This window comes from Pleurodeles waltl, chromosome 9, assembly GCF_031143425.1.
Source record: "Pleurodeles waltl isolate 20211129_DDA chromosome 9, aPleWal1.hap1.20221129, whole genome shotgun sequence".
NCBI classification, from domain to species: Eukaryota; Metazoa; Chordata; class Amphibia; order Caudata; family Salamandridae; genus Pleurodeles; species Pleurodeles waltl.
The window spans coordinates 753147634-753435991 of record NC_090448.1 but is presented as its reverse complement, the minus strand read 5'-3'; positions in this window follow the sequence as shown (position 1 = coordinate 753435991).

Genomic DNA, 288358 nt, shown 5'->3' with positions numbered 1-288358 from the left:
ACGTCAGTAAAATATCCAGAAGCAGTTCATGCAAAAACTGGAGCCCTGTTTGAAAGAGGAGAACTGGCAGAAGTCTCCCTTGGTGGTTTATAGTAAACTATTCCATCAGTTTGATCTGAATTTGAGTAAAATCGATCAATATTGTTGACTTTGTGTGTCGCAGAAGAAATAGTGGGACTAATGAGAAATCATTTTCCACCCTTGTAAAGAAATGGCTCCCTGTTGCAGTTACCCCCCACTTTTTGCCTGATACTGATGCTGACTTGACTGAGAAGAGTGCTGGGACCCTGCTAACCAGGCCCCAGCACCAGTGTTCCTTCACCTAAAATGTACCATTGTATCCACAATTGGCACACCCTGGCATTCAGATAAGTCCCTTGTAACTGGTACTTCTAGTACCAAGGGCCCTGATGCCAAGGAAGGTCTCTAAGGGCTGCAGCATGTCTTATGCCACCCTAGAGACCCCTCACTCAGCACAGACACACTGCTTACAAGCCTGTGTGTGCTAGTGAGAACAAAATGAGTAAGTCGACATGGCACTCCCCTCAGGGTGCCATGCCAGCCTCTCACTGCCTATGCAGTATAGGTAAGACACCCCTCTAGCAGGCCTTACAGCCCTAAGGCAGGGTGCACTATACCATAGGTGAGGGTACCAGTGCATGAGCATGGTACCCCTACAGTGTCTAAACAAAACCTTAGACATTGTAAGTGCAGGGTAGCCATAAGAGTATATGGTCTGGGAGTCTGTCAAACACGAACTCCACAGCACCATGATGGCTACACTGAAAACTGGGAAGTTTGGTATCAAACTTCTCAGCACAATAAATGCACACTGATGCCAGTGTACATTTTATTGTAAAATACACCCCAGAGGGCACCTTAGAGGTGCCCCCTGAACCTTAACCGACTATCTGTGTAGGCTGACTAGTTTTAGCAGCCTGCCACAAACCGAGACATGTTGCTGGCCCCATGGGGAGAGTGCCTCTGTCACTCTGAGGCCAGTAACAAAGCCTGCACTGGGTGGAGATGCTAACACCTCTCCCAGGCAGGAATTGTCACACCTGGCGGTGAGCCTCAAAGGCTCACCTCCTTTGTGCCAACCCAGCAGGACACTCCAGCTAGTGGAGTTGCCCGCCCCCTCCGGCCAGGCCCCACTTTTGGCGGCAAGGCCGGAGAAAATAATGAGAATAACAAGGAGGAGTCACTGGCCAGTCAGGACAGCCCCTAAGGTGTCCTGAGCTGAGGTGACTCTAACTTTTAGAAATCCTCCATCTTGCAGATGGAGGATTCCCCCAATAGGGTTAGGATTGTGACCCCCTCCCCTTGGGAGGAGGCACAAAGAGGGTGTACCCACCCTCAGGGCTAGTAGCCATTGGCTACTAACCCCCCAGACCTAAACACGCCCTTAAATTTAGTATTTAAGGGCTACCCTGAACCCTAGAAAATTAGATTCCTGCAACAAGAAGAAGGACTGCCCAGCTGAAAACCCCTGCAGCGGAAAACCAGAAGACGACAACTGCCTTGGCTCCAGAAACTCACCGGCCTGTCTCCTGCCTTCCAAAGATCCTGCTCCAGCGACGCCTTCCGAAGGGACCAGCGACCTCGACATCCTCTGAGGACTGCCCCTGCTTCGAAAAGACAAGAAACTCCCGAGGACAGCGGACCTGCTCCAAGAAAAGCTGCAACTTTGTTTCCAGCAACTTTAAAGAACCCTGCAAGCTCCCCGCAAGAAGCGTGAGACTTGCAACACTGCACCCGGCGACCCCGACTCGGCTGGTGGCGATCCGACACCTCAGGAGGGACCCCAGGACTACTCTGATTCTGTGAGTACCAAAACCTGTCCCCCCTGAGCCCCCACAGCGCCGCCTGCAGAGGGAATCCCGAGGCTTCCCCTGACCGCGACTCTTTGAACCTAAAGTCCCGACGCCTGGGAGAGACCCTGCACCCGCAGCCCCCAGGACCTGAAGGACCGGACTTTCACTGGAGAAGTGACCCCCAGGAGTCCCTCTCCCTTGCCCAAGTGGAGGTTTCCCCGAGGAACCCCCCCCTTGCCTGCCTGCAGCGCTGAAGAGATCCCGAGATCTCTCGTAGACTAACATTGCGAACCCGACGCTTGTTTCTACACTGCACCCGGCCGCCCCCGCGCCGCTGAGGGTGAAATTTCGGTGTGGACTCGTGTCCCCCCCGGTGCCCTACAAAACCCCCCTGGTCTGCCCTCCGAAGACGCAGGTACTTACCTGCAAGCAGACCGGAACCGGGGCACCCCCTTCTCTCCATTCTAGCCTATGTGTTTTGGGCACCACTTTGAACTCTGCACCTGACCGGCCCTGAGCTGCTGGTGTGGTGACTTTGGGGTTGCTCTGAACCCCCAACGGTGGGCTACTTTGGACCAAGAACTGAACCCTGTAAGTGTCTTACTTACCTGGTAAAACTAACAAAAACTTACCTCCCCCAGGAACTGTGAAAATTGCACTAAGTGTCCACTTTTAAAACAGCTATTTGTCAATAACTTGAAAAGTATACATGCAATTTTTATGATTTGAAGTTCCTAAAGTACTTACCTGCAATACCTTTCGAATGAGATATTACATGTAGAATTTGAACCTGTGGTTCTTAAAATAAACTAAGAAAAGATATTTTTCTATACAAAAACCTATTGGCTGGATTTGTCTCTGAGTGTGTGTACCTCATTTATTGTCTATGTGTATGTACAACAAATGCTTAACACTACTCCTTGGATAAGCCTACTGCTCGACCACACTACCACAAAATAGAGCATTAGTATTATCTATTTTTACCACTATTTTACCTCTAAGGGGAACCCTTGGACTCTGTGCATGCTATTCCTTACTTTGAAATAGCACATACAGAGCCAACTTCCTACATTGGTGGATCAGCGGTGGGGTACAAGACTTTGCATTTGCTGGACTACTCAGCCAATACCTGATCACACGACAAATTCCAAAATTGTCATTAGAAATTGATTTTTGCAATTTGAAAAGTTTTCTAAATTCTTAAAAGTACTGCTAGGGCCTTGTGTGTTAAGTCCCTGTTTAGCATTTCTTTTAGAGTTTAAAAGTTTGTAAAAGTTTGAATTAGATTCTAGAACCAGTTGTAGATTCTTAAAAAGTATTCCAACTTTTAGAAGCAAAATGTCTAGCACAGATGTGACTGTGGTGGAACTCGACACCACACCTTACCTCCATCTTAAGATGAGGGAGCTAAGGTCACTCTGTAAAATAAAGAAAATAACAATGGGCCCCAAACCTACCAAAATACAGCTCCAGGAGCTTTTGGCAGAGTTTGAAAAGGCCAACCCCTCTGAGGGTGGCAACTCAGAGGAAGAGGATAGTGACTTGGAGGACAATTCCCCCCTACCAGTCCTATCTAGGGAGAACAGGGTCCCTCAAACCCTGACTCCAAAAATAATAGTCAGAGATGCTGGTTCCCTCACAGGAGAGACCAACACCTCTGAAATCACTGAGGATAGCCCCAGTGAAGAGGACATCCAGCTAGCCAGGATGGCCAAAAGATTGGCTTTGGAAAGACAGATCCTAGCCATAGAGAGGGAAAGACAAGAGATGGGCCTAGGACCCATCGATGGTGGCAGCAACTTAAATAGGGTCAGAGATTCTCCTGACATCCTAAAAATCCCCAAAGGGATTGTAACAAAATATGAAGATGGTGATGACATCACCAAATGGTTCACAGCTTTTGAGAGGGCTTGTGTAACCAGAAAAGTAAACAGATCTCACTGGGGTGCTCTCCTTTGGGAAATGTTCACTGGAAAGTGTAGGGATAGACTCCTCACACTCTCTGGAAAAGATGCAGAATCTTATGACCTCATGAAGGGTACCCTGATTGAGGGCTTTGGATTCTCCACTGAGGAGTATAGAATTAGATTCAGGGGGGCTCAAAAATCCTCGAGCCAGACCTGGGTTGATTTTGTAGACTACTCAGTAAAAACACTAGATGGTTGGTTAACTGGAAATGAAGTGTGTGACTATGTTGGGCTTTATAATTTGTTTATGAAAGAACACATTTTAAGTAACTGCTTCAATGAAAAGTTGCATCAGTATCTGGTAGACCTAGGTCCAATTTCTCCCCAAGAATTGGGAAAGAAGGCAGACCACTGGGTCAAGACTAGGGTAACCAAAACTTCCACTGGGGGTGACCAAAAGAAAGGGGTTACAAAAACTCCCCAGGAGAAAGTGGGTGACACTAGAAACAAAGAAAAAGAGTCCTCTGTAGGCCCCCAAAAACCAGAACAGGTGGGTGGGCCCCAAGACACAACCCAAAACAAAGGTGGGTACCAGGGTAAGAACTGGGATGCCACTAAGGCATGGTGCCACAACTGTAAACAGTCTGGGCACCACACCAAGGACACTTCTTGTCCCAAAAACAAACCCCAGAACAAAATTCCAGGGGTAACCAGTGTAGCCATGGGAGATGACTCCTCAGATGAGGAGGTCTTCATAGCCTTCAACTGGAAACAGGGCCCAACAGGTGAGTTGGAGATTCCAGAGGGAAGTAGACACTTCCACCACCTACTGGTGAATGGAATCCCCACCACTGCCCTGAGAGACACTTGTGCCAGTCACACTATTGTGCATGACAGGCTGGTGCTCTCAAACCAGTACATCCCAGGTGAGACTGCCAGGGTAAGAGTTAGCCTAGACCGGGTCACTAAGAGGCCTGTGGCTTTAGTACCCATAGAAGTGGGTGGCACTCTTAGCTGGAGAAGGGTAGTAGTCAGTACAGACCTCCCCCTTGATTGTCTCCTTGGAAATGACTACCCAGAGGTTAGTCAGAGCCCAAGAGAGGAACTGGTCCAGTGCCAGTCCTCTCCCAAGGATTCTGGAAGTCCTGCCTCTGCAGTAAATGCAAGCAGGCCCCAGAAGAAGAAGAAAAGAAAACAGAGTAGGAAGGGTGGACAACCTTTAGCCAAGGTTACAGCAAGCCAAGGAGATTCTGCTCCAGTAGGGGAGAACTCCAAAAATGGCCCTGATAAAGTCCAACCTGACCCACAAGAAGTCCTGGCTAGTCAGGCAACTGTTAAACCTGAGTGGGTGGCTCCTCAGCTAACAGAAGAAAGAGTGGAAGAAGGGTGTTTACTACAAGATGTGGTAACCCCCCACTCCAATACAGCAGACAGGCAACCTGAACCCAAAGAAGCCTGTAACTTAGCCCCTTCCCTTTTAGGTGAAGAGCTAAAGGTGTGGTTCTGGGCACTGACAGCTGTCAGTGGCCTCTGCTGGGTGTTAGCCTTTATGGCTGCACTATCCTTAGCATGGTGGTCTGACCCCATGCCAAATAGCAAGTTAGGCCCCCTGACCCTATTGGTCATGGTGGGGTTACTCCAGCTCTGGGTAACCTCTCTGGGTAAGCTAGGGGTAACCCTGGCCAAGATAAGGTTAGCAGAGGTGGATACCTCTAAGACCAAAATAGAAAGAATGGGTGGAGACATTGAAGAGGCAGACAAGAGGCAATTCAGACTAGGTCCTATCACTGTGGAAGTAGGTCAGTTCCCCAAAGGGAATGACCTGAACAGAAGGATGTAAGGCAGAGTAGGCCCTGCAACTAACCAGCCTATTTCTCCTACTCTTCCTCGCCTGACAGACTAGGAAGACTCTCCCAGCTTGGGCTGAGTCTCCTGGCCTGTGGGCTGGGGGGGGCTTGTGTAAAGAAATGGCTCCCTGTTGCAGTTACCCCCCACTTTTTGCCTGATACTGATGCTGACTTGACTGAGAAGAGTGCTGGGACCCTGCTAACCAGGCCCCAGCACCAGTGTTCCTTCACCTAAAATGTACCATTGTATCCACAATTGGCACACCCTGGCATTCAGATAAGTCCCTTGTAACTGGTACTTCTAGTACCAAGGGCCCTGATGCCAAGGAAGGTCTCTAAGGGCTGCAGCATGTCTTATGCCACCCTAGAGACCCCTCACTCAGCACAGACACACTGCTTACAAGCCTGTGTGTGCTAGTGAGAACAAAATGAGTAAGTCGACATGGCACTCCCCTCAGGGTGCCATGCCAGCCTCTCACTGCCTATGCAGTATAGGTAAGACACCCCTCTAGCAGGCCTTACAGCCCTAAGGCAGGGTGCACTATACCATAGGTGAGGGTACCAGTGCATGAGCATGGTACCCCTACAGTGTCTAAACAAAACCTTAGACATTGTAAGTGCAGGGTAGCCATAAGAGTATATGGTCTGGGAGTCTGTCAAACACGAACTCCACAGCACCATGATGGCTACACTGAAAACTGGGAAGTTTGGTATCAAACTTCTCAGCACAATAAATGCACACTGATGCCAGTGTACATTTTATTGTAAAATACACCCCAGAGGGCACCTTAGAGGTGCCCCCTGAACCTTAACCGACTATCTGTGTAGGCTGACTAGTTTTAGCAGCCTGCCACAAACCGAGACATGTTGCTGGCCCCATGGGGAGAGTGCCTTTGTCACTCTGAGGCCAGTAACAAAGCCTGCACTGGGTGGAGATGCTAACACCTCTCCCAGGCAGGAATTGTCACACCTGGCGGTGAGCCTCAAAGGCTCACCTCCTTTGTGCCAACCCAGCAGGACACTCCAGCTAGTGGAGTTGCCCGCCCCCTCCGGCCAGGCCCCACTTTTGGCGGCAAGGCCGGAGAAAATAATGAGAATAACAAGGAGGAGTCACTGGCCAGTCAGGACAGCCCCTAAGGTGTCCTGAGCTGAGGTGACTCTAACTTTTAGAAATCCTCCATCTTGCAGATGGAGGATTCCCCCAATAGGGTTAGGATTGTGACCCCCTCCCCTTGGGAGGAGGCACAAAGAGGGTGTACCCACCCTCAGGGCTAGTAGCCATTGGCTACTAACCCCCCAGACCTAAACACGCCCTTAAATTTAGTATTTAAGGGCTACCCTGAACCCTAGAAAATTAGATTCCTGCAACAAGAAGAAGGACTGCCCAGCTGAAAACCCCTGCAGCGGAAAACCAGAAGACGACAACTGCCTTGGCTCCAGAAACTCACCGGCCTGTCTCCTGCCTTCCAAAGATCCTGCTCCAGCGACGCCTTCCGAAGGGACCAGCGACCTCGACATCCTCTGAGGACTGCCCCTGCTTCGAAAAGACAAGAAACTCCCGAGGACAGCGGACCTGCTCCAAGAAAAGCTGCAACTTTGTTTCCAGCAACTTTAAAGAACCCTGCAAGCTCCCCGCAAGAAGCGTGAGACTTGCAACACTGCACCCGGCGACCCCGACTCGGCTGGTGGCGATCCGACACCTCAGGAGGGACCCCAGGACTACTCTGATTCTGTGAGTACCAAAACCTGTCCCCCCTGAGCCCCCACAGCGCCGCCTGCAGAGGGAATCCCGAGGCTTCCCCTGACCGCGACTCTTTGAACCTAAAGTCCCGACGCCTGGGAGAGACCCTGCACCCGCAGCCCCCAGGACCTGAAGGACCGGACTTTCACTGGAGAAGTGACCCCCAGGAGTCCCTCTCCCTTGCCCAAGTGGAGGTTTCCCCGAGGAACCCCCCCCTTGCCTGCCTGCAGCGCTGAAGAGATCCCGAGATCTCTCGTAGACTAACATTGCGAACCCGACGCTTGTTTCTACACTGCACCCGGCCGCCCCCGCGCCGCTGAGGGTGAAATTTCGGTGTGGACTCGTGTCCCCCCCGGTGCCCTACAAAACCCCCCTGGTCTGCCCTCCGAAGACGCAGGTACTTACCTGCAAGCAGACCGGAACCGGGGCACCCCCTTCTCTCCATTCTAGCCTATGTGTTTTGGGCACCACTTTGAACTCTGCACCTGACCGGCCCTGAGCTGCTGGTGTGGTGACTTTGGGGTTGCTCTGAACCCCCAACGGTGGGCTACTTTGGACCAAGAACTGAACCCTGTAAGTGTCTTACTTACCTGGTAAAACTAACAAAAACTTACCTCCCCCAGGAACTGTGAAAATTGCACTAAGTGTCCACTTTTAAAACAGCTATTTGTCAATAACTTGAAAAGTATACATGCAATTTTTATGATTTGAAGTTCCTAAAGTACTTACCTGCAATACCTTTCGAATGAGATATTACATGTAGAATTTGAACCTGTGGTTCTTAAAATAAACTAAGAAAAGATATTTTTCTATACAAAAACCTATTGGCTGGATTTGTCTCTGAGTGTGTGTACCTCATTTATTGTCTATGTGTATGTACAACAAATGCTTAACACTACTCCTTGGATAAGCCTACTGCTCGACCACACTACCACAAAATAGAGCATTAGTATTATCTATTTTTACCACTATTTTACCTCTAAGGGGAACCCTTGGACTCTGTGCATGCTATTCCTTACTTTGAAATAGCACATACAGAGCCAACTTCCTACAACCCTCCCCAAGCTCGGAGAGGTGTCAGTGTTGCTGCTCAAACCCTGGAGAGGAACATCCTGGTCTGTAGTGAGAAGGAGTCAGGGACTACCAAGGAGTCCTCCAGGTCTGCTGTGCAGGATCGGCCATGTGGTGCAGCTTGACATTGTCGATGGAGACAAAGCAGGTTTCTTTAGAATCAGCCGGTCGTGGTAGAATACCAGTTTTGGTACCGTGCATTTGCAGGACTGGAACCTGTGCACAATAAGGACTGAACTCCCTATTCACAGTAATTGTTTCACACACTAGATCCCCAACATTTGGAGCCAAGCCAGTTGATGTTGTTGGTGAATCTCTTTTTCAGAAGGAGGCAGTACTGGCAGATGCGCTGTCATCATGGAACTGTTGTAAGTCCTGCATGACTGTGACACGTTCATTTATGTCCAAATATGTATGTGCCGCCTCCGCCCCAGGACCACGAAATTCTGGAACATACATTTGTGTTCCAAACAGGCATTCATATGGGTACGCCCTCCAAGGGACATTCTGGGCAGATTATTAAGTGCTCGATGGACTCTATTCAGGTGTTTAAGCCAACTATGACCCATTCCTAATACTGTAGCTGTTAAGGATTGCTTTAAATCCTGGTTTCTTCTCTCCACAACACTGTTTCCCTCTGAATGATATGCAGTACAGTTGTACACCTAACAAAGCCATGATATCCCTGAAAGCCCTTGAAGTGAAAGCAAGGCACTGGTCCTAGTAGGAAGCCGCAACTGCATATGTGCCAATAAAGACTTGCAAATCTTTAATAACAGTTTGAGCGTCAGCTGAGCATTGTAGCCATACCCGTAGGAATCTGGAGCATGAGTAGACCGCGACTAGGATATAGTTGTATCATCAGGTGTCAAGGGACCACAGTGGTCCAGGTCCACACATTGTAGAGGTTTGTTGGAAATTAAGAGGGCTGTCAACTGTGGGCGTTTGACAGTAGACCCTTTTATTTGCTGACAGATGTGACAGCAAAGGACATACTGGCTTGGTCTGTTTGTATAGACCTGGCTACTAGCAACATGCTTATAATAGTGAAATATTAGCTACCAGACCAGCATGTGCAGACACAACTCCCTCATGCTCTGCTTTAATCAACTCAGGTCTCTGATCTTTGTGGGGAATCACATGATCACCCCCCCTGGTATTGTTACTAGGACAGTAATAAGGCTTGATGTGCTGTAGGAATACTGGACAGGATATGCTTTTAGCATGGGCTTGCTTTCAGCCGAAGCTTTCACAGCAGCCAATGTTTCATCATCCAACCTTGTCTGTGAATGAGTTACTGCAGCAACAGAAGCAGGCTGCTACTTCTGACTTGGGCACTTCATTGGCCAAGGTGTTGCCTGTAATGGGTATTCGAACATGTTGATGTCCCAATGAATGAACTACATTGACATTGGGTAGCGTTTCCTTCAGATCTGCTACTTTTCCCCACAGCAGTCTGTGTTTAATGGTGTTGCCTTTTGAATCTCTGAACACATTCTGGTGCCAGCAATGAAAGTATTCATTGAAGAACTGGACATTGTAGTATGAATCACAGACGATTATTATTAACTGTCCTGGATCCGTGTGTTCCAGTGGCATCAACAGAGCATTGAGCTCTGCTAATTGTGAGGTGCATTCCCTTAAGGTCTGTGTGTATGTGTGCTGTGGATGGAATTCACCATCCTTCATGTAGCCACTCACAACCACACAAGCAGCGGAGTACTGATTTTTGGTACCTACTACTGGTTGGACTGAGCCATCAGTGTACATAAATATTTGATATTGTTCACTAGGCAAAGTGTTTGTTGAAACTGGGGAATCTAGTTCATGTTGGAGAAATTCTTGAGTTTGTAATTTAGGTTTAAAACCATAATCAACATCAGTTGCAGTCACAGACGTTGTCCATTGAAGCCAATGTTGATGTAGTGCCTTGGGGTTAGGAACGCTGACGTTCGTGACAGCCTCAAGGGCTGGTATTGGAGATATGAAACTAATGCTTTTCCCCTGGGTCAAAGGTCTCTCTTTAATGACATCCATTTGAAGAGCAGTCATAATTTGTTCTGTGGGAGCAAATCGTTGTTCAGCTGTGGAATACAAATGTGATTTGTATGCAATAGGAACGGTATCACCCTCATTGAATGTTACATAGGTGAAACCAATAGCACCAGCAATTACTCTGATGACCAAATGGGTTTTGTTGTCTCTTGTGTGTAGGTGTTTAGCTGCAAGCAATGCTCTGAAAATGCATGTGTGAGTTTGACTGTCCAATATTTGCTCGAAAAGTCAGCACGTATTAAGTCATATAATGGTTTAATGCATTGTGCATAATATGGAATGTAAGTTCTGTCATAGTTTAAAAAGCCAAACAATGACTGGAGTTTTTCGATGGTGTTTGGCGGTTGCAATTGTGCGCATTTTCTAAAAATTGGGGCGCTAGGCTGTTGCCTTCATCTCGTAAATCGTATCCCAAAAATAGGACTCTAAGGATGGCTATTTTTGTTTTTCTGAACTTAAATTTGTAGCCTGATTCAGCAAATCCCACAACAATGCAGCTCACTCGTCATATATGTTGAACGAGATCATCATTCGTAAGGTAGATATCATCTACATGGGACAATGCCTCAGTGCCAATGTTGTGTAAAATTGAAGTAACACAAGCTGAAAACAATCCTGGACTGTTTTTCTACTCCTGTGAGAGTCGGCATTTTTTCTTCCTGTGAGCCTAAAGAGCTAAAACTTGTTAAATCCCTACCTTCAGGCGCTATTTCACTGATAAGGAGTGGCAGGTCATGGTTGAGGAAATAGTCAGGTTAGAGCCACAGCTGTTTGGAGCACAGGTACAGCAGATATCCATTGCCAGGAAGATGAAGCTATGGCGGAGGAATGTGGACAGGATGAACGCTGTGGGACAGCATCCACGAACAAGGGACGACATAACGAAGAGGTGGAACGACCTGCAGGGCAAGGTGCATTCATAGCAGCAAGGCAGCATTCCAGAGGACTGGCGGTGGACCCCCACCTCCTTCCCCACAGCTGACAGCATGGTAGGAGCAAGTCTTGGCAATCCTGCATCCAGAGGGACTCACTGGAGTTGCCAGAGGACTGGACACTAGTGAGTCAACATTTAATATCTATCACCCCCACATACCTGCATGCCATCCCGACCCCCACCCTGACTCCCATTACCCCACTCCATCCCACATAGTGCACCACCACAATCAACAAACCTAAATGCCAAGCCCTGCATGCCATACCTACTGCATGCACATCCCTTCCAGCCCTGCATGTACACCCACCATCAATGCATGCACAGCATGGAGAAGTAACAATCCCACAATCCAGCAACATATGCAAACAAAGGTGGCAGTGCAGCAGCAATAATATGGGGGAAGCTATGGATGCAAAATATGTCACAGACATGTAGCATAATACACCTCTTACATCCCCACACCAGAAGATGCCCCAGTGATGTCAGCAACTCCGGAGTTCTGGATCTGGATGAACTACCTGGCCTATGAGGGATCACTGGTCAGTCAGCTACCCCAGCCCACACTCAGATACTGAGGGGGGAGGATATGTGGTGGACTAACACCACAGCAGCCACCCAACGTCCCTAGGACACGTCAATCAGTAGTGTGCCCACCTGTACAGGGACCCCAGTCCACACCTCACAGCAAGACAATGAGGATCCAGGGGTCAGTGGCAATGGGCACACCGTTCAGGGGACAAAGGCACAGGAGGCCAGGGACGGTCAAAGGACAGATGTGCGCCAAAGGGAGGACAGGCCCAGGGAACTGACTGCCCAGGAGGCACTCACTAATGTCCCGGGGGTTTATCAACAATCCCAGGACAAGATGGGTCAGATGATAAACATCATGAAGGAGAACCAGCGGCTGCAGGGGGACACTACCAGGAGATCAAGCAAGAATAGCAGGTCCTGAAGACCACCATGGTCTCCAATGCAGGGGTGCTGGGTGACATGGCCAACATCATGGGTGACTACACAGCACACCAACGGGCCCCTTCCACTTGCCAGTGTACTGACCAGCAGTACTTAATTTGTAAGATATTAAGTCCAGGTGCTCACATTTTTTTGCAGGAGGCCACACCCAATTCCCCAGCTCCACCCACTTACTCCACTGGCCCCACCCACTTACTCTGTAGGCTCCACCCACATTCTCAACTGGAACTGCTGAAGGCCAGATGTAATATCCGATCTGAATTCCAGCAAGGGAACCTTCCTTAAGTAACGTTTTGATAGGAGGTCCCCCCAGCCCTGTGAACATGTTGAAAAATATGAAATCAAAAGTGCATTTAAAGCACAACTCTGGAATAACCTGGCTAAAATGACTAATTAATTGAAAGGGGCATGTGAAATATTCCAGTGCTCTATGTACCAATTTGGGAAAAGGACAATACTGGTGTATGTGCAAAGGTGCGTTGTGTTGTCATTTTTAGCAGAGTCTAATTGTGTGTTGTTAAATATCTAATGTGATAAAATAAACCAAAATGTTCCAAAAACAATCTAAACAGATACATTGAATAAAATCATGTAATACACTTGAATGAGCCACATGTCACTTCCAGTAGCCAAAGGGGGTTGGTTCATAAATAGTTGAATATTCAATTAAAGTGATTCATTTTAGAGAAACAATAAAAAGATGATTACAAATTGGGCTTGTTGCTATTACTTACTCTGATAGCAATATAGGTGTAAGTATTAGAAATTTAGAATAGTAAAAATCATGGAACTTTACTGGTGTTTCCAAATTTAGGGGGTTATTCTAATTTTGGAGGAGGTGTTAATCCGTCCCAAAAGTGACGGAAAAGTGACGGATTTACCACCAGCCGTATTACGAGTCCATTATATCCTATGGAACTCGTAATACGGCTGGTGGTATATCCGTCACTTTACCGTCACTTTTGGGACGGATTAACACTCCTCCAAAGTTAGAATAACCCCCTTAGTTCTGTATCACACAGACAGGACAGATTACAAAAGATGCACATGTTCAAAATATTACCTTTTAATTGAACATTTGTATCTTAACATAAAGCACAGAATAATGTCATCTCCCCAAAAATGTCCTATAACCTAGGCCAAAAAAAGAGGTAGTGGCTGGGCAGTTTGAAATTGACCATATCACAAGTCATACACATTAGTGCAAAATGAACACAGTTCCATACAAAATATTCAAAGACAAAATAATTAAAAATAAAATATAGATACATGCAAATACAAAATAAATATATGTTCTAACATAAAAAAAAGAAAAAGAAAATTACAAAATACTGTAAATAGAATATATATGATAGAACAATAAATATAGAAATCAAAGAAGACAAATAAATACTACAAACCATTAAATTGACACTGTCAATAAAGTGTTATAAATGCAAAATAAATAACATGTATATACTAGAACAATGATTAAATATCCAAACATGGTAAAACCTAACTTTTTAACTGATTCGAAACATTGTAATGGCATGTGTTTTGTCAGTTGGACTGGGCTATTTTTCCAGAAAAGCCCACAAACTGTCTAAGTTGCTTGTGTATTCCAAGTCTTCCTCTTTTCGTGCTTTACTCCTAATGTCATGAGCTGCTCTTCTTCCTTTTGCAAGCCATGACTGAACATAGGGGATGGGGTTCAATCTCCTAAATAATGGGCCAACCAGATTTAAAAACATTAAAGAAGATGTTGTTTCAGTCAGCAATGATGCTCTTGTAGATGTGCATATTAGATTCATTTGAGAAAAGCCCTGCTCACGTTCTGCAGTACTGATAGCAATAGTGTGTAAGGCTATCAAAAGCTCCTTGAACTGCCTTTTAATTTCTTTGCCTCCAGATTCCTTATACTCTCTGTAAGCACGTATGGTTTGTCGACTGCCAATGTTGAATCTTTTACACAGAGACTCAATATCACTTTCACCATAAAGAGCAGGTAGTTCATCAGGCCAGTACTGTTTGTATAAAACGTTCACTTCACTAATCAGTATATAATATTCAGCCTTTTTGTCAGTAGAAATAGTACCTCCTGTAGATAACAAATGATGTCTTACATTTTCTGCACTGGCTACGGATAAATTGTCCCCATTCAATTATTTTGCCAGTGGCCTTTCCTTTATGCAGCACCACGCCTTGGAATATATTTTGTTCTATGGCCTTTTTACACTGTGAGAAATGGTCCCCTTGGATGTCTACCATTACACTACTATTTGTCGAGCATCAATGATTGTAGAGTCACATTTCTGTAAGTGATAACTCTGATAATGTCACGACTCACGTGCTGCTTACGCCTGGAATCCGCAGATCGAGTGGCGTGGGTCTTGAGTGTTCGGCTTTGGCCCAGAAAGGGGCGACTCTTTCTGGTAGCCACGGTGCTGTAGGCAATGGAAACGCCAAGAACAGACCGTGCCCTTCAGAAATAGCGCCAGAGGAAAAAAAAACCTAAAAAGGGGAAAAAAACTCCAAACAGAAAGATTCCTGAAACAGGAACAAAAGAACAGGAATCAACAGAGGCAAAATGTAGGTAAACACAGAATTGACGAGATTCAGAACCGAAAGGCAAAGAATCAGGAGCGAAGACACTATCAAAACAGAAAGTGTTGCAGCGCAAGGAAAGGAAGAAAACACATTCCTTAAATACCATTAAACAGGAAACGACCAACAGGAAGTAAAAGGACACCATCTTAGATGGGGAAAAGTACATAGAACAGAATAGAATAGGAACCATAGAGAATAGGGAACAAGGAATGCTGGGAAGAAAAAGGTAACATGGGAAGGGGGAAAAAGCATAAAGGAAGGTACAACCAGATGACCCAGGAATAGAAGAAAAGAAAAGAAAAGAAAAGAAAAAGAACAGATAAGAGGGGTCAGGAGGCACAAGAAACGCAGTGCACAGAAGCTGAGCGAGGCCCCATGCCAAATCTGGGGCCTCGCAAGGTACATAATAGACTTGGCGCGACAGATAACTCCTGAAGAACATCATACATGAGGCCAAGCTTAGCAACAAACTGGATAGATGCTAACCGCCTACCTAGGCCTGTGTACATATTTCGTGTTGAACTGTCATGAAAACCATCATCAACTGCATTAGTAAAGTGCTTGTAGAGAGCAGGATAAGCATTCCAAATAGCCTCCACTGTTCTGAAGCTTGACGCAACCCAACGAGTATCTAACACTCTACCTATTCTGCAGAGCTGAATGTCAAGAGCTTCTGTACATTCTTTTAGCTCCTAACAGTATTTAACAGATGTGGCAAATAGAGAATACAGCTTATCAAGTAAGTTTTTGAAATGATTTGTAGTGCCGATGTCTTTGATCACATCATGAACTGCAAGTTCCAGGCGATGCGCTGAGCAGGGCCAGACTACTATATTGGGAGAGATTTTTTCTTGCAACCTCCTTACAACACCACTGTGGCAGCCAAACATCACTGAAGCGCCATCACAGGCAACTGAAACCAGGCATTAGGAGAGAAAGTCCTCACTTATGTTAACTTGATCTTTTTTTTAGTGCAGATAGTAAACTGCTTACTATGCCATCAGCTGACAAATCACTCAGCTCAACGAGGTCAACAAAAATATTAGCTGGTGAGTCCATGCCAGGTAGCTGCATTCGCATGAACACAATAAAATAACTTTTTCTATTTAACGCAGTGGCTTAATCTAGTAAAAGATTTACTTTTGGGGAAAGCTCAATCATTTTGGCAAATATCTTCCTCTTAATTTCTGAGGACATGTATAGTTTTATGTTTGAGCAAGCCACATGGGAGTGCAAAATTCGCCCCATATCCAGTCCGTCCAACTGGTGGCAGGCTATCTCTGTTTCAAAACCGTATGCTAGCCTGTTCCACTTTGCTTCCTTATGAGCTACTCAGAATATTCTGGCTGTTGCTGATATTTGTGCAGATTCAGCTTTTGCAGTTACTTGCAATACGTTTTCCAAGATTTTTAAAGTTGTAACATGAGCTTTGGTTTGTGCATGTTCTGCAATCATTTCCTCAACGATTTCTGCTGTTGCTCTATATTGGTGCCATATGCCTTCACAGTAGTCTCGGTCCATTCTTTGGACAATTTCATTCCCCTTGATTTCTTAGCACCAAGATCATGGACTTGGCGACACACAGAACCACCAAGGTTAGGGCCTTTAACAATTAACCGTGGATACTTGTGTTGGAAATACATTTTTTGGTCATGTTTCCAACCTTTAGAAAGAACACCTTTCCTGAAAACTGTGGCTGCATGTAGTTTAAGTGACATTGTGTCAAACTGTTGCTGGTGCTTGGTGTTTCCTCTGTCTCAGTATCACTTTCCACTTCATAAAGTTGTTCATCTCTAAGAGGACTATCTTGTGTTTTTTCTTCTGTAGGGGTGTGTAGGAGGCTGGCCTGACTTGTAGTGGGTACCAAGGGGTACTTACACTCTGTACCAGGTCCAGTTATCCCATATTAGTGTAGAAGAGGTGTTTCTAGCAGCTTAGGCTGATAGAAGGTAGCTATAGCAGAGCAGCTTAGGCTAAACTAGGAGACATGCAAAGCTCCTACTATACCACTGGTGTCATATGCACAATATCATAAGAAAACACAATACACAGATATACTAAAAATAAAGGTACTTTATTTTTATGACAATATGCCAAAAGTATCTCAGTGAGTACCCTCAGTATGAGGATGCCAAATATACACAAGATATATGTACACAATACCAAACATATGCAGTAATAGCAAAAGGAAGTAATGCAAGCAATGTAAAGTTACAATAGATTGCAATAGGAGCACATAGGTATAGGGGCAACACAAACCATATACTCCAAAAGTGGAATGCGAACCACGAATGGACCCCAAACCTATGTGAGCTTGTAGAGGGTCGCTGTAAGAAAACAGTGAGGGTTAGAAAAATAGCCCATCCCAAGACCCTGAAAAGTAGGTGTAAAGTGCACCTATAACTCCCAGAGAGCACAGAAGTCGTGATAGGGGCTTCTGCAAGGAAAACCAACACCAGCAAAGCAACAGCAGTAGACTTCCGGACCTGAGTACCTGTGAAACAAGGGGACCAAGTCCAAGAGTCGCGACAATGTCGAGAGTGGGCAGATGCCCAGGAAATGCCAGCTGAGGGTGCAAAGAAGCTGCCACTGGATGGAAGAAGCTTTGGTTTCTGCAAGAACGAAGAGGACTAGGAACTTCCCCTTTGGAGGATGGATGTCCCACGTTGTGAAGAAGCTTGCAGAGGTGTTCCCACGCAGAAAGACCGCAAACAAGCCTTGCTAGCTGCAAGGTTCTCAGTTAGGGTTTTTGGATGCTGCTGTGGCCCAGGAGGGACCAGGATGTCGCCACTTGGATGAGGAGACAGAGGGGGCGCCCAGCAGGTCAGGGAGCCCTCACAGAAGCAGGCAGCACCCACAGAAGTACCGGATCAGGCACTTAGAAGAGGAGTGAACCGGAGTCCACCCAAAGTCAGAAAAGGGAGTCCCACGACGCCGGAGGACAACTCAGAAGGTTGTGCACTGCAGGTTAGGGTGTTGGGGACACAGGCTTGGCTGTGCATGAAGGAAATCCTGGAAGACTGCACAGGAGCCGGAGTAGCTGCAAATCACACGGTACCCAGCAATGTAGTCTAGCGTGGGGAGGCAAGGACTTACCTCCTCCATACTTGGACTGTGGGAGTCACTTGGACAGAGTTGCTGAGTTCCAGGGACCATGCTCGTCGTGCTGAGAGGGGACCCAGAGGACCGGTGATGCAGTATTTTGTTGCCTGCAGTTGGAGGGGGAAGATTCCGTCGACCCACAGGAGATTTCTTCAGAGCTCCTGGTGCAAGAAGGAGGCAGGCTACCCCCAGAGCATGCACCACCTGGAAACAGGCGAGAAAGCCAGCAGGATGAAGCGATACAAGGTTGCAGTAGTCGTCTTTGCTACTTTGTTGCGGTTTTGCAGGCGTCCTGAGCAGTCAGTGGTCGATCCTTTGGCAGAAGGTGAAGAGAGAGATGCAGAGGAACTCTGATGAGCACTTGCATTCGTTATCTGGAGAATTCCCCAAAGCAGAGACCCTAAATAGCCAGAAAAGGAGGTTTGGCTACCTAGGAAGGAGGATAGGCTAGTAACACAGGTAAGAGCCTATCAGAAGGAGTCTCTGACGTCACCTGTTGGCCCTGGCCACTCAGAGCAGTCCAGTGTGCCAGCACACCTCTGAATCCAAGATGGCTGAGGTCTGGGGCACGCTGGAGGAACTCTGGGCACCTCCCCTGGGAGGTGCAGGTCAGGGGAGTGGTCACTCCCCTTTCCTTTGTCCAGTTTCGCGCCAGAGCAGGGCTGGGGGATCCCTGAACCGGTGTAGACTGGCTTATGCAGAGATGGGCACCATCTGTGCCCATCAAAGCATTTCCAGAGGCTGGGGTAGGCTACTCCTCCCCAGCCCTGACACCTTTTTCCAAAGGGAGAGGGTGTAACACCCTCTCTCTGAGGAAGTCCTTTGTTCTGCCTTCCTGGATCAGGCCTGGCTGGACCCTCGGAGGGCAGAAACCTGTCTGAGGGGTTGGCAGCAGCAGCAGCTGCAGTGAAACCCCGGGAAAGGCAGTTTGGCAGTACCCGGGTCTGTGCTAGAGACTCGGGGGATCATGGAATTGTCTCCCCAATGCCAGAATGGCATTGGGGTGACAATTCCATGATCTTAGACATGTTACATGGCCATGTTCGAAGTTACCATTGTGACGCTATACATAGGTAGTGACCTATGTACAGTGCACGTGTGAAATAGTGTCCCCGCACTCACAAAGTCTGGGGAATTTGCCCTGAAAGATGTGGGGGCACCTTGGCAAGTGCCAGGGTGCCCACACACTAAGTTTGCACCCAACCTTCACCAGGTGAAGGTTAGACATATAGGTGACTTATAAGTTACTTAAGTGCAGTGGTAAATGGCTGTGAAATAACGTGGACATTATTTCAAACAGGCTGCAGTGGCAGGCCTGTGTAAGAATTGTCAGAGCTCTCTATGGGTGGCAAAGGAAATGCTGCAGCCCATAGGGATCTCCTGGAACTCCAATACCCTGGGTACCTCAGTACCATAAACTAGGGAATTATAAGGGTGTTCCAGTATGCCAATGTGAATTGGTAAAATTCGTCACTAGCCTGTTAGTGACAATTTGGAAAGCAGAGAGAGCATAACCACTGAGGTTCTGGTTAGCAGAGCCTCAGTGAGACAGTTAGTCATCACACAGGGAACACATACAGGGCACACTTATGAGCAGTGACACATACACTAAAACAACATATATACAGTGAAATATGGGGGTAACATGCCAGGCAAGATGATACTTTCTTACAGGGTGATAACGCTGCTGCTAGTAGTGGTGTCACTCTCATCTAGTGCCTTCTCTTGCACTTCATCATCTTCTTTGTTTCCTTCATCCATTGTAAGAACACAGCCTTTTCTAGCAAGCTTGCTAGCAGGCTCCTCATCATATTTGGGCCTAAATTTTGTGAAATAGCTTAAAATCTTCTTCTGTCCAGTGTCTGACATTCTAGGGAAGCAAAGTGAAAGAAAACACACTAGACGTGTGTGAGGTGTGATGTCAATTCGTCTAACAGGCACAGTTCTGAGCAAGCATTATATTTATTTGCACCAAGCACATTTCTGCACCTGCGCATCTATTGCCATGACTCTGATTACAAGTACAACCCAAATAGATCCTACTTTGCCTCCCCAAATTCAACCCTTTTTCAATTCATATGCCTGCCCTACAGTGCTTACTCAAAAGACACACAAAGGGGGTCATTCTGACCCCCGCGGGCGGCGGAAGCCGCTCGCCTGGCGGGAACCGCCAGAAGACCGTACCGCGGTCAAATGACCGCGGCGGTCATTCTGACTTTCCCGCTGGGCCGGCGGGCGACCGCCAGAAGGCCGCCCGCCGGCCCAGCGGGAAAGTCAGAATGACCGCCGCGGTCAAGTGACCGCAGCGGTCATTCTGACTTTCCCGCTGGGCCGGCGGGCGACCGCCAGAAGGCCGCCCGCCGGCCCAGCGGGAAAGCCCCTTCAACGAGGATGCCGGCTCCGAATGGAGCCAACGGAGTCGAAGGGGTGCGACGGGTGTAGTGGCACCCGTCGCGATTTTCAGTGTCTGCAAAGCAGACACTGAAAATCTTTATGGGGCCCTGTTAGGGGGCCCCACGACACCCGTTACCGCCATCCTGAACAGGATGGCGGTAAGGGGGTCGGAATCCCCATGGCGGCGCTGCAAGCAGCGCCGCCATGGAGGATTCCCTGGGGCAGGGGAAAACCGGCAGGAAACCGCCGGTTTCCCTTTTCTGACAGAATTGCCCCAGAAGCACCGCTAGCCTGTTGGCGGTGCTTCCGCGGTCGTTGGCCCTGGCGGTCCATGACCGCCAGGGTCAGAATGACCCCCATAGTCTTTAAAGTTTGGCTCACCTTTAATCTTTGGCTTCCAGTATTACTACAAAAAGCAAAGTAGGATCCATTTTGGATGACCTTGGTTCAGCATGGCACAAGACAGGGGTGAACATGGCTTCCACCAGACAGTTATCATGGATTGCAATTGGAGGGTGGAGCCCAAGGCACTGAAGTGAAGGGTTTCCCTCTCAAATTAATTTAGGGCTTTGGCCTCGTTAACAAAGGGGCGCTGATTAGTTCTTCCTGAGAACTGCCATTTGGTGAATGGTATGGGGGCAGGTGAGACTGTAATTTGTTGTTCAAGGAGAGAATGTTTCTCGGCCAATCCTGCCCTTTTGCATGTCCTTCATTGTTTCTTCAGGAAGGTTAATGACAACCAGGTGCAGATAACTCATAATTAAATTGTGCCCATGTTATGGGTACTCCTGCTTGGAGTCATTCCAAGTTTACCTGCCTTGAGAAGCATCGCTTTACACAAAGGCTGTGCCTCAAACGCAGCCTGACAAGGGCATTTGAAAGAGAACCAACCCACTCTTGTACCATGAAACAGTGAATGAACTGTCTGTGGTGCCTTTTGCTGTACTGTAGCTTGGGCTGTCATAATGGATATGTGAAAAGCACTGGGTCAAGGAGAGACAGAGGAAATAATAACTGTGTAATATTGCAAAGAAATTGAAAACCAAAAGATTAAAATACTTTTCTGTGTCCTTAACACACCATGGGGCAGATTGAAGAAAAGTAGTGCTGCACCCAGTGCAGTGCCACTTTCCTTGTGCCCCTTAGCGCCCCCCTACCGCCACCATTTGTGCACCATATTTAAAATACGGCCCATCATGGCGCATGGTAGGGGGCAATAGCATCTGAATTTTTTACGCTATTGATCTACTGTTCAGGGTTAGTGCCACAATTTTGGCGCTAACCCTGAACAGTAGATAGGGGCCCATTGTAACCAATGGTGTGCCCTCTTTTAAAGCCTGTGTTAAAAATGCTGAAAAAAATGGTGCAGAGAAATCTTTTATATTTCTTTGCACTATTTTTGTCAGCCCCCTCTAACAGGGCAATGCCCCCCTTGCATACATTATTCCTAGTGTAGGCATAATGTGGCGCAAAGGGTTACAAAGTGGCACAATCCATGCATTGTGCCACTTTCTAAATCTGGCGCAGCGATTTTGGCCTTGTAAAGTTACATTAGCGTAAAACAATTACGCTAATGTGGTGTACGTAGGCGCTAGGCCCTTTTAAATCTGGGCCTATGTATGTTTGTAAAACACATACTAACCAAAAGGGGCCTTGACACCAAATAAAAAATGTTGTTATCTAACTCAATGGCAGTAATTTTATCAGCCTCAGAAATACGAAAGACAGAGTGGCCACACCAAGATTTAAATTTAAGACCCTGAGATCAAACACAGATTTCTGGAGTGAAAATATTAGCCCACTGATAAACCAGAACCAGCAAAGCATTTCTTGCAAAAGAATGTAAACAAAGCAACCAGGAAGTATTTAGATTACTCTTTTGACTAAATCTGTGGAATATGGCTGAAGGCTCTGGGAAAGTGCCTGGAGGATTGAGCATTGTATGAAATCTGGAGGAGGTAGCTTATAGCAAGAGAGATGTCATCCGACACACACACAGCTACTTCTCACAAGACAAACAAAATAGCTGAGGAGTTAAACAACAGACTGTATTGAGACCACTTTTCTTCGAGAAATAAAGACAAAATATATAAAGACAGCCAACTGTGTAGTGACAACCCCACTAAGCAGCTAAGAAGATCAGCTGCATTACTATGCTGCAAAGGTCTCCAGGACAAGTAAAACAAACGGGCCTCTATCAGTTAGTTGCCCCTTCACCCCAGGTGCCACTGAACCTGCTGCAACAGTTACACCCCTAAAACTCATTAAACTGTCAGTACACCTTCTGCATACCCCAAAAACCAATAATGGCACAGAAACCAAAGAAAGCCTGCCTAAAAAGCATTGACTTTTCTGAGCAAGAGATAGCATATCTGAGAGAGCGCTTTTAAAAATCCACCTGTACATTCCTCATTTTACTGTGAGACCCGCTGTTGCCTCACACATGCCATCATGGTCCCAGTCACTACTCTTAACAATCAAAATCAGACATATTCCTGACACAAACACAAGTAACACACCAAAGCAGAAATATGTTGCTGACACAGTCAAGCCCCAGGCACCATTCCTTAAACACAACTAGAAGAACATACCTTAAACACACAACTCTGTGGGTCTAAGAACACACTTTAAAGATTTGCAGCAAGGCACACTTTCCAAACAAAAACACATTTATTACACTCTCAGAAATCTATTTCTAACACCGGTACCGCCAAACACAGAAAACATGTAAAACAGACATATATCTAATAAGATGCACACCTTCTTAACATATGCAGTCACTCAGGTACATTTTCCTAACACCCACACATTTTACCTACACTTAAAATATAAGGCATGTTACTTTCATACAGACCCATACGTGGAAAGTAAGGAACACGTCTTCTCTTGTCCTCTCTCATTCACATGCACTCACAGACACAGGCTCTCTTCCTCTTTCAGCCTTAGGTTTCTCCATTCCATGTGTGAATATTTCATTCAATCCACTTTCATTATGGCAATTGCTGTCACAGATCTTTAATAAGAGAAGCAGTGTGTGCATCTGAATCCCAAGAATAAAACATGTACCTGGCATGGCACAAAAAGGCTCCCAACTGATCCAGTAGCAGAAGATGTTGAACATTGGGCAGTTCTAAGTTCAAGTCCATTTGTCAAAATTGAAAAGGATTTAAAATAACCTTACGGGAACACTGATGGGTCTCTCAAGAATATTATTGGTAAAGTAGTATCAGATTGTACAAATTTAATGAGCAGTGGAACTTAAAAACAATTTTGTAGATGGGTATCAGTTCTCTCCCATAAGAAATATGTAGATAAATGTTTGCTAAATGGTGCATTTTAAAGAGCAGTTATTCAGAATCACCAAGGAAAACCAACTGGAATTTAAAGGAAATTCTAAGGAGGACTTGAGTTAGATACATTTGTCCACTTTGGTTCTGGATGCGCAAAGTGAACCCAAAAACCCAGTAGCATTGTGCATTGTATGTGGCACTGTGCACTGTATGTGGCAACTGGCCCTTTACCAATCCAGTACTTAAGCAATAGTCAGGAGGGAAGGCGCCAGCATTACTTACTGTAGTTCTCACTCCTACTACCTCGGTAATATGATGGTTGACTTTAAACACAAGCTGGTTTTCAAGCTCCTTGGGGAGGATATCTTAATAAAACCATTGCAAAACTGCAAAAAAAGACTGGATGTCATGACTTCTGAAACTGAAGATAATGAACTTTTTCTGAGCATGAAAGGCCTGACTCTAAATTAATGCTGAAATAACTATCTATTTCTGTTGTATTTTGTGTCTCCCGAGGCCTGATTAGCAATTAACACCCTAAACTGCCCAGGGTCAGTCTATTAGTAAAAGAGAGTACCACACCTTACACATTTCTCAATTGTTTTGCTCTGAGAATTTGGTGAATTTGCATTCCACTGATATATGTACATTTTGTTGCCAAAGAATAGATCACAATATAGAACTCAGAGGTACAAGCCCACAATGAAGGCATCTATCACATTCGGGAATATATTGGACTCTTCTAGATGCACAATATGCACCTCCTTGGCATATGCACTGCCTGTATCTGATTTATCACTTAGTCCTGCACTGTACCCAATATGGACATCTAAAGGCTGTGATTATATGCATATATCAAATCTCCAAAATGTGCATATATCATAGGCTCGTGTAAAATGCAATGTCACAGATATGCCTGCAGTAAACAAAACAGACCCTTTGTACATGCACAGTATATAATGTTGTGGTGTCTGAAAATTACACTTTTCAGATGTGCAGATGACCTAAGCATTACAGAGCATATAATGGAGGTCTGCAAACTGCACATACCTGAGTCAGAAATGTCCAGCCGTGCAGTCTTCTATTTGGTTGACCTATGATATACGTCAAGTTGTGAAAGCCTCTGCATATGTATCTCAAATGCACTTACTCCCGCATCGCGACTATCTTTGGGGCCTCCCTCCGCACTGCAGCAGACACTCCAATCCGGCCTCCCGTTCACCACTCCCACTGCAATCCAGTCACCACCCCCACGGGCATTGACAAAGGCAATAGGTCGCACATTTCTTTCTTTAGGCATGTTAATAAATATATGCAAACAAGAATGTATTAATATTATTTCCTGTATAAACAAATGTGCAATATAGAGGTAGGCTGGAAGGTAAAACATTGAATAACCTCTTTATTAAATACAAGTTTTAGGTTTGCATTACAAGAAACAAACCACAACAAACTCGAACCCTGGTTTAGACAGACGAAAGCTCCATAAAAACAGTACTACTCAAAAGCCATGTCACAAGGGCAGAGGTGTGTAGACACAGAGAAGGGCATACTGCAGGCAGAGCTTCCCAAACTGAAGGTTTGCAACTTACGTAAACCCTGTCTTAAAAGAGGTGGAGTCCCATCAGAAGCCATGCCCTATCAAATTGAAGGACAGCAAATGTCGTGTCCCCCACATGTCCATGAATTGATGAGCACTTCTTTAAAAGCTAGTGTGAAACACAGAACAGCCCGAGAGGGAAACAAGAATGGACCAGAGAAGCAGTGCTTAATTTGTGCTTGTTGTTTCCGGTGCTGAGCACCGGCACTTATTTTTGAGGGCCGGCGCTTATTCTTATGCCCCAAGCATTTCATGCGAGCAAAAGACACACATGAGAATGACAGAAGAAGGGAAAACCGAAAAAGCTACACAAAGGGAGAAAGCAAAAAGCTGCTAAAGTGAACTGAAGGGGCAGGGAGTGGCTTTAAATGGATTGAAGAGGCCTGAGAAGGGATACTGATGTAAAACAGTAAGTGCGCTCAAGAAGGAACAACCATATGGCATTTCTTCAAATACTGAAACGTTTACAAATATCAGGAAAAAAAAGTTTAAAAGATTATTTGAAAGCCAACTGTGTGTGTTGGGGGGTGGCTTGTTGTATTTCCCAGTCGGTTAGTGTTTACAGGCTACTTGTGCGTTCGTAGGTTGTGGTGCAGATCAAGAAATGAAAGAGGGCAGGCAGCTGGAAACCCAGCTGCTCTATTAACAACACTCAGACACATCATTATCACTCAGCAAACAGGATTGTGCAGAACGCCATCTGGACTGGAATTTGCAGTCCCAAACGAACCCTATGACGACCTACACTACTTTAACAAATTACAAGCACAAGAAATAAGAGGTTGCACTTTTCGGGACACGTACCTCAACCATTAAACAAGACATGCTTGCTTAAGTCGAAGTTCACACTACTTGCGCATGTAAAGGCATGTTACGAAAATGAAATAAATGAAATTATTACTTACTTTTACTACTTAATGCCTTTTAATTAAAGGCAGGCCTGCAGCTGCTGTGCAACTCGCTGTTTTCTTATTCTTTTGAATGACCTGCTCTGCAGCTGCTCAGTATGCTGGGGCAGGACGCGGCGAAAACCAGGGCACTGGTCTGCATTGTGTCGACTCGGAGAATACACGACGAATAAATGCCAAAAAGGGATGGGGAGGGGCTATCCCCTTTTTCAAGTGTTCAGTGGTAGCCCTAGCTTACACTACTGTGATTGATGGACCCACCTGTTAAGCTGATACAGCAGGGACCTCACCCAGTCAGTTTCTGGCAGTGACTGCGTGTGCTTCATAAGACAGGCCTCATGCGGTGTCCAATTTTTAAATATTTTACAACACTGAACCGAGGCAATCATGGATTCCTGTGTGATAACTCTTCACCGGGGAGGCCGTGTGAACTTAGCAAACGGATATCTCGTGTAGCCCTGGCCCTGAGAAAAAAGTGCTGGTGCTAAGCACCAGAAACCAAAAGCATAAATTAAGCATTGCTGACCAGTCTCCACATCTGCTGCAGCTAGTGGACAGGAAGCTATGCCACAGGACCCACAGGCCACAAGCATCCCTTCCCCTTCAGAAGATGAACCACCCCACAAACGTTCCCTGAGGCTCAAACAGACACCTGAGACACTTGCCAAGACAAAGACCACTGCCAGGAAATGAGGCCCTCCTGAATGTCCCCCTTGTGTTCCACTGGGTCACCTTGTCCACTTTGAACTGCCATTGCTTCCCTTCCTTTGGCCCCTTGGACACTGGACCTGTGCTACAAACAGACTAGCCCACTACACTGGACCATTCGAGACCATCACCCACCCCTATTGCACTTCCCATTGTATACCAATTTTCAATTGACACAGCTTGAGTAATAGTGCTTTATCTACAGGTAATGTACAATGCATAGAACTGTAATGAACTGCATGATCCTGTGTAAATGTGCAGTAACATGTTGATCCATCCTACAAATATGTCTCAGCAGTCTGTACACATCACAGCAGTGCACTGTTGAAACAACACCAACATATGCAATAAGGAAAGGCATAGGTGACAGTCAGGTGGGATGCAAAGGTGATGACTTGCATTATGCTACAGTCACACAGCACAACACTAAAATGTAGAAATGTTTAGTTCAATGGTCTTACCTATGTGTCATTGGAAGTGCTGCAGGATCATATGTGACCTGTTGTCCACATCCTCCTCCTCTTCACTGTCAGTGTCCACTGCTGCCACAGCTGTATTGTCACCCCCCTCCTTCTGCAGATAGGGCACATGCCATCTGAGGGCCAAATTGTGCAACATGCAACACACAACAATTCTGCAGACATTCTCGGGGGAGTAGCGCAGGGATCCACCTGTCATATGGAGGCATCGGAACCTAGCCTTCAGGAGCCCAAAGGTCCTTTCTACAATCCTCATGGTATGCCCATGAGCATTATTTTACCTATTCTCAGCCCCTGTTCTCGGAATCCCAGCAGGGTTCAGAAGCCAGGACAGGTCCAGTCAATGGCCCCAATTACATGTGGTATATGTCCCATTGCATAAAATCCAGACTTCACAGTGGGTAACTCATCTATCTGGGGGAATGTGATGTAGCTGTACATGTGTTTGAGCAAGGCTGCCAAAATCCTTGCAAGCACAATAGAGAATATTGGCTGTGTCATTTTTGCAGCCAAGCTCACTGTCACCTGGAAAGAGCAAGGTGCCAGGAAATGGAGCACTGAAAGTACCTGCACAAGAGGGGGTATTACTGTGGTGCAACGGATAGCAGGTAGCAGATCAGGCTCCAATTGTGCACACAGCTCTGTGATTGTGGTCCTGCCCAGACGAGTATGCCTGTCCTCCAGTGTAGCCAAGTCCACAAGGGGTCTGTACGCGGGTGCTCGCCTCCTCCTCCTCCTATTCCTCCACAGTGGTTGATACCTAAGGGACCCAAAAGTAAGAAGGAAGTGACTAAACAAACCATGAACACACTCCAGCAGTGTACACAGAGCATGCTTGTATGTTGGACACTGGAATTGTATAGGTGAGAACATTCAACTACAACAACGCACTTATCAATCTGTATATGTGTACTAGCATTAGAAAATGGCACCCTCCTGTACTGTATTCAGGGACAGGTGGAAATGACCTAACTCTGCTGGCGTTCCTCTCATGGCGGGACGTGGTCTGCACCACCGTGCAATTCCTCATTGGCTAACATAGCCCTCTATGGAGCATGGGAGACAAAGATGATAAACGCTGGCGGTGACAGTGTTCACCGCCGCAGACGTGACCGCCATTTTATTTATACACCATCACTTGATTCCTGACTTTCCACAGGACGACATCTCCACTGTGTGCTGCTGTGACCTTTGTCTGGAACCTGCCATGGCTCGTGCAGCAAGCAAAAGGGCCCCAGCCTTCACGTCGGAGGAGTTGGAGAGGCTTGTGGATGGGGTCCTACCGCTGTATGGGCAGTTATATGGGCCTCCAGACTGCTGGTGAGTACACCATGGGTATGTTGCATGCAACATGGCTACATGGAGATGTGTGTGTGAGCTGGCAGTATGTCATATCGGGGGTATGGCTGGTGGCAGCGCTAATGCAGGGATACGGGTCATGTGTGTGCCTGATGAGGGGATAATGCATTTTGTAGGCCATATGTGTGACAGGCTGGATTGTCTGGTTAATGTTGACCCACTATTTGTGTTACCTCTGAAGGTTAGCGCCCATCAGAAGAAGGGGTTGTGGTGTGCCATCGCAAAAGACATGCGGACCCTGGGGGTCTATAGCAGGTGGAGCATGCACTGCAGGAAACAGTGGGAGGACCTGAGATGCCTGGCCCGTAAGACCGCGGAGGACCAGCTCGGGACAGCCTCCCAACGAGGGAGGGGTGCCGGTCAGAAACTGACCCCCGATGGCCTGCATATTGGCTGTAGCCTACCCAGAGCTGGATGGGGGCTTGAGAGCATCACAGCAGCCACAAGGTGGTAAGTAAAGTGTGTTTGACAACTGTCTCTGTTGCCTGGCATGTGATTTGGTTGCAGGGTACTAGTCAGTGGATGCCCCAATATGCCAGTTTAGACACTGCTGCATGGTCCAGCTTAGGTTAATAGAGTGAAATGCATGTTTTTGATAGCTAGGTGGCTGGTTTCCCATGTCAGACAGGGCTTAACTGGTCCCAGTTGTTGTGTAGCTGGCAGTGTTTAGCTCCTACCTGCTGTGGTACTTAGCCAATGGTATGCCAGTGTGGTCAAGACTGCACATTCTCAGTCTCAGTGTGTGACAGTTATGTGTATGCCATTTGTGCTCTTGGTGCTGTGATTGACCCTGTGCTCCCTTTCTTTCTCCCCTCTCCTTTTGTCATCCTTTCCATGTGTGCCAAGGGGACCAGTGGGAAGGAAGGCGAGGGGAGCACCACAGCGGGGACAGAAGGTGATACCACTGACTCTGATTCCTCCTCCGATGGGAGCTCCCTGGTAGTGGGGGACCCTTCAGGGACCACCCCAGCTACAGGTTCTACCACCAACCCCGTACCAGCACCACCCTCCCAGTAGCCCCCCCACCGAGTTGCCCGTACCCGCTCACCCAGGAGGGTTGGCATCTCTTTCACCCAGTCAGCCCTGCTGCCCTCAGTGAGGAGGCTATTGACCTCCTGAGATCCATCTCTGTAGGGCAGTCAACAATAGTGAATGCCATCCAGGGGCTGGCATCCCAGGTGCACCAATGCAATGCCTTCCTGGAGGGCATTCACGGTGGCTTGGCAGCCCTACAGAGATAGTTTCAGGCTCTGGCCTCTTCATTGATGGCAGCCAGTGTCCCTGTTTCATCAGTCCCCCCTCCAACTACCACTTCCCATTCCCAGTCTCCTCACCTCCAACCCCTCCCACGCACACATCCTGACAAGCATGCACCCAAAACAACACACAAGACTTGTACAGACAAACACAGACAGCACACTTCAGTCCACAAGCACTGACACAGCCAACACCCAGATGCACACACAACATCATCCAAGGACTCCACTGTCTCCTCCTCCTCCCTCACAGTCACATCCTCACTCCCTCACTCAGTAGGTGCCTACTACCCAGTGGATCTGGATAGCGGGTTAATTATACCAGTTCAGACCACTGATGCTCGCCGCCATCCCGATGGGGCCCATCCTTTAATACAAGGAGGGTTCCTGTGAAATGACTTGATTACCAATTAGATTATAACATGTGGATTAGATACGTTTTGGTCCTGATGAATCGCACTGATCTTAAATGACTTTATTTGCGAGAAACATGTTGACCTTTCTAGTAGCAGTATAGGGATTTCTGTACTGACACTCTTAACATTCTCTGACTCTAGGGACTATAGACTTAACTTTAATTTTTGTCCTTGGAAGGTGGATTAGACATTACTACTAATCCTTACCCACATTACGGTTTTTAATCATGACAAGGGTCTGATTTTGATTAAAAATGAGTGTTGCAGACCTCTAGCCATTTTTACTCTCACACACTCATGTACCAATCCCATATTCCAGCACTCAACAACCGGCATTTCTGTATCCAAAAGATCTCCGGCAAAGAGCCCCCGTGAGGGGCCCGTCAGGCATTGCAGTGCCGGCCTGACCAGGAGCAACAGCCCAATGATGAAGCATGTCACCAATTGGTGAGTGAGGGCTCTTGTTCTAAAGAAAGCAGAGTCACAGGATCTATTTTCTATTCACTGCATCTATGTATAATTAACTGTCTGGAACTGTGTAACCTTTGGCTTTTTGAAGTTTGATGGGAGTACCGTACACAGGACCAACTACCTCTTAAACACTCCCAATGTACTAGCCCTCCCCTGTTTGTTTTTGATACATCCTCACTCACACCTATATGCATTGCACCAACAGTCCCTAAACCTGCCACCTGCACAGCCTTACCCATAGTCACCACAACAGCAGACCCCCAAACATGCACCCCACACACCTCATGCGCAGTCACCACCACCACCTTCACCACATCATGCATCAAACCCACCTCACTTGCAGACACCACTGCAACATCCATCTACACGTCAGGTTTGTCCTCCCCACCCTGTCTGACCCCTCCACTGACACACAAAGCGCTCGCACTCGGACCGCCAACAGCCATCCACCCCACATATGCCCACTATCTATTCACCTGCACCCAAGTCCAGCACACCTCCTCCTACAACCACTCCCTCTACCTCCACTCTCATCCCTCCTCCCACATCCCGTCCCATTGGCCCTAAGAAGCTTTTCCTTGCCCGCCGTGATCTCTTTCCTCTCCCTCCCCCCACCTACCTGTAAGAGGAAGGTCCCACCCCTCCAGCCCGGTACCTCGAGCACCCAGTCTGACACTGCTCCACCCCCAAAGTCTCCAACTGCCACAAAGGGGCACATGAGTGTGACGCCGGCCCCCGCACCAAGGACACCCCCCTCCCCAAAAAGGAGGGTTAAAGTGCAACCCCCTCCCAAACAGACTACCAAGGTCATGGAGCCACCTCTAAAACCTAGGGCCAAGGAGGCCCCACCCTGATCCAAAACCAAGGAAGACCCCCCAGATCCAAGGCCAAGGAGGCCCCAACCAGATCCAAAGTCAAGGAGGCCCCACCCAAATCCAAGGCAAAGGAGGCCCCACCCAAATCAAAGGCAAAGGAGGCCCCACCCAGGTCCAAGGCCAAGGAGGCCCCACCGAGGTCCAAGGCCAAGGAGGCCCCACCCAGACCAAAAGCCAAGGAGGCCCCACCCAAAACTGAGCCCAAGGGGGCCCCACCCAAAACCAAGGACAAGGAGGCCCCACCCACAACCAAGGATATGAAGGCCTCTCACAAAACTGTGCCCAAGGAGCCCCATCCCGAGCCAGAGGCCAAGGAGCCCCCTCAGTAACCATTGTGCAGGGAGCTCCCTCCAGAACCAGCGGGCAAGAAGCCCCCACCCGAACCAGTCGGCAAGGAGCCCCCTCCCAATGATATTTCCCCCATTCCCCCTAAGGTGCCTGCCCATTTCCAACATGATGCCCCTAAACTGTGGAGTCCTGATGTTGTCAGGAGTCAAGTTGGGGCTTGGACTTTGCCCTGTGGGCATTTGTGACTTTGGACTGGCCTTTGTGCCTGCATGTATGTATATATGCAGTTGTGTATGTTTTTGCATTTTGAGTATTCATCCAACAGGAATACAGTGGTTGGAACAGTGTATGTGTCCTGGCTTTCTTTGCTCCGGGGTTCTGTTACTGTTGTTTTACTCTGCAGCTGGTTCTGGGTGTTAGTATGTTGTGTGTTGTGCTTGTGTGAGACACTCTCCCCACCCTGTCTCACTCCCTTGAGTGCGAGGCGGCTGTACTCACTGTCATCGTCTTCGTCAACGTTGGTGCTCCAGGACGGCCATGGCGTGGTACAGCATTGGGAAGACTTGCAGTTCGGGTTCCATGGCGGCCGCCGACTCCTGTGTGTCCCTGGAGGTGAGTGTCTCCTTTTATATGATGTGTTTCTGCCAGGCTTTTAATGTCATTGCTACCGCCTTGGAAATCCTGGCCATGTGCTATGTCATTATATGGTGGGCAGATCCTTGCCTTCCGCCAACCTGTAGGTGGCTACCGCCGTGTTCAGTGTTCGTACCGTGCTGGCGGTGATACAGCCATGTTAACCCTGGCGGTAACCTGACCGCTAAGTTATAATGACCACCAGAGTGTCTTCTCCACCCATCAGCAGGCCCCTTATACTAGCAAGCGTCATGGCCAGCTCTCTACATCTGCTGCAGCTAGTGGACTGGATGCCATGCCAGAGGACTTATAGACCACCAGCATCCCTCCCTTTGTAGCTGAGGAACCCCCCGCAAAAGTTCCCTGTGAGCCAGACATCCTACAAAGACTGTAGCCAAGACCAAAACCCAAAACCAGTGCCAGGAAGTGACTGTCTCGCAACATGTCTCCCTTGTGTACCACTGACACACTTTGTTGACTTTGGACTGCCATTGCTCCCTTTTCCTATGGCTCCATGGATACTGGACCTGTGCTACCAACTGCTTGGACCACTACACTGTAGACTTCATCCACCATCAGCCTACTCTTTTGCACTATCCCTTCCTTTTTGTAATGAGAATAAACACACTCGAACACAGCTGATGTATTTCTGCTTTCATTCAATCACTATGCAATGTCTGTACTACAATGTGACAGTGTAAATGATACCGGACATCAGTTTCCATTCAAAGTATCGTCAGTTTGTTGTAATGTTTCTCAGTGTAAGTTCTTTTTACCATTCACCGTCCACCAATCTCAGTGATAGCAGTCAGCAGCTATTCCATGTGTACACAGTAGTGACCACTGCAAGATCTGTAAAAAGGGTAAAACATCCATGACATACTAATTGGAAATAGATGATTGTCAAACAACATGATCCAGTGTCAAATAACATACTAGATTCACAGGTCTCTTGTCCTACAAATATAGCACTATAATTAACTATCAGCACACATGACACAACCTCACTAATGGCCTTAGAACACATACCATGAATAGAGCCATGCCAAGTTGTCTGTATAGCAAACTCTCCTGGATGACATCCAGTGCTTGGGAAACTGCCAGGGAGACCCAATCACAGAGGTGAAATGTGAGGCTATCAATACAGCCATTACACTACCAACAGCACTTCCCAACTACAGAGGCACTCTGAGTCAAAAATGTGGGTTGGCCAAACCAATCAGAGCAAACATACATTTGAAACATAGCAAAGGCAGGAGTACAGTAACCCCATATATCCCTCCTGTACCACTGACCACACTGGGATGGCTGAGGCAGAGCCAGCCACATACTACTGAAATGAATACGAGACCTGCCACACTGCTCCTCGTGAGGTGATTGTAAGAAACTCAACCACAAGCCTACCTGGCTGTCATTGGAAGTACTGCTGAATCAGCTGAGACCTGGTGTCCATATCATCCTCCTCCCCATCTTCATCACTGTCTTCTGTTCCCTCTGCTGCCACTGGTGCATTTGAACTCCCCTCTTTTTCCAGTAATGGTACAAGCCTTCTGAGGGCCAAATTGTGCAGCATACAGCAGGCCATGACTATCTGGCAGACCTTATCAGGAGAGTAGACCAGGGATCCACCGGACATGTGCAGACACCTAAATCTTGCTTTCAGGAGGGGAAAGGTCCTTTCTGTCACTCTTCTGGTCCTTCCATGTGCCTCATTGTAGCGATTGTCAGCCTCTGTCCTCGGATTCCTCACAGGTGTCAACAACCAGGATAGCTTAGGGTAGCCTGAGTCACCTGGGAATAGTGGAATGACACATAACATATGTACAATATTTTAGAGGAGAAGGGAAAGGATAGATGCTGTGACAGACAGTGCATACAAACTTCATACCCACCAATGAGCCAGCCCCTCTCTGTCTGTAGTTGTGCCTTCAGGGGTGGGACAATGCTGTTCCTCATAATGCAGGCATCATGCACAGATCCACGGAACTAGGAAGTCACTTGTGAGATATACTGATCAGCAAGGCACCCCATCTGCACATTAATGGAATGATAACTTTTTCTGTTTCTGAATACCTGCTTATTTATCCTGGGAGGCACCAAAGCTATATGGGTACCATCAATGGCCCAATCACATGTGGGATGTTTCCCATTGCATAAACATCTGCCTTAACTGTGGCCAAATCTGCACCATGTGGGAATTTGATGTAGCTATTAATGTGTTTTAGTAAGGCAGATAGAACATCCTTGAACACTAAACTGAACATTGGTTGAGACATACATACTGCGAAGGCCACTGTCACCTGAAATGAGCCAGTGGCCAAAAAGGGGAGCATTAAAAGCACCTGTGCAGTAGTAGGAATAGCATTTGGATGACGATTAGCAGGCATGAGATCTGGCTCCAATTGTGCACACAGTTCTGTGATTGTCACAATATTCAGACCATAGGTGAGCAGTACATGTCGTTCTTCCATTGTAGTCAGGTCAACTAGGGGCCGGTACACGGATGCATTCCTTCACCTTCGAATTGGTCGGTATCTACACATAGCAAACAATACAAGTGCAACAAAGAAATAGATAATTGAGCACCAATTTAATCAATCAATGCTGACATAACCTCACAGGCAACCTATTTGCCATCTGTTCTCTGGTTGCTCCTACATACTGACGGACATAAAATAGAACCCCCTTTCATTATATTGCACGTCTACAGCTCAAATGTACAATGAATGGCGACGTGAAGATATGAATCACGAAACCATATAGTACACCACAGTACCCTAGGTCAGACAGTTTTGAGCAGAGCATCGATTATGATTCAAATGGTGTAAGGCATTATTATTTCAGATGAGTAACTTCACAATGTGTAGAGCCTGGCATATAGGGGGTCATTTTGACATCGGTGGTCTTTTTGAAAGACCGCCGAGGGACCGCCGTGCCGAAGACCCCCAGTGGTGGCGGTTTCCGCTCGGCCTATTATGACCGTTGGTAGCTCTCCGTCCATTTACGGACGGAGAGACGCCAACAGCCATACTGGCGGGAGGCGGGGAAGTGGAGGTTGCTCCACCTCCACCGCCACGCCAACAGAACACTGCCCAGCGAATCACGTCCTGTGATTCGCCGTGGCGGTGTTCTGTGGCGGTGTGGTGTCGGCGGAGCTGCCCCCATGGCTCCCGTCCCCTCCTGGAGGATCGTCAGACCAGGTAAGTTGATTGTACGTGAGGGGAGGGGGTTGGGGGGGGTTGGGTGTTGTGTGGGTGCATGGGGGTGTGCGTCTGTGTATGTGAAGGGGGTGTGAGTTTGTGTATGCTTGCGGGGGTGTTGTGTGTATGGGAATGAGTGCGTGTATGTCTGTGGGTATGTCTGTATGGATGTGTGCGTGTACGTTTGAATGTGGGTGTGCGTGTCTGACTGTGTGTGTGGATGGTGGCATGTATGTCGGTTTGTGTGCGTGTAAGTATGTAGGTGGTACCTGCGTGGGGTATGGGTGAAGTGATGTTGGGTGTCGGGGTGGGGAGAGGGGCCCTGCCACCTTTGGGGGGTGGCAGGGGTGGTGGGGGGTAGGGAAGGGAGTCGGGGTGGGGGTGGTGGAGACCCCTATCAGTGCCAGGGAAGGGATTCCCTGGCACTGATAGTGCCTACTGCCATGGATTTCATGGCGGTTCAAACCGCTGGAAATCCACGGCGGTAAGCTGGGTCCAAATACCGCCGGCGGTAAAGTGATGGCCGCCGGGCTGGAGACCCAGGTCTCCAACACGGCGGTCGTCTCCACCCTGGCGGGCGGAACGGAGAACCGGCAGATGACCATGGCGGTAACCGCCATGGTCATAATTCCGTGAAGCAAGACCGCCAGCCTGTTGGCGGTCTTACCGCCGGTTCTCTGCCTTCCGCCAGGGTCATAATGACCCCCATAGTGTGCCAGATCGCGCTATGACACACATAATTGGGTAAAATTATAAATTACAGTGTAAGATGGCAGCCGGCTATCCTGCATGCATAGGACAGATGGAAGTGACCTCACTCTGCAGGCGTTATTCGTCATGGCGGCGGGCGGTCGGAGCCACCGTGCAACTACTCATTGGTAACATTGATGTCTACGGGGAACAGGGACCAATAAAGATCACCACCGGCAGTGACAGTGAACAGCTCTGCTGCTGTGACTACCATTTTCTAGATGCCAGTTCACTTGACTTCTGACTGTCCAACTATCAAGTGCTCCACTGCGTGTGCTGCTGTGTCCTGTATCTGGAAGCCACAATGGCACGTTCTAGAGGGGATAGAGCCCCAGCCTTTACACCAGAAGAACTTCGGAAACTTGTGGATGGGGTCTTGAATGGACAGTTTTATAGGGCTCCAGATAAGCAGGTAAGAACCTTTTCTGTATAGTAGATGCAACACAGTTGCATGTATTTGCATGTGTGTGCATGCAGTATGTCCTTTCAAGAGTGTTGTGTCGTGCAACCTTAATGTCTCATAGGTAAGTGTAAAGTGTAGCATGACTGTTATATGTATACAGTATGTAGTACAATGCTGTAATTGATTTAGGAGTCCACATAAATGTGTCCTTATCTCTGTGTCTCCCATGCAAGTCAACGCTCATCAAAAGAAGGGTTTGTGCAGACCCTGGGGGCCCATGGCTGGTGGAGCACGTACTGCCGAAAACGGTGGGAGGACCTGAGATGCTGGGCGGGAAGACTGCAGAGGCCCAACTGGGGACGTCCTCCCAATGAGGGAGGGGTGCCTGTCGGACCCTGACCCCCTAATGGCCCGAAGGCTGGCAGTGGCCTACCTAGAGTTGGATGGGCGCTTGAGGGCATCACAGCAGCCACAAGGGGTGAGTACTCACAGTGTTCTTCATGTTGGTATTGAGTTGCATATTGATCGTATGGTTAGCTAGTGGATGCCCAAGTAACCTCTGGTTGGGTTTGTAGCTGAGGTCCTCATTGTAATGCTAATTGGTCTGTCTGATAGGTAGTTGTAAGTAACAGACATGACTACATATATTGAGGGCTACATCCTGGGACTAATGTGAAGATTGGTGACTCTCAAGTATTGCTGTATCAACTAGCTATGTGGTATTTCCAGGCAAATGCAGGTTGTGCACACACTGTCATGGGGTAAGTCTAGATGTCCCTCAGTTAACTCCCACACATGGTTTGTTGAGTGGTCACAGTCTGCTGCTGTATCAGTGTAGTGTGGTCAATGGAGGACTGTAGGGGCTTCAAATTGCAAGGTCTCTTGTTGTCAGCTACCATTAGTTTGGTCTGGTGTTTGGCACAGCATACTGAATATTGCTTGTGTATTGTTGTAAAGTGTGGCTCATATGTGGCATAAGTGTGGTTATTGACCCTATGCTCCCTTTGTTTCTCCCCCACCTTCCCTCCTCTTCTTCCTCTGGCCTTGTGTGCATTAGCATCATCAGGCGAAGGAGTAGGAGCATCGGCGAGTGAGGAGGCTTCTGCCTACGGGACCCAGGAGGCAGAGACCACCGACGCCAAGGGGACCAATGGGTTGGAAGGCAAGGGGAACACCACGGGGGAGACAGGAACTGCTACATCCGAATCTGATTCCTCCTCCAATCAAAGTTCCCTGGTGGTGGCAGACCCCTCTGGGACTACCTCAGCAACTACTTGCACGCCACCCCCATTATCAGTACCGCCCTCCCAGTAGCTTCCTACTGAGTTCCCCGTGCCCGCTCACCTGAGGGTGGGCATCTCCTTTGCCACAGGCACCTCTGTCCCTGCCCCAGTCAGCCCTGCTGCCCTGAATGAGGAGGCTATTGACCTCCTTAGATCCATTTCTGTGGGGCAGTCAACCATGGTGAATGCCATCCAAGGGCTGGAATCCCAGATGCAGCAAAGCAATGCATACATAGAAGGCATTCATGGTGTGTTGGCTTGCTTACAGAGATCATTTCAGGCTCTGGCCTCCTCCTTGATGGCAGCCACTGTCCCTACTTCATCCGTCCCCCCTTGATCTACCTGTGCCCAGTCCCAGAGCCCACTACCCCAACCCATCCCAAGCACACCATCAGACCTGGATGCACCCAACACAACAGACAAGATGTGCAAAGACAAACACAAGTACCACAGGTCACATCACAAGCATGCACACACCCAACACACACCAGCAAACACAACAACAACCACTGCCTCCACTGTCTCCCCACCACCTCATCCCTCACAGTCACATCACTACTCACACCTGCCAGCACTGCATCCTCACTCCCAGATCCCGCCACAAGTTCATCCTTGCCTACAGTCACCACCACAGCAGACAAGCAGACATGTACCCCATGCACCACATCCGCACTGACCACCACCACCATCATACCCACGTGCAGTACACCTACCTTATTTGCAGACACCACCGCAACATACATTCACACAACCTGCCTATCTTCTCCAGCCTCTTTCCCCCCCTCCTCCCAAGACACATAAACGCACCTACTCACCCACCCAGCAGTCATCCACCTCACACATGTACACTTTGCATGCACCTACATCCAATTCCAGCACACCTGCACGTCCTACAACCACTCCCTCTACCTCCACTCCCAAATGTGTTCCCACAATCCAACCCACTACTCTGAAAAAACTTTTCCTTGCCTGCCTTGACCAGCCCAACCCTGTGTTGTCCCTAAGCGTCACGTTCCTCTCCCCCAGCCCAGTCCCTCCAGCTCCCAGTCCTCCCATGGCCCCTCTAGTGTTTCCCATGTCCCTACCCCAGTCAAAATGCCTCCCTCTAAGGCAATGACTGTAGCCACTCCCCCCCGCTCCAAGACCACTCCCCGCCATCTAAGGCTAAGGCCAAACTCCCACCCCCTTCCAAACCAAAGCCCAAGGACCTCCCTTCCAAACATAAACAACTACCACCACCCCCATCCCCACCCCATGACCCCTGAAGTGCCTGCCTGCCCCATTGATGTCCGTGCCCAGTGGAGACCATGAGGCTGTCAGGAGTCAAGTTGGGCCGACATCATGCCCATGTGTGCATTTTGCACTAGTTGGACTGGCCAATGGCCAATTCTTGTATATAGTTTTTCATTGGAACATTTCTGACTAATACATCTGCCCAACTGATGATGTTGGTGTTGATTTCAATGATTTGTCCAGCCTTTAATTTTGTGTGCCTATGTTATTTCTGTCAGCGATACCAAATCCTCAGGGTGTACACGTCGTTGTCAATAGGCCCACCTCCTGGCACCTCCAACTCTACTAGCTGTAACAGCGCTGAGTTTTAGAGTTGCCAGTGGGGGGAAGGGAACAGCTGGGAAGGAGACCTGTGGAAATAAGAAGCATAGATACAAACAAGAAATATCTACAGTAGATTCTTTGAAATCTGTTGACCATAAATCCTGCAGTTGTTTGAATAATAATAGAATATTAATACATTTCATAGATCTTAAGAAATGAAGAATTAGTAAGAAACTCACTAAAAGAAATGTTACCTCACTTTTCAAGAAGTTCAACAAACATGATGTCAATTTGTGTCATTAAATTGTGTTATTCGCCTAAATGTATTCTGTTGCATTCAAAAGTATTAATTTAGCAGTTAATCAAACCATTAGAGCACTTTACGGATTGAGCATTAGACAACGTGTCTCTCTTCTTTTGCCGCCACTAAGCGATTCCGTGCAGCGGCAACTATGTATCAGCAAACAGTGGCAATAACTTGCACTTGACCTGTTATGTCTGCCACTAAGCGATTCCGTGTAGAGGCAACTATGTATCAGCAAACAGTGGCAATAACTTACACTTGACCTGTTATGTGCAGCAATCATGTATCAACAGTTGATTGCCGGAGATAAGTATGCCTTAAGGAGAAAACGACTTCAAATAACTCCTAAGTAAGAAAAGAAAATGGATGGTGAATGAAGCCACCATCCTTCTTACCGTCCAGAGTTTACACCACACTCTGCTTCAGAACCCACACAAGGAAATCCCATAAGATTTGCAGGAACAAAAAAGCGCTTGTCATGAAGAACTCCAGTCTACATCAAGGAACACCAAAGCGAAGCTCCCTGTTCACACGAGCATCTCAGAATAGTGAGCACCTGGAAATGGGTCAGGCTGCTTAAATGGAAGTACTCTGCCCAAGGTGCCACGCCCAAGGTGCCACGCCCAAAATAACCTCCACAAGTATAACTGGGACTTGAAGTCCTTATATAATTCTATGCACAATACACTGTGTGTATATAAAGCGCTAAAGTCTCTGCTGCTTAGATTCTATGAATGGTACACTGTGCACGCATTACGCGCTAATTCCTGAATTAAGGCCAACAATTTTGATGATAATGCAGTGAAGGTTTATGCATAAGACAATTCCTGATTTTTGGAGAAACTAGCCACCAGCGTCCTGATGGTGTACCATGCACTTTGTCACAACCTCTATCAGACATTTTAGCATGATGGCATATAGATGGTCTCTGTCCTAATGATGAGCACCAGGTAGTGGTGGGCCCTAGAGCCGGCACCGTTGTGCTTGTTGACAGTTTCTGTAGATTTGGAGCCATTTTTTATCCCTGTGTATGCTATGTGTGTGCAGCGTGTGTAAGTTTTGGTTGTGCCTGTCTGTGATTTGTGTGTGCTTTTGTGTTTGTGGCTGTGTGTGTGGATCAGGATGGCTGTTTGTGTATGTGTGAATATGGACGTGGCAGACCGTGGTGTGTGTGTGTGTTGCGTGTGGGTGTGTAACTCTCCCCTTCCCTCCTTTCTGTGCTAGACGGCTGTACTCACGGTTGTCATCTTCGTCATAGTCGCTGTTCCTGGACTTGGATTGCATGATAGAGCATTGGGAAGACTTCAAGTTCTGGTTCCATGTCGGCCGTGGACTCGTCTGTGTCCCTGGAGGTGAGTGTCACCTTATATGCTGGTTGTTTCCGCCAGGCTTTTCGCGACGGTCGGTTTGCCTCGGAAAACCTGACGGTCTGCTGACTTGTAATATGATGGGTGTGGAGATGCCTTCCACCTGCCTAAGAATGGCAACCGCTGTCATCTGCAGTCGGACCGCACTGGTGATGTTGTGGCTATGTTTGGGTCGGTTCACCACCACGGTCATAATATGGCGTTCTTCACCGCCAGGCTGGCAGTAGACTGACCGCCACAGCCGCCATGGCGGTCAGGTGACCGCTAATATCATAATGACAATCTATATTGTTAATAAGTGCTGTAATTTGTGTATTTTGAATGGCAAATGTGTGTGACTATTTAAATGTCTATAGTCTAATGCTATTCTAAAGGAATGGTCTGGTTTAGCTACAGGGAGCTACGGGTTGTTCATTGGTGAGGCACAGTGTTCGATTATGCCCAGGATCTCTAATTGTGTGAGGATTTCTCACACAGGTGCTAGCTTCATGCTTTATTGAATATTGTGGTTAAGGTTGTTGTTGGGATCTAATTGGTATTATATGGTAGGGATAATCTTTACCTCACCCTACATAGTTGTAATATAATGCAGGTGGTGCTTCACCTTCAGCCAATCAATGGCGCAAGCCTCCCTGAGCTCTCCTGGAACAATGGGCAAGAAAGAGGGTTCAATTACCTCTTCCCCATATGGGAAATTACGAACAAATTCTGATGGCCAATCTTTTTTGGCCAATAAAATATCATAAATATTGGTTACGTGGTCCCAAAAGGTAGTGTCTATTGTGCGCTCAATGTCTCCTAATTGTACTTTTTAGTTTATACACCATACCAGGTGTGGAGACGCACTTGTCAGCAGTCTCGACTTGTAAAAAGTTGTTAGTTGCTTTCACCTCCAGATGCTCTTGAAGTTTCTGGTAAGCGATTGTGACCTCTGTCTCACTATCTAGCAGGGCCAGTGCCCACTTCCTGTTTTTCAGTGAATCTTTCATCCTGAGTGGCATTCTGTATAGAAAGCGCTGCCACCTTTTTTTAATTGAGGTTTTTGTGGGGGAAGTTTCTCGTCTTTCTTAACAGAAACTTCTGATGAGCGTTGTGACTCCATTCTCGGTTTGACGCACTCAGTTTGCTGTTCAGACTGCCCACCTCTCTCTCTGTGTTTATCCGGTGATTCCTGAAAGGAACGAGATAGGCGTGTATCAGTATATTGATATCTATCAGGTGTTTTTATATTATCTCTATTTCTAACATTATAGCGGTTTTGAGGTGTCTCCGAAAGCAGGGATTCTCCCCTTTCTTGTTTAGGTGTTTGTTTTTGTTTATCCCAGCATTTTTTAGAACCCTCAGGTGCTTGCTTGGTAGAATCCTTATTGGATTTACCATGTGATTGTGGTTTACTAGTTCCTGCTCCCAGACTATCTCGACCAATACTAGGGAAGGTTTCAGTCATAATCTTTGGCAGCTTGGGTTCTTGATCCTGTAGTGGAACATCCCGGAGCCGCATACGCACTGCTAGTGCTACTGCTTCCCCTTTGAGATTACTTAATATTATCAAATACACAATGTCAAAATTGCCCCTTAATTGGATCCCCAAATTCAGTGCCAGGGCAGCCCCATATATATCTTGAATTTGTTTTAACACTTCCAGAAGATTAGCATGTGTTGGTGTATAATGTGCGGTAGTATAGAGCATGGCAAGTACTGTGCCCCAAGTAGTGCAGTTATTTACTGTGGGAAGCGTCCCAAATGGCAAGCACATAGTGAGAATTCTGTGTTTATCATGATGTCCAGTAATGGGGAAATACTGCTTCCAGCGTGTTTATTTTTTGAGCTAACCAAAAACGATTTTTTTCCTGTATTGCAGGTACCTTACCCATGATCGAATGTACAGTCACACGGTTAATGCCTGGTGTGACTGCATACGGTTGTGCTGGGGCAGCTCATACTGGGTTGGTATTGAAATGTTTGCATTACAAACTGTAGTGAGAATATATATATTGTTCTGAGTTCAACATATAAGCAGCGAACCTCAGCTACTGCGAAGGTGCCTGCATCAGGATGTGGTGTATATGCGACCAATAAAGGCCAGGTAGGACCATTGCTGCTCAGATGACCAATCCTCACGAGTAGTACTGTATGGAATAGGGCACCATCAAGCTAGTTATTATGGTCTTGAAAAGATAGAGGTATCTCTAAGTATGGATATGCTCTGTATTGTGCAGGTATATTAGCAGGTATGTAATGATGAAATGTATTAGTGTTCCCATTGACTACAGGAACATTGACCCAGGAATAAAATGTTTCTGTTCTATAGGCTGGCTGAGCCTTAACTACAAATGTTACAAGTCCCATTGGGCTGTGAGGCCATTAGCTAACAAATGAGGAGTGAGGGGACGTCACATGTTTACTGTAATTACCACCCGTTGTGGGTTCGCCATGGTAGATATACCTGTTCGGAGATAAGAACACCAAATGGGCAATCGTTTTAAGGTTCAAGTTTGAACAATATAGAGCATCAAACAGGTGCTACCTATCTAGCTGAGGAGGAAATCCTCAATACCACTGAGGTATAGTATTGAGGTGCCTTCAGCATGTAATGAGACAGAGATATTCAGGAGGATCCGAAAATCAGTGCCTGACCAAATGTTGGTGTCACCATGTTACGTTGGCTCTCATTGTACCAACAAGGCGGCTGGATTTGGGCAGAAGCATCACCTGAATTGTGGGAAACTGAGTCCAATCCCACACTGTGTGACAACTGTCGGCCTAATCAGTTTATGGCCAGCTAGCAGCACCTCATCTATTCCCAAGAGCAGGGATGATTTGTGGAATGGGGGGCACATGACATTGTGACCTGTCTAGGAAATCGTGGTGGATCAGATTCCGTCCTTTTTACTCAGTTACCTTAGTCTCACACATACAAAGACAGAGACAGGAAATGATTCAATAAGATTTATTGAATCAGCTATGTCTTACATAAAAATAATTTGAAATGCAATAATTAGAATGATGAAACATACTAGAAGAAAATAGTGCTATGAAAAGTGAAACACAGGAAAAGTACTCCCATTCTGTCACTATGCACGATATATGTAATTCCTATTTAAGCTATGTTAGAGCACAGCAGGATAAACCCTAATCCTCCCATCAGGATACCCCCCTAGGAAGACATCATCCCCCATACCTGAGTAGGACAGTGGTGAATAAGCCTGTTATCTATAGAGACACCATCATCATGTGGGCCAGGGAACCGATGGTCTCAGCGAGCAGCTATAAAAAAGTCAGACAGCATGCAGTTGCGGTTATCTGGCTGTAACCTCTCTCTGACGTGCATGGGATAGGGAAATATTTCTATAATAAAACAACTGATGTTCTGAGAAAGTATCCCCACGTAAAAATACTGTATTGTTGTGAATGTTAGAGATGCATTGTACCCCTTGTGTCACAGTCCTGTCCCATTGCAGCCTTGAAGAAAGCACACAGTGAAACAATGTCATGCTAAGAAATGTGTTGCTTTCCTATGCGAAAAGACAACATGATAAAGAAAATAAACCACCACAAATGTGGCAGATTCTAAAAGAATAAAATGAAATAAAATGAAATGTTACGAGGCTAAAGAGCACAAGTAGCAGGCCGAGTTGCTAAAATAACATGCCTAGAGACTACACTAAAATGCTGTACTACACGGGAAGCTTAGAGGCGGAGTTGTGCAAATCTGCCGTTGCGCCCATCGCTGCTGCTCCTCTTGTACAGTTTCCCAGGAAGGGAGAGACAGAGAGGTAAGAGAGGCCTTCCCAGTGTTGGCTACTATGTTAAGTACCAGTGGTTGAGGGTCTCAATTATTCTGACGTATCTTGATTTATGGAATTACTTTTGGGCATAGATTTTCGGCAATGTGAATGATTCAAAGATTGTTCCTCTCCCGCAGTATTATTGAGCTAGCCTTGTACCGTCAAAATACATGTAACCATTTTGCTAATGAATAACTGTTATTGCCACAACATATTCGTTTGCCAATATTTAATTAAAGCTAAATTATATGTGCTACCGGTGTGTTGCTCCTTACTGATTCTCCTTATGGATTTCTATCTAATTGGTAATGTTTTGTGGGTTGCCAGCAGCCAGTCCAACACACTTGGTACCAGGAGTGGAGTACAAATTAATACTTCTTCTGTGGAAACACAAAAGAGATAAAGTAGAGGGAGAAGAGTAGTGAGGACCTCTTGGACTTTAGTTGGTCACCCATAATTTAGCATATTTCAATCATTTTAGTAAGGCTGCTTTCAGCAATGATTTTTATATATTTTGATCAGCTTTCTTTTATTCTAGGAAAGTGAAGAACAAACTGCTTTTTTTTAGCATTCCACCCATGACTATTGGGGACATATGCTGTGCGACATGCTGACGCTGATCTAGCCTCCTGAGAGGATTGCCATCTACATCACAGGCCGACTCCAGATACTATCACCAGGTACGGAGTTGGGGCTAATCCCTTAGATTGGGATAAGCAGAAGGTTACACCTGCTATGCTTTCAGTGTAGACTTAGGGTTAGGTAGGAGCTCTGGCACATCTAGAACCACATACGCCATGACTGAACTGTTTATCTTGTTTATCATGTTTGTACTGCTGAGTACCTTGTTTTGTTTTATCTGCCTAATTATCACAGCTCATTCTCTAGAAACCAGATTGTGATTGTTCCAATAAATACATTGAACACTCATCTCCCATCTTTTGTGTCCCACTTTGGCATGCAATAGTAACAATACAAACTAGGGAAGGTCTGTTTCCACAACTTCTCTCGGGAGTCATGGTTTCATGTTCAGGTTGCCATAATCACCTTTTACCCCAGTGGGTTTGGGGGTCCAGGTGAGGCACTAAGAGCTAGGCAGGAGTTAGGCTGACAGTTACTAATTGTGTGGATAGAATTAGGGCCTGATTTAGATGTTGACAGGACTTCCATCGTCCCTCTGTGGCAGTGGTTTCAAGTACTTCATCAAGCTGACGGACTTCCGACCCCCTATTTACATGTATGGCATATAAACCTCTGCCTGCATTGGCAGAGTGTATTCAGTCACATAAGCAATTTCCCACTGCCAACACAGCGGGCTCCTATGTTGGCTAACAGTACTCCGTCACCATCAGGATGGTGGGATTGTGTTAAGGATATTTAGATTTCACAGCTGTGCTGGTGTTGCTCGAGCGGTGGATCCCTGATCAGCACACAGCTGATGTCTTTTTGCTAATTTTAACACCTGCATTCCACACCATAAAAAACACTCAATTTCAGACCATGATCATTTGCAACTCCACTGCACAACACCATTTTGCTCCAGAAATTGTCACAAATAAGTCAGGTTAAAATAAGTTTTGTTCTCCCTCTCTTTATTTTTCATTTGTATTTTGTAATCCTATAACTTGGAGGACCTTATTTCTTTTATTTTTATTCACTCATAATGACAGTGAAGAGAAATCCACATTTTACAGAGGATAAGTTGTCAGGCATGGTGGATGAAATCATTAGAGTAGAGCCACAGTTGTTTGAAGCCCAAATACAAAATGCAACCATAGCTCAGAAAAGGCAAATGTGGGCCAGAATAGTTAACAGAGTAAATGATGTAGAAAACAGCTTGTGCATACAAGAGGACTTTAGGAAGAGGTAGAATGACATTCAGGGAAGGGTGCGTACCCTGGCCATCAAGCGTTACCTGGAGGCCCAGAGGACTGGTGGTGGTACTTCCAGCCCCTCTTACATTTTTTCCCCTCGGAGGAGACGGTCTTGCAGTTCCTACACCCTGAAGGCTTGCCAGGAATCCCTGGTAGAGAAGAGACTGGTAAGTTATACTTATGATTGTATCACTAAACATAAATGTTTTTGTTCTTAAGTTAGCAGTTGCTAGGTGTTTAGCACCTTGGTAAAACATATAAATCCAAAGTTAAATTTTTCAAATCTATTGTTGTCATAAAATTAGTAGCATTATGGTAGTATCTCTCGTTTTACTAATGGTCAATATGTGTTGTCAATATGTGTGTTGTTCTTCAAGGATCATCCCTTGCATTTGCCATGTTTTGTTTTTTAATGCATTTGGTTGTGGCTAAGATAACAGATTCCAAACATCATCTAAATTCACATGAACAAATGGTGCCTGTAGGTGTTTTTTCACCCATTAACATAATTCACATATGTGTTTTTATATTGTGAATTTCTGTTCATCTTCACTGCATATATTTGACTAGATATGTTTAATTCACAATTTTTATGTGCTATTAATGTTGAATTGAAATTACTAAAACTATCATGATGCCTTGTTTTTGTCTCTTGAATATAATAGTGCAATGTGATAGTGGTCATTCTCTCTTTTCTTCCATATACGGGCCTTGTCAAGGTTTTGGGCAGGTCTGATCAGGACTCTTGTCGTGGCACCCCTTGAGGTCACAGAATATCCCAAAGAGGTAGTGTACTGGGGCAGAGGAGCAGCTAAAGGCATACACGGCAAGGACAGCTATGGACAGGCACAGGAAACAGGAAAGTAAAAGCAGAGCAACCCTTGTGTGAACAAACAGGAAACGGATTACTAATGGACAAACACGTTTGGGTTGTACACAGAGTAGGGCGCAGAACCTCCCACAGTGACAGGGAATGTCAATGCCTCTGTGCAGTTTGCTCTTGTAGATAGTCACCCTGCCTGCCCCATAGAAAGGAGGCAGCAGAGGTGATTCTGTCTCGGGACCCTGGACAAGGATAGTACTCACATACACAAGACAGGCTCTTGTGGGTCCAGCTGGAAACACAGTGGCGATTCCTGGAAAAACAGCAATAGCACGCTGTCACTGTTAGGCACGAAAGTCAACGTATAACACTAGACAAGGTTGGGGGCTGGAATTGCCTCCTAGAGACCAGGAGCCAACCCCAGTACAAAGGAGGAAACGTATACACTGGTGAAGACTGATAGAACACTTACCAGACACAAATACCCCAGAGGAAACAGAAACAGAAGGAACAAACTAAGAGACAGAGGCAGCAACTGGGAAAAGGCTCATGCTGAAGCAAAGGCAGGACTAGGACTGGAAAACAGGGTGCAAACTTCCGGCTAGAACAAACAGAGACAGGACTAGGAAACAGAGAGCAGACTCTGGCTAGAAGAAGCAAGGGCAGGGCTGGAATACAGGGAGTAGGAATAAGCAGAAAACGGGACTGGGAAACAGAGAGCAGGTTCAGGCTGAAACAAGGCAGGAGCAGGACAGAGAAACAGGGAGCAGGCTCTGGAAGAAACAAACATGTACAAAGATAAGAGATAGGGGGCAGACTCTGGCTGGAACAATCAGGAGCTGGGCAGAGAAACAGGAAATAGGTTCAAGCTAGAACAGAACAGGAACAAGACTGGAACACCATCCGATAAGGGGTCTGTAACACAAAGGAATCGAACTCCAATGCACAATGGGGATCTTGAGGAAATGGCTGCTGTAGGAAGGTAGCCTCTTTCTAGCCTTGTTACCCCCACTTTTGGCCTGTTTGTGAGTATATGTCAGGGTGTTTTTACTGTCTCACTGGGATCCTGCTAGCCAGGGCCCAGTGCTCATAGTGAAAACCCTATGTTTTCAGTGTGTTTGATATGTGTCACTGGGACCCTGCTAGTCAGGACCCCAGTGCTCATAAGTTTGTGGCCTATATGTGTTCCCTGTGTGGTGCCTAACTGTATCACTGAGGCTCTGCTAACCAGAACCTCAGTGTTTATGCTCTCTCTGCTTTCTAAAATTTTCACTGCAGGCTAGTGACTAATTTTACCAATTCTCATTGGCACACTGGTACACCCATATAATTATCTTGTATATGGTACTTAGGTACCCAGGGTATTGAGGTTCCAGGAGATCCCTATGGGCTGCAGCATTTATTTTGCCACCCATAGGGAGCTCAGACAATTCTTACACAGGCCTGCCACTGCAGCCTGAGTGAAATAACGTCCACGTTATTTCACAGCCATTTTTCACTGCACCTAAGTAACTTATAAGTCACCTATATGTCTAACCCTCACTTGGTGAAGGTTGGGTGCTAAGTTACTTAGGGCCAGATGTAGGAAACGTTTAGCGAGTCGCAAACGGCAAAAATTGCAATTTGCGACTCGCTAAACGCGTTTCCCAATGCAGAAATGCATATTGCGAGTCGGTACCGACTTCAGAAGGGGTGTTCACTTCCTATTTGCGAGTCTGAGCGATATGCAATACCATCCACTTCAAGTGGATGGTAACCCACTCGCAAATTGGAAGGGGTCCCCATGGGACCCCTTCCACTTTGTGAATGGACCCAAAAATATTTTTTCAGGGCAGGGAGTGGTCCAAGGGACCACTCCCTGCCCTGAAAAAATACCGAAACTAAAGGTTTCGTTTTTTTTTTTAAGTGCAGCTCGTTTTCCTTTAAGAAAAACGGGCTACACTTAAAAAAAAAAAAAACTGCTTTATTGAAAGCAGTCACGAACATGGAGGTCTGCTGACGACAGCAGGCCTCCATGTTTGCGAGTGCCTATACTCGCTATGGGGCCGCAATTTGTGACCCACCTCATGAATATTAATGAGGTGGGTCATTGCGACCCCATAGCGAGTCGCAGTCGGTGTCTGAGACACCGTACTGCATACCAATTTGCGACTTGCAAATTGCGAGTCGCAGGCACTCGCAATTTGCAAGTCGCAAATTGGCGTTTTGCTACATCTGGCCCTTAGTGTGTGGGCACCCTGGCACTAGCCAAGGTGCTCCCACATCATTCAGGGCAAATTCCCCGAACTTTGTGAGTGCGGGGACGCCATTACACGTGTGCACTTCACATAGGTCTCTACCTATGTGTAGCGTCACCATGGTAACTCTGAACATGGCCATGTAACATGCCTAAGATCATGGAATTATGACCCCGATACCATTCTGGTATTTGGGGGACAATTCAATGATCCCCCGGGTCTCTAGCACAGAACCCGGGTACTGCCAAACTGCCTTTCTGGGGTTTCCACTGCAGCGGCTGCTGCCAACCCCTCAGACAGGATTCTGCCCTCGTGGGGTCTGGGCAACCCCGGCCCAGGAAGGCAGAACAAAGGATCTCCTCTGAGAGAGGGTGTTACACCCTCTCCCTTTGGAAATAGGTGTGAAGGGCTGGGGAGGAGTAGCCTCCCCCAGCCTCTGGAAATGCTTTGATGGGCACAGATGGTGCCCATCTCTGCATAAGCCAGTCTACACTGGTTCAGGGATCCCCCAGCCCTGCTCTGGCGCGAAACAGGACAAAGGAAAGGGGAGTGACCACTCCCAGGGGAGGTGCCCTGAGCTCCTCCAGTGTGTCCCAGACCTCTGCCATCTTGGATTCAGAGGTGTTGGGGGCACACTGGACTGCTCTGAGTGGCCAGAGCCAGCAGAGGACGTCAGAGACCCCCTCTGATAGGCTCTTACCTTTCTTGGTAGCCAATCATTCTTTCTTGGTAGCCAAACCTCCTTTTCTGGCTATTTAGGGTCTCTCCTCTGTGTTATTCTGCAGATAACAAATGCAAGAGCTCACCAGAGTTCCTCTGCACTTCCCTCTTCGACTTCCACCAAGGATCGACTGCTGACTGCTCCAGGACGCATGCAAAACTGCAACAAAGTAGCAAGACGACTACCAGCAACATTGTAGCGCCTCATCCTGCCGGTTTTCTCGACTGTTTCCTGGTGGTGCATGCTCTGAGGGCTGTCTGCCTTCACCCTGCACTGGAAGCCAAGAAGAAATCTCCAGAGGGTAGACGGAATCTTCCCCCTGCTAACGCAGGCACCAAAAGACTGCATCACCAGTCCTCTGGGTCCCCTCTCATCTCAACGAGCATGGTCCCTGAAACACAGGAGCCATATCCAAGTGACTCCCACAGTCCAGTGATCCTTCAGTCCAAGTTTGATGGAGGTAAGTCCTTGCCTCCCCACGCTAGACTGCAAACCTGTGTACTGCGTGATTTGCAGCTACTTCAGCTTCTGTACACTTCTCCAAGGATTACTTTGTGCACAGCCTGGCCTGGTTCCCCAGCACTCTGTCCTGCAGTGTTCAACCCTCTGAGATGGACTCTGACGTCGTGGGACCCTTCTTTGTAACTCTGCGTGGACTCCAGTTCACAGATCTTCTAAGTGCCTGCTGCTGTACTTCTGCGGGTGCTGCCCACTTTTGTGGGGACTGTCTGAGTTGCTGAGCGCCCCCTCTGTCTTCTCCTCCAAGGGGCGATATCCTGGTCCTTCCTGGTCCCCAGCAGCACCCAAAAACCTCTACTGTGACCCTTGCAGCAAGCAAGGCTTATTTGTAGTATTTCTGCATGGAAACACTTTTGCAACCTTCAGCACACCTTGGGACATCTTCCTTCCAAAGGAGAAGTTCCTAGCCCTTTTCGTTGTTGCAGAATCCTTGGCTTCTTCGACCCAGAGGCAGCCTTCTTGCACCTTCATCCGGGGTTTCCTGGGCTCCTGCCCCCCTGGACACTCTTGCAACTTTTGGACTTGGTCCCCTTGCCTTGCAGGTTCTCAGGTCCAGGAATCTGTCTTCAGTACTTTGCTGGTGTTTGTGGTTCTTGCAGAATCCCCCTATCACGACTATTGTGTCCTATTGGGGTAGTAGGTGTATTTTACTCCTACTTTTCAGGGTCTTGGGGTGGGGTATGGACACCCTGACTGTTTTCTTACAGTCCCAGCGATCCTCTACAAGTTCCCATAGGCCAGGGGTCCATTTGTGATTCGCATTTCATTTTTGAAGTATATGGTTTGTGTTGCCCCTAGACCTATGTTCACCTATTGCATCCTATTGTTATTCTATAACAGTGGTTCCCAACCTTTTGACTTCTGTGGACCCCCACTGAATCTTTATTGGAATCCGGGGACCGCCCACTGAGTCATTACTGAAAGCTGGCGACCTAATCTGCTAATGTTATTTAATTTTCTAAGTGGTCGCGGACCCCCTGAGGAGGCTTCGCGGACCCCCAGGGGTCCCCGGACCACAGGTTGGGAACCACTGTTCTATACTGTTTGCATTACTTTTCTTACTATTACTTACCTGTTTTGGGTTTGTGTACATATGACTAGTGTATATTACTTTCCTTTTAACTGAGGGTACTCACTGAGATACTTTTGGCATATTGTCATAAAAATAAAGTACCTTTATTCTTAGTAACTCTGGGGGTCATCACAACAATGGCGGTAAAAGGCGCTTACCGCCGCGCAGAAGACCGCCAATACACCGCTGCGGCTGCGGAATTCCGCCACAGCTATTATGACCCACATCTCGGAATCCGCCGAAATTCAGACACCCACACAAGTCCCCCACACCAAAGGTCAGTGATAAACTGGCGAAAACAAAACCTCCACCGTCACGCCAACAGAAACATGCCCATGCTATTACGACCCACGAATCCACGCGGCGGTCTTTCAACCGCGGTATTCCATTGGCGGTACACACCGCCGCGCTCAAAATACACACACATCTCCAAAACACCGCCACATTGGACAATTCAAAATACACACTGTAGGAAAGTACCATCTTGCCTGGCATGTTACCCCCATATTTCACTGTATATATGTTGTTTTAGTTGTATGTGTCACTGGGACCCTGCCAGCCAGGGCCCCAGTGCTCATAAGTGTGCCCTGTATGTGTTACCTGTGTTATGACTAACTGTCTCACTGAGGCTCTGCTATCCAGAACCTCAGTGGTTATGCTCTCTCATTTCTTTCCAAATTGTCACTAACAGGCTAGTGACCAATTTCATCAATTTACATTGGCATACTGGAACACCCTTCTAATTCCCTAGTATATGGTACTGAGGTACCCAGGGTATTGGGGTTCCAGGAGATCCCCATGGGCTGCAGCATTTCTTGTGCCACCCATAGGGAGATCTGACAATTCTCACACAGGCCTGCCAGTGCAGCCTGAGTGAAATAACGTCCACGTTATTTCACAGCCATTTACCACTGCACTTAAGTAACTCATAAGTCACCTATATGTCTAACCTTTACCTGGTAAAGGTTGGGTGCTAAGCTACTTAGTGTGTGGGCACCCTGGCACTAGCCAAGGTGCTCCCACATTGTTCAGGTCAAATTCCCCGGACTTTGTGAGTGCGGGGACACCATTACACGCGTGCACTATACATATGTCACGACATATGTATAGCGTCACAATGGTAAATCCGAACATGGCCCTGTAACATGTCTAGGATCATGGAATTGTCACCCCAATGCCATTCTGGCATTGGGGAGACAATTCCATGATCCCCCGAGTCTCTAGCTCAGACCCGGGTACTGCCAAACTACCTTTCCCGGGGTTTCACTGCAGCTGCTGCTGCTGCCAACCCCTCAGACAGGTTTCTGCCCTCCTGGGGTCCAGCCGGGCTTGGCCCAGGAGGGCAGAACAAAGGACTTCCTCAGAGAGAGGGTGTTACACCCTCTCCCTTTGGAAAAAGGTGTCAGGGCTGGGGAGGAGTAGCCTCCCCCAGCCTCTGGAAATGCTTTGATGGGCACAGATGGTGCCCATCTCTGCATAAGCCAGTCTGCACCGGTTCAGGGATCTCTCAGCCCTGCTCTGGCGTGAAACTGGACAAAGGAAAGGGGAGTGACCACTCCCCTGACCTGCACCTCCCCTGGGAGGTGCCCAGAGCACCTCCAGTGTGCTCCAGACCTCTGCCATCTTGGAAACAGAGGTGCTGCTGGCACACTGGACTGCTCTGAGTGGCCAGTGCCAGCAGGTGACGTCAGAGACTCCTTCTGATAGGCTCCTTCAGGTGTTGCTAGCCTATCCTCTCTCCTAAGTAGCCAAACCTCCTTTTCTGGCTATTTAGGGTCTCTGCTTTGGAGAATTCCTTAGATAACGAATGTAAGAGCTCATCAGAGTTCCTCTGCATCTCTCTCTTCACCTTCTGCCAAGGAATCGACTGCTGACCGCGCTGGAAGTCTGCAAAACTGCAACAAAGTAGCAAAGACGACTACTGCGACCTTGTAACGCTGATCCTGCCGCCTTCTCGACTGTTTTCCTGGTGGTGCATGCTGTGGGGGTAGTCTGCCTCCTCTCTGCACTAGAAGCTCCGAAGAAATCTCCTGTGGGTCGACGGAATCTTCCCCCTGCAACCAAAGAACAGCATCACCGGTCCACTGGGTCTCCTCTCAGCACGACAAGCGAGGTCCCTTGAACTCAGCAACTCTGTCCAAGTGACTCCCATAGTCCAGTGACTCTTCAGTCCAAGTTTGGTGGAGGTAAGTCCTTGCCTCCCCATGCTAGACTGCATTTCTGGGAACCGCGTGTTTTGCAGCTACTCTGGCTCCTGTGCACTCTTCCAGGATTTCCTTTGTGCACAGCCAAGCCTGGGTCCCTGGCAACTCTAATCTGCATTGCATGACCTCCTGAGTTGTCCTCCGGCTTCGTGGGACCTCTCTTGTGCAACTTCGGGTGAGCTCCGGTTCACTCCACTTTGTAGTGCCTGTTCTGGCACTTCTGCAGGTGCTGCTTGCTTCTGAGTGGGCTCTTTGTCTTGCTGGACGCCCCCTCTGTCTCCTCACACAATTGGCGATATCTTGGTCCCTCCTGGGTCACAGCAGCATCCAAAAACCCTAACCGCAACCCTTGCAGCTAGCAAGGCTTGTTGGCGGTCTTTCTGCATGAAAACACCTCTGCACGACTCTTCACGACGTGGTACATCCATCCTCCAAAGGGGAAGTTTCTAGCCCTTGTCGTTCTTGCAGAATCCAAAGCTTCTACCATCCAGTGGCAGCTTCTTTGCACCCACAGCTGGCATTTCCTGGGCATCTTCCCACTCCCGACTTGATCGTGACTTTTGGACTTGGTCCCCTTGTTCCACAGGTACTCTCATCTGGAAATCCATCGTTGTTGCATTGCTGGTGTTGGTCTTTCCTGCAGAATTCCCCTATCACGACTTCTGTGCTCTTTGGGGAACTTAGGTGCACTTTGCACCCACTTTTCAGGGTCTTGGTGTGGGCTATTTTTCTAACCCTCACTGTTTCCTTACAGTCCCAGTGACCCTCTACAAGGTCACATAGGTTTGGGGTCCATTCGTGGTTCACATTCCACTTCTAGAGTACATGGTTTGTGTTGCCCCTATCCCTATGTGCCCCCATTGCATTCTATTGTGACTATACATTGTTTGCACTGTTTTCTATTGCTATTACTGCATATTTTGGTATTGTGTACATATATCTTGTGTATATTTGCTATCCTCATACTGAGGGTACTCACTGAGATACTTTGGCATATTGTCATAAAAATAAAGTACCTTTATTTTTAGTATACTGTATCTGTGTGTTGTGTTTTCTTATGATATTGTGAAAGTGACACTAGTGGTACTGTAGGAGCTTCACTCGTCTCCTAGTTCAGCCTAAGCTGCTCTGCTAAGCTACCTTTTCTATCAGCCTAAGCTGCTAGACACCCCTCTACACTAATAAGGGATACCTGGGCCTGGTGCAAGGTGTAAGTACCTCTTGGTACCCACTACAAGCCAGTCCAGCCTCCTACACACACACCTGATACACATACAAACACCACACACCCATTACAATATAAAACACAAACCCACATCACCCGCAAACCCCTACAACAAAAAATTAGAGATGAAGGCCAGAGAGACACTACAGCAATAGACAACCCCACCACACAGAGGCACACAACACCATCACCCATACAACATCCATGTTCAAAACACCCCACACCACCACACATCACCACACTCATCAACACATACACAACCCCATACATCACCTACACCACCCCATGTCACGCCAAAGACACCCCAGGTTTTCCGAGGAGGAGCGCAGGGTCATGGTGGAGGAAATCCTACGGGTAGAGCCACAGCTATTTGGAGCACAGGTGCAGCACAGCTCCATAGCCAGGAAGATGGAGCTATGGCGGAGAATTGTCAACAGGGTCAACGCTGTGGGACAGCATCCAAGAAATCAGGAGGACATCCGGAAGAGGTGGAACGACCTACAGGGGAAGGTGCGTTCAGTGGTCTCCAGGCACAACATCGCGATTCAGCGGACTGGCGGCGGACCCCCACAACTAACAACATGGGAGGAGCAGGTCTTGACCATCATGCATCCAGAGGGCCTCGGAGGAGTCGGTGGAGGAATGGACACTGGTAAGTCAAATCTTAACTATCATATCCCCCACCCTACCTGCATGCTATCACACACTCCCACCCTCACCCCCTCCCCATCACTACAACTCCTCACTAATGTACTAATAACACAAACCACCCATCCCAACACCAAGCCCTGCATGACACAACTAAGCATGGACACCCAGCACTAAAGCATGCTCACTGCACATACCCATAACATCCCCCCAACCATCATCATACAAGCCCCCACACAGGAATGCTTGCACTAGGGTACACGCACACCCACCCATTGCACACCATGACACACACACATGCAATAATCATGCTCTTATACCCCTGCAGGACCACTACGTAACGTCACCACACAGGAGGGTCCAGACATCTCCACTCCACCCACAGAAGAGGCCCACAGTGACGACAGCAGCTCTGGCCAACTGGATCAAGATGACCAGCCCGGACCATCGTGGGCCTCGGGACAGTCGGTTCCCCTTGCACAGGCACAGCCCAACACTGACCTTCCACCCTCTGGTAACACCAGAACAGCACCCACCCAGCGGGCCCATACCTCCGTACCCAGGACACGTCAATCAGCAGTGTGTCCACCACTACAGAGAACCCAGGGTAACCCACCACCCCAACAACAACAGGGACCTGGGGGCAGTGGTAGTGGGCACACAGTCCAGGGGACGGAGGCACAGGAACACAGGGGAACTGGGATGGCTGCTGTGCGACAGGGGGCAGACAGGCCAAGGGAACCCACCCTCCACGAGGCCCTCTCCTCCATCATGTGAGCCTACCACCACTCCCAGGAGACGAGGGCTACGGTCCTGGCCAAGTTTCAGGAGACCCAGCGCCTGCAGGACGACCAGTATTTGGGGTTCAGGGAGGAGCTCAGAACCATCAGCTCCACCCTGGGCACCATCGTAGGGGTGCTGAATGACATACAAAAGACCATGAGGGACACCGTGGCACTCCAAGGGGCCCCTGACACTAGCCTGGACGATGAACTGTCCACCACCTCCGCCGGCGCTAGTGACAGGACGCCCCGCCACAGGACCACCACACCAGCACCCCACCCCCTGCAGACGGAGAACCACCCCGCAAGCGGTCCCTGAGATCCAGGAACAGGACAGAGCAAGATGGCAAGACCCCCGCCAGGAAATGAGACCACCCTGATTGTCCTCCCACTGTCCCACCTTGTTACCCTGTCCACATTGGAACTGCCCCAGCTCCACTTCCCATGCCCATATGGGCAGTGCACCTGTGAGACTAATAGACTGGACTCTGCCATGGACATTCCTCCACCATCACCCCTCACCATTTTGCCACCCCCTCCAATAATTAGCACTTCAATAAACACCCTTGAACCACAAAACAATCTGGAGTCAGTCTGTGATTTTGAAAATGTGTATTAGCAATGACAGTGACAAAATGTGTTTTCTAATGTAATGCCAACATACCTATGTCACACATCAGATGTCCATGAAGGATGCAAGCAGATGACACACGTTGGTAACCAAACCTGTGAAACCGTAATGGAAATGTACAACTCAGTTAACAAATACTGCTACTAATTGACAGACAGGATAGAGGTAGAAGTGTGAAAGTGAATGTAATAGTAAAAAAATTGTTCTCACCTGTGTGTCACTGGAGATACTGCTGTATGACTGACTCCCTGTTGCCTATGTCTTCTTCCTCAGCTTCCTCCTCATCAGTGTCCACAGGCTCCACAGCTGCCACAACGCCGTCATCTGGACCATCCTCCTGCAGAAAAGGCACCTGGCGTTGCAAAGCAAGATTGTGAAGCATCGAGCAGGCGATGATGATCTGGCACACCTTCCTTGGTGAGTAGAATAGGGAACCACCTGTCATATGGAGGCACCTGAACCTGGCCTTCAGGAGGCCGAAGGTGCGTTTGATCACCCTCCTAGTCCTCCCATGGGCCTCATTGTAGCGTTCCTCTGCCCTGGTCCTGGGATTCCTCACTGGGGTCAATAGCCAGGACAGGTTGGGGTAACCAGAGTCCCCTAATAGCCACACACAGTGCCTCTGTAGTTGAACCATCACATACGGGATGCTGCTATTCCGCAGGATGTAGGCGTCATGCACTGAGCCAGGGAACATAGCATTTACCTGCGAGATGTACCGGTTTACCAAACATACCATCTGTACATTCATCGAATTATAACTCTTCCGGTTCCTGAACACCTGTTCACTCCTGTGGGGGGGGACCAGAGCTACATGGGTGCCATCAATAGCACCTATGATGTTGGGGATATGTCCCAGGGCATAGAAGTCACCTTTAACAGTAGCCAAATCCTCCAGCTGAGGGAAAACGATGTAGCTCCTTACGTGTTTCAGCAGGGCAGACAACACTCTGGACAACACGTTGGAAAACATAGGCTGGGACATCCCTGATGCCATGGCCACTGTTGTTTGAATTGATCCACTTGCAAGGAAATGGAGCACTCATAGTACCTGCACTTCAGGGGGTATTCCTGTGGGATGGCGGATTGGTGACATCAGGTCTGGCTCCAACTGGGTACACAGTTCCTGGATTGTGGCACAGTCAAACCTGTAGGTGATGATCAAATGTCGCTCCTCCATTGTTAATAGGTCCACCAGCGTTCTGTACACCGGAGGATTCCGCCATCTCCTCAAATGTCCCAGCTGACGGTGCCTAAGAAGGACAACAGCGATCACAGAGTCAACAAATTCCCAGGTATGTACCCACAGCTACACCGAACACAACACCAAATACATAACTCTTCCTGTATGTGTGTGGAGTGTAGGCCTAGGTATGTGTGACGCAGTAGTAAATGAAGCCATGTGGGCCCCTGAAATGGCGGCTGCCTGACCTGTAAAGTGGGACAATGGGATGTGAGATAACTGCGCTGGCGTTGTGCACCGTCGCGGTAGGCGGTCGTAGACCGCGGCACAATGCTGCATTCGTTAACATTGGACCCTATGGGTCCCAGGAGCCAATGATGAAGTGCGCCGACGGTGATGATACGCACCGCCGCGGACGTCACCGCCGCGGACGCCACCGCCATTTTCTATCTGTTCAATCACTCGATACCTGATCTTCGACAGGAGAGGACATACACTGCAAGTGCTGCTGTGACCTAGGTCTGGAAGAGACAATGGCTGCTGCGTCTGGGGAAAGGGCCCAAGCCTTCACTGCTCAGGAGTTGGAGAAGCTAGTCGACGGGGTCCTCCCCCAGTACACGCTACTCTACGGTCCTCCAGACCAACAGGTAAGTACACAGGGAGCACGTTGTATGGGCTATGCTGGGTGGAGAGGGCTGGATGTCAGTAGGAAGGGGGCAGAGTTCAGCGACCATGAAGGACTGTGAATGCATATGCCACATGGCAAGGGTAGGGATTGGGGCCACTCAAATCGACGGTGCAGTTGGTAATGACTTCTCTTCTTCCCCTGTACATGTTATGTAGGTCAGCGCCCACCAGAAGAAGGGCATTTGGCGTTCCATCGCCAAGGATGTCCGGACCCTGGGGGTCCACCAGAGACGGGGCACCCACTGCCGTAAAAGATGGGAGAACATTCGCCGCTGGAGCAAGAAGACGGCAGAGGCTCAGCTGGGGATGGCCTCCCAACGTGGGAGGGGTGCCCGTCGCACCATGATCCCCCTGATGTTCTGGATCCTAGCGGTGGCCTACCCTGAGTTGGATGGGCGCTTGAGGGCATCACAGCAGACACAAGGGGGTGAGTACAACATCATTCAGCAGACTTTGCACGCAGTGGAGGGGTCTGGGTGGGGGAGGAGGGCTGTGGGTTTCCCTAGGCCAGGGCGAGTTACGTAGGCTAGGCCCCTCCGTAAAGCAGACCATGTAGCACCCCACCTCTGTAGAGTGCCAAGTACAGGTATTAATGCCCCTGTGTCCTCTATGTGTGCAGATGTCCACCATAGACATGTAGGCCAGATCCCAGGAATTGCATCTGTAGAGGCCAAGAGCACGGCGTAGTGCAGGGGGCTGCTGTGTCTGTATTGTCCGCCAACGGTAGCGGTAAGCCATGCACTCAACCAGTCTTTCTTCTGTTGTTCCCCCCCCCCCTTTTTGTGCTCTCCCTGTTCTTTTGTGCATCAGCATCATCAGGCAGAGGTACAGTGGCACCGGAGCACGAGGGAGCTGCATCACACATGGCCATGGAGGGCCACACCACAGACTCTGAATACACCAGTGGGACGGAGGGCGAGGGGAGCTTCACGTCGGTCACCGGATCACCAAACAGCGACACGGACTCGTCCGCCGATGGGAGCTCCCTTGTGGTGGCGGAACCATCTGTGCCCCCCACTTCTATAGGTACAGCCACCACCCCCCCTACCAGCACCGCCCTCCCAGCAGCCCCTCAGCCTTCGCTCCCTGCCCGCTCACCCATGAGGGTCATCATTACCTTCGCCCCAGGCACCTCAGCCCCTGCCCCTGTCACCCCTGCTGCCCTCAGTGAGGAGGCCATTGACCTCCTCAGGTCACTCACTGTTGGGCAGTCTACCATTGTGAATGCCATCCAGGGTGTAGAAAGGGAGTTGCAACACGGTGATGCATTCCTGGAGGGCATTAATTCTGGTCAGGCTGCCCTTCATCGAACCCTGCAATCTCTGGCCTCAGCACTGATGGCAGCCATTGTCCCTGTGTCTAGCCTCCCCCCTCCAACTTCCTCCACCCAGACCCAATCCCCTGTACCCTAGCCTATCCCAAGCACACCATCAGACAAGCATGCACACACCTCAACACCCAAAAGTAGCTCAGGCAAACATAAGCACCACACAACCCACAGGCACTCACACAAGCATCACCCACATACAGACACAGCAACATCCACTGCCTCCACTGTGTCCCCCTCCTCGTTGTCTCCCTCCTCCATCCCAGTGTCGTCTACACTCTCACCTGCATGCACTATATCTACAGGCACTAGGACTCACACCAGAACACCCAGCACCACACCCCGCTCACCTGCACTCACCACCCCCACTACCATTTACACGTCCCTTGTGTCCACTCCCAGTGTGTCTGTGACGCCCCTTCCCAAAGTACACAAACGCGGGCACCCACACACCCAACATCCATCCACCTCACGACAGCCTCCAGTACCTGCATCTGCACCCAAATCACCTAAAGTAACACCTCCTACAACCACCTCCTCTTCCTCCACTCCCAGACCCCCTCCAGCTACCCATCCCAGTGTTCGTCAGAAACTCTTCCTCAGTAATGTTGACCTCTTTCCCACCACCCCCACCCCTCCACTTCATAGGTCCCGTAGTAGCACCTCAGCCAAAAAAAGTCTGATACCTGTGGTGCGTGTCAAAGGTGTGTGGAGTGCACCGGCCACCAGGGCAGCCAGTGTGACATGGAGCCAAAGCAATGCCAGTCCACCCCCTGTAAAGCACCTTAAGTTGGAAAGTGGCCGACGGGAGAGGGTGAAGACTCCTGCCGGCAAAACAGCTCACAAGGGTCCCGGGGGGAGTGCCGAGTCAGCTGTGATGCCTACCAAGTTGGTGAAGGGGCAGAAGAAGTCTCCAAAGTCTGGTAAGAGCAGCACGGAGGAGAAGGCCGCCATCCTCCCCGCCGGCCGGGACGCCACCGCCAGCACTGTCGTCACTGGTCCGGAGACCACCGCCAGAGTCAGTGCCCTGGAGGGCAGCAGTATCGTCACTGGTCCGGAGACCACCACCAGAGTCAGTGCCCTGGAGGGCAGCAGTATCGTCACTGGTCCGGAGACCACCGCCAGAGTCAGTGCCCTGGAGAGCAGCAGCATCGTCACTGGTCCGGAGACCACCGCTAGAGTCAATGCCCTGGAGGGCAGCAGTATCGTCACTGGTCCGGAGACCACTGCCAGCGTCAGTGACCTGGAGGGCACCGGCAGCCACAGCCCCGCTGGGCACTGAAGGACTGTAATGCCACACACCGCTGAACAGGTCAGAGACAGCAGAGGCATGCACCGCTGAACAGGGCAAAGACCGCCATTGTGAAGACCGCTGAACAGGGCAAAGCACCGCTGAACAGGTCAGAGACAGTAAAGGCAAGCACCGCTGAACAGGGCAAAGACCGCCATGGTGAAGACCGCTGAACAGGGCAAAGCACCGCTGAACAGGCCAGAGACCGCCATGGCAAAGCACCGCTGAACAGGGCAAAGCACCGCCATGGTGAAGACCGCTGAACAGGGCAAAGACCAACAAATCAAGTATCGTTAGCCCATGTGCAGCTGGGACAATGATGGAACTGGGACCCTCACGGGGAGCGTGATGCACTCTGGGCACCAGTCCCCCTCCAGAACCAGTGGACACCTGCATCCACTCTGTCTGTCCTTCACAGGATGAAGCACTCTGGGCACCAGTCCCCCTCCAGAACCAGTGGTGACCTGCATCCACTTGTGAGACTGTGGCTTTGCACTCCCCAGGATGGTACAGTTGGCAAACCACCCACTGTAGAGACTTGAGAGACTGTGGCTTTGCACTCCCCAGGATAAAGCAGTGGGCAACCCACCCACTGTAGAGACTTGAGAGACTGTGGCTTTGTACTCCCCAGATAAAGCAGTGGGCAACCCACCCACTGTAGAGACTTGAGAGACTGTGGCTTTGCACTCTCCAGGATAAAGCAGTGGGCATCCCACCCACTGTAGAGACTTGAGAGACTGTGGCTTTGCAAACCCCAGGATGGTACAGTGGGCAAACCACCCACTGTAGAGACTTGAGAGACTGTGGCTTTGCACTCCCCAGGATAAAGCAGTGGGCAACCCACCCACTGTAGAGACTTGAGAGACTGTGGCTTTGTACTCCCCAGATAAAGCAGTGGGCAACCCACCCACTGTAGAGACTTGAGAGACTGTGGCTTTGCACTCTCCAGGATAAAGCAGTGGGCAACCCACCCACTGTAGAGACTTGAGAGACTGTGGCTTTGCAAACCCCAGGATGGTACAGTGGGCAACCCACCCACTGTAGAGACTTGAGAGACTGTGGCTTTGCACTCCCCAGGATACATTAATGGGCATGGAGCCCCGTTGTGGATCTTGCGTGGTGCTGTCATCCGGCTGAGGTGCCCCCCCTTCCCTTCACCCTGAGGTGCCTGTTGTATTTCTATCTGATGCCCCTGCAGTGTTCTCTCCTTTTGTGGACAGGTATCTAGGGTAGGCCTCGCCCATGCATTTTGGGCCCAGTGGTCCACGGACATTGATATGTGCATACCTGCAGTACTACTCGTGGTGTATGATTTATATGTATCTGTATATATTTGGTTACTCTATTTTAATACAGTACAATGTTTGGACTGATTTCCTTTTGTCTTTGCATTCTTCCAGGGGGGGTTGTGGGTTATTACTGTGCTGTTTGGAAATGCATTGGTGTGTGTGTTGTAGTGGGTGAGGGTCGGGTTAGGGGTGGGTGTGTTGCGTGTGTCACCCTGACTTTTGCCTCCCCTATGTCATAGGTGCAGTACTCACTGTTGTCTTCGGCACCTACGTTGCTGATGTTCGTAGAAGAGCAGGTAGACAAGCGCAGGGAGTATTTGGAGTTCGGGCTCCACGGTGGCCTCCTTCCTCGTGGCGTGTGTGAAGGTGAGTGTTTTCCCATGGCAAAAGCTGTTTCCGCCGTGTTTTTATCCACGGTGAATCCGCCCCGGAAAAGGTGGCGGATTGGCGGGTTGTAATACTGTGGGCGGTACATTGTCTTCCGCCTGTCTGTTGGCGGTGACCGCCGCGCTGCTTGTCTGTACCGCGGTGGCGGTCGGAGTGTTGAAGTGGCTGTCTATGTTGTCGGTTTCCGCCACGGTCATAATTCCCTTTTTTGGTCCGCCGGCCTGTTTGCGGTATTACCGCAGCTTTAACACCGTCCACCAGGGTTATAATGACCCCCTCTGTGTATTGTGTTTTCTTATGATATTGTGCTATATAATATAAGTGATATGGTAGGAGCTTTGCATGTCTCCTAGTTCAGCCTAAGCTGCTTTGCCATAGCTACCTTCTATCAGCCTAAGCTGCTAGAAACACCTCTATTCTACTAATAAGGGATAACTGGACCTGGCACAAGGTGTAAATACCATAAGGTACCCACTATAAGCCAGGCCAGACTCCTACAGCTGCTTATAAGCAGTTCCAAACTACAGAAAACCCCAGGTAGAATCACATGACTGGGCTGCACAGGAGAGGTTTCAGGTGTGTGTAGTTTCAGACACTCGGAAGTCCTGAAGGAGAGAATCCAGTGAAAAGGAGCAACTGGATTTCTCCCATAGAAAACAATGTAAAACAGAATCCAGGTTCTCCTGACTGCCAGGCTGTGCATTATGGGATTTGCAGTCCCAGGAAGCAAATGTAATACTACAAAATCATACCCTGGCAAAAAGAGAAACAAACGGGAGTCAGCAAGGGACTCTAGATAAGTGTTCAAGGTGATTCCCAGGCTTCCGACAGTCCCCTTACAGTGCCCCCTGGAAATTGGACGACCAAGTCGTAACAGGCATATGTTAAAGTGTCATGAATTTTTCAATCTCCATTTCATGCTATGTATAAAAATGTCATTCTTTTATTTCATTTTGTATGTTGTCACTTTCCTGTTACTTTATTGAACTGATGTAATTGGTTTCACAAATCAAAGTATGTTACCCAAAAGATTTTCACTTATGCTATATTGTATGCTGCATCTAAGTTGTATTGATAATAAATGTACTTAAATTGTATAATAGTCTGAATTTTAGCCTGCTGGGACTTGGAATGGTTTATTTCTCCTTTCTCCTTCCTATTGCGTGGGTTGAATGGTTGGCATATTCTATGTACACTTTTGAAGCAAACTTTTCCTTTTCAGGACATCTCTTCACCTGTTTTTTGAAGTTTGCAGGTGTATAATTTAGGCTGAATCTGGAAGAATTGGAAAAATTTCTACCTCTATTTGGATGAAGTTAATTCTTTTCGCTTCTCAACCCTCCGAGTGGAATATTTATATTCCCCTAACCATCTCTTTCATTTTAATGGACTTTGAATCATCATAATAGGGGACAAACCACTCTCCTGATGACTAAATGCTCATTTGTGTCTAATGTCGATTAAATGTCTGTATATATGTATAAGTTAATTTTCATAAGACTGTACTTCGTGTTGTCAACTGTCTATGGAAGTAACTTTCTCTCACATTAAAATTCCATGTTTAAGATTTACTCATTAAAATTATAATTTTGGGTTTTTTGAACTTTTGTAATGATACACTTTGCACTGATACCTTTTTAGTGGAAATTTATATTATGTTTTCTTCATATGACTAAGTGTGCGATGACTATTTGACAATAGAGGGATACTACTCTTTGTGTGCCCCATTCTTATTTTTCTATAGTATAATTTAAAATGTTTATGTAATTACCAAAAAAACACATAAAGGTCTAATAATTTGATTAAATATCGTTTTACTTTCAGGTTTCTTCATTTGTAGTTGAGATTTCATTTGATGTATAATTCAGACTTTTGTAATTCATAATGGGTCCAGCACCCAGAGTAGGTAGACAACCATCTGCCACAGAGAATACCTTCACTCCAGACCAGGATCAAGCCTTTAGTGAGGATTCCACTCCTGCAAGTCTGTATGATGAGCTGTCTGGTCCATCTGTTCTGTCTGGACACACAGCTCCAATGAGTCTCACTCGACCCACACCCACACCTCCTACACCAGCTGTTACCACAACTCAGCCTATGGATACCTCCACTTTCAGTGTCTAAGGGAACATCACCTAAATTTTGTGGCACCCCCACCCAGGTCTGGCTGTTGTTGAGCAACACCACCACCTCCAGTTCAACCAGGACCCAGTGGGCTAGGGCACAGGGTAGTGGGGGTAGGGTTTGTTGGAGGGAATCTGTGGGCCAGCAAAGTGATGCTACTGAGTTCACTGTCACTCAGGCCACCACTGCCCAAGTCTTGGGATCCCTGCATCAGTTCCAGGACATGATGGGCCAGGTCCCTACAGAGCTCCAAGATATGAAGTAGTTCTAGAGGGAGCACAATGTAGAGATGTAGAATATAAACAGAAATTTGAGCTCCCTGACTAGAGTGCTGTTGGATATTTACCGCTATATGTCCAAGGCTTTTCCAGCAGCATCTTCCCCTTTCCGTGGTCCTACAACACCTGGTCCAACTACACCTGCCTTAGCCACAGAAAGGGAAGCCGTGCCACAAGAAGAAACATTTACACCTATTGCGGTACCTGCAACTGTGGATCCCCCCACCTCAGGAGGGTGCATTCATCCGGACCACCAGAAGAGGATGGTAAGACCTCCACAACCACCAGCAACAGACTTCAAACCTAAATTCCTCCAGTGTGTGACTACTATTCACTCTGTCGACTATTTTCTGAACACAGTTTCTTTTTTGATGCCAGCTGTATTTTGTGCCGTGGATTTCTCACAATTTTGGTTCTACAATAGTTTTGTTCACCATGATTGAAATTTTATGTTATATTTTCTTTGGTTATTTGTTTTCATCCTATTTCTGTTTATTTGGCTCTGTAATATAAATTAAAAACCATCAAAGTCAAAGACTGGTGTTGCATTGTTTTGTAGTTTCTTTTTTTTTTTAATCCTTCCATCATACATTTAAAAATGCAAATAATTATAAAGATTGTAATTTAAAAAATCCATGTAGGGAATATTTCTCCCAATTTTAAAAATGTTAAAATATGACAAGCACAACAAATGTAAAACTCATATTTTCAGACAATTGTAAAACAAAATTTACATAGTTTCGAAAAATAACAACCCATGCAGAACCCAAATGCTCTGTGCCATTTTTCCATGTACAGGTCCAGGCCTTGACACCATGGAAGAACAGGATATAATCCAAAAAATCAGATTCAATAGGCAAACTATCATTGATTCATGTCATCAGCTGGAGCCAGACCTCCTGCCTCGCAATAGGAATCTCACTTCAATAACACCAATGGTAAAATCATAGCAAAACTACATTTTGTGGCCACAGGATTATTCCAGTACACCATGGCCATATCCAGGGGACTGTCACAACCAACTATCAGTGGTGTGCTACAAGAAGCCCATTATACAGTGATGATACACATTAACAGCTTCATTCACTTAACACAAAATGAGGATTTTCTCAATGTAAAGGGAGATTAGTATTGTTTGGGTCAACTTACACATGTGGTGAGAGCAATTTAAGTAGCACATATTGGCTTGATAGCAACATGGAACAGAAGGCAAGTCTAATGCAACCTCAAAAAGTTATATTCAATCACTGTGCAAGTTGTCTTTGTCAAGTTGTGTATTTTCAAAGCTTGTGTGTCTTTCACAGGATCAACCTGTTTCCTTTGTATTTTGCAACAGAAGCATTTAACTGCAAATGTTACAACTTTGAAAAGTCCAAATTAAGAATTTAAGGAATTTAAAACAGAATAAAAACAAAGATTATCTCAATTACATGGCAAAGTACACACATCACAACTGATTTATTATGATGGACATTTAGTAATACCAATCAAAGATAAACAATGTAAAGAAACATAGTTGTCAATGAGTCAAAGTTTTGATCAACAAACATCTTTGCCATGAAATTTCCCTAACTTACTATTCCTAAAAAATGTCCAAGACAGACCTTTATACTCATGATATTAAAAGTTGTTTTGACAGTCAATATAACAATATGTAAATATATACTTACACTCATGTGAAGAAGTTGTCAATAACATCTTGACACATGTAAATTCCTTCCTCTTCACCACTATCATCTTCATTTGGCATTTCAACATTCTCATTCAGTGGCTCATCATGGTCTCCATCTTCTGCAATGTATGGAATGTTCCATTGCAGGGCTAAGTTGTGCAACATGGAGCATGCCAGTGTGCTTTTGCACGCCTTATTGGGTGAGTAGAGGAGGCTCCACCAGTCTTATCTAGACATCTAAATCTGGCCAATTGGAGCTGAAAAGCCCACCCTACTGTCCTCTGTGTTCTTCCATGGGCCTCATTGAAGCAGACTTCCCCTGGCATTATTGGATTCCTCAGAGGTGCTAACAACCATGCTTGGTTAGGATAAGCTGAGTCTCCTACATGAATTAAAAAAATTAAAATGAACCAAAATATATATATTCCCATTGTAGATCCTTAAACGAGAAATTAACCAATAATTATATTGACAGATTGTACTTACCTACAAGCCAGGTCCAAGATGTGAAATTTGCAGGGGTATGCTGCTGTTCTGTACTACAAAAAAAATCATGTAGTGATCCTTCGAAACGCACACACACTGGCTTGTGATGTACAAATCAGGTAAACAGTCAACTTGCACATTGATTGAATGGATCTGTGTTCTGTCATGTGGTGGCACTAAGGCAATATGTGTGCCATCAATTGCTCCAACTGCATGTGGTATGTCACCAAAACCATACAAATCTTTGGCAATTTTGGCAAAATTCTCATTTCATGGAAACTGTATAAAGCTGTTTGTGTGTCTCTTTACTGAAGAAAGAACTTCTTGTAGCACTCACTGAATGTTGTTTGTGACATGCTACCAGATATTGCCACAGTGTATTGGAATGACCCTGTGGCCACAAAATGAAGTGTTGCCATGATTTTAACTATTGGTGTTATTGATGTGGTAATCCCACTGTTAGGCAGAAGAACTGGCTCCAGCTGATGACATAAATCAATAAAAGTTTGCCTATTCAATCTGGATTTTTTGATAATGTCCTATTCTTCCATGGTGGCAAGGTCTGGAAATGGTAAAACAACTTGAGGCTGTCGTCTTCTACCTCTCCCTGTGTTCAAATATCAGCATTTAAGAAAAAAATACTTATTTAAGTGTGCAAACATTTCTTTGATTCTTAACACAAATCTCATGTCTTTTAAAAAATCTATTTTACGTGACATATCTATACACAAAATTATTGATAGATTGTATTCTTTCAAATAACATTTTTTACATATCTATTAATTATTTTAATTAACATGCAAATAATATGTTTTAAATTTGTTATTTCTGTCAATGGAAGTATAAACAAAACTGCACAACTATTGCATTTAACCACAGTAAAGCACTACATAACACTGTTTTTATTTTTATTTTTATAGAGTACTGTTCACATTTTGTACATGTAAACAAACTAGCCACCAGTTTGAGTGGTGGTGACACACTTAACATTCACAAATACATTGTTTCACACTCTAAAATGATGGACTCCTGACCTTGCATTCAGGACATTTGCAATCAGATGGCTATCATTGGAAGTTGACTGCATAGTCTTTGTAAAACTCCACAATGGACACAGCCATAGGCTAACGTGTGTGACAGCGACATATGAAAGGCAAAGGATGTGTTCATCTCCATTGACAATTGCGTACGTCGTGTACACGTACGCAGCATTTTAAAAAAGCTCACCTGCCTCCTAACACTGCAGTCAACAACACCTCCGCTACAAGTGCTGCTGTTTCCGACCTCTGGGGGTCATGACAGGGCCTTTAACTTCTCAGGAGAGGAGCTTGATTTGCTGACTATGAGGTCCTGTCCCTGTACAGCCAGCTGCATGGATCACCAGAGGAACAGGTACATGTTTAATAAGGAAATGTATTTCTCACTAACTTGTTTTTGTAACACAGGCTAAAATGTCCCTTTTGGTTCCTGAGTGAAGTGTAGTTATTGGAGTGAAGTCAACTCAATATTAGAGCTGTGAGCAAAATGATGTTTTTGAATGTTTTTAAATGTCACGAAATTTAAATGAAAAGTTACCTTGATGATAAAGGTAACTCTTAATTTCAATTTACTCCCATTTCAAAGTTTTGCATTTACAAACTGCATGCCCAGTACTCCCAGTGGACAGTAGACACAGTACCATAAATAGAAGCGTAAAATATAGAAATGTGTTCAAATGAGAGCGATGTAAAGTGCAGAAAAATTCTTCATGTTATGCAGTCCTGCTTAGTTTCCCAAGTTCATATGTTATGTGCTGCTCCAGTCCAGTATTAATATTTGAATTCTGGGACTTGTAGTCTTGTTTATTAATGTAGGAATCACTATTAGGAAATTGGCATCTTTGTACATAGCATCTTGCATGTCATAAATAGCGATTTTTATGAAGGCACTATTTAGGAAATGTTAAATTTCATTTTAGTACATCTGACCCAAAGTTCCTTTTTTGAGTTATTAGTGTTAGATAACTATGTTTTGTTTGGCAACAAATTATGGTATCAACATAAAGGTTGACACGTCAACACACAAGAAGAGTTCTGGAATGTGTAAGGCTTGAGCAAAGTGTATGATAATGTGCTTTATATATTTTTTAAACATGATTCCACCAATGGACTATTTGAGCAGACACATACCTGCCTAGCAAAAAAAAGGTACAATAATTTGTTTGATGTTGTAAGGGGCAGTTATGCGAAACAGGCCACAATTTATGCTTGTGTCAAGTGTGATGCTCCATCACAATTGTGAAGGACATTCCATTGGTCCAATTACAGGTGACATAGCATAAAATGGACTTGCGATAGAGTGGATGTTCCAAACGTCACATTAGTGATTTAGTATCATAGACAAACAATAGTGAGCATGTGATCCAAAATGACAAAAAATGAGAACAATATCAACATTTGTTTTGTTAAAACATGTTACAAATTTGTTTTTACAAAAAAATCAAGTCAATTTATGTTTAAAGTTGCAGATTGCCATGACACCTTACTCCTTTACAAATTTTCATGTAAGCAAATCTGTTTCTTTTTTCAAACATAATTTTGATATATTTCTGAAAGAAACAGAGAAGAATGTCTACACAATGGTGACAGAGTTTCACATACCCAAAACCAAATTTTGTGTGTCCTTTGTTATGTCTAGATGATAAATCAATATTAAAGAGGAGGATTTTAGTGAAAGGGAATTTTGCAGATGTACAATGTACAATGCACAAAGTTTTTTTGCTAAATATTGATTCTTGCATTATGAGTTCACTATTCAAATCAATCTGTACCATTGAAAGGTGTTAAACAATTGCTGGAGAAAATTCAAAATGAGTAAGAGAAATTATAAAACAAATGAGAGTAATGATGGGAAGTTACAAAACTGTGAGCAAATGGCTCCTGAAGATGTTCCCTACTTGAATGAGGTAATGATAAAGTATAACTAAGTTTGAAAGTCTTAAAGAAGTGAAATATTAAAATAAGGAAATGTGTTTTGAACAAACTCCATCATCAGTTTTATTTACACAGATACAATAACATTTTTGTATATGTCTTTTCAGCATCTTCCAGAGCAGGTGAAGGGGACAGTGGCCACGAAGGCAGGGAAGCAGCTGGCCACTGTGTGTTGGTTGGTGAGACATTGGACACTGTGGCATGGAAGGTGCAGGGACTGTAACAGAGGCCACCAACACGTCATCTTTTTCGGAGACCTCCACAAGTGACCAGTCCCTAGTGGTGGTGGACCCTGCAAGACCTGCACGATCTGCATCCTTGTCCACCACCCAGATTCCCATCTACACCCTCCCTCTTGCTCCCCCCCCAGGTGGTCAAAGCTGCCTCCCTAAAAGGGTTGGGGTCTCCTTTGCCACAGGCACCCTCCCCCCCACCCTTGTCACCTCAGCTGCGGTCAGTGAAGAGGCTGTTGACCTGTTGCAGAGCATCTCTGTAGGTCAGACTGTGATCTGAATGGCATCCAGGGCCTTAGTTGCCAAACCCAACAAATAGTTGCACTTCTGGATGACATTCATAGTTCAATGTCTGTCATGCAGAGGTCATTTGCGAAAATAACCTCTGCACTGACCGCAGCACCCCCAACCAGTCCAACCTGTTGTTTTTTTTTTTAAATCTTTTTTTATTGCTATTGAATGCAGAATTGAAAAAAACATCAAACAGCCGCAACATTAAAATGTCACTCCTGGGGGAACTTGAGGGATTTCGGAGGGGACAGGAGAGTGCCTGGCAGCAGCAATACTGGGTGGGCACATAGTGTTCAGCCATAGTCATACCTCACGTATATAGTTAAATGAAAAACAACAAATCACATCTTAATAACAATATCTATGAAGCAATACAAAATGAAATAAGGAAACTGTGTTGATTATTATACCATACACAGTGAAAAGCTAATGAGAGCAAAAGTGGGAGCATGGAGATGCTGTGTATATCAGGAGGAAGAAATTGTAGGGTAAATCACAAAGACAATTTGATACGGGAGAGGGTTAGTGAGGCCCCATGAGGTGTGTCAGGAACCACTCTGTAAGATATCGGATGTGAAAAGTACCATGGCGCTCATAGGGTCATAGAAACATCAGAAGAAACATAGTGCACAGGCCTTGGGGGTAGAGTGTTGCATTCAGGGAGGACATGTGTTGTTTCTGGCCTCTATTTTTATAATGAAGCCATCCCATCAGTCACATCCGCCATGCGCTAAGCCGTTATCTCTCAATGTCCGCAATACACCAGCCTCTGATTGGGCCCATGGTAGTAGGACTTGTAACCATTTAGGGATGTCCGGAGTTGTAGGCACCTTCCAGTACGTGGCTATTGGGCACTTAAAGGTTACAAATGCAAAGTCTATACATCTATGAAGATGCTTGTCACCTTTGGCCTTGGAGTACAATCCTAAGAGAGAGGATTCAGGTGTAGGTGGCAAGTCATGGTCCACCAAGTCAGCTGTTATTTCAATTACCTGCTGCCAAGCGTTCAATAAAGGAGGACATTCCCACACCATGTGAAAATAACTCGCTTCAGGTAACCCGCAACACGGGCACCTGGGGTCAGATGTTGGGAACATAAGTTTAATATGGTGGGGGGGAGAGGTAAGCTTGGTGTAAATTATTATTATAAATCCCTTTAACACTAAACAGAGCTTTCTACCATGATTGTTGGGATAGAGGACTGGGGCGCACTGCATCCAGCGAGCAAGTGTGTTTTCCATTCAAGGACAGTGTTTGGCATTCAAGGCGTCATATAACATAGAGATCGCTTTCCTAGGTCCCAGGGCTGATAACAAAAGGATCAGGTTGGTGATGATGGCAGTTCGGGATCGCTGTTATGCCAGGTGTCATGTATTAGCCGTCTTATTGCACAATATATGAGGAACAGGCCAGTGTGTATATCACTGGTTGTGTGATTTCATCAAACATCAATAGGGATCCCTCTTTAAAACAGTCACCGCAGTTGTGAAATTCACCGCTCACCACAGTGCCATGTCATCCTGACTGAGCAGCACCCGGGCACCCTGAATATGTGTTATAGGAATTGGTGGCTAGAAGGGTGGGTTAGGGAGTTTACCATGTATAAATCTACACCAGCAAAGTCTAGCTGTATCCATCTAGTTAGTTCCCCTCATAGGGAGACATGTCTTATCTGTTAGCCAGGCATATACTGGGGTTGGACCAAAGAGATTGGACACATTTGTTTTTTCAAAGTTCTCGGAATCTTTCAGTGACTGAAGTGGCCATTGTAGTTGTGCTGCCGCATAGTATAATTCAAGGTTAGGCATGCCCAGCCCTCCTGTGTCCTGTGGGCACTGCGTTGTAGCCAGGGCAACACAGCGGCTGTGTTTCTCCCAAAGTAAGTCTATAAGTAGGCTATGTAATATGCCAAAGTAAGAATGGGAGAGAATGACTGGCAGCGTCGCAGAGTAGTACAATAATCTTCGGAGTAATAACTTTTTGGCTATTGCCACCAGGCCCATGGGGGGGAAGTGGTAGAGATCACCAGAAAAGGAGTGATTCCCTAATGGATCTGACTACGCTATCAAAATTACCCTCTTGTAGGTCTTTTATAGAGTGATAGATTTGTATTCCAAGATATTTAAATGTGGTATGACACCACTGTATTCGATAAGTTGGAAGGGTGGATTGCACACGGGGTGGAATAGGAGACAAGGGGAAGATGCAGGATTTTGACCAATTCGCCCTCAATCCTGAGATCTCGCCGAAGGAGTCCAATAGGGTCACGACCTCGGGTATAGAGACGGTGTGATTGCGTTGGTATATTAACACATCATCAGCGTAGAGGGATATAATGTGCATGTGTGAGTCCGGAATCCCACACCGCAGTGCGCTAAGCCTCAGGCGAGCGGCCAATGGCTCCATCTCTATTGCGAATAGTAATGGTGAAAGCGGGCACCCATGCCTTATACCCAGATATATTGGAAAATTGACAAAAATTACATGTCCTGTCTTGACTCGAGCAGTCGGAACAGAATACAGGGGGCATATCCAGTTCAAAAGCCAGGCCCAAAGCCCATCTGTGTAAGGTCTCTGTGAGTAATCTCCAACTCAGGGTATGAAACGCTTTTTCTAAATCAAGAGAGACTGCCATCTCACCATGGTCTACATGAGAATTACTGTGCAGTAGTCGTAATAAGTGCTTGATTTTCAGAAATGTGCTATGGCCGGGAATGAAGCCAGGCTGATCCTTGTGCGCCAGTTGGGCAATGGAAGGAAGGAGTCTATTTGCTAAACTTTTACCTAGGAGTTTGCAATCTATGTTGAATAATGATAGCTGTTGGTAGGAGTGCACATCAAGGGCTCACAAACGGTTTTAGGCATAACTACTATAAGCGCCTCACGCAGAGATTCAGGGAGTTGGCCTTGTGTTCTCTCTTTAATAAACACATCAAGCCTGGGATGGATAAGATGTGTTGTGCATGTAATATAGCATTCAGCAGGTGGGCCATCCATACCTGTGGTCTTATTAGTGGCCAGTTGACCCAGCAACGTGCAAATCTCCTCTAGGCAAATGGGTTCAGCTGGTTCATCTCAATGCAATGGTTGCAGCTAGGTTAGTGGAAGCGTGTCCAGAAAAGCAGATAGTTGTGTAGGTGTGGGATCAGGTGATGCCACGTATAGTGTTTGGTAGTAATATTTAAATGCTGTGTTGATCGCTGCTTGTGTGTTGATCACCATGCCTTTGTCCAGTCCAGACGCAACCTTTTTTTTTTTTTTTTATTGAGGTTTTTGTTGTGGAAGTTTCTCTTCCCTTTTCGTAAAAGTTTCTGAATAACATTGTGAGTCCTCTTTAAGCTTCACGCAGTCAATTTGGTGTTCTGACTGTCCTCCTTTCTCACTCTGTTGATCCGGTGTGTCCTGGAAGGAACAAGATAGACGCCTGTCAGTATATTGGTATCTGTCTGGAGTTTTTAAAGTTTCCCTATTTCTAAGGTTACATCTTTTTTCTGAGGTCTCTGATTGCATAGATTCTCCTTTTTGGCTTCTTTTAGCTTTATTATGTTGTTGTTTATCTCAGCACTTTTTAGAGGTCTCTTGTGCCTGCCTAGTAACTTCCTTACCGGAAGTACTCTGTAATTGTGGTTTAGGTGGTCTGGCCCCCAGAATAACCGACCAAGACAAATAGAGCAGGCACATTTAGGGAAAGCATTAGCTGTTGTTGATAATGAGTTGAATACATTGTCCACTCGCATTTACATACTTAAAAACATAGGCCCTCATTACAACCCTGGCGGTCGGTGTTAAAGCGACGGTAATACCGCCAACAGGCCGGCAAAAAAAAAATTGAATCACGACCATGGCGGAAACCGCCAACATAGACAGTCACTTTAACACTCTGCCCGCAAACAGACAGGCGGAAGACATTGTACCGCCCACCCTATCACAACAGGCCTATCCGCTACCTTTTTCGGGGCGGAACCAACGCTATCAAAAGCACGGCGGAAACAGTACACATAAGGGAAACCACTCACCTCTCGACACCCAATGAGGAACCAGGACGCCCTGGAGCCCGAACTACAGGTCCTCCCTGTGCTGCTGTTCCTCCTGCTCTATCAGGAGCAGGACAGACACAGTCAACGACCACAGTGAGTACTGCACCTACAACACAGGGGAGGGGGAGGTAAAAGAGCGTGACACACACGCAACACGCAATACCCCCACCCCCACCCTCACCCACAACAACATACACACAAATACATGCAGCAACATTACATATACACCCCGACCCCCGGGAAGAACGCAAGGACTAAATTAAATGATTGTAACAATTCAGTTCAAAATTCAGTATATACAACTATGTACAGCAACTACACAAGCCCGGATAGTGTACCAATCATTGTCCGTGGACCACTGGTCCCCAAATGCATGGGCGAAGCCCACACAAGATACCTGACTGGAAACGGACAGAACACTGCTGGGGCATCAGATCGAAAATAAAAAGGCACCTCAGGGAGAGGGGGTGGGGGAAGGGGGGCACCTCAGCCAGACTAACTCACAACGCCACTGCTGCACGAGGGGGGTCCATGCCGATTGCTGTATCCTGGTGAGTGCAAAGCCACAGTCTCTCAAGTTTTTCCACTGGGTGGTTTGCCCACTGCTTTATCCTGGGGAGTGAAAAGCCACAGTCTCTCAAGTCTCTCCAGTGGGTGGTTTGCCCACTGCTTAATCCTGGGGAGTGCACAGCCACAGTCTCTCAAGTCTCTCAAGTGGGTGGTTTGCCCACTGCTTTATCCTGGGGAGTGCAAAGCCACAGTCTCTCAAGTCTCTCCAGTCGGTAGTTTGCCCACTGCTTTATCCTGGGGAATGCAAAGCCACAGTCTCTCAAGTGGATGTCATTCTCCACTGGTTCTGGAGGGGGCCTGGTGCCCAGAGTGCTTCATCCTGCCAAGGACTGAGGTAGTGGATGTAATTCTCCACTGGTTCTGTAGGGGGCCTGGTGCCCAGAGTGCTTCATCCTGCCAAGGACAGAGGTTGTGGATGTCATTCTCCACTGGTTCTGGAGGGGGCTTTGTTCCCAGAGTGCTTCATCCTGCCAAGGACTGAGGTAGTGGATGTCATTCTCCACTGGTTCTGGAGGGGGCATGGTGCCCAGAGTGCTCCACATGCAGTGTGGCCGGTACCATTCCCTCACCTGGGTTTGTGTGCCATGAGATTGCCGAGGAACAGGTAGCATGATATGCCATGGAGGCAGCGACATACCACAAACTGCTGCGGCTTCGCCTTCCACCTGCAGGTGCAAACAGTGATGGACGTCATGCCTCATGGCAGCTGGGCAGGGTCCAGGAAGTCTCCTCCAGCCTTGGACGACTGACCACTGGGGATGGTAGCCATGTCAGCAGTGGTGCCACTGTCCAAGCACGTCACAGGGCTGGTGGCGGTGCTTGCGGCGGTGTCTGTGGTGGCAGTGCTAGCGGTGGTGCATGGGTCAGCACCTACTGAGGGACACAGCAGGACGACTCCTGTAGCCTTCGATGGCTGCCCACTGGGGAAGATGCTGGGGACTGTGGCTGAGGCTGCAGACGTGCCGGTGGCTGTGCAGGTGGCGGTGCAGCTTGCGGTGCAGCTTGCGGTGCTTGCCGCTGTACAGGTTGGTGTTGTTGTGGACAGAAGGGGTAACACTGGTCCCTCAGTCGGTGCCACCGTGCGCTATCCTGTCCTGCTCTTCTGCCACTATCCCCTTTTGTTTTTGGGGAGCCCTTTGTGGCTGGTAGGTGCGGCTTCTCCCTCCGGGATGTGGGCACCTTCTTCACCTTGGCAGGTGGTGGAATGTCCTTGCCCTCGCTATGTGGCACACTGGCAGCCCTGATGGGTGGCGCACTCGATGACCCCGCAGTTGCTGGCACCACTGTGCCTGGGGATTTGGTGGCTGAGGTGCTGGACTGGGACATGGAAAGCCTGGCCCTAGGGGAAGGACGGGGGTGAAGGGAAGAGGTCAATGTAGCCAGAAAAAGCTTCTTAGACACACTGGGACGGGAAGATGGAGGGGGTTTGGAAGTGGAGGAAGAGGTAGTGGTTGTAGGAGGTGTACGTTTCCTGAATTTGGGTGAAGGTGCATGGGCCGGGGGCTGTTGGGTGGGTGTGTGCCTGCGTTTGTGTACTTTGGGAGGAGGGCTCACAGACACACTGGGAGAGGACACAGGGGATGTGTGCATGGTAGTGGGGGTGGTGATTGCACGTGAACGGTGTGTGGTGATGGGGGTGCTGGTGATGGAGGCAGTGGCTGAAGATGTAGTGCATGCAGGTGTGAGTGGAGACCAGACAGGGAGGGAGGAGGAGGACGTGGAGGAGGGGGACACAGTGGAGGCAGTGGATGTTGCTGTATCTGCATGGGGATGGTGCTTGTGTGAGTGCTTGTGGGATGTGTGGTGTTTATGTTTGCCATGTCCACTCTTCTGTGTTGATGAGTGTGCATGCTGGTCTGATGGTGTGCTTGGGATAGGCTGAGGTACAGGGGATTGGGTCTGGCTAGTGGAAGTTGGAGGGGGGAGGCTGGACACAGGGACAATGGCTGCCATCAGTGCTGAGGCCAGAGCCTGAAATGATCTCTGTTGGGCCGCCTGCTCAGAATGAATGCCCTCCAGGTATGCATTTGTTTGTTGCAAATGCCTCTCAACACCCTGGATGACATTCAAAATGGTAGATTGCCCAACAGTGAGGGATCTCAGGAGGTCAATAGACTCCTCACTGAGGGCAGCAGGGCTGACTGGGGCAGGGCCTGAGGTGCCTGGGGCGAAGGAGATGCCCACCCTCCTGGGTGAGCGGGCATGGGAAACATGCAGAGGGGCTGCCGGGACAGCGGTGCTGGTGGGGGGGTGGGGGCTGTACCTGTTGATGCAGTGGGCACAGAGGTGCCCGCCACTGCAAGGGAGCTCCCATCAGAGGAGGCATCGCTGTCACTGGTGTATGCTCCTGTCCCCGTCGTGGAGCTCCCCTCGCCCTCCGTCCCACTGGTGGTTTCGGACTCTGTTGCTTCACCCTCCAGGGCCAAGTGGGTTGCAGCTCCCTCCTGCTACGATGCCACTGCTCTTCCGCCTGATGATGCTATTGCACACAAGAACAGGGAGAGAACAAAAAGGGAGGGGGAGACAGAAGAAAACCATGTTCAGTGCATGCAATACCACTACCGTTGGAGGACACAACACACAGGGAGCAGCCCTCAGCACTACGCCATGCACTAACAGTTCCTAGAAAATTCACATGCCCATTTGCTGCACACCTGGAAGTCACAGGAGCCTGACTAGGTGTAGATGGCTCTTACCACTAGTGGGGTTGGTGTGCCACAGAGCCTGCCTATCAAGGGACCTTGCCTACCAAGTTGGCCCTGGCCTAGGGGAGCCCACAGCCCACCTTACCCCACCCAGACACCTCGTAATGCTTGCAGAGTCAGCTGAATGAGAGTGTACTCACCCCCTGGTGGCTGCTGTGATGCCCTCAAGCGCACATCCAACTCCGGATAGGCCACCGCCAGGATCCGGTACGTCAGGGGGTTCATTGTGCGACGGGCACCCCTTCCACATTGGGAGGCCATCCCCAGCTGGGCCTCACCATCTTCTTGCTCCAGCAGCGCAGGTCCTCCCATCTTTTACAGCAGTGGGTGCTCCGTCTGTGGTAGACCCCCAGGGTCCGGACGTCCTTGCCGAAGGCACGGCAAATACTCTTCTTCTGGTGGGGGCTGACCTAGAGGAATGGTACGGGGGAAAGGAAATTACTCACCCGTCCCGACCGTCATAGTAATTACCCACCAGTTCCCACCCATGCCCTGACGCACATACACTCACCATCCACACATGCAGGCCTCAGCCCTTCCCCGTCTCTTCCACCCATGACACTCCATACAATCATGTGCCATCCACCATGCACACAGTTTACTCCCCTGTTTGTCTGGAGGACCGTACAGCTGCGTGTACTGGGGAGGACCCCATCCACTAGTTTCTCCAACTCCTCTGATGTGAAGGCAGGGGCCCTTCCCCAGACACTGTAGCCATAGTCTCTGCCAGACACCTGTCACAGTAGCACTTGCAGTGTAGGTCCTCTCCTGTTGAAGGTCAGGTATCAAGTGAGTGAACAGACAGAAAATGGCAGTCCCGTCCGCGGCGGTGCGTACCGTCACCGCCGGCATACATCGCCATTGGCTCCTGGGACCCATAGGGCCCAATGTTAACCAATGCAGAATTGCGCCACGGTCTTCGACCGCCCATCGCGACAGTGTACAACGCCAGCACAGTTACCTCATTTCTCCTTGTCCCGCCTTACAGGTCAGGCAGCCGCCATTTCAGGAGGCCACATGGGATGGATAAAAACTGTGTCACACCTATCTAGGCCGGAATACAGACAGATACCAGCACATTGCGAATTACAAACGTTTCTGCAAATAATACATTGTGATACCTCAGTGTGGGATGACTCTGCTCGCTGTTCTCCTCCATAGGGCACGTCTGCTGGGGCAGGTGATGAGATGGCGGCATCCTCCGGTGTACAGACCCCTGGTGGACCTCTTGACAATGGAAGAGAGACACATCATAATCACATACAAACTTGATCGTGCAACAATCCTTGAACTGTGTGCCCAGTTGGAGCCAGACCTGATGTTAGCTATCCCCCACCCCACAGGAATCCCCCCTCTAGTGCAGATCCTGTCTGTACTCCATTTCCTGGCAAGTGGGTCTTTTCAAACAACAGTGGCCATGGCATTAGGGATGTCCCAGCCAATGTTCTGTAACGTGTTGTCCAGAGTGTTATCTGCCCTTCTGAAACACATGCGCAGCTACATCATTTTCCCTCAGGTGGAGGATTTGCCCACAGTGAAAGGTGACTTCTATGCCCTGGGACATATCCCCAACATCATTGGTGCCATTGATGGAACACGTGGCATTTGTACCCCCCGCAGGAATTAACAGGTGTACAGAAACCACAAAAGCTACCATTCGATGAATGCACAGATGGTGTGTTTGGCATACCAGTACATCTCCCATGTCAATGCCAAGTATCCTGGCTCTGTGCATGACGCTTACATTTTGAGGAATAGCAGCATCCCTTATGTGATGGAGCAACTCCAGAGGCACCGGGTGTGGCTAATAGGTGAGCCCAAGGTCCCAATACAGTTGACATAGGTGCCTGGGTATGGGCTTGTCCCTAAGGGTTAGTGTGTGTCTAACAGTTGTCCCTCGACATTTGCAGGTGACTCTGGTTACCCCAACCTGTCATGGCTACTGACCCCAGTGAGGAATCCCAGGACAAGGGCAGAGGAAAGCTACAATGAGGCACATGGGCGAACTAGGAGGATAATAGAACGCACCTTCAGCCTCCTGAAGGCCAGATTCAGGTGCCTCCATCTGACAGGTGGATCCCTATACTACTTACCGAAGAAGGTGTGCCAGATCATCGTGGCCTGCTGTATGCTGCGCAACCTGGCTTTGCTACGGTGTTGTAATTTAGTAGCGATTAGATTAAGCATTAGCAGAAGTAATCTTGTATTTAGCAACTATTGTGAACATTTCGCTGAATCCATTTTGTATTCATGGCAGCCATTATCTCTGCCACATGCTGCCATGTGCTGGCCATGTGCTCTGTCCTACCATCCTGTTAACTAATCTTGAAAATTGTCTAGTGACAAGTTATATTTAGCAACTCCCACTTTCGCACATGCCCAGTAAGGTCTGCAGCTGTTAGTCCTCGAAAACTGTTAGCCCCTCCTACCAGTCGACTGTGCATTTCCATATAACCTTACATTTATGTAAGTCTTGCTTCTATAATCGTACCACCTCCTTTTAGCCCCTGCGTGGGTATAAAAGGACCATGCTCTCTCAGTTCAGTGTGCTACTTCAAACATCACCGAACGGTGCTGTTTGAACTGTAGTACCACCTCATGAGGTTTAATAAACTTTGTCTTTTATTTCAGTTTCTGTGCCAACTTCTTCCTATATGGTCTGAGGACTTTGTGCAGAGAAGGGTGAACCCCTTGCACTAGTAGGCCTTGCTGAGGCTTATTTCAACAAATTGGCGCCCGAACAGGGATTCATCGGCGACTTGGACGCCCGACGGATTGGTCACGACGAAGGATTGGGATCACGCTGCAGACGATAATGCCTGAGGAGACCCGAGTCTTGGCAACCACAGCATTTTTCCCTTCTTTCTGATTTGACCATCCAGGTGGCGCTGGTCCTCGACTGAGATCCTTTTTGTTTATTCGTCGTGCAGTGACCATTTAGTCGATTTTAGAACTTGGCAGTTGGAACCTGGACACCCTGTGATTGGTAAGAGCCCTTTTACGGCACTTGCTGTGGGTTTTGATGCCTTTGTTTGGTAATGAAGTTTAGCACCACTTACTGTGGCTCTCGTGTTTTGGGTGACTTGTCAATTTGTGTCCTTTGAATTGATATATAAATTGCAATTTTTATAGGCAGGTAATGAGGAGAATTTTCTCCAATTTAATTTTGATTTGAACGGCACCTTAAGTGCTACTTTGATTATAATACTGCATATTCTGCACTATTTTTGGCATGCCTGTTTTTATCGCACTTGGTAGGATGTGTTGCTTTTGTAATGGTACCAATTTAAGACTGGAAGAATCGCAACCGGCACCCCCAGAGGGGACGCCCAATAGAGATATGTCGGTTAAACATGGTCTTTCTTCTATAATATACAGCACATTACGGAATAAATACACTCGTGCGGATCCAGAGTTACGTTGGCCTATGCAGGGGTCATTTGATTTGCAAAAGATTGAGTATGTGGAACAATGTATGTGTAAGCGAAGGTCTAGGCAATATATGTTTGACTGTGTACGAATGTGGGAGAAAGAAGTGCATGAACAAGCGAAGCGTGAGCAAGCCTTGCTTGAGAAAGAGCAGTGGAAGAATGTATATGTGAGAGCATTGGAAATGAGAAAGAAATAAATAAATTACTTAACGGAGATAGAAAAGAAAGAACGTAAATTACAGGTAACTGGCCAATACACTGTTCGGCAACCTCTCTATTCTATCCTTAACCCCTTAGCTGCTGGGCCGTTTCCCTTCCCCCCCAGTGCTGAGCCCTTTTTTGGCTATTTGGGTAGTTCGCGCTTAGGCCTTCATAACGTTTTGTGCACATAAGCTATCCATGCCAAATTTGCGTCCTTTTTTCCAACATCCTAGAGATTCTAATGGTACCCAGAGTTTGTGGTTTCCACTGGAGGAGACCAAGAAATTAGCCAAAATACAGTGAAAATGTAGTTTTTTCCAAAAAAATGGGAAGAAAGGGCTGCCGAAGAAGGCTTGTGGTTTTTTCCCTGAAAAGGCCACCAAGAAAGGGTTTCTGGTGCTGAAATCACCATCTTCCCACCTTTCAGGAACAGGCAGACTTGAATCAGAAAACCACATTTTTCAACACAAATTTGGCATTTTACTGGGACATACCCCATTTTTACTATTGTTGGTGCTTTCAGCCTCCTTCCAGTTAGTGACAGGAATGGGTGTGAAACCAATGCTGGATCCCGGACAGCTAAACATTTCTGAAAACTAGACAAAATTCTGAATTCAGCAAGGTTTCATTTGTGTAGATCCTACAAGGTTTTCCTACAGAAAAATAACAGCTGAAATAAAAAAATATTGAAATTGAGCTGAAAACAACAGCCATTGTTCTTTATGTTTTACTCTGTAACTTTGTCCTGCGATGTCAGATTTTTGAAAGCAATATACAGTTATGTCTGCTGGACTCTTCTGGTTGCGGGGATATAAAGGACTTGTAGGTTCATCAAGAAGCCTAGGTACCCAGAGCCAATAAATGAGCTGCACCCTGCAGTTGGTTTTCATTCTATACTGGGTATACAGCAATTCATTTGCTGAAATATGAAGAGTGAAAAATAAGTATCAAGAAAACCTTTGCATTTCCAAAATGGGCTCAAGGTAAGGTTTTGAGGAGCAGTGGTTATTTGCACATCTCTGAATTCCGGGGTGCCCATACTAGCATGAGAATTGCAGGACATTTCTCAAATAGACGTCTTTTTTACACACTCTCTTATATTTGGAAGTAAAAAATGCAGAGAAAGATAAGGGGCAATAACACTTGTTTTGCTATTATCTGTTCCCCCAGGTCTCACGATAAAAATGATGCCTCACTTGTGTGGGTAGGCCTAGCGCCCGCGACAGGAAATGGCCCAAAACACAACGTGGACACATCCCATTTGTTGACAGAAAACACAGCTGTTTTTTGCAAAGTGCCTGCCTGTAGATTTTGGCCTCTAGCTCAGCCGGCACATAGGGAAACCTACCAAACCTGTGCATTTTTGAAAACTAGAGACCTAGGGGAATCCAAGATGGGGTGACTTGTGGGGCTCTGACCAGGTTCTGTTACCCAGAATCCTTTGCAAACCTCAAAAAGTGGATAAAAAAACAAGTTTTCCTCACATCTCGGTGACAGAAAGTTCTGGAATCTGAGAGGAGCCACAAATTTCCTTCCACCCAGCGTTCCCCCAAGTCTCCCGATAAAAATGGTACCTCACTTGTGTGGGTAGGCCTAGCGCCCGCGACAGGAAATGCCCCAAAACACAATGTGGACACATCCCATTTTTTAACAGAAAACACAGCTGTTTTTTGCAAAGTGCCTGCCTGTAGATTTCGGCCTCTAGCTCAGCCGGCACCTAGGGAAACCTACCAAACCTGTGCATTTTTTAAAACTAGAGACCTAGGGGAATCCAAGATGGGGTGATTTGTGGGGCTCTGCCAGGTTCTGTTACCCAGAATCCTTTGCAAACCTCAAAAAGTGGCTAAAAAAACACGCTTTCCTCACATTTCGGTGACAGAAAGTTCTGGAATCTGAGAGGAGCCACAAATTTCCTTCCACCCAGCGTTCCTCCAAGTCTCCCGATAAAAATGATACCTCACTTGTGTGGGTAGGCCTAGCGCCCGCTACAGGAAATGCCCCAAAACACAACGTGGACACATCCCATTTTTTGACAGAAAACACAGCTGTTTTTTGCAAAGTGCCTGCCTGTAGATTTTGGCCTCTAGCTCAGCCGGCACCTAGGGAAACCTACCAAACCTGTGCATTTTTTAAAACTAGAGACCTAGGAGAATCCAAGATGGGGTGACGTGTGGGGCACTGACCGGGTTCTGTTACCCAGAATCCTTTGCAAACCTCAAAAAGTGGCTAAAAAAACACATTTTCCTCAAATTTCGGTGACAGAAAGTTCTGGAATCTGAGAGGAGCCACAAAGTTCCTTCCACCCAGCGTTCCCCCAAGTCTCCCGATAAAAATGATACCTCACTTGTTTCGGTAGGCATAGCGCCCGCGACAGGAATGATTCACACAAGGGTCAATGGTAGTCCTTGCATGAGGGCTACTGTTAACCCTGGTGTGATTCATTCCTGAAGCAGGCACTAGGCGCAGGCACACAAGCGGGGTTGTGTTTTTATCAGGACAAGTGGGGAAACACTGGGTGGTCGGAATTTTGAGGATCCCTGCAGATCCCTGGACTTCTGCTCATTGGAATGCAAGGCAAATGTGTTTTTTAAGCACATTTTGGGGGTCATTCCGACGCCCACAGTCAAAAGGTTAATAAACCGCACAATGATTTTTTGTTACTAGATCACCCTCCACCTCTGTATGTCGTTCCTTCTGCCCCTCATGAGTTAGCTGAGCTCTCCGGTACGGATCAACAGAAGAAACAGTCGCTCTATGTTGCCTGCTGACCGTGCGTCTGAGCTTAGATCTATTGCTTGTAAAGCAATTCGTATCGTTGTCTCTGCTTCTGAACTTTTAGACAATATGAAAGGGTGGACGGAAAAGGAGCAGCTATATTTTACTGAGGCATTTGGCACAGACGTTATTGAACTATTTCGCAAATATTCTGATGAGTTAGAGCCCGATGATGTAGCAGCTGACGTTAAGCAAATGCGTGATGGTCTTTTTGTTTTCTCCCAGGTGGCTGATGCAATCAGGCGTTTGGTGAAATTATGTGTTGCGGAAGACCCTTTGCGAGCAGGGAAAACGGTTGTGGACGTAGTTGCGCAGACATCTCAGACCGGTGGGGTGCAAGCTTCCATCTTCGGAACAGATAAGACTACGATAGTTCATGCAAAACCAATGCGGGAGGCGCGCCTTTGTATGTTCCTCCTAAAGAATTGGGTGCAAGTGATGATAAAACTTCTGGTGATGCTAAGTGTTATTTTATTTATAATTGGGTGTATACTCCTTGGAATAGGGCAGATGTAATGGCACTTAAAACAGCATTACCTGACCCGTGGAAATATCCAGCCACATTTTATGAGGAAGTTGAGGGAGAAATTAGTTCTTGTACTATGACTTTGGCTGACATCGATTTATTTTTCGGATTGATATTACTGCCAGATATTTGGAGAACTGTTCGTAAAGTTGATGATCGTGTAGTTTTTGGAAAGAATTAGAACAGATGGATGGAGATAGGGAATCTGGGAAAAAGCTGTATCAGTTGATTCTAGATCTTCCCGCAGCCATATTAGTTAAGTTGAAAACGATTATTCCCCCTAAAAAGATAGATTGGACTGTTTTAGCGTCTTGTAAGCAAAAGGCAGATGAATTGGTCTCTGATTTCTTTACACGCTTTGAAGAAGCATTTCATGATTTTAGCGGCCAGTTATTGTCAGATGATATGGGCAGACATTTGTTCATCGATAAATATGTCGCAAATCTGTTACCAGGAATAGCTAGTCGTCTAAAAGCTAGTGAAAGTTCATGGACTACCTCTACTCCGGTTTCTCTTTTGACTATGGCTCAGTATTATGAACGTCAGGAATTAGAACCAAAAGGTAGCGAGGATAAAAAGATTAAAGAATTAAAGACGAAGGTTATGTTGGCTCAAGCTTATGGTCTGCCTTTTAGAGGTAGTGATAGAGGTGGACGTGGATCTTAAGGTTCTTCTTACACTCGTTCGAATTTGTCTGTTGATCAGTGTGCGAATTGTAAGAACTGTGGGCATTGGGCTGCCAATTGTCCAGCACTACGTGTTCAGCAGTGTTCACGTGGTCGGGGACAAATGAGAAATCGCTCAGGATATTCAGGGCCTAGAAGAAGCACGAATGATCATGCTAGGTTTGATGCTAATGTACGAAGGCAGGATGCGTTTAACACTTTTGATAGACGGAACGAATACCAGATATCTAACTATGTGCAGCCTGATTTCCAAGCTTCTGCTTATGCATAGGATTGCCTAGGATGGGGTAAGGAATAAGTTGAAGTTCCAGTAGATCAGAGGGGTCCCTATGTTACAGCACATGTTTTGGGTTCTACTGATCAGTTTCTGGTTGATACAGGAGCTACTCGTAGCGCCTTGTCTAAACAATTGATTCCAAGGGCTCCCCTGTCTGGCTTAACCATTACATCGATAGGTTTCAATGGAACACCTTCCCCTAGCCCATTGTCACAACCACTTGCATTCCATGTTGATAAATTTACAGCTTCATGTCCATTTTTGCTTTCTCCAAATACACCAGACAATATTGTGGGTCTTGATATGCTCAAGTATTTCAGGGCTACAATACGAAGCTCTCCTGAAGGGGTGCGTGTTATTTTGAATGATAATCATCCTTTGATGGAAAGAGTTTGTCTTGTTAAAGAGAATATTGCATTAGCTTCACTCCCTAGTACTTTGTGGACTATTTCAGATAAATTATTATTCCACCGGTACATATTAGTGTCAAGGAGGGAGCTGTATTGCCACGTTTGCCTCAATACAAAATTTCACAGGAGGGCGAAGAAGCACTCACACGAATTGTGCATGATCTTATTGCAGTTGGAGTTGTTGAGGAAGTTCCCTATAATGTTTTTAACAGTCCGATTCTTCATATTCTGAAAAAGGATACTGATACTAGGATTTACCGATTCAGTATTGATTTACGAGAAGTGAATAAGATTGTGGTACCACAATATCCTGTGGTATCTGACATCACAACACTTCTTACTTTGGTTCCCCCGACAGCAACTATGTTCTCTGTGATAGACTTGAAGAATGCTTTCTTTTCGATCCCTATTCATCCTGACAGCCGATATTTGTTTGGTTTTACTTTGAATAAACAAAAGTATAGATTTTGCAGAGTTCCTCAAGGCTATACTGAGAGTCCTACTATTTATAGTCAAGCATTAAAACGACAACTTGATTCTTATGTTTTGCCTGAAGGTGTGGCTCTCATACAATATGTCAATGATACTTTGTTGGTAGCTGATACCCCTGAGCAATGTGAAAAGTACACTTTGTCCTTACTTTCTTTTCTTGCTTCACACCATCATAAAGTGTCACAAAAGAAATTGAAATATTGTAGACCACAGGTAACCTATTTAGATCACCTTTTGTCTAAGGAGGGCCGTGCACTTACATCAAATCGTATTCAAGCAATTTTAGACACACCAGTGCCCTCTACTCAGAAAGATGTTTGTGCATTCCTTGGTCTTACTTCTTTTTGTAGGCAATGGATATTAGGGTTTTCACACATTGTCAAACCTTTGTTAGCACTTTTGACTAAAGATACTCCAATGCCCCTCCCATGGACAGATGAATGTGAGACTGCTTTCCGGCAGCTACGACAAGCCCTTTGTTCAGCACCAGTGTTAGGTACTCCAGATTACACAAAGCCTTTTGCACTTTACGTACATGAGAAATATGGATGTGCATTGTCAGTTTTAGTACAGACACATGGCGATAAGCAGCGTCCTTGTGCATATTGTTCAGCAGTACTTGATCCTGTCGCTCGAGCGTTGCCTGGGTGTTTTCGTTCAGTTGCGGCAACAGCTGTGTCAATACGTCAGAGTGAAGGGATAGTTCTGTCACATAAGCTGTTGGTGTTAGTACCCCATGCGGTTGATGCTCTTTTAACTCAAACAAAGACTCAACATTTAACTAGCGCTCGCCTGACAGGATATGAATTGACATTGCTGGCTCCTCACATTACAGAGATGTGCAACACTAAATCCAGCCACTTTCTTGCCATATCCGATGACTCAGCCTCAGTCACAAGAAACACATGATTGTATATTTCTTACCGAAGAACAGACAAAGGGTCGTATTGATTTAAAAGATACACCCCTTCCAGATGTAGACGGGGAATTGTGGGTTGATGGGTCTTGTTTGAAGTTGCCAGGCGGTACGACCTCAGCTGCATATGCAATCACCACAATACACATGGTAGTGGAGACAGCTCGTATACCACAGAAGTCAGTTCAAGCAGCTGAACTAATAGGTTTGACACGAGCATGTGAGCTTAGTACTGACTTATGTGTGAACATTTATACAGACAGCCGCTATGCTTCTGGAGTGGCTCATGATTTTGGTTTGCTTTGGAAGGAGAGAGGCTTTCTCACATCCCACGGGATGCAGATAATGCACTGAGAATTAGTGCATAACCTCTTGACTGCATTGACATATCCAAAGAAACTAGCTATTGTAAAATGTAGTGCACATAAGAAAGTGACCGATAAGATAGGGCAAGGTAATGCTCTTGCGGACCGCGTAGCACATGAGACTGCGATGCAGCGAAGTACTACTTCTATGTATGTAGTGAAGGCACAAGCTGAACGTTGGCATAATGCTAGACAAGACGTATTAGAGATACAGAAATCTGCTTCTGTGAAAGAACGTGAGCAATGGTCTGAAGAAGGAGAATTGGATGATGAGGGCTGTTGGTGGAATAAGCAGATGGATAAATGGACAGTGCCTATAGCTTTTGTACAACCTATGGTTCAGATGGCACATGGGCTGGCACATGTTGGAGCTTCAACAATAACGAAGTTGCTTACGCAAGTTTGGGAGCATCCAGAAATTTCCAGTACAGCTAAGAGAGTAGTACAGTCTTGTTTGATCTGTTTACAACACAATCCTGGAAAAGGGACACGTACTCCTGCGGGAGGGTTTGCTACACCAACTGCACCTTTTGAAGTTCTACAAATGGATTATATTCAGCTTGAATGCTGCAACAATTTAAAGTATGTCTTGGTGGTGGTATGTGCCTTCAGTAAGTGGATAGAGGCGTACCCCACAAAGGATAATACTGCCATTACCACAGCAAAGGTGCTTTTGAAAGAATTTTCCCTAGGTTTGGTGTTTGCAGACTTTTATGGAATGATAACGGACCTCATTTTGTTGGGGAAGTTATTAAGTATGTCCTGAAAGGTTTAGGGATCATACAGAAGTTCCATGCGGTTTTCCACCCACAATCAGCAGGGTTGGTGGAAAGGTATAATGCTACTTTGAAGCTGAAGTTAGCGAAGATACAGGCTTCCACATCCTTAACTTGGCCGGATGCATTACCGTTGGCATTATTGTCTATTAGAGCAGTGCCACACTCTCGAATCGGCCTTAGTCCTTACGAAGTGGTGTTTGGAAGGCCAATGAACATTTGGGGAGTTCCTAAGCCAAATTCTGTATATGATGTACCTTGTGTCCTGATGAATGATTATTTGGCACAGTTAACCGACAATTTGGTTTCTATTCATCAATAGTTTCGAGAAGCACTTCCTGACAGATCTACAGGTGAAGTCCATGAACTCCGACCTGGTGACCAGGTGATGATTAAGTCCTTTGAAAGATCAAGCAGCTTGGAACCAAGCTGGCGAGGCCCAGAACAGGTGCTCCTTGCGACAAGGACAGCAGTTCGAGTGACGAACCAAAAGAATTGGGTCCATAGTACTCACTGTAAGAGAGTGCTACCTACCTTGGTGGAACCTGCTGTGCTGACCGATCATCGAGAGATTTTGACTACGGAGAAAGGCTGTGCTATATCACCTGACGAACCTGCGGAGTTCTTCCCGGACCATACGACTTCTGGAGTGTCGCAATATAATTTGAGACCGAGGAAAGAATTTGAAATTTTTTGAAAAAAACTGGTTGAGCTACCGCCCTGGGTTAGTGAAACGGAGAGCCAATGTGGAAAGGGGGGGGGGGGGATCAGCTATGCATTAGAGTAGTGACACCCGTCTTGGCCCGTGGTGAAGAAATCAGCGGCTGCCAAGGGATAAGAGCTCCAACGATTGTTTTTAATTAATTTCTGAATGGGTCGATTATCACTGTTGCTAAAATGAATAACAAACTGTTCATTAGTACTATGGGGTTTGTTGTTGTTTTGGTGGTTATAGCAATAATCACCTGGTTTGTTGAAAAGAAGGCTCCTGCTCGTGAGTTTTTTGTTGCCACTACTCCAGTACCAGAGGATCACTATTACTTTACGCTTCCCTATCATGAGCAGAAGCACCGTCAATCGTACTTCAATAATACTTTCATTCAGATGTTGCATAATACTCATAATGCTACAAATACTTCTAACTGTTGGGTATGTGGAATGATACCTGTGCATCAAAAGAAAGGAGGAACACCTTTCATTCGTCTTCCTTTTTCACACAATGGTTCTTGTCAAGCTTGGTATACGCTTTTGTTTGCATCTGGAAAAAGTACAGAGGGCGGACTTCTTTTTCACCTTAATAAAGTATGCCACCAAGACAAAGATGGGTGTCCCCAAGCCAAAGGAACTAAAAGGGAATGGGATGAGTATCAACCGGACAATGTTTCAATACCATATGTCTTCACAAATATAAGAGACTCTGACAAAAAGAACAATTTGTGATTTCTGTTAAAAAAACTCAAGCAGATTTATGTATACGTAGCATTGGGCAAATTTCAGTGGGGATAAGTGATTGAACTTAACTATTGAGGGTGTAAATAATAGTAGTTTTACAGCTTCACATAATACATATTTTGTTTGTGGTAACTATGGATATTACCAATTACCTGTTGGGTGGTCAGGTGTGTTATGTATCTTTTCTATTACCCCCTGTGTTTTTCGCACCTGCATCATATTGCCAAGATTTTAAACTGTTCAATGACATCATTAAAAACAGATATAAAAGGACAATAAGTACAAATGAGGTAGACCAAAATGGACACTAGCCTGCAACAATATGTTGATTTAAATTTAGGGTTGTTCTCCTTTGTGGGTGCTGCGTTAACCAGAAGGAAAGTGAGACGATTGACTAGGGTTGGGGAAGCTGTTACCAATCAGGCAGCTCTGGCACTTGGGAATATTACAGAGGAGCTCCAAATTGCGAGGATTGTAGCGCTCCAAAATCGTATGGTACTAGATGTGATATTAGCTGATCGAGGTGGTGCATGTCGCATCATCGGTAATGGTTGCTGCATTTTCATTCCAGATCACTCACCTTCAATATATGATGCAATATCTAAATTGCATAAAATTGCTGCAGAAATTCACACTGAGACTGGTACTTGGACTTTTTCTGGATGGTTTTGGGCTCTTGTTTCCGCTTGGGGCTGGAAATTACTGACTATCCTGTGTGTAATGATTGCAATATTTTTCACATGCTGTATCTGTATTCAGTGTGGTCCAATGTTCTGTTCCATGTGTATTACTGCTTCTATGCCTACCAAAAGAAATATTACAGAAATTAAAGCACAATACATGTTAGATAAGGAAATAGCTGAAATGATGAGCATAAATAAATAAGATGAATATTTAGATTATCCCAGAAAGACAATGTCTTCAGCTAATGCTGAAATGGTCGTCTGTTGTAATTTAGTAGCGATTAGATTAAGCATTAGCAGAAGACATCTTGGGCCAGATGTAGCAAAGCGTTTGCGACTCGCAAACGGCGAAAAACGCCGTTTGCAAGTCGCAAAAGCCTCACCGGAATGCAAAATGCATTTTGCGAGTCGGATCCGACTCGCAAAATGCATTTCTGACTCGCTAATAGGAAGGGGTGTTCCCTTCCTATTAGCAACTCGCAATGCTATGTATATTCATTTGCGACCGCGATTGCGGTTGCAAATGAAGGCGCAGTTACCATCCACTTGAAGTGGATGGTAACCCAGGCGCAAACGGGAAGGGGTCCCCATGGGACCCCTTCCCCTTTGTGTCTGGCACAAAAACTAATTTTTCAGAGCAGGCAGTGGTCCAATGGACCACTACCTGCCCTGAAAAATACCGAAACAAAAGGTTTCGGTTTTATTTTCAAAGTGCAGCTCGTTTTCCATTAAGGAAAACGGGTTGCACTTTGAAAAAAAAAAACTGCTTTATTTAAAAGCAGTCACGGACATGGTGGTCTGCTGTTCCCAGTGAGTGCCCTGACTCTCTATGGGGTCGCAAATTGCGACCCACCTCATTAATATTAATGAGGTGGGTCTTTGCGACCCCATAGCGAGTCGCAGGCAGTGTCTGAGACACCGTTCTGCATAGCAAATTGCGAATTGCAATTTGCGAGTCGGAAGGACTCGCAAATTGCAACTCGCAATTTGCCACCTACCTACATCTGGCCCCTTGTACTTAGCAACTATTGTGAACATTTCGCGGAATCCATTTTGTATTCATGGCAGCCATTATCTCTGCCGCATGCTGCCATGTGCTCGCCATGTGCTCTGTCCTACCTTCCTGTTAACTACTCTTAAAAATCTGTCTAATGACAAGTTATATTTAGCATCACCCACTTTGCACATGCCCAGTAAGGTCTGCAGCTGTTAGTAATTAGTAACCGACAGTAATGTGTCTACTAGTCCTTGAAAACTGTTAGCCCCTCCTACCTGTCGACTGTGCATTTCCATATGATCTTATATGTATATAAGTCTTGCTTCTATAATTGTACCACCTTCTTTTAGCCCCTGTATGGGTATAAAAGGACCATGCTCTCTTAGTTCAGTGTGCTACTTCAAACATTACCGAAGGGTGCTGTTTGAACTGTAGTACCACCTCATGAGGTTTAATAAACTTTGTCTTTTATTTCAGTTTCTGTGCCAACTTCTTCCTATATGGTCTGAGGACTTTGTGCAGAGAAGGGCGAACCCCTTGCACTAGTAGGCCTTGCTGAGGCTTACTTCGACAATGGCAGGTGCCTTTTCTGCAGGAGGATGGGCCAGATGGTGGTCTTGTGGCAGCTGTGGAGCCTGTGGACAGTGAAGAAGAGGAGGCGGAAGAAGAGAATGTGGACAATAAAACAACATCATCATGCAATACTTCCAGTGAGATACAGGTAAGAAGATGTAACTGATTCCCACATCTCATACTATTGTTGGAGCTAGCATAAGTCTGTCATTTTCACTCAGTGTATGGGCACTGACTTGTCACTTTGACTTTCCATTTCACAGATCTGGGTCCCAATGTGTGCCCTCTGCTATGCTTACTGCTGGCCTACAGCTGTGTTACATTGGTATGTGAACAAGTACATTGACATTGCTATATTCCATAGATATTGCAATTACACATTTGTGAAAGCACAGACTGGCTCCAGATTGTTTTGTGATTGAAGTGTGTTTGTTTCTGTGCAAATAAGTGGAGGGGGTTGTAAAATGGGCTGGGGTGATGGTGGAGGAATGTCCATGGCAGAGTCCAGTCTATTTGTTTCACAGGTTCATTGTCCAAAGGGGCTTAGGAAGTGGAGCAATGGCAGTTTAAGGTGGACAGGGTGACAAAGTGGGACAGAAGGGTGACATTCATGGGGGTCTTATTTCCTGGTGGGGGTCTTGGCAATGTTCTCTGCTTTGTTCCTGGATCTCAGGGACCGTTTGCGGGGTAGTTCTCCATCTGCAGAGGGTAGGATGCTGGTGGCCTGTTGGTCCTGTGGCGGTGCCTCCTGTCCACTAGCGCCAGCAGGGGTGGAGGGCTGTTCATCGTCCAGGCTAGTGTCAGGCACCCGTTGATGTGCCACTGTGTCCCTCCTGGTGTTGACAAGATCTGCCAGCACCCCTGCAATGGTGACCAGGGTGGTGTTGATGGACTTCAAGTCCTCCCTGATCCCCAGGTATTGTTCCTCCTGCAGCCGCTGGGTCTCCTGAAACTTGGCTAGTACCGTGCCCATGGTCTCCTGGGAATGGTGGTAAGCTCCCATGATGTTGGAGACTGCCTCGTGGAGTGTTGGTTCCCTGGGCCTGTCCTCCCCCTGTTGCACAGCAGTCCTTCCAGCTTCCCTGTTATCCTGTGCCTCTGTCCCTTGAACCGTGTGCCCACTGCCACTCTCCCCAGGTCCCTGAGGTCCCTGATTGTCGTGTGTTAGTGGGGTTGCCTGGGTTCCCTGTAGTGGTGGACACACTGCTGATTGACAAGTCCTGGGGACAGAGGGATGGGCCTGCTGGGTGGGTGCTGTGGTGGTGTTTCCTGAGGGGGGAAGTTCAGTGGTGGTTTGTGAATGTGTCAGAGGAATCGACTGTCCCGAGGTCCCTGATGGGCCGGGCTGGTCATCTTGATCCAGGCGTGCAGAGCTGCTGTCGTCACTGTGGGCCTCTTCTGTGGGGGGGGGGGAATGGATTTGTCTGGCACCTCCTGTCCGGTGACATTGGGTAGGGGTCCTGTTGGGGTGTAAATGCATAGTTATTGTATCTGTGTGTGCCATCTTGTGCAATGGGTGAGTGACCCTCTACTCCTGTGCTTACATTATTGCTGTGGCCCTTGTGTGATTGGTGATTTTGGGGCATGAGTGAGTCTCTCTACTGGACATGCTTTGGTGATGGGTGTCCATGCATTGTTGTTAGATGCAGGGCTTGGTTTTGGGATGTGTGGGTTGTGTTAGTGGGCTATCAGTGGGTTGTTGGGATAATGGGTGTGAGGGAAAGGGTGGCGGTATGTGATGGCATGCAGGTGGGGGGATAAAGTAGTAAAGATATGACTTACCAGAGTCCAGTCCTCCTGCTACTCCTGCGAGGCCCTCAGGATGCATGATCATCAAGACTTGCTCCTCCCATGTTGTTAGTTGTGGGGAAGGAGGTGGGGGTCCACCGCCAGTCCTCTGCACAGCAATCTGGTGTCTGGATACCACGGAACGTACCTTCACCCATAGGTCGTTCCACCTCTTCCTGATGTCATCCTGTGTTCTTGGATGCTGTCCCACTGTGGTAACCCTGTTGACAATTCTGCACCATAGCTCCATCTTCCTTGCAATGGATGTCTGCTGCACCTGTGATCCGAATAGCTGTGGCTCTACCCGGTCGATTTCCACCACCATGACCCTGAGCTCCTCCTCAGAGAACCTGGCATGTCCTTGGGGTGCCATGATGTGGTGTGGGTGATGTGTGAGGTGGTGTTGGTTGTGAAATGTGAGGGGATGTGTTGGTGTGTGTTGTTTGAGGTGCGTGGATGTTTTGTAAGTGATGGTGTTGTGTGTCTGTGGATGCTGGTGTTGTTTTAGATGGTGTCTCTCTCTGGCCTTCTTTCAAAAATTTGGTTGTAGGTGTTTGTGGGTGATGTGGGTGTGTGTTTTATATTGGATTGGGTGTGTGGGTGTGGGGTGTGTATGTGTATCAGGTGTGTGTATTTCGAATTGTCCAATGTGGTTGTGTTTTGTAAATGTGTGTGTGTTTTGAGTGCAGGGGTGTGTACCGCCAATAGATTACCACGGTTGAAAGAAGGCTGCGTTGATTCGTGGGTCGTGATAGTGTGGGCGTGTTCCTATTGGCGTGACGGTGTAGGTTTTGGTATCGCCAGTTTATCACTGACCTTTGGTGTGGCGGACTTGTGTGGGTGTCTGTATTGTAGCGGATTCCGAGATGTAAGTCGTAATACATGTAGCGGAATTCCGCGGCCGCAGCGGTATGTTGGCGTCTTCTGCGCGGCGGAAAGAGGGATTTACCGCCAGGGTTGTAATGAGGGCCATAGTGTCATCTGCATTTGATATTACACAAAATGACATGTAGTTTTTACAACATGGACAGAGTGAACTTAGCTCTATAATGCAGCTGGGTTGGACATTACACGTTCTAAAATCTTGGACATTACACGTTCTAAAATCGAACTGCATGCCCTGGAAGCATGTGAACTCAAAGAGTTATTCTTACCCGTCAATTTAAGATGCAAATATTAAATAACGGCAAAGAAGGGTGCAACCTGCACAACGTTTAATAAAGAAAAGTTGCCTTTTACATTGGCTGAAGCACCATCAGCAGTATGGTTAGAACACAGAGTAATCTCCCTGCCAATCTCCATGTTTCATATCACTTTGTGTTTGAAACATTTTCCGTCTGGAACGTTTGAAGCTTTAGGGGAGAGTTTTGTACATGAGCTGTAGGATATGCCTTTGGATTACAATTGTATAAGCGGGGAAAATGAAGTCTTTCTCATTTGCAGTGATTGTGAAACTTCTGTAAGCCACTCAATGATTTGTAAACAGATGACATTGCATGTCGTATGTAACACGTCAGTTGCTAATTTAGCTTGTTACTTGAAGGGAGTCCCAATCCCCTTGAGTCGCCCAGTGTTTCTGTTACTCTTGAATGGAAATTATTTAATGCTGAGTGATCAAGACTGCTGTGGGATAAGATCAGATGTCCCATAAGTGATTTCTGTTTCTCAAATGTTGACCTGCTGTGGTAATGGGTTATTGCCCCCACTCGTGAGATTAGGGTAGCACGTTTGTGGTCTTCTATTCATATCTTTAATGTTAACTTAGACAAGTTCAGCCAACTAAAAGCGCTTGTTAGCCCTGACCTCCTTGGCATGGTTTCCTCTGTCTTTTTGCCTCTGCTTCTTGTGTTTTTGACTGTGTGCTGGACTTTTTTTTTTTGCTGGGTTTTGGTACTCTGGGCACTTTGCCACTGCTGACCAGTGCTAAAGTGCAAGTGCTCACTGTGTACATTTTAACCCTAATTGACTTTTCCATTATTTGGCATATTTGATTTACTAGTAGGTCCCTAGTAGAGTGTACTAGAGGTGTCCAGGGCATGTAAATCAAACATTACTAGTGGGCCTGCAGTACTGATTGTGCCATCCACATGAGTAGCCCTGTAAATATGTCTCAGACCTGCCATTGTAGTGTCTGTGTGTGCAGTTTTGCACTGTCAATTCGACCTGGCGAGTGTACTCACTATCCAGGCCTCAACCTTTTCTTTTACTACATGTAAGTCACCCCTAAGATAGGCCCTAGGTAGCCCAATGGGCAGGGTGCAGTGTATGTTAAAGGTCGGACATGTATTGATGTGTTGTACATGTCCTGATAGTGAAATACTGCCAATTTGTTTATCACTGTTGCAATGCCTATTTCTCCCATAGGTTAACATGGGGACTGCCTTTAAATATCTTCTAAGTGTAGTTTCCCATTGGGAGCAGATAGAGATGTGGAGTTTGGGGTTTCTGAACTCACAATTTAAAAATGCATCTTTTGGTAAAGTTGGTTTTTGGATGGTCAGTTTGAAAATGCAATTTTTAAAAAGTGGGCATTTTCTTGCTTAAGCATTCTGTGTCTTGCAAATTCATGTATGGGTCAGACTGACAGATGGGCTGTTTGTGAATTCCTTCTAGACAGTGACACATAGGGAGCTGAGGAGAGCCTGCATATCCTGATGAGTCTCCTGGTCTAGAGTGGGGAGGGAGGAGCTGACACATACACTTGAAAAGGCTGTGCCTGTCCTCATAAAATGCAGTCCCCTACCCCCTGGTGTGTGTCTGGGGCCAGGTCTTGGCATAGCAGGATCTTGTCAACAACAGAGACTTTCCTTTGAGGTTTGCCTACTTCAGAGGCAGAAATGGGTGCAAGTAGTGGACCCAAAACCCAAAACTTTTAAAACACTTCTGGATCAAGAGGAACCTTTACCAAGAAGAAGAACTGGAAGAGGAGTACTGCCCCTTGGCTGTGTGTGCTTTGCTGGGTTGGTCTGCAGTTGCTGCTTCTGCTTTAGAGAGGACAAAGACTGTACTTTACTGTGTATCCTGCTTGTGAAGTTTCTCCAAGGGCTTGGACTGAGCTTGCCTCCTGTTAAGAAGTCTCAGGGACAGCAAAGAGTTTGCCTACAGCCTCTGGGTTAAATTGCTGTAGACTCTAACTCACCAGGGGGTGCCTAATCCAGTTTTTGGGCCCCTGGGAGTGAAAGCAGATTGAAAACCAAGAAAAAACAAATGCACAGACAGCAGACGATGGCTGGGCTGATGCTGCCTGCAACCGAAGCTGTGGTCCCCGCTGGAGTGTGACAACTCCGACTGACATTGCAGGCCTGACTCCACCGCAGCCCCACTGCCATCCAGGACTTTGTGTGTCCCGAGTGGCATGTCACTGATGTCTGTGATACCCGAATCTGCTGCGGTGCCTGCAACCCCATGGCATGACCGTGACCCTGTGAGTTCGCCCCACTGCGTCTTGACCCACCAGAGCGTAAACAACCAACGTTTCACACTGACGCTGTCTCATCTCCACTGCTCCGCAGCAATGATCCAATGCTTGGCACAGACACCTCGGCTCCACAAGAGCAGACACCACACCGGATCCAGCGACGCATCGCTTCCTCAACTACATGTACCAGCTTGTTTCCTCACTTTCAAAAGGTACTGTACCTAGAGGTCTGTGAGACTCCGTGACCGGCGCCATTGGTATCAGATTGTTGGAAACAACTCCGTCACAACACTGTGATAACACTAAATTGAAGCATTTGTGTTTCTAAGTGCTATATTCAAGTGTAATCTTTGAAAATTCATAACTTTGTTGATGTATGTTGGATTTGCGTTGTTTTGGTCTTGTTTTAATCAGATAAATATTGGCTATGTTTCTAAACTGGTGTTGAGTCCTTTTGTGGTGTTTTCACTGTGTTACAAACACCTTACACATTGCCTCTGAGAGAAGGCTGACTGCTTGTGCCATGCTACCAAGGGGTGAGCATGGGTTATCCTAGGTGTGTATCTCCCTTACCCTGACAAGTGAGGGTTCCTGCTTGGACAGGGTGTAAACTAACTGCCAACTAGAGACCCCATTTCTAACATTGGTGATCAGCGGTGAGGATAGAACGTGTATCTGTACTTGACATACAGTGATTGGTGTACACCACTGTTTTCAGTGCAGACCATTACGTGACCACACAGTACTTGCTTTTCTCTCTGTGTATTTTTTTTCTGCTTACTTTTTGTTCTTTTATCAATTGAGATCCCTATGCCTTTTTAAAACTCTTACATCTTTATTGAACCTCACCCACAAGTATGACTCAATCTGGAGATGCACCAGCTATTTCTACAAAAGTTGTGTTTGAGTTGGAGAAACTGGAGAAGTATACAGTGGCTCAGCCTAAACAATTTTGCAAAAAGCTTTCCTGCCCAATCAAAAGCTCAGCTAGGAAGGAGGAACTGCCAAAGGTGCTGAGGGCCTGGTTGGCAGCTAAGGAGGCTGGGGGGCACACAGAGGAGGGGAATGTGGATGAGAAGGTGCAGTGCATACATGATGTTGTGTTGAGTAACCCTGACCAGCCTGGGGGGAGAGCTTCCAGGGCAGACAGTAGTGTTTCTTCCAAAGGTCTGACACCAGAAGAGCTGCAGGACAGACAAGCAGAAAGAATGCACCAATTCGAGTTAGAGAAGCTTGAAATGGAAATGGAAGAAAAAAGATTAGACATGGAAGAGAAAAAGATGCTTTTAGCTCATGAGTTGAGTTTGAGAGAGCTGGACTAAAGGAGCCAGTCTAGCAGAGATGGTGGCAGCAATACCACAGTGCAGCCAGAAAGGAGGATACACATTCCAAAAGATTTAGTTAAGGATTACAAAAGGGAGGATGACATCTACCTGTGGTTTAAGGGGTACGAGTCAGCTCTGTCCCGGAGGTACATGGGAAGGTGGGTCTGTGGAAGCACTTTGAGGTAGAGGGGAGGGACACCCTGACATCCTTAAGGGATCCTTAGGGTTTCACCTATTCTATCATAAAATATGCCCTACTCACGAGGTATGGTCTCGTCCCTGAGCAGTACAAAGAAAAGTTTAGATCCTACAAGAAAAAGGAATCCCAAACTTGATTGGAATGTGTAGATTCTTTCTGCAGGTCACTGGATGGTTGGGTGAAGTGCAGTAAGGTAACAACTTATGAGGGGCTGTAAAATTTGATTACATGGGAGCACTTGTGTAGTTTTTGTTTTCCAGAGTTGCACCAGCACCTAATTGACAGCATGCTGACTGACCCCAGGAAGTTTGCCCAGGTAGTAGGACCGTGGGAGAGCACAGGGTCCAAAAGAGATATGGGGGAGACTCCGCCAAGGATGAGCAGCGTCCCCATCAGAAGACGTGGGGGGGGAGGGTAAACAGGGGGAGTTCTCTAAAGGGCCCCAACCTAGATCCCAGGTTAAGGAATCCCAGCCCCCAGGTGAGAAGAAACAATTGGTCTCTATTGGGAAATCTACAGACAAGGGTCCTCGCAAGTGCTTTGCATGTGATCAGGTGGGTCATATTGACGGGGGACCCCAAATGTCCCAACTGGACACCGGCACCGACAGGTGCTCAGTCACAGAGTTTGACCAGTGTAGCGCTTGCGGAAGGTTGGTTCCAGGAGAAGGGTGGGAGCCAACTGAGATGACCCTTGTCTCACTAGGGGACAGTGAGAAGGTCCAGAGAACCCTTGTGCCTGAGAACATTAAGAAGTACAGGCAGTGGATGACCATCAATGGACAGAGGGTGGAGGCTCTGAGAGACACAGGAGCCAGTGTGACTACTGTGAGGTGTCACCTTGTGTCTTAAGAGCAAGTAGTTCCTCATGCACTTCACCAAGTAGTTGTGGTAGACAACTCAGTGCACTTGTGTAAGGTGGCACAGGTTCCCTTTGAGGTGGGGGGGTCTCAGGTTCCTTGAGGGAAGCTGTGTATCCAACCATGCTTGTTGATTTTCTGCTCTGCAATGACCTGTGGGATTCCGCTTGGAGTGAGGTAGAACACCGGTCACACTTGGAGATGTTGGGTCTGCTTGGATGGGCATGTGTGACTACCTGGTCTATGGCAGCCCGTCAGGGTGATCAGGATTCCCTGGAGGCTGAAAGAGTGGCCTAGGTTCCTGCCAGGAAGAGGGAGGGCAAGGAGTGAGGGAGTCCCCCCCCCAAGAAGTTTCCATGGTCCGAGAGGAGGCTAAACCCGAGAGGGATGCCCCAGAGCCTACAGGGGAACTAGTGGCTGAACTAGATGGGTGAGGTGCCCAAGCTGACCCACTGGCAGAAGGAAGAGGTCCACCAGGGAAGAATTCTGTAAGGCACAGAAGTCATGCCCTACTATTGAGGGTCTGTGGCAACAGGCTGCCAACCAGGCATCTGGTAAGGAGTCTGGATCACACTGGATCTATTGGGAGGATGGCCTCCTGTATAGTGAGCTATGGGAGCCTGGAGCAGCATGTGTGCTGGTGGTACCCCAGTGCTACAGAGCCTTCCTACTGGGTCTGGCTCATGATGTGTCTTTAGCAGGGCATTTGGGGTAGGACAAGACCTTTGAGAGGCTTGTCACCCACTCTTACTGGCCCCAAATTTGCGGGTTCTCTAATGCACATTGCAGGTCTTGCTAAACTTACCAGACAAGTGGCAAGAGTGTGGGAGGAATGCAAGGTCCTCCTCCAACCTTTTCCTGTTGTGAGCACCCCTTTAGAGCAGGTAGGCATTGACATTGTGGAGCCTTTGGATCGCAAGACAGCTTTGTGCAAAAGGTTTATCCTGGTCTTGGTTGACCATACCACCCGGTACCTGGAGGTCATCCCTCTGGGGTTAATGACAGACCCCGTGATGGGCAGAACCTTGATGGGGATTTTTGCCCGCATGGGGTTCCCCAAGGCGGTGGTATCTGACAGGCGTTCCTACTTCATATCTACCTATATGACGTCTCTGTCAGAGGAGTGTGGGGTAACCTACAAGTTCACCACCCCTTGCCACCCCCAAGGAAATGGGTTGGTTGAAAGGCTTAGCTGCACTCTGAAGGGCATGATTATAGGTCTGTCAGAACCCTATAAGCCATAAGTGAGATGTGCTCTTGCCATGCCTTCTCTTTGCTTATAGGGAGGTACCACAGAAGGGACTTGGTTTTAGTCCCTCTGAGCTGCTGTATGGCCACCCTGTGAGGGGACCTCTGAGTCTGGTAAAGGAGGGCTTGGAGAAAACCTCCAGTAAGCCCCCACCCTCACCTCCACCCCAGGGCGTGTTTAGCTACATTCTGGCCTTTAGAAACCAGACTGCATGTTTCAGAAAACTCGCTCAGGCAAACCTCTAAGCCAGCCAGGAGGACATGAAATGGATGTATAACCAGAATGCCACTCTGGTCAAGTTTCCGCCTGGCCAGAAAGTGTGGGTCATGGCCCCAGTGGAGCCTCGTGATTTGGATTGGGCCTTTTGAGGTGGGGGAGCGCAAGAGTGATGTCACGTATCTGGTGAACTTGCAGACTACCAGGAATCCTTTGAGGATTCTACATGTGAACCACATCAAACCTCACTTTGAGAGGTCTGAACTGATTATGCTCTTGGCAACAGATGATGGGGTGGAAGAGGACGGTGAGCCTCTTCTTGACCTCCTGTCTGCCCAGGAGAAAGATGGGTATGTGGAGGGTGTAAACCTTTCCTCAACACTGACCCCAGAGCAACAGAGGGACTGTCGCCAGCTACTGGGACAGTTTACCTCCTTGTTTTCCATGACCCCAGGGGTCATTCATCTGCCTACCCATGATGTGGACACTGGGGCAGTCCACCTGTGAAACACAAGATTTACAGGGTGACTGACATGGTCAGAACCAGCATCAAGAATGAGGTTTCCATGTTGCTAACATTAGGGGTAATTGAGTTCTCCAGCAGTCCTTGGGCCGGCCCAGTGGTCTTGATCCCAAAGGCTACTAACCCCGGAGCGTCCCCAGAACTGAGTGATGGCGTTGAGTCCATGATAGTCCACACAGAACCAAAGACTAACACACACCCAGTTCCTCAGCTCAGTATTTTCCACCTCAGGGGGCAGTTTACCCAGTTCCAGTTTATGCCCTTTGGAATGAAAAATGTCCCTGCCACCTTTCAGAGGTTGGGCAATCAGTTGTTGGCTAGGCTAGAGGATGTAGGGCAGCCCACCTGGATGACATCGCAGTGTTCAGATCCAGCTGGGAGGAACAAATGCAACATCTCTGAGAAGTGCTGAAGGCCCTGCAGGAGGCGGGTCTCACTGTTAAGGCCAGTAACTGCCTAATAGGGCAGGGATCTGTAGTTTTCTTGGGATACCAGGTGGGGGTGACCAGGTGGCACCCCTGCAACCAAAAATGGTCACTATTCTGGCTTAGGAGCCCCCCCCCAAGACTCAGATAGAGGTGAGTGCCTTTCTAGGTCTCACTGGTTACTACAGGAGGTTTACCAATGGGTATGGCACCATTGTTGCCCCCTTGAGAGAGCTGACCTCCAAACAGTAGCTCCAGAAAGTGATCTGGACTGAGGTTTGCCAGGCTACTTTTGATGCCCTGAAGGCAGCCACATGAACAGCACCCAAATTCTCCAAATAATTTGTTGTGCAGACTGACACTTCAGAGCATGGTGTGGGGGAAGTTCTAGTACAGCTAAACAAAGTGGGCCTAGACCAGCCTGTAGCCTTCATTAGTAGGAGGTTGCTTCCCCAGGAACAGAGGTGGCGTGGAATTGAGAGAGACGTTTTTGCTGAGGTCTAGGCACTGAAGAAGCTGAGGCCCTACTTGTTCTGGACTCACTTCCGGGTTCAGACAGACACAGGCCCCAAACATAGTTAATACAGAAGAGGGAGATAACCCACAACTGTTGAGTTGGTCCATCTCCCTAGAGGGAATGGACTTTACGGTGGTACACCGACCTGGTACAGAACATGCCTGTCGTAATTGGACTCTTGTTCTAGACAAGACTGCTGATTTAGGGATGACAGCACTTTTGTTTGCAGGTGACTATACCAACCCTACAACAAGACACAACTGTCGGCCCAAACCTCCCAGCTCACAAGCAGTACCTCACCAAACACCGCAACAGTAGAAGGTGATTTGTGTCAGCCTTTACGCATGGGCTCAAGAGTGAGACATCTCAGGGGAGTCGTGGTTAAATGGAGATTACCCTTTACTCACATGAGCAACATGTCTCAGTCAAACACAGGCAATAAAGGAGATGCAGTGAAGTTTTCAATAAGTTTTAACAAGACTGCAATCTACTGTAAATTGCATGGGCTGCAATGATTAAGATAATAAACAATGCAAGAAACAGAATTGTAAAAAAGAGTCATGAACACAAAGACCCCCATCATCTTGTAATAACATAAGATGTAAAGCAGGTCTGAAATAAACCCTAATCTCTAACCTAAAGAGAGCTAAGGGTGTTACACCTAATCTGCCAGTACCATGTCCAGGAGAAGAGCTCCCTAACCCTTGTTGGAATGAGGTCTCTAGATCCAACTCCGTGGGGACACGAAGGCTGGGTCTAGATCAAGGCGATGTGTAGCATAGATAGCGTTGATGGCATCTGGTAGGAATCCCTCTTATTATCTTGTCTGTGTGAGATGCATTTATACAGATCTGGTAGGACCTCTGACACAGGTATGTTCCCAAACAATAGATAAGATGGCATGTTTGGGATGGCAATTATATAAACAATTCCCTGAAAAGGCACATTATGTTACTGTCACACAAAAATGGGAAAGTGCATGATGTGAATACCTAGATATCGCATTTATCTTTGACGCTGATAGTGAGGCCTTTACAGAGTGGCACTAATAACGTGAAACTAAAACATCTTCCTAATTATAAACATAGCAGTCATTTTGGAAGAAATAATTAAATAAATGTGATAAAACAGAGCAAGCTAAGTAGATTAAAAGTCACTATGTGACAGGGGCACAGGCCTGCAAGCCAGAAGGCTAAACTAAACTCCTGATTCCCATTACAACTAAATAGGTTCAACTACACCCTCCCCATTGCCGAAACAAGTATGACGCCACAATGATGCCGCCAGAGAAAGCGCATGAACCCAAGCTAAAAAAATGCTCTGGGCTAAAACAAGCTAAAATCATGGTAAGACATTACTAAAATCGAATTAAAACTTGTTAAAAATAGATAAAACATATGAAGAGACAAAGGGCCTGATTACAACTTTGGAGGACGGTGTTAATCCGTCCCAAATGTGACGGATATACCACCTACCGTATTATGAGTCCATTATATCCTATGGAACTCGTAATACCGTGGGTGGTATATCCGTCACATTTGGGACGGATTAACACCGTCCTCCAAAGTTGTAATCAGGCCCAAAATGTCAACCATGACAAGCACAGCAGGCCAAATTCAAAAGCAATGTTGGCAAACTTTAAAACTGTAGAATAAGCCATTGGTCACATTTATTTAACAGTAGTCATGGTTTTGTAGAATGTCTTTGAAGCCATAGAAAGGAAGGGCGTTCAGGAAAGAAGCCACATCGTCAGATGTTACATCTATGACAGGATTGGCAGATGGATCCACCGAGCAGCAGTGAGCAGCAGCATCAGACGCAGGATCTCCCACAAAAGCAGCACCATCCAAACGCCCTAAGGAGTTAGACAGTCCACCAAGTAGCCTCATGAATCAGCCTCAGTCTCATGGGGCATGTCCACAGGAGGCACTGGCAGAGCAGCCAGGCACACCGAAGGTAGATGTTCAAAGAGGCACCAGCTGCAATGAAAGACTGGTTGCACACACCATAGGACAGGTCAGAATGACAATGACCAATCATGCTCCAATTCTTCTAGCAATGGAGCACCAAAGAACTGTACCATGAGCTCATGGCACCGCTGGGCTGGTGGTAGTAGCTCCATCACTCCGCTGGGCTGGAAAGGCACAAACTCTGCGTATCAGGAACAACAGCAGCAGTATCCCACAGATCAAAGCCAAAGTCACAGCAAAGTCACCAAACACATTGTAAAAGAATGAATGGATGGCTGAAGGAATGACTCCGAAGACAGTCTGGAAGATGGACATAAATCCAGATCCGACAGCCTTAAAGAAGTGCACAATCCCTGTAGTGCTCGAGGCATTGAAAAGTCTGGGTACCAGCTCGTCAAAGTGCTTAGGAAGTTGGTATAATATGGATTATATACCAGCCGATGTCAATGCAACTTGTTTCTTGAACAGTAGCGCCTTTAGTCTGCTCAGCTTGTTATTATTTACATTAGTATTATCAATGTGAGGCCACATTTCTACTACTCTTATCTCTTGTGGTGGGGGGAATAAAACATGTGTGCAACATGTCACGATCTTAGAAACAGTAATTGCATAGGCAATTCACGGTCTCATACCGCAACAGCTTTGTACATTCAGGACCACATAACGTCTATTCGAAAGTACAAGAAATGCTGGATGTCCCTTTAGAGAACAGGCCAAGTTTGCGGCCCGTGCATTGCAAAGGCCATGAAGGGACACCTGTTTGCAAATCATTGAATGACTAACAGTAGTCTCACATTCGCTTCAGCTGAGAAAGACCTCTGTTTTGCTGTTCAAACATTTATATTCAAAGGGCAACTCCCACTCTTCTTTAATATAGCTATCACCTAGCCGCTTGTATCTGCCAACAGCAAGATGTTCCAGGTATTTAAAAAAACAAAAGGTGGAAATAGGCAGATTTATAATGCCATGTATGAGCCATACTGTTGATGGACTTTCTACAACTGTGAAAGGCAACTTTTTTAACTTCTCTATATGAAGCATGGTGAAACTCGCTTCTCTTCTAGCCATTGTCTGTTGTTCCCTGGATAAATTAGAAGCAGCAAACAGGTCACTGCTGTTAATATATTTCCATGGAACGCAGCCATTTTTTAGAATCTGTAGTGTCCAGCTTAACTGCATGATGGAATGCAGTTGACTTTGTCCATGGTGTAAAAGGGACATGTCATTCTGAATTATGTCAATTGCAGATGACACTATGGGGTTCATTACAACCTTAGCGGTAAAAGCCGCTTACCGCCGTGCAGAAGACCGCCAACACACCGCCGCGCCCACGGAATTCCGCCATATCTATTATGACCCACATCTCGAAATCAGACAAAATTCAGACACCCACACAAGTCCGCCACACCAAAAGTCAGTGATAAACTGGCAAAAACAAAACCTCCACCGTCACGCCAACAGAAATACGCCCACGTAATCACGACCTACGAATCCATGCGGCGGTCAAGCACGGTATTCCATTGGCGGTACACACCGCCGCACTCAAAATACACACACACATACAAAACACCGCCACTTTGGACAATTCGAAATACACACACCTGATACACATACACACACCACACCCACACACGAAATACAATATAAAACACACACCCACAACACCCACAAACCCCTACTACCAAAAATTCCGAAAGAAGCCCAGAGAGAGACACCACCATCCACAAACTAGTAGACACAGGCACTCAACACCATCACCCACACAACTTCCACGCACAAAACACCACACACCACTACATATCACCACACTTATCACCACACACACCACCCCACACATCACCCACACCACCCCATGGCACGGCAAAGACACCCCAGGTTCTCGGAGGAGGAGCTCAGGGTCATGGTGGAGGAAATCGTCCGGGTAGAGCCACAGCTATTCGGATCACAGGTGCAGTACACCTCCATAGCTAGGAAGGTGGAGCTATGGCGAAGAATAGTCGACAGGGTCAACGCAGTGGGACAGCACCCAAGAAATCGGGATGACATCAGGAAGAGGTGGAACAACCTACCTCCTCCCCCACAACTAACAACATGGGAGGAACAGGTCTTGGTGATTCTGCATCCTGAGGGCCTCGCAGGAGTTGGTGGAGGAATGGACTCTGGTAAGTCAAACCTTTAACTATCATATCCCCCACCCTACCTGCATGCTATCACAGACCCCCACCCTCGCCCCCTCCCCTATCACTCCAACTCCTCACAAATGTACTAATAACACAAACCACACATCCCAACACCAAGCCCTGCATGACACAACAAAGCATGGACACCCATCACTAAAGCATGCCCACTGCACATACCCATAATAAACCCCTCAACCATTAAGACAGAAGCCCCCACACAGGAATGCTAGCACTGGGGTACGCGGTCACCCACCCGTTGCACACCATGACACACACAGATGCAATAATCATGCTTTTACACCCCTGCAGGACCACTACCCAACGTCACCAGACAGGAGGGTCCAGACATCTCCACCCCACCCACAGAAGAGGCCCACAGTGATGACAGCAGCTCTGTCCAACTGGATCCTGATGACCAGCCCGGACCATCGTGGGCCTCGGGACAGTCGGTTCCCCTCACACAGGCACAGCCCACCACTGACCTTCCACCCTCTTGTAACACCAGCACAGCACCCACCCAGCGGGCTTAGACCTCCGTGCCCAGGACACGTTAATCAGCTGTGTGTCCACCACTAAAGGGAACCCAGGATAACCCATCACCCCAACAACAACAGGGACCTGGGGGCAGTGGCAGTGGGCACACGGTCCAGAGGACGGAGGTACAGGAACACAGGGGAACTGGAACGGCTGCCGTGCGACAGGGGGCGGACAGGCCCAGGGAACCTACTCTCCACAAGGCCCTCTCCTCCATCATGGGAGCATACCACCACTCCCAGGAGACGATGGCAACAGTCCTGGCCAAGTTTCAGGAGACCCAGCGCATGCAGGAGGAACAGTATTTGGGGTTCAGGGAGGAACTCAGAACCATCAGCTCCGCCCTGGGCACCATCGTAGGGGTGCTGAAGGAAATACTTAACACCAGGAGGGACACTGTGGCACTACAAGGGGCCCCTGACACTAGCATGGACGATGAACTGCCCACCACCTCTGCCAGCGCTAGTGGACAGGAGGCACCACCACAGGACCAGCACCCCCCCTGAAGACGGAGAACCACCCTGCAAGTGGTCCCTGAGATCCAGGAACAAGACAGAGCACGATGCCAAGACCCCTGCCAAGAAATGAGACCACCCTGATTGTCAAACCACTGTCCCACTTTGTAACCCTGTCTATATTGGAACTGCCCCAGCTCCACTTCCTATGCCCATATGGGCAATGCACCTGTAAGACTAATAGACTGGACTCTGCCATGGACATTCCTCCACCATCCCCCCTCACCATTTTACAACCCCCTTCAATATTGAGCACTTCAATAAACACCCTTGAAGCACAAAACAATCAGGAGTCAGTCTGTGATTTCGAAATTGTGTATTAGCAATGACAGTGGCAAAACGGTTTTTCAAATGTAATGTCAACATACCTATGTCACATATCTCAAGTCCATGAGGAATCTAAGCAGATGACACACGCTGGAAACCACACCTGTGAAACCGTAAGGGAAAATGACAACTCAGTGACCATACACTGGTTGACATCGACAGACAGGATAGAGGTAGAAGTGTTAAAGTACTTGTAGTAGGCAGGAATGTTTTCTCACCTGTGTGTCACTGGAAATATTGCTGGATGACTGAGTCCCTGTTGTCAATGTCTGCTTCCTGCTCATCACTGTCCACAGGCTCCACAGCTGCCACAACACCGCCATCTGGACCATCCTCCTGCAGAAAAGGCACCTGTCGTCGCAAAGCCAACTTGTGAAGCATACAGCAGGCCATGATGATCTGGCACACCTTCTTTGGTGAGTAGAATAGGGAACCACCTGTCATATGGAGGCACCTGAACCTGTCCTTCAGGAGGCTGAAGGTGCGTTTGATCACCCTCCTAGTCCGCCCATGGGCCTCATTGTGGCGTTCCTCTGCCCTGGTCCTGGGATTCCTCACTGGGGTCAATAGCCAGGACAGGTTGGGGTAACCAGAGTCCCCTAATAGCCACACCCGGTGCCTCTGGAGTTGACCCATCACATAAGGGATGCTGCTATTCTGCAGGATGTAGGCGTCATGCACAGAGCCAGGGAACATAGCATTTACCTGGGAGATGTACTGGTCTGCCAAACATACCATCTGTACATTCATGGAATGATAACTCTTCCGGTTCCTGTACACCTGTTCACTCCTGTGGGGGGGTACCAAAGCTACATGGGTCCCATCAATGGCACCTATGATGTTGGGAATATGTCCAAGGGCATGGAAGTCACCTTTCACTGTAGGCAAGTCCTCCACCTGAGGGAAAACGATATAGCTCTGCATGTGTTTCAGAAGGGCAGACAACACTCTGGACAACACGTTGGAAAACATAGGCTGGGACATCCCTGATGCCATGGCCACTGTTGTTTGAAATTACCCACTTGCAAGGAAATGGATCACTGATAGCACCTGCACTTGAGGGGGGATTCCTGTGGGATGGTGGATTGCTGACATCAGGTCAGGCTCCAACTGGGTACACAGTTCCTGGATTGTGGCACGTTCAAACCTGTAGGTGATGATCAAACTTCTTTCCTCCATTGTCCCAGCGGACGGTGCCTATGAAGGACAACAGCGACCACAGAGTCAAACAACTCAGAGGTATGTACCCACAGTCTACACAGAACACCATTCATACACAAAATGTGGCCTTTATTTGTGTTGTGAGACAAGGTCTAGGTATGTGTGACGCAGTTGGTAATTAGGCCATGTGGGCCCCTGAAATGGCGGCTGCCTGACCTCTAAACTGGGACAATGGGATGTGAGGTAACTGCGCTGGCGTTGTACACCGTTGCGGTAGGCGGTCGAAGACCGGGGCGCAATGCTGCAGTGGTTAACATTGGACCCTAGGGGTCCCAGGAGCCAATGAAGAGGTACGCCTGCGGTGATGGTGCCTATGAAGGACAACAGCGACCACAGAGTCAAACAACTCAAAGGTATGTACCCACAGTCTACACAGAACACCATTCAGACACAAAATGTGGCCTTTATTTGTGTTGTGAGACAAGGTCTAGGTATGTGTGACGCAGTTGGTAATTAGGCCATGTGGGCCCCTGAAATGGCGGCTGCCTGACCTCTAAACTGGGACAATGGGATGTGAGGTAACTGCGCTGGCGTTGTACACCGTCGCGGTAGGCGGTCGAAGACTGGGGCGCAATGCTGCAGTGGTTAACATTGGACCCTAGGGGTCCCAGGAGCCAATGACGAGGTACGCCTGCGGTGATGGTACGCACCGCCGCGGACGTGACTGCCGCGGACGTGACCACCATTTTCTAGCTGTTGAATGACTCAATACCTGATCTTCGACAGGAGAGGGCCTACACTGCAAGTGCTGCTGTGACCTCGGTCTGGAAGAGACAATGGCTCGTGCGTCTGGTGAAAGGGCCCCTGCCTTCACTGCACAGGAGTTGGAGAATCTCGTCGACGGGGTCCTCCCCCAGTACACGCTACTCTACGGTCCTCCAGACCAACAGGTAAGTACACAGGGAGCATGTTGTATGGGCTATGCCTGTGTGGAGAGGGCTGGTTGTAAGAAGGAAGGGGGCACAGTTCTGCGTGCATGAAGGACTGTGAATGCATGTGCCACATGGCAAGGGTAGGGATGTGGGCCACTTACTTTGACGGTGCAGTTGGTAATGACTTCTCTTCTTCCCCTGTACATGTCATGTAGGTCAGCGCCTACTAAAAAAAAGGATATTTGGCGTGCCATCGCCAAGGACGTCCGGACCCTGGGGGTCCACCACAGACGGAGCACCCACTGCCGTAAAAGATGGGAGGACATTCGCAGCTGGAGCAAGAAGATGGCGGAGGCTCAGCTGGGGATGGCCTCCCAACGTGGGAGGGGTGCCCGTCGAACCATGACCCGCCTGATGTTCCGGATCCTGGCAGTGGCCTACCCTGAGTTGGATGGGCGCTTGAGGGCATCACAGGAGACACAAGGGGGTGAGTACACTATCATTCAGCAGACTTTGCACGCAGTGAAGGTGTCTGGGTGGGGGAGGAGGGCTGTGGGTTTCCTTAGGCCAGGGCGAGTTCGGTAGGCAAGGTCCCTCCGTAAGGCAGGCCATGTGGCACCCCACCTCTGTAGAGTGCAGAGTACAGGTATTCATGCCTCAGGGCCATCTATGTGTGCAGATGTCGTCCATAGCCTTGTAGGCCATTTCCCAGGAATTGCAACTGTAGAGCCCAACAGCGCGACGTAGTGCAGGGGGCTGCTGTGTTTGTATTGTCTGCCGACTGTAGCGGTAAGCCATGACTCAACCTGTCTTTCTTCTGTCGTCCCCCCCTTTTTGTGGTCTCCCTGTTGTTGTGTGCATTAGCATCATCGGGCGGAGGTACAGTGGCACCGGATCACGAGGGAGCTGCATTCCACATGGCCATGGTGGGCCACACTACGGACTCAGAATACACCAGTTGGATGGAGGGCGAGGGGAGCACCACGGCGCTCACAGTATCTGCAACCAGCGACACGGACTCATCCTCCGATGGGAGCTCCCTTGTGGTGGCGGCAACATCTGTGCCCCCCACTTCTACAGGTACAGCCGCCACCCCCCCCTACCAGCACAGCACTCCCAGCAGCCCCTCAGCCTTCGCCCCGTGCCCACTCACCCAGGAGGGTGGGCATCACCTTCGCCCCAGGCACCTCAGCCCCTGCCCCTGTCACCTCTGCTGCCTTCAGTGAGGAGGCCACTCACTGTTGGGCAGTCTACCATTTTGAATGCCATCCATGGTGTAGAAAGGGAGTTGCAACACACAAATGCATTCCTGGAGGGCATTCATTCTGGTCAGGCTGCCCTTCATCGAACCCTTCAAACTCTGGCCTCAGCACTGATGGCAGCCATTGTCCCTGTGTCTAGCCTCCCCCTCCAACTCCCTCCACCCAGACTCAATCCTCTGTACCTCTGCCTATCCCAAGCACACCATCAGACCAGCCTGCACACACCTCACCACACAAGGGAAGCTCAGGCAAACATAAGCACCACACATCCCACAGGCACTCACATAAGCATCACACAGATACAGACACAACAACATCCACTGCCTCCACTGTGTCCCCCTCCTCCTCGTCTCCCTCCTCCCTTCCAGTCTCGTCTACACTCACACCTGCATGCACTACCACTACAGCCACTACGTCCCGCACAAGCACACACACCACCATACCCCGCTCACATGCACTCACCACCCCCACTACCATTTCCACGTCCCCTGTGTCCTCTCCCAGTGTGATGTGACGCCCCCTCCGAAGATACACAAACGCAGGCACACACCCACCCAACAGCCATCCACCTCACAAGAGCCTCCAGCACATGCACCAGCACCCAAATCCACAAAAATGACACCTCCTACAACCACCACCTCTTCCTCCACTCCCAAACCCCCCCAAGCTACCCGTCCTAGTGTCTCCCAAAAACTTTTCCTTTCCACCCTTAACCTATTTGCCCCCCTCCCACCTCCCGTCCAACTCATAGGTCCCGTACTAGCACCTCAGCCCAAAAAGTTCCGGGACAAGTGGTGCCTGTTGTTCAAGGTACGTGGAGAGCACCGGCCACCAGGCCAGCCAGTGTGGCACGGAGCCACAGCACAGCCAGTCCCCCCCCGCTGTGAAGCACCAGAAGTTGGACAGTGCCCGGCGGGAGAGGGGGAAGACTCCAGCCAGCCAAGCCGCTCACAGGGGTCCCGGGGGGAGTGTTGACTCAGATGTGACTCCTCCCAAGGTGGGGAAGGGGCAGAAGAAATCTCCAAAGTCTGAGAGGAGCAGCATGGCGGAGAAAACCGCCATCATACCCGCTGCCCAGGAGGCCTCCGCCAGCCCCATCGTCACTGCCCAGGAGGCCACCGCCAGCCTCATCGTCACTGCCCAGGAGGCCACCGCCAGAGTCACTGCCCAGGAGTCCACCGCCAGCCCCATCGTCACTGCACAGGAGGCCACCGCCAGAGTCACTGCCCAGGAGGCCATCGCCAGCCCCATCGTCACTGCTCAGGAGGCCTCCGCCAGCCCCATCGTCACTGTCCAGGAGGCCACCACCAACCCCATCGTCACTGCCCAGGAGGCCACCGCCAGAGTCACTGCCCAGGAGGCCATCGCCAGCCACAGCCCAGCTGGCCAGGAGGCCACCACCAGATTCACTGCCCAGGAGGCCACTGCCAGCCACAGCCCAGCTGGCCAGGAGGGCCCCGCAAGCCACAGCCCAGCTGATCCATGAAGGACCGCCAACCACAGCCCTGCTGGGCAATGAAGGACCGCCTTGGCAAGGACCGCTGAACAGGGCAAAGACCGCCATGGAAAGCACCGCTGAACAGGTCTGACACTGGCAACTCAAGCACCGCTGAACAGGCCAAGGACCTCTGAACAGGGCAAAGACCGCCATGGAAAGCACCGCTGAACAGGTCTGACACTGGCAACTCAAGCACCGCTGAACAGGCCAAGGACCGCTGAACAGGGCAAAGACCGCCATGGCAAGGACCGCTGAACAGGGCAAAGACCGCCATGAAAAGCACTGCTAGCCCATTTGCGGCAGGGCCAGTGACGCAACTGGGACCGTCACAGGGTGTGTGCTGCACTCTGGGCACCAGTCCCCCTCCAGAACCAGTGGAGAACAGCATCCACTCCGTCTGTCCTCCACAGGATGAAGCACTCTGGACACCAGTCCCCCTCCAGAACCAGTGGAGACATGCACCCACTCCGTCTGTCCTGCACACGATGAAGCACTCTGGGCACCAGTCCCCCTCTAGAACCAGTGGAGACATGCATCCACTCCGTCTGTCCTGCACAGGATGAAGCACTCTGGGCACCAGTCCCCCTCCAGAACCAGTGGAGACATGCATCCACTCGGTCTGTCCTGCACAGGATGAAGCACTCTGGGCACCAGTCCCCCTCCAGAACCAGTGGAGAACAGCATTCACTCCGTCTGTCCTGCACAGGATGAAGCACTCTGGGCACCAGTCCCCCTCCAGAACCAGTGGAGACATGCATCCACTCCGTCTGTCCTGCACAGGATGAAGCACTCTGGGCACCAGTCCCCCTCCAGACCCAGTGGAGACATGCATCCACTCCGTCTGTCCTGCACAGGATGAAGCACTCTGGGCACCAGTCCCCCTCCAGACCCAGTGGAGACATGCATCCACTCTGTCTGTCCTGCACAGGATGAAGCACTCTGGGCACCAGTCCCTCTCCAGAACCAGTGGAGACATGCATCCACTCCATCTGTCCTGCACAGGATGAAGCACTCTGGGCACCAGTCCCCCTCCAGAACCAGTGGAGAACAGCATCCACGCCGTCTGTCCTGCACAGGATGAAGCACTCTGGGCACCAGTCCCCCTCCAGAACCAGTGGAGACATGCATCTACTCTGTCCTTCACAGGATGAAGCACTCTGGGCACCAGTCCCCCTCCAGAACCAGTGGAGACATGCATCCATTCTGCCTGTCCTGCACAGGATGAAGCACTCTGGGCACCAGTCCCCCTCCAGAACCAGTGGAGACATGCATCCACTTGAGAGACTGTGGCTTTGCACTCCCTAGGATGGTACAGTGGGCAACCCACCCACTGTAGAGACTTGAGAGACTGTGGCTTTGCACTCCCCAGGATTGAACAGTGGGCAACCCACCCACTGGAGAGACTTGAGAGACTGTGGCTTTGCACTCCCCAGGATTGAACAGTGGGCAACCCACCCACTGGAGAGACTTGAGAGACTGTGGCTTTTCACTCTCCAGGATTGAACAGTGGGCAACCCACCCACTGGAAAAACTTGAGAGACTGTGGCTTTGCACTCCCCAGGATGGTACAGTGGGCAACCCACCCACTGGAGAGACTTGAGAGACTGTGGCTTTGCACTCCCCAGGATGGTACAGTGGGCAACCCACCCACTGGAGAGACTTGAGAGACTGTGGCTTTGCACTCCCCAGGATACATCAATGGGCATGGAGCCCCCTCGTGGATCTGGCGTGGTGCACTCATCTGGCTGAGATGCCCCCCTTCCCTTCTCCCTGAGGTGCCTGTTGTATTTCGATCTGGTGCCCATACAGTGTTCTCTCAGTTTGGATCAGGTATCTTGTGTGGGCCTCGCCCATGCATTTTGGGCCCAGTGGTCCATGGACTATGAATGGTGCAATACCTGCACTACTAATCGTGGTGTATATTTTGTTTATTGTGTACATATATATGCATATATTTTCTTACTGTATTTTGATATATTACAATGGTTCCACTCATTTCCTTTTGTCTTTGCATTCTTCCGGGGGAGTTGTGGGGTGTTTCTGTAATGTATAGATATGCATTGGTGTGTGTGTTGTAGTGGGTGAGGGTCGGGGTGGGGGTTGGGGTGTTGAGTGTGTGTGTCCCTGTGTTTTTGCCTCCCCCTCCCCTATGTCGCAGGTGCAGTACTCACCGTGGTCTTTGCCGCCGGCGTTGATGATCCTCGTAGAGGAGCAAGAAGACTAGCGCTGGCAGATTATGAAGTTCCGGCTCCATGGTGCCCTCCTTCCTCGTGGAGTGTGTAGAGGTGAGCGTTTTCCCCTTGAAATGGCTGTTTCCGCCGTGTTTTTATCTGCGGTGAATCCGCCCCGGAAAAGGTGGCGGATTGGTAGGTTGTGATACTGTGGGCGGTACATTGTCTTCTGCCTGTCTGTTGGCGGTGACCGCCGCGCTGTTTGTTTATACCGCCGTGGTGGTCGGAGTGTTAAAGTGGCTGTCTTTGTTGGCGGTTTCCGCCACGGTCATAATTGCAAATTTTTTACAGCCGGCCTGTCTTACCGGCGCTTTAACACCGTCCGCCAGGGTTGTAATGACCACCAATGTTATTAAGAGAGTATATTCTGTTGGACAGAGTGTTCATGCCATTATCGACAACAGTTAAGCCTTTTCCAAATTTTCCTTATCTATCTGCCTTAAACATGCACAAGCTTCCATTTGAGAAAGCTTCCAGATCTCATTGTATATGGCATAGATGAATCTTTTAGAGTGTGGTTTTCTTGGACCTAACAAGAAGACCTGTAAGTCTATATCTTTAAAAAGAGTATTAAGATGTTCTTTAACTGCTACTAAGATAACCAACCACTGGTGGCACAGTTTACCCACGCTGTATGTAGTAACTATACCCGAGTGATGACCCAAGACAAAGCAAGAGCCCAGACGGCTAATCTTGAACCCCCCCAGAGGAATTCACAAAATGTGCCTGACACCCATTTGTGTCTATTGGCCACAATAACCACCCGCTGGGACTCGAAAGTGAAGAATCATAGGTACCAGCCTAAACCTTTGCATCTAATTCTTCCTCTGTGATGTTGATGAAGGACTGCCAATTGGTGAAATTTTGCCGGTGGTGGGATACTGGGCACATTCATTTCCTTCATTTTTGCTAACCCTAGACAGGATGTTTGTTGAATTGTGTCATTCAAAAAGATTATTTGCACAGGAATAAAACACACTCTAAATAAGGCTGCCCTACTCTGAATTTGCCAATCTTGTGTTCCCCGCACATTCCTTAAATCATTAGTGTTCTTCCACTATTCGTAGCCTTCAATTGCAAGTCGGGAAACAAAGGAATTCATTTTATGTTTGGTAGCAAAACGTTCCTAATTTGAGAAGGTGGTAACTTGAAATAGTAGGACTCTGCATTTTTAATGTCATGCCCAGATAAAATAAGTGAATTTATTGGAATAATGTTTTGGGCTCCCCATAGGTGGAGTTGAATAGTGATCCCACCGGGTATAATTGAATACTGATCTGTATCTGGGTGCACAGTGCAGGCAGTAATGTCCCCAGTTTATAGCTGAACATTTCCCTATAATTCTTTGTGTTAGTGTACACATCATCACTTTCAAATACAGTGTAATCCTTCAATTCAGCTAACAATTTGAAATCCCAGTCATCGGAAACAACATCTGGTGTAATTACATCAGTCATAGAAATCTTAAAAGCATATGGAATTTGAATGACCTCAGTAGGTCCATATATATTAAATGGAACTTTATCCCACACAATCCCATCAGGAATTGATACAGCTGAAATTTTCACAAGGGAGAAGTCTCTTCGGACCTCATGTGAGGAAAGATATGGAGTGAGAACTTCCCTCTGGATGGTAGGGTGAGGCGTAATGGAGTTCAACACCCATTGTTCCCATGGTGTCCCTGAATGCCTTTGAGGCAAAGACAGGGCCCTGATCAGACTGGAATGCTGTAACTGCATATGTAATGATAAAGATCAGCAAGTCTTTATTAACAGTTCGAGCGTCAGTCGACCGCTGAGGCAATACCCACAGGAATCTAGAACAAGAATGTACAGCGACTAAGATGTATTTGTATGCACCATCCGGTTGAAGGGGACCACAATGGTCCAGGTACACACATTGTAGTGGCCTGTTGGACATTAACAGGGATGTCTGCTGAAGGCATTTGATGTTTGAGTCCTTTATCTGCTGACAGATGTCACAGCAAATGACACATTGCTTGGCCTGTTTCTATACACCTGGCAACCAGAAGTGCTTCTGTAAGAGTGTTATTGTGGCCAAAACATCAGCATGTGCAGAGGCGACACTCTCATGCGCTGCTTTGATTAGATCTAATCTTTGCACTCGATCTCCAACTCCAGGAAGTGTTGCATAAGCGATATTCTGTGGACTGATGTGGAAGAGTATTCTGTAGGGTATGCTTTTGGGAGAGGCTTGACTTCAGCCAAAGCTTTCATAACAGCCAATATTTCAATATCCAATCTCGTCTGAGAACTAGTCACTGCAGCCACAGAAGCTGTAGCTACTGTGGATTTGGCTGCTTCATCAGCCAAAGTGTTGCCAATAACGTGTACTCCTACACGTTGGTGGCCCAATGTACGGACTACATGAGCACCTGGTAGCTTATCCTTAAGATCAGCTACCCTCATCCAAAGAGATCTGTGTTTTATGGTGTTCCCTTTAGAGTCTCTAAACCCGTTCAATCGTCAATGATTAAGATAATCATTGTAGGACTGGACACAGTAGTACGAATCACAGACAATCAATGTGCTCTGTCTTGGATCCATATGTTCTTGCACTAGGATATGGACTTTAAGCGCAGCCAGCTGAGCTGCGCAGTCCGCTGGGTCTGTGTGTGGGTACTGCGAGGGTGGAATACACCGTTCTTAATCACTCCGCTCACAGCTTCGCAAGCGGCTGAGTACTGATATTCATTACCTACAGCTGGTTGTGCTGAACCATATGTGTAAATGACAATATGGTAACTGTCCAGCAGCAAGATGTCTAGAGGCATGGGGTACTCCTGCTCCTATTGGAGAAATTCTTGTGTCTGAAGTTTTGGATCAGAGATGTAATCAACATCCGTGGCAGTCAGGAAGGTTGCCCGTTGAATCCAACGTGGATGTAATGCTTTAGTGTTAGGAACGCTTGCTTTTGTAACGGCCTCTAAGGCTGGCACCTGGGTAATTACAATAGTGTGTTTCCCTTGGCAAATGGGCTCTCCTCAATGGCAGCCATCTGTACTGCAGTCAGAATCTTTTCTGTGGGTGCAAAGTGTTGTTCTGCATTGGAATATAAATGTGATTTATATGCTATGGGTACTGTGTCTCCTTCATTAAAGGTGACATAAGTGAACCCAATGGCACTAGCAATTATTCTGATGACCAATTTTGTTTTGTTATCACTGGTGTGTAAGTGTTTTGCTTATAGCATGTTCTGTTGCAATCCTCTAAGGATGTGAGTGTGTTCTACTGTCCAGTGTTTGCTAGAAAAATCTGGGCATCTTAAGTCATAGAGTGGCTTAATACGTTGTGCGTAGTCAGGAATGTAAGTTCTGCCAAAGTTGAAGAAACCAACTAAAGACTGTCGTTTTTTGACAATATGTTGTGGTTGGAGTTGAGCACACTGCTCTAAAAAGTGCAGTGCCAGGCTCTTGCCATTGTTCAATAGCTCATATCCCAGGAAGAGCACACTGAGAAAGGCTACTTTAGTTTTCCTAAAATTAAATTTGTAACCAAGGGCTGCAAATCCTATAACCTAGATCGACCCTAGCAAGATGAATGTTGAGGTCGTCATCTGTGAGATAGATATCATCCACATAGGACAACTCCTCAGGATCAATATCATGCAATATTGATGTTACACGGGCTGAGGACAGTCCTGGGCTGTTCTTGTAGCCTTGGGGCAAATGACAAAGTGTTTTTGTGAGACAAATGAGAACGCACCCAGGTCCCGGCTTTCGTGTGCTAAGTTTTGGCAGAAAAAAATATTGGCTATATCCAAGGTTGTTTTGTATTTTATGCGCACTATGTTGTTAATTAGTGCTCTGCTATGTGAATTTTGCATTGCGTATGTGTATGTATGACTGTTTAAGTGTCTGAAATCTAAGACTATTCTGTAACAATGGTCGGGTTTTGCAACAGGGAATAACAGGTTATTCATTGCAGAGACACAGGGCTCAATTACTCTCTGGTATTAGAGCTGAGTAAGGATCTCCCGCACTGGAGCTTTGGCTTCATGTTCAACAGGAAATTGTGACTGAGTCTGGAGTGTAGTCCTAATAGGTATTATATGGCAAGGAGAATCCTTGTCCCAACCTGCCTGATTGTAGGTTTAGTGCAGGTGCCTGCGCTAAAATTCAGTTGACAGCGTAGGCTTGTTTTACCGCTTCTGGAACAAGATCAGAGAAAGAAGGCAAGATTACATATTCCCCATGTGAGTTTACAGACGTTCTCGGGTGGCCAGTTCCCTTCGTCCACAAGGATATCACAACTAAGTTCATCCCAGAATATCGCACTAATAGTGCGCTCTATGTCTCCCTCAGTTTGGATGTTTAAATTATAAACCCTGTCCGGTGGAAGAACGCGCCCGTCCGCAGTCTCGACTGCACTAAAGTCACTAGTTCCTGTCATATCCAGATGATCTTTCAGACTCTGATGGCGTATCGTGACTTCTGCTGCACTGTCTAGCAGTGTCACTGCCGGCGTCTTGTTCTTCAGCAATGTTCTCAAGTTTAGTGGCATTTTTAATAGACAGTGCTGCCACCTTTTTCTTTTTAAACTGTGGCTTTTGTTGCAGTGACCTGTCTTCTTTTTTGTCCGAAGTCTGTGGTGAGTATTTCTTCTGTTTCACGTAGTCAGCACCTCGCTCTGACCAGCCCACTCGCTCGCTATGTGTATCTGGTGCGTCCTGAAAAGAATGAGAGGGACGTGAATCAGTATATCTGTCAGGAGCTTTTATATTTTCTCTATTTCTGAGATTATATCTCCTGTCGGAGTTCTCCGAGTGTTGAGAATCTGCTCTCTTACTTTGTCTTTAATTTGCTTCTGTTTATCCCAGTGCTTTTTAGAACCCTCCTGTGCTTGTTTGGTACCTTCCCTATGGGTGGTAATCTGTATTTCAGTCTTTTTCGATTGGCTCCCAAACTATCCCCTCCTAAACTGGCATGGGTATCGGAAATTATTTATGGTATTTTTCTCTCCTGACCCAAATTTGGAATCTCTTGGAGACTCTGGCATATTGCCAGCGTTACCGCTTGCCCTTTAATGTTACTAAGTATTATTGAGGAGACTGTGTTGAAGTTACACATTAATTTCATCCCCAAGTCTAGGGCTGGTGCAGCCCCATGCACATTCAGAATTAGTTTTAACACTTCTGGTAGATTGGCAAGTGTCGGGGTACCATGTGTGGTAGTATAAATAGCAGCGAAGACTGTACCTCATGTGGTGCAGTCATCCACTGAGGGAACCATCCCGAAGGGCAAGCACATTGTGAGAATTCAATGTTTTTCCTGTGGCCCTGCATGGGGAAACACTGCTTCCAGCTGATAAGTTTTCTGGGCTATCCAGAAAGAGATTGTCTCTTGTTCCGTGGGCACTTTGCCCATGATAGAATGTACTGTTTGTGGATTGATCAGTCTAGTAGCCAATTGATATCCAGTAGGTGTTGGTGGTGCTGGACGCACTGGTATTGCGAACTGAACAAGTCATCTATATTGTGTTACTAGTACAATGTATAGATTGTGCACATCAGCTGCCTGCATGTTTTGTACACCAGGGTTTGATGTATATGTGGCAAACATGGGCCACGTTGGTCCTTCATTACCTAAGAGACCTAGGGCCAGATGTTCCAAACTTTTTGCACGTCGCAAACAGCGAATTTTGCTGTTTGCGACGTGCAAAAAGCACATTGCGATGCCCAATCCCCGTTTTGCGAGTTGGTAACCTGGTTACCGACTCGCAAAATGGGACTGCGAGTCGCAATTAGGAAGGGGTGTTCCCCTTCCTAATTGTGAGTTGCAGCACAATGCTGTATAGTTTTGTGGCCGCGAACGCGGTTGCAAAGCAATCGCAGTTACCACCGGTGTCACACTGGCGGTAACCCATTCGCAAAAGGGAAGGGGTCCCCATGGAACCCCTTCCCCTTTGTGAATGGCATGAAAAACATTTTTTCAGAGCAGGCAGTGGTCCTATGGACCACTGCCTGCTCTGAAAAAATGAAAAAAAACTGTTTCAAATTTTAGTGTTGTAATTCATCTCGTTTTCCTTTAAGAAAAACGGTCTGCATTACAAAAAAGAAAAACTGCTTTATTTAAAAGCAGTCACAGACATGGTGGTCTGCTATCTCCAGCAGGCCACCATCCCTGTGAGTGCCACCACTCACAAGGGGGTCGCAAATTGCGACCCACCTCATTAATATTAATGAGGTGGGCCTTTGCGACTCCCTTGCGAGTCATAGATACTGTCTGGGACACCATCCTACATTCTGGATTGCGACTCGCAAATTGCAAGTCGGTCTGACTCGCAATTTGCGACTCACAATCCAGATTTTTACTACATCTGACCCCTAATCTCACGGATTGTATTACGTGTCGTAGGGCGCAATTAAACCAGTTGTGATGTTCTTGATAAGTAATCAGAATCTCAAGGTACTGGTATGTGTAGTACCGTTGAGGTACGTTTGCAATTCTGTATGTGTAGAATGTGAAAGATCTAGGGTCCTTCTGAGGAAAGGTGACCCAAGAATAGAATGGTTCTGTTTGGTAAACTTCATTATATTCTATGATGAATGTGACATCCCCACCCTCTTCTGTTAAGCCATGCGCTACTAAGTGTAGAGTTAATGCCTGTCTGCCATTCTCAGGAACGTCTATGGCATTTGCCATATTGTGTAATGGGTAAAGAAATGGAACACCAACTGGGGAGAAAGTATTTTTAAGAGTTTGTGCTCGAACTACCTACACCCTAGTTAGGTGCTCCCTGTTCAGCTGAGGAGGATCTTCCCCAAGACCTCGGACTTTGCTGGTTTTTAGTACTCTGGACACTTTATCACTACTGACCAGTGCTGAAGTGTAAGTGCTCTCTGAGTAAATTGCAACTCTTATTGGGTTTCCCATGATTGGCATATTTGATTTACTAGTAAGTCCCTAGTATAGTGCATTAGAGGTGCCCAGGGCCTGTAAATCAAATGCTACTAGTGGGCCTGCAGCACTGGTTGAGCCACCCACATGAGTAGGCCTGTAAACATGTCTCAGACCTGCCACTGCAGTGTCTGTGTGTGCAGGTGTTCACTGCCAATTAAACCTGGCAAGTGTACCCACTTGCCAGGCCTCAACCTTCCCTTTTACTACATGTAGGACACCCCTAAGGTAGGCCCAAGTAGCCCCACGGGCAGAGTGCAGTGTATGTTAAAAGTAGGACATGTACTGATGTGTTTTACATGTTCTGATAGTGAAATACTGCCAAATTCGTTTTTCACTATTGCAAGGCCCATCTCTCCCATAGATGAACATGGGGACTGCCTTTAAATATATTTTAAATGTAGTTTCCCGTTGGGAGCAGATAGAGATATGGAGTTTGTCTTTCTGAACTCACAATTTAAAAATGCATCTTTTGGTAAAGTTGATTTTTGGATTTTCAGTTTGAAAATGGCACTTTTAGAAAGAGGGCATTTTTTTGCTTAAGCATTCTGTGCCTCTGCCTGTCTGCAGAATCCACATCTGGGCCAGACTGACAGTTGGGCCGTTTGTGAATTGCTCTAGAGAGTGACACAAAGGAAGCTGAGGAGTGTCTTGCATATCCTGATGAGTATCCTGGGGGAGGGAGGAGCTGACACTCACACCTGAAAGGGCTGTGCCTGTCCTCACACAATGCAATCTCTGACGTCCCGTGACTTTGTGATTCCTGAGTGCCATGTCACGGCGTCATGATACCTGACTCCGCCGCAGCACAAAAGCCCTGTAGCATGACTGCAACCCCATGAGGTCGCCACACCGCTTCTTGACCTCCCCCCAGACATCGACCCCACCGGAGCATAAGGAACCAATGCTTCACACTGACGCCACCTCATCTCCACTGCTCCACAGCAAGGACCCGACGGGTCGCATTGATGCCTCTGATCCACTTCTCTGCAGCACAGGAACCGACGCCGTACCAGATCCAGCACAACTTCACTTCCCCAACTCCGTGCACTGGCTTGTTCCCTCACTTTAAAAAAGTACTGTACCTAGGAGTCCGTGCGACTCCATGAACAGCACCATTGGCGTCAGATTGTTGGAAACAACTCTGTCACAATGGCATAATAACACCAAATTGAAGCATTTGTGTTTCTAAGTGCTATATTGAAGTTTAATCTTTGAATATTCATAACTTTGCTGGTGTATGTTGGATTTTTGTCATTTCAGTCTTGTTTTAATCAGATAAATATTGGCTATTTCCCTAAACTGGTGTTGAGTCATTTTGTGGTGTTTTCACTGTGTTACTGTGTGTGGTTGTATAAACTCTTTACACATTGCAGATGAGATAAGCATGACTGCTTGTGCCAAGCTATCAAGGTGGTGAGCATGGGCTATCCTAGGTGTGCATCTCCCTTACCCTGACTAGAGTGAGGGTCCCTGCTTGGACAGGATTAAGCTGACTGACAACTGGAGACTCCATTTCTAAAAGCAACATTGTTTAAAAAAACATTTGGCACTTTCTGCCCATGAAACATTAAAATTGCAAGTAGCAAGGTCATCTGCCGAGATACAGTCGCTTTTAAATACCAACTTTCCAAGGCACTTCAGTGAACTTGTGAGCCACATTCTTAATGCATCCAATACCATGGTTTTGTGTACTTTTTAAAGGTGATTGGGTCTGGTTTTGTCTGTACTTTCCAGACTGTCTTTGGAGTAGTTCCATCCTTTATATACTGCCTGTTTTTGACAGTTTTAGGAGGGATACCACTTGTATTGGCATTAATTGGCAGTATTTTATTGATATTATTTTTGCTCTGCAATGGATGTCCCATTTTAAAGCTCAATGGTGGTAGAACTACCGCATGTACAGCTGTGTTGTGAACGCATGATACTTCACTTTGGTGTACCTTTGTTTGAGAAGCTAAATAGCAAATTGTCTTTGTCTTTTCAACCTGATGGTTTTACTGCGTGCAGCCTGTGCTCCACTGTTTTTGGTGCCCTCTCAAGTGCGCACTGGATGTGTGTCTTGCACAGCAAAGGGTACTATCCACGGACATTGATCTTTTGATGTTCCCGTTGAGGGTTAATTTCTTGAGTTGTCCTATGAGACTACAGTTGCTTCAAGGTGCCTTATATGAGCCATCCTACATGGATATGGGCATGATGGCTCCAATTATGTTTCCATCTAGCTCAACAACTACGGGCATTGCGCAGGATGTTACTTTCACCGTAGAGGCTGACTCTTTGGATCACATCTGTTCCTTAGATTTGCTCACTGAGGCTTTAATGGTTCTGTCTTCTGCCAATGTAGGATCCTCCTTGGACTCCCTTTTCACCGATGTGTTGGATAACTTCATGGCTGCCTCCGATGACTTTTGAATTCAACCTTTGTTTTCTAAGCAAATAGATTTTTTCTTAATTGGCTCATTTTAATTGTTTGCTCTGTATGTTAGTGTGAACATTTTATTGTCTTAAGTGCTTTAGACATTTTGTTGCTTTTAGCGTTTCAGATGAATTTTAGATTCTCTCTTCTCTAACTGGAAAGGGGAGGTTGTCTTTTGGACTTCTTGGACTGGAGTTGGTCACCCATGTTTTAGCATTTTTTAATGGTTCATATTTTATTCATTTTAGTAAGGCTGCACTTTACAATGATTTGTAAATATTTTTATCAGCTTACTTTTATTCTAGGAAAGCGAGGAACAAGCTGCTTGTTTAGTTAGCCTTTGCATGACATGTAATCAGTACTTTTTGTCCAAGGCTAAAGAACACTGGACATGATATGCTAGTTTGTGTTGCCATTCAGGAGACTGCTCCTACCACCTAGACACTGCATCGCATCAAAACTATACGTCCAACACAATAAGGTTTGCTACATAAACAATGCGTTGACACAGAGTGAGCGGTTGTTTGAAGAGAGGAGGAAGAAAGGGCAGGAGTATCAAAGATATGTGGGTCATGTCGATGCCCACTGTCCATTGGATACTTCTCTTGCATTTCTGTTCAACCATGAGATAGATCAAATGGTCAAAGCACAATAAATGATCATTACTAAGAAGCTGAAGTGGCCTTAGCAAACTGGGCTCACACACTTATACATGTGCACAACAATGACAAACCCCAGTCTCCAAGGAGTAAGTGGAACAAGCAGTGAAGGAATGCCCTACATGTAACCAGATCAGACAGATGCCCTTGCCCAAGAGAACTAGCAGACATATCAAAAGAGGAACTGCAGCTGCTACAGTGTGGTAAACACGCTACATTGGACCCCTGCTGAAGGAAGGGGGCAAAAGCTATGTTTTAAATATTGTGGACACGGATTCTGGCCTAATGCTTAGCTTGCCTTGTAAGTCTGAAGATCAAAAATCAACTTTGTGGGTGCTAGATTACCTTATTAGACACTATGGGATGCCTGGAGAGGAGGAAGAAAGGGCAGGAGTGTCAAAGATATGTGGGTCATGTCGATGCCCACTGTGCATTGGATACTTCTCTTGCATCTCTGTTCAACAATGAAGTGGGTCAAATGGTCAAAGCACAATAAGTGATAATTAACTAAGAAGCTGAAGTGGCCTTAGCAAACTGAGCTCACACACTTATACATGTGCACAACAATGACAAACCCCAGTCTCCAAGGAGGAAGTGGAACAAGCAGTGAAGGAATGCCCTACATGTAACCAGATCAGACAGATGCCCTTGCCCAAGAGAACTAGCGGACATATCAAAAGAGGAATTGCAGCTGCTACAGTGTGGCAAACAGACTACATTGGACCCCTGCTGAAGGAAGGGGGCAAAAGCTATGTTTTAACTATTGTGGACACGTATTCTGGCCTCATGCTTAGCTTGCCTTGTAAGTCTGAAGATCAAAAATCAACTTTGCGGGTGCTATATTACCTTATTAGACACTATGGGATGCCTGGAGAAATCCAGGTAGAGGCAGACAATTTTCAGGGAAAGCTGTACAGGGTTAGGCTCAGAAAAAAGGGGTTCAGTGGGTGTTACACCTAAGCTATTACCCACAAGCAGCAGGAATGACTGAGAGATACAATGGGTTGCTGAAGGGACAGCTGAGGAAGTTATCAGCACACCAGAACTTGAAAGGATAGAGTAACAACCTAAACACAGCATTGTATGAGTTAAACAATAGGTCATCAGGACTACAGACTCCATTTATTTGAACAACAGGACCGGACAAGGAGCCTACACCCACCATGAATATTTGGAAAGCAGACCCCTGAGCCAGCCTTCCAATACAGGCCACTCCTGGCAGCATAGGACTAGACTTATTTGCCCTAGAGGATGGTAAAATTCAGACAGGACAGACAAAAGTAATACCCTTGGGCGTAGGAGTGAAAGTGCCACTAGGAACCTATGGAAGGATTGCCCCACAGTCTAGCCTAGCTATTAAATTAGTATCAGTTCTAGGAGGCGTCATTGATCGAGACTAGAGAGAAGAGATCAAACTGGTGCTACCAAATCAGTAATATACTGCTGTGTCATATCCAACACGACAGAATTGCACAGCTTTTTTGTGAGAAAGCATAAATCCCACACGTATTGGAAACATCTGGACCCCCAGATACTACCCAAAGAGGGGAGGGGGATTTGGAAGCACTGGAAGGAAAGCGTGGGTACAATGTCCAGGGAAAAGACAAGAGACTGGAGAGATAGTAAGTCAAGGAGTAGGAAGTATATATGTTGTACTTTTAACAAATTCCAATGTGCCTGTATTTATACCTGCAGTAAGGCTTACTCCATGATCGTGAATGAGGAAATCCAATCCAAAGATGTGGTGGTTCTGATGATTGCAACTGTGGGAGCTGTATGGGCACCACTGAACTTATATGAGAATCTCACATTTGACCTCCATGTCACTTGTTCATCAGGAGCACCAAATGTCACAGAAGATGAAGGGAGAGTTTCACTCTGCAACGTGCCAGTGTCTGGACTCATGGATGACCGCCAGAGAGATGATGTGAGAGGTGACTGGCAGGAAATTCATCAGACCCATGGATTAAGTGAACTACAAGGAACACAAGAGTGCAGACGTTAGAATATACCAGGAATATGAAATGCAAATACTGTAATGAAATTTTGCCTTTTGTGCCATCTTTTCAGCATCACTGTGAGCACTCGGAATGTTGTAAACAAACAGTTCATTCTACCAGGGCATATTGTGTTGGTCACAATGCCAGATGGGACATTGGGAGTTCAACGTGTTATGACGCCCTCCATAATGTAATATGTAGCTGAGAAGCGTATGCCAGCAACTTAGGCAATTACTCTTGGACTAATATTGGATAGGATGCAAACAAGCCCTGCATGCAAGTATTATGAATCGAGTCACGTTACAGATCAATGTCACCCAGGGGAGTATTGCATGATATGATCTGATGTTTGCTGAATGGACACAACATTTATGACCCTTGCATAAATTGCACATTAAGGGAGATTTAGGATCCCTGAGAGCTGGGGCAAGGACTAGGAGCTCTTAACTCCTTTGAGATTGAAGCTATTAGGAATAAATATCATCCACAGGGTATAGTACAGGTGAAGCTATAGCCGTTATGCCCCATGGGGCCCCTTTCAGTCACTAGATGTATGGAAAGTCCTACGGTGACTGTACCGAGATTGGCAATGGTGCCATTTTACATATGCGCAATTCGAAGAGGCTTTCCAACGCACATGTAGATTGTCCAGTGACATTCAAAGTATATTGCAGCAGAATATTGGGAATAATAGAGACAACAGTTACCCAAAGAAATATGGGTCCAGCCAATACAATTTCACCAATGTTATGCACACTTCAAAGTAGCAAGGAGTAGCCATCCTCTAGGGGTATGGTGCCCTGTTGTATTGCTTCCGATAGCAACAGTAAAGTAATGGTGGCACACACAGACAAGGCTTGGATTGATCAGGTTAATCATACAGTAGAGCTTACAACGTGTGCAGATTGGTGAAAGGGCTGGGTATGCACTCATACAGAGAGAGCATTAGACCCATGTTTGCATTTATACCAGAAGAGTGTGAGCGGCTACCCTATCCCATTAATGGCAGGGGCCTGTATCAAGTCAGGACAGAAAGCGTCTGTTACATTACTAATCACCCGCTAATAATTAATGGATTAATGCAAACTACAGAAAATCAAGTGATGTGTGTTCATAATGTGACCAGCATAATTGTTATAAGCACCCACGTATTGTATCTGCCTACTAAATTCACTACAGTATGATGGGTGTGCATGTTCAAGGGTAAAATTGAATGGGAAGTCCCATTTGAAATTAAGTTACCTAGATTAGAAGCTACTAGACAGTATGTACAGACTGTTTTACTAAATTAGACTCAGCTGCTAAGTGTGCAAATGACACATCCATTCGGATGACCATTGGTGCTAAGCAACTCGTGCACACCGCCTCTCGTGTCCAGCAGTTAACAGAGCATCACTGAAATGACATATTCCTTGTTTGGGCACCAAGAGCCACAAAAAATCTTAATCTGGTGCCACACCCCTTGATTTGGCTAATTATTACCTTTGCAATGTTAGCTATCATAATGTGCAGAATATGGTGGTCATTTTGAACATGGCGGTGTGGGCCGGCATGCCGGTGGTGGCGGGAAAAACTGCCAGCCGGCATGGCAGGCATCACCGCAACATTAAGAACACCTTGAGGGCTGCCATCGGCAGCTCTCACTCACCGCCAGGCAGCCTCCGTCAGGCAGCCTGGCGGTGGTCAGAATCATTATCCAACAGAGCAGCGGTACTGCCATTCGCATAATGATCCCTAATCCTCCAGCCTTTCCCTGGCGGGGAAACCTGCCAGGGAAAGGCTGGCGGAGGGGGTGACCCTGCACTGCCCATGCACTTGGCATGGGCAGTGCAGGGGCCCCTGTGCAGTGCCCCATCGCGCAGGTCACTGCCCGATTTTTGGGCAGTGATCTGCGCGACGGGTGCAGCTGCACCCGCCTCACAGAGGCATTGGCGGCGGTGCAATGTGGAGCCGCCGTCAATGTCCCAGCCAGGCATTCCACTGGGCCGGCGGCGGAAACAATGTTTTCACCCACCGGCCCAGAGGAATGTTCCTAATACGGCCGGCAGGGATCCAGGGATGCTGGCGGTCAATGTTTTGACCACCAGCATGAACACGGCGGTTTCGACCGCCGTGTTCATTATGAGGGCCTATATGTATGCACTAAACAGGTGTATGTTTGAGTGCAAATACTTAACACAATGTCACTGGACTCCATAGTAATCTACCTGTGAGTGCAATCAAATGATTTGGTTTTTGCATGCATTGACCCTCAACAAAAGGGGTCGAGTGTGCTGTAAAGGCCTAGTGTACGGAAGACTCTGTGGTGCAAAGGGGTTAATTAACATAGGCAGTGTTGATGAGTGAAAATGCATGCAGAAAACCATGCACCATGCTGCGATAGGCGTTTGCTTTTGCTATTTTTAGTAGACATAACTATCTGTCAAGATACAGTGTTAACCAGGCGGAGGCATGTGGATTGTGGGAGACATACCCTTGAGTCTGTACTGACCCTGAACGATCTAGAAGTAGTCTGAAAGCTCTAGAATGATGATTAATTCTAGGTGGCATCATGATGGGCACCAGTAAGAGCAAGCATCTTGAGTTAGCATGAACATTGATAACAACGTAAGAACCACCGGTGCAAGACAGGAACATAATGTTGTGTAAACCAGCTTTTAGTATATAAAAGGAGGGTGCGGATGCCTCGGGGAAGCTCACAGACGGATATGTCCAGATCTGCTATCAAGCCCACTGCCCCTGTTGAACCGTTTCCGAGCGAGGGACAAAGAGGTTTGAGTGGGCTTCCCAGTGTTAGCTACTAAGTTAAGCAGCTGTGGTTGATGTACCAGATTCTTATGCTGTATCTTGATTTATGGGATTACTCTTGTGCTTTGATTCACTGCATTGTGAATGATTTAAAGATTGTTTCTTTCCTGCAATATTATTGAGCTAGCATTGTCCTGTCAATATACATGTAACCATTTTGCTAATGGTAAGTGTTACTGCCACAACATATTCTTGTGCCATTTAATTAAAGCTAAATTGTACCAGCAACCAGTGTGTTACTCCATACTGAGTGTTCTTATTGATTAGTACCGAAGTGACATTGCTTGGATAGGTTGCAGCAGCCATTCCAACACACCTTTTACATACCTCCAAATTCAGCCACCTAATTGCTACATTGTTCCAGAAGACCAGCCAGTCACACAAGCTATTTCAATCTACACTTGATTTTAAACGGATCACTACACCAACCCACGCTCTCACTTCACAGCTATAAATCATAAAAACGAACCAACCATGTCTACTCAGCACTGTGCTGACCATGTACTGTGCTGTCTTCCCTGTCGTCTTATGGTCCTTTCCAAATTTCTCTCACTCTCCTCCCAGTTCCTCGTTCAAGTAAAAATCGAAACTAACCTTAGCTGACAGCCGGCACACCACGACTGTCCACATCTTTAAACCCAGAGGAAGCCTATTTCCACAAGCCCACATCTATACATTCGGAGACTGCACATGTCCACACCTTCTCACTCTAAGACTGTGTATGTCATAATCCTCGCATTCTGAGACTGTGCATTCCCACGTCTTTACATCTGAGACTCCAAATGTCCGCATGGCTACATCTTTACATATTGAGACTGCACATGTGTAGGAAAGTAGCCTGTTTCTAGCCTTGTTACCCCCTCTTTTGGCCTGTTTGTGAGTATATGTCAGGGTGTTTTCACTGTCTCACTGGGATCCTGCTAGCCAGGGCCCAGTGCTCATAGTGAAAACCCTATGTTGTCAGTATGTTTGTTATGTGTCACTGGGATCCTGCTAGCCAGGACCCCAGCGCTCATAAGTTTGTGGCCTATGTGTGTTCCCTGTGTGGTGCCTAACTGTCTCACTGAGGCTCTGCTAACCAGAACCTCAGTGGTTATGCTCTCTCTGCTTTCCAAATTTGTCACTAACAGGCTAGTGACAAAATTTACCAATTCACATTGGCATACTGGTACACCCATATAATTCCCTTGTATATGGTACTGAGGTACCCAGGGTATTGGGGTTCCAGAAGATCCCTATGGGCTGCATCATTTCTTTTGCCACCCATAGGGAGCTCTGACAATTCTTACACAGGCCTGCCAGTGCAGCCTGCGTGAAATAACGTCCACGTTATTTCACAGCCATTCACCACTGCACTTAAGTAACTTATAAGTCACCTATATGTCTAACCTTCACCTGGTGAAGGTTGGGTGCAAAGTTACTTAGTGTGTGGGCACCCTGGCACTAGCCAAGGTGCCCCCACATCGTTCAGGGCAAATTCCCCGTACTTTGTTAGTGCGGGGACACCATTATATGCGTGCACTGTACATAGGTCACTGCCTATGTATAGCGTCACAATGGTAACTCGGAACATGGCCATGTAACATGTCTAAGATCATGGAATTGTCACCCCAATACCATTCTGGTATTGGGGTGACAATTCCATGATCCCCCGGGTCTCTAGCACAGAACCCGGGTACTGGCAAACTGCCTTTCTGGGGTCTCCACTGCAGCTTCTGCTGCTGCCAACCCATCAGACAGGTTTCTGCCCTCCTGGGGTCCAGGCAGCCCTGGCCCAGGAAGGCAGAACAAAGGATTTCCTCTGAGAGAGGGTGTTACACCCTCTCCCTTTGGAAATAGGTGTGAAGGGCTGGGGAGGAGTAGCCTCCCCCAGCCTCTGGAAATGCTTTGATGGGCACAGATGGTGCCCATCTCTGCATAAGCCAGTCTACACCGGTTCAGGGATCCACCAGCCCTGCTCTGGCGCGAAACAGGAGAAAGGAAAGGGGAGTGACCACTCCCCTGACACGTACCTCCCAGGGGAGGTGCCCAGAGCTCCTCCAGTGTGTCCCAGACCTCTGCAATCTTGGAAACAGAGGTGTTGGGGGCACACTGGACTGCTCTGAGTGGCCAGTGCCAGCAGGTGACGTCAGAGGCTCCTTATGATAGGCTCTTACCTCTCTTGGTAGCCAATCCTCCTTCCTGGGCAGCCAAACCTCCTTTTCTGGCTATTGAGGGTCTCTGCTTTGGGGAATTCTTTAGATAACGAATGCAAGAGCTCACCAGAGTTCCTCTGCATCTCACTCTTCACCTTCTACCAAAGGATCGAACGCTGACTGCTCCAGGACGCCTGAAAAACCGCAACAAAGTAGCAAGACGACAACCAGCAACATTGTAGCGCCTAATCCTGCCGGCTTTCTCAACTGTTTTCAGATGGTGCATGCTCTGGGGGTAACCTGCCTTCACCCTGCTTGAGAAGCTCCGAAGAAATCTCCCGTGGGTAGACAGAATCTTCCCCCTGCTAACGCAGGCACCAAAAGACTGCATCACTGGTCCTCTGGGCCCCCTCTCATCCTGATGAGAGTGGTCCCTGGAACACAGAAACTCTGTCCAAGTGACTCCCACAGTCCAGTGACTCTTCAGTCCAAGTTTGGTGGAGGTAAGTCCTTGCCTCCCCACGCTAGACTGCAAAGCTGTGTTCCGCGTGATTTGCAGCTGCTCTGGCTCCTCTGCCCTCTTCCAGGATTTCCTTTGTGCACAGCCAAGCCTGGGTCCCCAGGACTCCGTCCTGCAGTGCACAACCTTCTGAGTTGTCGTCCGGCGTCGTGGGACTCCCTTTTGTGACTTTACATGGACTCCGGTTCACTTTTCTTTGAAGTGCCTGTTAGGGTACTTCTGCAGATGCTGCCTGCTTCTGTGAGGGATCCATGAGTTGCTGGGTGCCCCCTCTGTCTTCTCCTCCAAAAGGCGACATCCTAGTCCCTCCTGGGCCACAGCAGCACCCAAAAACCTCTACCGCAACCCTTGCAGCTAGCAAGGCTTGTTTGCAGTCTTTCTGGGTGGGAACACCTCTGCAAGGTTCATCGCGATGTGGAACATCCGTTTTCCAAAGGAGAAGTTCCTAGTCCTCTTCTTTCTTGCAGAACTCCAAGCTTCTTCCAACTAGTGGCAGTTTCCTTGCACCTTCAGCTGTCATTTCCTGGACTCCTGCCCACTCTTGACACTGTCGCGACTATTGGACTTGGTCCCCTTGTCTTACAGGTACTCAGGTCCAGAAATCCACTGTTTTTGCATTGCTGGTGTTTGTTCTTTCTGCAGAATCCCCCAATCACGACTTTTGTGCTCTCTGAGGGTAGTAGGTGCACTTTACTCCTACTTTTCAAGGTCTTGGGGTGGGGTATTTTTCTAACCCTCACTGTTGTCTTACAGTCCCAGCGACCCTCTACAAGCTCACATAGGTTTGGGGTCCATTCGTGGTTCGCATTCCACTTTCAGAGTATATGGTTTGTGTTGCCCCTATACCTATGTGCTCCTATTGCAACCTATTGCAATTCTACACTGTTGGCATTACTTTTCTTGCTATTACTTATCTAATTTTGGTTTGTGTACATATAACTTGTGTATATATATTACCTTCTTACTGAGGGTACTCACTGAGATACTTTTGGCATATTGTCATAAAAATAAAGTACCTTTATTTTTAGTAACTCTGTGTATTGTGTTTTCTTATGATATTGTGCATATGATATAAGTGATATAGTAGGAGCTTTACATGTCTCCTAGTTCAGCCTAAGCTGCTTTGTCATAGCTACCTTCTATCAGCCTAAGATGCTAGAAACACCTCTTCTACACTAATAAGGGATAACTGGACCTGGCACAAAGTGTAAGTACCTCTGGTACCCACTACAAGCCAGGCCAGCCTCCTACAACATGTTCACATCTTCAACCTCTGAGAATGTGCATGTCTCCATCCTCACACTTTGATACTGTGCAAACCTGCATCTTTACACAAGTCACTGCTGCCATCGTTAATGAGGAGGGGGGCTGGGGCAGCACGCAGGGGGGTGCCAGTGCACGGGAGCAGGTAAAAAAATGCACCAAAAAAATAAAATAAAATAAAAACTTACCTCGCTCCTTGCCGCGCCGCTCCTCTCCTCTCCTCTGTCTCACTGCTGGCAGGCACAGGCTCCCAGCCTGCCCTGCGACCAATCCTAATGCTGCTCAGAGCAGTGTCAGGATTGGCTGGGAGCACCCTGGCTGGGCGCTCCCAGGCAGACTGGGAGCTTGTGCAGGATCTCTCCTTGTTGCTGGGCTGCAGAGAGCCTAAAGCGCATGTGTGGTTTGGCCGACCCAAGACGGCTGGCCAAACACACATGCACTCTGAGTGGAGTGCACAGTGCACTCCCTTTGGTGCTCGTCACCCCCGTGGCCCCGCCCCTTTCACCACGTAGGAATACTAAACCTCATTTATTATCCCTTCGTGGTGAAAGGTTTGCAGCTTCTGCTGCTGGCTGGAGGGCGAGGTTCCTCCGCCCTAATGGAGAAGCCGCCCCTGCTTTACACTTGTAGATGGCACATGTCCGCATTCTCGCACTCTGAGACTGTGCATGTCAACATCATCGTATTCTGAGACTGTGCGTGTCCACATCCTCACACTTTGAGACTGCACATGTCCACATCTCCACATGCTGAGACTGTGCAAGTCCACATCTTCACACTCTGGGACTGCACGTGTCCACATCTCCAAATTCTGAAACTGTGCATGTCTGCATCCTCACACTCTGGGACTGCACATGTCCACAGCCTTACACTCTCAGTCTGTGCATGCCAGCATCCTCCCACTCTGGAACTGCACATCACCACATCTTCACACTCTGAGGTGCATGTCTGCATCCTCACACTCTAAGACTGTGAATGTCCACATGCCTACATACTTACACCTAAGACTGTGCATGCCCACATCTTCACATTCTGAGACTGTGCATGTCCGCATCCTCACACCCTGGGACTGCACATGTCCACAGCCTTACACTCTTAGACTACACAAGTCCACATCTTAATACTTTAAGCATCTGTCTTATTGACAGAGAATATGCAAGGTTCAAACCAGAGGAAAGTGACACTACGAACCAAAAACACAATAAAAAAACTTTACTGGGCCTTCCAGAAGAACTTTTTGCCAGAGACATAATGAATAAAAAATGAGGGGTATATTTATACTCCATTTGTGCAGAATATGCGTCATTTGTTCTTATACTAGCCCACCCTTTGTACCGGCTTGTACTATTCCACAAATGTGGCGCAGGCTGGTGCTCAGGAATGATGCAAGCCGGTGCTAAACTTTTTGATGCAAAACTGTGTTAGTGAAGTTTTGCATCAAAAAATATAAATATGCCCCTCAGTGTATTACAACAGTTGTAGCATAAAAGAACACAAAAACAAATACAAGAGAAAGAATAGCAGATACTCTATTTTTTATTAAACAGTATGCAGGTAAAGCCGTACAATACACGCACACACATGGGAGACTGTAGTAGGATACAACCATAAAATAACTTTAGCGTAACATAAAAAAGTAAACTGAGATTGAGATTGAAGATTTCCATCGCTGAGGCATGAACACATATTACTGCGTAAGCCATGACCATTACACATAATTTTTAAGTATAGGCACTGTCACCAATGCATTTGCTGTGCACTTTAATGTATTTCACACACAAGGTACTTTCTAGTAACATATTATCAAAAATAGCTTTACAAAAATGCTCCACAGTATATACGCCGACAAAGGACACAAAAATCTCATGTGGCGTAAGGGCCAGAGCTGTGACTTTGGAGCTGGAGAACCAGGTTCTGGGCTCGGCGTTGGCTCAAAATTCAGTAATTTTGGGCAAATCACTTAACTTCCCTGTGCTTACCAAAAATGAATGTGTCCTTGTGTAACGTAACTGGTGCTTGTGTAAAGCGCTCCAATACCTTTGCACTTTATAAAACTGCAAAAAATTATAGGTGAGTGTTAATGTGTAATGGGGATAATAAAGGACGCCAGTGATATTGCAGCAAGCATGAGTGGGTTTGTTGCCTTTGACAGAAATAAGGTAGTTAGTATCTCTCCTGGACTACAGTATATCACTGCATGGTCCAGTACATTATATTGTAGTTCTGTTGTCTTGTAGGCTCTCATTATTCTAATGAGACTTCTGGATTTGAGCGGCAGGATCGCCTGCGGTGTGGGAGACTGAGTCTTAACCCACTACAGGTGACACCTGTCACCCCAATCCGGGCTTTGCTCGGGCTAACTAGCAGTGCCTCATCTCTACCCGAGAGCATGGATGATTGGGCAGCCGAGCACATGACACAATTGACTCCTCAGGGAAATCGTGGTCATTCAGATCTCATCCGTTTCTCTCAGTTACATTAGTCTCACATATACAAGGACAAGCAGAGGCAGTATATGTTTTAATAAGGTTTTAATGAAGCAACTGCATCTTAGACAATAAAGCATGTACTGCAATAAACAGGACGATAAAGCTTGACAGGATTAAAATTGTGACAAGGAGAGTAAAGCATAGTAATAACGCTACTATATTGTCACAAGAGTTAATAGCTCTAATATAGTCGAGGTACAAATAAGTCTATTAGAGAACAGCATGTTAAGCTTTAGTTCTGCCCTTCAGGTTTCCCTGGAAATATATCATCCCCCATACCTGAGCGAAGGCCTGAAGTCTGCATAAGCAGCTGTAGCGAAGCGTTCAGCAATCAGCATACAGTTGTGGTCATCTGGCTGGAATCTCCCTCTAAAGTGTATGAGACAGTGAAGTGTCTTTATATTAAAGCAGCTGATGTTCTAAGAAAATGTCCCTACATAAGGATGTGTTTGTTTCTATGAACACCAGAGACAAAACGTTACCACGTTTTACTGGCAACCTATCTCACTGCAGCCTTGAGAGAAGCACAGAGTGAACAAGAATGTCTTGTTTAAGAATGTAATGCTGGCCTACACAAAGGACAGCTAGATATAGAAAAATAAACAAGACCGCAGTTGTGGCTATTGCTACAATAATAAACAAAGCTGAATAAAATATATCTAGGTTAAAATTCACAGCTGGAGGCCTAGTGTGCTAAAATAACATGCATGGAGCTATAACTAAAATGGCAACACAACACCCTCCCCTTGCCGGTTTAAAGGTGGTTCAAAGCCTAATTATATATAAAAGCTACTAAAATTCAACCTAATATATATATATATATATATATACATATATATATATATATATATATGTATATATATATATATATAAATATAAAAATGTAATTATTAATTAATGACAAGTCAAAAAGACACTTGACATATTTAAAAGGACAATTTAAAAAATGTGAACTTGTGGCGTAAAAAGGCCGAATTTCGAGAGTCATAGTCATTTTGGAAGTTGCCAATTGAATCCGGGACAGTTAAAGACAGGAAATCTTCCACTTCTGCAGGTGTTAAAGTAGGAAATGCATCGCCCAGAAGGACCAAGGAGCATTCGTGTTCCATAGCCTGAGAATCAGCCAGGGCAGCAGCATTCCGTGGTGTGTCCAATAATGAGTTTAGAGCCGCATCCTCCAGGAAGGGCAACTCATAAGCAGCTTCCCATAGCAAACGCACCCTGAACGCGTGGTAATGAGCCCTCAGCAAGGACATCAACAGATCAGCGTCCAATGAAAGCAAGCTCTGCGTAGAAAGACAAACTGTCAGTGCATGTTCGAATGAGCACCAGAAGCACTGAAACACAGGCTGCACACAATGCAAATCCAGTCTGAATGACAGATACCAGTCACACTCCAATTGCTCCAGGAGTGTTACTCCGAAGTACTGCATCATGCGTTCATGACACAGCTGCGCTGGTGGGAGCACTTTCATTCCGCTTTGTTGTGGCGGGACAGCCATTGCGCAGAAAAAGTAGCAATAGCAAAATGCCACGTATTATAGCCAAAGTTATCCAAAATCCCCCGAAAATACTGGAGAATATTGAGTGAATATATTTAGTTTAACACCATCAGCCAGATGAGAAGGGGTGAACGAAACCAGAACCTACAGCCTTAAAGAAATTTGCAATTCCACTAGTACTGGATGTATTAAATATTTATCGCACGAGCTCACCAAAGTGTCTCGGAAAGTTGGTACTTAAAAGGGACTGTATCTCTGCTAATGACCTTGCGACCTGAAGTGCGTAGGTCTTGCGTGCAGATGTGAGCGCCACATGTTTTTGGAACAATAAAGCCTTGAGTCTGCTCAACTTGTCAAAATTCACATTAGAAGTAGCAATATGGGGCCAAATGTCAGCTACCTCTCTTTGTCTAGTTGGAGGGAAGAGTACGTTCCAGGAGCATGTAACAATCTTAGATACCGAAACAACATAAACTATTCCGGCTCGCATCCCACAACAGTCTTCACTATTGAGGAGAACATAGCTGCCGTTTGAAAGCACCTGGAATGCAAGTCTTATTAAGGGGACTGGAACTCCCTTCAGATAATAAGCCAAGTTTGCTGCCAAAGCGTTACATGCCCCTTGCAAGGACAGCTGTTTACAAACCATTGAATGGCTGACAGAAGTCTTGCATTCACTACCGCTAAGAAAGACCTCTTTCATGCCACTGAGACATTTGTACGAGAAGAGCAGCTCCCACACCTCATGGATGTAACTATCTCCCAGCCTTTCATATCTGCCACTTGGAATGTTTTTTAAATAGGACGTGAATTGGAGTGTTGAAATAGGCAGATTAATGACCCCGTGTATTAACCATTCAGCAGAAGGTATTTCAGCCACAGCAACTTTTCTAACTTTTCCGATGTTTAACATGACATAGGTTGCTTCTTTCTTAGCCATTAGTAGTTGTTGTGGTGTTAAGTTAAATGTGGAAAATATGTCCCTGGCGCTAACGTGTTGCCAGGGAGTGTGACCTGCCTTCAATGTTTGAAGTGTCCAACCCAACTGCATAATAGACCTTATTTGGCTCTGTCCATGGTGTAAAGAAGACATATCACTTTGTATTATGTATATTGCAGAGGAAACAATGTTGTTTAATGTGTATATCCGGTCGGACAGGGTATTAATCCCATTATCTACAACAGCTAATGCCTTCTGTAAGTTTGCCTTAACCGGGCAGCAGCTTCTTGTTGGGAAAGCTTCCAAATTTCATTATATACTTCATATAAGAATCTCTTTCTGAGTTGATTTCTGGGGCCTAACAGGAAGTCCTGTAAGTCAGTGTTATTAGACAGGAGACTGAGGTGTTGGCATGGTTTCCCTACACTGTATGTTGTTACTATACCCGCATGTTTGGATGATACATAGTGAGAGTCCGGCCTATTAGTTCTAAAAAAAACCCGTGGAGTTTATAAAATGTTTATGGCACCCATTGGTATCTATTGGCCACAATAGCCACCCCCCAGGACGTGACAGTGGAGCATTAAATGTGCCATTCTGGACCCATTCATCGAGCTGATCCTCAGTTGCATTTATATATTTGTCATTTGTGAAATTTTGCAGGGGTAGGAATGCTGGGCGCATTCAATTCCTTAGTCCTTGCTAAGCCTAATCAACTTGTTTGTTGTACAGTTTAATTTAAAAATATCATTTGAACAGGTATCAGGCATGCTCTAAACAAAGCTTCCCACCCCCTTATTTGCCAATTTCTAGTTCCCCACACACTTTTTAAGTCAATCGACTTCAGCCAATATTCTTAGCCTTCTATAGCCAACTGGGAAACAAAGGAATCCGAATAGATACATTTTGTATCGGTCAATAATATATGTACATTTGGCATTGATGGTAATTTAAAATAATATGACTCAGCATTTTTAACATTGTCCCCAGAAAAATATGCAAACTTTTCAGAATACGTTTTAGAACTCCCATGTGGTGGAGTCGGACAGTGTTCCCATTGTGTGTAATTAACAATAATTTTCGGGGTACTTGCTCTGTGAATAAAATGGTGCCCATAATAATTATAGCAAAACATATCACCATAATTCTCTTTTGAAAGATAAACATCTTCACTTTCAAATACAGTATAATACTGCAATTCAGTCATCATAGAGTCAACTGTTTTCATATCCCAGTCATCAGAAACAACTCCGGGTATTATTACATAGTTCATTGAAAGTTTAAAAACATATGGTATTTGAATGACCTCTGTCGGGCCATATATATCAAATGTTACTTTATCCCAAACAGTCCCATCAGGAATTGGTATAGCGGAAATGTTCAGGAAAGACAAGTCTCTACTCACCTTGTGAGAAGAAAAATGGGGTTTTAGGACCTCATCCACCAGTTCAAGTGTTGATCTTTCAGGAAGAAAATGACCATGTATTAATAGAAAGAATGAGATGACAAAACCAATCCAAATGAGGAAAGTTAGTACAGTCAAAGAAAGCCATAGACAGTTCCAGGTGAAAATAAGATAATTTGTTTTAAGCCAGTTTATCAGCTTATGTGTTTTTGACATTTCAGATGTTGAAGAGGCGAATGAGTCCAAAAAGGTGTCATTGACTTCGGCAAAGTATCCAGAAGCAGTTTGTGCAAAAGCTGGAGCCGTGTTTATAGGTGGAGAACTGGTAGGGGGCTCCCGCGTGGATCAGAATAAATAATGCCATCCGTCTGCGTTGAAGTTGTGTTAAATCAATCAGTTATTTCTGTATTGTTTGTTGAAACAGATGTCAGTAGAACTAATGCAAGAGCATTTTCCACCCTCCCCAAGCTCGGAGAGATGCCAGTGTTGCTGCTCACAACTTGTAGAGGGACTTCTTGACCAGCAGTGATAGGGATTCAGGAACCACTGCAGTGGCGGTCGGCAGCTTTAGGAGGGAGGGGGGGGCGGGCAGGAAGCACACACACACACACTTATTCTTTCACACGCAGATATGCACGCACACACATCCACTAACAACACTCATAAACATTCAGACATGCACGCACACACCAAACATTCATTTGAAAAGTTCACATACACTCATTCTTTCACACACACACGCACGCATGCACATCCATTAACAACACTCATACCATTCAAACATGCACGCACGCACCAAACATTAATTTTAAAAATCACACACACTCATCCTTTCACACACGCATGCACATCCATTAACACTCATAACATTCAAACATGCATGCACGCACCAAACATTAATTTTAAAACATCACACATACGTACCTTCAGCCAATGAGGGAAGGCAGCAGTCCCAACCTCGTCACAGAGTGGGATGGGGTCAGTGAGACTGCTGACCTCACCCCACTCTGTGACGAAGTGTCACTGATTGACACTCGCTCTGGACGCTTCGGGGCTTAAACCTGAAGTGCCCAGGTCGAAGTCAATGGGTGACACTTTCCTCGTCACCCAGGGGAGTGCCTCGAGGCACCTTTGCTGAGCCGAGGAGGTCACGCCCATAGGAGCTGTGACTTCCTCAGCCCGGCAAAGTTCAGCTCAGGCAGCCAGGAGTCTGTGCAAATTGCGCATGTCTCACTCCTGGCTGTCTGAGCTGAAAATGAAGAGTGTCTGTTAGGCCAACCTTTGTTCAGCCTGACAGACACTCTTCATGAGGGGCAAAGGGTGGGGGGGTGTGGCCCCTCCGCCCTAAACGACGGGCCACACCTGAACTACTGGCTGTTCCTCTTGGTCTGCTGTGCAGGATCTACCACATGGTGTAACTTGACATTGTCAATAGATACAAAGCGGTTTTCTTTAGCACCAGCCAATAGTGGTAGAATGACAGTTCTTGTACTGTGTATTCCCAAGACTGGCACCAGTGCACGATACGAAGGACCATACTCCTTTTCCACAGCAACCTTTTAATGTACTAGATCCCCAACTTTAGGAATCCAGCTGGTGGGTGTTATTGGTACATCCTTAATTCCTATGGAGGCAGCACTGGCAGAAACGTTGTCGTCACTGAACTGTTGTAATTCCTCCAAGACAGTGACACGTTCATTTATGTCAAAAGGTGTTTCTTCCCCCCCTTCACACCAGGGCCATCAAGATCTGGAACATACATTTGCATTCTGAACAGGCCCTAGTATGAAGTACGACCCCCCAGGGACCTTCTAGGCAGATTTTACCTGCTCTCTGGACTCAATACAGGTGATTAAGCCAACTAGGACCCGTACCTAAGACTCTGGCTGTTAAGGACTGCTTTAAATCACAGTATGGTCGCTCCACTACACTATTTCCCTCAGGATGAAATGGAGACGAGTAATGGAGTTGGACCAGTATCAGTATGTTGATATCTGTCAGGCGTTTTTATATTATCTCTATTTCTGAGATTATATCTATTCTGTGGGGTCTCCGTGTGTGGAGATTCTCCCCTTTCTTTTTTGGGTGTTTGTTTGTTTTTTATCCCTGTCTTTCTTGGTACTCTCAGGAGCTTTCTTGGTAGAACCTTTATTAGATTTACCTTGAAATTGTGGTTTTGTTGGTCTGGTTCCCAAACTATCACAACCAATATCAGAATAGGTCTCAGCAATGCTAATGGAGCGATATAATAACCCATCTTAAGAATATTGGACTAGCCTTGAGAAAGCCCCAGTTTTACGTACCACTAGGGGGAGAAACACGTGTCGGCTGCATCCTTGTACGCCATATTGATACTGCAAGATCCATTGATGCACCTTACAATAAACTGCATTGGATTTACAGGCTGCATCCTTGCATGCCATATTGATACTGCATGTTCAATTGATACACCTTACAATAAATTGCATTGGATTTACAGTTGTTTGGCTGGATATGACATTTTCAAAGAGAACCCTGTTGTGAAGATATGGACTAATGAGCTGACATATGGGTTTACCAATACTTTGTTGTTAATACATACCTGAGAGGCTTAGGGGTTCACACTTCTTTGGTAACCCACATTACTTTTGAAAACAACATATGGGCATTTAGAAAGAGAGTGTTGGACCCTTTCTGGAGTGCATACTGGCCTTAGTGACAATCTTTGGCAGCTTGCGTTCATGATCCCATGGGGGAACGTCCCTGAGCCGCATGTGCACCACCAGTGCTAGTGCGACTGCTTCCCCTTTAATGTTACTTAATATAATTGAGGTTACTGTGGCAAAATTGCCCATTAATTGCATCCCCAAGTCCAGAGCTGGGGCAGCCTTGTATTCATCTTGAATTTGTTTCAACACTTCCGGTAAATTGGCAAGTGTTGGTGTACCGTGTGGGGTAGTATAGAGCGTGGCAAATACCGTGCCCCATGTATTACAGTTATCTACAGTGGGAACCATCTGAAATGGCAAGCATATAGTTCATATTCTATGTTTATCCTGAGGTCTCGCATGGTGAAATACTGCTTCCAGCCTGTTTATTTTTTCAGCTAACAAAAACAGAATTTCTTCTCGTTTGGCAGGTACTTTACCCCTGATCAAATGTACAGTCGCAGGATTAATGCCTGGCGTTACTGCATGTGGTTGCGCTGGTGCAGCATGTGCTGGGTTTTTGTTCAATGTTTGCATTACAAACTGTACTAATCGTCTGTATATTGCCATCAGCTCAGTGTATAAGCGACGGACCTCAGCTACTGTTAGGTTCGCTGCAGCAGGGTGTGGTGTATAGGTGGCCAATAAAGGCCAGGTAGGGCCATCATTACTTAGAGGACCTAACCTAACATGTAAAATTGTGTGGGGTAGGGTGCCATCAAACCAATTATTATGTTCTTGATAAGATAGAGGTATTTCTAGATATGCATATGCTCTGTATTGTGCAGATACGTTTGCATCTGTATAGTGATGAAATGTATTTGTGTTCCCATCATCTGCTGGAAATGTGACCCAAGAATAAAAAAGTTCTGTTCTATAGGCTGGGTGAGCGTCAACAACAAATGTGATTGGACCACCCTGGGCCATTAGGCTATGTGCCAGTAGATGTGCAGTAAGTGGTGGTCTCCCATTGACTGCGATTGCTACCTGTTGTGGATTCGCCATAATGAATGGTAAATTTGTTCAGCGATAAGCACACCAAATAGGGATTATCCTTTTAGAGTTCAAGCTTGAATAACCTACAGCGTTAGTCAGGTACTCCCTACTTAGCTGAGGAGGAAAATCCTCAATAACACAGACGTCTCAGTATAGAGTACTGAGGTGTCTTTGTATGTAGTGAGACAGAGATACTCAGGAGGACCTGAAAATTAGAGCCTGGCCCCACGTTGGGCACCATGTCACATAGGCTCTCATTATTCTAATGAGACTACTGGATTTGAGCGGCAGGATCTCCTGCGGTGTGGGAGACTGAGTCTTAACCCACTACAGGTGACACCTGTCGCCCCAATCTGGGTTGTGGTCCGGCTAGCTAGCAGTGCCTCACCTCTACCCAAGAGCAGGGATCATAGATTCCACTTTGCCATTTATGCGCCCCCCCCCCCAAAGGGGGAATGCCCGCCTTGCATACATTATGCCTGACGCAGGCATAATGTGGCTCAAAGAGTTACAAAGTGGCATGTATTGCGCCACTTTGTAAGAATGGTGCAGCGAATTTGGCCTCGTTGAGCCACATTAGCATCTTAAAAAATGATGCCAATGTGGTGCAAGGAGGCGCTAGGCCCTCTTAAATTTGAGGCTTAATGTCTCTCTTTCGAAGCTGCATGGCTGAACTCTTAAAGTTCTCAAAAACAGGCCTAAGAAATGTTCTGAAATCTTTACATCTCAAATGCATCGCACTTCTCCTACTGGCCCTGATGAATCCAGGTGCAACATGTTTGCTTCATGCTTCTATACTAAAATCTCAGAGAGCAGCTCAAAAAAATCAGATCGATCAGGTAAGTGCTCTACAGCATATCTGCGCAAGCTCTGTCATCCCAAACACACCCTAAAATAGTTCATTCTAGGGATTTCTTCCTCTGTCATCGCTAAAGATAAACTTGTTTCCTCTATCTTGGAAATGTACCCTTCCTCCTACTCTGCTACAGATCGCCCTTCTACTCATGCTAAGAATATTGCATAGGTATTTATCCAACACTGCCTGGCTATCACCAACTTCTCACTTTGAAATGAGGTTGTGCCACCCTATCTCTGTCCTCTTTCTTCTCATTAGGGTTATCATGAAAAATGATCAGAGTCAAAATTTTCTTTTCATGTTACAGGATCTAACAGTGGAATTCGACACCATAGACCAAGAAAATATTTTAGATACACTGCAACATAGAATGGACATGCAAGTACTGTTCTGAAATAGTTTTAGGATCTCTGCTTGCTTACGACTAATACATAATTAAAAAAAGAGGTAGAGCTGTCTCCAATTCTACTTCTATACTTCTAGCTCCTATCCTTTTCAATGCTTACGTTGAACCACTGTTACATTACCTGGTAAATTAAGTCCTTTCATCAGATCGCCAACGACACCCAAATTACTTCCCTGATTCCATCTCCAATGGTAAATATTGCAAAAAAGAACCTGATACACAATACTTTAAAAATCAATTAATTCTACTTACACTGAAGCCCATCCCAGGAACTGAAGAGCATTGCCTTGAAACCATTAGAAATACTGGTTTCATCCCCCAAGCTCATCGCCTTAGACAATCTTTCGGTTTCTTTATTGATGAAAACTTGCACTACAAAGACATATTCGAGTGGCTAGGAAAATTAGTTCCACCCAGTGAAATCTCCCAGTTTTTCACTTTTCGACCTTTAGTATTTGGAATTATCTTATGTGGTTCCTACTGTAAATTCTATTAAATTTGGATTATTAGCTGCAACCTGTAGTGCCTCCTTTTTATTATAAGGCTAGCTGCTTGTGGACAGCTAGTTTAAGGAGGTCTGGGTAGGTTGCAGGGAGCATTAAGAGAGAATGTGCACAATATGCATATTGCACATGTGGATTACAATATTCACAGAGTTTGTCTGTTGAGCATTATTGTACAAGAACAGGAATCCATTTTGGATTTCCAGTGTCTGGATGGCACACAAGATGGAAGACGTAGACAGCCTGACAGATAGGGAAATAGGTTATAGAAATATTCCTGGGGTGCTCTGATGTGGATGAGGCTCCAGCAAAAGGAAAGGAGGGACAGCTGCTGCTTTTAAGTGCAAGGACTGTCCCTGCACCTTTCCCCAGAGGTGTTACTTCAGATAGTTTTATGTAGTAGGTGAGTGGGAAGGACTCTTTCTCTTTTTGCCTTTGTTTCAGATTCCCCTCTCAGGGGACTCATCTTCATCTCATCTTCCTGCTGAATTTGAGTGACACAGACTTTAGCTTGATCAGTCTAGGGTTAATAAACAAAATGTAAAGTACAGACTGAAACCAGTTCCGGTCATACATCTCTTGAAATCATAATCATGTTTGCACAAAAATGAGAAATACCAGGTAGAACCCCAAGTGAATGTGCCTGTAACGATACCCACTCTGCATTGTGGTTGGTAAGCCTGAGCCCAAAAGCAAGAATCTTTGATTGCAGGTGGAGAGAATGTAAGAAAGACCCAAGCAAGTAGGACTGTGGTCTGTCTGGAGAAGGCGGAACTTCCTGTCAGATGTCAGTGATTAAGGAGCTGTCAATTGGACTTTGGCCCTACCCCTGCTGGAGAAGATCCTTCTGGAAAAAGGCAAACTCACTGTGAATGGTATGCTGGAAATATGAACTGCTGGAACACACCAGATAAGAACAGGACACCACAGATTGATGGGTAGGACAAAGACCTGAAATCAACCAAACCTGGGATCAATGACACACTAGAAGATGGTACTAACGGCTGTATTCCTCCACCAGAAAGAGAACCTAAGTTCTCAGGAGCAGGACGGCACCTGCTTCCTGTCACTCACCACAGCATAGTTTCTGTGAAAGTCCTCAGAATATCAGAGCATGTGTTTGTGGGGTATAGGAAGTTGCTCGGTAACCACAGCTAACAAAAGCATGACCCAGCACTGTTTTGTTTGTCGATTAGATGAGAAACTCATTGTTGTTGTTTAAATGTATTGTCAACTTACAATAATTTTAGGTGTCTTTATGAAGGGCCTTAGGTTAATATTTCAATGGTGCTAAAGGCAGCAGGTTTGGTTTAACAAATGTGAATGCCTTGTAAAAGCCAGAAGACTTTCCTATTAATTGTAATTTCCTTGACAATGTTTGTAGGCCTACTAGTGATCTTGACGAGTTCATGTTATTGATGTAGGCCTAATAAGGGATAATGCAGTTGTATATGTTAATGCCCACTGGTATAGAACTTGTAACACGGTGTCTGTGACAAATTGAGCTATTAATTGCAAAGGCTGTGAGTTCTTCATAAATAATCAGTCTGCAATTGTCTTATTACATGGAACCCAATCCCCCACTGTAGCACTTGATGGTAGTGAAGCAGAGTAGTTCAAGGCCTAGACATGTAAGGTGGTGTGGGCTAGTAATCTCTATGTGCTGGCATGCAACAACAACTCCAATAAATAAAGATCCATTAAGTACTTTTTCTTATAGAAAGGAAAAGTACTTTTCTTACACTCACACTACTAAATACTATACATTCAATTACAAAAATATACACTAAAGTAGATGGAAACAGCTCACATGACACCCATCACATTACACCACTAGGGGCTCCTGAATCTCATGATCACTATAACATATGTAAATGCAACAACACTTTTTAAATAAAGCAGGCTTACTAATGTTGTCAAGGAGTCACATTATTATTAATAACAACTACACATTTTCACCAAGATATTTCCATTAAAACCAATAAGAACAACAAACAAATTCAAATGCAATCATTTTAAATATGAGCACTGTTGTGATATCAGTAAATCTGTCAATAATGGATTTTCATTCACAACAACTTTAAACATGTGTGTCAGAATCTTTCTTTTGCGGTCAATAGGTCATATACTGTAGCTTCAGGACCAACCACAGAGAGAACCATGCACTTCTGATCTTATTAGCCTAAAATTCCAGCTCAAAGTGCTTTAGAAAAACTGAGGCCCATATTTATACTTTTTTAGCACCGCATTTGCGTCATTTATGCAAAAGCAGCGCAAACTTACAGAATACAATTTTGTAAGTTTGTGCAATTTTTGCATCAAAAAGCGGCCCAAATGCGGCTCAAAAAAAGTATAAATATGGGCCTGAAAGCTTCTCCGGGGGTCTTAGGTATAAGATCTCAGGAAACCTATGGTTAGTTTAAAAACAGTTTACGGTGGCTGCTGAACTATTTGTTGTCCCCCACCACACTTAGCCATACTGTTAATGGTCCCTCTGCCCGTCCTTGATTCACTACAGGGAAGAAAATAGGCCAGAAAATGCCTGGCAGGACACTTTGGGCGGGCCTCGGCCATTGTGAGACATATGTAATTGGTGGCTTTGCTACTTTGCCCAGCAGTTTCATGCTACATACTTTTGCTTTTGTTTTGAGACCCAGGTCCCACCTGGGGCGCCCACAGACACAAATACTTGCTGGGGATGGAGGGTAAAGCCACAAGGCCTCTGCAACCCTGCTGGCTGCCCATGCATAGCTCCCATGCTGTGCACGGGAGCCGGCCTACACCGCAGTGGGAGTGAGCTCCTTTGTTCCTCTGTTAAGTGGGGGAGCCTGCACAGCCCCTGTGGGCAGGGAGTGAAGAGGTCACCCCAGACAGGGGCATGTGGGCAGCAATGTGCCCAGCCTGTATCTCTGTCCCAGGGAATGTGTTCCGGGAACATCTTTGCATGAGGCCTCAGCGGATGGAGTACTCAGTTCCAAAAACTGGCTCTGGAAAGGGGGGCCCAATGCATGCCACTCCCACCATATGTTAATATGATACCCTTGTGCCGATCCCTGGGTCCTGGCTCCTCCCCACAGGGGGTTTTCAAAGAGCAGGAGAAGCCCCACATTCTTTGGTTTTATTTTGTTGCTGGAAAACATGGCTAATTTCACAGCAGCATAGCGCGGTCCCACTCACCTGAAAACCAGGATCCGCAGAAATGGAGATAGTCCATCTTCTGACCTCTAACGGTTAGTCTTCAGGGGAAAAAGGGAATTGAGATAGGAAGAAGGAGTTGGTTCAGAAAAAGTGCTGCTCACACTAGGTGGGATAGCCCTGTCCTTCCTGGGAAAAAACCCAATCCATATTACATATCCTGGACACACATTCCTATAATGCACAAAACACTTGGTAAGTAACAAGTATTCCATAAGGTACCTTTCTAAGCAACCCCATATAAGCACTCACCAGTCAAAACATATTGCAAACATCATCAATCCGTATAATCCCTCTGAAGGTCATTAGTCAAGGATATATCCAATTGGATATCATAAGCTACATTGTTAATTTTTGTTTTTTCTCCAAGTCTCATGAGGAAACACCAAATCATTTGTGAGACAGGGTGTCCAAAGTTAAAGTCTTGTATTTTCAGGATAATAATGAATGAAGATAAAAGGGGTGGGTACACCACAAGGTTCTCCAAACACACTACATAGGCTCATAGACTTGCAAGGGCAGTGAGGGGCTAAGCCTACAGAAAAATAGGTCTACAAATGAATGCCTATTATATCATAGGTACAGTGCACCAAACTGGACTCATAGAAGGGAAGCAAGACTGGTGCTAGCCGTAAATGCAGCCAGACAGCATGTTTGAGAATATCCAGTAATGGGTTCCAAGGGATTAGTGGAGCCAAAAATATGGGGTGGGGACTGTTCTCGGGAGACACACGGTTTCCATGAAGAAAGAAACTACCATGGCAGACTGTTTACAAGAAGCAGATGCCATGGGGCAAGGGTCATGCAGCCGAGCACCGCTCAGCGTAGAGCCGCACTGCAAAACAGGAAGAGGAGTGTCCCGGACCAGCCAACCAATGATCCTTCTCCCATTTGAGGCTCTGAAGCCAAGCAAGGTGGCAATGGGGAGGCGCTACATATAAACCACCCCATACCACATGACCTCCAATTGCATGTAATACCATGAACTTGCCCATTACAGAAGCAAAGGGACAGAAGGAGGCCAATATTGGAGGTGTGCTCCCTCAATGCCTGGGGATACCAACAATCTCCAAATCCATACCAAGCCAACTATTCATTTCCCAGGTGTTATGCATTATCTTAATGCGATCTGAATAACTCGTGAAGGGATGTGAAGGGATGTGCCTAGGGGGTTATGTTAACACTTTTATGACCTCAGCCTTATGCAGAGCGTGCAAGCAGCTCTAGTGTTAACAAAATTGCTGGCCTAGTAGGTTTGATTTTCTTTCTCTTTGGCTCATTTTCCTCCTGTGATCAGGCCTAGCCACCAGGAGCACTTTCATCCGGCCTCCTGGACTTTAAATGTGGTCATTTCGAATGGAGCTGAATTTTCTACCTTCCTGTGCCAGTCTTTTTCTCTGCCTCACTACTGATGCTCCTTTCATGCTGGTAGGGCCTTCTTGTGGAGCCCCTCCACTATCAGCCAGCAGAACTCCCTCCTGCCTGCATTACCCAGGTCTGAGGGTCTCCTTGTCATTTTGAATCACACCTGTAGATGGCATTGCAGTCCAGGTCTTTTCCCTTAACTGGTCTCCAGGAGCATAAGAACGACAGCACCACTGGCCCTGGAGAGACCCATCATACCTACACTATGAATGCCCATTCATATTATCAGCGGCGCCGGAACAATTTTGTGGTGTGGATCCTGCCATCAATGTTACATCACTAAAGTGTTTCACAAACAAGTGTAGCAAACAAGACATGCCTGTTCAGCAAGAGAGTGGTAAAGCTATGCAATTGAGCCAGTGGTGCATTGTGGACTGCACTATCACAAATATGTTACTATAGCACAGTGTGGTAGCATACAGTGATTTACAGACAGCACATTGTACATTGAAATGACCACAATCTCACACAGACTTGCAGTTGTACTGATACAACTATTTAGTGCACAAACACTAAAGTGTGGAAATAGAGTTTCAACAAGTATTTATCATTTACACATCACTAAGTAAAGTGTCTTGAGATGTTTTAATCCTATTAAAATATGTGTTTCTATCAAACCTCAGAATTATGAAAAACAAGAGCTTAATTTATCCTTTTGAAACTGCTGACACATTTTAAAATACTTGTGCAGTTTATTTGTAGGTATTTCATTTAAATGTTGTGTGCTAGAAAAAAATGACATCCTTCATCCATTTTTCAGATGTGTAATGTTTGAAAATACTGCTTGAAAGTCTAAAGGATCATATAAAAGGATCAATCTTACAGATCACAATAAGAGATATCTTTTAACATCTCTGTCCTAAACCAGCACTTTTGGTTGCTATGCAAGGGGCTAAAGGTCTATAATTGTCACTTCCTTGTTTACGTTTAAAACAACTATGATGCCTTTTCCTTCTTACCTGAATTTCTGATATCTCCCACATACCAGCACTGGTTCACTCTCACCTGTTAACCCTGTGAATTTATATTTGCTTACCTTTTAACAGGCATCTTTGATTTTATTTACTTTACCTACCTCCTTGGGTACTTCCCATCCAGGAAATGCATCTTGACCCTATCTTTAACTCCTAGCAGCGCCAAGTTGTGGACAAACTGTTTGGATGTCCATGGACTAGATACCTTTCCTCTTAGTATTCTGAGTCTCACTGGGGAAATACTCCTTCACATGCCAAGTTATATACTTTCACAATGGGTGATGGTCACACTTTGTCTAATTAAAAATCTCCAAGGGTTTATCAGTGATAAATGTTGTTTATCTTTGCAGCCTTGAGAAAGCCCCAGGCTTTCAGCCGTATTGGGAGTGAAACATGTGTTGGCTGTTTTCTGAAAACTTTGGATAGAAGAACTTGGATAAATTAAGAAAAACAACCTTAATTGTTGTAACCACCAATAGGAAGAAATTCATCTGCATTAAAAAACATTATTCTAATATCAAGATATTTTGTCTCTACTTTTAATGCTGCGTGGATCAAACTACTTCTTTTTCACATTGTGCAAAGATTACACTGTAAATAAATGGATGTCCAATACCTTTTATGATCAACAATGGTGCGTAAATAAATATTATGCCTGAGGGGAAATACAATGAGCTAGCTCCCTAACCGTGACAGGGGCAATTAAAACAAAAGGGTACACATGGGCTGCATTGATGCCTCTTATTGTCACTACAAATGAACCTTTGCTTTTCAAACACAAGAAAGCAAAAGGACATGTGCCCATTCATGTATTTTAAGTTACAGCGTCAAGTACCAGTTTACTCAGTTTCAGCACGGCTGCGACATGGGACTAATACCGTTGAATTACAATTTGAACGCTCATCACAAAATACTGGTGCGGTCATTATGAACACGGCGGTAAACACTGCACCACCGGCGGCGCGGTAAAAACCACCAACAGAGGAGCGATCCGGACCGCCAAATAAGGAACCAACTGAAAAGCAGGCATCCTAAAAACCACCCACCGCCAGAAGAGGAATGCTGACAACGACGGAAGAGCCCGCCCACAGGCATATGGAAAGGGCCAACCCGCCCAGAAATAATGAACCACTAGACTGCCGCCAGTTCCGGGTGGAAACCACTGCCACGCATAGCCAGGCGGAAACGATCCAGAGTGTGCCGCCAAAACACAGGCCACACATTAACTTTTAAATCAGCTCTCTGAGCAAATGATTTGTAAATAAGGCCAATGGCATGTCCATAATGCTATGAGTCCCATGGGTTAAAATGCCCCCAACCTGGCTCCCACAAGTGCTACGGTACTCCACATTATAGGGGCAACTATGGGGCATCTAGGCAACTCAGGGAACAGGGGCAGGGGGGCTGGGGATGGGGATTTATGACGGCGTGGGGCTTGGATTTGCGTTCGGAAGGTGGAGGGGGTTTGGGTTTGGCTTTGGAAGCTGGGGGAGTGTGCTTGGACCGGGTGGAGCAAGATGAAATTGGCTCAGCACGAGCCTTCTTCTTCTCTGGGGAAGGGGCATGGGAATGCGAAGGGCGGACATGGGCGGGTTGTGATGTAGAAGGAGTGGAAAGGGCAAGGAGGTGTGCATGTTCAGGGATGGGGTGGGCCAGTGGGTTGGAAGAGGTCAGCACGGGAGAGGAAAAGTTTCTTTGGTGCAATTGGGTTGGACCTGGAGGAGGGTGTGGAGGTGGAGATAGAGGGTGTGTTCATAAGTGGTGTAGGTGTGCATGTTGTGGGCGCAGGTGACTGGACAGTATGCTGAGGTGTGGTGGTTGTGTGATGGTGGGTGTTTTGGTGTCTTTGTGTGTTTTTGGAGAAGTGGGGTGGACACAGTGGGACAAGACAGGCTGCCAGTGTGAATGTATGTTGTTTGGGTGTCTGCAAGTCTGGTAAGTATGCTGCATGTGTCAACTAAAGTAGTTGTGGTGAGTTCAGGTGTGGTGTCAGGGGTGCATATATGGATATGTGCTATTGTGGTGAATGCAGGAATGGTGTCAGCAACAGTGATTGAAGGTGTAGTGCCTGGGGGTGTGTATGTAGAGGGGACAGACAGGGCGGCGGAAGAGGTGGGCACATTGGGGGAAGTGGATGGTGCTGTGTGTAGATGTGTATGTTGGCTGTGTGAATGCTTGTGGTGGGAGGTGTGGTGCTTGTGTTTTGAAGTGTGCTTCTTGTGTGTTGAGGTGTGTGCCTGCGTGTCAGAATGTGTGCTTTGAAGGGGTGATGGGAGTGGGGTGCTGGAAGGGGTGGAGGAGGTTGGAGGGGGGACGGAATGACCAGGGACACTGGCTGCATTCAAAGAGGAGGCCAGAGCCTGTAAAGATATCGGTAGGCCAAACACAGCACCGTGAATGCCATCTAGATAGGCATTGGTCAGATGCATCTCTGATGCTAGCCCCTGGATGGCATTAACAATGGTTGTCTGCCCTACAGAGATGGTTCTCAGGACGTCAATGGCCTCCATGAGGGCAGCAGGGCTGAATGGGGCAGGGGGGTGGTGCCTGGGACGAAGGAGACACCCACCCTTCTGGGTGAACGGGCAACTTGGTGGGGAGCAAATGGGAGGGCGGTGATGGTATGGGGATGGCGGAAGATGACACAGTAGGTGTGGACCCACTAGGGTCCGCCACCGCCAGGGAGCTCCCATCGGAGGAGGCATCGGATTCACTACCTCCAGTGGTAGTTGCCTCCCCGGTGGTACTCCCCTCGCCCTCCAACCCACTAGTCCCCTTGGCGTCAGAGGACTCTGCCTCTGAGGATCTGTGGGCCCCTGTATCCCCACTCGCCGGTGCTGCAGCTCCCTCGCCAGATGATGCTGATATACACAGATAACACAAGAGAACAGGGATGGGGAGACAAAAAAGCAGAGACATTTGTAAATAGCTGAATGGAGTGAACATAGTGGTTCATACATACACCCACACAGAAGACCCTCCAACAGGCAGCACCTACAACTTAAGGACCCGACGTGTAGGAGACCTGACCAAAACACCCCTACTCCCCATGGGGACCATCATGTAGATGGACATCAGTCAGAGTCCCTGCAACTAAGCAGCATAAACCCGAATGCACACACACACACATCCATCAAGGGATCAAATATATGGTATGTGTACTCACCCCCTTGTGACTGCTGTACAGCCTTTAATCACCCATCCAGGTCTTGGTATGCCACCGCCAGGATGTGTAGCATAAGGGGGGTCAGTGCCCGACGGGCACCCTTTCCCCGTTGGGAGGACTTCCCCAGCTGGGCCTCGCAGATTGTTCGGGCCCAGCGCTGCAGATCCTCCCACCTCTTCCTGCAGTGGGTGCTCCACCGGTTGTAGACCCCCAGGGTCCGTACCTCCTTGGCGATGGCATGCCAAAGTGCCCTCTTCTGGTGGGCGCTTACCTTAAAGGGACAAACATAAATGTAACACAGAGGTCAGGCACTGGCCAAACATGTACAGCTGGCTATACGTCCACTATGGGACAGACAGTACAAATAGACTAACAGCACATACACACGCAGCATGTCAGCAACCCTGGCCCATCCAGGGTCAGAGGTGCATACATGTATGCTGCCAACATCAACCATTACACACATCCATGGCCCCCAATCCCCCTACTCACCTGTACTTCTGGCCGTCCGTAAAGCTTGGCGTACAGGGGCAGGACCCCGTCCATGAGCCTCTCCAATTACTCTTGGGTGAAGGCCGGGGCCCTTTCCCCTGCAACACGTGCCACTTCCATGACCAGACGCAGGACACAGTAGTACACTCAGTGGAGTACCTGCTTGCACGAGATCAGGGAGTCAAGTGAAGTTGGGGTGACGACTCCGCGTACACACCGCAGCGGTGTGCACCGTCACCGCCAGAGGCGATCATAATACGCTAGGATTCCCCATTGACATCCATGTTAACCAACGATTTTGTGCACGGCGGTAAACACCGCCTTACGCTGTTACGTCAACCGCTAGTGGTATGAGGGCACTTCCACAACAACAGTTCTGGATTACAGGGGGCAGACATTTTGGCAATAACTACACATTTATAAAACTGCCATCTGCACAGTGCAGGCCCTACTGTTCCCCAAACACAAATAGGCATGTGACAAATTAACATTACCTCACCTGACAAGCCCTGATCTATCATTGTGGTCAAGTTGATGTTATGTCATACACATTATGCATTTGTGTTGTGACAATCAGTTCAGCAGTGCTCAATGACTGACATTGTGTGCTCATATGTGTGTGTTCCACACACATGTTTCCAACTCCTCCTAGGTACCGATCCTTGTGGCGAGGAAGGGCTCCATCGGTGTACAGACCACTTGTGGATTTGCGGACCATGGTGGAGCGTAACATCATTATCAATTACAGACTCACCCGTGCAACTATTCTTGAACTTTGTGCATTACTGGATCCTGCACTGACTCCAGCAAATCGTAATCAGCATGCCATCCCTATTGAAGTGCAGGTGCTTTCTGCACTCCTTTTCTTGGCCACAGGCTCATTTCAAGTGACAGTGGGCATGGGTGCTGGTTTTTCACAGCCAATGTTTAGCATTATACTCACAAGATTCCTGAATGCATTTGTACGACACCTGCAGTCCTATGTGAGGTTTCCCCAAAGTACTGACCTCCTTGCCATCAAGTTGGACTTCTATGCCTTTGCCAACATGCCCCTTGTGATAAGTGTCATCGATGGCACCCACATACCTATAATCCCCCCAAGAGTAAGTGAACAGGTGTGCAGAAAACGGAAAAACTTTCACTCCATGAACATTCAATTGGAGTTTACTGCAGACCATTATATCACACATGTGAATGCCATGTTCCCTGGTTCAGTCCATGATTCATTTGTGCTGGGGAACAGTAGTGTGCCACAGAAGTTGGAACAACTACAAGAGGACAGAGGGTGCATCATAGGTAGGTGTTTCTGTCACTTATTGCCACCCTACAGATAGCAAGCCTCTCTGCCTCTGAGGGTTGTCATTTTAAGTGGTGTTGTTAACCTTTTTCTAGGTGATTCTGGCTATCCCAACTTGCGGTGGCTCCTGACACCAGTGAGGAATCCTCAAACAGATGCAGACAGGAATTACAATGAGGCCCATTGACGTACTAGGAGGGCGATAGAGCACACAATAGGTCTCCTGAACTCTAGATTTCATTGCCTACATATCTCTGGCGGTTCCCTGGCCTATGGGCCTGAAAAGGGGTGTAGAATAGTGGTGGCCTGCTGCATGCTGCACAACGTGCTGTGAGAAATTCTATCCCCCTCTTGGAGGTGGAGGGTGCTCTATATCCAGACCAGCTTCCTCAGAGCTGTTCTGTTCTGAGAGTGATGGTGATGATGAGGAATGGGAATATGTCAATTCCAGGACCCAACTTATACAACTCTACTTCCAGTAACTATATGGGACAATTGGATGAGATTGGTGTCTGTGCATCACACTGTCAGTGTGCCTTGTCATCTGGGGGGGGGGGGGGGGGGTTGGAATATACTAATTGCCACTGTGTCCAGGTTTGATTAGGACAGACTACAATTTAATGGTTTTTTTCTAAACAGATTTAGGCACAACAACAGGGGACATTGTTACAGATGTGATAAATGTGTTTTATTTGGTGCAGGAATAAAATCTTGCAAATTACAGTGCTGGCAGTGGGTCAATGGTGGTTATCCTAAATGCCAACATGGTGGCAGCATTGTTGTCGAGATTGGTAGGTCCATCAATGCTTACATGAGTTCTTAATTGTTGTTAGCACTGTTTGGTGGTTGATTGAGTGGGATAGTTGGTAGACAGTTTTTAGCAGAGTCACTTCTTTGAGGGGGCCTTGTTCTTGGCAGGTGTTGCTGTCCCATATCTTGGCCTGAGGGTCTGTTTGGGTGCCTGATGTTGGGCTGTAGGGGATGAGATGGAGGTCCCCTGTGTTTCCTCAGAGGGTAGTTTGTGTGAAGTTGCTGCTGATGCTCTTATTGTCCGGTCTGTCTCCTGTGCTGTAGTGGAGGCTTCATGTTCTGTGTGGGCCTCAGGCTGTGTTTGGACAAGCTGCTGCAGCACACCTGCTATACTGACAATTGTGGCGTTGTGCAGTTTCCATTGCTCCATGGCCCCTTGGTGGTGTGCTTGCTGCATCCTCTGACTTTGCTCCAGGGTGGATACTATCTGGGCCAATCTGTCATGGATATGGTGGTAGGCCCCCAGGACCTCAGAGATCACGTCCTGGGCTGCAGCATCCATCCTGTGGCCTCCCCCCTGGGCCACTGATGCCCTCTGCTTGGCCTAGCCCCCTGTGCCGTGTCCCCTGCACAGGTCTGGCAGTGCCACTTGTACTGGGGCCATTGTCTTCCTGCCTGTTGCTAGGGGGTGACTGTGGTCTCTGTACCTGTGTTCCACCAGTTTGTGGCCTGGATACACAGGTATGGGGAGGGTTGCCCTGGAATGATGTTATTACCTAGGTGGTAGGGGTGTCAGTGGTATCCTGTGTGGGGCTGCTGGATGGTGACAGTCCAGGACTATTTGAGGGGCCAGCCTGCTCATCAGAGTCCAAGTTTCCATCCCCAGTGTCCTGTGAGGTGCCTCTGTCTCCCTGGGGGGCACTGCCACTCCTTGTCCTGTCTGTCAGGATGGCATGGGTGGTGGTGCCTGTTGGGGGAAATGGACATGTCTGTTACATTAGCATGGTCGGATGGGGTGCAGAGACCTGGGCGGGATTGTGCAGCTTGCCCACTTTGGGGCCATGCAGGATGCTTTAGTGGGGTTAGCATTGCTTTTAGCTTAGGATGTGGAGGTGCATTGTGGGTGTTATAGGCCATTGTGTTCCCTTGCAGGGGTGGGTGGCTGTGCACAGGGGGAGGGATGTGGGCCTGTTAGTGGGTTTGTGGCCATGCAGGGGTAGTGGATTCAGTGCCTGTGGTCTGGGTGGGGTGTTGGTCCTGGTGGGTGTTGGAGGGGTGGGGTGGTGCATGCATTACAGGTGTGATGGATATGGGGTAAATGTAGACGACTTACCCGAGTCCATTCCTCCAGTGAGTCCAGTGAGGCCCTCAGGGTGCAGGATGGCCAGTACCTTTTCCTCCCAGTCAGTGTAGTAGGGTGGTGTTGGTGGAGGTCCTCCCTGTCTTCTGGACTTCAATGTGGTGCCTGGATACCATGGTCCTGACCTTCTCCCGCAAGTCATTCCATCTCTTGCGGATGTCGTCCCTGGCGCTTGGATGGTGTCCCACTGCATTGACCCTGTTGACAATCGTCTGCCGTAGCTCCATCTTCCTGGCGATGGGTGTGTGCTGCACCTGAGCCCCGAAAAGTTGTGGCTCGACCTTCAGGATCTCCTCCACCATGGTCCTTAGCTCCCTTTCTGTGAAGCGTGGGTGTTTGGGGGGTGCCATGGTGAGTGTTGTGAATGGTGTCTGGTGTGTATCTCGGTGATGGTGCTCTTCTGTGGTTGGGTGTAAGTCTTGTGGATTGTGGCTTTCGGTGTCTGCTTCTGGTGATCTCTGTCTTCGTTGGCCTACTTTTGTTGCAAAGGATTGTGGGTTGTGTCTGTGAGTGTTTTATGGTGTTGTGGATGTGTGTCAGGTGTGTGGGTTTCTAACTTATCCAATGTATGCACTTCTTACTGTTGGGTCCACTTGCCACCCGTGGCGGACTGCAACGCCAATGGTTGTTTGGCTTCCACTGACCGCCAAGATGATTTGTGCATCATTATTTGGAATGCGGGATGTGGGTGTGCTCGACAGTGGCGGGGTGGGAGGTCCAGATTTCCGCAGACAAGGTCCCGGCGGAGACTGGTGGACTGCTGATTTTTGTCAGAATCAGATTTTTGGTTCATTATATGGCGGGTTTCTTTTCACCGCCAATGGCGGTCTTCTGTTCACCGTCGCCACGGTGTTGACCGCCGTGTTCATACTGACCGCCTAAGTCAGTTCCCTTCATTATTTAATGAATTAGGAAAATTTAGGGCTATGAAAGAACAATTGCATAGTAACGAGGATATTCAACCTGTTACTCAGAGACACAGAAGAATTGCATTTCATTTACAAGAAACTGTTGAAAATTAACTCAAATCACTTCTTAAGTATATTATTGAGTGTTCTACTGGTCCGACGCTATGGGTTTCCCCCATAGTGGTAGTACCCAAAAGGGATAGTGAAGGAGCTGTACTCATCTGCATGGACATGCGTCAAGTAAGCAAGGACATTGAAAGAGAACGACATCTAGGTCTCCACATTGCTGATGTGATAATACAACTAAATGGCGCAAAAGTCTTCTCTGCCCTGATTTAAACAAATGATATCATCATTTGAAACTCAAGGAGAATTGCAGGTACATTAGAACCTTTTAAACACATATTGGTCTGTTTTGATATAAAAAAACACGTTTTGGTGTGTAATCAGCTGCAGAGATTTTTCAAGCTGTCATCAAACATATCCTACAACTTATTGTAAATGCTTTCATCTAGAGCGATGACATTGGTTTTCGGAACTACACAGAAGGAACATGACAAAGCTTCACGGCAAGTGTGTTGTTTACTTGTTGATGGTGGTTTAACATTAAATGCTGAGAAATGTGAATTCTATAAGACAAAGCTAACATTCTTTGGCCATATAATTTCTGATGGGGGCATGACACCCAATCCAGATAAGGTACAAGTTTTATCAACTTCTACTGTAGTCCCCTACAAGATGTTTCCATGTTGCTTTCATTTCTTTGTATGGCTAGTACTGATCATAATATATACAAGACTTTGCTACTGTAAGTGTTCCACTGAGAGAGTTGACAAAAAAGAATGTTCCATTTCACTGGTCACATGAATGTGAGCAGAGTTTTTTTGAGAATTAAGCAAGCTATTGAAAATGCTACTGAAATGGCATATTTTGATCCTGAGTTACATACTGAAGTTATTGTTGATGCTAGCCCAGTCGGGTTGAGCGCTATTCTTTCACAACACAGTGCACAGCCAAATGCTCACAGACATTTTATGCCCTATGCAAGTAAGAGTTTGCCCCAGACTGAACATGCCTACTCACAACCAGAAAAAGGAAGTTTAGCAGTGATGTGAGCTTGTGAACATTTCCATGTATTCCTATATGGGAAATCCTCCACGCCTGTGATGGATCATCAAGCATTGCTGACTAGCTTTGGCAATCAAAAAGCCAAGATGCATCCATGAATTGAACGCTGAGTTATACGAGTGAAAGAGTACTACTAAGCAGTTGTGCATTGTCCAGGGAAAGATCAAAACCCTGGCAATTACTTCTCAAGAGTGCCTATACAATGTCCTTGTACTCCATCTAAAACTACTGAAGCTTACATAACATTCATAGTGAAACCAAACACACCAGCTGCCATTTCCTTGGAACAAATTGTCACTGTCACGAGCCAAGATAGTGACATGTTGAAATTGAAAGAAATTATTATCAATCAGTCATGGAATCAATATACTCAACCACTTACCAGTGACAGTAGGTTACACGAAATACAAAAATGCCTACAATGAACTGTCAGTGACACAAGAAGGAACTATCCTGAGGGGTTCAAGATTTGTCATTCCGGTGAGTCTGCAACAACAAGTGATTGAAGTAGCTCATGAAGGACATTGTGGAATCTGAGCTTGAGTCTTGTGTCCTCCTCTCAAAGAATGAGTTGAAAAAGAATAAGAAACCTATCTTCTGTGTAACTGCCTACCCCTGAAAACGACTCCATATCCCTTCAACATGTTAGATATGCCCAAGCATGCCCGAGAAAGAATTGTTGTTGACTTTGTTGGTCCACTTGACAATGGACACCGCCTAATGGGAAGCAAGAGTATTCATCTACAGACACCATTTGTTGAAGATCTCTTATCTGTTGCTCAGGACAGAGTTATTGAGAGATTAGATGGCACCTTTGTGACATGGGGCTTTCCCATGATTTTGAAAACTGACAATGGCTTACCTTTTAATAGCAGAGAATTCAGAGACATCTGCAATCTGCTGAATGTGAAGCATCAGAAAAGCACACCTCTTTGGCCACAGGCTAACGGCTTCATTGAACGATTCATCAGTACTTTAAAGAAAGCTGTTCAGCATGCTGCTTTAGAAAAGCTCAATCTCACCACTGTCTTCAATTCTACTCTACGACCTTACAATTCAACTCCTCACTCAACCACAGGTGAAAGCCCTGCAACGCTGATGTTCCGGAGAGCCATAATGACCGACTTGCCTCAATGGACCAACATCAGATGCAAAACAGATGCAGAGACACGTACAACCGACTTGAGTTGTATGCAGAATATGAAGGCCTGTGTTGACAAAAGGCGAAATGTAAAGAACACTGTTTTCAAGTGAGGGGATCGAGTGCTTGCTTGTTTTCCACAATGACATAAATCTGATGCTCCTTTTGATGCCAAACCATTTTAAACTGTAGCCAGCAAAGGGCACATGGTAACCGCCCAACATCCAGGAAAATCTATAACGCAAGATTCCTCACACTTCTTACAGATGACTCAAACCCCATCGGACATCAAAGTCAATGAAGAGACTGGATCAGAGAAAACCGTGGTGAATCCCAGACCGCCATTTCTCCTACATCACTAAGGCAGATAATGAACACTCTGATTATTGATTCCCAGTTTCCAAAGGCACCATCTAGATGAGTTTTAAAAGCACCAAGACTCATTAAGCAATTATAATATGTATATGATGTGAAAAAATGCATTTTTTATTAAACAGAAAAGGAGATGTTGTGTCTTGGGACCTGTGGGCCCTGCACTCCGGCATCACCCTGCTCACACCGCAGCTTGGGTATCTCCGACGACGCCACTCCTGCTGCCATCAGCGCCACTGCCTGCACTGTGGCCTATCTACACCGCTTATGAGGTTCATGAAGCACTGTCCCATCCCGCACTGCAGCCCCGGTCCACCAACGCCACACCATCAACTCCAGTGTCGTCACCAGGCATACCTGTCTGCACGCCAACTTGGGCTTTCCGACGACAGCACTTCAGCAACGCTGATGCCACTCCCTACACTGTGACCTGGTGACACCTCACGCCGCACCACTGGACTTCACATCGTAGCCCTGGTCTCACCGACGCCACTTGACGCTGTCACCGAGCCGCTGCCTGCACCATGACACTATCCACCCCAGTGCTCCTGACTTCATCAGCCCGGAGTCCGATCCGCAACGCATATGACTTCAAGGATCCAACGACCCCTGCACAGACCTCCGGAACCAACACCGGGAGGCCAGCGACGCCGCTCTCCGGATCTCAACGCGAGGATCATGATGCCCTGCAATTCCAAAGATACTGTTTGCGGGTCTTCCCAAAACCTTAGCTGGCCAGCGATGCTGCGGACGGCCTGAACTGTTGGTTTTGTTTTTCACAATGCCGTGATAGCCCCATGTGGAGCTATCAACTCCAAAGAACTGTCTTTTTTAAGTAACTTTTGCAAAATACATATATTTATCACTGTATGTTGGATTTTTATCGTATTTGGTCTTGTGTTACATAGAAAAATATTGGCTATTTTTCTAAAATCGGTGTGGTGTCACTTATCACTGTGTGTTATGTGCAAATGCTTAACACATTGCTTCTGAGATAAGCCTGACTGCCAAGCTACCAAGGGGGTGAGCAGGGGTTAATTGAACAGGTATCTCCCTTATCCGGACTAGAGTGAGGGTCCCTACTTGGACAGGGTGCAACCCGACTGCCAACTAGAGACCCCATTTCTAACAATGAATGTCACAAAAAGTTAACAAAGGAAGATATTCATTGGGATTGCAATTTATAGCTATCTTTAGATAAGGAAAAGCATGTGGATTTAAGTAACTGGAAGACACCAATTAGGTTGTACAATCTCAAACGTTGCTCAAATGAGGTGCAACTTCTAAAGGTATTCCTTTGGTTTGGAGATAAATATTTTAAATATCACTTGCTCCAGTGCTTAGTCTAAGAGAGTAAGTGGCATTTTACATTTACATGAAAAATCACATTATGGCGGTTTCTCTTCTGAAACCATTTCAAAGCACCTTCTTGCTATTATCATAAATCAAGTGGATGGGTCTAGCTCATCTTTCAAGTTTACCTATAAGCTCCTGTGCACCTTAGCCCTTAATGTTTCCAAAGCCCATATTTTTCACAACGTCAAGCTGATAGAGTTAAAACTTGTAGCTCAAATATAGCCAGAAATACATTAAATGACACATTTTAATACAGCTAAGATTGAAAGTAACTACTTCCTTGGACTGGTACCTTCTTTCTTTGAATACTTTTTGTTCTTAAACACAATGTCAGTTGTACTTCTGACACTGCACCACAATATAGACTGATGGCAAAACCATGGTTATAATTGTTACTGCTGACCTTGACAGCACATAAAAATCGGCCGTGGTTATCTTCCAGTTTGATAATGATTAGAAGTAAATTATATTTAAAAACAGGAATTCAGGGAAAGGTTTTCCAATAATCTCTGCTCAAGCAAGAGAAATAACTTTGTAAAAGGAGCCCTGTCACTGTCCTCCTCACACCAGTGTTGGCATTTCCACTCTCCAGCCACTAGAATGCAGGAAATACACTTCCACTGCCTGGGAACCTGTCCTCCTCCTCCATCTACTACAAACCAGAGGCATCCAAATGGATTCCACTGTGTTTTGTAATTAATATGGTGAGCAAATCTTGAGGATGACCATCAGAAGACATCTTCTCCAGCATTTGCAGAATCCCTTTTTCAATGTGTATATTACTCACTCATGCATTTTCTCACATTGCTATGATCTTGGGGCTACTGCTTCCTTAGAGTACAGCCTAATGCTCTTGATATTTTGTGACATATGTTTCCAACCATTACTTTTCACTTCCAACCCTTGTGCAGATCAACTGATATTTCAGGAGTGATAATCTAGCATTAGCTTAGTGGCGGACAGACTGTTTATCTGATTCTAGCGTTTGTAAAAATACCTACTAGTGCACAATCTGCATATGGAAATAATGTTGTTTCTTTCTACAGTCTTGCATCCTCAAACTGCATGCCATCTCAAAAATATCTGATGTATCTATAAACGCTGGCATGAAAAACTCTTTCTAAATGTCATCTCTCTATTTTTCTTTAAAATGGCCTTGTCATTCCCTTTCACTCCCTGCATGTCTCATCTCTCTGGGCACAAACTTCTATCACATGGATGTCTGGTTTAATCACTACTATTGTATTTCTTCAAAATGCCCACAGCTCATTTAGAACACAATCTCTTTTTCAGCTGAAGGCCATAGCCCTCAAACCCCAAAATACCTGATTTTCTCTTCCTCAGGGGTCTCTAACCTTTTCTGCAGTGAGAGCTACTTCTGATCGGTGAAAATCACTGTGAACTAATTAAGGTTAAGCAACTTTAGAATTTTGTGTTTTTTAATTTATTTATTGAGTGTAGCAATAAAACAGTTACAGCAGGACAGTATGCAATTTCAGACTGACCCAATGTGTAGTCAGACAACCAATGATCTTCATATCCCAAAAATGCAGCAGGAAGGTGTAAAAGATAGGAGAGGGAAGGGAAGGGGGAGGGAAGAGCGGATATAGAAAGGGAAGGGGGAATTACAAGCAAACTTGCCACTCAGTTAGCCTGAAAGGCTGAGGCAGGTGAACGTCCTCGAATGGGATTTTCTAGAGCAGAGCATCCACTCTCAGGCGAACTCCTTCCTCACTGCCAAGCTTCTCCATCTTAAATACCTTAAACTAACTCAAGAGGAAGATTCTAGTAACCCCCTCCCTTTGGTTATGGCTGGCTGTATTCAGTCTGTGACGAAACCATGCAAAGGAACGGGCCCTGCCCCAATGCACATTCCAGAGACAGAGCTGTACTTTTTCTTGATGAAAACATTCCCAGCCTGAGACTCTCTTATAATGTCTACCTTCCACATCCCCCATATAATGTCCAGCATGGTGTGACCCGGTTCTGGTGAGAAGAACGAAAACACGTTCAGTATGGAAAACAAGCTTGGTGTGGAAAAACTCTGCACCACCACTGTGAAGGCACCTGAAGCTAAGCACAAAAAGGAGTCAATGGTCAAGATGAAGTTGGTGTTGAAATACATATAGCATTACAGGCGGGAACGGACAAGACTCAGTTTCCAGTATGCATTGAGCTTCTCCTGACAGGCAGCAGCATCATGAAGCCATTTGCTACTGATGGGCACTTGTCGCCTGCCTCAATGCATCGCCACCCTTCGCTTTGCCAATAGCAGCAGCATAGCAGTCAGCCGACAGACTTCCGGGTAACTTCCTTAACGTAACCAAATAGCGCGACTAGGAAGGGTGTGCTCAGGAAAATGGCCGTAATGCTGGTCACGTCCACCAACACTACCACCCAGAAGTCCAGTATCTTGGGGCACTCCTACACCAGGTGAAGAAATTCAGTGTGCGGTGCTATGCATCACATGCAGCGCACATCCTCCACAAGTCCCATTCACAGCAAACCTGCAGGCCTGTGGTAGATTCTGTGTAAAAATCTAAAGTGAATCAAGAGCAGTCTATAGATTGGGGATAAGGCTTTGGACTGGGAGCAGCAATAAGCCCATTGTTCCTCACTAATCGCCACATTGATGTCATATGGCCAAATCTGTCGGCCAGAGGCCGCTTGGATCGGCATGGATTTCTGCATGCCAGCATAAATGCGCATACACAGCTTGCAAACTGAAGGGTTCGTAAGCATCTCCTCTAGCACTGTGCACGTGGGAGAGCTGTTGGAAACGTGTCATGGAGACCTCGCACTGACGCTCAGACCTGATGGTAAGTCATGACATCCAGGAAGGAAGCCCCAGGATCCTGAAACACCTACTTGTGGGCAATAAAGCCATCTCCAGGGTTTTCTGCCCCAAAGGAAGTCAGCTGCAACCGCCACAGGGGCGCTGAAGCCCCTGCGTCAGCCGCCGTTATGAGCAACGGGTGTCCTTAAATAGGAACAGACCAAACAGATATATAGTCAAGACGCACCCTTTTCCACAGCTCATTCCATACCATGCATGCCACTGTATCCACCTGGTGTCTGGCACGCCGGGCATGGCCATATAAGACCATCTGAAGTGGGCACTGGGACTCATGATTGGCCTGATGCGCAGTGTGCGGCTGAAATTGTATCGAGTGTCGCCAGAATTGAGCAAAGTGCACCTGGGCACTTAAAAAGTATAGGTCCATGTCAGACGCCCCCAGACCATCCTGCTCAAAAGGCAGCATCAGGATCTCCCACACAATGCATGTTTGTTTGCAGCCCATCCCATCGAGAAGAGGTGGGATCAGAGTTTACTTCGAAAGCAGACCGGTAGAGGGAGAGGCAGATAGATAAATAAGTATAAGAAATTGGGGAGTCTAACCATTTTCGCAATGGCCAGTCTCTCAGTGAGGGACAGTAATAGTTTTGACCAGGGGGTTGAAAACAGTCTGCTATAGTTTTCCCGACACAGTTCCTCCATGTCCCGGCTGAACCAAATGCCCAAATATCAGATAAGGTCTGTGTGGCAGCTGTAAGCGTAAATAAAATGGACTTTGCCCAGTTAATAGTAATATCTGCCATGCCACCCAAGCAAATACATTTTCGAAGAGGGTCCAGATTCTCCGACAGGCTTCTAACATATAGGGCGACATCTGCACACGTAAAAACAAGTATGAGCCTGGGCTGGAACGCAAAACTGCGGTGTGAGTGGTATTGTCCCAATCAGCCTGCAAAAGGCTCCATTGCGATGGCTAATAAAATAGGCAGCACCTCAGGAGGGTGTCATGAGCTATTGTAACAAGGAGCCAAAACTGTTCCATCAATCTGCAGCAGCACGATGGGGCTGGGTGTAAAGCAAGCAGACCAAATGTATGTTTCAATCTGACCCCAAGGCGTTCAAATAGGTAATAAAGATAGGGTCAATCAAGCAAGTTGCAGGCCTTAAAGGCATCCGAAACACTGCAGCAGCCCGTAAGTTCAGATCAATCGTAGGTAGATGGCAAAAATTGAGGTAATGTGCTCTCAACCCACCCAGCACAAAGCCAGACTGGCAAGAGGGGAAGGAGCAGCGAGGCTGTCAGCTTCACCAGAATTATTTATTATTGATGTTCATCATGGAGAGGGGCCTATAGGAATCACGTCGCCTAGGGTCCTTATCAGGTTTCAGGATGGTTACAATGGGGCCCTCTCACAGGGAAGAAAGGAGTCCTCAAACATATCTAGAAGGTGTGGGGCCAGAAGGGGTGTGAATTCCTTGTAAAAGGAAGTGGTGAGGCCATCCAGGCCCAGAGCCTTATCCCCTGGCAGTCCCACAATGACCTGAACAATTTCCTCTAATGTGAAGGGTTGGTTTAGAAAGAGGTGATGGCTCTCCTACAGCCAGAGGAGCAGCACTGAGACCAGATAGGAGTTCAGATTGGGGGGGGGGGGGTGGGGGGGGAGGCTGAATGGTGGGAGGAGGAGTACAGATTAGCATAGAAGTTCAACATACGTTCACTGTACGGCATTGCTTCCAGCCAGTACATTTTAGTGGTTGTCCAGTGGGTTGATCACATAATACTTGCCCAGGGTTTTCGCAACCCAGCCAAAATTTTACCCACAGTGTCACCCTTTCTGTACCATCGGGCACATGCCTCCCTCCCAGGTAATGCGTCTCTCCAAGCACCTCCTCCTCATACTCTACTAGTTTGTTACAGATAGACGTGAGCAGCTCAACTCACAAGTGTAGAAAAACAAAGATCTAAAGAGTGAAATTTCCACCTCCAAACAGGACAAAGCTGCCCGAGTCATTTTAAGTACTCCAGCCTGTTTGGCAATGCCAGCCAGAAACTGATTTTGGACCACGTGTTGTGAGTGGATGTTATGTATATTCCCTCAGGGCTGTGTGGTTGGGAGACGCGCCAGATGTCCGTAAGGCTATTGTCAGCAATAACAGTATGTAATTGCACAGCGGCTTGTGGGGGCGGGGTGAGTCTGGCTAGACCTATTTGCACTGGTGTCAAGCATCACACTGAAGTCCCCACCCCACAGCACAGCTCCAGGTCCCATCGTCCCCACAAAGCACCAGACCTCTGCAAAGAAAAGGATATCAACCATGTTTGGGCCATACACCAATGCCAATATCAATGGGTGCCCATACAGAATCCCCGCTAGGAGAGCATATCAGCATTGTGGACCGCAAAGCATGGCGTGTGTGTGCCAGTGCAACACCCTGAGTAGCACCACAGTCCGCCCACCCCATACATGATTTGGGTAGCAGGCAACATGCTTCTCGCCTATCCTATTTGCCCTTTAGTGCGTCAGCATTGTGGCCATCAAATGTAACTCTTTCAGTAGGCAGAAAAATGTTGTGTTGCCGTAAATGGGGCTTATCTCACCTTCCATCTGTTGTTCATGCCCCTAATTTTCCAAGTTAAGCATTTAACTGAGATCATTGGAGAACAAGCTGTTTGTAGCACAGGTGCATTGCCCAAGGGGACATAGGAAGGGGAGCAATGGCAGTTCAAGGTGGACAGGGTGCCTGTGTGGGACACAAGGGGGACAATCAGGAAAGTCTCATTTCCTGTTGGGGGTCTTGGCAAGTGTCTCTGGCTTCTGTCTGAATCACAGGGAACGTTTGCGAGGTGGTTCACCTTCTGCAGGGGGAAGGGTGCTGGTGGCCTGTGAGTCCTGTGGTGGGGCCTCCTGGCCACTAGTGGCAGCGGAAGTGGAAGACTGTTCAGATGACTGGTTAGTGTAGTGGCAGGGGCCTGCTGTTGGGAGACTGCCTCGCTCATAATGTTGACCATGTCTTCCAGCAGCCCAGCTATGGAGATCAGGGTGTTGTTGATGGCCTGCAAGTCCTCCTGATCCCCTGGTACTGTCCCTCCTGCAGCCGCCTGTTCTCCTGCACGTTGTCCAGGATCTGGCCCATCGTGTCCTGGGAATGTTGGTAGGCTCCCAGAATCTCGGAGAGGGCCTCCTAGAGAGTCGGTTCCCTGGGTCTGTCCTTCCCATGGCGCACAGCAGTCCTCCCGGTGTCCCTGTTGTCCTGTGCCTCTGTCCCCTGAACCGTGTGCCCACTGACCCCAGGTCCCTGATTGTCTTGGGTATGAGGTGTGGCCTGGGGTCCCTGTACAGGTGGACACACTGCTGATTGACGTGTCCTTGTGACAGAGGTGTGCCTACGCTGCGTGGGTGCTGTGGTGGTGTTTTCTGATGGGGGAGGCTCTGTGGTGGTCTGTGACTGGGCTTGGGTAACCGGCTGTCCAGTGGTCCCTGATGGGCCAAGTAGATCGTCCAGATCCTGAAGACCAGAGTTACTGTCATCACTGTGGGCCTCTTCAGTTGTGGGACTGGATAGTGCTGGCACCTCCTCCCCAGTGACATTGGCTGGGGTACCTGTGGGGATGTAAATGATGTGTTATGGTTGATGTGTATGACATATTGTACATCCCAGGCTTCCCCTCTATGGTTGGTGTTGCCCTGCCAGCTTTTACTTGTGTATGTTGGTGTATGGTGGGATTGTTAGTTCTCTATGCTGTGCATGCTTTAGGGAAGAGTGTCCATGCAGGGCTGTGAGGGGTGTCTATGCATTGATACAGCATGCAGGGCTTGGCATTGGGATTAGTGAGATGTGATGGGAGTGAGGGTGAGAGCATGTGATGGCATGCAGGTGGGGGTGATAATAGTAGAGTGTTAACTTACCAGACTCCAGTCCTCCTCTGACTCCGAGGCCCTCAGGATGCAGTATTGCCAAGACTTGCTCCTCCCATGGTGTGAGTTGTGGGGGAGGATTTTGGGGTCCAACACCAGTCCTCTGCATAGAGAGCTGGTGTCTTGCTGCTATGGAATGTACCTTCCCCCGTAAGCCGTTCCACCTCTTCCTGATGTCATCCCTTGTTCTGAGGTGTTGTCCCACGGTGTTAACCCTATCCACGTTTCTCCACCATAGCACCATCTTCCTAGCTATAGATATTTGCTTCACCTGTGCTCCAAATAGCTGTGGCTTTGCCCTGACAAAATGACAGCTTTTTGTAAATGTGATACTTTGAAATGGGCGAAAAGTTAAATGATGATATTTATTGAGTACATATAAACAAAGTGAAGTCTTTAGTTTAATTTTTTCGACACAGCGCCATACCTATAAGTAAAAAATTTAGCCATTATAAGTGGGAGAAATTTAATGTGCGGAGAAATGTTCCATATTCTGAACATTTTTGCAAAAATGTTTTCTGCACTTTAAATTTCTACTATTAAAAAAATGGTTGTATGTTTGTGTTATACACGTAACAGTGCCACATATGGCGAAAGGTATGCTGTGTGCCACAAAGTCATACAACATAGTCTCTCAGCCGCCGTACTCATATATCCTATTCATACACACACCTGTTGAAACTTCTCCAAAGACCACGTTCCTAGTCAAAGTATTTTATTCAAATCATAGTATCTGATTTTATGGACCTTAGGCTTAAGGTCGAGTAAGCTGGGTGTGGGGGGTGTCTGGTAACAATGCACAAGTTGGAGGGCTGAGCTAGCCTGGCTACGAGATGGCCTCCTGTTGAAGAGACTCTGCTGGCCAAACCAATAATCCGATATTTATCAGTGAATCTGGCGAGCCATCAGGGTGGTATCATGGTGCCTAGTTTCCCATCCCTCAACTTCACCTAATGCCACAACTGCAGAGGAGATGAGAGTGGGAAGGCCTGAGGTATGGGCATCAGCATGACACGGTCTGGGCCCTGACTTGGTGGCAGGCAGCTGCTTCCAGTGAAGACCGTCACAAAGAAGTGCAGTGGTGATCTGAGTCCCTGGTAGGGGAATCTGTTTGGTGGCAGAGGAGGCTCTGTGATGTTGGGGGGGGCTCACGGCGGCACCAACAGTGAGTGGGTTTCTAGGGCACACCGGGCCAACCTAGAAAAACGTTTGGAGGAGTGGAGCAAGACTTTTTACCAGTGGCCGCGTATTATCGACCAGGCCCGTGGCCAACTACAGCTCATACGGGAGGCTCTTCCCAAAAACGAAAGCTAGCTGTGCCCCCTCCCCCTTCAGATTGGATTGGCGGCCCAACAGAGATCGATCCAGGCTCTGACCTCCTCTCTGATGGCAGCCATTGTCCTTGTTTCTACCGTCCCCCCTCCAACTTCCACTTCCCAGTCCCATTCTCCTCAACCCCAACCCATCCCAAGCACACAGCCTGATGAGCATGCACACAGAACAACACCCAAGAGTGTCACAGGCAAACACAAGCACCACACTTCATCCCACAGGCACTCACACAACCAACGTTCAGTTGCAGACACAACAACATCCGCTATTTCCACTGTCTCCCCCTCTTCCTCCTCCTCCCACCCAGTTACGTCCACACTCGCACCTGCATGCACTACATCATCATCCACTACCTGCATCATCACCACACCAAGCAGAACACACACCTCACTGGTAGACACCTCCACAACATCCATGCACACGTCCCCTGTGTCCTCTCCCACTGTGTTTGCCCCCCCCCCCGGTACACAAACGCAAGCACTCAGACACCCAATAGCCATCCACCTCACAACAGCATACAACTCATGCACCTGCACCCAAATCCAGCAGACAAACACCTCAAACAACCACCCCCTCATCCTCCACTCCCATTGCTTCTCCCTCTTCCCCCCCCAATGTCCCTAAAAAGCTTTTCCTTTCCACCATTGACGTCTTCCCTACCCCTCCCCCTGTCCTGCATGTATGGCCAGGGTATCAACAACCCAGCCAAGCACCTCAGCCACACAGTCCACGGTCCCAGTTCTATCTGCACCTACTCGTGGTGGAAAGGATTCCAGGCCACAGATACTGAAGGGGAAGGTGCCTTCACCAGCCATCAAACAGGGGAAGGAGCCTGCACCAGCCAGCAGAAAGGGGAAGGAGCCTGCACTAGCCAGCAGAAAGGGGAAGGAGCCTGCACCAGCAAACAAGAAGGGGAAGGGGCCTGCACCGGCAAGCAAGAAGGGGAAGAAGCCTGCACCAGCCAGCAGGAAGGGTAAGGAGCCTGCACCAACAAGCAAGAAGGGAAAGGAGCCTGCACCAGCAGCTGTCACAGAGCCCCCACCACCAACCGTGGTTGTGCAGCCATCAGGGTGCAGGGGATGAGCAGGAGCCTCCCACTACCACCACTACAGTGCTGCCATCTCAGGGTGCAGGGGCTAAGCAGGAGCCTCCAACTACCACCACCACAGTGCAGCCATTGCAGGGTGCAGGGGCTCAGCAGGAGCCTCCCACTACCACCACCACAGTGCAGCCATCGCAGGGTGCAGGGGTTGAGCAGGGGCCTCCCGCTACCACCACCACAGTGCAGCCATCATAGGGTGAAGGAGCTGATCTGGAGTCTCCCACTACCACCACTACCACCACTACCACCACCACCACCACAGGGTAGCCAACGCAGGGTGCAGGGGCTGAGCAGGAGCCTCCCACTACTACCACCACAGTGCAGCCGTCACTGCCAGCGGACGCAATGTGATCCAGCCTCCATGGGCTGCTGTGCGGCCTGTCCCCTCCAGAACCAATGGGCAATTCACCCACCCCAGAGACTGTGGCCTTGCATTCTCCAGGACCAAGCATGGTGCTTGTGGACCCCTCCAAAACCAGTGTGGGAGATGCCCACTTGAGAGACTGTGGCCTTGCACTCCCCAGGACCAAGCACATGGCATGTTGTCCCCTCCAGAACCAGTGAGCAAATCACCCACTCCAGAGACTGTGGCCTTGCACTCCCCAGGACCAAGCACATGGCATGTTGCCCCCTCCAGAACCAGTGGGCAAGTCACCTGCTTGAGAGACTGTGGCCTTGCACTCCCCAGAACCAAGCACAGGGCATATTGCCCCCTCCAGAGCCAGTGGGCAAGTCACCCACTCCAGAGACGTAGGCCTTGCACTCCCCAAGACCAAGCACAGGGCATGTTGCGGTCTCCAGAACCAGTGGTCTTGTTTCCGCATCCGGCTGAGGTGCCCCCGCTACCCCTGAGGTGCCTGCCTATTTCCCAACTGATACCCCTGCAGTGTTCTCTCCGTTTTGATGCAGGTAACGAATGGTGCCTTGGACTTTGCCCTGTGGCCATGTAGACCCGTGAACTGAGGACTGGGCAGTGTCCCTTTTTTGTACATTTGTACATATCTGTTGCATTGGCAAAATAATTATTAATATTGTCTTGATCTTATTACAATCACTTTAGTAAGTTCCTGTTGTCCTTGCATTATTCAGCCGATTTATGGGTACAAATTGTTTTACTGGGCAGCTGGTTGTGTGTATGTTTTGTGTGTATGATGTGTGTGAGTTGTGCGTATGTGTGTGTCACTGTCGTTTTCCTCCCCCCCTCCCTTGTGGTGGCTGTACTCACCGTCGTCATCTTCTCCAGCGTTGGTGTTCGTGGTGGAGCATCACATAGAATATCATCGGAAATACTTGCAGTTCTGGTTCCATGGCGGCATGGTTCTTCCCTGTGTCTCCAGTGGTGAGTCCTTTCACTCTGCAAAGTGTTTCCACCAGGCTTTTGATGACGTTTGTACTGCCCCGTAAATGGTGGCGGATTGTGTTGTCATAATATGGTGGGTGGAACTTTGACTTCAGCCTGGCTGTAGGTGCCTACCGCCATGGTGACTGTTGTTCCGGCCCTGGCGGTTGGTGTGGTACATTGGCTGTCTTTCAGAGATCTTTCCACCATGGTCATAATTTGGCAGTAGTTACCACCAGACTGTTGGCGGTATTACTTTATCACCTACCGCCAGGGTCGTAATGAGGGCCTAAGACTTGTGGCCTGATTTAAATCTTAGCAGGAGTGGTCCAGCCATCAATTTTCCATTGGATTTCCCTCTGCCAAATTAGCTGTCAGCCCGCTCTATTTAGATGTTGGTGGGCCCATAGACGCAAGTCTGTCGCCAAACCACCAGCGCCACTGGGAATGTACACCCGTTTTGAGGGTGCAACAGGCAAAAGCTGCTGGCGGCGAGTCTCCAGCGAGTTTCACAGCCAGGCCAATCAAGATGTGCCTTTTCACCTACATAACTGTGGTGGCCAAACCTCCACACCTGAGTTGGAGGAGTTGGAGGTATATAAGCAAACAATTTACCTTTTTTCGGGTTTCCTCATTTCCTTTCACCATGAACCCGATCGTACAAGTCTTACCCTTGCTGCTGCTACTGGACCAAGATGAAAATCAACCCCATTGCCACCGGAACCGAAGGTAAGTGACTGTTTTACCTGTGATCCTCTAAATTGTCTGTGCACATTAGCACTGTACTTGTGCATGTTAAAAAATACTTGCAAGCAATAGTACAATGATATGTAACCCATATGTGTGTAATATGGTAGTTTGAAAAATTAAAAAGAACACAGCTTGATATATCAGTAACACTCACGAGTCTGGTACTAACTGCCTTCATGCAATGGACACCTACACAAAAAGTCACTTCAATCCCAAATCAAAATTGGCTATACAGGTGTGTGTAATATTTTTCCCTAAACTACCACATCATATACATAATCAGTACACCCAACAGAAACCACATAAATCCAGTATGATGTAGCAATTGCACTACAAAATGCTACAAGTGGATGTACACAGAATGTACAACCGATGTTACCTCTAAACTTCAAACATGAATATGAATATAAACTTTAGCTTGTGGCCTCCGTAGCAGTCCCCTTACCCTAGTGCCACTTGTTCCTTTTGTGGCTGTGTTCTCAGCACCCAAACCACAGTGGTCAGCTGCATCCCTGCTAACGTGACAAATGTCCCCTTCGCCTGCTCCGGATGATGCTGAAATAACAGATGCAACACTTTTAATGTATATGTGTAAACAGAAACGAGCATTATCATTCATCAAAATATTTTTCTCAGGTTTTCAGATTCCATCTGCTTCATGGCTCCTAAACTTTGGTTCTTTATCATCATGATCTCCTGCATGTGGGGAACGTTTTCAGAAACTATCTGCTCAGTTTTGTTAATCCCCATGAGAGCTCACATTTCATATATGACCTTGACTCTCATTTCCATTTGAAGTTCTCTACAGGAACTATATCACACCTTTCAATGGTTGGGCTTTGTTGTTTACAATAGTGAACTTCTGTCACCAAAAAGGAAATATATCAAAAATATATTTTACAGTGTGTTTACAAGGCTACAGATTAGACCTTGATGCATTGACATATTTACTAAATGAGTCATTATTCAGGCCTGAAATTGAGTTTACTAGATGGCATACTCCATCATATATGGGTGGAACGTTCAATCTGCAAAAGTCTCCCATTTGTCAACATCATTGAGATATCATCTGAACATAAACCATTTTACAGTGTCCTTTGTTATGGTATGTGGTACTCTGTCACCAATGTGTGCACATTCCATGCCTATCATAATTTCTTATCACTAAAGAGACTGGCTTGCATGCACATTAGTGAAGGATTAAGACATAATGCAACTCTGTAACTTTTAACATGAATTAAATAGAATTTTGGTTTCAAAAATAAAAATCGAAATTACGTTTTTATTCTAAAGGTTAGCCATTTAACCTGATGTTACTAGAGATTTTTCCTCACATGCTCACTCTTGTTTGTCTATAAAACCAACTTACCATTTTAAAATTTGGAATATCCGCTGTATAATAATAGCCTTTTATGCCATGTCACCTGTAATAGGGCTAACGTTACATCATTCATAATAGTGAAGGAGCATCACACCTCACACAAGAAAGACCAGTGGCCTGTCTGGTACAACTGTCCTTTATACCGTCAAACTACCTGATGTATATTTGTTTTATAGGCAGTGTGAACACAAATCAGGTTGTATCTTTTACCAAAATATAATCTACAAAACACAACATCATACTACTTGGGCAAAACCTGCACATTCAAGGACTCAGCATCTGCCTAAGACATATCTCACCCTTTATGTTGACGGCCCAATTAGTTGCTGTAGCAAAAAATGAGTTATTTACCTTGTTGAATATACATTAGTACTTATCCCTTGATGCTCATGTTGGGCTCTCAACTTTTCATCAAGGTCTGGACAGGCCACTGCAATGTGTAGGCCATTAGGGGGTCAGAGTGTGGCACACCCTCTTCCCATGTTGGGAGAACTGGCCGAGCTGGACTTCTGATGCCTTTCTGGTCCAGCATCATAGCGCTGCGCTGCTGATAGACCCTCATGGTCCGCACTTTCTTGGTGATGGCCTTCCAAATCACCTTTTTCTAATGGGCATTGACCTGCATGGATAAGAAAAAAGAAGGTATGTGAGGTTTTGCTTGTCTCATTTGCCATGGCACAATGTAGTTACATCTCTCACAAACATTCCTAAAAGATCAAAACAAATTATTTAGAAATATTGCATTTTTATAGGAAATACAAATGTGTAATGACCTGTTGAGTACCCTTAACAGTTGCAATGTAATCATGTTACCACTTTAGGCCACAAACATCATCTAGACCAGGTGTCTGGAACATTTCCTTTAGTGAGAGCCACTCTTGACCAGTACAAATAATTGAAAGCCCCTACAGGCTAGACAACTTGTACAATAGTGGCACACACCATGCACAGCTACATTTTATTAATGAAAACATTTTTCAGGGGCAGACACCATAGTATGAAACACATACAATGACTAAGGGCAGTATGGAAAGGCCACCATCTGTGTCAGCGAGAGCATGGTTTTGGGTGGTATATGAACAAGTGTGGGTAGTAATGGGACATACTTATATGGGTGATTGAGAGACAGTGTCATTTATACTTGCAGTACAGGATATACATTTCAGCATATGTGGCACCATTACCTGCCAAATACATGTATACACTCATCATCAAAAAATGGGATGTAGTTTAAATTGATTCAAAAAATTCAGACAACTCCATTATTTGAAAGTTTCTTCTTGCAATATACATTTCTCTCATTTCGGCATTTCTCTCTATTTATCACTCGTACTACTGGTGCACTGCCTACTAGACACTGGAAAAAAGGGGCATAGAGTTTGTCACATGAAATCTAGATTACTGACAAATGAACTGAAATGTCACCTCATAAATTCAGATGGTCTTTCATTTCAATGTGCAGACATTTTAAACATTGTCAAACATCAGTATGTCCCCTGCTATATTATTGAATTCACTACACACCAGTCACAACACTTCACTCATGAACAAAAATGGACACAATAGCCTGTATATGAAGAAGAAAACGGTTACTCAGAAAAACATTTCCCATTCAAACATGTACCTGTTCCTTTGGGTTCCCATACAGCTAGCTGTACAGGGACAGGACCTCCATGGTGGGGAGTTCCAACTCCTCAGTGGAGAAGTGAGGGGCCCTGTCACCTGCTTTTCCTGGCATCCTGGCTCCCAGAGGTCAATAACAGCAGCAACATTGGAGAAGATGTTGTTGGCTGCAGTGTTAGGAGGCAAGTGAGCTTTTTTCGAGAGGCTGCCTACAAGTACATGGCATACGGGATCTGCAATGGAGAAGGACACTTCCATTGGCTTTTGTGTGTAGCCATCACGCATGTTAACCTATGGCTGTGTTTGTCAAAAAGTGTTACACCTTCTACATGGTCAACTTCTGCTGACGGCCATCAGATAGCCAATGTCCTGGTGGCAAGGTCAAGTGTCCGCCATTTTAGGGTGTGAAGCAGTGTATTTTTGAATTTGATGTGCATCACCACCACTCAAAATGGTGGCTAGTTTACCAAGGTAAGATACACACTACACAGTTTTTTTAAAATTTTGACACAATAAAATATGAACAAGTACTGGATTTAAAATCAATAGTTATGCGGTATACCTTATACTTCCCTTGATGGATTGTTGGAAAAAAAGGAATATGTCAATCATACATTTCAAATGTGTTATTTACATATTGTTTACAAAAAAATCAGAAATTAGAAAAATTGTTATGTTATGTGGAAACACAACATAAACATGATGTGCACAGATATATCTCAAAAGGATATATATTTTTACAAAGGCATGAGATGTGTGTTGGTTGTCAAAGTATTGTAGGAACATTTCAAATGATATTTTGTTTATCTTTAAAGCAGATATTTGATCCCAGGGAGGGGCAGACGGAGACAGTCTCAAGTCTTCAGACCTTGCCACCATGGAGAAAAGGGACATCATAAAAAAAATTCAGATTGCATAGGCAAACTATTCAGGATTTATGTCAGCAGCTGGAGCCTGATCTTCTGCCTCACAACAGGACTACAACAACAATAACACCAATAGTGACTAATAATGAAACTCAGGGCAGTACTTCATTTTTCTGGCCATAGGATCTTTCCTAAACACTGTGGCAGTGTCTGGAGGAATTTCACAACCACCGTTCAGTGGTGTGCTACAAGTCCTTTCTTCAGTGCTGAGACACATCAACACCAGTCCGAACAGGATTTTGCCAATGAAAAGGGAGAATGTTATGCTTTGGGTGGCATACCACATGTAGTTTGAGCAATAGATAACACGCCTATTGTCTTGATGCCACCACACACCAGGAAACAGGTCTATCGCAATCGGAAGAACTTCCATTCAATCAATGCACAAGTTGTCTGCCTACCTGATTTATACTTCTCAGGTGTGTCTGCCCGTTTCCCAAGGTCAACAAATGATTTATTTGTGCTACGGAACAGTACCATACCTCTGCAAATGTCAAAACGTGGCTTTTTGGTAAGTACCCATATGACATGAGGATCATTTGCCTTATTCATAGTTTAGGAATGTACAATGGGATGAGATATTGTTTGCTCAATATATTTTTTTTTACACCCGATAAGGTGTGGCAAATCACAGTTGCCTGTTGCATGCTGCACAACATTGCCCTGCGACGGAACATCCCAATCATCGCAGTGGATGGAGACCATGAAGAGCCACCAAGTCAGGATGTTGAAATGGGGAATGAAGATGACAGTGGTGAAGAGGAAGGAATTGACATATGTCAAGATGTTATTGACCACTTCTTCATCTGAGTGTAAGTTTTCCTTTACATATTGTAAACGAAAATATCAAAACACCATTTAACTTAGTCAACTACTCAGTCTGTGATGGTTATTTAGTGATAATGGTTAATTCAGGAAAGTCAATGCCAAAGATGTTTGTTGATCAAAGTTTCCATACTTTTCCTGATGTGTTTATTGACAGTGATTATCTAAGCTTATGCTAGGTATATGTGTCCTAAATAATCACTGGTATAAAATTTCTTACTTTAAATTATTCATTTCCCCTTGTTATTCTGCTTTAGGATCCTTCACCATGTCATTTTCATTTGGACATTTCAAAGTTGTGACATTTGCAGTAACATGATGCTGTTGGAAAGTACAAAAGGAACATGTGTTGATCCTGGGGGAGACACACAATTTGGATGTACAGATCTTGTACAGAGACAACCTACACAGTGACTGAATGGACGTTCTTGGGATTGTATCAGACCTGCTTTTTGTTGAATGTTGCCACCAAGGCAATTTGTGCTGCTTACCACATGTATAAGTCAAGCCATAGCATACTCATCTCCCTTTTCATTGGCAATATCTTCATTTTGAGTTAAGTGTATGAAGCTTTTGATGTGCCTCATCATAGTTGAAAGATCTTTTTGAAAGACACCACTGAAAGGTGGTGGTGATGTTTCACCAGATACTGCCACAGTGTATTGAAAAGATCATGTGGCTTCAAATTGTGTTAATGCCATGATGTAGACTATTGGAGTTATTTATGTAGGATTCCTATTGTGAGGCAGAATGTCTGGCTCCAGCTTATGTCATGAATCAGTAATAGTTTGATTTTATTTAAATTAAATGTTCCTTTCTTCTATTGTGTCATGGTGATGGATTGTCAAATTCTAAATGGCACAGACTATTTGGGTTATGCGTGGTGTATGAAAATCATCTATGATGTTGTCAAAGACTTGTTACCTACAAATGTATTACACCAATACATTGAGATTTCTGGGGTTCACTTTCTACCTTTTTTGTATTGGAAATCACACATCCAAGTTACTATTTCTGATTTGTTTTTGCATCCTATTGATTGCCAGGTTTAACAACGATGGTGTAAGGAAGACATAGAAAAAGGAAATACCACAATAAATACAACACCAGTCTTTCACTTTGTCTTATGCACATTTATTTTGGTAACCCAAATGAGTGAAATATGTTTTAATTGAGAATTAAAAGGAACAAGAAAAAATAAATGAGGTCCATCATGGTGGATGAAACTAGATTTGGGGTGCTAAAATTGTTAGGAGTCCAACATACAAAATATAACCGCTCTCATAAAAGGTAAATGTGTCCATGAAATAGTCCACAGAGTGAATGGTAGACACGCACTGGAGGAAATTAGGTATGGTGTCTCTTTGTGGTGGTGATGGAGGTCTTGCCATCCTTTCCTGGTGGATCAGAGGAACATCCCTCCCAGCGGGGGTGGTGGGGAGGGATAACACAGTTGCAGGGAGTGGGGTGAGGCAGCAATGTCTTGTTGTGTCAAGGCTTACCTGTCTGTGGCAGGTGTAATTTGTCTTTGTGCTGAAGGGCCACAGACAGGGGTGGATGGTAGGGAAAAAGCCTGGCACATGTGGTGGTAAATATCATACATCACTCCAGTCAGGGAGCACAAATTAGAGTTGATATTCTGAATTTCTACATTGTGCTCCCACTGCACCTGCTTCATGTTCTCTGTTATGTCCTGGCCCATCATGTCTTAGGACTGCTGCAGTTCTTCCAAGACTCGGTCGATGATGATCTAGATGACAGCTAAGCCAGTGGCCGCACTTTGCTGGCCCAGAGTTTCACTCTCACAAACCCTGTCCCCACTACCTTGTGCCCCTGAGGCAGTGTGGTCCATCCCACTAGGTTCCAGTACAACTGGAGGAGATGGTTGCTCAATAGTAGCCAGGACCAGGGGGCACAAGATGGTTGTTGTGCTCCTCCAGACACAGGAAGTGGAGGTATCCTGAAGCTGAGGTGCTGTAGCAGCTGGGGTAGGAGGTGTAGCTGTCGGCCGAGGGTGACATACTGGAGATGTCTGCCCAGACAGACTACTTGGATCTGGCATGTCCACATCCCCCGAATCATCACTGAAGGTTTGATCCTGGTCTGCAGTGAAGGTGTCTTCTATTGCAGACAGTGATCCACTTGCCCTGGGTGTTGGACCTAATATGAATTACAAATAAAATTAAATTAAAGGTCTACATTATATCTCAAATGTGTCTTCAGCTGCAAATGAAATAGCTTTAAAAACGTAAAATGATGAATGGAATGATTAAGCATTTGAGTGCTTTTTAACACTTTCTACATACTGGTTAATTTACACAAATGCAAACTTCAGTTACAATGATGGACGGATGTCCTGAAATGTAAAATTGCACCAGACATGCAACCCAACACAGTAAAGAGGAGATTTGAGAGCGGAGCCACTTCAAGGCCTACCAGCCTCAAAAATAGTCTCTAGTGCATCTTGTTGGAATGCATGGCATTGGTCTTTATATGAACACTGCAAAGTAAATTGTGTATCAATTCAACTTATATTCAGAATGCCACAGAACATGATTGGAAACCTTTGAATCGACAAACTATGATTTATGCAAGCAATTACATCAATTCAATGGAGTAACAATAGCGTGATAACATACCAGATCAACACAGCAGATGAAATTTTCATACATACGATAAAATGGTGAATGATAAATACAAAAAAACTTAAACATTTGTGAATATATGGAAGAAAAGGGAGGTTGAGCAACACACATTGCACTATTGTTTTCCAGTGACAAAAACAGGACATCATGGTAGTTGTAGTCATTTGTTCACCATTGACAATACTTGTTAAAATGTGAGCTACACAAATCTATTTAAATTTCTACAGTGAAAATGAACACACATTTGGAATATGCACACGCACAAAAGTGTATAATGTGAAAAGGTGAAAATACCACTGACAAGCACTATATCTTTATGTGCAACTTAATTAAGTTTAAAACCTGTTTTTGGAGCAACAACATACATTGAGATAAAGCAACGGACTGGACAAATGCAAGAGATGTTCTATGGAGAACAACACACAGTCTGACAAAACATATTGAGTATTGTTAAAAAGAGAGCTACAACCATGGTGCTACTAATTTGGAAGAAAGTAGACATTTTGAAGACTTAAGTTTATATTTTTATATTTTGATCAGTGTATTAAGAAATCTGTACAACTAACTCAAGGGGAAAAACTCCATTTGTGATTAGTGAGACATTGTTAAGTTCAACTTACTGGCCTCCACTCCACCATGGATTCCTGTCAAGACTTCAGGATATAGGATCTGGAAGACCTTCTCCTCCCAGGGAAAGAGTTGTGATGGGGGACTGGGAGAACCACCACCAGACCTTTGGGCCTCCAGGTGATTCTTGGAGGCCAGGGAACAGACTCCCCCCCGCAGGTTGTTCCCCCTCTTCCTAATTCCTCCTGTGTGTGCAGATTGTTAACTACAGTATTCACCTTGTCCTCTATTCTGGTCCGCATTTGCCTTTCCTGAGACATGGTTGTATTTTGTACTTGTGCTTCAAACAAGTGTGGCTCTAGTCTAATAATTTCATCCACCATGACAGACAATTCTCCCTCTGTGAAACGTGGATTCCCCTACCTGCCATAGTGAGTGTTCAAAAAACAAAATCTGGTGCTCCACAAGTGTGTGGATAAACAATGAAATAGAAGGGAAGGAACCACAATGCAGAGGAAGACAAAAAAAGAAAGAAATGTGCATCCTTTGTGGCAAAATGAGCATCCAAATGAGGTTCTGCAGTAGAATGAAAAAGGATCATGGTCTGAAATGGAATGTGTTTCATAGTGTGGTTTCCATGTGTTCACACTTTTCCAATATTCTTAAAATGTGGGCTGCTAGGATCCATCCAATTGCTATAGCCACAGTACAATGTTGAATGGGTCCTGACTCGGACTCCCGTCATCATGGGGCTGCCACTGGTACACTGCCAGCATGACTTTGTTATCTAAATATAGTCAGTGCAATCCCACTGTCTCAACAGTGATAGAGTGCTATACACCAGCACTGGAGTCCGGGACGTAGGTTGCAGCCTACTGCTCACGCTCTGTCAATGTGTGCCATAGATCTAAAAATAGCGGTCATAACTCCGTTAGCTTGACTGAGTACTTGGGTCCGCCGTTGTGGCAGGATGGCGATAATATCTTCAAAGTCTAAATCAGGCCCTCAATGCTACATATAACAAGTTTTCTTCACTATAAATTTCTCCCACTTAAAAAACATGACTATTTTTCAGTTATAAATATAGCACAGTGTCAACTGGCCACTGGGATCAATAGGCCTGCTGCTTGTAAATGTGAAACTTTGAAATGGGAGAACACTGAAATGAAGAGTTAATCATTAAGATAACTTTTAATTTTAATTTTCTTCCATTTAAAAGCAGTCAGAAACATTATTTTGTTCTCGCCCCAATAGTGAGTTAATAAGGACTTTTATTTAAGAGTTAAGTACTTCAGTTCTTCACCTCTGTGCCCTAGCCTGGTCCATAAATCTGACTGAGCCCTGCTCATTCTCAGGCTCTGCGATCTACAGCCTAATGACATTAATGTAATGTAAACACCGTATTCCCTTACCTTTGAAAGAAAAATGTGACCCTGCGCTTATCTAAAATTGAACCAAAGGCTGTGAGCTACTCTGAAGGTGTCTGGGTGCTACTGGTAGCTCGCAATCGACTGGTCAGCGACACCTGCTGTAGCTCATCTGTTAATCCCTCCCACACTAATCATCACAACTGACTCCTAATTATTTAATCCACGCAAAGAAATGTGAGCGAATACATGGAATGGTTTGCTTGGGTACACAGAACAATTCCAGTAGCCCACAATAACTAGCAATACTGAACTAACCACTAGCCCTGACAACTGACTAGTTCACTAGTGACATTTTTGGTATTGTAGAGGCGCATGAATGTTTCTAAGTTCATGTTTAAAATCTATCACTTTTAATACATGCACATCAATGCAGTGTAGATAGAATGTAAGCTTCCTATTATACCGTTGCTGCCAAGATCAATCTGAGGAAAGGGGAAGTATGTTATATAGGATGAATATAATACCTAAGCAAGCCTTCCAGCCTGCACTCATCAGCCATTGGTCTGTTGTTATCATTCATGTTTTACTTCCACCTAGAGTATATAGAATAAGGCACTACCCAGGGGTCCATGTTCAGCAAAGAGTGCTATATCTGGAACCAACATTCATGTTAAAGATCCAGAATCCTATGAAAACTGATCCTTATGTCAGTGGAGAAATCTTGATTAATGTGCATGTGTGCTAGATTTTTAATCTTCAAATATTCCTGTTATATATAACTTTGTGTTCAATGTGGTTCCCAACCTGTGGGCCGGGGACCCCTGGGGGTCCGCGAAGCCTCATCAGGGGGTCCGCGGCAGCTTAAAAAATTTAATAATATTAGGTCCCAGCTATCAGTATTGACTCAGTGGGGGTCCCCCATGTTCCAATAATGATTCAGTGGGGGTCCCCAGGCTCCAGTATTGATAAAATGGGGGTCCACAGAAGTGAAAAGGTTGGGAACCACTGATATAGACCAAATCTCTGTCCTGAGTTTCCTCTCTTTTTCCTGAATTTTTACAGCCACTGCACAGAATTTGCCTCCATGGCTGGAGGTCACCCTACTTAGGGCAGCAGCAGTGCATGATGCCTTGTTGAAAGGTAGGTATTGCACTGCCTGCGAGCCAAACACAATGAACTACAAAGGGTGACGATGCTTGGGACAGCAGCAAAGCATGATGCCTTGTTCAGAGGTAGGTGCTGCACCCTACGACCTAATCAGTGAAGTACAAAGCAGGGTGACACTGCCCGCACTGCAGCAGTGCATGGTGCCTTGTTGAAAGGTAGGTGCTGCACTCTGCGACCTAATCAGTGAAGTACAAAGCATAGTGAAAAACCCGCTCTGCAGCAGTGCATGGTGCCTTGTTGAGAGGTAGGTAGGGTGACAAACCCGCACTGCAGCAATGCATGGTGCCTTGTTGAGAGGTAGGCAGGGTGACACAACCCGCACTGCAGCAGTGCATTGTGCTTTGCTGAGAGGTAGGTAGGGTGACACAACCCGCACTGCAGCAGTGTATGGTGCCTTGTTGAGAGGTAGGCAGGGTGACACAACCCGCACTGCAGTAATGCATGGTGCCTTGTTGAGAGGTGGCAGGGTGACACTGCCCACACTGCAGCAGTGCATGGTGCCTTGTTGAGAGGTAGGCAGGGTGACACAACCCGCACTGCAGCAGTGCATGGTGCCTTGTTGAGAGGTAGGTAGGGTAACACAACCCGCACTGCACCAGTGCATGGTGCCTTGTTGAGAGGTAGGCAGGGTGACACTGCCTGCACTGCAGCAGTGCCTGGTGCCTTGTTGAGAGGTAGGTAGGGTGACGCAACCCGCACTGCAGCAATGCATGGTGCCTTGTTGAGAGGTAGGCAGGGTGACACAACCTGCACTGCAGCAGTGCATTGTGCCTTGTTGAGAGGTAGGTAGGGTGACACAACCCGCACTGCAGCAGTGCGTGGTGCCTTGTTGAGAGGTAGGCAGGGTGACACCTGCCTGCACTGCAGCAGTGCATGGTGCCTTGTTGAGAGGTAGGTAGGGTGACACAACCCGCACTGCAGCAATGCATGGTGCCTTGTTGAGAGGTAGGCAGGGTAACACAACCCGCACTGCACCAGTGCATGGTGCCTTGTTGAGAGGTAGGCAGGGTGACACTGCCTGCACTGCAGCAGTGCATTGTGCCTTGTTGAGAGGTAGGCAGGGTGACACAACCCGCACTGCAGCAATGCATGGTGCCTTGTTGAGAGGTAGGCAGGGTGACACAACCCGCACTGCAGCAGTGCATTGTGCCTTGTTGAGAGGTAGGCAGGGTGACACAACCCGCACTGCAGCAGTGCATGGTGCCTTGTTGAGAGGTGGCAGGGTGACACTGCCCACACTGCAGCAGTGCTTTGTGCCTTGTTGAGAGGTAGGTAGGGTGACACAACCCGCACTGTAGCAATGCATGGTGCCTTGTTGAAAGGTAGGTGCTGCACTCTACGACCTAATCAGTGAATTACAAAGCATATTGAAAAACCCGCACTGCAGCAGTGCATTGTGCCTTGTTGAGAGGTAGGTAGGGTGACACCACCAACACTGCAGCAGTGCATGGTGCCTTGTTGAGAGGTAGGTAGGGTGACACTACCCGCACTGCAGCAGTGCATTGTGCCTTGTTGAGAGGTAGGTAGGGTGACACCACCCGCACTGCAGCAGTGCATGGTGCCTTGTTGAGAGGTGGCAGGGTGACACTGCCCACACTGCAGCAGTGCATGGTGCCTTGCTGAGAGGTAGGCAGGGTGACACAAAACGCACTGCAGCAATGCATGGTGTCTTGTTGAAAGGTAGGGTGGGTGACACAACCCGCACTGCAGCAGTGCATGGTGCCTTGTTGAGAGGTAAGCAGGGTGACGCTGCCTGCACTGCAGCAGTGCATGGTGCCTTGTTGAGAGGTAGGTGCTGTACTCTCAGCGAAGCAGTTATAATTAAGTACAAGGCAGGGTGACACTGCCAGGGACAGCTTCAAGGCAGGGTGACTTGTTGAAAGGTAGGCGCCTCACCGCCCAAAAAACAATATGAAAGTGGCGATAGCTACAGCGAAATACAAGACGTGTGCTGCACCGATTATGAAACTTTTCAAAGACAGCCATTATCCCTGGGCAAATACGCTTATAATAAATGCAATATACAGGGAAAATTGGACATGGCAATCCCAATTAGTGAATATCAGAACTGGGAATTTCAGTAGGCGTCTGCCACAGATCTCGGCAGCAGGAGCTCAAGCATTCATACAGGACAATCCCTACCATGTTATCAAACTCCAGGAGAGAGCGGCATTCGCTGAAAATACGAAAGGTATTTTAAAAGGGACGTTTCTAGTTTGCTATGCAAGTGTATCTGGGATTGTCACTTAGAACCATGAACTCCCAGTGTTACAAAGCAGTCTGCCCCAGGAGATATCAGTTGGAAAGTTAGCACTGACCCTCAAATCTTTTGTCCTCTATGTTAGTAGTGATTCTGGAAACTTTTTCCGAAGGGAGGTGCTGGCAGGGGCATCAGCCCAGTAACTTTATAGGGGTTGTATAAAATCCTGGTGTTAATGTATGTGCGAGTACATGAAATGGCAAGAAAAACAAAACTAAGTGGGGAGCGCCTGTTTGTGGGAGGGAAGGATGTGGATGACATGGTTGTCAGAGACATTTTTTGTAATAATGTGGCACAATGGTGCATTTTAGTGCAATATATCTAATCATATGGATACATTATATCAGTTTAATTTTGAAAAAAAGGATTATTAAAAAAGACTCTTACTAAAACCAGGCGGCTTGAGCTCTACGCCGACATATGAGTAAAATAAAGGGTATTGGTTTGTTTTCTCGCCTTATTTTGAAACGTGCTTGCCACCACATTCCACAATGAAAAGGCAAAAGCCCAAATGAGCCTCTTGTTTTGATAGATGTGAGATTTAAAACGAGCTATTGGTGTACATTGGTGCCTGTAACGTGCCTCATTCTCATCCTCAATACAACCTGAACAAAAGAGAGACACAGGTTTGTTAATAAATGCAGTCACTTTGAAGGCACAGGAAGGAATGTGCAGTGGTCCCTTAAAAGCTGTTCTCTGGTCTGTCCTGAATGGTCACTGACCTTCCACTGCCTTCCAACAAACAGGTAATGATGTAGGAAAAGAAAACTGAGTGAGTGGCCTCATTGTTTTTCATTATCTTTCTAATCTGCCTCCAGGTCTGCTGTAGCACCTGCCTCGTCCCCATTTCCAGCACCCCTGCATATTATAAGGCCTACCCCCAGGTCAGCAGCAATCCGTGTAGTGCTTCCTGCTATGATACCGGGCTGCGCATGGTGGTAATTGTAATTGTAATTGTAATCGTATTTATATAGCGCTTACTACCCCTGACGAGGCGACAAAGCGCTTTTCGGTGAGTAGCACGCTACTCTGGAACCCAACAAGAATTAGTGATGGATTAGTATTGGGAAATAATGAGTACAGTTTTAGTATTATTATAAGTTAATTTGAGCTGCGGATAGGAGAGTTTGTTAGTTAGATTGACTGGAGTAATGGAGGAGTGGAGCAGGAAAGAAATCCAGAAGTGTTAATTGGGAGTATATCCTTCATTTACTCAACCCAAAGGCTTGGGGAGAGTAAAGGAGGATGGAGGAGGGAAGAGTATGTGGAAGGGTTAGGGAGAGCATAGTAGCAGGGTGAGATAAATGCGGGAGAATTTTGCAGGGTTGCGTGGGAGGTCACGGTAGTAGAGAGAGGTTTGGTGAGTTAGATGTGGAAGTGGAGGGAAGAGCTTAGGCAGAGTTATTTAGGAGATGAAAGTAGTAGAAAGGATTTGGGATGAGTCAGAGTGAGAATGGAGGATAGTTTGATAGAGACATGACATATGATGATGGGTAGATAAGTGTGATAAGATGAGAGCAGGAATTCATAGATATCTAGTATAACAACCCACCCAGGAGCCATGCAATGACCCACGAACATGCCAAGCACGGAAACAACATATACACATATATATATATATATATATATATATATACATACACACACACATACAAACACACATGAATACACACACATATGTACATACAATACATAATTAGAACCATGGGTAAAATATACTTAGTCAAACAGGTTTAAAGAGTGGGTGTGTATTTTATTGTTATGACATAGTAGCGGTACATATTTGCGAAAGAACTATACATAACTAGAAATATACACATAATCTGAAAAAAACATTTATCAACATAGGCATATGCAGTCCATAGTTGTTTAAATATGGTGGTCATGAAGGAAAGAGCCAACTCTTGAGTAGTTTTCTGAAGACAAGAAAGTTATCTGTGGCTCTTATAGTTGGGGGGTAATGGATTCCATAGTTTGGCTGCCTTACATGTGCACACATATCTGCACATGTAACCAGCCCAGTGCCTCTTAGCCTAGCTGTGCAGCAGCAGCATTATTTTAAAAGACAGACTCTGGTGGTAAACAGCTCACTCAAATTACCACTATTTTATCATGCATGAGACTCAGCTAGTGAGATTGACTCTCAGTGAAAGGTCCGACAAATGGGTAGTCATTTGTGAAAAACCCTGGTAGTTAAAATGGGTTGAACCCATCTGCTACAGAACCTCACCAATAACAGGAGCAGATCAGGATTGGAGTTGAATTCTCCTCTGTGATAAATCTTTCAGGCAAGTGATTTGCACTCTGGCTATTTGTGAGGACCCATTTATAGGAGCTTTTTAATTTGTTATTCCAATCAATAACTTGTTTACAATTTGATATAGTTTTGCCAACAGTATATTCTGTACATAGTTAAAATTGTATGCTTATTTAGCTGCGAGTGTGTAATTTGGGGTGACAACAGTACAGGAGCACGGCACACCTGTGGCAAATGACCTTAATTGGTACAATTGATGTCCAGGATACACTGGACAGTGGCTGTTGCAGGTAACTTAGGAGTAGTGGCTAAAAGTATCCCTGGGCAGATGCGAAGGCTCTACCCAGATCTGAAAGAGGGCATGTTTGACTTCAGTGGCCACCCAGACTCAAAATACTGTGCCCAAAATGGCACCAAAACGAGCTTATAGCCAATGAATAAACCTGTGGTATTTTTAATGCCAGTGATAAGTATGGTGTCTAATGGGTATCCCTAAGACTATAATTCTAACCGAGGTTGGAATTCTCAGAGGTAAAACCACCTGAACAATGCCAGTACTGCACTTAATGGGTTTGCTCACGTGCAGTTCTGCTTCCTGATTCGCAAACATTTTCGATTTTAGCACGTGGGATGATCACATATTTACCTTTGTTCTGCCGTCTTTTCCCAAAGAAAATTCCTTCCGGCATTATCGTTGTGTGCAAAATGACTGCACACTACAGAGTATTGAAAGAGGTGCCTACAGTGTTACATCATATCCTGGTATTCCCGCATCACTCAGAACGAGGCTGAAAGTCAGCTTCACAATTGGATGTTATCAGTACCAAGCCTGTAAATACATTATCTACCTCTTCTCAGCAGAGGTCACAGTTGAATGTAATCAATTCTTCAATTGAACTATGTATCTAAGCTAACTAAATATCCCAATGTGTCTCTGTGGTTGTGTAGGCTTGGAGCTGAGTTAGAGATGGCTGATACAGATAATCCTCAGATTTCTGAAGGAAATGCTGAATATGTAGGAGAATCTGACTTTGGAATTTCCTCGACCACTGACAGTTTCTTGGAGGAAGATCTGCATGTGCATTCTCCGCCTCATTTCACACTTCCTCCACAAACCAGAGGCCCTACTGATATCATCCAACTCTAAGTCAGGCCCTTACTGCATATCTATTACTTGTGCTTTTTAGCAGGTGGTACGGTATAAGATGCAAATAAATCTACAGTTGAAAAGGGAGCTTGGAGCTTATTTACAAGCCCTGTGCAAAACTGGTGCGCCATGTTTTGTGACGCACCGGCAGTGCATAGTGCAGGACAATATCCACAAGGTCACGCAAAACCACTTTGAATGACTTTTGATGGCCTTGTAGATATGGTGTAAGACAATGCAGCGCAAGTCGCTGTGTTGCCTTACACTGTGTCAAGGAGGCGTTCCTTGGGCGTTGCAGTGCATTTTCCCATGCAACACCCATGGGTTTTGACGCATTCACAGATTTGCATGAATCTGTAAACCTGGGAATGCGTCAAAATCGTAGACCTCCCCAGGGGAGGCGCAACAAGAAAAAAGATCTTTATTTCACTTCGTTTTTTCCTCTTTCCAGGGATGCTGCATTCTGCAGCACACATAGAAAGAGGAAAAAGCGTCCATGGATTGTTTTTATGCAGGAAGTTTTACCTTCCTGCACAGAAACAATACTGCCGGCGTCTGCGCTAGGCAGCCCACTGTACATATATCTTGTATATACAGCACATTTCTGCCCTTTTCCTGTGGTGCTGTCCTGTGACACAGGGCTTGTAAAGAAGCCCCTTGGGGTGTTACTATTACGTTCCACCCAAAATCTGGTGATTGAAGGAAGGCCAAAGTACCTTTTGTGTGGCATGGTGCAGAAAGTAAGACTATTCAGTTGACTTTTAAGAGTTTGTATCTTACAAGAGGCTGGTCGCACAGGGCATCTATTTCATATGGTTTTGTATAAAGAAGTTTTAAACATTATTCTGCAAAAATGCTGCATCCAGTTTATTTGATACCACTATATCATCAAGGAGATTGTACAAGGGCAAATACAGATTTACTAGTCTTAACTCCACACACATCTTATCTACCTTTTACTATATATATATATATATATATATATATATATATATATATATATACACACAGTCAAGGTAGGCAGGTGTGGACTTAAAACTAGTAAATATTTACCTAGAAAAATATACTACCTTCTACTAAATTGTAGTAATCATATTGTGCCATTTCATATCATATTGGCCTATAGGGCAATCAGGCAGTGCCTGAAGCTGGTCTGATATGTGAGTGTGTGGGCCATATTTCTGGTTGTGAGTGGCGTGTTTCATGGTCTGCTGGGCCAGTTTTTACTGTTGACGTCCTTGGGATTAAAACATACATTGCCTGTAGAAAGCTGAAATCCATTCAGTTTTCCATATCGTGCAAACCACGTGTACAGCATATCATTACAAGTGGACCACTTTTATTTCACTAATGGGGGCCACTTTCTTTTGATGCCCGGGCCTATTTTTGGTCCCAGTCGGACCCTGATAGAACCCACAATATAAAGTCACGCTTGCACCATGAAGTGTGAAAGGACCAATTGTGTGTATTGTTGGAGTTTCCTTTATACAGATTCGTAAGAATATTTAATGTTAAATGATATTTCTAGTCTGTCATTTAGACTGGCAAAGGGATGAGATTGGTTTCCTCCTGTCAATCCAAAGTGTCCTGCTGCAGAGTGTGGAGATTTAACATGTACTGAGGTATTCAATTAAGTCTAGGAGAATAAAGAAAACTGCTCAATTAATAAGTGATGCAGACTCATGTGATTGGATATGGAGTCTAATAATCAATGTACAGTTTATTTTTTAATAATTTACGTATTTTAGATTCTAGTGTACATTTTTATGCAACTGTTATATCGGATGCATCAGGATGCCTTTAAATCTGGGTTAGATTATATGAAATGTTGTTTAATTTCTCTCCGATGAATAGTTGTATCAATTTTTATGATAAATGTTATACTTTAGATTTCTGTGTAATGTTATATCGACCGTCATACATTTTAAAGAGGTAGATTTCATACCAGACTGATATTATTAGTTCTCCTTGGTGAATAGCGGCATCAATTATGATAATGTAAAATTGCCCCCTGGGAGTAGCGCTCCAGGCGGGCAGACAAGTGGCAAGTAGTCAGCAGCCCGCGTTGGCAGCTGGTAAGAGGAAGGTAATATAGCTAAGGTACTGTCATTAGTGGAGGGGAGAAAAGTGCCATTTCAAAGCCCAGAAGAAGCCTGGTGAGGGAGAAAAAAATAAATAAAAAAAAACACCTTAAGGCCCAGAAGAATTCTAGTGTGAGGAATCAAAGACCACTTTAAAGCCCAGAGTCCTGGTGAGGGGGAACAAAGAGTTTCCTACAGAGCTAAGGCGAGTGTATTTGCAACACATGGCCACAGTGTGGCGGAGCTGAAACCACAGGGTGTATACAGACAACAGGCAAGAAAGCAGCTATCACCAATGATCTCAACAGGAGCAAGCTCACAGTAGATGACTTAGAGAAGCCATGTCCGCACCACCTCAAGCAGCATCACCCCCTGCACCACAGCAAGTGTGCACATCTCCCAATCACAGCATTACTGCCATTTAGTCAACTGGCAGACCCTTCGGTGGCCATAACACGGTGGTGTCAGAGGGTTGGACGATTGCAGCATGTTTTTGCACCACTCCTGAGACAGATTGTACTGTTAAGAGGTCGATGATGTTACACAAGGGAGGTGATGAGCTGCATGAATAATTTGAGGACTTACCTAACACAGGGGCTGCTGATGATTTTGATGCCATCGTAGCAGCACTGAATAGACATTTCGATCCCCAACTAAACCCAGACTATGAAAGGATTAAGCTCCTGCAAGCAGGACAAGAGTAAGGATAGTCGGTGGATGTATGCTTCATGTGGTTGCGCAAGTTGGTGAGCACGTACACAGGTACTGATAAGCAGGACGAAATTAGGGAGCAGTTGATTCAAGGATGCCGCTCATCCAACAACCGCAAAGCTCATCTTGAGGGAGCCTGGAATCACGTTGGATGATACCCTCGTACTCGCCCGCTCCCACGAACTGGCTGACAGAAGGGCAGGGGAAATGGAGTCTGTCCTTGCACGAAGTTCAAAGGGGCCCACAATTGTACAAGCTGTAACGGTCAAGGAGGAGCAGGTCGAGGCAATAAAGAACCGTCCGGTGACACCCCATGGGACCTCCAATATGAAGCCTGGTGAGAAGGAGTGTGTAAACTGCAGAATTGTACACCGTTCGCCAAGAGGGTGCCCAGCTCAAGGAAAGCCATGCCTCAAATATGGCTGCCTAAATCATTTTGCAAAAGTTTGCTGTAGCTCTGGTGCAGCATTGGGGTTGAGCACAAAAGGACACTGAACCATTAACCTTAGACAGTTGTCGCTAGAGGAGAAGGCCAAATGCCTAGGAACAGCGCCAACAGTAGCTGATACAAGTGAGACAATTAGAAAAGGAGGCCTCCGCCCAGGTGCTAGGTGGACATTAGTGGACATTAGTGCCATCAAAACTACAGCCCTCACTAATACCGGGCCTCCGTGAATGTAATCAATACAGAACAGTCCCTGAAACTAAATCCCCAGCCAGAAATATTCCCTACAAACACCAAAATATACACACATGGAGGCACCAACCCCATCCCACTACATGCAGTTATCAAAATAGAGGTGGCTCATGGAGACACCAAGATGCGTGCCAAGTTCCATGCGCCAAGGGTGACACTGAGACGCTCCTGGGTTGCCACACGGCAGAGGACCTCGGCCTGGTGTTATTTGCAAAACAGATCCACCAGTCTCATGGAGAAGACATTCTTGAAGACTACCCAGAGCTGTTCAATGGACTAGGGTGCTTGAAAAGCCTCCATGTCAAGATCCACATCCATGAGACCGTCTGCCCCATGACATTGTGCAGCAGAAGGGTACCTTTTCATCTTCAGCTGAAAAAGGGATTGGACTCACCCCCTCCGTACTGCTGTTGGTCATTTCTCCCAATCCCAAACAGCCAGAGGCAATAAAACTGTGTGTGGGTATAAGGTTGCCTAACCAGGACATTTGAAGGGAGAGCCACATCACCCCGACCATTGGCAAAACTGTAGCCAACCAGAATGGGACCCGATGGTTTTCTGAAATCAACCTTATATCCGGGTGCAATCAATTGATGCTGGAAGAATCCTGCCATTACATAACAACCTTTTCAACTCAAGTAGGACTGCGAAAGTTCAAGCAGCTCAGTTTTGGTGTCTCTTCAGCAGCAGAGGTCTTCCAGGATGCCATGCGAGAAACCCTGTCAGGACTGGTGGGCGTCATCAATGTGAGTGATGACACACTAATATTCTCCAGTACTCTTGAAGAACATCATGCCTTATTGAGGGTGACTTTGAAATGACTGGTTGAGTGAGGACTGACCCTTTATTAGCAGAAATGTGTACTTCACACTAACAAAGTGGAATTTTTGGGATAAAGGAGGGGCGTCAAGTCGACCCCCAAAAGGTTGATGCAATCAGATCCGCAATGGTGCCCCAAATCAATCTGAAGTTTGCAGTTTCCTGGGATTGCCCAACTACTGCAGCAGGTTATACTGAACCGAACTACCTTGTCTGTTGCTTGAGAATGGGATAACAATGCAGCACAGGCCTTCTAAGAGATCAAGAATGCTCTACTCCACAATGCAACCATGGCCTACTTCAGCCCAATGCCGCCAACAGAAATGATTGTCGTTGTTAGTCCGGTGAGACTAGGAGCTGTGCTGCTGCAAAGTAAGGATAGAGGAGAATGGGTTCTCATAGAATATGCGTTGGAGACCAAATATGCCAAAATAGAAAGAGAGACATTGCCCATTTGGTGGGCGTGCAAACATTTTCCTCACTACATATGCAGTCAAAAGTTTCAAGTGGTTACAGATCACAAACCACTGGTGCTGCTCTTTGTGGGCAATGCTCGAAATGGACCTCCAAGGATCGAGAGGGGTGCTGTCCAGCTCCAGCAGTACTCCTTCAAAGTCATGTACCGGCCAGGGATAAATAATCCTGCTGATTATTTATTGCGCCATCTTTTGGCATCTGAGTTCAGTGCCAAAGAGAATATGACCGAGAGGCTTTGTACAGATGGACACAGAGATGTTGTGCCCCTGTGCCCTGTCCCTGGAGGAAATTGTGGGAGTGACTAAGTCCGATGCAGGCCTCGTGGGGACACTAACAGAGGAATTTCCTTGATGGCATTTGTAGGCAGAAGGAGGAGGAGCAAGATGCCATGACACAACTGTGGAGATGTCGGGCTGAGTTGAGTGAAAATGGGGAAGGACTGATGCTCAGAGGCCATTAAATAGTCATCCCACATGTACTGTGAGCCAAAGCTGTTGAATTGACCCATCAACAGCCTCAGGGCATTGCCAAAACAAAAGCCTGAATCAGAAGCAAAGTGTGGTTCCCAAGAATGGATCAGCAAGTGGAGGAAAGAGTGAGGAACCGTTGATCCTGCATCCTCATAAGTGGGAAACCACCTGTAGCTCCCTTGATCATGGAAGCTGCCAGTACAACACTCTGATTGTCCATGAGCATGGACTTTGGAAGCTTACCGGACCACAACTCACACTAGTATTCATGGATAGCCACTCCAAGTTCCCAGTGGTGGAACTTGTAAGATCCACCTCATTCAAATGTGTGAGACCAGCTCTAGAATGAATCTTTGCATTGCTAGGGGTTGCCAGATGAAGTCAGAACAGACAATGGGCCTCCATTTTGGGGCCAAGAATTTAAGGACTACTTATATAACCTCAATATCTGATAACAGAGTATCACCCCCCCCCCCCCCCCAATAGCCCCAGGTAAATGGCCAACTGGAAAGGGTTATGAGAACTGTTAGAAATGGGGTCTCTAGTTGGCAGTGGTTTGCACCCTGTCCAAGTAGGGACTCTCACTCTAGTCAGGGTAAGGGAGTCACACACCTAAGATAACCCCTGGTTACCCCCTTGGAATCTTGGCACGACCAATTTGGCTTATCTTAGAGGCAATGTGTGAAGTATTTGTACACACACACATAAACACTCAGTAACATAGTGAAAACACCACAAAATAACTCCACACCAGTTTGGAACGAATAGCCAATATTTATCTGAGTAAAACAAGACCATAATGATAAAAATCCAACATACACAAGCAATGGTATCACTTTTAAAAGATGAATGCCCTCATTACAACCCTGATGGTAAATGCTGCCTACCGCCGTGCTGATGGCTGCCAACAGACCGCGCCTGCAGCGGTAATCCGCCACAGGTATTATGACCCACACAAAGAATACCGCCACAATACAGACACCCACACAAGTCCGCCACACCAAAGGTCAGTGATAAACTGGTGATAGCAAAACCCACACCGTTACACCAACAGGAATACGCCCACAGTATCACGACCCACGAATCAGCGTGGCGGTCTTTCAACCGCGGTAAACCATTGGCAGTACACACAGCTGTGTTCAAAATACACACACACTTACAAAACTACACCACAGTGGAAAATTCAAAATACACACACCTGACACATATACACACACCAACACAGTCACACCACTATAAAACACACACCCACACTACCCAGAACCCCTTACAACTAAAAAAAAGACACCAAGCACAGAGAGACAAGCAAAGAGCACACACTCAATCAGAGGCACAGAAGACCATCACTCATACACCATCCACGCACATCACAGTATACACCCCAACACATCACTCCACATATCACCTCACACATGTCACTCACACCACGTCCATGGCACCCCAAAGACACCCCAGGTTTTCAGAGGAGGAGCTAAGGGTCATGGTGGAGGAAATCATCCAGGTAGATCCACAGCTATTTGGATCACAGGTGCAGCATACATCCATTGCAAGGAAGATGGAGCTATGGTGGAGAATCGTCGACAGGGTCAACGCCGTGGGACAGCACCCCAGAACCAGGGATGACATCAGGAAGAGGTGGAATGACCTACAGGGGAAGGTGCGTTCCGTGGTATCAAGACACCAGGTTGCTGTACAGAGGACTGGCGGTGGACCCCCACCTCCTCCCCCACAGCTAACAACATGGGTGGAGCAAGTTTTGGGGATAATGCATCCTGAGGGCCTCGCAGGAGTAGCAGGAGGACTGGACTCTGGTAAGACAAATCTTTACCATTATATCCCCCACCCACCTGCATGCCACCACATACCCCCACCCGTACCCTCACTCCTATCACTCCATCACCTCACACATACCCCACCATCACAACCCACACATCCCAATACCAAGCTCTGCATGCAACAACAATGCATGGACATCCATCAAAGCCCTGCATGGACACCCATCACCACAGCATGCCCAGTGGAGAGACTCACCCAGCCCACACAATCAGCAATCACACAAGGCCAAGGAGAACAGGGAAAGCACAATTATACAGGGAAACACATCTAGTGCCCAAGATGGCACACACAGATACAATAATAATGCATTTGCATCCCAACAGGACCCCTACCCAATGTCACCAGAGAGGAGGTACCACCAACATCCAGTTCCCCCCCCCCCCCCAGAAGAGGCCCACAGTGATGACAGCAGCTCTGCTCTCCTGGATCACGATGACCAACCTGGCCCATCAGGGACCTCTGTATCGTCGGTTCCCCTACCACAGTCCCAACCCACCACAGAGCCTTCCCACTCAGGAAACACCAGCACAGCACCCACCCAGCAGGTTCATACCTCTGTCCCCAGGACACGTCAATCAGCAGTGTGTCCACTACTACATGGACCCCAGCCTACCACACTAACAAAGGACGGTCAGGGACCTGGGGTCAGTGGGCACATGGTTCAGGGGACAGAGGCACAGGACAACAGGGAAGCTGGGAGGACTGCTGTGCGAAAGGGGGAGGACAGGCCCAGGGAACTGACCCTCCACGGGGCACTCTCCAACATCATGGGAGCATACCACCATTCCCAGGAGACCATGGGTACAGTACTGGGCAAGTTACAGGAGACCCAGCGGCTGCAGGAGGGACAGTACCTGGGGATCAGGAAGGACCTCACAAAAATCTACACCATCCTGGTCACCATTGCAGGGGTGCTGGCTGACATGGGCAAGACCATGAGGGAGGCAGTGGCACAACAAAGGGCCCCTGACACTAGCCAAACCGAGGAACAGCCTTCCACCTCGGCCAGCGCTAGTGGATAGGAGGCCCCGCCACAGGACAAACAGGGCACCAGCACCCCACCCCCTGCATAAGGAGAACCACCCCGCAAACGGTCCCTGCGATCCAGGCTTAAGACAGAGAACATTGCCAAGACCCCCGCCAGGAAATAAGACTCTCCTGATTGTCACCCTTCTGTCCCACTATGTCACCCTGTCCACCTTGAACTGCCATTACTCCCCTTCCTCTGCCCCATTGGACAATGCACCTGTGATACCAAGAGACTGGACTCTACCATGGTCCTTTCTTCACCATCACCCCAGACCCTTGCACGTACCCCCATACTATTTAGCACAAAAGATAAACACCATTGAAATATAAACCAAAGTGGAGTCAGTGGTATGATTGGAAAGATGTATTCTTACAACATTCTCATAGCATTGCAACGTCTATGTTCATTGAATTATACCAATATATGACAGTTGGTGGGCAGCGGTAAACATAGCAGGAGCCAGAATGGGGTACACAGATCTGAAAAAAGGGAACAGTCAGTGGACATAGACAGAGGGTAAGAGGCTGCCATGTACAATGTCCAAAAGTATACTGAAATGTGAAGAGGAGTTACAGTCTCTTACATGTGTGTCACCGGAAGTACTGCTGTATAATGTTTGTTCGGGTGTCCACATCTTCTTCATCTGCCTCCTCTTCCTCATTGTCCACAGGCTCCACTGCTGCCAGAAGACCATCACCAGGCCCATCCTCCAGCAGAAAAGGCACCTGGCGTCTCAAGGCCAGGTTGTGCAACACACAGGAGGCTACGATGATCTGGCACACCTTTTTGGGTAGTAAATATGACCCCAAGCTTGCTTCAGGTAGGCAATACTAGTCAACACTTGACCAGTGCCAGGTTATATTGATGCTGTTATGTTCAGAAAACAGTGATGAGATGTTCATCTGCCTCAACAGTTGTAGCCTATGGAGGAGAACGGTGAGCAGAAGGTCATTTACCACATAGATAGCACAACTGTGTTTGAATTAATGTCACAGAAGCAGTGTGTGAATTCGAGAGTCAGTGTATGTGCCAATATGTGCTGTGACACAGTTAGGTGCCATGCCATGTGCCCCCCCTGAAATGGCGACTGCCTGACCTGTGAGGAGGGACAAGGGGAAATTATGTAACTGTGCTGGTGTTGTCTGCGTCGTGGTAGGCGGTCGATGACCGCCGCACAACTCCGCATTGGTTATCATTGGGCCCTATGGGTCCCAGGAGCCAATGGCGATGTACGCCGCCGGTGACGGTACGCACTGCCGTTGACATCCCCGCCATTTTCTACTGATGCACTCACTTGCTACCTGACCATCAACAGGAGAAGACCTACATTGCAAGTGCTGCTGTGACCTGAGTCTGGAAGCGACAATGGTTAGAGTGTCTGGGGAAAGGGCCCCTGCCTTTACTGCGGAGGAGTAAGAGAAACTGGTGGATGGGGTCCTCAGCCAGTACATGTTACTCTACGGTCCTCCAGACAAACAGGTGAGTACACTGTGAGCATGATGCGTGGACAATGCCTGTTTTGAGTGTTGTGGCGTAAGGGCATGGGTGGGAACTGGTGGGCAATGAGTATGACGGTCCAGACGGGTAATCACATTTTCCGCTGTCTTTTCCCTCCAGGTCTGTGCCCACCAGAAAAAGGGTATTTGGCGTGCCAGCGCCAAGATGGTGCAAACCCTGGGGGTCTATCACAGGTGGAGCACCCAGTGCCGCAAGAGATGGGAGTACCTACGCCGCTGGACCAAGAAGACGGCGGAGGCCCAGCTGGGGCTGACCTCCCAACGTGGAAGGGGTGCCCGTCGCACCATGACCCCCCTGATGTTCCACATCCTGGCGGCGGCCTATCCGCAGTTGGATGGGCACTTGAGGGCATCACAGCAGCCACAAGGGGGTGAGTACAATTTCAGAAGGCTGACTTTGCGCGCTTTAGGAACTAGCTGTGTGGGGGATGTGGGCTGTGGGTGCCCCTATGGCAGGGCGATGATGGCAGGGTAGGTCCCTTGTTTGCAGGCTCTGAAACATCCCTATCGCAATGGTAAAAGGGGGCAACACCTTCTGGGCAGGGTCCTGTGGGTGTCAAGTGTGCAGATTCTGGCGTTAAGCATTGTACCCCATGGGCTGGTGACTACCTTAGTGAGTAGTTGGGTATGGCCTAGTGCATAGGGCAGCTCAGTGTGTGTTGTGTACTCCAACGGTAGTGGTGTTTCTGGCAGTGACCATGTGTATCCTCTGTCTATCCCCCCTTTTTATTTTGTCACCCTGTCCATGTGTGCATTAGCATCATCTGGCGGTGGAGCAGAGGTACCGGCGACGGAGGGAGCTGCATCCCACATGGCCCATGAGGGCAAATCCACTGAGGGTGAAGGCACCAGTGGGACGGAGGACGATGGGAGCTCCACCACGGGGACAGGAGGAGACACCAGTGACAGCGACTCCTCCTCCGATGGAAACTCCCTGGCGGTGGCGGACACCTCTGTGCCCACCCCAACAACAGGTACAGCCGCCACCCCTCCTACCAGCACCGCCCTCGCAGCAGCCCCTCAGCGTGTTTCCCGTGCCCGCTCACCCAGGAGGGTGGGCATCTCCTTCGCCCCAGGCACCTCAGGCCCTGCCCCAGTCAGCCCTGCTGCCCTCAGTGAGGAGGCTATTGACCTCCTGAGATCCCTCACTGTTGGGCGGTAAACCATTCTGAATGCCATCCAGGGTGTCTAGAGGCATTTGCAACAAACAAATGCATACCTGGAGGGCATTCATTCTGGCGTGGTGGCCCAACAGATAGCATTTCAGGCTCTGGCCTCAGCACTGATGGCAGCCATTGTCCCTGTGTCTAGCCTCCCCCCCTCCAACTTCCACTACCCAGACCCAATCCCCTCTACCTGACCATATCCCAAGCACACCTTCAGAACAGCATGCACACTCATCAACACACAAAAGTGGCTCAGGAAAACATAAACACCACACATCATCACAAAGGCACTCACACAAGCACCATACCCATGCACTACATCATCACCCACTGCCTCCATCACCAGCCCGCCAATCACAACACACCCCTCACGAGCAATCACCACCCCCACAACCATGCACACGTCCCCTTTGTCCTCTCCCAGTGTGTCAATGAGCCCTCCTCCCAAAGTACACAAACGCAGGCACACACCCACTCAACAGCCATCCACCTCACAACAGCCTCCAGCTCATGCACCATCACCCAAACTCAGCAGACGTACACCTCCTAAAACCACTACCTCTTCCTCCACTCCCACACCCCCTCCATCTTCCCATCCCAGTGTGTCCAAAAAACTTTTCCTGGCTAACTTTGAGCTCTTCCCTACGCCTCCCCCGTCCTTCCCCTAGGGCCAGGATGTCTAGATCCCAGGCCAGCACCTCAGCCACCAAGTCGGCATCCGCTGTGGTCCCTGCAAGTCCGAGAGGATCAAAGGGGGCACCCGTCAGGGCTGGCAGTGTGCCACCTACTGATGCTAAAGACCACCCGATTCTGCCACCTGCCAAGCTTAAGAAGGGGCCAGCATCCAGCACGGAGAAGACGCACCCCCCACCCAGCAAGGCCTCATCCAAAACAAAAGAGGACAGTGCCAAAGTCCCAGCAGCGTCTACCAAGGTGGGGAAGGGACACAAAAGCAAGGGCAAGTCACTTCAGGGCTCGGAGCCTCCTTGTGAGGGACTGGTGACCACCATTTGTCCTGACAGGCCAGCAACCTGTACCACCGTAAACACCGCCGCAATGACCGCCACCTGCACCGCCACCTGCCCCGCCATCTGCACCGCCCCCTGCACTGCCGCTGCCACAACGACATTCACCAGCATCATCCCCAGTGGGCAGCTGTCCGAGGCTGCTGGAGACGGCATGGTGTCTCCCTCCACTACTACAGGCACCTGCACCACAGGCAGCACCAGCAGCATCTCTGCCGCAGACACCGCTATATGCACCACCACATGCCCAGCCGGTGCCACTACATCGGACATCAGCAGCATCACCAGTGGGCGGCTGTCCGAGGCTGCAGGTGACATCCTGGACCCTGCACACACCACTTGAGGCACCACCACCAGCACTGGCATTGCCAGCAGTTTGCAGCCTAAGTCGCCGCAGGATGGAATGTGGCTCTGCCTCCATGGAGTATCATGCTACCTGTTCCGTGCACATCTCGTGCCTCAGACACCCAGGTGAGGGAATGGGAACTGCCACACCCCAGGTGTAGCATCACCTCCAGAACCAGTGGAGAGATGCATCCACTCAACCAATCTTTGGCAGAATGAAGCAGACTGGGCACAAGGCCCCCTCCAGAACCAGTGGAGAGATGCATCCACTCAACCAATCCTTGGCAGGATGAAGCAGACTGGGCACAAGGCCCCCTCCAGAACCAGTGGAACATGTCACCCATTTGAGAGACAATGGATTTGCACTCCCCAGGACCAAGCAGTGGGCAAACCACCCACTTGAGAGACTGTGGCTTTGCACTCCCCAGGACCAGGCAGTGGGCATGGAGCCCCCTCGAGGAGCAGTGGCATAGTACCATCTTCCGGCTGAGCTGCCCTCCCTCCCCTTCACCCTGAGGTGCCTGTGTTTTTTCGACCTGATGCCCCTGCAGTGTTCTCTCCGTTTTGAGGCAGGACTCAAGTGTGGGCTTCGCCCATGATTTTTTGGGCCACTGGTCCACGAACATTTACAAAGGACAGTGTATGGCCTTATGTACATATTGTAAATATATGTATATAGTATTTTTTTATATTCGTTAGCTATATCTGCATGTTCCAAAATATCACTGATTGAACTCAATTCCTTTTGTCCTTGCGTTCTTCCAGGGGGTAACGGGGTGTATCTGTAATGTTTTTGGATGTGTTTGTGTGAATGGTGTTGTGGGTGAGGGTGGGGGTGTTGCGTGTGTGTGTCACTCTCTTTATCCTCCCCACGTCCCCTGTGTGCTAGGTGCAGTACTCACTGTCGTCATCGCCGCAGCCTTCTTTCAAATTCCTGGTGTATTAGCAGATACACCAGCATGGGGAGGACGTGCAATTCGGGCTCCATGGCGACCTGGTTCTTCGTTGAGTGTCGAAAGGTGAGTAGTTCCCCTTCAGTGTACTGTTTCTGCTGTGCTTTGAATGTCGTTGGTACCACCCCGGAAAAGCTGGCGGATTGGTGCCTTGTAATAGCGTGGGTGGTACATTGTCTTCCACCTGTCTGTTGGCGGTGACTGCTGCGGTGTTTGTTGCTAACGCCCTGGCGGTCGGAGTGTTAAAGTGGCTGTCTGTGTTGGCGGTTTCCGCCGTGGTCGTGATTCCATTTTTTTCACTGCCGGCATGTTGGCGGTATTACCGCCGCTTTAACACCGACCGCCAGGGTTGTAATGAGGGCCTAAATGTAATTGTAGTTCCTTGAAATCAAAGATGTGCTTAACTGAGGCAAAGTACCTGTGATGGTTCAAAAGCAAAGCCGATGCGGGCCACAGGGGAGGTGATGCATCGAAAGAGCTGGAGATGCGTAAGTTCCTTACTGTTTCAGGGGAGGTGATGCGTCGGTTCCTTAATGTAAGGCAAAGGAGGTGATGCATTGGTTCCTTACTGCCACAGTGGAGGTGATTTGCAGCACACAGCGTTGGTTCCTCACTGTGGTGCGGTGTTGAAGAAGAAAATGGAGCCCAGGGACGATGTGTCAATGAAGCATCAAAAGTCAATTTGCAATGCATCGATCTTAGAGCGATGAAGCAGGTGCTGCGTGGGAGTCAGGGCGGTGCGTCACAGACTTCAGTGATGCGGTGCTCAAAACTCACGCACTTGTGGTTCTTCTGATGCACTGCGATGGAAAACTGGGTCCTGCATGGAAAACTGTTGTTGTTGCATCAAGCGGGGACCATGCTCCGGTGCAGGCAGTGACGATGCGTTGAATTTTGCAGTGATGGGTCGGTTTGGAATGGCGCAGTGAAGTGATGCGTGGATTTTCTTCTTGCAGCACCAAAAAACCTCCTTCAAGGGCCCAGATTGGATTTGGCACCACTTGGTAGGACAGGGTTCTCAGCAGAGGAGCCCATGTGCTGAAAGATGAAGTCTTTGATGTCCCTGAGACTTCTTTACAGAAAGCCAGCTCAACTCAAGCCCTTGGAGAACCCTAGAAAGCAGAATGTAGAAAGCAAAGTCCAGTAAGCAGCAAGCAGCAGGCCAGCACAACAAAGCAACAGGCAGAGTGGCAGTCCCTCCTCGATCTCTTTTTCCTGGCAGAATGTCCTCAGTCCAGAAGTGTTCTAACTTTCTGGTGTTAGAGGTCCAGTACTTATACCAATGTCTGTCTTTGAAGTAGGCAAACTTCAAGGAGAAGTATTTGCAGTGCACAAAACCCCGCCTTTCCCTGCCCTGGCCACAGACACACTCCAGGGGGTTGGAGACTGCATTGTGTGAGGACAGGCAGAGCCTTATTCAGGTGCAAGTGCCAGCTCCTTCCACCACTCTGGCTCAGGAAGAGCCATCAGGAAATGCAGGGCGCACCTCAGCACCTTTTGTGTGACTTTCTAGAGTGAATTCACAAACAGCCCAACTGTCACCCTAACCAAGACGTGTATTCCACAGACAGGCAGAGGTATGGAATGCTTATGCAAGAAAATGGCCACTCTATAAAAGTTGAATTTTCAAACTTACAATTAAAAAAACACGACTAAACCAAAAGTTGTACTTTTAAAGTGTGAGATCAGAGACCCCAAACTCTACATCTCTATTAGCTCCCAATGGGAAATTACACTGATAAAGAAATGGCTCCCTGTTGCAGTTACCCCCCACTTTTTGCCTGATACTGATGCTGACTTGACTGAGAAGAGTGCTGGGACCCTGCTAACCAGGCCCCAGCACCAGTGTTCTTTCACCTAAAATGTACCATTGTCTCCACAATTGGCCCAACCCTGGCACCCAGGTAAGTCCCTTGTAACTGGTACCCCTGGTACCAAGGGCCCTGATGCCATGGGAGGTCTCTAAGGGCTGCAGCATGTCTTATGCCACCCTGGAGACCTCTCACTCAGCACAGACACACTGCTTACCAGCTTGTGTGTGCTAGTGAGGACAAAACGAGTAAGTCGACATGGCACTCCCCTCAGGGTGCCATGCCAGCCTCTCACTGCCTATGCAGTATAGGTAAGACACCCCTCTAGCAGGCCTTACAGCCCTAAGGCAGGGTGCACTATACCATAGGTGAGGGTACCAGTGCATGAGCATGGTACCCCTACAGTGTCTAAACAAAACCTTAGACATTGTAAGTGCAGGGTAGCCATAAGAGTATATGGTCTGGGAGTCTGTCAAACACGAACTCCACAGCACCATAATGGCTACACTGAAAACTGGGAAGTTTGGTATCAAACTTCTCAGCACAATAAATGCACACTGATGCCAGTGTACATTTTATTGTAAAATACACCACAGAGGGCACCTTAGAGGTGCCCCCTGAAACTTAACCGACTATCTGTGTAGGCTGACTAGTTTTAGCAGCCTGCCACAAACCGAGACATGTTGCTGGCCCAATGGGGAGAGTGCCTTTGTCACTCTGAGGCCAGTAACAAAGCCTGCACTGGGTGGAGATGCTAACACCTCCCCCAGGCAGGAATTGTCACACCTGGCGGTGAGCCTCAAAGGCTCACCTCCTTTGTGCCAACCCAGCAGGACACTCCAGCTAGTGGAGTTGCCCGCCCCCTCCGGCCAGGCCCCACTTTTGGCGGCAAGGCCGGAGAAAATAATGAGAAAAACAAGGAGGAGTCACTGGCCAGTCAGGACAGCCCCTAAGGTGTCCTGAGCTGAAGTGACTCTAACTTTTAGAAATCCTCCATCTTGCAGATGGAGGATTCCCCCAATAGGGTTAGGATTGTGACCCCCTCCCCTTGGGAGGAGGCACAAAGAGGGTGTACCCACCCTCAGGGCTAGTAGCCATTGGCTACTAACCCCCCAGACCTAAACACGCCCTTAAATTTAGTATTTAAGGGCTACCCTGAACCCTAGAAAATTAGATTCCTGCAACTACAAGAAGAAGGACTGCCTAGCTGAAAACCCCTGCAGCGGAAGACCAGAAGACGACAACTGCCTTGGCTCCAGAAACTCACCGGCCTGTCTCCTGCCTTCCAAAGATCCTGCTCCAGCGACGCCTTCCAAAGGGACCAGCGACCTCGACATCCTCTGAGGACTGCCCCTGCTTCGAAAAGACAAGAAACTCCCGAGGACAGCGGACCTGCTCCAAGAAAAGCTGCAACTTTGTTTCCAGCAGCTCCAAAGAACCCTGCAAGCTCCCCGCAAGAAGCGTGAGACTTGCAACACTGCACCCGGCGACCCCGACTCGGCTGGTGGCGATCCAACACCTCAGGAGGGACCCCAGGACTACTCTAAGACTGTGAGTACAAAAACCTGTCCCCCCTGAGCCCCCACAGCGCCGCCTGCAGAGGGAATCCCGAGGCTTCCCCTGACCGCGACTCTTTGAACCTAAAGTCCCGACGCCTGGGAGAGACCCTGCACCCGCAGCCCCCAGGACCTGAAGGACCGGACTTTCACTGGAGAAGTGACCCCCAGGAGTCCCTCTCCCTTGCCCAAGTGGAGGTTTCCCCGAGGAATCCCCCCCTTGCCTGCCTGCAGCGCTGAAGAGATCCCGAGATCTCTCATAGACTAACATTGAAAACCCGACGCCTGTTTCCACACTGCACCCGGCCGCCCCCGCGCTGCTGAGGGTGAAATTTCTGTGTGGGCTTGTGTCCCCCCCGGTGCCCTACAAAACCCCTCTGGTCTGCCCTCCGAAGACGCGGGTACTTACCTGCAAGCAGACCGGAACCGGGGCACCCCCTTCTCTCCATTCTAGCCTATGTGTTTTGGGCACCACTTTGAACTCTGCACCTGACCGGCCCTGAGCTGCTGGTGTGGTGACTTTGGGGTTGCTCTGAACCCCCAACGGTGGGCTACCTTGGACCAAGGACTGAACCCTGTAAGTGTCTTACTTACCTGGTAAAACTAACAAATACTTACCTCCCCTAGGAACTGTGAAAATTGCACTGTGTCCACTTTTAAAACAGCTATTTGTGAATAACTTGAAAAGTATACATGCAATTTTTATGATTTAAAGTTCCTAAAGTACTTACCTGCAATACCTTTCAAATGAGCTATTACATGTAGAATTTGAACCTGTGGTTCTTAAAATAAACTAAGGAAAGATATTTTTCTATATAAAAACCTATTGGCTGGATTTGTCTCTGAGTGTGTGTACCTCATTTATTGTCTATGTGTATGTACAACAAATGCTTAACACTACTCCTTGGATAAGCCTACTGCTCGACCACACTACCACAAAATAGAGCATTAGTATTATCTATTTTTACCACTATTTTACCTCTAAGGGGAACCCTTGGACTCTGTGCATGCTATTCCTTACTTTGAAATAGCACATACAGAGCCAACTTCCTACATTGGTGGATCAGCGGTGGGGTACAAGACTTTGCATTTGCTGGACTACTCAGCCAATACCTGATCACACGACAAATTCCAAAATTGTCATTAGAAATTCATTTTTGCAATTTGAAATTTTTCTAAATTCTTAAAAGTCCTGCTAGGGCCTTGTGTGTTAAGTCCCTGTTTAGCATTGTCTTTTAGAGTTTAAAAGTTTGTTAAAAGTTTGAAATTAGATTCTAGAAACAGTTTTAGATTCTTTAAAAAGTATTCCAACTCTTAGCAGAATAATGTCTGATACAGAGATGCAGGTGGTGGAACTCGACACCACACCTTACCTCCATCTTAAGATGAGGGAGCTAAGGTCTCTCTGTAATATAAAGAAAATAACCATTGGCTCCAGACCTACCAAAATTCAGCTCCAGGAGCTGTTGGCAGAGTTTGAAAAAGCCAACCCCTCTGAGGATGACTTCACAGAGGAAGAAATTAGTGACTTGGAGGGCAATTCCCCCCTTCCAGTCCTAAATAGGGAGACCAGGGCCTCTCAAGCCCTGTCTCCAAAAATGATAGTCAGAAATGTTGCTTCCCTCACAGGAGGGTCCAGCATTTCTGAAATCACTGAGGATGCTCTCAGTGAGGATGACCCCCTGTTAGCCAGGATGGTCAAAAGATTGGCTTTGGAAAAGCAGCTCCTAGCCATAGAAAGGGAAAGAAAAGAGATGGGCCTAGGTCCCATCAATGGTGGCAGCAACTTAAATAGGGTCAGAGATTCTCCTGACATCCTAAAAATCCCCAAAGGGATTGTAACAAAATATGAAGATGGTGATGACATCACCAAATGGTTCACAGCTTTTGAGAGGGCTTGTGTAACCAGAAAAGTGAACAGATCTCACTGGGGTGCTCTCCTTTGGGAAATGTTCACTGGAAAGTGTAGGGATAGACTCCTCACACTCTCTGGAAAAGATGCAGAATCTTATGACCTCATGAAGGGTACCCTGATTGAGGGCTTTGGATTCTCCACTGAGGAGTATAGAATTAGGTTCAGGGGGGCTCAAAAATCCTCGAGCCAGACCTGGGTTGATTTTGTAGACTACTCAGTAAAAACACTAGATGGTTGGTTAACTGGCAATGAAGTGTGTGACTATGTTGGGCTTTATAATTTGTTTATGAAAGAACACATTTTAAGTAACTGCTTCAATGAAAAGTTGCATCAGTATCTGGTAGACCTAGGTCCAATTTCTCCCCAAGAATTGGGAAAGAAGGCAGACCACTGGGTCAAGACTAGGGTAACCAAAACTTCCACTGGGGGTGACCAAAAGAAAGGGGTTACAAAAACTCCCCAGGAGAAAGTGGGTAACACTAGAAACAAAGAAAAAGAGTCCTCTGTAGGCCCCCAAAAACCAGAACAGGTGGGTGGGCCCCAGGACACAACCCAAAACAAAGGTGGGTACCAGGGTAAGAACTGGGATGCCACTAAGGCATGGTGCCACAACTGTAAACAGTCTGGGCACCACACCAAGGACACTTCTTGTCCCACAAACAAACCCCAGAACAAAATTCCTGGGGTAACCAGTGTAGCCATGGGAGATGACTCCTCAGATGAGGAGGTCTTCCTAGCCTTCAACTGGAAACAGGGCCCAACAGGTGAGTTGGAGATTCCAGAGGGAAGCAGACACTTCCACCACCTACTGGTGAATGGAATCCCAACCACTGCCCTGAGAGACACTTGTGCCAGTCACACTATTGTGCATGACAGGCTGGTGCTCTCAAACCAGTACATCCCAGGTGAGACTGCCAGGGTAAGAGTTAGCCTAGACAGGGTCACTAAGAGGCCTGTGGCTTTAGTGCCCATAGAAGTGGGTGGCACTCTTAGCTGGAGAAGGGTAGTAGTCAGTACAGACCTCCCCCTTGATTGTCTCCTTGGAAATGACTACCCAGAGGTTAGTCAGAGCCCAAGAGAGAAACTGGTCCAGTGCCAGTCCTCTCCCAAGGATTCTGGAAGTCCTGCCTCTGCAGTAAATGCAAGCAGGCCCCAGAAGAAGAAGAAAAGAAAACAGAGTAGGAAGGGTGGACAACCTTTAGCCAAGGTTACAGCAAGCCAAGGAGATTCTGCTCCAGTAGGGGAGAACTCCAAAAATGGCCCTGATAAAGTCCAACCTGACCCACAAGAAGTCCTGGCTAGTCAGGCAACTGTTAAACCTGAGTGGGTGGCTCCTCAGCTAACAGAAGAAAGAGTGGAAGAAGGGTGTTTACTACAAGATGTGGTAACCCCCCACTCTAATACAGCAGACAGGCAACCTGAACCCAAAGAGGCCTGTAACTTAGCCCCTTCCCCTTTAGGTGAAGAGCTAAAGGTGTGGTTCTGGGCACTGACAGCTGTCAGTGGCCTCTGCTGGGTGTTAGCCTTTATGGCTGCACTATCCTTAGCATGGTGGTCTGACCCCATGCCAAATAGCAAGTTAGGCCCCCTGACCCTATTGGTCATGGTGGGGTTACTCCAGCTCTGGGTAACCTCTCTGGGTAAGCTAGGGGTAACCCTGGCCAAGATAAGGTTAGCAGAGGTGGATACCTCTAAGACCAAAATAGAAAGAATGGGTGGAGACATTGAAGAGGCAGACAAGAGGCAATTCAGACTAGGTCCTATCACTGTGGAAGTAGGTCAGTTCCCCAAAGGGAATGACCTAAACAGAAGGACGTAAGGCAGAGTAGGCCCTGCAACTAACCAGCCTATTTCTCCTACTCTTCCTCGCCTGACAGACTAGGAAGACTCTCCCAGCTTGGGCTGAGTCTCCTGGCCTGTGGGCTGGGGGGGGCTTGTGTAAAGAAATGGCTCCCTGTTGCAGTTACCCCCCACTTTTTGCCTGATACTGATGCTGACTTGACTGAGAAGAGTGCTGGGACCCTGCTAACCAGGCCCCAGCACCAGTGTTCTTTCACCTAAAATGTACCATTGTCTCCACAATTGGCCCAACCCTGGCACCCAGGTAAGTCCCTTGTAACTGGTACCCCTGGTACCAAGGGCCCTGATGCCATGGGAGGTCTCTAAGGGCTGCAGCATGTCTTATGCCACCCTGGAGACCTCTCACTCAGCACAGACACACTGCTTACCAGCTTGTGTGTGCTAGTGAGGACAAAACGAGTAAGTCGACATGGCACTCCCCTCAGGGTGCCATGCCAGCCTCTCACTGCCTATGCAGTATAGGTAAGACACCCCTCTAGCAGGCCTTACAGCCCTAAGGCAGGGTGCACTATACCATAGGTGAGGGTACCAGTGCATGAGCATGGTACCCCTACAGTGTCTAAACAAAACCTTAGACATTGTAAGTGCAGGGTAGCCATAAGAGTATATGGTCTGGGAGTCTGTCAAACACGAACTCCACAGCACCATAATGGCTACACTGAAAACTGGGAAGTTTGGTATCAAACTTCTCAGCACAATAAATGCACACTGATGCCAGTGTACATTTTATTGTAAAATACACCACAGAGGGCACCTTAGAGGTGCCCCCTGAAACTTAACCGACTATCTGTGTAGGCTGACTAGTTTTAGCAGCCTGCCACAAACCGAGACATGTTGCTGGCCCCATGGGGAGAGTGCCTTTGTCACTCTGAGGCCAGTAACAAAGCCTGCACTGGGTGGAGATGCTAACACCTCCCCCAGGCAGGAATTGTCACACCTGGCGGTGAGCCTCAAAGGCTCACCTCCTTTGTGCCAACCCAGCAGGACACTCCAGCTAGTGGAGTTGCCCGCCCCCTCCGGCCAGGCCCCACTTTTGGCGGCAAGGCCGGAGAAAATAATGAGAAAAACAAGGAGGAGTCACTGGCCAGTCAGGACAGCCCCTAAGGTGTCCTGAGCTGAAGTGACTCTAACTTTTAGAAATCCTCCATCTTGCAGATGGAGGATTCCCCCAATAGGGTTAGGATTGTGACCCCCTCCCCTTGGGAGGAGGCACAAAGAGGGTGTACCCACCCTCAGGGCTAGTAGCCATTGGCTACTAACCCCCCAGACCTAAACACGCCCTTAAATTTAGTATTTAAGGGCTACCCTGAACCCTAGAAAATTAGATTCCTGCAACTACAAGAAGAAGGACTGCCTAGCTGAAAACCCCTGCAGCGGAAGACCAGAAGACGACAACTGCCTTGGCTCCAGAAACTCACCGGCCTGTCTCCTGCCTTCCAAAGATCCTGCTCCAGCGACGCCTTCCAAAGGGACCAGCGACCTCGACATCCTCTGAGGACTGCCCCTGCTTCGAAAAGACAAGAAACTCCTGAGGACAGCGGACCTGCTCCAAGAAAAGCTGCAACTTTGTTTCCAGCAGCTCCAAAGAACCCTGCAAGCTCCCCGCAAGAAGCGTGAGACTTGCAACACTGCACCCGGCGACCCCGACTCGGCTGGTGGCGATCCAACACCTCAGGAGGGACCCCAGGACTACTCTAAGACTGTGAGTACAAAAACCTGTCCCCCCTGAGCCCCCACAGCGCCGCCTGCAGAGGGAATCCCGAGGCTTCCCCTGACCGCGACTCTTTGAACCTAAAGTCCCGACGCCTGGGAGAGACCCTGCACCCGCAGCCCCCAGGACCTGAAGGACCGGACTTTCACTGGAGAAGTGACCCCCAGGAGTCCCTCTCCCTTGCCCAAGTGGAGGTTTCCCCGAGGAATCCCCCCCTTGCCTGCCTGCAGCGCTGAAGAGATCCCGAGATCTCTCATAGACTAACATTGAAAACCCGACGCCTGTCTCCACACTGCACCCGGCCGCCCCCGCGCTGCTGAGGGTGAAATTTCTGTGTGGGCTTGTGTCCCCCCCGGTGCCCTACAAAACCCCTCTGGTCTGCCCTCCGAAGACGCGGGTACTTACCTGCAAGCAGACCGGAACCGGGGCACCCCCTTCTCTCCATTCTAGCCTATGTGTTTTGGGCACCACTTTGAACTCTGCACCTGACCGGCCCTGAGCTGCTGGTGTGGTGACTTTGGGGTTGCTCTGAACCCCCAACGGTGGGCTACCTTGGACCAAGGACTGAACCCTGTAAGTGTCTTACTTACCTGGTAAAACTAACAAATACTTACCTCCCCTAGGAACTGTGAAAATTGCACTAAGTGTCCACTTTTAAAACAGCTATTTGTGAATAACTTGAAAAGTATACATGCAATTTTTATGATTTAAAGTTCCTAAAGTACTTACCTGCAATACCTTTCAAATGAGCTATTACATGTAGAATTTGAACCTGTGGTTCTTAAAATAAACTAAGGAAAGATATTTTTCTATATAAAAACCTATTGGCTGGATTTGTCTCTGAGTGTGTGTACCTCATTTATTGTCTATGTGTATGTACAACAAATGCTTAACACTACTCCTTGGATAAGCCTACTGCTCGACCACACTACCACAAAATAGAGCATTAGTATTATCTATTTTTACCACTATTTTACCTCTAAGGGGAACCCTTGGACTCTGTGCATGCTATTCCTTACTTTGAAATAGCACATACAGAGCCAACTTCCTACAACACTCAAAAGATATTTCAAGAATATTCCTGTGTTACGCTATGGGAGAGATAGTCCTTGCAATAGTAAAAAAACAAATTTAGCAGAATTTCACTATCATGGCATGTAAACATACCTTTTTTAGCCCATTGGGCCCATTGGGCTGCCTTGTGCCTACCTTAGGGGTGACTTACAAGTAGTAAAAGGGAAGGTTTAGGCGTAGCAAGCTGGTGCACTTGGCAGGTCGCAATAGCAGTTTAAAACTGCCCACACAGGCACTGCAGTGGCAGGTCTGAGACATGTTTACAGGGCTAGTCATGTTTGCAGCACAATCAGTGCTGCAGGTCCACTAGTAGCATTTGATTTACAGGCCCTGGGCACACATGGTGACCTATACTAGGGACTTACTAGTAAATCAAATATGCCAATCATGGATAAACCAATCACAAATACAATTTAGACTGACTGCTCTTGCACTTTAGCACTGGTCAGCAGTGATAAAGTGCCCAGAAACCTCCAACAACCCCAGATCCATCCCCTTCAACCACCACAGACTCTACACCGCTGGACCACCCTCACCACAGACGAGACCAGCACCATTGTGAGCAGCATCTACTCCGGATCCTATACGGACCCCTGTCCTCGCATTTTCAACAAGGCCAACACATCCATTGTACCCGAGCTCCGACACACCCTCAACTGTTCCATAGAGACAGCCACTTTCCCAGAGGACTGAAAGCATGCCGAACTCCGCCTGCTCTTGAAGAAACCCATGGCCGACCCCCTGGACCTCAAGAATTACAGTTCCATGTCTCTACTGCCTTTCCCAGCCAAGGTCATTGAAAAGGCCATGAACCCTCAGCTCCGTAAGTACATCGAGGACAACAACATCCAGGACACCTCCCAACCAGACTTCAGGAGCAATCATAGCACAGAGACTACCCTCCTCACCACCACGGATGACATCTGCTCGGTCCTCGACCGCGACCATGCAGCAGCCCTCATCCTACTGGACCTATCGGCTGCCTTCGACACTATCTCACACCTCACCCTCTGCTCCAAAAAGGCCCTACAATGGATACGCTCCTTCCTGTCTGGCTAAACACAGAGAGTCAGACTCCCAGCCTACCTGTCAGAACTTACGGAGATCAGCTGCAGAGTGCCACAGGGTTCCTCTTTGAGACCCACACTCTTCAATGTCTACATGGCCCCGCTCGCATCCATCATCAGGGATCACGGACGGAACATCATCTCCTACGCTGATGATACCCAGCTAATCATCTCACTGACCGGAAACCCCACTACTGCCAATAAGAATTACCACAATTGGATGGAAGCTGTCGCCGCCTGGATGATGGACAGCTGTCGTAAGCTCAACTCTGACAAGACTGAGATCGTCATCCTGGGGCCATCCACATCAGCCTGGAACGACTCCTGGTGGCTATCGACCCTTGGCACCCACCACCCCCTACAAACCACGCACGCAACCTCTGCGTCATCCTGCACTCATCGCTCACCATGACCCACCTAGTCAACTCAGTCACATCCTCCTTCTTTCACACACTTCACCTTCTCTGGAAGATCTACAAATGGATCCCAAAGGACTGCTGCAAAACCGTAACCTATGCCCTGGTTACCAGCAGACTCGACTATGGCATGCCCTCTACTCCGGTACCACCCAGACGAATCTCAAGAAATTACAGCACATCCAAAACGCCTCCCCCACACTCATCCAGGACATTCACCACCTGAAACATATCTCCAATCACCTAAGAGACCTCCACTGGCTCCCTATCGAGAAGAGAACAGCAAGCTCCTCGTCAATGCCTACAAGACCCTCCACAACCTAGGACCCGCATACCTCAGCCACACTGCATCACCTTCTATTGCCCCACCAGACCTTTCTGCTCCGCTCAACAAGCAATAGCCACCGTACCCCGAATTGAGAAGACCTTGGCTGGTAGGAGATCCTTCGCCTGCCTCTGGGCAAAGAGCTGGAAAGCCCTGCCCCTGCACCTCAGGCAGTCAACATTGCTACCCCAATTCAGAAAGGACCTTAAAACCTGGCTCTTTGACTGAAGCTCAGAGGAAAATCAGCCTTAAGTGCCTTAAGACCCTTACAGGTGAGTAGTTGCGTTTAACAAACACTGATTGATTGAATGAAAGAAAGAGTGCTGCAACTGCTTGGGGTTGAACATGTCACCACCCTACTAACCGCGTCCTGTGTCTGTGTTGCTGCATGCACATAGGCCCATGAAAGGCCTTTATTGAAATATTCATCCCAGATCTTACAAGTAATATCATTGTAGAGTTGGTCAGGACTCATACTAGTGTTTTTACAATTATGTGTTTTCACCAATCACCCCTTGAGAAATGGCCTCCACACTCACCCCACACCCATCCATCACAGGTGTCACCGGTCAGGTGACCCCGCTAATAAAAGAGGCTGGGAGCACGTGCCCTGTGCCAGTTCTACTAATCACAATCATGTATCCGTGTAATCATTTCAGTAACATGAGAGCCTTTGGCCCCCCCAACACTACAATCCTGCCATCTGCTTGATAGATTATCTTCGACTAGCTGGGTGACTGTCGCAAAAGTAAATTCTCTTCAGCTTCAATATGTACTCCTGATTTATGATTTAATCGAACTTAATTGTGCAAACAAATGAATATTCAGTTCCATAAAAGGGTGACTGTCGGGCATCAGTAAAGCAAACTTGTATTTTGGTACAAGAACGGATACACGGATTATTTTAATGGCGCGAAACGTGTATTATTCGTCAGTGACAAAAATGTATCCGTTGCAATGTTGCGAGGTTTCTCGTTCCAGAGCACTGCAAAAATATCACCCGCTCCCTCTAACAGAGCAGTGAGTCTTAAGCATTCCACGTTTACTATGCTTGAAATGGAGTAAAATGTGAATACTTGCATTTATTTCTTCCAACCACTTGGTGGCAATGTTGCGCCAATATCGGCAATGTGCTGTGAAATGACAACTTTGAGTCTGACCCATTCCTCGTGACTTTCTGGAACCGTCTGAAGGCAAGAAACAGTTGTAGGTGGCCATTTTAGATAGTTCATGGGTTCTCTCGCATATATAAGGCCACGTTACAACGGCTGACACTAACTATGTAAACCATTTATTATGGTTGCCACACCTCTTAGAAAGAAATACCAGCCATGTGTTCATGTTTTGCAATCCTGTCACTGCCAAGAGCAGGCAGGTGAAATAGAAATTGTTAAAAATTGTCAGGTTTATTTCCTAACATGGCAATACCCGCTTGCTCTAATAATGAAGATGACTTTTTGACTGATTTCTTTATATGGTTGCTGGCTTAGGTTTATGTATCAGAAATAGAAACACTAGATTTTCCTGCTTTTTACAATATTTTTATCGGCCTGAACCTAATAATACAGGCCAGGCCAGTAAAAACACAACCAAGTGGCAGCCCTAGATATGAAATTGTAACAACCAAATACTGCCAAAGAAGCTATAAACAAACCAGGACTAGCATGGTATGAACACTTTCGATGGGGAACAAAGGGTGAACAGAAGAAATAGAGATGTTTCCCTAATGTGACACTAAAGTGCTACTGAGGAAGCAGAACGGTGTTAAGCCCCTTAGGAGTTTGTTGCTCATCATTGGATATGGTCATCAAAATAGTTTAATATAAAAAATAATTTTAGAATTAAATGTCGTAAAAGCAAAAAGCTCTGAATAAAATGCAGTAATGCATTAGGAGATTAAAGTATAATGCAGCCCAGTAAATAAATCCGGGAGCACGCCAACAGATTGTTACCTTAGAAGGATCAGGGGAGAGCGAGCCAGTGTCATTACGAAACTGTAGATGAGATTTTGGGAAAGCATTCATCCTGCTAATAGCATGAGAACAAAGCATCCTGTTGTACATGACAGAATGACATTGTGTTCAAACATGATTTACATAATAACTATTGTAGGGTGGAAAGGACAGAAACAAAACTATGTGTAGGCGAAAATGGCGGCAGACAGCAAAGCCATTTTTCAAATCGAGGTCCACATTATCCATTTTAAAAAGACCAAAGCTTCACAACAGACTCGTTACACGTTAATCACATTGTATTAATATAATTATGTTTTCATTAAAAACGCTACATTATAGTCAATGCTCCCAGCCTGCTTCCAGCTGAAGCTGCATGCTCAGAGCAATCAGGGAAGGCGTCCACCCGGGGAGGTGAGGTAACTTTGTGTGGAAATGAGTAAAATTCCCTGGCAGGCCAGGGCGGTGAGTCATCAGTAGGAACATGGGTGGAAGCATCAGTGCCGGGAGGGGGTGGGGGAATGTGACTAACATAACACCTACAGCCTTTCGGAGCTACTTCTGTAACCGAGAATTCCATTATAGACGACCTGCCCACTGGTAGGTAGAGAGATTCTTTTTCTGTGAGGTATACATGAGAGAGAGTCAGTTGTTGTGCATGGGCGACACAGAGCAGTAAATACATCAACTCTTGGATCAATTTTATGTATGGGTTCGCAGTGTTTCACTGACCTTTCCGAAGGTCAGTCTTTATAAATTAATTTTCTGAGACTCTGTGTTCAAGGCCAATCAGGGCTCCAGAACATTTGATCCGACAAAGTAGTGGCGACTGTATTTGTGGCTACTGTTTGTTGTTGTAGGTGTTTATGGCGTATGATTGTTCATTCTGGCTGTACTTTTGAATTATTCCCCCATGGAGGGGACATGGGCTTGTGCAATTTCAGTTAGATTGTACCTACGGAATCTGGACTAAGGGCCCGATTTAAAGTAAGTGGGTGGCCCGCTGTCCTTCAGACACTTTTTTTTACCTCCTCATCTGGACACACCTATCCAGCGTTTTAGACGGACACCTCATGAAAAGCATGGTGCACACTATAGCACTGCTCTGAATTTTAAATATGGAAACTGAGGCAAATAATACTTGACCTTGATTACTTCTGAAACTGACCAGTGGTAACATGTGTCTGGCTATTAGGTGGTGTGGCGGGTTCTTTATCCCGAGTCGAAAGGATATTGGAAGAAGGCGACAGACTCAGGGTATTTAAGGGTTAGTGCTTTTATTTCTATCTGCTCGGATGGGACACTAGCCCGTGTCGCAAAACTTTGGTGTTGGCAGAGTCCAGAAACTAATATGAATCCCTTTTCTTTCAGGGCCGAGAGTTCCGGGAATGGCCTGGTCCGGTGTGGAGAGAGACCTTGTTCCCCCGACGCTCAGTGGGACCGGATTCCCCAAAATAAAGAAGAAAGAAAAATAAGGCACAGGTAAGTGGGGAATATACTTTATCTCCTGTTTCCTTCACAGTTAGTAGGAAGTGAGGGACGAGGTATTGTGGGGAGGGGAGGGGGCTGAGGTAGGTGAAGCTATGTCTCTTAATTCCTTATAGTGCCCTCTTGGTGACCCCTTTACTCTTAGCTTTTCTTGCTGTTTCTGGGTTAGGTCGTGGTTGTAGTTATAGGCAGGGTCCGGGGTCCCATCTATACTACCTCCCCCTCTTTGCAGGACCTTAACTCCCTCTTATTGCCGTCCTTCCGCCCAGTCAGCCACCCGTAGCCCCAATTCCACCCCTGGTACGCTCGTACCTGGTTGGGCCACGCCCCTCCAGGGACGCGGCCGGCTTGTAGACAGTCTCCCGACTTGTCTTCTGCAGGGGCGGGAGGCGCCCTGGGTGTTCCGCTCTTCGCGCGTCCTTCTCCTCTCGCGGCGGGGTTTTCCTCCGGACTCAGTGGGTTGCTGCGTTCGGAGGTGCTCCTCGTGGTGTCGGCGTCTCTCTCTTTCCTTCGTTCCCCTCGTAGTCCGTCTTCCTGCTTTCGTATTTCTTCCTGACGGATGACGTTAGACGTCATCACGTCAGGAGTTCCTGGGATGTCCCCGGGGTATCCGTCGGCGGCCGTCTTCTCTGACCAAGCCGCGGCGTCCGGAGGCGCCCGGCTACAGGTGGCTTAGTTCATCTTCTTATTGGCATTTCAAATCTGGGAAATGGGACCACAAACAATCTCCTACATCTTTCTTGATACGAATCAGTTATAGTTCATGCAATGAGAATGTTCATTACAGGAAAAAATTGTTTCCAAGGAAACTTTCTGAGGCAAATAAATTCAATTTATGGTGTCAATGAAGCTATGCATTTAGAAATAAAATATTTTTCAGGTTGGTATTCACTTCGGAAATTTCTTTTTATCTGAATAAATGTATTTTTCCCTAGGGTTAATTAATAGTGGTTTCCAGTGCGCTGTCTACTGTATGGCAGTTTACGTTTTTGATGATTTCCCATGTTTTTGAGGTGCTGGGCAGTGTTTCAGTCGTCATAACACCTGGGATGGCAGGTTGAACGTGGTAACTGCACTCCTTTAGATTTAAATTGTTACATCAATTAATTTGATTCTCTTCCAAACTCTACGTAGTGTGCTGTGCATGTTTCTATTCTCTGCTGTATTGAATTCTCCAGTAATAACAACTCATCAAAAACTTAAAACTTCATATGTTCCAATTTATATTCAGTTCTTTTTCTCTTCTAACTCATCAACACTTCTACTTTCTTCCTCATCTTAGTCTTACATCTTAATCCTTTACTACAAAATAGTACCATAAAGAATTAAAGGATAAGAATAAAACCTATTATGCCCAAAGATAATGATTGGGGTTTTCTGTTTTTTTTTTTTTTTTTTTAGTTTGAAGTGTTGCATTTGGCTGCCATTTTCATATTTTCACCTAGCTGTCGCATCACTTTGGTCTTTGTTTTTTTTTCAGTGAAATAAATAAATATATATATATATATATATATATCTTACCTAGTGGGGCTCGCCACTAGGTAGTTACAGTTGGGACCTAGTTTCTATATGAAAGGCCTATTTTTAATTGCCTATATCTTTGGATCTTTGGTGCCACTTGACGAATCTTCACAAAACTTTCCAAAAAAATTTGCCAGTCCCATCAGCTGCCACCTGGAAAGTTTCGGAGTGATCCGTCTTGGGGGAGTGGGGTTGAGGGCAAGAAAAAAGGGGGTCCCAAATCATGTTTTCCCATTCATTTTTTCATTGGGACAAAACAACTGGACGGAATTACACCAAATTTGGCAGGGAGGTAGGCCCTGGTCCAGAAAGTGTGCTTGTTTGTTTAGGTGTATTTCCTTTCAGTAGTTTTAGAGAAATTAAAGAAAATCCAAATTTGTATATCTAGGGACCCAAAGGATTTGCGACCCCTCCCGATCTCATGCAGAGATCTGATTGGTTGATAACACTTCAACAACAGAAGTCGTTGAAGTATTGTCAGCTATCTTGGGACTTGGCTGAAGCCGAATCCCACAAAAAAGTAAAAAATAAAGGAAAGGGGCTTCAGTATGAGCAGCTTGTGGTGGGGTCCTAGATTTTATTTTACAAGCCGAATCCAGTCGATCCACAGATCTGCCGTAAAATAAAAAAATAAAAAAAATTGCAGTCTTCTGCCCTTTGTTATTATAATGCCCCAGGATGGGCCAAGTCCTGGGGGCTTATGTGTAAAATAGTGGTGGGGGGCTCCTGGACCCTTTCTTCTGCGGCAAGGACGGCCACCTCCTGGGGCTTATTAGTTTTTTGCAGGGGGGCTGCGTAGCTCTTGCTGCCCTGGGGACCGCCACCTCCCCAGGGCTGTTATTTAATGGTGGCGGGGAGCTCGGCCCCGTTGTGCTGCCACAGGGACCACATCCTCCCCAGGGTGTCCCAGGGACCACCACCCCCTGGGTCAAAATGTAATTTATTTGCGGGGGCTGCACTCCACCCACTGCCCTTGGGACCATCCCTCCCTGGGGCAAAATTCAATTTATTTGTGGGGGTCTGCATGCCCCCCGCTGTCCTGTGGGCAAAGACTCCCAGGGCAAAATTCAATTTATTTGCGAGTGGCGGCGCAATCCCCCGCCACCCTGGGGACCATCACCCCCAGGGGAAAAATGCTAATATTTGCAGGGACCAAACAGCCATCTCCTTCCCCACCTCTGGCTGCCCTGGGGACCCCCACCACCCCCAGAGCAAATACTTTAAATAAGAAAGGGGGTCCTTTGGGACCTCTGTGCCCCAGGGACCACCACGCTCCCACGGCTATGTACCAGCAAACACTTTGGTTTTTGACAGCAGGACCTGTAAAGCAGGTCACACTGTCAAACTCCAAAGCTTTCATCTCTGTCCCCTACACAAGTTTAGGGGACAGAGATGAAATGCTTCAGCAACCAATGAGCTGTTGTCAAAGTGACTCCCTTCTTGCTGAAGCAATGGCACCACGAGGGAAGCCTTAAGGCTTCCCCGCAGTGCCATGCAGCCCATACAGAATTTTTATTAAAAACAATGTTTTAAATAAATAAATATCTAAGGGACTGCGGGGAGCTCTTGAGGGATCCCTCGCGTTCCCCAGATTGCCCATAAAGGGCAAAAAAAACAACCCATAGCTCAGTGTGAAAGTCGCAGACCTTCACACTCAGCTTTGGAGGTTCGAGTCCAGCTGGGTTCATTTTCCTCTTTAAATTTTTTTTTTTTTTTCTCTTTTATGATAATAAATACATTTCTATTTTAAATTAACACAAATATCTCATTCTAAGTATATGAGATATCAAAGCGTAAAAAAAATCTCTCTTTTCTTATCACTTTCTTTCTCTCTTTCTGTCTCTCTTTTAATTTCTCCCACTCACACACCGACTCAGACACTTACGCACGGAGTCATAGATCCACTAACACCCTCATGCACCCACTCACAGTCCCACGCACACACTGACGCACCCACTAAAACACTGATGTACGCACTCTCACACCCAAACAGACAATCTGACAGCAACTCTCATCCCCAGATATACCCTTTCACATCTATTCTCAGACCCAGGGAAGCCACGGCCAACTCCCACCGCGCACGGCCAAAGGGCTGAGCACAGCATGTGTTTGGGTGGTTAGGGGGTGTTGGCCGCAGGGTCTGGCTGCAGGGTGCAATGTTGGGTGCTTATAGGGGTTTGGCCTCAGGGCCTGGCTAGAGTTGTCGTTGGTGTTGGTTGGATTAACGTATAGTAATTAATATTACTATACGTTAAAAAAAACATAGAAATGAACTAAAAGAAACAACGGTTACATGGACGTTATAGCACGGAAACAGAATACAAAAAAAAAATAGAAATTCACTTAAAAAAATGATAGGTTACAGGGACGTTATAGTTAGGTTCACATTTTAAATGTACGAAACCATAGAAATTCACCAGTTATAGTTAGAGAGTTAGAGTTACCTCAGGTAACTATAACTCGCACCCTCTCCATGCACTGCTAATTATCCCACAAATGACGGCACTCATGCCATCTTACATAACATCATTGATAATATCAATGTAATATTGGCAGTAAATTTTTTGATGCAAAACTATGCATGGTAGGGCTTGAACGAAGTGCATGATGGTCATGCGCAGAGTCAGCAATCTCCGTTACAATTCCACAGCAACTCCTTGAACACACTTTATCCAAGAATACTGACATTCCAAGTGTAGTTTCTTCAGCTTTTATTTAATGTGCTTTTGTGCTCGTGCTACTAGCTCAGACGCCTTTCAGCTGCCCTGCAGCCTTGCTCACCAAACAGAGGCACCATTTTAAGTCAACAATATATGTTTATACTTCATCATAGACGTAGAAAACATATATCCTTACTTGGTATTTAGACATTTATCAATTTTTACACTCTACATTATTACATGGAACTTTATAGATTTCATGGAATATTTCCTTCTAAATTCACTGAATGAACAATATTCCCACATTATCAAAACTTTTGTACAATTTTGCAATAGAGTACATCACATGTCTTCAAATATAGCTCAAAGGGCATACCCTTAGATCGCTTAACCTCTTAGCTGCTGGGCCTTTCCCCCCCCCCCCCCCCCCCCAGTGCTGAGCCCTTTTTTGGCTATTTGGGGTAGTTCGCGCTTAGGCCTTCATAACTTTTTGTCCACATAAGCTAACCATGCCAAATTTGCGTCCTTTTTTTTAAAACATCCTAGGGATTCTAATGGTACCCAGAGTTTGTGGTTTCCCCTGGAGGAGACCAAGAAAATAGCCAAAATACAGTGAAAATTTTGTTTTTTCCCAAAAAAATGGGAAAAAAGGGCTGCCGAATAAGGCTTGTGGTTTTTCCCTGAAAATGCCATCAACAAAGGGTTTCTTGTGCTGAAATCACTATCTTCCCACCTTTCAGGAACGGGCAGACTTGAATCAGAAAACCACATTTTTCAACACAAATTTGGCATTTTACTGGGACATACCCCATTTTTACTATTTTTGGTGCTTTCAGCCTCCTTCCAGTTAGTGACAGGAATGGGTGTGAAACCAATGCTGGATCCTGGACAGCTAAACATTTCTGAAAACTAGATACAATTCTGAATTCAGCAAGGGGTCATTTGTGTAGATCCTACAAGGTTTTCCTACAGAAAATAACAGCTGAAATAAAAAAATATTGAAATTGAGCTGAAAACAACAGCCATTTTTCTTTATGTTTTCATCTGTAACTTTTTCCTGCGATGTCAGATTTCTGAAAGTAATATACCGTTTTATCTGCTGGACTCTTCTGGTTGCGGGGATATAAAGGGCTTGTAGGTTCATCAAGAACCCTAGGTACCCAGAGCTAATAAATGAGCTGCACCCTGCAGTTGGTTTTCATTCTATACTGGGTATACAGCAATTCATTTGCTGAAATATGAAGAGTGAAAAATAGGTATCAAGAAAACCTTTGCATTTCCAAAATGGGCTCAAGATAAGGTTTTGAGGAGCAGTGGTTATTTGCACATCTCTGAATTCCGGGGTGCCCATACTAGCATGTGAATTCCAGGGCATTTCTCAAATAGACGTCTTTTTTACACACTCTCTTATATTTGGAAGGAAAAAATGTAGAGAAAGATAAGGGCAATAACACTTGTTTTGCTATTCTATATTCCCCCAAGTCTCCCAATAAAAATGATACCTCACTTGTGTGGGTAGGCCTAGCGCACGCCACAGGAAATGCCCCAAAACACATCACATTTTTTGACAGAATACAGAGCTGTTTTTTGCAAAGTGCCTACCTGTAGATTTTGGCCTCTAGCTCAGCCGGCACATAGGAAAACCTACCAAACCTGTGCATTTTTTAAAACTAGAGACCTAGGGGAATCCAAGATGGGGTGACTTGTGGGGCTCTGACCAGGTTCTGTTACCCAGAATCCTTTGCAAACCTCAAAACATGGCTAAAAAAACACGTTTTCCTCACATTTCAGTGACAGAAAGTTCTGAAATCTGAGAGGAGCCACAAATTTCCTTCCACCCAGCGTTCCTCCAAGTCTCCCGATAAAAATGATACCTCACTTGTGTGGGTAGGCCTAGCACCCGCGACAGGAAATGCCCCAAAACACAACGTGGACACATCCCATTTTTTGACAGAAAACACAGCTGTTTTTTCCAAAGTGCCAGCCTGTAAATTTGGCCTCTAGCTCAGCCGGCACCTAGGGAAACCTACCAAACCTGTGCATTTCTTGAAACTAGAGACCTAGGAGAATCCAAGATGGGGTGACATGTGGGGCTCTGACCAGGGTCTGTTACCCATAACCCTTTGCAAACCTCAAAAAGTGGCTAAAAAAACACGTTTTCCTCACATTTCGGTGACAGAAAGTTCTGGAATCTGAGAGGAGACACAAATTTCCTTCCACCCAGCGTTCCCCCAAGTCTCCCGATAAATATGATACCTCACTTGTGTGGGTAGGCCTAGCACCCGCAACAGGAAATGCCCCAAAACACAACGTGGACACACCCCATTTTTTGACAGAAAACACAGCTGTTTTTTCCAAAGTGCCAGCCTGTACATTTTGGCCTCTAGCTCAGCCGGCACCTAGGGGAACCTACCAAACCTGTGCATTTCTGAAAACTAGAGACCTAGGGGAATCCAAGATGGGGTGACTTGTGGGGCTCTGACCAGGGTCTGTTACCCAGAACCCTTTGCAAACCTCAAAAAGTGCCTAAAAAAACACGTTTTCCTCACATCTCGGTGACAGAAAGTTCTGGAATCTGAGAGGAGCCACAAATTTCATTCCACCCAGCGTTCCCCCAAGTCTCCCGATAAATATGATACCTCACTTGTGTGGGTAGGCCTAGCGCCCGCGACAGGACATGCCCCAAAACACAACGTGGACACATCAAATCTTTTCATAGAAAACACTGCCTACCTGTGGATTTTGGCCTCTAGCTCAGCCAGCACCTGGGGAAACCTAGCAAACCAGCGCATTTTTGAAAACTAGAAACCCAGGGGAATCCAAGATGAGGTGACTTGTGGGGCTCTGACCAGGTTCTGTTACCCAGAATCCTTTGCAAACCTCAAAATGTGGGTAAAATAACAGGTTTTCCTCAAATTTCGGTGACAGAAAGTTCTGGAATCTGAGAGGAGCCACAAATTTCCTTCTACCCAGCGTTCCCCCAAGTCTCCCAGTAAAAATGATACCTCACTTGTGTGGGTAGGCCTGGTGCCCGCGACAGGAATAGATCACACAACGGTCAATGTTGGTCCTTACATGAGGCAGCTGTTGACCCTGGGGTGATCCATTCCTGACGCAGGCACTAGGTGTAGGCACTCAAGTGGGGTAGTGTTTTTATCAGGACAGGTGAGGAGTCACTGGGTGGTAGGAATTTTGTGGATCCCAGCATATTCCTGTAGTTTGTGTGACAGAAATGCGAGAAAAATAGAGTTTTTATTCAACATTTCAGCTTTGCAGGGTATTCTGGGTAAGAAAAGTTTGGGGAATCCACACAAGTCACACCTCCCCCGAATGTCTAGTTTCCAAAAATGTTTGGGTTTAGTGTGTTTCTCTATATGGCCGCCGAACCCAGGACCAAAAACACAGGTGCCTGCCTTACAAAACCAGTTTGTTTTGCCATAGATAATTTTGATGTCTCCACAATACGATTTCGGTGGTGGAATTTGGGGCTGAACTAAATTGGGGAGCTCCCAAGAGAGCACTCTCTCTCTCTCTCTCTCTGCTTGCCGCCGCATTCACCTGCTCTCTGGGTTGGGCTAACCCACTATTACCCAGTTGCACAGACTGCTTGCGAAGGGACAGCAGGACTGTCCTCATCACCTCCCTCAAAATGTACTGGAAGAGGAGTTATCGAATGGGACTCCTCTGACTGAAAAATCACTCCCAGAGTCTGCGCCATTGTCCTATCCCTCAGATGTTGTCTCAGTATCTGATGTCTCAGTCTCTGATCCTAGGTCAGAGCGGTCCTCTATAACCCGAGTGCAGGCAGCAGTCATCCATCAAGATGTCATCTCTGCTATTGGCTAAACTGTTGCTCTAAAACACTAGCCTACGTAGACAGTCACAAAATCGATGGTGTGTGTGAGATACGTGCAACAGTAGAGGCCACCTTACCTGCGCTTCTTCCCTCAATCAGCACGTTATTTCAAGACACTCAAAAAACACCTTGTCACATACCATTCGTCACAGTCTTTAGCACCTCCTGCGCCCAGTCCAACAATCATTATTGGTGCTCCCACTCCCTCCTCCCCGGATTCCCTCATTACCACCCAGCAAAAGTGCCCTTCATCTCTCCATAGCCGCCCTCCACCCCGCACATACATTTCATTGGTATTACAGCGCTGGTAATGGCTGACTTTACTAATATACTCAGCTATTTACATAAAATACAGATTTGCTCTTTGCAGTAGGCATATAAACCTTCTGCGCTTCTTTATGGCACTAAAACTGCCACTAGACAAGTCTGACCCTTTTCCCCCCAGGGAAACCACACACATATTGACAAAAGTGATATATATATATATGACAGCCAACCACCTGAAACTCAACTCAAGCAAAACCGAAATAATCCTCTTTTGCCCACACAAAAACACCTGGGACCCCTCATGGTGGCCCACCACGCTAGGCCCTGCACGCACCCCCGCCAACCATGCACGCAACCTCGGCATCATCCTAGACTCCTCCCTCTCGATGACCCAACAAATCAACTCTCTCACCTCCTCATGCTTCAACACACTCCGTATACTGAAAAAAACATTCAAATGGATCCCCACAGAGACCAGAAAAACTGTCACTCACGCACTCATCAGCAGCAGACTTGATTACGGAAACGCTGTGCTGCGATCGGGGGCCAGGAAACACTTTCAGGAAGGCCTCGTAAGAAAGGGGAGACTCTCCCCTCTCTTAGGAGGCCTTCCCGAACGTGCGGAAGGCCGTTTTCCCCATTGAAGCAGGAAGCGGCCGCAAGGCTGCTTCCTGCTTCGATGGGGAAAACAACTTTGTAACGTCAGCGCACCTCGCTGCGCGCTGACGTCACAAAGGGGCGGGTGGGGGGTGGGGGGGGGAGACACGGAAGCTTCCATGTCTCCCGGGGTGAGAAAAAAAATAAAATCCTCGGGTGCAACGCACCTGAGGATTTATTAACACCCTCCCTGGTGTCGGCTCCTGGTCGTGACCCGCACCAGGGAGATAGTGCGGGCGTCGGCCAGTGGCCGACGCCCGCATTGAAGGTGTTAACATCATTCATCATTCAATTTCCCCACCAGTTTCCTCATCAATAATTTTATTGCAAATGTTGCAGTGATAATTTCAGGGGTGTGTATTGCTACATACACTACGTGCATGCGGCAGCACTACGTGCAAGGTAAACAGTGGTGCAGAGTGTGGACCATTGGCCTCTGCTTTCATTGGCCTTCGCTTCCATTTTGGTTCACGACTCCATTTTGTCGAGTCTGGTTCGGTGCGTAAGGCACTGTTCTGTGTTTTTCCACAAGCTTCGGCAAGCTGAAGGGTGGGGTGTTTTTCTGCTCAACTTCGCTCCATCTGCCTGGTACGAAGGGCGCTATTTACATTCCACGAGCTATCAGTTAGAACAACAGGGGGATGCGCCTGTACACAAGGAGGAATGCAAGCTTCACCTTGGAGTCCTCTCCTGGGAACTTGGCCCGTTCTGAGGAGACGTCTCGAAGGGTGAACAAGGTACCGCTGATTGCACAATTTGTAAAGGAGGGGGTCTTTTTCTAGAAAAGACTCCTGGGCGTTAGTAAATACTATAAAAGTTGGGGGCCTGGATGGGCTGGTTTAGGAACTCTCTTCTGGGTTGGACGCAACGCCAGGAGGACTGATTGTCCCGAACAGAGGCTCCCTGTGCTAGCTGATTTGGGTTCCCCAGCTTTGTGTACGGCGGAGGGATGCAGACGCTCTTTTCGGTGAAGCTTTTCAATTTATTAAGTGTATTGTGTGTGCGCGCGTAATGTGTACTTATTCTTGCAGTCATTTTCATGCTATTGAGCATTGAAGTATATTTTGTGTGCGCGCGTAATATGCACTTATTCTTGCAGTCATTTTCATGCTATTGAGCATTGAGGTATATTGTGTGTGCTTGTATTATATGCACTTACTTTTGCAATTATTCACAGAGTGCTTATATCTTTATCATTATTCTCATGTTATTCTCCTGATGTATATATATATATATTAGTGTGGTTTAGTTTTGCTAGCTGAGAACTTGCCCCTTAAATAAACTTGATTATTCTACTTACGAAGGTGTTTGAGAGTGATTGCTTTACATTGTGCCTTAAAATATCCTGAAGTGCATAGTTTTGATATTCTGAAGAGTAAAGCAGCACAAATTGGCGTAGTCGGCAGGATTCGAAAAAAAAAAAAAAAGGGAAAATGCTTAATAAGATCAAAGCGAGCTCAAAAGCAGGTTCTCAGGTAGCAAATCCAGACATAGAAATACCGGGATGGGAAACTGCCCCGTATAAACTTTTAGCTCAGGAATGGTCACGTTGTGCTGGTTTGTGTGAAAATTGGAATGCGTGTATGTTGAATGTGGAACCTGAAGATCTTCTTATATGTTTACGGAAAGTTTCAATTGACAAGGGAAGGGAGATTTGTACGTTGGGGAGGCGAGGCTGGATCTTGCTTTCTGCGTACCGAAAGTTGTATGAAAAATGTTTACAGTTACAAAAAGACCACGAGCAGCTGGAGAAGGAGTTAGTAGAAGCCCGAAATTCCTCTACCATGCTAGCTTGTCAAAATAAATTATTAAGTGATAAGTTGGAAATGTACCAACTGGTTGCAGAGAGAACGGCTGTTAGCGTAGCTAAATATAAACACAAGAAACGAAGAGGGAAAGTTAATAAAAAGAAGGTGCATTTAGCTATCTCTCAGGCAGGATTAGCCTTTGACCCTGAATTTTGGGATGGAAACATCTGGGATACATCTGATTTTTCAGATGGGTCCGGGGGCGATGACTGCCAAGATGTTAGACAGGAGAAGACAGAGCGCAGGAATGTTGTCCGTGCGCAGCCCATATACCGGCGAAAGTTACAGCATAGCCCAGCTAATCCTGGAGGGGTGATGTTGGATGCCCTGGAGGATTATACACAGCAAGAACTAAGTGATGTGATAGACAGATTTCGACAGAGGTCTGGGGAAACATTGCTTACGTGGTTGGTGCGGGTGCACGATATGGGGGGCCAGGGGGTCCAATTGGATCACGGCGACGCCCCGAGGCTTTGTATGTTAAGTACAGACCCGGTTATTCAAAATGAGTTTAGAACCTATCCAGGGAATGGTCCCATGACCAATTTGTTAGAGCTAGCTGCGCAAGGGTGTGCTCAGAAGTATCCGACAGAGTCAGACTGGCCGCCTAATGATAAACCTTGGTATACTTTGAGAGATGCTGTACAGAGATTGAAGGAAGAAGGGATGAAAACAGCTATTTTTATGGGTAATGCCCATGATTTGATGAATGGAATTTTAAGTGTGTCTGTGCGAAACCGGCTGATTAGGGCCGCTCCTCCTGCATATAAGCATGTCATCATGACTTTGTTAATTAATCAGACGGGTAACCCATTGTCTCAGGTGGTAGAAGCAGTGCGTGAGTTAAGTGATTTAGGAGAATGGGCTAAGCCAGAGAGGAATTCACGGTCTGAGAATCGTACTGATAACAACAGGGTGACAAGGCGAGACATGTTTCAGGCCTTGCTGCGAGATGGGGTGACCAGGAATGAAATTGATGGGATAAGCACCAAGGACATGTGGGAAATGTACCGCAAACGCGGTTTGGATAAAAAGGAGGGGAGCAGGAAAGGGAACAAGAAGGATAACAAAGTGGTGAACCAGAGAAAGGCAGGAGGGGAGGAGCGTGAGGGTGAAAAGGGAGAGAGAGGGAGAGAACCCCACCGTAGAGAGAGATCCCCAGAGGACGGAAATTGGGAGGAAGAGCACCGAAGCGCAGAGGGAACCCGGAGCAGGGAGAGAGACCGGGAACTGACAGGTTCTGGGAAAACTCGAGGAAGAGAGTGGGAGAGGGAGCTGGTAAGCTCAGAGAGGTTGCGAAGCAGAGACAGGGAGGAGGAGTTCCCTGAGAATTACCGCAAACTGTATCCAGATTTGACTTGGGCAGACTCTGATGTGCGCAGAGTGAAAATAGATTAGGAAACAGGCCAAACTCCGGTGCAGGGATGGGCTCGCAAAGATAACAGACCTCATGTCAAAGTAGAAATTTATTGGAAACGTGGAAATGTTAAAAAAGTTCGAGCCCTCGTTGACACCGGAGCGGAGGCCACTTTGATTCATGGCAATCCAAGAAAATTCAGGGGACAGTGCTTCACCATTACGGGATTGGGTGGAAAAGAAACCCCGGCGGTGCAGATAGTGGTTCCCATGAAAATAGGGGCACTTCCAAAGAGAGAATACACTGTCCTGATTGTGCCCATTCCCGAATACATTATTGGAATTGACATTTTAAAAGGGATGACCCTACATTTGGAAGATGGATGTTATCAATTTGGTTCCAAAAGATTTATATCAATAGCCGCCGCAAGGGTGGGGCTGTTGAAGATTCCTCCGGTAACACTTCCCCAAGCTACTAAGGTGATTCAAATGAAACAGTACAGAATACCGGGAGGACATGAGGAGATTAGCCAGACTATACATGATTTACTAGAGGCCGGGGTAATAGTTCCCATCACCACTGCGTGGAATAATGCCCTCTGGCCTGTTCGTAAAAGTGATAACAGTTGGAGGATTTGCATTGATTATCGCCAATTGAATAAACATACACCTCCTCTGACTGCAGCGGTCCCAGACACCATTACCTTGATTGAGAACATACAGAAACACAGTGGGACTTGGTATGCAACCATTGACATTGCCAATGCCTTCTTTACGATACCAATAGCTACTGAGAGCCAGCCTCAGCTGGCATTCCAGTGGGCGGGGCGTCAGTAAACCTTCTGTAGATTACCCATGGGGTATTTACATAGCCCCACTATCTGCCACCGGCTGGTGGCAGAGCATTTGGATGAAGTACCAGTGGTTCCTGGAGTGCACATTTCTCACTATATAGATGACGTGATGATGCAGGGAGAGACGCAAGAACAGGTGCAAATTCAGCTAGACAGGGTGGTGGAACATTTGCAGAATCAAGGGTGGGAGATTAACCCCGAGAAAGTGCAGGGACCATCTCAGAGCGTGAAATTTTTGGGCATTCAGTGGAATCAGGGACACAGAGAAGTGTTGCCAAAAGTGAAACAAAAGATTAAGGAATTCGCAGTACCGCGAAATCGGAAGGAAGCCCAGAGTTTTATTGGACTATTCGGGTATTGGAGACAACATATACCCCATTTGTCTCAGATTTTGGCCCCATTGTACAAAGTTACACGAAAGAAAAATGCGTTTGAAGGGAGAGAGCAGGAGCAGCGCGCGTTTGAATTGGCGAAAGACGCCATTCAGCATGCTTTGGATTTGTGGCCGATTCGAGAGGGAGACATTGAGTTGAATGTGACAGTCCAGGGGCAGTATGCCAATTGGAGTTTATGGCAAAAACAAGGAAGAAAGAGGGTGCCCCAGGGATTTTGGACAAAGAAGTTACCTGAGGCAGGAGAGCGGTATACTCCCTTTGAGAAGCAGCTGCTGGCCTGCTATTGGGCCCTGGTTGATACTGAGCAAATTACACTGGGACACAATGTGATTTTAAGGCCTGAAATTCCCATCATGCAGTGGGTGATGAGTTCCCCAAAAACTCATAGAATTGGACATGCGCAAGAAGCCAGCATTATAAAATGGAAATGGTATGTCCAGGACAGGGCACGAGCGGGTCCAAAAGGGACCGCCGTTTTGCATGAGCAGGTAGCGCAGGCTCCAGTGGAGAATTCCGAAATGTTGCATGATGTACCTTCAGTGTGTGAATCCCCAGTAGGGTGGGGCCAGCCGTTCGCAGACTTGTTTGCAGATGACAAAAAACATGTGTGGTTCACAGATGGTTCAGCAAAATATGTTGGAGCGAAAAGGCACTGGAAGGCAGTGTCCTATAATCCTGTTACCAAGAAGCTTTTGACAACTACAGGACAGGGAAAAAGTAGCCAGTATGCAGAGCTTTATGCCGTGTATCAGGCTTTAAAACAGGAGCTACCCGGAAAATGTCACATTTATACAGATTCCTGGTCTACCGCCAATGGGTTAGCTACTTGGCTTCCCACGTGGCATGCACATCAGTACAAAATCCATAACAAAGAGGTATGGGGGAAGGAGTTATGGCAGGAGATCTGGGAAATGTTACCTCAAAGCACCGTGACTGTCTATCATGTGGACGCTCACTGTCCAACTGATTCATTAGACCGATGGTTCAATTGTCTTGCAGACGATCGAGCCAAGATTCAAGAGGCTGAAGTGGAGGCGCAGAGTTCTGATTTGGTGGGAATGGCTAAATGGGCATACCAGAAATGCGGACATCTTGGAGAAAAGGCTACTCACAGGTGGGCTGAGATTAGAGGGATGCATCTTCCCCTAGATTTGATTAAAACAGCGATCATTGAATGTCCCATTTGTCAGCATGCACAGCACAGACCGGTCCCACAGGTGGTGAGAGGCCAGCTAGGTAGAGGTAAATTGCCAGGACAGATTTGGCAGATTGATTACATTGGACCAATGCCAGTGAGCAGAGGGTGTCAGTATGCCTGCACTGTGGTAGACACTTACTCTGGTTATCTCATAGCCTTTCCCTGCAAGCGCGCAACTCAGCAGAGCACCCTGAAAACACTAGATCTGTTGATTCTGTACTATGGGGTGCCACTCCAGATTCAAAGTGATAACGCCAGCCACTTCAAGGGCAGACTAGTGCAGGACTATTGTGCACAACGCAATATTGAGTGGATTTTTCACATACCTTACTACCCACAAGCAGCGGGACTGATTGAGAGAATGAATGGGTTGCTGAAAGAACAATTGCGTAAACTGAATGATGGGACACTGAAGGGGTGGAGGGATAATTTGTATGATGCTTTGCAAATTTTGAACAACCGACCCCTAACAAATGCCGAGACACCTCTCATGAGAATGCTGACACATATAGCAACAAATTGGATTATATCCTTTTTGATTTAAGACTATGGCACCATATTCTAGACTTAGAGGTGGGTCTTCCCCATACTAGTGATCATGCTCCCCTCCAGATCACATACAAGAGTTCTCTCCTAGTAGGGGTCGCACTTCCCCCTGTCTCCTCTACTGCTATGGAGCTGTCCAGTAATAAGCGTACAGTAAGGTGGGACTCCTTTGTGCAATCAAATAAGCTTCAAGGAAAATTGCGTGCCCTAACCTCTTCTCACCAGTTATTTGATACCAACCTTATTCTGGCTCCATTAGAAATATTGCCTCTTCATTTGGACCTTTTTTCTACTCTGAAAGAGCTGTTTACTAAACGTCCAAGGCCACTGACTATTTCCTGTATTCGACCACATACTAAATGGTTCAACAAGAGGTGTAGGGAGGCCAAAAATACTTTGGCCATCGCGCTAAAGACCAAAGACAGATCAGGCATCATCACTGCTAGACGTCATTATGCTTCCATTTGCAACAAAAGTAAATTCGAGTACGAAGAGGGGCTATGGAGCAATTTACTCGAGGCAGCTACCGTCCATGATTCAAAACGGTTCTGGCTCCTAGTTTCTTGTGGTGATCAGAACCGCGCATCTCACCTGGAGTCTTATATTTCTCCTGACATCTGGCTCTCCTACTTTAAGGAATTGTATGGACCATTGTCGGCAAGTCATACTTCTGACATAATTTCGGAGGAGCCAACAACTTTTGACGAGCCTTTGGCTTTCTTGCCCCCTTTTACACTGAACGAAACTGTGTCGGCCATTGCAGCCCAGAAAGCAGCAAAAGCCCCTGGGATGGACGGGATCCCCTCTGATATGTTTAAAGTGGACCAGAACACCTGGGGCCCATATATTAACAGACTTTCTAATGCCATCTTGACTAGCAGAATTTATCCTGACTCATGGAAAGAGGCGATTATAGTGCCCATCCATAAGAAAGGAGAGAGGAACAACCCGGGTAATTATAGACCCATCAGCCTCCTCGACAACCTTCAAAAAATTTTCTGTTATCAGTTGTTGAGCAGGCTGAACAAGTGGCTAGTTGAAAATCAAATCTTAAATCATCTACAAGCGGGCTTCAGAGAAAAAACTAGCACATTAGATCAGATATTTCGTTTTACTTCTATTAAATGGAAAGTTGTCGATGTTGACTTAGGCCATCTATATGTAGCATTTGTAGATCTAAAATCGGCCTTTGATCTAGTACCCCGCCACAAACTGTGGGAAGTTCTGTCTAAAATAGGAGTCCCGTGTTCTATTTTAAATATTATCAGGGATCTTTACACTGGCAACTATGGCAGAATTAGATGGGGCCCACAAGGTGAATTAACAGAAAAATTCCTTACTGCCCGAGGTGTAAGACAAGGTTGTGTTCTTGCCCCTACCTTATTCCTTCTCTTCATAAACGCATGCATCCCTTATCTTATGGAGTGCTCTAACGACTCGCCTAAAATAGGAGGGCAGAAGATCCCCTGCCTTCTTTTTGCCGATGACACCCTGCTGGTTTCTCAAACAGCCACAGGCCTATCAACCCTGCTTTCAAGATTCATTGACTATTGCAATGATTATGGGTTCGAAATCAACCGATTAAAAACCAAGTGCATGGTGTTTGGCGATAGGAAAGGCAGAATGAGACGACCTATCTATTTAGAGGGTGCCGCGCTGGAAAGAGTCAGCGATTTTGATTATTTAGGCCTCAAACTAGAAGACTCGCACAAGTGGCAGCGCCACATCCAGAAGGCAACTTTACGATTGCAACAGCGAGCGAGTGGCATTGCAAGATTTGCAGCTAGATCTCCTAGCTTTGCCATGACGCCCGCAGTAGAAATTTACAAACTACAAGCAAGAGGGGGAGCAATCTATGGAGCTGAACTGTGGGGCCACTGTTGCCTGGATGATTTGATAAAAGTGGAGAACTCTTTTTTAAGGTCATTGCTAAGAGTTCCTTCCAGTACCCCAATGCTCCCAATACGCATGGACCTAAATCTCCCTTCTATCAGCCAGATTGTTGCACTCAAGCCCCTGTTGTACTGGATTCGCCTATGGTCATCAGATTCTCTTGTCCATTATAGATGTGCGCTAGCTAACTTGATGGCCAACAACACTAGCTCCAAAATCAAGTGGTGTGCATATGTAGAAAGGACCCTCTCGCTTCTTGGTTTGGGGTCCTATTGGAAGGAACCATTATCTATCCCTAAGAACGCAACCCAGACTCTAAAGGATGCTTTCTGGCTCCATGTTCAACTTTCCCAACTGTCCGCTGTCTCGTCATCATCCATGACGGGAAACTTTTTATATTTTAAATGTCATTATGAATTTGCACAATATATGGATATAGTATCTTCCCCGTTTGCTCGTTCATTATACATTAGATTCAGGGTGGGCTCTCTTCCTTTGCGTTCCCTCACTTATAAATGGCCTAATTTTAGTTGTTCTTCTAAGATGTGTCCGATGGGCTGTGCTAGAGAAGAATCAGTAACTCATATTCTCTTCCAATGCCCCGCATACCCCAAACAAAGAGCCAGTTGGATCATTCCTCTGTGCAGAAGTAAGGGTTTTAAAAACTGCTTGCTAGCTTTGAGAATTTTTAAATCTGATTCATCGGTTTTAGTGGTTTGTTGTTTGTCAAAATATTTAGACTCAATCTGGCGTATCAGATTGAACACGCTTAAAAAAGCAGAGGGAAATTTAACAATGAATGTGGTAAACAACAACTGATGGATTTATCATTGCATGCACATATCACTTTTATTGCTTCAGATGCATCCCCTACCTGCTGTTTTTATTTTTCTTAGATATTTTTTAAATCGAAATGTCCCTTTTATCTGATATGGTTTGCCAGGCTTGTATTTTATTCTTTTACCTATAATGCGTTTTTACATAACTATAAGGTGCGATTTTCCATGAGGGAACTGCTTATGTGTAAATATTTCTCTTTTCTTTTTTTTCTCCTTTTCAATCTTTTATGACTTAAATTGTTTATCATGTAGCTTGCCGTTCCTTTTTTGTGTGATGCGCTTTTATGGTATTTATATTTACCGAAATAAAGCTAATGAATGAATGCTGACACCTGCTTTACAGATTAATCCGTTTACAACGAGCAATACCATTGTGTATTGGGAAACAGCTCCAGGAGCTTTGGCCCCATATCGAGCTACACCAGAATCTGCAGGACTTGACTTACATGCTTTACACATGCATCGATTGAAACCTAGAGACATCACTCTGATTGAAACTGGGGTGGGAATTCAGATTCCCCCTGAGCATTACGGTCTGATCGCCCCTCGATCTGGGCTTGCCTTGAGGGGCATCCAAGTTTTAGGAGGCGTGATAGATGCAGACTACCAAGGCGAGTTGAAAGTCATTCTTTTGAACAGTGGTGACACAGACCTAGTGGTGCAACCTGGTGATCGCGTTGCCCAAATTGTCATTATGCCGGTTTATGGAGGTGTTGTTAAGAAGGGGAGCGCCCCAGCTCTTCTCACTGTGAGAGGCAAAGGAGGGTTCGGATCTACTGACAAGAACCCAGGGGCCAAAGTGTGGATTGAATCCCCAAATAACCCTCCTCAACCCGCTGATGTCATCGCCACTGGACCAGACAATGTCCTGGTAGTTATGCGACCTGGTCAAGACAAATGGGAACATGTTCCCGCTGACAAATGCTATCTGCGAGAATGATAATACGTGTTTTGTCCTTTGTTCTTTTCAGATCATCCTGTGGAGTGCCTGTGCCATGAGTGTGGTGTATGGAGCCCGTTCGGGAGACTCTACCGGGGAGCGGGAGGGGCTCATAGCCCAAAAATTCAACCGTCAGCCGCAGATGCCAACGCTGCTGCATCAACCGAACAATGTTTGGATTCATCTAGCGCAGGAAGTGCTGAATATATCTCACTTCTGTATGAGTAACATGCAAAGCGTTCAAGATTTGATTACCACTTGTCTAGTGGCAGTGCCCACTCCTGCTGCTGTATTATTACACATCTTTAACAATACAAACCAGGATGGAATGGTGGATGTGAGTGACGTTCGCTCCCATCTGTCACTCGATGAGTACTGCCGTCATTGCCTGGAGGTGGGCAGGCGGTTGTGGAGGAACATGACATCTATACTCACGTTTAACATCTCAAATGGGGATGTGTGCTATTCATTGACCTGTGATCCTATGAAAATAGGTAAATGTGCTCAGCTCAAATTGGAGAAAAGAGACAAAAACTTAACTGCTGCACAACGGACGTTGTGCCACTCATGGACTGACCTAACCTGTTTGAATGTAAATAATTCGATGTTTTGCCAACATGTGGTGCCTGCTGCCAGCCACATTCAAAATGTTAAGTTGCCTAAAGGTTGGCTCTTTTCTTGTGGTAATCTTTCTTTTACTTATATTCCAGCCAATCTAACCGGAGGGCCTTGTGCCTGGTCACGCTTAGGCTTTCTCATGTTTCCTATGGATACTGCTCTACACCCTCGCTATACCAGAGACACTATTCAATTACCTACGGACTGTGATTCTGAAATTTCATTGCTGTCCAAAACAGAATATGTTAGTTTAGCTGGTTCTATCGTAGGGGTGCCAGGACTTGCAGTACATAATACCAGAGTTATTAATAAACTTGCATGTTTAGTAGTCAAGAATATTAACTATACATCAGCTGCCTTAGCTGAGCTGTTATTAGATGTACAGGGAATTAGAAGAGCTGCTTTGCAGAATCGCGCTGCTATTGATTATTTACTGCTTAAACACAACCATGGCTGCAGTGATTTTGAAGGATTATGTTGCTTCAATTTATCCGACCACTCCATATCAATCAACTCCCACATAGAGGCCCTGCATAAGTTGGTGAAGGGGGTGCAGCAGGATGTTTACAAGGGGTGGTGGGATTGGGCTTTTGGATGGCTGCCTAATTTAGGCCAACTGCGTTATATCTTTGGTGTAATCATTATCATAACAGTTATTTTAATTTCATTATGTTGTTGTATTCAGTGTGTGCCTAACCTTCTATCTCAGTTTCGCCCAAGAGCATTGCCATTTCAGCTTATAGGATACACTTAGTTGTAAGTTGGCCAAATGGTCCAAGGGTGGAAATGTATTGCTACATACACTACGTGCATGCGGCAGCACTACGTGCAAGGTAAACAGTGGTGCAGAGTGTGGACCATTGGCCTCTGCTTTCATTGGCCTTCGCTTCCATTTTGGTTCACGACTCCATTTTGTCGAGTCTGGTTCGGTGCGTAAGGCACTGTTCTGTGTTTTTCCACAAGCTTCGGCAAGCTGAAGGGTGGGGTGTTTTTCTGCTCAACTTCGCTCCATCTGCCTGGTACGAAGGGCGCTATTTACATTCCACGAGCTATCAGTTAGAACAACAGGGGGATGCACCTGTACACAAGGAGGAATGCAAGCTTCACCTTGGAGTCCTCTCCTGGGAACTTGGCCCGTTCTGAGGAGACGTCTCGAAGGGTGAACAAGGTACCGCCGATTGCACAATTTGTAAAGGAGGGGGTCTTTTTCTAGAAAAGACTCCTGGGCGTTAGTAAATACTATAAAAGTTGGGGGCCTGGATGGGCTGGTTTAGGAACTCTCTTCTGGGTTGGACGCAACGCCAGGAGGACTGATTGTCCCGAACAGAGGCTCCCTGTGCTAGCTGATTTGGGTTCCCCAGCTTTGTGTACGGCGGAGGGATGCAGACGCTCTTTTCGGTGAAGCTTTTCAATTTATTAAGTGTATTGTGTGTGCGCGCGTAATGTGTACTTATTCTTGCAGTCATTTTCATGCTATTGAGCATTGAAGTATATTGTGTGTGCGCGCGTAATATGCACTTATTCTTGCAGTCATTTTCATGCTATTGAGCATTGAGGTATATTGTGTGTGCTTGTATAATATGCACTTACTTTTGCAATTATTCACAGAGTGCTTATATCTTTATCATTATTCTCATGTTATTCTCCTGATGTATATATATATATATTTGTGTGGTTTAGTTTTGCTAGCTGAGAACTTGCCCCTTAAATAAACTTGATTATTCTACTTACGAAGGTGTTTGAGAGTGATTGCTTTACATTGTGCCTTAAAATATCCTGAAGTGCATAGTTTTGATATTCTGAAGAGTAAAGCAGCACAGGGTGCCATTTTAGAATTCATGACAGATGTCATATATGGTGAAATTAGCAATGCATGGCAAGAGCACGAGTTATACAGGGAGTGCAGAATTATTAGGCAAGTTGTATTTTTGAGGATTAATTTAATTATTGAACAACAACCATGTTCTCAATGAACCCAAAAAACTCATTAATATCAAAGCTGAATATTTTTGGAAGTAGTTTTTAGTTTGTTTTTAGTTTTAGCTATGTTAGGGGGATATCTGTGTGTGCAGGTGACTATTACTGTGCATAATTATTAGGCAACTTAACAAAAAAAAAATATATACCCATTTCAATTATTTATTATTACCAGTGAAACCAATATAACATCTCAACATTCACAAATATACATTTCTGACATTCAAAAACAAAACAAAAACAAATCAGTGACCAATATAGCCACCTTTCTTTGCAAGGACACTCAAAAGCCTGCCATCCATGGATGCTGTCAGTGTTTTGATCTGTTCACCATCAACATTGCGTGCAGCAGCAACCACAGCCTCCCAGACACTGTTCAGAGAGGTGTACTGTTTTCCCTCCTTGTAAATCTCACATTTGATGATGGACCACAGGTTCTCAATGGGGTTCAGATCAGGTGAACAAGGAGGCCATGTCATTAGATTTCCTTCTTTTATACCCTTTCTTGCCAGCCACGCTGTGGAGTACTTGGACGCGTGTGATGGAGCATTGTCCTGCATGAAAATCATGTTTTTCTTGAAGGATGCAGACTTCTTCCTGTACCACTGCTTGAAGAAGGTGTCTTCCAGGAACTGGCAGTAGGACTGGGAGTTGAGCTTGACTCCATCCTCAACCCGAAAAGGCCCCACAAGCTCATCTTTGATGATACCAGCCCAAACCAGTACTCCACCTCCACCTTGCTGGCGTCTGAGTCGGACTGGAGCTCTCTGCCCTTTACCAATCCAGCCAAGGGCCCATCCATCTGGCCCATCAAGACTCACTCTCATTTCATCAGTCCATAAAACCTTAGAAAAATCAGTCTTGAGATATTTCTTGGCCCAGTCTTGACGTTTCAGCTTGTGTGTCTTGTTCAGTGGTGGTCGTCTTTCAGCCTTTCTTACCTTGGCCATGTCTCTGAGTATTGCACACCTTGTGCTTTTGGGCACTCCAGTGATGTTGCAGCTCTGAAATATGGCCAAACTGGTGGCAAGTGGCATCGTGGCAGCTGCACGCTTGACTTTTCTCAGTTCATGGGCAGTTATTTTGCGCCTTGGTTTTTCCACACGCTTCTTGCGACCCTGTTGACTATTTTGAATGAAACGCTTGATTGTTCGATGATCACGCTTCAGAAGCTTTGCAATTTTAAGAGTGCTGCATCCCTCTGCAAGATATCTCACTATTTTTGACTTTTCTGAGCCTGTCAAGTCCTTCTTTTGACCCATTTTGCCAAAGGAAAGGAAGTTGCCTAATAATTATGCACACCTGATATAGGGTGTTGATGTCATTAGACCACACCCCTTCTCATTACAGAGATGCACATCACCTAATATGCTTAATTGGTAGTAGGCTTTCGAGCCTATACAGCTTGGAGTAAGACAACATGCATAAAGAGGATGATGTGGTCAAAATACTCATTTGCCTAATAATTCTGCACTCCCTGTAGTTACCTTAGGGCACAATGACTATAACTGCTGAATTTCTCTGGGGTTGTATGTTTGAAATGTGAGTCTAACTATAATGTAAATGCAACCTTTAGTTTTTTAAGTGAATTTCCATGTTTCTTTTTAAATTGTATTTCATAACTAGAATGCCACTGTAACATTATTATTTTTTTGTTGTGAATTTCTATGTTTTTTTAACTCTACGTAACTTGAATTTCTTTAACGTAATCCAACCACTGCAGCACACAGTATTTGGCTGTGCGTGGTAGGGGTTGGCCATAGGACCTGCGGCAAACCACCTAAAGGCACCCTGACTCCTTAGCTCTCATGGAGTGGTCTCAGAGGGACACCCCCCAAGCTAAAAAGCATTTTATTTATTTTACGAGCGAAGTCTGGTGGATCCGCGGATCCACCTTAAAAGTAAAAAAACAAAGCGCAGTCTTCTACGCCAATCTGATCCCAGTTGGATCCCTCTTTCAATGCTTCCCAGACAGCCTAGGCTAACCCACGGGGGCTACCTAGCTGCCAGTGGACAGAGCCAGGCACCAGGCCACCTAGGGGCCTCTAGTTTCTGAAACCTCACTAAGTGAGGGGCGGCAACCCCAGGTGCATAGCAACCTGTCTCCACTCCACTTCCCACCAGTTCAGGGGTTCTACCCTGCCACTGATCCACCAACCTAGGGTCCGCACCCATTAGGTTGCACAGGGGCTGGGGCAAGGTTCTCCTCCCCCCATCTCTCCTTCTAAGGTCCCTACACCTTCCTCTAGGAGTGGTACCACCAGAATCCAGAACTGTCCTGCATGATGGCTGTACCCAGCACCCTAAGTCTCCCGTCCGCCCAAGGTCATCACCATGCAACTGGCCTCCCAACTCAGGGTCTGCACCCTTGGATTGAACCGGGGTCCGAGGTGAGTCTCTCCTTCCCCGACACCCACATACAAAGTCCTGCACCCCCCCCCCCTCCACCATGAGCAGTACCTCTAGAAGTCACACCAACGGGGTTGGGGTTGATTGGGCCAACCACCCCCTCCAATCAGGTCAGAGCTTACCCCCTGAACCTGACCACCCAGTCCAGGGTTACCACCCTCTGACTGGACCATTGCCTGGCAAGCCAGGACTTCCTGGGGAGCACACCTACTCCCCACAAGGGAAACACCTTCCTAAGGGCTGCAATAGAGTCTGGCTGGTGCTAGTCTTCTGACCTCTGCCCATCTGGCAGAGCCTAGATCCCCAGCCCAAAAATGGTATCACCAGGGTCATTCCTGAGGGGCTCTGACCTCAAAGCTGACCCCTGACCCTCCAGGTTCTCCACCGAGGCACGCAGCCCCTCTAAACCATCTATCTGGATTTCCGCCTCCTCCACTCTGGAGTGAGACCACCTGATATCAGGACCGGTGGCACGCTGACATCAGCTGCCTGCCCAAGTCCTCCTGGCATTATTGGGTCCCTCAGCAGATGGCCCTACAGTACAGGCTAGGCCCCCCTCCTGGCATTCACTCATGGAACCCTCCAGGCTCTGGGACTGGAACGCGGACATCCTGGGACTCAGCCCACCCCTCATCTCCTCTCCTCAGAGACCGGTCATGGGATCCTGAACCCATCCTACTACACTGGAACCTACCTGAGACACTGCAAGCCTTTCCCACCGTACCTGGTTGAGAGACACCTAAAGCACTCCCTTCAGGAACACCCCCAAATGCCTTACCAGACCCTCTAGCACTCACCCAGCGGTCTGCCGCCTTTGCAAGCTCCCTTGGATTAGAGAACTTACACTCTGACAGGACTTGGTGTAACCCTGAAAAACAACAATGAAGCAGGTGCTCTCTGCAATCAGATTAAACAGCCCTTCAAAATTGTCTGCTGTGCTACCCTTCAACTATCCATTCAGTTCCATGCAGCAATCCTCCACAAACTCCCACCAAGACTGGTGGGACAGTTTCTTTCTGGCCCTGAACTTCTTTATGTGTTCCTCATGGGTAAAGCCATACATCTTCATCAATGCTTCTTTTATAGGGGGATACTTCTTCCTGTCACTCCACTTCCAGGGCCAGTAGTGCATCCCTCCTCTCCTCATGAATATAGATCCCTAGGCCAGTCCCCCAATCCTTTTCAGGGATCCTGCGTGCTACAAGAGTTATCTCATATTCTCTGAACCACTGACGTATGTCCTCCCCCTTCTGGAACCTAGGTACCAGATCTGTGGGCATGTGGGGATTATCTCTGCCACTGCCATCTGCATTGCTGCCACCACTCAACTCCACCTGCAGCGCTGGTGAGGCCAGACATCTCAGACTGCGCTCAACAGTGAGTCTCTCTCTGGCAAAGGCCCACTCTGCCTCTGCCATCCTGTCCTGGACTAAGGTCTTCTCTACCTCAACCCGTTGCTCCTCCACAGCCAGTCGTCCCAGCTGTAACCTCAGGTCCCTCTCTTCCTGCCTATATCTAAGCTCATTAGGTGACAAGGAATGAGAGGCGACTCTGCTCCAAACACTGGTTCCAGCAAGTGAGTCCCTATCAATGGGGCCTTCCCTGTCAACTGGCGTCCCCGCCCAGTCATTCTCACCTTCCTGGTCAGTCCCTCCACCGGTCACTAGGGATGAGATCTGGTAGCCCTCCTACTGGGAACCTTCACTAAAGTCATGATCCTCTGGTTATCCCCTAAGAACACTCCCCCGCTGGGCATATGTCACCCCAACAAGGGGATTGTGTGCGTTTGCCCTTTTATTAGAGAGTATACGGTATCTCCTTTCCTCAGTGAGGATCCTTCCCCACCCGATGGTAGTTTTTGGAGACCAAGGGAACACATATTTCCCATTGACACGGAATGGGAAAAACCCTTTAATACATCTGGCCCCAAGGCTCCTGCTTTGGTAGTTGGGCCCCCAGGAGTAGGAGGTGGGGCTCATCCAACAAACACATGATTGTGTCGATCTCTTGGGGTCCCCACACCCCAATGAAGAGCAAGGCCGGAATGGCCATCATAGGCTACCCTTTTAGGGGGAATATGGTGCTTGCTCACTCATCCCGTTTTCCAGCAAAGACACCATTGGCCTGCTGCCCACAGCCTGTGTTAGTGTGGTGTGGCAGCTGCCCTCGCCACCACCCAATCTCCTACTAGGAGAGTTCAGGTGAGGACGCTAAGCCTTCTGGTTTGGAGGCACGAATCTCGCCGTCCAGCCGGGCTGGCAGGTCGAGGGCTCTCCGGCAGCTTGGGTCTCCGGGTTCTTCTCCAGTGCACCCACATGGTGAAGGTGTACTTAGGCAGCAGCCTGGGCTGCGGCAGTGAGGGTTTCTGCTGAAGCCGGTCACTGGCCAGCTCTCCTACCACCTGGGCCCCAGGGCACTTATGGAAGCGTGCCTCGTCCGCGCTGGAGGAGAGGGTGCCTACGGGCTCCTCTCTGTGTCTCTCACTGCAGGAGAGGGGGGAGAGTGAAAATTATGCTCAAGCCCAGCTGTCACTCTGGCCCAGATATGGACTGGAGTCAAGCTGCAAAACAGCAGATTCATAAGCACAGAGAAATGCCCACTTTCTAGAAGTGGCATTTCTATAATGGTAATTAAAAAAACTCCACCTACACCAGTAAGCAGTATTTCTCATTACCATTACAACCATACCAAAAATGTCTATGCTACCCTTCATAGATCAGCCAATACCCCATAGACAGAAGGAAGGGCATTTTTATTACAATCCTATGATCAAGGCAGCACTCACAGCAGTGAGAAACCAAATAGGCTGTTTGTCACTACCAGGACAGGCTACACAACCAGGCACATGTCCTGCCTTTTACAAACATAGCACCCTGACCATAGGGCTAGCTAGGGCCTACCTTAGGGTTGACTTACATGTAGTAAAAGGGGAGTTCCAGGCCTTGCAAGTAAATTTAGATGCCAGGTCCCTGTGGCATTAAACTGTGCACACAGGCCCTGTGGCAGCAGGTCTGAGACAGGTTTGAAAGGCTACTTCTGTGGGTAGCACAAGCAGCGCTGCCAGCCCACTAGTAGCATTTAACTTACAGGCCCTGGGTATAGGGATACCACTGTACAAGGGACTTATATGTAAATGAAATGTGCCTATTAGGTGTAAGCCAATCATATCAACTTTAGAAGGGAGAGAACCTGCACGTTAGCACGGATCAGCAGTGATAAAGTGCTCAGAATTCTAGAGGCAACAACAAGAGTTCAGAATAAATAGGCGGAGGAACGTAAAAAGTTTGAGGATGACCCTGCAAAAAAGGCCAGGTCCAACGGCACCCAGCTCCATGCCATGCACAGCCTTTGGCTGCGCACGGTAGAGGGTTGACCACAGGGCCTGGCCTCCAGCCAGGCCCTAGGGCCTACCACAATTAAGCAGCAACCACCCACCATGCACACCCTTTACCAATAAAAGAATAGGTGGCCCAGTAGGAATACCCGGACCCCCTAGCCTTGGTGCCAGGGTACCCCTGGAACCCTGTCAGGGCAAAAAATAATAATGTTTTTTTTTTTTTGCCATGAAATCGCGATGGATTCACAAATGTGTGGTAAATTTTTTTTTTTTTAAAACAAGCGCGGTCTCCCATTCTTGTTTTCAATCAAGCCCCTGGGTAGGCCAGATCCCAAAGGCATGAGGGTATTTCAAAAAAGAAGAAGGGGGGACCTGTGAGCCCCGGGGGCCACCACCTCCTGGGCCATTATTTAAATATGGTAGGGGGCTGGGCAGACCAACCCTCCACTGTGCTGTTTGAGCTCCAGGGACCAACACCTCCCCAGGACTTTAGTTTAACAGAAGGAGTGAGGCAACACGGACCCCCCTCCTGGGCACTTTAGTATATTCCAGGGGCCACCAACTCCCTGGGGCTAAACAAACAAAGATGTGTGGGCCGCGTGGACACCCCTATACCTTGGGAACCACCACCTCACCGTGGCAAAACACAAAATTAAAAAAGGGCCCCCACCCCTCCCGGGCCATATACAGTACTGGGGATCACCACCTCTTCAGGGCCTTGCCATGTCTACCTGAGAGCCCTGGTACTACCCAGGGCACTCAGTGTGAAATTATTGGTATCGCCTCAAGGCCCCCGCTGTTCCAGCTGGCTCCCCCCATCCTGCACCAGTCAACATTGCTCCCGCGCACAGGGAGCTGCTAAATATGCAGCTCCCTGCATGACGTATCATTCTGTCATCTGTTTCCTTGCCCACGTGATAGTGGGCAGTGAAACAGATGAAAACTCTGCTTCCAGCAAGCGGAAGCAGTTTGGCAGCTCCCGCTTGCTGGAAGTGGAATTAATGTTTGCTCTCGCTTGGCAGGAGCTGTCACAGCTCCCACCAAGCAAAAGCAAACAGCTATCTCCCGAGGGTGGGCACCTTGAGAGATTGGCAAGAGGTGGCCCTGGGGGGTCACCGCCCCCAGGGCCATTAATGTCTCCAGGAGGAGGGCCGCCTGCCCCCCTCTTGTAATTGGCTTGGATCAGCCCCAGGGAGATGGTGGTCCCGGGGAGTATATGGCCTGGGAGAGGGCCCTCCCAATTTTTAAAATGTATTTTTCCCTGGATTGGTGGTGGTCGAAGAGGCCCATGGTTCCTGTGACCCCCACGGCAACTTTGTTATTTTAGCCCTGGGGAGGTAGTGATCCCTGGGGAATTTTAAAGCCCCAGGAATTGGGCTTGCGTGCCCCACCTCCACTATTATTACAAAGACCCGGGGAAGTGGTTGTCCTTGGGCTCATACCATCCCAATGGAGGGGGGGTCCGCATAGCCCCCCTCCAATATTAAAATAAAGCCCTAGGGAGGTGCTGATCCTCGGGGCTCAAAAGAGCCCTTGGAGGAGGGGCCCATTCGCCCCATGTGCCCGATCCATTTTTAATTATTGTCATATGCCCCCGGGACCTGGCCCACCCGGGGACTAAAGTGAGAACAAGCGCAGGAGAGTAGCACTTTTTTTTTTTTTTTCTTTTTTACATTTTCAGCAGGTTTGCTGATCGTCTGTGATTTTCGCAGAAAATGTTTTAGAAAAATGTTTTTTTTGCCCTGTTAGGGTCCTGGGGGGACCCCAGCACCAAGGCCTGAAGCTGAGTCCCAAAATGGCTTCCAAAACTTCCTGGAAGCCAATTGAATCCCAGCATACAATCTCCGAGATCCACTGAGCTTTCACATCTCTATAGATCTATAGTTCTTTATCCTTTCCTACATCTAAAAACTACTGAACGGATTTACACCAAATCACAAAAAGCATGATTTCTGGACCAAAAGCGAGCTTTCTGCTAATTTTGGTGTAATTCTGTCCAGTGGTTCAGGCTACAGTGGTGTTCAAAATCTCTGTGGGAAAATACGTTTGGAAACCCCCCTTTTTCTCAGCCCACATTTGACGGGTCACCCTGGAACTTTCACAACAGCAGCTGAACTGACTGTCGTATCAGTTTTGAAAATTTTGTGAAGAAATTTCAAACAGCACCAAGGTTATTGGAAAAACAAAAAACGCTTTTCCTATGGAAACTAGGGGGCATATTTATACTCCGTTGGCGCCGGAATTGCGTAGTTTTTTTGACGCAATTTCAACGCAAAACTAACTCCATATTTATACTTTGGCGTTAGACGCGTCTAGCGCCAAAGTCCATGGAGTTAGCGTCATTTTTTAGCGTGGACACCTACTTTGCGTTCTTTATATGCAAGGTAGGCGTTCCCGTCTAAAAAATCGACTCCAAGGCATGTGCGTCGGATTTATACTCCCGGGCAAAAATCACGCCCGGGAGTGGGCGGGTCAAAAAAAATGACGGACGGCCGCTTTTGCGCCGTTTTTTAGCGCCTGCAAAAGAGAGGCGTTAAGGGACCTGTGGGCTCTGAAGGAGCCCAGAGGTGCCCTCCCATGCCCCCAGGGACACCCCCTGTCACCCTTGCCCACCCCAGGAGGACACCCAAGGCTGGAGGGACCCATCCCAGGGACATTAAGGTAAGTTCAGGTAAGTATTTTTATTTTATTTTTTTGTGGCATAGGGGGGCCTGATTTGTGCCCCCCTACATGCCACTATGCCCAATGACCATGCCCAGGGGACATAAGTCCCCTGGGCATGGCCATTGGGCAAGGGGGCATGACTCCTGTCTTTGCTAAGACAGGAGTCATTTCTATGGGGGTTGGGAGTGAAAAAAAATGGCGCAAATCGGGTTGAGGCGAAAAAATTGCCTCAACCTGACTTGCCCCATTTCTTGACGCCCAAGCCCCATATCCCCCTACGCCGGCGCTGCCTGGTGTACGTCGTTTTTTTTAACGCACACCAGACGGCGCCGGCAGCTAACGCCAGCTAACGTCATTCAATAAATACGGCGCCCGCATGGCGCTTCAGAATGGCGTTAGCCGGCGCTAATTTTTTTGACGCAAAACTGCGTTGGCGCAGTTTTGCGTCAAAAAGTAGAAATATGGGCCTAGGCCTAACTATATCTACATACTGGTGACCACCCGCTACCAACTGTCACCAGTAGGTAGTTATAGTGAGGACCTAGTTTATATAGGAAAAATGTTTTTTGATTTGGCTATATCTTTGGTGGCATTTGATGAATATTCACAAAATATTCGGAAAAAAAGTTTGTGGTGAATTTGAATCAAATTGCTTTTTGTTCTTGTTGCAGATGAAGATAGTGGTGCTAGTGGAAGATAATTTTTTCCACCCTCTCCAAGCTCGGGGAAGTGTCAGCATCGCTGCTGAAAACCTGTAGATGAAATTCCTGGTCAGTAGTAAGAGGGATTCTGGAACTACTCTGGAGTCCTCTAGGTTTGCTGTGTAGGGTCGACCACATGGTTTAACTTGACATTATCAATAAAGAAAGAGCAGTTTTCCTTTGAGCCAGGCAGCGGTGGTACAATAACAGTTCTGGAAATGTGTATTCCCAGGATTGGAACCCTGTACACGATAGGAAGGACCAAGTTCCATTTTCTCAGCAATGATTTCTCGCACTAGATGCCTAACTTTCAGAATCCAGCCAGTAGATGTTATTGGTGCATCCCTTATTCCCAAGGAGGCAGTACAGGCAGATGTGTTTTCATCACAGAACTGTTGTAATTCCTGCAAGACAGTGGCACGTTTATTTATGTCAAAAGGTGTGTCTGTCACTTCCGTTCCAAAGCCATCAAGATCTGGAACATACATTTGTGTCCAAAGACCACCTCATATGGGGTGCGCCCTCCCAGGGACCTTGGGAGCAGAATATTAAGTGCTTTCTGGACTCCATACAAGTGATTAAGCCAACTCTGACCCGTGCCTAATACTCCTGCTGTAAAGGACTGCTTTAAATCTCAGTTCTTTCGCTCCACTACACTGTTACCCTTGGGATGGTAGGGGACAAGAAATGCTCTTAGACTCCTAAAGAAGCCATGGTGTCCCTGAAAGACCTTGGGGTAAATGAGTGGAAAGCCACAACTGCATGTGTCCTGATAAAAACTTTCAAATCTTTAATAACATTTTGAGTGTCAGCTGATTGTTATGGCCATACTCATATAAATCTGAAGCATGATTAGACAGCGACTAGAATATCTGGCAGGATTTGCCTTTAATAATGGTTTGCTGCCAGCTGAAGCTTTCACAGAAGCCGATGTTTCATCAACCAACCTTGTTTATGTACAAGTAAGTGTAGTATCAGAAGCCTTAGCTATTGCCTGCAATGTGTATTCCTACATGTTGATGTCCCAGTGAATGAACTACATGGGCATGGGCTAGCATTTCATTTAAATCTGCTACTTCCCCCCACAGTAACCTGTGTTTGCTGGTGTTGCCTTTTGAATCTCTGAAAACCATGCTGGCACCAGTAATGAGATATTCATTGAAGGACTGGACATAGCAATACAAATCACAGACTACTAATGTTAGTTTTTCTGGATCCATGTGTTCCAGTCCCATCACCAGAGCCTTAAGCTCTGCTAGTTATTCAGTCCCCTTACTTCTGCACATAAGTATTTTGTGGATGGATTTCACTATCTTTCATGTAGTCACTCACAGCTGCACAAGCGGTGGAGTATTGGTGTTTAATATTTATTGTTGGTTTGCCTGATCCATCAGTGTAAATAATTGTGTGATATTGGTCAATAGGCAAAGTGTTTGCTGGTATTGGAAATTCCAGTTTGCATTGGGGAAATTCTTGAGTTTATAATTTTGGGTCAAAAATGTAATCTACATCAGCGGCTGTCAGAGACGTTGCCCATTGGATCCAGTATGGATGTAATGCTTTCTGCGTTTGGAATGCTGGCTTTTGTGACAGCCAGCCTCGAGGGCTGGGATCCGAGACACAACAATGAAGCATTTCCTCTGAGCCAGAGGTCTCTCTTTAATGACAGCCATTTCAACAGCAGTCAGAATCTTTTTTGTGGGATCAAAGCATTGTTCTGTTGTGGAATACTAATGTGATTTGTATGCTTTAGGGATGGTATTGTTACTTAGGTGAAGCCGGTGGCACCACCAATTACTCTGATGACCAAATGTTTTCTGTTGTCCCTTGTGTGCAAGTGTTTTTCTGTAAGCATGTCTTCTTGCAATGCTCTGAGAATGCATGTGTGTTCAACTGAGGGTATTAAATCTTAGAATGATTTAATGAGATGTGCATAATCTGGTATGTAAGTTCTGCCAAGTATTTGGTGGTTGCAATTGTGTTCATTTTTCTAGAAAGTGGGGAGCTAGGGTCCTTACTTCATCTGATAACTCGTATCCCAAAAATAGGACACTGAGAAAGGCATTTTTTATTTTCTTAAAATTGAATTTGTAGCCTGATATGGCAAATCCCACAACAATGCGGGCCACCCATCTCATATGTTGAACGAGATCATCATCCGTAAGGTAGAAGCCATCTACATAGGACAACACCTCAGGGTCAATGTCGTGTTAAATGGATGTTACACGTGCTGAGAACAGCCCAGGACTGTTCTTATACCCTTGTGGTAGCCCACAATTTTTTGTGAGCCTGAAGTGTTTAATGCTGTTAGCTCCCTACTTTCAGGTGCTCTATTTTGGCAGAAGAAGCCATTGGAAATATGCAACGTTGTTTTGTATTTATTGCGCAGTATATCGTTAATGAGTGATGTGCTATGTGCATTTTGGATAGCAAATGTGCATGTATGACTGTTTAAATGTCTGCAATCTAAGACTATTCTATATGAATGGTGCGGCTTAGCAATGGGAAATAGAGGATTGTTCATTGATGAGACACAGGGCTCAATTACACCTGGGTATTCTAGCTGTATGAGAATCTCTCTCACAGGTGCTTTAGCCTCATTCTTAATAGGATATGAAAAGGATATTGAGGTTGAGGCTGTGTTTGGGACCTAATTGTTATAATGTGGGAGGGAGAATCTTTATCCCACCCCACATGTTTGCGATACAGGGCGGGGCTTGTGCTAATGCTTAATCAAATGCGTAAGCCCACCTTAGTTCTACAGGAACCAGGGGCTAGAAAGAAGGCATAATGATATCTTCCCCTTGTGGTGTTGTGTAACCATTTTAGTTATGGCTTTATACATGTTAATTTATCAAACTATGCCTGCCGCTGTGCAGTTTAACCTAGATATATTTTATTCAGCTTCGTTTTTAATATTTTAACAATAGCCACATTTGCGATCTTGTTTTATTTTCTCTATCTAGCTGTTCTTTTTCCTAGCCCAGCACTGCGTTCTTAAACAAGACATTTCTCTCACTAGGTTTTCTCAAGACTGCAGTAAGATAGGTTGTCGGCAAAAGTGGTACGCTTTATCTCTAATGTTCACAGAAACATACACACTCTTACGTGGGGATCCTTTCTTGGAACATCAGCTGTTTTATTATAAAAACACTACTTTGACCCATGTACATTAGAGGGAGATTCCAGCCAGATGACCACAACTGTATGCTGATTGCTGAGTGCTTCACTGCAGCTGCTTATATAGACTACAGGCCTCTTGCTCAGGTATGAGGAATGATGTCTTCCCAGGGGAACCTGAAGGGCAGAACTAAAGCTTAACATGCTGTGCTCTAACATAGCCTAGGTAGGAGCTTTCCTTAATGATTTTAGTGGCAATATCATAGAGTTATTTTTATGTTTCACTCTCCTTGTCACAATTCTAATCGTGTCATGCTTCGTCGTCCTAGCTATTGAAATACATGCTTAATTATCTAAGATGCAGTTACTTTAATAAAACCTTATTGAACTATATTCTGCCTCTGATTGTCCTTGCATATGTGAGACTAATGTAACTGAGAGAAATGGATGAGATCTGAGTGACCACGATTTCCCTGAGGAGTCAAGTGTGTCATGCTCTCGGTTGCCCAATCATCCCTGCTTTAGGGTGGAGATGAGCTACTGCTAGTTAGCCGGAACAAAACTCGGATTAGGCTGACAGGTGTCACCTGTAGTTGGTTCAGACTTGGTCCCACAAAGTACAAGCTATTCTGCCACCCGAATCAAGTAGTCTTATTAGGATAATGAGAACCTATGCGAGAGTGGAGACTACAGACAAATTCTGGTGGCCAATCTTTTTCGGCCAATAAAATGTCATAGATACGAGTTAGACATTTCCAGAATATAATATCAATTCCGCGCTCAACATCTCCCTCAATTGTGTTGTCATTTTATACACACTGTCTGGAGGGGAGACACACATATCCGCAGTTTCCACTTCTAAAAAGTTGTTAGTTGGTTTTACCTCCAGATGCTCTTGAAGATTCTGGCAAACTATTATGACTTCTGCCATGCTATCTAGCAGAGCCAGTGCCGAGTTCCTATTCTTCAGTAAAACTCTCATCTTGCGTGGCATTTCTTGAGAAATAGCTGCCATCTTCTTCTTTTTGAATTGGAGTTTAAGCTGTGGAAGTTTCTATTCTTTTTTAATTAAAACTTCTGATCAGCATTGTGAATCTTTTTTTGGTTTCAAATACCCGGTTCGTTTTTCTGGCCACCCACCTCTCTCACTACGCTTATCCGGTGAGTCCTGAAAGGAACAATATTTTCATGTATCAATGTACTGATATTTATCAGGGGGTTTTATACTATCCCTACTTCTTAAATTATAGCCTCTTTCAGAAGTCTCCAAATGTGGAGATACTCCCCTTTTTTTTTTAGGGATTTGTTTATGTTTATCCCAGTGATTTTTAGAACCCTCAGCTGCTTGCTTTGTTGAATTTTTGTTGAATTTACCTTGTAATTGTGATTTAATAGGGCTGGCTCCCAAACAATCCCGACCTATATTTGAGCAGGTTTCAGAAATAATCTTAGGCAGCTCACATACTTGATCCTATGGAGGAATATCCCAGGGCCACTGGTGTACTGCCAAAGCTACTACTTCCACAATAAGATTACTTAATATTATCGAGGACACTGTAGCAAAATTGCCCATTAATTGCATCCCCAAATCTAGGGCTGGGATAGCTCCGTATTCAACTTGAATTTGTTTTAACACTTCTGGAAAATTGGCAAGTGTTGGTGTACTGTGTGAGGTAGTGCAGAGAGCGGCAAATACCGTGCTGCAGGTGGTGCAGTTATCCACCATGGGAACCATCCCAAATGGCAAGCACATAGTGAGAATTCTCTTTTTATGTTGGAGTCCCAAATGGGGAAACACTGCTTCGTGCGCATTTATTTCTTGAGCTATCCAAAATGGATTTTTTCATGTTTTGAGGGTACTTTACCCATAATCGAATGGACCATCGTAGGGTCAATACCTGGTGTGACTTGTGGGGTTGTGCTGGAGCAGCAGCTGGTTTAGTATTTAATGTTTGCATTACATATTGTACTAGGACTCTATATATTGCTACAAGCCCAATGTATAAGCGACGAACCTCAGCTACCGCCAAGGTGCCTGTTTCAGGATGTGGTGTGTATGTGGCCATTTGTTGTATGTGGTAGGGCGCAATCAAGTCAGTTTTGGTGGCCTTGAAATGATAAAGGTATTTTATGTATGTGTATGCTCTGCATTGTGCATGTACATTGGCATGTGTATAATGATGAAATGTATTACTGTTCCCATCAACTGCTGGAAAATTAACCCAAGAGTAAAAAACAAATCTGTTCTATAAGCTGGATGTGCCTCAACTACAAATGTAACAGCACCCCCTGGGCTGTGAGGCTATTATTTATTAAATGATTAGTGGGGAATGGTGACTCATGTTTTCTGCAATTATAACCTGTTGTTGGTTTGCCAAGTTGATTGCACCTGTTCAGAGATAAGGACATCAATAGGGAATTAATCCTTTTAAGGTTCAAAATTGAACAACCTACAGCCTTAAATAGGTGCAACCTATCCAGATGGGGAGGAAATCCTGAGTACCACGGATGTCTCCATATATAGTATTGGGTTGCTTTTAGCATATAGTGAGACAGAGCTACTCGGGGATCCGTAATTTAGTGCCTGACCAAACGATGGCGGCACCATGTCTTGTTGGCTCTCATTATAACAATGAGACAGCTGGATTTGGGCGGCAGCACCCCTGGATTGTGGAGAAACTGAGTCCAATTCCAGACTGTGTGACAACTGTCAGCCTAATCCTTCCGGCCAGCTAGCAGTGCCTCACCAGTACCCAGGAGTAGAGGTGATTTGTGGCAGCTGTGTGCATGGTGTTCTCATTTCTCAGGGAAATTGTTGTGGAACAGATCTTGCCCTTTTCCCTCAGTTACATTCGTCTCACACATGCTAAAACAAACAGAAGCAGGAATTGGTTCAATTAATTTTATTGAATCAGCTGCATTCTAGATAAAAAGGATTGTACTGCAATGATAAGGATAATGAAACATGACAATAGCAGAGAGGTGGCGAGAAAAGTGAAACATAAGAAAAGCCCCACGATAATGTCATAATGCTAGATTTTAGAATTCCCACCTACACCACTAAAGTTCTATACTAGAGCACAGCAGTGTAGCCCTAATCCACCCTTTGGGACGCCTGGAAAGACCCCATCCCCCATACCTGAATATGGTAGTAGTGAAGATGGCTGTTGGTCTACCTAGAATCTTCTCCCATGTAGGCAGAAAAGATGTCTAGTCTCAGCAGACTGCTGCAATGAAGCGAACAGCATGCAGTGGCAATTCTGGCTGGAATTTCCTTCTAACGTATAGGGGGCAGAGAGGTGTTTTATCATAAAATATCCGATGTTCTAAGAAAACTGCCCTAATGTAAAAAAATCTATGTTTCCATGACATGACAGGTAATATGATGTCCTACTTTGTACCAACAACATTATCATGTACAGCCTTGAGCAAAGCACAGAGTAAAAATGTCATGCTAAAAAATTAAAAATAAATTTAAATAGAGCAAACAACAGATAAAAGAACAAAAACGTCACCACAAAATGAAGCGTCTGCTAAAATAAAATTAATTGTTTTCTAGGCTAAAGGGCACAAGCTGCAAGCCTATGGTTAAAATAAGGTGCCCATAAAATGCTGCTAAAATAACCTCACAACATCTGGTTCTAGTTGTGCCTGGAAAGTTTTGGGGTAATCTGTCAAGCAGGGCAGAGAAAAAGGGGGGGGGGGGGGGTCAAAAAAGTGTGTTTCCCATCTTATTTCCCATACAGATTTTAGACACAAATCCAGACCGAACCGTTAGAAGGAATTACAGTACATTTGTCAGGAAAGTAGCTTTCAGTCCAGAAAATGTCTTTTTTGTTGTTTGGTGTACATCGGTTCAGTTGTTTTTGAGAAATTAAAGGAAGTTCAAATTTGTATATCTAGGCGCGTGAGCAATTCTCCCAATCTCGTGCAGAGATCAGATTGGCTGCCAACACTTCAACCAAGAAGTGTTGGCAGACATTTTGGGACTCGGACTCAGCAACGTCCGAAACAATCACCTAAATTAAAAAAGAAAAGGGGACAAAGTATAAATACCTTGACCCCCTAGATTTGGCGCTATGTCTCCTTGCAAACCTCCAAAGCAAAAAAACATTTTTTTTTAAATGTTACACTCAAATTTCCGGCAAAATGTTTTTTTCAAAAAACAAGCGCAGACTCTCGCACTTGTTTTCAGAGAAAGCCCCGAGTGGGCAGGTCCTGGGGGCCTACTCCAATATATCCAAATATATAATTAAAATGGAGGGGGGTGCATGAGCCCCACTCCAAGGGCTCTAAAGAGCCCCAGGGACCACCATCTCCCTGCAGTTTTATAATAATTTTGGAGGGGGGGCTGCGTGGACCCCCCTCCATGCCTCAATTGAGGCCCGGGCCCCACCACCTCTCTAGGGCTTTATTAAATTAATAAAGGGGGCCCACACGCTGCAGCCCCTTGGGGCTGTTTTAAGCCCATGGGACCACCACCACCCCGGGGCTAAATTAAAAATAAGGCCCATATTTATACTTTTTTTGCACTGCATTTGCGTCATTTTTTTACGCAAAAGCTGCGCAAAGTTACAAAATGTCATTGTATTTTGTACGTTTGCGCCGCTTTGCATAAAAAAATTACACAAATGCAGCACTAAAAAAGTATAAATATGGGCCTAAGTGTGGTTGGCCGCACAGACTCCCCATACTCCGGGGACCACCACCTCCCCGGGGCCATTTACATTTTGTGAAGAGGGAGGTGGAGCCATGTGGCCAAATATGGCCCTGGGAACCACCACGTCCCTGTGGCCGACTCATGCCAATTAAAGGAGGGGGTCGCGCAGCCTCCCCTCCTGGAGCCATTAATGGTCCTGCGGACCGCCACCCCCCAAAGCCGACTTCTGTTATCTCCGAGGTGCCCAACATCGGGAGACAGCGGTTTGCTTTTGTTTGGTAGGAGCTGTGACAGCTCCCATGAAGCAACAGCAAACACTAACTCCACTCCCAGCAAGCAGGAGTGTGAAAACTGCTCCCACTTGCTGTGAGCAGAGTTTTGTGAAAGGATTACTCCTGCACACAGGGAGCTGCATTTCTAGCAGCTCCCTGCGTGCAGGAGCAATGCCGGCTCCCGCAGGAGATGGGGTTACGGCTAGGACCGCAGGGGCCTTCTGGCTCCCCCCTGTCACTTTCTTTCTCGCTTCCATCCCATAATGGGACAGGAGGAGTAGGGCAGAGAGAGAGAGTGAGTCACCAGACCCTTACAGTGAAGGTTGAGGGTTCCAGTCTATGTGTATCAGTGATCATTTCCTTGCTTTAATTTCTTTTCAACTTCAAATGTTTAATGGCCTGATTACAGTCTTGGTGGAACGGGTTACTCAGTCACAAACATGACGGATATACTGTCTGCTGTATTACAACCTCATTACATCCTATGGAGATCGTAGTACGGCAGACGGAATATCCCCCATGTTTTTGACAAAGTATTCCATCTGTGAAGATCGTGATCAGGCCCTAAGGTGCATACCAAAAAGTGATCTCACTCTTTTTTTGGGGCAAGATTGGTTGCTTAATTCACTGAAAAAAACAAAGGTTACAGGGATGTTATAGTTAGGAAATAGAATTTTAAAAAAACATAGAAATTCGCTTAAAAAAACAAAGGTTACAAGGGAGGGTATAGTTAAGTTCTGAATTTACTCGCACAAAACCATAAAACCATGCACTGGTAATTACCCTGCATATTACATCACCTATGACATCTTTGATAACATCAGTCATAATATCAATGTAACATGTGCTGAAAATTTATTGAGCACAAAACTATGAATGGCGGGGGCACACGTCATAGCCACCTTAGGGCACAAGTAATAGTTACTTCAGCTAACCATAACTAAAACTGCTGAATTTCTATGGTTTTGTGCGAATAAATTCAGAACCTAACTATAACGTCCCTGTAGTCTTTGTTTTTTTCAGTGATATAGATAGATAGATAGATAGATAGATAGATAGATAGATAGATAGATAGATAGATAGATAGATAGATATACACACACAGAGGCAATGGATGTATATTTAAACAAGACAAAACGTGCATGTTAGTGGGGTCTCTAGTTGACAGTGGCTTGCACCCTGTCCAAGTACAGACACTCACTCTACTCAGGGTAAGGGAGCCATACAGCTAAGATAAACCCTGGTCACCCTCTTGGCTGCTTGGCAGGAGCAGTCAGGCTCATCTCAGGGGCAATGTGTAAAGTATTTGTATACACACACAGACACACAGTGAAAACACGACAAAAGTACTCCAAACCATTTTAGAAAAACAGCCAATATTTATCTGAGTAAAACAAGACCAAAACATCAAAAATCCAACAGGCACAAGTAAAGATTCAAATTTTCAAAGTTAAAATCTTTGTATAGCACTTAGAAACACAATAACTCCAACTGGGGCTATCACTGCATCTCAATGGAGTCTCTTACAACAGTCCAATGCCACTCATGAGGGACTTGTGGGCCGATCGCTGAGTCGCTCTGGAGTTGATGTGCTTAGTTTGTTCTTGATTGCACTAGAACTCACTTCTAAGGGCCCAGGAATTGGATTTGGCACCACTTGACAAGTTAGGACTCTCAGCAAGAGAATCCAGGTGCTGGCAGGTGAAGTCTTTGATTGCCCTGAGACTTCTTAACAGAAGGCTAGCTCAGGTCAAGCCGTGGAGAACCTTGGGAGGCATGATGTAGAAAGCCAAGTCCAGTTCTTTCACTCACAGGAGAGAAGCAGCAAGCAATAGGCAAGCACAACAAAGCAACAGACAGAGTGGTAGTCCCTCCTACAGCATCCAGGTCTTCCTGCCACAATGTCCTCAGTCCAGAAGTGTTCTAATTGTGTGGTGTCAGAGGTCCAGTACTTATACCCATGTCTGTCTTTTACATAGGCAAACTTTAAAGAGAAGTCTTTGTAGTGCACAAGAACATGCCTATCCCTGCCTTGGCCGCAGACACACTCCAAGATGTTGGAGGCTGCTTTGGATGAGGACAGGCATAGCTCTATTCAGGTGCAAATGTCAGCTCCTCCCACCACTCTAGCTCAGGAAGATCCATCAGCCTGGTGATGGCCCATCAGGGTATGCAGGGCACACCTCAGCTTCCTTTGTGTGACTTTCTAGAGTGAATGCACAAACACCTGAACTGCCATCCTGACCAGACGTGTATTCAGCAGACAGGCAGAGGCACAGAATGGTTAAGCAAGAAAATGCCCACTTTCTAAATGTTCCATTGTCAAACTTACAATTCAAAAAACAACTTCAACAAAAGTTGCACTTTTAAATTTGGAGTTCAGAGACCCCAAACCCCATTTTTCTATCTGCTCCCAATTGAAAATTACACTTAAAAGAGTTTTTCAAGGCAATCCCCATGATACCCTAAGCGAGAGATATGTCTCGCAATAGCGAAAAATACAATTAGCTGTATTTCACTATCAGGACATGTAAAACACACCAGCACATGTCCTACCTTTTAAATACATGGACATCTGAAACATCTGCTTTTGCTGCTCACCCAACCCAAAAAAAGCATTGTAGTGTTGATCAGTATTTCGATCATAATTTAAAGTTAAATGTAAATTCATTTAATTTAAATTTATTTGCCCTAAATTCCATCAATACGGAGTTTACCTTGGCTGGCATTTGCCTAAATGTATTTTAAAGTAGTTAAAAAATAAGTAACCTACCATTTGCAGTGACTGCAAATTATGCTGACTTTTTGTAAATAAATTAGTAATTTGCAAACAGACCTATGTACTAGTAGGTCAGTTCACAAAATACGAAATCACAGATGGTCACAGAATGGCCTGCCAAAATTGATAGTCTTTAGGCAAGTCTCAATTGGCAATTCCATGTGGTTGGCTGCAGTAACGGGGATGGTGGCCTGCAAGAGACAGCCGACGCCCGTCCCAGTGCTTGCATTACAAATAGAAGCCTTTTTTCTAAAGCAGGCCGTGATCCTTGAAGGACTCAGTCCTACTTTAAATAAAAACGTTTTCCAGTTTGTTAAAGTTCAGGGGGAGTGGCCTGTGGCAATTTCTAAAGTGGACTGGATCTTAAGGGGCACCTTCCTAATTGCGAAACAGTTACCACCCCAACATCGGGGATCTGTAGCTCGTCAGTGGTGTACGGACGCTATTGCGGTTATAAACCGAAATAGGAGGTAGCCCTCCTTTTCAACCCCTCCTATTTGCGATTGTAGGTTGTTGTAGTAGACATCTTTGAGAATCTATCCCTCTGACCCCTAGACCCATTTCCCTGAGCTGCTCAGGGAGTGATATGCGGGCTCAGTTATGACTGTGTGCAGAATTCAAGTATGCCTTTAGAAGAGGTTTCCTTCAAATGGTTTTTTAGTTCTTTGTTTTGTTACTTTGTGGACTATATAAATACCGTGGAAACAAATTGTTTCATACAAACTCCTTCATTTATCGATTCTCTTGTCCTGTATTTAGCGTTCTACTGCACACTTCGGCCTGTTTTTTTCAACTTTGTGGTTGTCGCAGCTCTGGTTCTGCAGCCAGTGGGCCAGTGGGGTTTAGCTGAGGGACCGCGGCTTTGACTAAATCAAGATTATGGCAGCTGGTAGAAGAACAGATTTCTAGGATTTATTTTTCTTCCCCCCTGGATATAGGATATTGTCGGGGTAGGTAAATATCTAGGCAACAAAACTGACTCTGTGTTTGAATAAATCAATAAAAGCAAAGCACGGCCTCAAAGAAAAATAACTCTCGAGCCGCCCACTTGAAGTCTGAACATATTATGCAAAATGAGACGTCGCGATGTAAATCGTCAACTATTTCCTCTTTTAGGAGATTCACCCCTTGTCGTGAGCTTTTTATAGACATTTTGTATTGAACCATGAAAGGGAAACACATGACAGAAACCAAACCTGTGATAGCACCGCAGATGCACAGTTTTTTCGTGTGAAGATACCAAAGGGCCATGAAAAAGAGATATAAAAGCAGGAACTTCTAGACACTGAGTTAGAAAAACAAGAACCCTTACTTAGTGTTGCCACACATGAAACAGAGGTTGGCTAAACAGGTATGATTAACATGGGCGTCCAAAATAGCTGCTGCTAAAGCAACATGGAGTCAATTATTTCATCAGTTTTAAAGCAAATTTGTGTGATTTCCAATGAGGCCGCAATTCCTTTAATTACAGACCTAATTAGCAAAGTTGATTAGAAAAGATTCACTCTCTAGTACCTGGTAAATTCAGTAAACTACTAGCCTACGTAATCTCACTGCTAGATCTAGAGAACCCATCCATGAAAGACCACAGTCCAAGATGCTTGGCCACCAAATGTCTCTTGTCAGGAAGAAGCTGAGAGTTTCGAGTCAGCATGAATACATGAAGACCCAGTTGCAAGGACATGACTTTTCCATCAATTATCTACCATTCCAATCCAACAGGTACAGACCCCTGCATCCCCCGTCTGGCCTCTACCTAAAACTCAATCAATCAATCAGGGATTTGTAAAGAGCACTACTCACCCGTGAGGGTCTCAAGGCACTGAGGAGGGGAGGTGGGAGAAAGTGGGGGGGGGGGGGGGGCGGGGTGCGGCTGCTGCTCAAACAGCCGGGTCTTGAGAAGTTTCCTGAAGGTAAGGAGGCCATTGGTCTGGCGCAGGTGGGTGGTAAGAGTATTCACGTTTTGGCGGCGAGGTGCAAGAATGATCTACTGCCGGTTGTAGTTCTGCTGATGCCTGGGACTGTTGCTGAGGGCGAGGGCGTCGGAGCGGAGATGCCAGGTCGGGGTGTAGAAGGAGAGTCGTCTGTTGAGTTATTCTGGTGCGGTGTTGTGGAGTGCTTTGTGAGCGTGGGTAAGGAGTTTGAAGGTGATTCTCTTGTTCACTGGGAGCCAGTGCAGGTTTTTCAGGTGGTCTGTGATGTGGCAGTGGTAGGGGATGTCCAGGATGAGGTGTTCAGAGGTGTTCTGAATGCATTACACCCTCTTCTGGAGTTTGGCCGTGGTTCCTGCGTAGAGGACATTGCCATAGTCCAGTTTGCTGCTTACAAGGGCTTGGGTGACTGTTCTTCTGGTTTCAGTGGGGATCCATTTGTAGATCTTTCGGAGCATGCGGAGCGTGTTGAAGCAGGAAGAGGAGATGGCGTTGACTTGCTGGGTCATGGATAGTGAGAGGTCCAGAAAGAATCCTAGGTTGCGTGCGTGGTCGGTGGGAGTCGGAGCGGTTCCGAGAGTGGTAGGCCACCAGGAGTCATCCCATGCAGAGGGGGTGGAGCCGAAGATGAGGACTTCCGTCTTGTCGGAACTGAGTTTGAGGCAGCTGCTCTTCATCCATTTGGTGACGGCTGTAGATGTTGAAGAGGGTCGGGCTGAGGGACGAACCCTGGGGTACGCCGCAGATGATTTTGGTGGCCTCCAAGCAGAATGGGGGAGGCGAACTCTCTGGGTTCTGCCGGCGAGAAATGAGGTGACCCAGTCCAGGGCTCTGTTGCGGATTCCAGCATTGCTGAGGCATGATTGTACGGTGTGGTAGAAGACAGTTTCAAACACGGCCGAGAGGTCCAGGAGGATGAGGGCCGCAGTTTTGCATCTGCTGGTGCTAGGCCCATCTCTCCTCAAACAACCAACTTACGCTCTAGAACATCCCCACAGATTCCTCTCTCTCCTTCCTTGATGCCAGCCCCCACTTCCACTCCTAACAAATTTAACACGGAAACAGAACAACAGATGCTGAAATGCCTACTCCTCATAGCAAAGTCAATGAACAAGAGTCAAATGAACATCTAAGGTCTAGTCTTAGAAGTAGCACCAGACATCACCGTCATCACAGTAAATTGCCTCAGTGTTGGCACACAGTAATCTACAGAAGTACCATGGGCGAGGCAGAAGAAGGCTTAGTTGTCTTCTTCAAGAAATCCTTGAAAATCACCTATGTCAAAGAAAAAACTGCACAAGAGATGCTGCATTCTCAGACCAAATGGAAAACTCTGGAAAGTCCTTGCAGAGCAAAATATGAAGGAAACTGGAACACTGAAAATTCAGAGGAAAATTGAAAACATGGTTGCTTCCCAGAAAACTATCAGCCTAGCACTCCAAGTAAACAGCCGGGAACTACAACCTACTACCAGAATACAATTGCCCGACAGTTACAACAATGAATGCCTTTAAGCAGCTAACAATTAGGCATTGAGAAAAACAAATAAGCCAACAGTCTAGCACATCGTACTCCTCAAGTACTAAGTAACTATAGCAATCCACCACTTCCAAAAATGTCATCAAATTCACTAATATGCAAGGGACATAATCAGCCAGTCCACTATATCTTAACACTGAAAATAAACTGATGAAGCCTTTAATGTCTGAAAAGATTGGCTAAACTATTGGGCACTTAAGAACTCTACCATAGACCACTCACCACTCTTGCAGTTCTTTACTAGCTTTACTTGCCATAGAGTATGGCTATTACTTGATACCCTATCAGGACCACTGTGGCTGCAGCGTGTGCAGCATAATTATGGGTTTGATGCATTTGCCACATAATCCATCATCTGCTGAATAATCTACAGATTTTAACAAAAAACTTGTTTCTAGCTTAGATGGATCACAAGTTACTAAAATCGCAGTGACCGGTGTTGCTGCATAATCGAAGGCCCTATGCAAAGGTTGATCATCTTTCAGTTGTTTATTACTGTGTGTGGATGTAAACTGGTAGTAATGAGATGAAACGTTTGCCAGTGTTAAAATGTAAAAAAGTGACATGATTATGAAGTAATGCTATCACAAATGTGTTGAATTAGGGTGCGTACATTTTGTTTTCTTACCACTTAATTTAGTCACCCCTGTAGCATGATTTATTCCTCCCTGCCGCATAATTCCAGTGGCCCTGCCTATAGTTAAGAACCATCGATTAGCAATCTTGTAAAGCATGACTGTGCCCCAGTCCATCTTGGCAAGTCTCTAATTTCAATCTTGATGCTGCAGCCAGAGACAGATGAAGTAGTATTTGGTTGTATTAGTCTTTGTTCGCTATTTGTTCTTAAGTCAGGCTAGTTGTTATATTGGCATGGTGTGCTCTTGGCTCCTAACTCTGGAAAGCCCACCTATGAACAGAAAGGACTTTATAATTCTGGATTTCAACTTTCCAGTTTATAAACCAAGTTCACTATGATCTGAGCCGGCACTTGAGCTGGGGCCCAATTATGTGTTAGTCTAATCCGCGATATATGACACTTGTCTGGGCGGTTCGAGTTTGCTCCGTTGGGCCTTCCTTCCTCAGTCACCCTCAACGTTGATTCTGACAGTGGTGGGCCAGACAAGGAGGTGTACAGAACCCTCTTTTACAGTAGGTCTGAACAGCCATGCCCTACATTGACCACATATGTTCACAGGCAGTCCAGAATTCGGGGCGGCTGTCCTTTGTCCCAAACATTGGTATACACTCATGTGAGTGTTTCAAGCCTCCCTGCCTCTAATCAAGGTTTGTGTCAAGAGGTGCCACATTTTCAGCCCAAAGGAGCTAGATGCTCTTGTAGGGCTGAGAAAACCTTTTTGAGCAATACTCGGGTTACTTTAGTCTTTTTAAATACCCTGTTTTATCCCATCCTTCTTTTATATTTTGAATTTAATGGGTGGCTGTTGCACCACATCTGCTTTTGGTAATCTTTATCTTTTCGTTGTGCATGTCCAGACACCATGTGTGACAGCATTTTGAGGAGTTAAGTGGAGATGTAGGACAAATCGATGTGTGTAATTGGATTTTGGGTGAAAAAAAGAAAGTTTGACTAATAAATTTGTAGTATTGACATACGTGTGATAACTATGGTGCAAAAGAGTCAAACCGGGTACTTCTCTTCTCGTTTTATCTTGTTTAGAGCGAGGGCTGTGCCTTTGGTCCTTGTGGTCTCCCCGCACCGCGCAACTGTCCACAGGGCTATTTGCCATCATCATCTACTGATACTGAAATATGATGCTAAGTGGGGTAAATGGGAACCTGACATTGCAATGTGTACTTAAAGGGGAGCTGGGCAAATGTGAACCTGCAGTCTACATGTGTGCATATTTGGAAAATGTTGATACAGGTGAGAGGGCTATGCAACTCAGATTTGTACACAAGAACATGACTGAGTTGTGTTATTAGCACGGAAATCTGTACCTACTGGGGCAAATGTAAACATGCCACCGCAATATTTGGCAGGTGGAGTACTGTGAAATGTATGACAACATGCAACAGGGTGGATCATTGTGAGGGTGGCCAGTCAATGTGTACACAAGTGGTACATTGTGATACTGGTTTGGAACTGTGTAACTTACTGTGACATGGAAATGTGTACCTTTACACAGAAGTGTGATACTGGTAGGCAGCACCAAGCAGAAGCATAAAGTATTCGAACAGAACAGCTGGAAAACTGGAACAGCGAGTATGGCACAATTATAAATATCCTGGAAAGTTAGGGCATCAATATGGTATTCTGGGTAGTATCATAAATTAGTTATACCTCCATTATATGAATATTGGAAGTAACCTGCCTTTTGGTAATAATTCTGCTTGGAATAGTGCCACTTTTTAAGTATAGAAAGATCACAAGTTTCGATTAAAAGCCACCTTTAAATCCTGTGATTTTTTTTTTACTGATGCCACTTCCAACTTAATTTGTGATTTGCTGGCTTGCGTCCCCAAATCAAGAGCTAAAAGTACAGGGAATCGTGGATGCTCCTCTGAAGCTTAGAACCCCCCACTTGCAGGCTATGATCCAGACGCCCCAGCTTACCACATGCCTCATTTGTAGCTATTTGAAGTGCTTGATTAGAAAACACCCTCTCCTCCTTTGGACACAACAGCACCTTCACTATCACCAATAGAATATCTTGGATATGGTCCTAATTATTTACTGACTTCTCCAGAAGAGGTAAAACAGATGACAAACTTATTTCTATGCACATAAGTGACTCAGATATTTGTGTGTATTGAACAGGAAGGTTACAGGACAAGTTCCCAAGTATGTTTATGTCAGGTGTTGCAGAAGTCTGTAGAACTATAGATGTTTGATCTTACAGAATGCCACTAAATAGATCTAAGCCGGTGGCCTGTGCCGGACCCGAGGGAGTCTCAGAGGAACCAGCCATTATAGGGTAATTTTGTCTCAAACTTAGATCCAAGTCCCGTAACATAAAGTCCTCGTTGTGGAAATTATCAGGCTCCTCAGACACCTACATAACAGCAGTTGAGGTAGATGGCTGCTAAACAGGAGATTAAGATGGAATGATGTTTAATTCAGCTTTTGTGGAGGTGTTAGAAGTCTCTAGATTAGAGGAGAGGGCATCATGCTTAGTGATTGACAGAAAATTCTCTTTTTGAAAGAAGGAACAGATCAAGTTTGTATCTTTCAATAGAGTAGCATGTGCCAGATTATTTCTGAGGGCATTGTATTTTGTTTTTTCACACGGTCTCATGGTAATCAATCTGCCTGAGCATAACTTCCGGGCTATCATCCTGGATCAAAAGTATTTGGGCATAAGGCCTATTAGTGAATAAAGGGCCTAGATGTAAGAAGGCCAGGAAGGTGGAGCACACAGCAGACAGCAACCTGCACCACAGACCTAGCGGGGCTGTTTCCGCACTCGGCTGGTACTACCCTCAAAACAGAGCACTAACTCCTTTAATAACACCCCAATTGGCCCAGGCAAGACAGTTATTAATGTACGCCAATGTGCATTAACCAAGAAATGGCCCCCAGTCCAAAGCTAAACACTACACTCCTCCTTTCTTCCTAAGATATGTCTACTAGGTAACAGGAGGAGGCACGCGCATGCTGCACAGATGATAATTGATAGAAACTAGGCAGCGTTTATTGCACCCGAGATCGTTAGTTCTCTGAGATTGACTTAAAGCTGAAGACTAGAATTCTTCAATTGACTACAGTTGACCACTAGTGCAAAACCGCTTTCTGGTTGTCCAGGTGCCGCTCCCCATGCCCGATAAGCCTAATAAGCACAATCTGCCTTGAATGTAGGCCAGGTATCTTGAATTTTAACTTCCCCTGAAGGACACGCTGAATCGTTGGAGCATAGAAGTGCTGTTGCTTCAATCCTGGTGTCAGACTTTCAGGTCAAAATGTGCCATGTGGGAGTGGGAGTGCAGGCGAGCACAGTCAGAATGCAAGCCACACCACGGACCTAGCCAGGCCTCCTTCGCGGTCTGTTGGCTATACCCTCAGGGGGAGCGCTAACCTCCCCCGCTCGACGAACCCAGCCGCAGCAGATGTGCAGTGTTTGCACAGAATTCTTCTTGATGTGAGGTGCCTGCACGCTTCCACTAGGGAGGTGGCGGCCACATGGCCCTGCAAGGCACCCAAAACAAAGAGGACAGGGCAAGCCAGAGGTTGCACATTTTTTGTAAAATTTCCCGAGTTTTTACTGACATTGGAAACGTATGGAATTAAATGCACAATGACGCTTTACTCGTTTAACAAAATCCAAAGGAAGGCACCTGCAGACATCTTATATGTAGGTTAGGCTTGCTTGCTTGATGCACTGTGTGTCTGGTATTTACGTTACACCTGTTTTAAAGTTTAGGAGTTGCCAATGGTCGCGAGATAATCAGTAAACATTTGTCCCAGAAATATGCTTAGTTCCCCCTCAGTACCACAGCTGTAAGAAATAGTTCCCTGTAAATGGCGCTATACAAAGTTGCTCATTCCCAGATCTGGATTAAAAAGGCAACAGCGACGCATTGGCCATCTCAGAGACCTGGTTCAAGGATAACCATAATGCATGTAAACTCCACGCTACTTTTCAAAGTGCTATCTATCAGGTCAAATAAATCACAGGACCAGGAGGGAAGCCGATCTGGTGATGAAGCAAGCATAGATGATCCAACAGCTTCACTTGCCAGGCAAAAGTTCCCTTGGTGCTGTCTTTAAAGGTGACCCTCAGGAGGCATGTTACCTGGATGACTGTGATTCTTTTCAGGTCACCAGGCCAACAGACCTTATCCTGTAGATGAATGAGCATAAGTGTCAGCCCTTGGTTATAAGTGATTTCAGACCTTGGGAAGATGTCACTAACATCAAAGTAAATTCAACCTTTGCCCACGTGAACAGTTTGGGCCTCAAACAAATGGTATAGTCGCTGTCCCACATGAAGGGTCCGATCCTCTAATGGGCTCTGACCACCAGCTGTTTTCGACTATCCCACTGGGTCTTACCATGGTCTGAGCAAGCTCTCAACAGTGATATTTTGAATGGCCTTCAATGGGTGACAATGTTAGAGGGGAAGGAATGACATTTCTTAGGCCTTAGGAATTTGCTCCAAACATACATGTCACCCTTAACTGAGAGTCTAGGTAGGCTTCCTCCAGGGCTTCCGGTGAGATGACATTGCTGCACTACCCCTTTACAGAGTGAAAGACACAGCCCATAGTCTGCAGTGCTTTTCCAGTGCCATAGCACTAAAATAATAGCAAGGCTCTTGAACGCAGCATTTTCTTTGTCTGACGTGTTCATAAACGTATGTATCCAAGTTGGTAGTTACATTATATTTCACACCTTGCCCACAAAAACACCCAGACACCATAAACACAGTGGTTAGAGACTGTTCCCAGGAGAAAGGGGAATGGGTTGAGAGCGAGCGAGACCGGTGGAAGCCTGCAAACTTGGCTCTGCACACTCAATCAATTCCAATACTTACTGGTCTTTAACTTGTTGACATACCTTAAGCCACCACAATAAATTACCAATGAGGCTTATGTCTTCTATAGTGCCAGCAACAATGTATACCTTTTAGGGTTTGCTTGCTTATCCTCCTTCCCGAGTAACCTTGCATGTAGACCTTGGCTACTTCTACACACTCCAAAGGCACCTGAACATAGAAATTACTTAATCTTCTGACAGAATCAATTTTATGCTGTACTACTTTTAGTTTTTCAATATTTTATTGCCAGTTTATATTTTACTCGTTTTTCAACAGGTGGTGTCTGCTTAGTGCTGAAATTAACACCAGTGTTGAGCATGTTACTGCCCAGGTTTCAGTTTAATATCCTTATGACAGTTTAGTGTTTGGAGAAGGGTTCCCTACAGAACTTGTTACGCCACAAGTCTGATTCTGTCTGATTAGCAGGAGTTCCAATGGCTGTTCTGCAGTAGCTAAAATGTTCGTTAGTTAAACGTTCCAATGTTTAAGTTTAAGTTTCAAATGTTCGTTCGGTTAAAACTACTATGTTATTGTTATGTTTATTTCACTTGTTCACATTTATTCACAATAATATGAATTCCTATACTGTCACCAAAGCAGCTAGCAAATGGTTGCTTTATTTCTTAGGATCACACCAGCCGCACCCAGTATACAAGAGATCCAGGAGTCTTGATCTGTACAAGAAGTTGTTATATTGCTAACAGCCATGGTCATATATGTCCCAGAGTCGTATATTGCAAAGTCGTATTGCCTCCTGTGCTTCTTGATTGCACAGTAAGACAAACAAGAATGGGATGTGGTATTTCAAACATGGACAGCTAAAATGGGGCTGAGAGAGGCACTTGTTGGAAAATCCATTCCCAATCACGCTGACCACTATATGATGAAGGATGAAGACAACACAGGAACCAGTTTGGCCAACACCTGCTGCCAGACCTGTGTGACTGCTGTCCACCCTTCTCAGAAATGTGGCTTGAGTCCATTCCAGACTGCCAGAGGCAAAGGGAACCATGACAGAAGAGCAGGTGTGAACAGAGCCGCAGGGTTGAAGGGCCTTTGAGGAATAGCACAGGACCATGACACTAAGAGGAAATTCCGCAAGCTAAAAAAAAATGCTATTCAGAGGAAATTGTCCTTGCCAGAAACCATACCAAGGTAATCTTCAACATTCTAGGGAGGTAAAGAAAGTTAAAGTGGCATCAGCAGGTAAGGCTGGTGACTTATTATCTCATAAGATGCACCCGTAATGTCCCTGGATAAGGTTAGCCCCATCTGAATCAGTACCCAGAGCTCAACAGGTCAGTTATAGGATCTGCCTGGTGGGTCCAAAGGAGTACTGTTTTTGCTTCAACAGCAATACTCATTGTGGACGTTCAAGATGTTATACCGGGTGTGAATGCCACCATGGAGAGCTATGCTATTTATTTATTAGTATGCACCATGCCAGCAGTAAGAATTAAGTTGGCATGTTGTTAGAGTCATCAGCCAATCATTAACAGAAAACATGATAACTCATTGCCTAAAACAGGCATGGATAACACCCCATTGTTAGAAGTGGGGTTTTTGGTTGGCAGTCAGGTTACCCTCTGTCCAAGCAAGAACCCTCACTCTAGTCAGGGTAAGTCACACACAATCCAAAATCATCCTGTGCCCACCCTCTAATAGCTTGGCACGAGCAGACAGGCTTAACTTAGAAGGCAATGTGTAAAGTATTTGTGCAATAAATCATACAGTACCACAATATAGCACCACAAAAATACACCATACAGTGTTTAGAAAAATATATAATATTTATCAGGATAATTGTAGGTCAAAACGAACAAAGATGCAATGTGAAATTGTAGAGATATCACTGAAAAGTGATATAAAGTGTCTTAAGTCTTTAAAAAGCAAACAAAGTCACTTTCAAGCACAAAGTACCTGGTTTAAAGTGGAAAATCTCCGCAAAGGGCCGCAGAAGAAGAGATACGTGGAAAAATGGTGTGTGCGTCGATTTCTCCCCTGCACACATGGACTTGCGTCGTTATTTTTCATGCGGGAAGTCGTGCGTCGTTTTCCGGCGCGCGGACAGTCTCTTTCTGTGGGTCGCGGGATTACTAGATGTCCCGGGGTCTGTGCGTGGATTCTTCGGCTTGTTTTCCGGCTGAGCGTCGTTCCGGGAGGCTGTGCGTGGAATTCTCGTTCTCACGGCAGGCGTTGCGTCGATTTCCCCTCTGGAAGTCTTGCGGCGTTGTCCTTGCGAGGCCGTGCGTCGAATTTCCGGTCGCCCTGAAGGTGTCGCGTCGATCAACATTGGTGTGCAGCGATTTTCTCGCCACAGAGCAAGCTGTGGGTCAAAAATTTAGGCGCACGAAGAGTCCAAATGAAAAAGAGAAATCTTTTTGGTCCTGAGACTTCAGGGAACAGGAGGCAAGCTCTATCTAAGCCCTTGGAGAGCACTTTTACAGCCAGACAAGAGTTCAGCAAGGCAGCAGGGCAACAGCAAGGCAGCAGTCCTTTGTAGAAAGCAGTCAGGTAAGTCCTTTAGGCAGCCAGGCAGTTCTTCTTGGCAGGATGCAGGTTCTGGTTCAGGTTTCTTCTCCAGCAAGTGTCTGATGAGGTAGGGCAGAGGCCCTGTTTTATACCCAAATGTGCCAAAAGTGGGGGAGACTTCAAAGAGTGGCTAAGAAGTGCACCAGGTCCCCTTTCAGTTCAATCCTGTCTGCCAGGTTCCCAGTAGGGGGTGTGGCAGTCCTTTGTGTGAGAGCAGGCCATCCGCCCTCCCAGCCCAGGAAGACCCATTCAAAATGCAGATGTATGCAAGTGAGGCTGAGTACCCTGTGTTTGGGGTGTGTCTGAGTGAATGCACAAGGAGCTGTCAACCAAGCCCAGCCAGACGTGGATTGTAAGGCACAGAAAGATTTAAGTGCAAAGAAATGCTCACCTTCTAAAAGTGGCATTTCTAAAATAGTAATATTAAATCCAACTTCACCAGTCAGCAGGATTTGGTGTTACCATTCCGGCCATACTAAATATGACAGTCCTACTCCTTTCAGATCAGCAGCTACCACTTCAGTACTGTATGAGGGCAGCCCCAATGTTAGCCTATGAAGGGAGCAGGCCTCACAGTAGTGCAAAAACGAATTTAGGAGTTTTACACTACCAGGCCATGTAAACTACACAGGTACATGTCCTGCCTTTCACCCACACAGCACCCTGCTCTAGGGGTTACCTAGGGCACACATTAGGGGTGACTTATATGTGGAGAAAGGGGAGGTTTAGTCTTGGCAAGTACTTTTAAATGCCAAGTCGAGGTGACAGTGAAACTGCACACACAGGCCTTGCAATGGCAGGCCTGAGACAAGGTAAAGGGGCTACTTAAGTGGGTGGCACAACCAGTGCTGCAGACCCACTAGTAGCATTTAATCTACAGGACCTAGGCACATATAGTGCACATTACTAGGGAATTATAAGTAAATTAAATAGTCCAATCAGATATGATCCAAGGTTACCATGTTTAAAGGGAGAGAGCATATGCACTTTAGCACTGGTTAGCAGTGATAAAGTGCGCAGAGTGTAAAAGCCAGCAAAAACAGTGTCCAAAAAGTGGAGGGAGGCAGGCAAAAAGTTAGGGGTGACCACCCTAAGGCGGTCAGGTGTAACACCCATCTAAAAAACATAGACCCTCATTACAACCTTGGCGGGCAGCGGAGGCCGCCCGCCAAGGTTGACCCGCTGAGCGGCCGCTTCAGAGGTGAGGTAACAGCATTTTTGCTTGCTTAACAAGGGTTCAGCAGCAAATTTGGTATTGCTGGCTCAATTGGCCTTCTTTGACACATTTGACCATGAAATCATGTTGGAACGGCTTCGCAGACAGGCTGGGGTTTACAACTGCTCAATTAGACAGTTTAAAGACTTCTTGACCAACTAGGTTACTAGGGTGAAGTATCGGGCTTCATTGGACCCATTGGTCCTGGGTAACCTGTAGTGTGCCCTAAGCTTTCCATTATTCACCAATCCTGTGTGAGTTCCTATTTTAATGTCTGCATCTAACTGTTGCACAAAGCTTTGAAGTATCTGGGGAAGGAGAAGGATACCATATATGCAGAAGGCACCCAGTTGTGTTTCTCTGTGGCTGTGCTGTAGTAAAGAATGAGCTGCTGATTAGAACAGATAGTTTTAGTCTAGGCCTTGGTGAGTAACAAGAGGTTGGTGCTAAATACAGCCAAAACCTAACCTGTGATAGTTTGTTGTATCCGTAGATCTGTAAATTGGGTAATGAATGTAATAAGTTTTAGTGAAGGATGTAGAGGTCCAACCTCCATGAAAGTAAAGGCGCTTTTTAATTTGATACCCAACTGTTCTTAGAAGAGCAGGTACATATCATCAATAAAAACTGCAGTTTCTACAAATATTTGACGAGTGTTATTCTTTTCTAACCAAACAAGCACGAGCTATCAATCATTTTTGCCATTGTTATCTCCCATATTAATTACTGAAGAATTCTGGTTTTGGTTTCTCCTTCGAATTACACTTGTTATGTTGAGTGTAACAAAACCTCACTATGTATTCCTGATTCTTTCCTTGGTCCTGTCAATGGCTATCAGAAAAGGCCAGCAACCATCTGTGCTATACAAATATCATGGATCTGAACATGGGAAGAAATACTACTGACAGGACTTTAAACTTGATTGAGTGTGTCAACTGCTTCACAATAGCCATAAGTTATCATTCAGTATAACCAGGGCCACAGAAATTATAGACTAAATTGTACTCAATTATAGGGCAAGAAAAGACAAATTAATTTGCATAAGGCAGCATATTTTCTGGTATAACTTTCTTATTTTTCATGTTATTTGTGCATGTTACCATCTAGGCAAAGATTTAACCCATTAATATTGATTTAACACCTAGATAAAGCAACGAACAGCTGAAAGATGACCAGGAAACCTTTGCAGTTGGTCTTTTATTAGGCAGCATGGGTTTTAGTAACTTTTGATCCGTTTGAGCCATATTTTTTTTCTAAATGTGAACACTAAGCAGCAGATAATGAATTATGTGGCAAGTGCAGCATATCCATAATTATTCAGCAAATCCCGCAGTCACAGAATCGAATAATATCAGTGACCTGAGTATAACTAAGGGAGTGTTAACTAACTTTTGCACACCAGCGTATCTCTAGCCCACGAGGAGAACCAAAGGCTGATACTGTGCTCTACTCTTCACCTGCCCCAGGACCTGCTGAACAGGCCTGAAAGTGTTGCTCAAACGTTCCGGAAAGTTGGAAACTAGATACAAGTGTTTCTCAAGTATTACAGGGTGGCGCTTATTGCACAATTCCTAATATGCCACTCTGTCGGGAATGCTTCTGACATATTCTTGAGGTATACTCAGTATGTCACTTTATACTGGGTGATCACTGACACTTAAATAGACCAGAAACTGCTCATTGTGCCAGAGAACAACTCACTGTCCCGGGGAGTTATTCACTATGTCAAGGCCAGGGGCGTAGCTTCTGGTGGGGTGTTGTTTGGGGTGATACACCGCCATAATGAATGTATTTTCTGATACAAAGTTGGGTACAAATGCGATCAGCCGGTTATTATAAGATGTCAGTCGGATTTCAGCAGGAATTGTTACATAAAGACAAACAAAAAAGCACTCACACTCTCGTTCTCTGTTATGAAAGTCCTAAAAATGTTGGTTATTTTACAGAATATTGTGTTTTCTTCTCACTGTTCCTAACAAATCGTACTCCTCTCCCTTTTCTTCTCATACACCCTGCTTGTGGTATTGTATTAAAATTATATGCCAGCCTGATTGGGAGAAAATCTGAATCACCTTCCACCTCCCCCAGTCTTACTGACCCATTTACGCCCCTGGCCAAAGTGTTACTAAGAGTACGTCGACAAGTGGAGTAACCAAATTATATGTCTTTGTAGTTTATTAAGCATTCATGGATGTATTTAGCCATATGGTGTGGCACGAACGTCACCCAAAGCTAATGGAGCACCCAGTGCTTAATTTTCAGAAGAATAAGTGCCAGTGCCCAGCCCTCTGTTCAGAAGCCCGCAGCCGGAGAAATTAAGTATCAGCGCACCCAATACCATGGCTGGGTAGCTCTGAGTCCCTCTGATGCCTCTTTAATCCACTTCCGGACACTCCCTGCCCCTTTACAAGACCCCTGGATGTTCCTGCTTTCTCCCTTTGTGAGAGTTTCCCGTCTTTTTCTTTCCCCTGTGTGTGTTCTCCCTCTGTTGTTTTCGGACAATGACTGATGGGATAATAAGTGCCATCGACAAAAATATGGGCTGTTGGGCCTCACCAGTAAACACCGGCTCAAATTAGGTACTGAGGGCACCAGGCATATAAAACAATACAAACCCGCAACAATACCTAGTGTAATAACATGCACTATCATAAACTGAAAAGGAAACAAAAATGACTACTAGCTAACTTTTAATGACCATTACATATAAAAGTAAGTCAGGCACATTTTCTACTAACATGGTCTTTGCCAACAAAAAAAAAAAAAAACAGTTTTTTTCCTGAAAAACAAAAGGAAGAAGAAAGATGAAGCTCTTAAAGAGGAACATTTAAACGACCAGGGAAGGATTAAAAAAAAACACTAAGACAGGAATGAGAATTTCTTTGAAATTCTTAAATTCAGAAATTTCGAGGCACAATATAGGTTTACTTTGTTAGTTGCTTAGATCTCCAATCCAATTCATCTTCTGCCCCAGATAGCCTGAAAACAGAGATAGAATACTTTCTAACCTTCAAGTTATCAATCCTAAAGGCTTAGGACTCAGGCAGAAGTTACTTATCAAGATACATGTGCTATACTTAAAGTCAGTCGTGCAAATTGCCCCACATCACATTGTCATACGTGTTTACATATTGACCCAGGGATCCAGAATGCAAACATGTTCAAATTGGCTGAGAGCCCTCTGACACCTGGTACTTTTTATGATAATTGTTAACCCACACCAATGTGCTAATGTACAGGTAGTTCCTGCACACAAACTGGAAGCATTAGGTAAGGAGGGACTGGGAAGGGGTGTTTGTGAACTAAGTTGGTGCTATTGTTGTTTTATAGGCATGAAGGACAAAAAAAGAAGAAATGAAACCACATGACCATCAACAGATGTTTATGTTTTTGTCTAGGCACAAAAGTTAATGAAAAATATTTTTTTTAAACATGTTCACATTGCTTTTGGATGCACAGCACATATTGCCATGGCACGACTTCTATAAAAAGAAGTGGGGGGACTCACCAAGTTAGGCAGAATAAGCGTGACATCTCTGTGCTGACATCACCGTGTGTGGCATCATAATACGTGACATCATGGCACGTTTCATCGCATGTGGCATCTCAGGAAGTGGCATCACAACCCATGACCTCACAGGAAGTGACATCACATCTTAAGAGCTCACATATGTTTAGCAGTTCTATCATGAGTATATTTGAGTGCATTACAATATTTAGCAAATGAGAATTTGCATTGGGGTTGTGCCAAAATATTGACGCAGCCCCGACGCAAAATCTAGGTCTCAACTTATACAATTATTGTATTTAAACCCTGCTTCAAAGAAATTGGCAGCAAGGAGAAATGTGGCTCTCTCATCCAATCATCACTGCTTAATGCAGCTTATCTGAGACTCCTACTGGACAATTTGAGCTGGGGGGCTAGCTCATCGCTGAACTTAGGCACAGCAGGCTGTGAAAACACAGGCAAACTTGGCAGGGAGGGCATGTGAGAAGTAAATAAAAGCATAATATTTGCACTTGTTTTGCTGCCCAGCGCAGTACTCATTCCTGGACATAAAACTGTTGTTGGCGTGTCATGCACATGGCCCACTGGCACCCCAAGTCCTGTTATGAACAATGTGCCTAGGACTGTGCCCCCGCACACCAATTGCTGAGCAGCAGGTAAGGGAGGTGGACAGTGGACATTTGGCTGGTAGACCTGGACTGATTAATTCACCACCTGCGCCATGGTGACCTGCTGTGACTCGCCCTTACCCCGATGCTCTGCATGAAGATATAAACCATTGTTGACACTGATACTCCAGATTGCCTGACAAATCTGAACCTCCGACAGTCAAGTGATTCCTCAGAACTCTCAGCGGCAGTGAAGTGTGTGAAAACTGCATGTATGACATCCAGACAGATGATTGTCCAGTTGAAGTCAAAAAGCCAGGAGTGACTGACAGTGTCAGATGAAATGGGGGTTGACCGCTTAGCTGCCAGTGATGCAGACCTCTAAAGAATCTCACGATAATGCGTGAGTAATATATTCTGTTCAGGTTCTACATGCGCATGCTGGTATTTGTAGGTCTGTTGATTGCTGTTATGAAAACAGCCAGACCCTGGCAGAACCCCTCAGTCGCAGAGTCTTCACCCTGCGTCTCGACTCAGTTCCCAGTCATGGGTCGGCAGTCCTGCGGTCTTTGCAGATTTCATTTACCAGGCCCCATACGATGTCACGCGGAGGTTAATGCTAAATGCCCAGCACCGGTTTAACTAAGCATCAGTGACATGTTGAGACTTCATGAAAGTGGCAGTGCGCTGCCCCAGGAGCACGCTCTGAGCATGAGCTTTGCAGAGATGCTGTGAGGAGCCTCTGCAGCTGCAAAAGTGCAGCTTTAAAAAGTAATTTTCATGACTGAGTTACTAATCACAGGGAATGTAAAGATCCCCAGTCAAGCAGTCCTGAAAAATGAGAGAAGCTCACCCAAAGCAAATGATGCAGTACCCAGTCCTCACTTAACCTGATTAAGTTAATGGTTAGTACATCCCTAACTGACAACCAACAGTTCACCTAAAGATGTGCTCTATGCTCTTGTAGTCATAGTCAAACAAGTGTTCTGCAGATAAGCTCACAGTTACTACTGAAGCAGGAGTCTCACTCCAACATCACTAGCCAAAGATGTGTCAATGACTAGTAACACTAAAATCAGACCAGGATAAACACTCCGCTAGTTTTATTGTTGTCCTTCTGTCATAGTTTAAGAAAAATTAAGAAGCATCAGTGTCCAATGTTTTACTCCCCATTTCATTTGACGTGCTTGGATGGCTTTCAGATTGTGTACACGGCTTTGGCAGTTTTGTTGGTGCTCATTTTAAACATCTTCATTAGTCTTCACATGGCATGTTTCTACATGACAATTAGGTCAATGGAATTAATGGAATTTTGTGGACCTCCAAATTAAAGTCGATAGAGCACTAGACTTCAATTAACATAACAGGTATTGGGTATCTGCTCAGGCATTGTCCTTTTTGGTAGCTATGATACATTGCCCTCATTCAAACACCTTTTGTTTTAATGTGTGTTGCTGTTGTCAAATTAGTGGACTGTTATAATCAACGTCATGATTCTCAAACAGTAGTATATTTTTGATGTTGACTGCTTTCGCGTTGTCCATGTTGGTGGTGGGCATGGCATTGGTGCAATTAGGTGGTACCAGAAATGTAGCTGGGCAGACAAATAGAAGAAATGGCATTGGCCTTCTAAGAGCAAGCGGCTGGGACAGGGGTACCCTTTGGGGACACAGCAAGTTGCTTCCTTTGGAGTAAGTGTGACTACAAGGGGCAACTCCCCCTCCATCCCAGACCAGAGGCAATTGGCCTTTTCTCCTAGGGCTTTCCATTAAACAGGTAGTCCCAGTGTGCATGCCAACGTATGTGCTCACTCTTTAGCTTAGCCGGCCACCCTCATATACAATAGGGATCCTAGGCCCTGATGAATGTCCCAGACCAGTTTGGCTATAGATGAGGGCAGAAACATGTTGGCCACTTAAGTTCTGATGACTCCTTGAGTCATTATAGTCAAGATTGTCACAATTCGTTTTTAATCTTACAAACAAACACCGCAATTAAAGGTTTAGACTAGACCGGTGATTTGTGAAGTAAATTTAACTTATATTCCCTTTCAACTGGATCTCTGCTCTATCCAGAATGTTTAATCTCAGCACTCCCTCAGAGTTATTTTAACTTCGAGGTTGAGTCAGCTCAGGTGGTACCATCCTACCTGGGTGGGGGTAGGTGGTTATATGATGAAGCATGAAACAATTATGTGTGTAAGACCACCTAGTCCATAGGAGAAACCCCAAGACTTTTCATTGAACACCCAGTGACTACTACGACATTGCATCTCAACAAGAAGACCACCAAGTTGGCGGACTACTAACCAGTGGAACAGGTTAACATATCCTGTTCCGAATGTCCCCCATACACTTATATGTTATTGATTGGCCTTCCAAGAACATTTGTGAGTGCCAGGACTTATATATATATATTTTTTTTACAAATTAAGCACTGACAAGACTGGGTCCAGAGGGGGCTCCTCCATCTACTTAGTAGTGGGGTAAATTCACAAAGTGAGGAATCTCTGCTTAGATAGAGTATGTACCCGAAAGGTGCTACTGAAGGTAAGTAACTTGTTCTTTACAAACTGTGGGTGGAAGCGATTGATGCAACTAGAATGGCAAATGCATGTTTTACAATGGGGATAGTATGATCATAGAATGGAAGTGCCTCAACATACTGTGTGCGAACAGATGGTGTTGTGCAGCTCCATGTTTAGTCTGTTCCACCCTGGACATGACATTAGGACCACCGTATATGTACCACCGCAGTGCACTGATGTTGGTCTCTTTCTGATTTCCATCTACACCAATGCACATGGAGCCACTAAAATGAGAGTATGGCAGTGTGCTGACTGTAGGTAGGAATCTTATTAAGGAACAATTTGAGTCCACTTTACAGTCTCTTCCAGAAAAGGCGTTATCAAAGGTAAGTAACTTGTTCTTCGGATAGAGATATGTAACCACAAATTCCTCACCTTGTGAATCGATGCCAAAGCAGTACCTCCCAGATGGTGGGTCTATGAAATGGCTGAGAACTGGAAATCCTGCAGGACAGATCGGTGAATTGTCCATCCTGCCTGGCCTGGTTATCTAAGCATTAATACTTTGTCAAAGTATGGAGGAATGCCCATGAGGCAGCCTAGCAAATGTCCATGATTGGATTCTGCACACCAGATCAGTGGTAGCAGTCTTTACACTGGTGGAAGGAGCACACAAGCCTTCTGTGACTGGTCTTTGGCTACCATATAGCAGGTCTTGATCCATCATGAGATGGTCCTCTTTGCACTGCTTTGTCTTTCTAAGCCCTAGAGAAACCAAAGAAAAGTAGGTCGTCCTGTCAATAATTTCTGATTTGGTCCACATAGAAGCTAAATGCACATTTAGGGTCCAGGCAATGAAGCCAGTCTTTCTCCTTGGAGGGGTGAGGCAGTGCATAGAAAACTGTCAAGGAGATTGATTGCCCTATGCAAAAAAGTGGGCCTACCTTTGGCAGGAATGGCACTTTTTTCCAGAGGACAACTTTGTCCGGGAAGAAAGATGTATATGGTGGAGCACTGACCATACTTGGAGTTCGCTCACTTGCTTGGCTGAGGTTATGGTGAGGAGAAACTTTATCTTGAATGCAAGAAGACAAAAAGAGTATATGTGCATGGGTTTGAAGGGATTGCATATCAAGTAGATGATTAACAGATTAAGGTCCCACCGCCGCATGATAACTGAGTTGGCAAGAAAAAATGAACCAGCCCATTCACAAAACGCATCACAATAGGTGACTTGAAGAGGGATGGCTGATCAGGTAAATGCAAGAATGATGAAAGGGCCAAGAGGTAGCCTTTAACGTCAACACAGCAAGACCTTGCTGGGCAAATGACAAACAGACCAGGTGAATATCCAATAACTGCGTTTTTAGGGGCTGTATATCTTAAGAAGATCATCAGACACAAACAAATTTCTCCCAGCATCCTGCATAAAATCAGTTTAGTTGATGGACGTCTAGCTGCCAGAGGTGACACCAATCAAATTTGAAGGAAGATTGAAAGCCATCAACTGTCACTGTTTAATCTTCACGGATGGAGGTGTAGGTTGTGCAAGCTTGGTTCAGGGCCCATCCCTGCTGCTGTGACAGGAGGTTCTCCCAATGGGGCTGCCGGATCGGAGGACAAATGTACATGGCCAGAAGTTCCAAGTACCACACTCTCCTCACAGAGACCAGGTCCATTAGGATGACTTGGGCCTGGTCTCCCTTGATCTTTTTCAGCACTCTGTAGAGGAGATGGAGGGGCGGAAAGGCATCTAGTAGTCCCTATTACCAGTCCAGGCAGAAGGCATCTCCTAGACAGGACTGCCTTGAGAACTCGAATGCGCAAAAGGTTTGACACTGGCAATTCTCTGTGGTGGTGAATAGACTGAGTCAGGGTGCTCCTCATTGGTGGAAGGCACCCTTTGCATAACTGCCATTCATGATCTGCTAAGTAATGGTGGCTGTGTTCATCTGCCCTGGTGTTCAAAGATCCTGCCAGATGTTGTGTAATTAAGGTTATGCCCTGAGTATTTAGCCACTTCCAGAGACTTAGAACCTCCAGGTACATAGCCCACAACCCAACATTGTACTGTTTGTTGCCTTACAACATGGCAGTTGTGCTGTCTGTAATCACTTCTACCCATTCCCCATTGATGGTCAGGAGAAACTCCTTCAGTGGCAAGTGAATCACTTGCAACTCCAACAAGTTGATGTGGAGGCAAGCTTTTACGGAGGAGACCAGAGTCCTCTCATCTCCACCTCTCCCACTTGACCTCCCCATCCCAGAAGCAACACATCCATCACAACTGTTAGTTCTGGGGGTGGGGTAGGGAGAGGGGTCTGACATTAGTCCAATTGCGGTCAAGCCACCACCACTGCAGTCTTTCTCAGTCTCCTTCAACGCCTCTATGTAATCTAACAGATTTCTTTGGTGCAGAGCCCACTGAGACTTCAGATCTCACTGAGTAGCCCAAAAAGTGCCAAAAGGTGCAGGATAAAGTAGATCAAGAGGCCAAGAACCATCAGAGATGACCTCACTGAGACCCAGGCTGTGAGGTAAAACATTGGGCTCCTAGCCAGAATTACCTGGACTTTTCAGGCAGAGGGATGGCTCAGAAAAGCACTGTATCCAGGATGGCTCTGATGGGGAGGTGCCATTCTGAAGGAGAAAGGTGTGACTTTTGCGTATTGATGCAAAACACCACAATGTCAACAGGTTGGTTGTGGTCTAGAGTGGTTTATGACTATTTGAGGAGGCACCCGATGATGAAGCATAACATTCAGTGGATGCGTGAGGGTTCTAGCTTCTAAATATAGACGTGCCTCTGCAATTTCTGTCTTCTCCTTAGGAACAGTGTACTTTATGTTTTGTAGTAACTATTTAGGGAGGCTGTACACTGTGCCTGTCCTAATAATCCCAGTCCCTCTAATCTTTATATAGGCCTACCTAATAAGCAGTAGGGACCTTGCCATTTGCCTAACAGGTTTTGCTGAGCTCACTTCTTATATTAGGGAACCATTTAAAAATGTCCCTTTGACTTGCTGCCTGTGGTTTGATAGATCGTGTAGGGTAGCCAATGCCTCTCTGCACCAGGCGCTTAGCCAAAATCCCTAGGACAAAGCCACTGTCATTGCTTGTAGAAAGGCATACACCCAGGCGGTAAAACAGCAGAAGGCTGAAGTTAAGATAGAGCACTGGGGAAAATATAATTGAAGCCTCTAAAAAGGCTTTTTGGAAGCTAGTCCAGGCTGGCCTCTCAGATGGCAAACTGCCGGAAGCATTTACATTGCATATCCCCCTGATGCTTGGGTTGTCCATTTTCAGGTATCTATGGGGCTAATCAGGTAAGGGGTCAATCTGTACAGATAACCTTGCCTTTGAACCCTGGTTACCTCTTTTTAGAGAGTGAGGTACTATAGGCGATTTGTGACAGTCTCCCAAATAAGGTCCCAGGTCCGGATGGGATCCCAATGGACCTTTTCATAAAATACCCAGAGTTTTGGGCTCTTTTGTTGACCAGGATTTTCAACATGGTGTGCCAATCTTCCTTGGGCCCAATATGGTTTCAGGAAAGGTCTGGGCACTATTGAGCAGTGCCTGAACCTTTACCTTCTTAAGGCCAAGTACAAATATGTGAAAGGTGGGTCCATTCACTTGGCCTTTATGGACTTGTCTAGCGCGTTCGATTATGTTAAAAGGGGAAAGCTCTGGGCAATTCTTCTAAACATGGGTCTTGATGACAGCCTAGTATATCTTCTGAGACTCCTTCACCAGGGCCAAAGGACAAAAATAAGGTATGAGTTGAATGGGGAGACAACCTCCCACTTTGGTGTAAGTCGGGGTGTCCGCCAGGGGTTTGGCCTCACCCCCTTTTATTTCTTTCCTACACTAATGACCTAGAGAGAACCTTGGTTTCTACAAGAGCTGATGTGCCCCACATCACAATAACGCCTTTCCAGCCCTACTATATGCGGATGATGCAGTCTTACTGGCAGGGACTGCAAATGGGCTCAAACTGCTAGTGGATAGTTTTGTTGAGTTCATGAAAAATTTAGACCAGGAAACCAACTGCTCGAAGACCTTTGTAATGGTTTGTGACCCTAAAAATACCAAGACGCGCCCTATGCGGAAAGGAGATTTTTTTTTAACAAAAGTAGGTTCCTTCTCGTATCTGGGGCTAGAATTTGACGCAGAATGTAGTTGGCATCCCTGCTTAAAAACAGGGTTTTACGCATGGTGCATACAGTGGGTGTTACCCACTCACTGGCCAAGAAATATAGGGTGGAAGCCGGTTGCTCCCATATTGGAGGTTTATAAGAAAAAATGTCTGCCGGCTGTGACCTTTGGCATGGGGTTGTGAGGGTAAAAAGATGTTGGGAACCTTCAGGTAGAGGAAAATCGATTCTGTTGCCGGTTGTTGGGTGTCCCGCCCTCTACTCCCCATTTTTCTGTCCACCAGGAATTGGATCTTGAATACTTACAGGATAGAATTAGCGTCACCCCATTGGAGCTGTGGTGTGCAATTTGGCTTAATAAAGAAGCCGTCCTCAACCAGCTGATAATTCAGGATTGCCTTTTTAGTGATCCCGCTTGTCAATCCCATGGCTGAAATACATGAAAGGACTTCTGAATGAAGTGGGTTGCCCACATTTGTTTAAAAATCCGCATTTGATTACCAAAACAGACAAAACGTGGATATGTGACCGCATCCTTGAGTTAAGGCGGGCAGCTTGTGAATCAAATGAAGTGCTCAAAGTAAATGTCAAAGATTACTGTATGGTACAAATGTGCCCGGGTCCTGCCCCTTATTTATTGTTTGTACATAACGTGTATGAGAGATTGCTTTTAACCTGCTTCAGACTAGGGTCCCTTCATTGGTTACTGTCCTTTCCTCAAAGACAGTTCTCCTCCAGCACTATCTATATCTGCCCATATGATAAGCACTCCCCACAAACACTGCTACATTTTATGTTCTTCTGTAAATACTATGCGCCTCTAAGAAAATTGTACTTGTTTCCTCTGTTACGAAATTATAGCTTTTCCAATCGCTGGAGTGCTTTGTTTTTTCTTCGCCAGTTAAATGATTATGAGGTATGTAGCTCCGTGGGCCATTTTTTTAAAGGAGCGGTGGCCTGGTGTAAGAAGATGCTGTTTTAAAACAGTTGGGATGATTTGTTCGTAGGCGAGGACCTGTACATGTTTTTAATCTTTGATATGTTTTTACATTTCATGTGATAGGTGTTTGTTTGAATTGCATATAGGGAAGGACCTGTAAGTGTTATTTATATTTTTTATGCCTCTTTATCTCGCCTGAATTTTAGTATCTTGAACTTATGTATGGTCTCGATCATTTGCCTGTATGTTTTTTATTGGTGTTTCTTTTGTGGCTATTATTATATCCGAATAAAGATTTTACTACTACTACTAGACCTACCTAAAACCACAGGTAACAACTGTGGGATTGCAGGGTGGGGAAGTGAAAATATGTGTCCAGCAAGTCCAGCGTTACCATCAAGCTTCCTCGATCCAGGCCAAACAGAACTTGGGCCACAGTGAGCATTTTGAACTTGTCTTTCCGGGGAAAGAAGTTCAGAGGGCGAATGTGTAGGATAGGATGCAGGCCACTGTACTTCTTCTGCATATGAAATTAAATGGCGTAACAGCCAGAGTAGTTTTCTGATGCCACCACCCTCTGTATTGCTCTCAAAAAGAGCTTGAAAATCTCCATGGAGTGCAGACAAGTGGTCCTCTTGGAGGTGTTGCGATGCAGGTAGCATGTTGGGGGAGCAGTAAAGAAAGGGTAGGAAGAATTCATTCTACACGATCTGGAGCACCAATTGATTTGACATGATGGTCCTCCAGCACGGAAAGTGGAAGGTGATGCAACCAAATACTGGCCGATTTTGCACCACCGAGTGCAAGTTAAAGCAATTTTGTAGCAGCTGCGGGGGGGGGGTCTGGGGTTTATGTAGCTCATTGCCCCTAGAGCTTGTATGCTGTTGATCTAGTCCCTGGTCTCGACCTTGAAAGGAGTGGAAGGCCTGTTGCTGCTGAGGTGGTTACTGACTCTGCCTCTTCAGGTAGGCCCACCAAGGCCCCTGAGGGGTGTTGCTGCTGGGAGAACTGCCGAGCTTGCGGAGGTCAGCCCAGACAGCAGGCAGTGGCCTTGCTCATTTTAAACTTTTCAAGAGCAGAGTCTGCCTTCGATTCAAACAGGCTACAGCCTTCATACATCATGTCCATAAGAGATGGTTAGCCTTCCACAGAAAAGCCAGTAGAGCAAATCAAAGTATGATGCCTAAGAATCAGGGTGGTGTTGACTGCTCTAACCAGAAAGTGAGTAGTGCTCAGACTAGAATTGATGGAATATTTTCCTGCATCTTGTCCATCCAAGATCGTTTTTTATAAGCTTTGATGGATGTCATCTAAAACAATTGGCAAGATGTCCGATATCTAATAATGCGTGCAAGTACCTGTCCAGGAAGCATGTGTCATTTACCAATCTTAGGGCATGGCCAGCCAATGAGAAAATCTGTTTGGCAAATGTCTCCATTCTTTTGGATTCCCTGTCAGGCGGTGTGAGGTAGGAAATGCAATGGG